Here is a 251571-nt window from a genome sequence, read left to right on the forward strand (position 1 = left end):
AGAGATGTTCCTTGAAAGAGGCTTGAAGTCCCAATGGGGTTTCACCTGATAAAATAAGGTCTACCAACAGATACACTCAATCAACATATGGAACTTTGTTGGATGCTTGGCACTCTTAAAACTTTAACATCGCATCCATAATCTGAGGTGAAACTGTGAACATTCCCTGACGTTGCCTGCATCGAATGGCGTGAATGTCGATTGTTTGTTTTTTGTTTCGTGTATGAATAAAGCTTTTTTTTTTACCCGTGGCACACCACTGGCAAGAGATTCAAGAATGTATTGTACGGAACAGGACAAAGGAACGGGAAAGGGATGCCAGGACAGAGGTCCACAGGACGGACAAAGAGGCCACGGCTCAAGCTGAGCAGCAGGAATAAAGGAGCCTCAGGCAGGAAAGAGGTGGGGGGGGGGGGGGGTGAAGGAATGATCGGGCCCAGATGCTGTGGATGAGAGTGTGGTGATGATGAGAGGGGAGGAACGAGATAGAGAAGGAAGCAGCAAGCAGAAGTGAGCTGGAGGGAGCGGCGGCTGTTTTCACAGTGGGCGGGGAGAGGGGCGGGGTTTAGAGTGGGGGTGGCCACACACAAGTCACGTGATCAATGGGAGGCTTGAGGTGATTGAGATATTCAGGAGATGCAATGTGTTCAAGTGACCCATGGGGCCACGAGAGGCAGCAAATCACCACAACACGAGTGACACACGATTGTTAACACTTGTAAATGACGAGAAACACCCATCTCAACAGAAATATAGTGCAGGAGGGGGGGGAGAACCATAATTACACACATCTATATTGTGGGATGGCCTTATAAAAAAGGACCACAATGCAGTTCTTCAGGAACTGCTGGTTTGTGCGTAATAGACAAAGGCTGAGTGCTTGTTTACATGTTTTAGTGCGATAGTTTGAAACTTGCATGCCTGATTATGAATACTGCGATATCTAAATGACGTGACATTTAAATCTGGAATTGCATTAAATTATGAATTGGTATATACATTACACACCTGAAAATAATTCATAACGTGTATTTACATCTCTAAGGGGGATGCTGGTGTTCATGAAGCCACTTCCTCTGCTGGGCTCGCTCACGAATAGATCGCGCACAGCTGTGTAGTCTATTGTTAAATACTGTAAATGAAAAACAATAGAAACGAGTTGGTAAAACGGAGGCAAGAGAATCGATTCTTGCAATCGAATTGCCAGGCGGGGTCGTTACACCCCGACCCATGCCAACCGCTCCCCTCTCACACAGCCCCGCCCCTATCCTCGCTCCGCCCCTCCTCTCCTCGCACCTCCCCACTTCGCCCCGCTCCACACCTCGCCTCGCCCCTCCCCTTTTTGCCCCGCCCCTCATCACCCCTCCTCGCCCCGCCCCTATCCTCCTCGCCCCGCCTCTATTCTCCTCGCCCTTCCCCGTCTCGCCCCGCCCTATACTCCTTACCCCGCCCCTTCTCGCCCCGCCCCTCATGCCCCTCCCCCCTATCGCCACGCCCCTACCCTCCCCAATCCGCCCCTATTCTCCTCGCCCCGCCCCTCCTCGCTCCCCTCTCCGAACTGCACCGCGTGGAGGCGCAAGCGCGCGCGCCACCTCCGGTTGCAGCTCGCTGCGCATGCGCAAGCGCCGCCTCGCACTCTCTCCCTTGACTTTCAAAACAACAATTGCCCTGAGGGTGGATCTCTGAGGACATCAACAACATCCCGCGCTCGGCTCGGGCGCCTCCAGAGCGTTTTGTTAATTTGCGACGATGGCGAGCGAAGGGTCCCGAATCTCGCGTCTCCCGCACCGGGGGTCGTGATGCTGGAGGCGCTCGGGGAGAAGGAGGCGACCCGCGCGTTCCGCACGCCTCTCCCGCGTTCTGCCACGGCTCACCGCGCCGCTGTTCCCGAAACAAATTCTCTCCCGCTTTAGCTGAGCTCGCTCGCTCGCGGTGCTGCTGCTACTGCTGCTGCTGCTGGGAGCCCTGGGTCTCGACGATGCCATGACCGGCGAGAAGCCAGGGGGCCCTGCGGGCCACTGCGTCCTGCGGCGCTCGGCGCTTCCAAACGGGGCGCGGGCGCAAGCCGAGGCCGAGGGCCGCGCTCCGGCCCAGCTCCAGCTGCAGGTCCTGGCTGCCAAGCAGCAGCAGTTGCTGCAGCAGCAGCAGCAGCAGCACAACAATCACCAGCAACAACAACAGCTGCTGCTGCTGCAGCAGCAGCAACAGCACAACAATCAGCAGCAACAGCAACACAACAACCAGCAGCATCAGCACAACCACCACGAACACCTTGACCAGCAACAACAGAATCACCAGCAGCAATACAATCACCAGCAAGATCAGCATGCGGGCGTCGTCGTTGTTGGTGGTGGTGGTGGAGGAGTGGTGGGTCGCTGGGAGGCCCGCGTGCCGCCGGCTCACGGGGTGGCCCTGCCGGGGCCCTGCCCTGTCCACGAGAGCGTCTTCCGCGGGGACCTTCGTCGTCTCTCCATGCTCATCCGCACGCACAACATCGCGCAGAAGGACGCCCACGGTGAGCAGCGGGGCCTGTGCCCCCGGGTCGAGGCGGTCATGGTTTGGCATCAGCCCGTTAGGCTTCGGATTTAAGCACCGGGGGTCGTTGTAGTTATAAGGGCAGAGTTGAAATCAGTCCGTTACGGTAAGGACTTCGGGGCCAATGCCTTGTGGTTATGGTTATAGGGTCACGGTTGAGATCAGATCCCGTAAGGTTTAGGAGTTCATAACTTGAGTCTTCTGATTATGGTTACAGGACCAGGATTGAGATACGTGGGCTAAGGGTTCAGAGCTGAGGTTTACGGTTGTGGAATCGGCATTGAGAGCAGTCCGTACGAATTTTGGGTTCGGTACTTTGGGTTTTGTGGTTATAGTTATAGGGTCAGGGATGAGATCAGTGGGGTAAATTTATGGATGCAGCGGTGGGGTTTAGGGTTATGGGGTCAGAGTTGAGAATAGTGAGTTAGGATTAGGAGCTCGGGCTTTAGGGCCTTGTGATTATGGTTATAAGGTCAAGATTGCGGTACTTGAGTAAAGGGATTTAGGGCTGGGAAATGTGATTAGGGTTATGGAATCAGGCTTGAGAAGGCATGATAAGGGATAGGGCAAAGGTCAGAGAGTAGAGTTAGGGTCGGGGTATTACGTTTTAAATTAGAAGTTTGGGGTCATGGTATTACATTCAGGGAGTTTGGATGATAACAGACTCTCGAGTCACGAAAGCTTTAAATCAAAATTTAGACTCTCGAGAGTCAAGAAATTAGGGTTAGGATAACCTTTAACCCTAACACTGTGTCTGGCCTGTTGGCATGGGCGTAAATTAGCACCGCAACAGAGCAATGTGCATCACGATCGATGCTGTCATCCTTCCACAGTGACCGTGTTTAATTAACGCGGTGATGATGTATGTGCATTGTTAGTTATCAAATGGCTGTTCCTGTTATAGCAAAGCACACCACTTTCCTGTAGCTGCTGCCCTTCGCATGGTCAAGATTGCCCCTGGGAGGGGGGCTCACTCACAGCTCAGAAAGTCAGCACATGTTGAGACACATGTAATGCGGTTTAACACGTAGGCTTTCGCGACCAATATTATGTAATGCGCCCAGAAAATAAGCCCCACACACAATACTTAACTCGGCCACATTCAAGATGTTTTAATACAAGTTAATTTTCACGTGATTCAAAGGGCAGCCAGTCCCTGCCTAGCCATTACACCTCGCCAACAGCATGAGGTAATTGCAGCACGAAGAACAATCATTCCTCCGCTTGCAGATGAGTGGATCTTTCTGGTGCATGTAAATATAATTTTTTATTCTTGTTTTCTGCATGGTACTGTGGATTCCAGAGCTGGATAAAATTAACAAAGAGTGAAATGGGGTCTTCGTAATGCACAACAAGTTGGGTTTTGGGGTAGGCTAAGGGGCAGCACTAGGGCAAGTCATGACTCCTTGGCTAGTTAATTAGGGATAGCAGGGCTAGAATTTGGTTGGTTTGTGTACTTCACTCCCACTTGGGGTTGTGACATGGCCCAACAGTCACGTGTTCACCTCTTGCTGCAGATGTTTGCGATTCAAATGTGGCAGGGTCACCCTAGTTAGGATCGCATAAAATGCATTGTGTGCTTCAGTGTACATTAAAGATCCCCTGAAAATCCGAAACGAGTAGGCCATTGTGTTTTGGCTTCATGTCCAATTTTGGCCAGTTCGAAATTTCCCTACAAATTATGCAATTGGTATTACACTTAGCAAGTGTTGCTCCCCTTTTGGCAGACTAATGCCTGCACCAGGGACAGCTGCCACTGGTGATGCCCTTTGAAATGTATAAAGCACTAAGATGCCCAGGTCTAAAGGGCACTATACTCTATCAGAAACAATCATTATTAATGTTGTGATTCCTCCCCAATGCTGTGTTTTGGCTGTGCACGTTTTAATGTCTCTGGCCGTGTCAAACATCTTCGAAAAAACGGATGAAACACATCGCCTTGGCAATTTGCCGCATTGTTAGTGATGGAGACGTTGGAACATTATCACCAAAAGTCAGATGAATGGCTCCCCTGGTGCTTGCTGCGCTCGTGTAGGGTTAATGGATTGGGCGGCTGCGATGAGGTAATGCCAAATATGTACTCAGCGTGCGACACGCCGTACGTAACGCTGAGATGATGGGCAGAGGAAGAGGTGTATTCTCATTCCGGCCACGTGACGTCTTGGCGTTAATGCCAGCCGGTAACAGGACAATGCCCTTGAGATGGAATTTAAATCGATCACACAAGACGCTCTTGGTAAATATTAACAAACCGTGCATTTTTAATGGTGAAGTCGCATTTTAAAACCATTTCAGTGTGAGGTCACCGAAGAGTGACTACCCTTGGCCGTAAAGCTGCCGTGCTCAGGTGATGATGAGTTAATTGGAGCCATGTGACTCCACTAAAAATGACTCAACTTGTGAAATGGCTTCTTGTTGTGGCTGGCAGTAAGTGTTAGTCTGCGTGCAGCTTCAGAACATAGTTATTAAAACAGCCTTTGAGAAGTAATCCGATTTCCATTTTGTTTTAAGCACTTGTGACTAGTTCACTTAATGCAATATTTAATATTCTCTCGGTTAACGTCCTGTGCCAGGCATGCTTTAGCAGCAGTGTGCCAGAATTGTACCAACAAGAATAATAGGCTCCACATTACACACAATTGGTTGTTAGGGTACTCCAGGTATCGAATTGTGGAGGTAGACCGTAGAAAATTGAGATTTATTACTTTGGCCATGGTTTCATCATGACCAAGGAACACAAAACAATTCACGCCATGCTCCAGCAATGTGGTTTATAGTACTTTAAAGACGTTTCATGACATAATTGATCAGACGTATATTTCATAAAGCGCAGTGTTTTATTGCTAACTGCTTTGTGGTTTATTTATGTTACTCTGGAAATGTGAATTGTACTTCTATATAGTTAATTAGCAAGAACACAAAACAACATTCTCATAAGTACATATTATTTTGCCCTTTAAGTGCAACGCTGTGTGGAAGTCATTGCCAATCGTTGCATCACGTTTTTTCACGTGTGCTCATTGTTTGATGTGCTTTGAAATGTACGCATTTTTTCATTTCCACAGGTAACACTCCCCTGCATTTAGCTGTGATGCTTGGACATAAAGGTAAGTGCATAATGTCCTGTGACATTGTATTGTGTTAATTGCTGGTCTCTTGCCTGATTCACTTCAGTTTATGATGTGGGCCTCAATAAGTGCCCACAAACGTCCGTTTCTGTACACCCGTAAACCCTTGCAGTTATATTGATTTCTAAACTAATTAAATATGCAGTTGTATGGCAATGGTAATATTTTCAGTACTGCTTGTTTAATGAGTAAAACCACCTTTAAGAAGAACATTCACTTGCTTGATGGCATGTGCCCTTCAGTTAAACACCTTTACCAAGTGCATGAGGTAGTACTCATTTGCATTAATAATAATTCAAATTCATAATGTGCATTCCATCTTAGGATCCCAATGCACAGTCCTGGATTAGTGGTTAAAATTCCACATTCCTATGGCCCGCAAAGTGATACTTACCATTTAGGATTTTCTTTTTGTTATTTTGTTGTATTTTTTATTGCATCTATAACCGATAACGTGTGGCTCGTTCTGTATCTTCAGGTAAATCTATATTCAGATGCTCTATACATTTAAATCATTATATAATATGCATTGGTAAAAGATAACAATTGCCTTCCTAAACTATTATATTATTCTTCAGTAAATGAACAAAAATGGTCTGTCTACATTACATTGCAAACATTTATGCAATGATCGTATATATATATTTTTAAAAATATTTAGACTTTTTGGTGTATAAATTTGAATTGATTATACCTGCAATGCAAAGGTCATGCATGTAGTGCAACAGACACTTTACTCAACCCCTAATGGGCTGCGTACAAATGGATTTAAATATTAGAATAAAAAACTTTATTACATTTTTAATGTGAGGTGTGAATTTAAAATGAGGCCTAATCTTTTTTGCAGCCCATGTCCCAAATTCTTCTTTTCCATTACCGCCTTACCAGTTCCTCTCTCTCCTGAGATCAATACCCATCTCCCAAGGAATTCAATCGCGCCACTGGTGCAGTTTCAGACATGCTCTGGGAAACATGGTGAATGCTCAGAAATTGGCGTTAAAGCCACACAATTGAATTCGCCCCTGCTAACCTCGCATTTGAGAGTGGATTGATGAAAGCGTGCGTTACTGTAAACAATGATGCTATTGGTAACCAATCGCACTTTCTCGTTTACCATATACGGCGGTCCCGACTTTTTTGGACACAATTCGTTCCTGGAAACCCTGTCATACATCGTAAATCAGACCCTATTATCCCATAGACGGTAGAAACAGTCCAAACATTACTTGCCGATGTGTTTTTCTTTTTATCGGCCATATTTAACAGGGTTTAGTAGGTAAATATCCACAAAAACACTTGAGAATAACAAACACTCCACGCCAAGTCGCATCGGAAACCAGACTGACTCTTATTCTTGGTTCTTTCGGTAAAGTCACGTAGAAGGGAAACAAAATGATAAAAAAACAAAAAAAATTATCACAATGTTTCGACTGCAACACAAGCAATCATCATCAGGTGTGAAAACCACAACAAGAAAATTTGAAAAAAGTGGCGGTTTTTTAACGTTAGCACCACGGATAGCGATTTGACGGTTTGTTCAGATGGACGAGTCCATCTATGTTCGGAAAAGAGGAGGGGGGAGACGAAAAATAATGGATGCGGTCTGAAAGCCACCTTAAGCGTGATCAATCAATTAAGACTCGAAATGGTTTATCAAATCCTTCCAATGATTGCTAAGCCAGAATCCATCTTTTCGGTTGAAATTGTCTCTGTGTTTGTATTTGTAGATAGCCTCATGAACGAATCTCTCATGGTAGCCAGATGGCTTGCAAAGAACCTCTGTCTTGGAGAAGTCAATGTCATGCGAGCCTACTGAATTATAACAGTGATCTGCCACGGCCGAGGTGTTGGTCCTACCGTGTTTTAGGTCTGCTTTGTGTTCACGAATGCGGTCCGAGACATGTCGTTTGGTTTCTCCAATGTAACTACTACCACAGAGGCAACTTAGTTTGTAGACGCCAGGGTACTGTATGTCCGGAATCACATCTTTTACAGACGGAATCAGATCACGGATTTTATGTAATGTGTTGAATCGGACCTGGATCTTGTGTTTATTCAAGATTTTGGAGATCTTTTTTATGATCCCCGCAATGTAGGGTAAAGTGATGGTTTTGAAAGGCTCCTCAAGAGGATTCAAATTCATGGTTGGAGTGATAGCTTTGCGGATTGTGTGGTCGGAATAACCATTAGCCTTAAGAGCTTGGTGTGTACAAGTCTCGGACCGCATTCGTGAACACAAAGCAAACCTGAAACACGGTAGGACCAACACCTCGGCCGTGGCAGATCACTGTTATAATTCAGTAGGTTCACATGACATTGACTTCTCCAAGACAGAGGTTCTTTGCAAGCCATCTGGCTACCATGAGAGATTCGTTCATGAGGCTATCCACATATACAAACACAGAGACAATTTCAACGGAGAAGATGGATTCTGGCTTAGCAATCATTGGAAGGATTTGATAAACCATTTCGGGTCTTAATTGATTGATCACGCTTAAGGTGGCTTTCAGACCGCATCCATTATTTTTCATCTCCCCTCTCCTCTTTTCCGAACATAGATGGACTCATCCATCTGAACAAACTGTCAAATCGCTATCCGTGGTGCTAACGTTAACAAACCGCCACTTTTTTCAAATTTTCTTGTTGTGGTTTTCACACCTGATGATGATTGCTTGTGTTGCAGTCGAAACGTTGTGGGATTTATTTATTATTATATTGTTTCCCTTCTACGTGACTTTACCGAAAGAACCAAGAATATGAATCCCTGCAGTCACGAAAGCTTTAAATCAAAATTCAGACTGACTCTGTTCAAATGTGTTCGAGAGTCATGTCGGAAGATGCGTCATAAACCAAGTTTCTGTCAAAGCAATCGCATGGTGGCATTATATAGACATTGTAAATTAGGATCGTTGTTAATCGGACCGTAGTAAACTGGAAACCACCTGTATTTTATTTTGCCTGCTTTTATATATCTATCCTGACAAGATGACTCATGCTGATCTCTATTCACACACCTGCAGACAACTAAACGCATGCTCGTATAATTATAAGGCAGTGCTTAGACCACTCAGTGGTTAAATACCAGTGGAATGTGCATACCCTTGCAAGTGTATAATTCTCCATCGGCAGCAATTGAACTTTAATCTGTTTAAATATTTAACCATTAATTGCATCTTTAGGTTTTATCATTTGATATTAACTTTCTAATTGACAGGGTGGTTCATTAATACAACTTGGATATGTTATCGTGCACCAAGTAAGTGGTTGCCTTTTGCATGTGAAGGGCCAGGGCCTTGACAAGTGTCGTCAAGCCTTGTGGGCTCTGCTTAGATAACAGAGGAGGTGGCGTACACCTCTTATCTCTTAACTGCAGTCCAGCGTGCGTCATGTTTTGTTGATATCCTGAAAACGGCTTGATGCCTGCACCAGGATTCCCATCTGTTTCAAGTTCCGTGTAATTCAGCTGCAGGCAGTGTTATGTAGCGTCATTCACGCGTGCAGTGAAGTGTTAATGCATTTGTTTTGTTGCTATCAGGCTGCAAAATACGATGGAAATAAGTAATTTGGGGAGTGTAGATTTCCATTCTAATAAAATATTGTCATGATTTTAATAGATACAGTACTGCAGTAGATTTATGTTTTAAGGTTTCACGAAAAATACAAACATTTACAAATCCTAATTGTATTAAAGTGCGTAAAATAAATTGTAGTGCAGTAATACTCAAGTCCTCTTAAATTATTTCTGTGTTAAATGTTATGTTTAAGATGTTTTTTCTTACTCCAGTGTGCCAAGAGCAGTGAAAATGAGACGTGTTTTGGAAGTGTCTCCAGTTTCTCTAAATTAATTTTATGGAAGTGAACGTGCACTGCAATAGCCCTGTCTTGTTGGGGGCAGCTTGATGGCAGAATAAATTCTGTCACTAGAAGCTTGGCTTTGCCTTGCTGAGGAATAAAACATAAATAATAATATACAGTTCTTCCGGGGGGTGTATAGCGTTAGGCCGCGCATGCAGTGAACAGCCAATTAATAACTTTCTACACTTCAATAGTGTACATTTAAGTATAGATTTGCCCTGAGATCTATTTTAAGTTGTCCTGCAGTTAGCACAAAATTATTTTTTACCTTCAAATTAGGTTGTTTAATCGAAGGAGAGTGATTTTGTTGAGCACATGTAATTGACCAATTTTTTACAGCTCCTTGTTCTCTTTATAATTAGATTCAATTAAAACAACTTCAAGGTTGTAATTAAGACGTGGAGAAGCTAGTATAGTGCACGGTGTTAAACCACAAATGTGTATTGTGTATAATAATGGTCTTTACCCAGGAAAGCCTCACCTAGACTTGAGACCGTTTTTTTTTCAGAAGGGCCCTGCATCGGAATGTTGGGCCGATTCTATAAGTTATTGTGTTATATATGAAAGGTGCCTGGAGAAAACATACATGTGACAGCATAACTTATAAAGCGCTGCACGATTCGATGGTCCATTCCTGGACTGCTAGCTCCTGGCCACCTCACAGCGCAGAGAGTTTTGGAGTTTCAGAAATATACATTATACCACCAATACTTGTCTGTAAAGTGCTGGAGCACAACCCTTTGCTTTATGTCCACACGATCATACACTGGAACACAGGCTACCATCACCGTAAAAGCTACGATACAAAATATATTTGATGGCAGTTGTCACTTACATTGATCATTGGATTACAGGTGTGAGCCACTATGTCTAGTGTTAATCTCCAATCCTTTTCCCATCAATCTACTAAACAGGATTGTACTTTGCTTAGCTTCTGGATACATTCAAGGTGTATTTAATTGTATTGAGGCATCTGAGGATGATTTTGTCGGATTGAAGAAACTCAAGCCCCTCCGTGCTGTGTGTAGCCAAGTGTCTGTGCTCTTAAGAGGGGGCAAGTAGTGTAGCGGTTAGCGCGCTGCGCTCGGAACCCGGGCACCTAAGTTCAATTCCTACTCACGGCCAACACCAGTGATAATTTTTTGAACCAGTCCTGAGCCTCCCCTAGGTCGACTCGGCCTCAAATGGGTACCTGGTGAGGTGTGTAAACATCGCCACCAGGGAGACAAAGGAGGTAGGTCGTGCTGCTGGCCACCAACCCCCTCGTTTGCTGTTCTGGCCTTCATAGGTGCTCGCTAACAACACTTGCCCCAACAGTATGTGAAAGCTATACGGGGGATATTTGGCTTTTGTGCCCATAACCTCGTGTACTTGATCCACAGAATGTGCTCACCTACTGCTGGCCCACAACGCCCCCGTGAAGGTGAAGAATGCCCAGGGATGGAGCCCCCTTGCCGAGGCAATCAGCTACGGAGACCGGCAGATGAGTAAGCGCCCCTCTTTGAACAGTCCCACGGTGCCAATGGTTATTGTGCGTGCTGTTATTTCACCATCATCTTCAACTGTTATTCTATCAACTGCTGTATGTAGGCCTCCCCATGTTATCGCCATCTCTCACAGTCCTGCGATGCAACAGTCCATCTTGCTGCTGCACGCGACCTAATCCTGTGGCCCCATCTCCGTTGTGGTCGATCTCTCTGGCGCTTTCCCACCTTTGCTGTCTATCATCAGTATTGTCCATTTGCTATCCTCCCTTTTAGCCACGTGTTCTGGCTAAGCTTTTCAATGTAACTTTACTTAACCATAAATTTGATGTGTCTATGTTGTGTGTGTTATCTAATGCGTGTGTTCATCTTTCCGTGTCTCGGTGGAATGCCCATGTGTAGAACCAGTATGCATTTATACAAGCAGGGCACATGAAATCAAACATATTGCTAGTATTTACACAGTTTCAAGATAAAGTGTTCGTATTTTATCATTCAAAAGGTCACGCAAAACGATTTCTTGCTAAAATGAATGTGGTTCTTTGCTTAACTGTGTTGTCATCCCTGAGCCATTGGTGAACATTTCACATTTCTACGACTGTAGACTTCTCATTAGGGTGACTTCTGTTTGTACCACAGTGATAGTCTTTTCATCATTCCCAGAGGTAAAATGAGCTGTAGTCAAAACCTCTGGCCTGGATTTGAACTCTGATTGTAAATCAGGTGTTTTTTCCACAGCACCACTTAGCCTGCTCTAAGTACGCCTTAATTACTGTGGTGTTAATAGGTCTAGTGATTCATGTAAATATAATTATTCATTTTTAAGTGTTTCTACTTTTTTCCTAACAATTTGCAATTTTTTCCGAAAAATTTGCTAACAGTTCCTTTTACACAGGTCTCCCTTTTAAAGAGAAAGTTTACATTTGAACAATCTCCTCACCTTGTTATGAATCTTAAGAAATCCTTCTGTTCGTTCTATGTCATTATTTGTTTGCGGTAGGTATAATTGACCTCTATTTTAGCGATCCATGTCTCAGGTTTAATTTTAGCCGGGTCTCTCTGAGATGGCAATCCAGAAAATATTTCCGCACCCGGCACACCACATTTAGTAGTCCTCTCAGTATGGCTGTGGCTACTACAATTGACACCCTTGCAAACGAGACGTTCCATGTCAACGGATTATTCAAGCAACAACAACAAAACTAGTCACGTGACATCTTCCGGTTTTTACCAGCGACCCGGAAAAATATTCAGCAAGAAATGAAGCCCAGACTGTCATGACACGTCGACATGGGTGGCTGAGGTTTTGTAGGCGAGGTGGCGGGCCGCTCACTTGCGAACTGATGCGCATGTTTCTGCGACGCCTCCTTGCGCCCACAGTCACGACGTTGCTGAGGAAGTTGAAGCAGCAGTCACGTGAGCACGTGGAGGAGAAGCGGCCTCGCCTGCTGAAAGCGCTCCGGGAGGTGAGTGGTGCTTTGTCCTCGTCAAAGGTGGATGTGACGAGACGGAAGACACGATTGTCGTAGTCCTGGTCTTGCCAAGATGTTCACGTCCTACCGCTTGTGAACACGTGATTACTGTGGAGGGTAACGATTCACTCAATGCCTGTGACTTAATTGCCCACCAATGAACCTGATCTTCTTGGATATCGGAATTTAAGCGGCGTTGAGCGTGGCTGGTTCTTGGATGAGTGACCACTTTGCACAAACCAGGTCATCATAGGGCTGCGGAGTTAGCTAGTGGGCAGTAGAGGGCAGTGGAGCAAAATCTAGAATTTCACTGTAGTATGCTCTTCACCAACCCACATTGATCAGGGTGGTGAAGTATGCTCGTAAAATCTTCACTGCATGGAGAGGCGGTTATCAAGCAGTAAACTAACAAAAGGGCCATACATGGTGAGTGAGGCACCCCTCCGGCACAGTGAGATGAAGGGTCACAATTCGGGGTCACGCTTTAATCCAAGGTTTATTTTTTGTCCCATTGTTCCTGTTTAGTTTATTCCTTTTTATGAAATTATCTTTAGGGAACATTTGTTTTAAATTTGCATCAGATGTAAATAATTTATTGTTATATACTGACACTGGTATCTTGAGGTCGGGTAAACATTGTAACAAGTGATTCATTACATTCCTGCTGATTTATTTATTTTCCCTGAAATAAAATCTCCAAATTATTTTTTGTTTCCTTATTGCTTTTCACCCCACTCCATATATATATTAAATTGATAAGTATTACGGGTGTAGTGATGCATTGGTTTATCGATGTAAATAAATTCTTCATCATGCATCAAATTGTGTGGGTAAGAATCAATGTTGTTCATTTGTATATGTTGTATATAATGGGTTCATAATAGAGATCTTTTTGGGTTAGATCGTGTAAATATAAATGTGTCGTTAAACTCGCCACCACCCGACATAACCAATTAGTAAGGTTTGTCACGTAAACAAAATATGCCAATTCGTTAGTAGTACAGCACACCGGCCGGTGTGTTGGAGAGTAAACCCACAACATTTACAATTCGATTATGACGTTTCGCCAGTAATTACAACTAGCATCATCAGGCGGACAGCGAAGATTTGTGGAGAAATCCTCCTGCTGTTTCGTTCTTAAATAGAGGGAAAAATGTGATGTCGTCACTTGTGAGCCAATCAGGTGTGAAGGCCAGAGGAGGCTGGGGGGGCTTAATGTATGCATATACATTATGCATACATTAAAATTATGTAATGGTTTCACTTGACAGCTGCTGCCACTGGAAGTTCCTTCTGGGGAGGAAAGGTGGTGGGGGTGAATCGTCACAACGCTTATCTGTTATCGTTCAACGTTATTAGAATAAGGGATATATCTCTTGTTCTAGTTGTAATGATAAACACGTTTAAAAGTTCTAGTGAAAGGTTAAACATTTTTAATCATTCAACTTGCGTGGACGCGACGCAGTATTCATTGTTTCAAACACTACGTGGCTCAAAGTGCCGGCTCGGATCTTCGGGCACCAAACACCACCAACCAGTTTCGGGGAGAGATTTTACTCAACTCCCCTTTCTTCAGGGCGAGTCCACACTGCCATACGTTACAACTCCACTCTCAGAAGGGTTGGATTATACTATCAGCAGGTGAGACATCATGGATTGTTTTTTAAACTGAAGTACAAAAAGTGCCTTTGTGGCAAGAAAGAATGCTTGCCTTGGCAATGATGAAAGAGCTGACCTCACCCATGGCATGTAACCTGCTCCTTGTATTTGCAGCTTGGAAATTTCTATCTGGAGCTGCACTGGGACTTCCAGAGCTGGGGTGAGTTCTGTCCACCGCATGGGTTTTAGGGGTTATAAGTCATCAGCAATGGGCAGCTTGGCAAAACGACCCGGCTATAAATAGAACAGACGGGCTATACGTTTAAACAAGATATCACTTAATTCAAATTGCACTATCCAATGGGCAATGTAAAGTAGAATCCAATTAATGTAACATTAAAAAATATATTACTGTAATGTGAGCTGGTTTAATTTGTGCAGATGCTACGACATAATGTAGAGCTGTGGGAACGTTGGGTGGGTTTCTGTCATTTATGTCAAATCTGCAAAGCTCACTGCACAACGTTGCATTGATTTTTCAACTAAAATCGATTCTTATGCTCACAATACATGCAACTTATCCTACATGCGAGAATTTAATACGTACAATGTGTGCAATTAGATGTTATATTTATGCGAATCTTGTAAACCTAATTATATAAACGAGACAGAAAAACGAGATTAAATTAAAAAAAATCTTGAATCAAATCAGAGCTCCCCCCTCCCACCAAATGATGAACATTCATAAAATTATTACGGGGCATAGAGTTAATTGTTATATGCTTCGTAACGTATACTCTGTATAACGCCGTTCACTCTGGTGGATCCAGCAAGAGCTGGTAACTCGAGGCCTACCATTGCAAGTGTGGCCTTTGCTGAGTGGCCCTTGATTTAAGCAATAATGAGACTGACATAACCGTTTCCTCGAAGGTCGACCAAATGGAGATAAGGTGCTCGTTTGACCGAGGCTGCTGCGGTAATGAGGCTAACGACGCGACCTGAAAGCCATGCTTGCGTCCGCTGATGAATGGGCATTGAAAAGCTCCTGACTGGATAGCTATTACTACTTGCTATAAATCGTCATGTCCTACTATTAGTTAACAATTACTGTAAACCACTGCCTCACTCGGGTAATCAAGCGGAGTACTAATTTCCTTGTTGCCGCTTTACAAATTGCACTTACTGCTTAAAAAAAACGGAATGAGATCTTTTTCATTCAATCTTTAAAACGATATATTTTTTCAACAAACCTGAGATATGTCACATTTATGTTTAGTCAATATTGTATAATTGCCTTTAGAAATGTTATGAAACCAAATTAATTAAAGTCCATTGAGTTGATGTTCTCATCCTGGTCACCAATGATTGCGCACACGAAAAAAAACGCATTCATAATAAATTTGGTTCTCACATTCTAGATTTGAAGCTTTCGTGACTGCAAGGATTCATACTCTTTGTTTTTTTCGGTAAAGTCACGTAGGTAAAAAATCAATCAAATAAGACGGAAGCCTGTGTTGCCTCTGAAACGTCGTGATTTAATTTAGTTGTTTTTTTTTGGTTCTCACACTTAATTTGGTAAAATTCCAACCGTGAGAATTAAAAACATCGGTCCACTGTCATGCAGCAAACACAGTCCTCCATGGCAGAATGCATGGGAAAGTGCTGCCCCCTACTTTGTAGAACAGATGTCACTGGAAGGAGTGTCAGAATCAGATGTCAAAGGTGTGATAACCGCTTCTGTGGGGTGTTCTCTAATACCAAGGATTGCTCTGCTCTAGCAAAAGATCTGAATGGAATTTTTATCTGGTGAAATTCCGATCGCACAATCGGGATTCATTGGGCAAAACGATAAAAATGTGAATAAAGCTTTACCGTTGGGTCGGACTGGTGTGCTGTGTTTGTGTGAAAGAGCCACACACACAGAACTATTGTAAAACACAATCCTGAAATCGCGACACACGTGACCCACAAGCATTCTCACTGCTTAGCCTGTCCTTGCTGTGTTCTTTTCATAGTTCACAAGCATCTCAAAGCCTTATTTTCGAACGAGCCTTTTGTATTTTCTTCTGTTCAGTAACCCCATGCGCATGTTTCAATAATTAAATCTCATTATTCTCAAAAGATTGCTACACACTAGGCATAGGGTCGGAAGTGCCATGATTTGTTTGGAGTGCTTTTTGTGGCGGATCACGTGGTAGGCTGGATTGGTAATCCATAGGGATCTTTTGGAATGTCCTAATCTCTTTAACAATAGGGAATGGGAAAACTTGCAAATGTGGTAGCATTGGAGTGTGTTGGTTTTCACATGCCCGTTAGGGAGGAATGTTAAGTCTGGTCTTTTTTTTATTGTTTGTTGCACTTTTGTGTGCAGCGTGTTGGCAAACATCTGTAATCTTGAGTCTCACGCAATAAGCGCATATGCAACCAAGCACCGAGGGATTACAATGGAGACTTTTGCCATCAGGCTCTCCAGTGGGAGCCTGTATCTATCAGCCAAGTGCGGCGGCATGCGTGTTGCGTAGCTGGTGTGCGGTGATTGGATCGAGCCATTTTTCCCGTTTACGGTCAATGGCATTTCACCGAGTGGCTATGGCGTTTGCAATCCTAGAGGAGCAAGGTTCAAACCCATGACAAACCCAGCATTTGTACCACCTTGTCTTGATTCCATGACGGACGCTTGTGTTGCGACCGAAACGTCGTGTTCTTTTTTTTTCTATCGACGTGACTTTTCCCGAAAGAACCAGAGAGAGTAGGGGAGAGGTACTGAAATCTCCAATAACCCGGTGTTTAATGTTTTTGGGAATTACCCATAGCTAGGCATCGGACTCGGCTGTCTGGGTTTATAGTGCAGTTCATGAACCACTGCATCACCCCTGAATTTCATCACCCCTTTTAATGATGGAAACCAGACTGTAAATGATTACACGTTGTGCACAGCACGTGCACAAAAACGGTGACGCAATCCAGATATAAGGTGACGTGTGCGGCAGGTGTGTTGGCTGACAGCCCCAGATCGAGTGTGCCAAACCCTTGCTGTCATGGGTGCCGCACAGTTGTGGCCAACACTGGGCCGGTGACGGCCTGAAGTGAACTACCTCAGGGCGCCACAGTGGCGAGATGTTGACTACCTCGCCCGGTATACAGGAAGTCATGGGTTCGAACCCGACCATGAAGCCTGTACTGTATATTTGGAGTTTGCATCTTCTCCCTGTGGTCATGTGGATGTTTCTCTGTGTCCTCTGGTTTTTTTCCCTCCAAATTCAGAATCGACATGTGTTTAGAGTATTTGGCTGATATACATTTCCACGTGATAACCAACTTCGTTGATCTATTATTTGTGGCCAGGTCGCTTCTGAAAAAGTGCTATATAGCTCAGTGGGCCTTACCTGGTAAAATAAAGAAAATATAGTAATAGTGGAGCTGGTTATGGGCCCGTTGAGTGTGCCGCGCTGATGTGCCGCTGTGGCGTGTGTTGTGCAGTCCCCCTGGTGTCACGGATGCTCCCCTCTGACACGTGCAAGATCTACAAGCACGGCACCAACATCAGGTGAGGTGGTCACGTGCAGCGTGGCAGTCGTTGAAGCGGCGGTGGGTGGGGACTGGGGACCCACACATGCCAGGAGGGCATGCGAGCGATTCAGAAGCGACTTAAATTACACTCCTCCGATTAGGGCCTCATTGGGGCTTTGGATGCACTCACGCATCTGTGGCCACTAGATGGCAGTGCGCCGTTAGACATGCGCCAAAGGGCCACGGTCAAGAACGCAGTGGCCAATCCGGATTGATCCAGAGGAGGTGAACTCTTCGCACCACGCGAGGCGGCCTCCGTTGAGAACTGTCGCCGGGCTCCCGCGCTTGCATTTAATGACGCTTCTGTTCGTAATAATTAAACCCTCCACGCTCGCAATATATGCATCAAATCAAACGTGTCAGTGTTGGTTATCATTTATGGAAATTGTATGCTAATTTTACACTGCAGGTCACGGATTCAGAAAAACTACAAATGTCATGGAAAAATAATGAAAGTGTTAGCCAAACCTTAATAATGAGATCAAAATATAACTGAATTCTAACAACGAATGAAATTGCTTCTGTTTACGTGACAACCCTTACTAGTCGGGTGTGTTGGGTGGTGGTGGGTTTTAACGACACATTTATATATTTACGCGATTTAATCCAAAAACCTCTATTATTAATGAAATTTCTGTGGGTGGGGTTGGGAGAGAGGAGGGGGGGAGTTGCTGAATCATCCATATTTAAATTTCGATTTAAAGCTTTCGTGACTGCAGGGATTAATCTTCTTGGTTCTTTCGGTAAAGTCACGTAGAATGGAAACAAAGTAATACAAATAAAACATAATAAAATTTTATTTTAAACGTAATAAAATTTTATTTTATTATGTTTTATTTTTATTACTTTGTTTCCATTCTACGTGACTTTACCGAAAGAACCAAGAACATCCATATTTAGTTTGCAGCCTTGAGTAGATGTTAATATGACGAGTCAGCTTTGGCAAGTACCTGACCAGGTGGTCTCACCCATGGAACTTGGGTCACTGAGACTAAAATTCACCCACTCATCCTCTTATTTTATGTTTCTACCTACGTAACTTTACCGAAAGAACCAAAGAGTATGTATAGTGTTCGTCAAGAAGCTGGAATTTCATTGTTTTTGTGATTCTAGTTGAGCATTAACAAGATTTAATCATAAGGGCTTATTGATGCGCTTTAGTGAGTTCTTATGACTTTAAGTGTCCTTCTGCTATGTAATAGTCGATGACATTTTTGGAATAAATAGATAATTATTTCGTTTTTATTTGTTTCCAGGCCACATTATTTAGTTGTTTTCTCAGTCTCTTGATTCTGGAATTAATCCTTGCCAGTGTGCATTATTTTTACATGGGGCTTTAAAATAATCAAGGCTGAGGCGACCTAGAAGAGGCCCATAAGGAGGGTTTAGGACACATTGTTTATATGACCTAACCCAAAAGGAACCAATTACGATCACGAAATTGGTCGTGAAAGCCTACATGTAAAATGTGTTATGTATATGCAGTTAAATTCGATCCAGAAACCCACCGCATTTTACATCAATTTGCAGATGACGTTTGTGGATTAGTAATTGTGAGACTTAGATGGGTATTAAGAGCAGCACCGGGGTGCAGCTTGAGAGTCGGAGTTGTTTTTTGCAAGCAACGTGTTGCGAGCGTCACACGAAACGTGTTGCGGGTTTCATACAACTCGCTGTCATGAATATTCGAGACAAAATGTACGCACAGTGCACGCCAATGTTTCGCACGCCCGTGTAACGTTATCGCGAGAACCTGCGTGGAAAGCGTGGGCCGCTTGAGCTTCACGGACGTTGCTAAAAGTGCGGCCCCCGCTGCGTCGCCAGGCTGGACACGACGCTCATTGACTTCAACGACATGAAGTGGCAACGCGGCGACATGAGCTTCATCTTCATTGGCGACTTGCCGCCATCGCACTCCCTCACCGTCCTCGACAATGAGCAGAAGGTCTACCAAAGGATATCCCACGAGGTGAGGGGCGGGGGTGAGACTGACTTGTATGCTTGGCAGCGACCAAGAAGGATGGCAAGTGTCGGTCGGATGTGGCTTTCTCCAGTCTACGTGTCCATGTGTCCATGTGCATATGTGGGGCGTCTTTGTCTTTGGGGCAGCGGTGTAGGGGATAGCGCAATACGCTCCAAAAAAACGGCGACCCGAGGTGGATTCCCACTCGCAGCCAACGCTGGTGATGAATATCTGAACTGGTCCTGAGCCTCCTCTAGGTCGACTCAGCCTTCTATGAGTACCTGGTGCAGTGTGTAAAATGTCAGCACTCGGGTAACAAAGGTAACCGTGCATGATGTGGGTCACACCATCTAGTGCCTGCTTTAATAGATGTGTAGTGGGTTCATTTGAGACACACACTTGACTTCGGAGGAAACACGTTTATTCTATGACCACAACGGGGTAACTATATAAACATAACTACGGGATAACTATATCGTGGTAACCACCATGGGGTAACTAGATAACCGGGTCAGGTCAGTTAACACACTGCCTGACCCACGATGCCGAGCGTGAAGAGCGAAGAGTGAAGAGACGTAGCACAGCAGGTTCCACTCCAGTCGACAGACCTGATCGGCTCTCGGGACCTCCCTTTTATGCCCCTGAGCATGGCCTGGCTCCGCCCTCGGCCACGCCCCCTTTTGGATCCTACTAGAAGGTTCTGGGCCATACACCAGGTGTCCCTCTCGCCATCTTTTGCCCACATTCTTACCCTGTCCTGGTCACGTGCCCTCTCGGGTTCAACCAGGCTGTCACGTCCTCAACTGCTCTCTCTCTGACAGTCACCAGAACCATGCCCCATGGGGCCCCCTTCCATGCCATAACCTACTCTGGTGTCAGAGAGAGGCTCTAACACTCACAGTTCCACTCTTCTATCAGTAGCTGGCCCTAAACGCTGTAGTGACCCAATATACATCACGACAGATGTACCATAATGGCTATATGGGTAATCTTTGGCTTTGTGTGCCACGCATCCCACAGGAGTCGGAGGCCGAGACAGAGGAGGAGGTGGACATACTGATGAGCAGCGACATCGTGTCGGCCACAATGTCCACCAAGTCCATCGGCTTCTCCCGCGCGCAAACCGGCTGGCTCTTCAAGGAGGACAAAACGGTACGGCCGGCACCCCGTCACACACCTGTCGTTGTGCTGTGTTGTTTCACACCAGGTCTTCGAAGTCACATCACACTCCCTACGAGACTCGCAACATCCTGCTGCAAGACCCCCAAGCCCACCGAAACCCACACATCACGCCGCTAAAATAATCCGTACATCCTATATGACCCACACACATTCCCTGCTGTGTGCGAGACCCACACTCCTCGCTACAAGAACCATTAGCCTGCTGAAACTCATGCTCCTAGCTACGAAATACATCTTCCTTGCTGTGTGACCCACCCTCATTGTCACGAGACCCACACGTCCTGCTATAAGACTCGCTCAAAAAATGCGAGACCCACGCTCTCTGCTATGTGACCCAAGCTCCTGCTACAAAATTCGCACTCCCTACTACAAGATCCATAAGTCCACAGAAGACCCACACGCCCCGCTATGAGATCCATACACCCTGCTGTGTGACCCACACTTGCTGTTATTTGACGCATATGCCCCCGCTGCTTCAAGGCGATGGCATATAGTGGTAGGGATAGTCTTAGCATTTTGTAATTCAATAACTGCTGCATGGAAACAAACGGTCGCCATGACGTCCGTTTGGTTGTATTGTTATCGTACAGTGTCAGCTATTTTCTAGCCTTGGACGAAGGCTGCAGAGTGTTTGCGAGATTGATCTTAAATCCGGCATTGTTGTTCTGGTAATGCATTGTGGGAGGGTGGTTGTGGGGTTGGTTAATGGAAATTTTCGCTCGGATTTTAACCACAAATAGTTATGATTAATCGATGATTACAAAGAATTAAAAAGCCAGTAACTCGCTTTTGAAAATGCTGAAATATTCTCTAATGTATGACACTCAACAATTTGCATTTACAGTAATAAGCTTAAGACGCAAGATGTGTTCTTCATTAGCTCGTAAAAAGTCCTGGCTGTTGTTTCTCGGACCTAGTGACTGAATTTTTCGAGGCCAAGTCATCGCTGTTTGGTTCGGGGTATTCATCGATGCCGTGCGCACACGACATTTGGAAGAGTAACAGAATATTTTGGTAAAACATTTTTTTTTTAATTCCTGTAAGTTAATATAGCAAGGGCTGTGATTCACATAGTGAGTGTGCCAGTGGCTTTCTTTGGGTGCTGCAAGCACAGCTGCGTTCGTCTGCACTCGCCGCACGCTGCGTACACACGTGCACAGGAGCGTGTGGGCACTTTTCTGGCGGACTTCTACACCATCGCGGGGCTGGTGTTGGAGTCGCGCAAGCGGCGCGAGCATCTGTCCGAGGAGGACATCCAGCGCAACAAGGCCCTGATGGAGAGCATCAGCAAGGGCGGCACCGTCATGGCAGACCCGGCTTTCGAGGTATGACGCCCGGCGGCGGCGGCGGCAAGAGTCCCACGGCGTTGGGTACAAATTGTCATCCCCCTTGCTAATCGCACCTCCGATTAGCACGGTTGGTTACGTACGGTGCGAAAGGAGTTCCGACATACAGCAGCAAGCAAGTTTGTTGGTAAATTGCAAATAGCCCGCAGAGAGCAAGATGGGACCAGAACGCGTGATAGGGACACAACCTTCAACCTAGAGGTATCCGGTGCAGATATTTATAGCACAAACAAATAGACCATGAAACAAAGAATTGTTCAAACGAGGAGGATTTTCCGCATGTTACACCTGAAGGTGACCAACCACTGCCCTTCGTGGTATGAAAAAGGGAAAGCTCCCAGACCATATGTATTAGCTGGGAACATCATCAAAGAAGTGTGGTCAAAATTTACAAACCTATTTACAATATGTTTACACAGTAATTACATACTTTGCGGAATGACCATTCTATTGAAAAAGGGGAACATATCTGATTTGAATTTCGATTTAAAACTTTCGTGACTGCAAGGATTCATCTTCTTTGGTTCTTTCGGTAAAGTCACGTAGAATGAGAATAAAACAATAAAATAACACAAGGCCTTTACTTTAACATCTATTTCTGTGATCAGTCACAAGCTAATCCCTTAGCTATTTCAATGCTAAATTACTAGTTGCCTCTGTGGATGTGTAGGTTTTGACTTTAACATAGCCATTTCCGTAACCAGTTACAAGCTAATCCCTAAGCTATTTGATATGTAAACCCCTTTGTCAAGGTGCCTCACTTCTCCCAACCAGCTTAAAAGTGGCTACGAATCTTAACATCGTTCATTGAAGCTCTGTCGTCCCGGCAGGTCTGTTCCTTTCACCTGAAGACTGCCGCTTGCGTTGTGGCTGAAACGTCGTGAGAATTTGATTGTGCTATTTTATTGTTTTATTCTCATTCTACGTGACTTTACCGAAAGAACCAAAGAAGATATCTGATTTGAAGAATGTCATCCCTGTTAACCTCATATCACATGTATATAAACTGCCCATAATGCTCAACTGTATAGGCCATCTAACAAAGGTAGCAAACTGGTTTTAGAATAATTTTTAAAATGTACTATTGACGATGTGTATACTATCAAACAAATTGAATGTAAAAAGTAAAGTTAATATCGCATACCTTTTTCGACTATAAAAAGGCATTTAATTCTGTAAAGACATTCAACCAATCGATGTTCTCACAAACCAAAGGCCTTGGCTTCATAATTTATTTATAAATAAATACATTGTCAAAAAATCTTTAGAAAATATGGTACAGCTCGACTGAAATGCAGAAAGAACAAGTTGTACAATTGTATACTTATAACTCTGGGTATCTACACGAAGCTTCCCTTCAATGCTCATTCTGCTTTGTGTTTTGGGTGGAATTTGTCCCAAGTGTTTACTAGCTGTACCAAAAATGTCTGAAGATATCCACTTCATGATTAGCTTCATTCCACCTGGGCCCACCCACCCCACCCACCCCTTGCCAACAGCTCCCCATGACCAGCCGCCCTGTGTACTATTGTCCCATTCTGCTGAACGTTGCTCAGCAGCCTCATAGCTCCTCCTAGGAGCATTTTTACTGAGACACTTTCAACATTACCGCCTTAAGCCCTCAATATTAATGACAAGGGAGGCCTGGTGGAAGTCTGCATTAACATTGATTACAGTCGATGGAGCTCAACTGACATGTAGTGGTTTAAACATATGCAAATATTTCCATCATGTGCAACTGCTTTGGAACCAAGCCAAGTGGTCCTCCGAGAGCCTAGGCTACAAGTTGTTGATGGCAGACAAAGTGAGTTTTCTGCGTTAAACAAAATAAAAGCCCAGCTTCACACAGGGTGGACGTAGTGCACAACCAAACTGGACATCTGTGAAAACCACTGGACGTCTGTGAAAAAGAGCTTCACATCTTATCAGATGTCAAGATTTTGATTCTGATTGTGAAATAACATTGTTAACTCTAAATGTAGGCCGTGACCAAATCACTCGGAGCGTCCCCCGGATCCCGTCACGTCTCAAAAGCTAAGCAGGGAGGAGGAGTTATTGTACCTGGAGGCGTGACCACCAAGCACAGCAGGCCGTGGGAGTTGCCTGGTGGACAACAAGTTGACAGTTCGACAAAATCCATTGATTTGCTTTAATCTAGATTTGAAGCTTTTGCTTTACTTCTGTGCTTTCGCATCTACACAGCTCGCGCCGACCAGCGTGGTGAGGTGTGGTCCGATAACCCCCATGATCCAGCCTGCATCGAGCAGTGGATTCGCAAATGGCAGGACGTGGACATGCACATGTACAATACAGCACCCTACCTTGCTTGGAGAAAGTATCTACACATAGCCAAAGCAATATCTTACACACTTGTACAATAGGAAGTCTTTCTCACTTCAATGGCAATCATCAGCTGCCACCCCACTGCTGTATTGAACATATTTACATGCACAATATATTACACAGGCTGTGTGAAGTAGTGAGGGTTTATTATTATTCATAATTGGTTTATTTTGGGTCAGATCTCGAGATGTCGACATCTGAGCTCCTGTTAACAGCCTGGTGATGTTGGATGTCAGAATCTGAATGCTTATTCATACTGGAGGAATCCGATGAGCTATTAAGCCCTTTTGCACAGATGTTCATGTCATCTCCAGTGAAACGTCGCATCCATGTTAATGTTGTGAGATTAGTCTCCCACAACGACACCGATGGTGCTGCTGAAGCAGGAATAAAGTTGGCATGTTTGATTCACGTGACCATTTTACAAATTGGCTGTGTCGGGTAGATGAGGGTTTAGGACACACATTTTTACACGAGCTAATCCAAAATAAACAAATTATGAATCATAATATTGGTCAAGAGAGCCTTCGTATGGCATTACAATAATTATTTTTTTCTGTTGCACGCATCACAGCAAGCATGCATCACTCATGCCCAGGTAAGTCTAATTCAGGAGGAAGCTTAGGGAGGGTTGTGGGCAGCATCTGGCGCCTGTCTGCACTGAGCATTCACTGCTTTGTAGCACAGCGTCTGCCACCACACGTACACCGAGCACCGCATCACACTTTCATGCTTCTGCACTTATTCCCCCTTCTTGATCACTTCCCTTAACTGTGGTTCCTGCCAACCGCCCCATTAAACAGGATTCCTTGAAAGTCGTTTGCATTTTAGGTATCTTGTGGGATGAGATTCCATTCACAGTGATCAACACAAATGCCGCACGAACGCCTCATGCGGCATTTGTTTTGTCGCCATCTCTCGCGTTCCTGCGATGTAACAATCCAACTAATACCTGTGCACAAGCTGATTTAATCGCTCCATCTCTGCGGTTGACGTCCTCTCGGGTGTGCGTACCCTCCCTTGGCTTGCCACTTTGTCATTCTATTCGACCTCTGGCGACATGTGGTGCCCAAGCCCACTTACTTTTTGTAAGTGAGAATAGTGTCTTTAATCTGATATCTTTTGAAGTATTTGTTATACTTTCCATTGTAATTTAGTGGACGAAAGTGTTTATATTGTGATGGTGCCCTACTATGTTTACTGCTGTGTCACCGCGGGAGCAAGAAGCACTGTGGACGCCACACATGCTCATGTGGAATATTTTGTATTACTCTTCATGTGGCTTTGGCTCTGGTCTGCAATACAATGACTAAGCTGAGAAGAATGTTTTAAAGAGAGCCTCCCATTCCCGAGACCACAAAATGTTTGTCCCAAGTGTTTTCTAAAACTGGAATTGAAAAAAAATTGGCAAAAATTTTTCTTCGAGAAAATCTGCTTTCAATGTAAACGCCAATGTGTGATATATCTGCTGCAGTACGACTGGCTTGCAATCAACGTTGATGTAGAAACAGTGCAGTGCATCATGTGGAGGACATTAGGGTAATCTATCATGGCCCAAGACTTCACACCCAGGTGCTGCAGTGGAAGATGTTCCTGGTGGCCCTTGGAGGTCATTGAGGACAATCAGTTCCTCATGAAAGGAACACAGTAGTCACTGGACGCTCAGTGTTGCTCTTTGAGCTTTATTTGACGCTGCGAACACACGGGTAGTTCCAATGGCTCGGCACTTTACAAACGTCTCCCGATCCTTTGCTTGTTCGTTCGTGCGTGTTCATCATCATGTCCCGGTAACGGTGAACACCCCTCTTTTCTCTCTCCCTTGGCCCCATGCAGCCCGTGAGGCGGGAGTCTCTGTCACCCCCGCCTCCCAACACCATCACGTGGGAGGAATACATCTCGTCAGAGCCGGGAAAGTAAGCCATTTTGGGTTTTTTGTTTCTCGCTGTGACGTTTTACACTTGTGTAGCTGAGAATGAAAACCGAAGCAACAATGATTTTGTTGACATTTTGAGATGAATTAAGGTTATTTTATGGCCTGCGGCAGGTTTTGCGACTGATTGGAATCATTATGTGCGAGGCCGTGCCATGCCATGCCTTTGTGTGTCGTAACGCCAGCTGTCGAGCACTCTTGAGCTCCGAACATCATTTTTATCGGTTTCTCCGAGTCCTTTCCAATTGGGATTTTCATAAGTCACTGGGTGCTGGCCGCTTCCGGCCCATAACCAAAATAAAAAAAGCCGTTTGGCATTGAATCCAATTTTACATATGCGCCGTACATGTGTGTGTCGGTGTGTATGTGGTGTGCGTGCCTTGCATGGTGTGTGCACAAGTGTGTGTATGTGTGGATGTACGGTTTGTGTGTTTGTGTACGCGCGCATTTGTCCGTGAGGGATCCTTGGTTTTTTTGCTTGGGTATGGCAGCGAGCATGGTGGGAAGCGGGGTGTGATGTGCAACCGCCTTGGGCAGCTGTCCAACAGCAGCCGTGGGGTGGACGTGGGGGCTGGAGGGAAGGTGGGGGCATCGGGGGGGGGGGGTCTAGCCAAAATTTAAGCACCAAATACTCTATTTAATACCATTCGCCTGCCTTTTTTATTAATCTGTTCTTCCACAGAAGGATAGCCCACGTTCTGTCTTCCGTTCCCATATCCTCTTGCTGGTATATACACTTATACTGTACATACTTGAGGAAAGTGGCCGGCCAATCAAAGGGCGGATCTCCATTGTTGGAATATTATGACCAGTCTACTTATATTCACACATGCATGTGTGTGTGTGTGTATGTGCTCATGTTTCGTTACCACCCTGAAGCTATACAAGTAATCACGGGGATTTTTTTCACCAGTGATAGAAAGTAAAAATTACAATAGTGCAGAAAGCTACCGTTCTGGCACTGCAATATACGTATAATTATTCTTTTTTTATCTTTTATCCTAAACGTAATTTAGAAATGGGAAACGGGAGCATCACGCTCCCGAGTAATTGAACTCGTTGTCACCCGTCTCTGCCTGAAGTGTGCTCCGTCGACCATTCGCCCCGAGCTTTGAGCGGCCCGTAGGCGCGGCCGCAGAAACGGGCTCTCGCGTGAAAGCGCGGGAAACGCATCCCCCCCCGACGGTGACAGCCTCTCGCCGCCGCCGACGTCGCCACCGCCGTCCCAAATGCCGCGGTTTTAGACCATGGGCGCGGTGCACAGGATTGAGCCGTCCTTCAGTAGGGGGGGGGGGGGGCGCCTTGTGCCTGCCGATCTCTCCCGCCTGTGGACGCTCTCGACGTTGCTCAACGGCTGCATGATTGGGCTGTCGGCCATTTTGAGACGGCATGGGGGTTGCCGTGCATAATTCGCCGTTGGCAGTGCTTGTCGTGCCGCCGAGAGCGACATCCCGACCGCTACGAGCGCTGCTAATAAAGCAATCAAATCATAAAGAGAGGTCCCTTTGCATTCGTGTCTTTGCAAGTGGCCAGGCAGGTTACAGTTTTCGCGCGTTGGACTTTGCACTTCAGCGACTGCAAGAAAAAAAAATTACTTGCAACGTAAAAAAAAACCGTCGGTGATCTTGCAAATGTTGACTTGTGGTTTTGCATTTTCTGGAATCGTCCAAAACGGTTTCGGCTTGGACGGTTGGGTGAAATGGCGAGGAGCCGCAGTGACTTGGGTTGAGGCTGCTACTTGAGACGTTCACCATCGCCAAGTGTCTACCGTGTTTTATTTGCTCTCCGTAGCCGAGATAAGTTCCGCAAAAGACGTGATATTTAGGTCGCCAAGCAGACTTTCACATAGGAACAGGATGGATTCGTTTTAATAGGGTTTGCACACGATATTTAAAACCGTTGCTGCTTACGTGAATAGATTAAACTGTATGTGTATTTCATATTGAATTAAATAATAAAATACAGCCCTTTGTCAATCCACTGCTGGATGACTGCCTCGCCATGCCGGGTCAGTTAATTTAAGCTATTTGACCATACTTCGCCGTAGAGCTCAGCGTGGGTTGGTGAAGTGGATGGGGTGGATGAGCCAAGACCACTTCAGATATCGCCCATCGCTGATGTTGGTGGTGATACAGCTCGGAATCACACTCTGATTTCTGGATTCAAAGTGCAGTGCGCTAACTAACCACTGTTGCACAACCATCCATGCGATTAATATTCAACATAATTGTTGCAAGTAATAACTATTCTGAAATTAATCATTCGTACGTAGTTATTTTTGAGTAGCGGCTACAAGGACCGGCTTCCGTAGAGGTATCGGTACTGATCTATAACCGGGGTGTTCTTGCGCGGGATTTTTTTTTTACTTTCGGCGGTTTTTAAGCGTTCGTGGGGTTTTGCTGCGAGCAAGCGGCGGCGTTGAGAGAATCATGAGTCACGACGATGAGGAGGGGCGGGGACCAGACCGTGGGAGGTTTGGCGGGAGAAATCGGTGGTGCTTGCCAGCGCGGGAAAGCCGAGTGTGTGAGAGCGCGGATGAATGGAGGTGGTGGATGGGGGTTGGGTTGGCAGTTCGGATGGGGTGTTGGGGGCAGGGGTAGGGAGTGGTGGGGGGGGGGTAAAGGGAGAGGAGCTGTGGGGGTTGGGGTTGTGAGAGGCGGGTGGAAAGGAGGGCTCCTACTTGCTGGAAATGCCGTGGCCCGGGCTTCTTAAAGAGGCCATTAAACGGAAACAAAAATGTGCACATGGCCTTAGTGCGAATGGGACAAGCCGTCTTGGAGTTGTCCTCACGGTTTGTAAGTGTAAGAGATACTACCAAAAGGCAAATCTCCATGTATAACTTTTCAGAATGACTTCTTAATAAGTAACATTTAAAAATATTTGAACCAAACCCGTTGCTGGAACTCTTACCCGTCATCCTTCTTCGTGGTTGCATTTTAACACAGCTATTTTCCACTGCGCCGCATTTAAATTGGAAGCCATTGGGAGGAACAAACTCTAACGGTTGGAGGGCGGCAGCAACCCGAGACCGTTCCGGTGGTGCTGGCGACTTGTGTGATGCGATGGCGAGCTCCTCGACGGTGTATTCCCCGAGTGCAGCTGGCCCTCGTAGCCAGCTGCCTGGCCCCCTCTGGGGTGGCCGCACCGGTGAGGAAACCCCGCCCGGCCAGGGGAGTGGGGGCGGGCGGGAGGCCGGTGGCCAGAGGAAAACAAGAAATTAAATTTCAAGTTGTCTGAAGTATTCGCCGCCACAGAAACGAGTAGAGTAGAGCCACTTTATTTTATTTCACTTAATTTTCATTACAGATATTTACTAGGCTTGTTCAAATTGTTTATTTTGCTTGACTACTAGCCCCATTGAAAATTATGACGACCGCCTGTGTTGCGATCGAAACGTCTTTATTATTTTTTTCTATCTACGTGACTTTACCGAAAAAAACAAAGAATATGGTAACAAAACAGTTACCGGTTTTTCGCACGTACAGAAATTTATAAAAATAAACTCTTAACATTTTTACCGTTTTATCTGAGAAACTAAGCTAGCTGCAATGGTGTAATCGTCATTCAATCTCCCGGTTAGACAGCCGAAAGAATGGGCAATAGCCTTAAATCCCCCCCTCCCCTTTGCTGTCCACCCAACAGTCAAAATGGGTATGTCAGTTAGTCCATGGAACAACAGCTTGCGTGTGGTGGGGTGAAGTGGTGGTTAGCACACCTCTTCCAACACGTCTGGCCAGTGTTGGAAGAGTAGGCCAAATATCCTCTTAGAGCTCCGACTAGTGTGGGCCCTTCTGCCAATCAGTGGCTTGAGCAAGTAATTTCAGGGCTGCATGCACCTTACATTTTATTAATCCTTAGGTCTGTGGCTGTGCCGTTTGTACTACGTTCACGCGTGCCAATAAGCGCATTCGTGACTAAAACTCCACTGGAATTGATTACTCACCAGATCTTGACTTGTCAAATTTGTAATTGATACAGAAAACGTTACCCTAATTTACCACGCTTCTATTAAGACCCACTTTGCTGTTAAACATAACACCGACACGTAGCGTATTAAGCTTATAGGTACGGGGCACTGGCGGAGCCAGTGGGGGGGGGGGGTGGGGGGGGGGTGGCACGTGCCCCCACAATGATCCGATCGAAATCCCTAATTTCGATCGGATCATTGACAATAGTCTGAGTCCATAATTGGTAATAACGGCAAAGCAGTTATAAGTGACTCGCAGAATTGTGCGCAGTTGCGTATACAGTACACGACTTCCCTGAAGGCATTCCTTCAGCGAGCGCGATGCCGATCACACAACGTGGTTCTAATTTGACCCTCGATCGATGGGCTGCGCCATCGCCGCACACGCGTCGAATAAAAAGCAAGGGGTAAGTTCTTACTTACTAACAACTCCTATCATATTTAATTGCTGGAGGGGTTGCCCCCCCCCCTACCTGAAAATCCTGGCTCCGCCATTGGTCCGGGGGGAGGGTGGGGGAGGTGGCGGGGTGTGTCTGCGGCTTCACTTTATTTTTCATTTTTCGCTGCGGGGGAAGAATATTTTGGGAGGCAAACATCTTTCGGTTCACAAGTGCATTCAATGGGTCACTGTCCAAGGAACATATTAGTTTGTGGCCGTGGTGCTCGTTGGCGTGGTTGCATGGCGGCTGAGTCGGGCGTGCGTTTATGGTGGACAGCTCGCTCCCATGAGCAATCTGGGTCCCATGAGCAATCTGGGTCGCATTCATAGAGCAACTCAACATATTGAGCATCCAGTAAGAGCATTACAACATGACCACCAACATCTGTCGCTTTGACAAGTGCATGCCTCCTGGTTTTGTTTCCACCTTTTTACCTTATTATTAGATCCACAATTACTTAAAAGTTGATAATATACCCATCTGTTCTGGGAAGGTATTCAGGGTTGAGTCTGCATAATGCTTGGATGGGTGACCACCATGCACAAACAGGTTGTTATAGATGGTTGCAAGGCTGTGCTTCTAGGTGGTCAGCAGAGGGCCGTGCAGCAAAATCCATTGTTGTACTGTACTTCTATGCCGCCCCCTACATTCACCAACCCACACTAACCAGCGTGGTGAAATATGGCCAAATAACCCCCATGACTCATATGGGGTGGGATGTACTGACATACATATTTATTGATGCTCCTTTCATACACACCCCCACACCACTCTTCCCTATCATATAATTTTACTCTCCTCCCTCCTCTTCTACGTTGTGCTCTGGCTGGATCCCGGCAGGGCCCCTCACCTTGGCCGAGAGCTGGTGTGCAAGGAGAGCTCCAAGAGCTTCAAGGCCACCATCGCCATGAGCCAAGAGTTTCCGCTCAGCATGGACATGTGAGTGGAGGCGGAGGCAGCAGCAACTCAGTTCGTCCGTCGATGGAGCTGTGACTTCACGTGAAAAAACTATAATCATACGCAGCGTTCGTATTTCGAGTGCTGTTGGTCTATGAAAGATTAAACTCCTGTCCGAAACGAGCCACATAACGAGAGCTTTGTTTGCTTACTTAGGCATTGCCTTGGGTACAACCTTGTGCGAGACGTTTCACTTTTAATGGGGTTGTGAGCAGCTTGCACTGCAATAATGTCATTGACGGTCCAGTTTGTCCCTAAAATAATGTGGGCAGATTAATTATGTCCCCCATGGGCCCTCTAAAATTTATTTGAAAAAAGTTAATCGCACTCCCGAAGCCCAAAAATGTTACACCGAGCAAAGGAACGCTTGCCTTGTTGTTAGCTGCATCTCCACGCTGCACAGAAACATCAAGCGTGAGCCAGTCCCAGTTTAGTATTGCGCTGGACAGTAACTACAGTAACAGTGGATTGTGCATTCCAGTATTGGTTTGTGATTTTCAGTAGTTTCAGTGTCTGTTTTTTACCTTTGTTTTATCTTTTAATTTTAATGAATACATTATTAGCTCTAAATGGGCAAATTTTTCTCTTCAACGAAATAACAAGGTTTAGTTTAGGAAAATTTATTTTCTGGGGTACCACACCCCTGTATTAACCTGGTGTTTCTCAGACACACTGTAGTACCTGTGTGGTGTAGACCACACGTCTATAGCAGAATGTGCTGTTATCTCAAGAGTATTTCAACTGCGAGCCTCTTTGAGTGGTCTTTGCCAGAGGTTGCCCTTCCAATTGTCATCAGTGTGGATTGAAGAGAAGTGCGGGCTCTGTGTGTTCCCGTTCCCATCAAAGTCACCGTTCGTCCTGTCTGCAGGCTGCTCAACGTCCTGGAGATCATCGCTCCGTTCAAGCACTTTAACAAGCTGCGTGAGTTCGTTCAGATGAAGCTTCCTCCTGGGTTTCCTGTGAAGCTGGGTGAGTCTTGAACGCAGCCTTTTTCCTTTTTTTTTTGAAGCACACTGAATTCTGATTAAAAAAAATAATCATTTGAAATGTCTTCTACATGTTTTTGTTCTAACTAAAGTGACCACAGTTGTTGTGGAGGTGGCAATTTGCATAAACTCCTCGAAGAAATATTAATACAAATATAATTGCGTAGTTTAAGTAAAAATAGCCTTGGCAGGGAAAAGTCTGTTGCAGGCTGCGTGTTTAGTTTGTCCATAAATCACGTGGGTAGCCGGAGCTTTCGAGTGCAGGTAGTAGCAGGGCGGCTGCGTGTGTGTGTGTGCGCGCTTGCGCGCACGCCTGAGTGCCAGAGCTGTTAGTCACAGTTCCTGTTTTCAGCCGGCCACCCGCAAGTCTGTACATCGCGTTCCTGCCATCATCAGGATTTTCTGACCGCGTGCCAAAGAGATTTATGAGAGAAAGCAGCCGTCGCCCGTCGTTCCCGTGCTCATTAAAACACCGCTGCCGATTGTGTTGATCTGCCCGTGCATGTGCACACGAGTCCCTGCTCTGATCCCCTCCGTTCACAAATGTCGATCTGCATCTCTGGTTTCAGTTGAAGCCTCAAGTAACAACCTTGGTGACAACGTCGTGTTTTGTAGGCGTTTGTTAAAACCCCATAATGCACGCTGCACAGTTAATATGTGTGCTAACCCAGTCTGCGTTAGAGAGTCAGGACAGTGCAAGGCACCATGCGTGCATCGTGAGGAAAATCTGACGAGCCATGCTTCTTCCATCACTGCTCGTGTCTTGTCATCCGGTCTCGTAAGCCAATGCCGAAGCAACTGTAGCATACCAAAAGGGACTGAGCTTGGCTCAACCAACCGCCCTGCGTTTGGTTAAACTGTTAGAAGGTGTTTTCCTGCCGAGCTGGCATCCTCAGTGGGAACAGCTTTCTCTGGCGCAAGCGGTCCTTTAGGGGAACTGAACTGGAGGGGAGGTAAAAAAAAAATCTCAGAAAAGTTTGTGGAAAAGGAATCTTTGTAGTGACTGGCAAAATAGAGGCAGTCACAGGAACAAGTGGCCCTTTGTGTTGTCTAAGCTCACAGGCCTTGTCACTTAGACTGGGATGGCTGTATATTATTACTTTGAATGAGATGCTTTGGAAATCAGAGTCATCCAATACGGTAAATTTTTAATAGTTCGCAAAATAAAGTAGCACATGCTGTGACACTTCAGTAATTGTACTAGTTGTCCTTTGTTCACATTTGTTCACTTCAAGGAACTGGCAATTGATATAATTGTATTGTTCTTCAAGGAAGCACGTAGGGTTTCTATTTGCAGTAGTCTCACATTTGAAAGAAATGTTTTATTTGTATATGGTCTTGCACCAGGCATTTCTCGGGGTCGTAAGATGAGACTCGCAGATGCGTGCACGTGTCATGTTGATTGCATCCCGGGTGGTTTGTTTCATGGCTCCATGTGTTCTTGTGGATGAGTCACTCATCCCTCCTCTCCGCTCATTTATTTTATCCCAGGATTTTAAGAAAGTTATATCTGCTTCATCCAGAGATTTTAGTTGCATTTGTTTATAATAGCGTTGAAGGTCATGCGCAATGATTATTTTGTTGAGGTTAGGAATAAGTTTAATTTCAGCGCTGTGATAGAGGTGGGTATCAAGGGCTAAAGTAATTATTCACTAAATACTAACTAATGGAAGCAGTCATCCATTCGTTAAATCCAGCCTTGCCGTTCAATGTGAAACCAAATTGTTTTTAAATCAAATTCACCACTGACATATGTGGATGGGTTTTTTTTGGTTGTTTAAAGCTGTATACAATTCCCTATTGGTGACTCAGCTGGCATGCAGTGTGTTCTGCCTGTACTGTGGAGGGTGTAGGCTACCGGCCGTCTCACAGTAAGCGTATGACGGCCGACAGGCAACGTTTTCTGCCTGTAGTCTGCCCGTACGCAGAACGAGGCTGTTGAAACGTGTTCGGGTCCACGGGGAGGAGCTTTGGGTTTGCATTGTATGTTTATTTCAACAATGTGGGCATCTGTCCACTTGTGTCAGCCGGAGGCTCTAAAACCAGTGGTGGGGTGGATGAGATGAACACGGCATATTGGGCTGTTCCGACGTCTACAGTAGTATTTTAGCGTTGGACACAAGTCTGCGTCAAACGCTGCGAGTTTATTCCCATATTATTTTCGTGTTTGACAGTGGGCATAGAATAAAAACTAGTTATGGAGACTTGTACAAAGAATCTGGCATTCAGAAACTGGAAGAGCTGGTTTCAACCTGTTGTTTGTGTATTGCTTAATGAGATGAAGCGGTGGCACAGGGGGCATTGTGTAGCACAGTTGTAGTGCGGCTGTAGTGTGCAAGTCGAGACAGTGCCCATGTAAAGGTGGCTAATTTAAATGTTAACACTTTCCAGTTATCTTGCAAGATTCCTTTGTAAAGCGCGCTCACACAACTCGGCCATTATTGATGGTGGACACGTACCTAATCCTAGTTTGTAATGCTGGATGCCTTGTGAAGTGAACCACGGTGCATACTGTAGTTTTGACGGTGCGATTCCTACTTCAACATATCAGCGTTGCACTAAAGGCTGAAAAGCAGCAGACAAAACATTCACCACTGAGAGGTTACTGCCGTAATGTCAAATATGTGAAGTTATGGCTCATGCACTCAACCTCAGGTGATACGTGTTTATATTGTCAAATATGTGTGTTTAGATGGCGTCTCGTTTTGCTTGTTTCGTGTGCAGATATCCCTGTGTTTCCGACCATCACGGCCACCGTCACCTTCCAGGAATTCCGCTCCATTGAGGATCTTCCAGAATCCATGTTCCGGATCCCAAGCGAATACCGAGAGGACCCCAACCGCTTTCCTGACCTCTGAACCCGACCACCCAATGGCTGTGCCCACTGGCCCTTGGCTCCAACAGAGCTGTGCCAGTCCCTCCCTTGTGCAGGCCTCTCTCCCCTCCCCCATGTTCTGCCTCCCTTCCATACTCACAGCCTCCCCTGCCTTCAGAATGTCAGAGCGCTGATCCTGCCCTAATGCGTGACCCTGCCACTGCTGCACGCTGGGTAAGGATGCCAGGGAAGGCCCAGAGCTTCTAGCTTTGACTTCTGAAGCTCGTGTGCGGCCCTCGCTGATGGAGCTGCGGGAAGCGCTTGTGCTGTCCCCCAACTGTGAGACCTCTTTCAGAATTTCTTAACCTGACCGTGTGAAACGTGATCAAACTTGGATTTAAAACATTTCCAGGAATATACATTTATTTTTCTGTTTTACATTATCAAGCCAGTGCGCATTATTTGCATCCTGTGTGACACAAAGTGGCATCTGAAGACGGGACTATAGTAAAGCTGTTGGATAATCTTTGCCTCCACTCGGAGTTATTATCACGTTTACCTGTTAATGTTTCACTTTGGGGTTTCTACCAATGGTTCACATGGGTTAGAACTGGACTAACTTCATTTTTTAAACATCTGCTTTCATATACAGATTATCAAACACCTCTTAGTTGTCTGCCACCCAGCCATGGTCAGTGACTGTGCTAAATAGTCGTTTGTGTCGTAATTATATTGGTTGAACTTAGTTTTAAAACAAATAAACGTTTGCGTCAATTACGTGCTGCAGGAGCAATTAGGACACTTGAAGGCCGATGTGATGATGCTAACCAATGCCAGCAAAGAAGCGCGTAGTTTCATAACTGCAGCTTAGTTGAGGCTTGTCTCAGCAGAGATCTTAAACGATGAAGGCCAGAACAGGGTTCAGCTATTTTCAGTGTGGTAAGTAAATTGAATTATGGTACAAAATGTTAACAAGACGTTATATATATAAACAAGAAACAATGCCTTTGGAAATGCTGAAATATTAAAACAATGTAAAGAAAAGCTTTTGCCTTAAAGGGATCACCATATTGCATGTAAAGAAACACACACAAAAAGTTTAAACTTCACGAAGTTAGAATGTCTATCTCTTAGATGGTTGAATCACAGAGCAGCCCTTATGCATAGCATCCCTTCCATGTGTTGCCAGTTTTTAATGAACGTTAAGCTGTTCTGACTGTGAATTATTAGACGTAGCATCCTGTTACCTGCCTCCAGCAGCATCTGGTCTGATCTCTGTACTGCATCAGCTGGAATTGATCAGAGATCATGCTTTTGGAGACCATAAAACGGAGGCAGGTTATTGTGGAAATGTTTTACATTTCACTTGTTTCGTAAATAAGGTTTTATCCCACGTTTCGTGTGCACAAATCTGGTTTGTAAATTGTGGAAATTAAAGTAATGCAATCACTTTCACATCAACTAACAAACAGACAAATTTCAAAGCCATTTTTGTAAATATCACACGATCCTTTTTTGTCAACCTCTAGGGGTATTTTAACCTCTTGTACTACACAAAATCTAAATCGTATCCCAATTTACTTGAACATGCAGAACATGTCTCATTAGCAAGAAAAGCAGCAATATTGTATTTATTTACCTAGAACGTAGTATGCATCCAATTTTTAGATAGTGAAGTGCTTTACGCACTTATTGCAACACCGATTGCATTCTTACACAGGTTTTTGTATATACATTAAGAACTTTTATTAATTACATCCCTAGAAGTAATAGCAGGTGCGTCACTATTTTAAACAATGGCATGGGTGTAACTTTTCACAAGAAATCACTTTTGATAATGTACTGTACGATACAAACACAGGAGTATGGAGCTGTTGTCAAATGTGGTAATTGACATTTATTTCCTACATTTTGAAACTTTCATTTTTAAACTTGCATTGCCTCATCCCCAACTTGGACGTTCACATTTGTGCAATTGAACACCGATTACTGATACAATATGCCTGCTTGGTCTAACATTTGTACGGGGAATAAATGAACGTTCACAGGTTGGGTTTCGAATGGTCTATGGCCTGTTGACAATGATGTCAAAGGTTACATACAGGCCGTGTACAGACATGGACATGACAGTCTTGCACCAGTACATTGTAAAGTTAAATATGATAACTTATAATAATTGTAACAAATTTCCAGCGGTTTAAATTTATACTTTCGACATATCATGGGGTGAAGTATCAATTCGGATCTCTTGCAGAGCAGTGCAACCCTTTGTGTAGATGTCACAGAGGGACTTCTGAGATCCCCTTCAAGTGATCCACACAGAGTCAGAACTTTACAAACCCATCTGCCACTGACAATAAAGTTTGTCATATGACAGTCAAATCAATATTTTTTTATTCTCAGCTGGAATTAAGTGCAGAACCAAATTTTACGTGATGGTTTTTGTGCAGTCATTGGTTACTGGGCTGAGAGCATCTAAGTTTAATAACTTTAGTGCAACAGAAACCAACACAACCGTCTGCTTCATGCCGCTGAAACCTGGGCTGCTAGTCCTTTTAAAAAATGTTCCACGGCTGTTGTGGCCCTGTCTGCATATATAAAGATCCCCCGTATAGCCTTAATAGACTGTAGGAGCAAGTGCGGTTAGCAAGCACTTATGAAGGTCATCCCTGCGTCATGTCACAATCGGTTACGTCTCTACAGTTGGAATTAATCGATTTACATCAGGTTTCGGTTTTAGTGATAGAACAAAGTTGTCACAAACGTTCGGCACAATTCAAGCCCAAAGCAACTTGCCACCAACTTGCCCGCAGATCGAACAACTTGGAAAGCTACCCGAATGGGTTCCGTTTATTTACGGTAAAGCCCATTAAGCTAAGAAGATATTTTTCAAAGGCTACTCGCCCAAGAGCAATATCGCTGGGTGATGTTGATGGATAAAACTTTGCTTTTCACTGCCTGACAAAGTAAAGTTGAAACAGGCATAATTATTAAATTAGCGTTACACAAACAAAAAGGATCGGTCACAATAGAGGCAAGAGAAAGACATGCGATTAAGTTTCAGGATTGATTCGGATAGAAAGAAAAGTAGTTTTCAAAGAGGAGATCATTGACTGATTTTTTCCCCTAAAAATTTAAATAACATTCAGCTCCCACCCAATCCTATTGCTGGATGCCGTCCTTTCGACACTGCCGATCATGGGGGCGTATCTTTACGTTTCCATAGTGATATTGTTCAGGGCAATCAAGCGATTGTAAAGTATAACTTCGCTTCTTATCTCACATTGCCAGTAACATACGGAGAAAAAAACATGCCCATTCTAAACCACGACGAACTATTAACTGTCGACAAAATCTTAATTGGGTAGTCTAGAGAGACACTGGATAATGCAGTAACACGTGTGTGATGACACTTCATTGAATCAGCTCCATACCACTGGTGGGATGTCAAGTGAAATAGAATGTCAAATCAATCTCTGGCCCTTCAAAAGGCCAATGTTGAGCCTTGCGCGCGCGTGCACACACAATGGTACATGTGCTGTTAAGCATGGCATTTTTGTTTTATTTTGTTACACTTGGAGGCCAGAACGATGAGTTTGAAGGTGCATGATATAACGTTTGCATCCTCTGTTGAGGAATTGTGTTTTGAGTGTCACTTTTTTGTTACTAAAACTATAAAAGGTTTTCACTTCAACCCCAGCGCCAACCTAGACCCTCACCACTTGTGAGCTGGCGATGGCAATTCCCAAAAAGTGAAAATTGTGACGCAGCTACAATGCCATACTTTGTCTGTTCCACTGACTTACCCCCCAACTGCACTGTACCCCCCCCCCCCCACAATAACAAAAATTATTAAATAAAAATAAACACTTTTGTACAAAAAAATCCGTTTTCTTTTCCTCGACTTTTGTAAAACAGCGATTTCATTGTCTTAATTTGTGTAATTTATGTACAGATACATGTGCAGAATTTTGCAGTCCACTACTGAATGAGCCCATCCCCATGCTGTTCGGGTCATGGGGATTATTTGGCCATATTCCAGAACACTTCGGTACGGTGAGGTGAGCATAGCTCGAGCGTGGAGGTACAGTACAACAATGGATTTTGTTGAACTGCCCATAATGTCGCCCTGCAGCCTATAACTCCTGTTGTGTATTGTAGTCGCCTGTGCAAGCACTACCCTGGCCAAAACCTGGTTAGATTCCCACATCTAACAGGATAAAATTCTACATTTAAGTACATTTGAATTGCACTTACTCTTTTAACAAATTAGGGTGGACATTTCACACGACAATAGAAGCAACTTGCCATCTATTGTTATGTGCTCGGTGGTGTATGTGTGGTTGTGTGATGAGCACGGCAAGATACTGTTTGCAGTGCTGTGATTGTGGAATCGTAGAGATCTGGGCCTGAGCCACCGTTGAAATGTTCTTGGAAGTGTTTTTCTCCACACGATTTCTAAGAATCTTGCAACAACTTGCACCGAGTGAATGCCACGTGCTTTTCTCTGCCAATGAAACCCAGAGAAAATATCACGTACAAAGCATTGCATATGAATGATTCGTGATTAATAATTAACCCCTGAAGACATCAATTCATTACACAATATAAAATACTGTTGAACAATATATTTTTTGTACATACTGCATTCACAGGTATCCACAGTAAAGCACCTACATGCCATCATAGCATGTGATTGATAGGGCCCTATTGTGTGTCGTTTTCTCTGTGGTTGTCCTGTGCTGGAATTGCATTGTTTCATCTTCATTAACATAAAAATGCAGTGCATAGAAGCGTACTATTATTGCTGATGACATGGCATTGTTCTGCGTTTGGGTGTGCCAAGAAAGAAGTGACCCATCTCCCCATTTGAACCTTGGTTGAGGCGGCCTCATGGTCAGGAAACGGATGGGTGGTGAGTTTGTTTTTAAATGTTATGAGCTTCCAGGAAGACCAGAAGGTAGTATGCATATCCCACATCCGACATGTGGCCCATTACAACCTGTCACTTAGGGGTAAACCAAGAGACTCCAGATAGAGTTACCACCTCAGGAATACAAAAAGCCAGGCCAATCATGGGAAGAAGAATATCTCAATACTGAAAGAGAGGAGAACTACATGCGAATGCATTATTTTGAGTGGTGTATTATGACACTACAGACAAATAACGGGACTTTAAATGTCCCTGGAAGATGCAGCTTTCCTAGGACCACTATCTCAAAAATAAGAGACAATTGTGGGAAAATTGGGACAGGTGGCTCCCCTAGCTCTAGAGGAGGCATTCAACTTATTTTTTTAATCGACTTTCATGAATTAATTGCTGACAATAATAATTATATTCACGTCATTTTTTCGTTACATTTTGATGGTATGAACACTGATGCAATTGTGTGCAGTTTCTTTGTACGCTTGCCTCATTCAGAAGTCCTATGTGGCACACACAACGAATTATTATCGTAGGCGTTGCGCACACGCTTACATCAGATCCCGGCGAGAGCAGGTTTGGGTTCAAGGGAGCACAGTTACGCAGTGGTCATGTTTAGTCCTGTGTTCCTCAGAATTTTATGCTGTTTTAAATTCGTCTGGCTTCCAATTGTGGCAGCTGTGTAGCTGTTTGAGATGTACAAAGCTCACCTATTATAATACTGTAATTGCTATTTTTACATTTTCATTATTTGTAGTGAACTGTCATACTTTTATGGATATGCCTTGGTGTAGAGTGACATTTGTGAAAAGGGGAATATCTTGGCATGGGAATTCGAGCGCGTGCTGGAAATGTAAAAAGTTCATTGAATTGTTGTACAAAGCATGTTATGCTTTCGGCCAGCATTATTCATATCTTGCTTATTTTGTACCTGTCGTGTTTAACAGTTTTACTAGTGGTCAACGCCTTCACAACCGGACACCCACACATTTTGCACTCTCGGCAAGAAACATACACGTTTTAAAGCAGAAACATGACTGACAGAGTGAAAGGGGATAAATAAGAGGTGGTGGCACTTGCTTTGGTGTCACTGCATTGGGCGCATGGATGGGCGGTGGGCCCTGCCTGCGTGAAAAAAACAGGATCGGATATGTCTGCTTATGTTTTGTGACCTTGCCCTGTTCGCTTTTGGAAATCCGTTTAAAACCATATGAGTGCGTGTAATTGTTGGGAATACTTACTCTGCCTGTTCAGCATTCGGCCGAATGCTGAACAGATGATTTGTGACATATAGGTCCTTCCATCGCACGCGGGTCGTCTCCTGTGTAAAATATTAGCGGTTTACTTTTCTCATGGAGTTTATAAATGTCATATCAACATTAAACATAGCTAGATGAAGCTTAACCCTTGATCGGGTGTCATAAAATGTTCAGTGGCCTTAACTGGATATTAAATAATGTTACAATTCTCACTTTTGTTAGCAACGATTTATGTTACGGTACTTTATTATTTCACGTTTAATACAATGTTATTGGCCTTTTAACACACGTTTGCGGTATTGCTTTGAGCCATATCTACCTTGAAAAAAGAGGCAAAATGAAGTTGGATTGTGGCATCGTTTGACTGTGAGGGATGGTGATGACGTGGGGAGGCCTTCATCCATGAGTGTATAAAACATGGATAATGGTGATTATAATGATTGAAGGTTATGATGCCAATGTATCCATCGCCGACCGCCTTTGTCACAAACTCGCAGCCGGATTTGTACAACTGACATTTTGACGGATCAAAGACTTCTTAAAGGCTAAACGCATCGCAGTGGTGCCAAAGTTAGGAAGTTAAGTCTTCGTAAACGGTACGGATCAATAGGGAGCAAACATCACCAATGCGTAGGATGGCCATAAACACGAATTGGGGCAGGGGGAAAAGAACCATGCCCCTTTGGTGTGTTAACCTGTAATCTACAGGTGCACACACGACGTGTGTTTGCACTTGTACTTTGTGTGTTGGGTTATGCACTCCGGTCGTTCTCACGCCGTGTAAAACGGACAGGACTGTGCATTGTTAAGTCCATGGAAGGGCCGTGCGGCGTTAGGCGTGTGGGCTGGACGGGGGATCAGCTCCCTGCACCACTAAATTGCCGCAGTGGCTAGGAAATGTTATATATCTACCTCGCCTGGTATAAAAGAGGTCGTGGTTTCGATCCTGACCTTGACGCCTGTTGTATATTTGAAGTCTGCATGTCTCTCTTTCTCATCATCATCATCATAGTGGCTAGATGTTAACTACCTCGCCTGGTATACAAGAGGTCGTGGATTCGATCCTAACCCTGACGCCTGTATATTTGGAGTCTGCACGTCTCTCTTTCTCATCATCATCATTACAGTGGCTAGGAGATGTTAACTCTCGCCTGGTATACAGGTCGTGAATTTGATCCTGACCCTGACACCTGCTGTATATTTGGAGTTTGCATGTCTCTCGCTCTCCCTGAGTTCGCGTGGATTTGTCTCCGGGACATCCGTTGTTTTTTCCCCCTCCACATTTAGAAACAACGTGCGTTTAGAGTATTTGGCTATAATACATTTCCAAATGATAAGCCACTTCGTTGAGCTATTATTCATGGCCAGGTCGCTTCTGAAAAAGAGCTATATAGCTTAGTGGGGCCTGCCTGGTAAAATAAATAAAAAGTTTACAGTTGTTGTTTATTACATAGTCAAGTAAAACATAAAACTAAGCGGTGATCGGTGTCACAGCCTTTCTTTTCTCTTATGTAATGGATAAGAGCTTAGAGCATTAATACACGATGGACAAAAGCAGATCGTATATCAGCGAGAGTAAACTTTTGGCTCTAGAGAACGTGTGGATTGTTAAAGACCTCGTCTGTTGTTGTCTGGTGGGTGTTTGCAAGCCAGGGTTAGATGGAGCGATGACATAATCTCGTCGCCAGATTGCTGGGTGTATTGTTGTTATTGTTCATAATAGAGGGGGTTTTTTAGGGTTAGATCACGTTCATATATAAATGTGTCGTTAAACCCGCCACCACCCGACATAGCCAACTAGTAAGGGTTGTCACGTAAACAGAACGTGGCCAATTCTTCACTAGTACAGCACTAACCGATGTGTTGGAGATTACTCATATTGTAAATGTTATGGCTTGGTTCTCCAATACACCGTGTGTTGGAGAGTAGTCAGATTTTAAATGTTGTGGCTCGGACCTCCAACACAACGTGTGTTTGAGAGTACTCAGATTGTAAATGTTGTGGCTTTGCTCTCCAATACACCGTGTGTTAGAGAGTACTCAGATTGTAAATGTTGTGGCTTGGCTCTCCAGCACACCGTGTGTTAGAGAGTACTCAGATTGTAAATATTGTGGCTTGGCTCTCCAACACACCGTGTGTTAGAGAGTACTCAGATTGTAAATGTTGTGGCTTGGCTCTCCAATACACCGTGTGTTAGAGAGTACTCAGATTGTAAATGTTGTGGCTTGGCCACGTTCTGTTAACGTGACAACCCTTACTAGTTGTCTGTGTCAGGTGGTGGCGGGTTTAACGACACATTTATATATTTACACCCCTCTATTATGGATGATATTGGTCGCGAAAGCCTCGTACGTGTTAAATTGTTATTGTTGTTGTTGTTTGCGTCGCATCGACGTGAGAGGTGACGACAGCTTTGGGGAGGACTGTATGACGGTGATGATGATGATGTTTCCCCTGGCTATAGGTAGGGCGCAATGTGTTTGTTGTTACTATACATGTACAGCCCGACATCCATTGCTGGATGAGGGCCTCTCCAAGCCGCGTGGGTTCGTTTGACCATACTTCACCACGTTTGACCATACTTGACCACGTTTGACCATACTTGACCACGTTTGACCATACTTAACCACGTTTGACCATACTTCACCACGTTTGACCATACTTGACCACGTTTGACCATACTTGACCACGTTTTGACCATACTTGACCACGTTTTGACCATACTTCACCACGTTTGACCATACTTGACCATACTTCACCATGTTTGACCATACTTGACCATACTTGACCACGTTTGACCATACTTGACCACGTTTGACCATACTTCACCACGTTTGACCATACTTCACCACGTTTTGACCATACTTCACCACGTTTGACCATACTTGACCATTCTTGACCACGTTTGACCATACTTGACCACGTTTGACCATACTTGACCACGTTTGACCATACTTGACCACGTTTTGATCATACTTCACCACGTTTGACCATACTTGACCACGTTTGACCATACTTGACCACGTTTGACCATACTTCACCGCGTTTGACCATACTTGACCACGCTTGACCATACTTCACCACTTTTGACCATACTTGACCACGTTTTGACCATACTTCACCACGTTTGACCATACTTGACCATACTTGACCACGTTTGACCATACTTCACCACGCTGGTCGGTGTGGCTTCGGTTAGGCGGGAGGATCAGACGTGGGAGCATAGAGGTAGAGTACAACAACGGATTTAGTTACGGATTTTTTTTTGGGAGGGTATTTTGCTTCCACTGCCCACAACATTGCCCTGGACGAAGCCCATATCAGCTGTTATCGCAATCCAAGCGTTATCCAGACTCAACTCGGCTTTAGCTGACGAGGTGAGTCTCATTACGGGTGATTTAGTCGTAAACTGATCTAACTTTTTTTTGTTTGTTCAACGAAACAGAACAACGGGCACACAATGCACTCCTCAGAACCAATATTGTAGTTTTGTTTACACAAATAGCTCACTCGAGCGCCGTAAACGTTATTGCAGGAGCCCGAGTATAAATAACTAAAGCTGTACTCGGGAATGGTAAACGCGAAACTCGGTCGGACGGAAACCGTGTACAATTGAGTGGATTTAGAATAAATATGGTGATCCTAACCACGTTATCAAGTATTAATTAATTAGTTTGAGGGATGGACAAGCGCAAATCCTCGTTGCTCGAAATTATTAAGATACTGTAGAGTTTTACGCGCAGTCCCTGTTTTAAAACCACTCGTTGAAGCTAGATGGCAATCCTCACGATGTTACGGTGTCGTGGGGGACTCTTTAAACTTACTTAACCACGACTGCTCGGTTTGGATTGAGAATGTATTATGTGCACGATGGTCACTACAGAAGCACTTGGCACAAACTAGCTTAACTTCAGAAATTCCACAAGATGGGGGTATTTTAATTTAAAGCTTTCGTGACTGCAGGGATTCATATTCTCTTGGTTCTTTCGGTAAAGTCAAGTGACTTTACCGAAAGAACCAAGAATAAGATGAGGTATGTTTCGGGTGATTTGATCTTCACAGAACGACAGTCGAATATGAGGGTGGGGCAGGGGAGCATTAAATAAGTTGATACATTTTTGTAACTACATTTAAGTGTTTTCAGTGTTGTGCGTGTTGAAGTGCCGACGGGGTTTTTTTTGCAATCCAACTAAGGCGGTTGTTTACTCTTTGTTATCTTGGGAGATTTCTGAGGTGATTTTCCCGCCACCTGCCAAGCGGAGTTTTTTTGGCGGGAAAAGCGAGCGCGCCGGGCGCATGCGCGCGTGGTGTGACGTGCCCGCACCATCGAAGCCGGAACGCGGGAAAACGTTGGACTCCGAGCGGTGCTTTCGCCCCCCTGACAGCATTAAAAAAAACCGGGTACCCACATTTAAAAAAAAGTAATTTAAAGCGTTGCGACAATAAGCGACGTTAACAAGCGGACGCGTTAAACGCTTCCAAAAAAAAAAACCGGAACCGTCGTCCGATGTCATTGAACGGCTTGGCTTGCTCGGGACGCCAAACTTTGTAAGCACGTGCTGCAAAAAAAAGCGCGCGCGCGATGGTTTGGTGGAGGGAGGAGCGGGGAAGGGCGGGGCGGCAAGATGGGCGGACGCGCACAGCGGCTTCGCGGAAGCGGCGAGTTCCCGCCAAAAAAATTGGGCGCCCTTGGGAGGGCGGGGGCCCGCGCGCGAGACTTGACGCGTTAGCCCCGCCCATTCATAGCCCCCCCTCCCACCCCCCCGCCCCGTCATTATTTTAGCCCCGCCCCTCCCGTACAAGACCCTGGCCGGGCGAGATCGAGCCGGCGACCGCGTTCCGTCTCCCGTGAGTTAAATTGTGTAACAAAAACAAATAAGATAATGCACCGATAAATATATTGTAATTGCTATTTCTTTTTCGCGTTTGGTTATGCGTGAAACGGCGCGGTTATATGTATTTTTTTCCGCGTAAAAGATTTCGTTGGGGGGGGGGGAGTGGGGGTTGGTGGTGGTGGGGGGTGGCGGAGTGGGTTTGATAAAATAAATAATTAAATAATCGGAGTCTCGCTCTGCCTCGCGCGGTTATCGCGAGACTTCGCGAGGCCGCTCATTAGCATAGAGGTTCCCGCCCGCGCCGGAGCGTTCATTGAGCGGCGACGCGACGCGTAACAAACAGTTAGTTTTTTTTCAGCCGCCCTTTCAAAAAAACAAAACATAAACAACAACAACAACCCCCCTCCCCCTCAAAAAAACAACAGCCGTCGGCGCGAGCTTCTCGCCCGTGAGCGGTTGTGCTACTTGGACGATTCGTAAAGAACAAATCCGAACATCGTTTTCCACGCATCGTCCCCCACCCCGCGCCTCAAGACCCCGGGACTTCGCCGCCGCCAGCATGTGGATTCAGGTGCGCACCATGGACGGCAAGCAGACGCACCGCCTCGACAACTTGTCCAAGCTGACGAAAATCGAGGAGCTCCGCGCCAGAATCCACGAGGTGTTCTGCGTGGAGCCCGACCAGCAGAGGCTCTTCTATCGCGGCAAACAGGTACCCCTTCCCCGGGAGAGAGAGAGAGAAGAGAGAGGCGCGGGGTTTCTCTTTTTGTGCGGTGTGTTTTTTTCTGGGGAGGAGGGGGGGGTGGTGGTTGGAGGTAAAAGCTCCACGTGGTCGTGGTGTACGCCGAGCGGAGCAAGTGCTCGCGCGTGTCTTGCGTGCGTCAAGAGATCGTCGCCCGTGTGAGAAGTTGCAATTGATTAGTGTGTCGTCAAAAAGTTGCGCGGTGTTTTCAATCGCGGATCTTGATTGTCTACCGGTGGCAGGGATGTACGTGGAGGGGGGGGTAGGAGGAGGAGGGATCTGCTGGGATTGGGAGGGGAGAGGGGGGGGGGTCCCTGCCCAGTTGGGAAAAGTGCGGTCGGGGGTGGTGGTGGTGGGCATGCTTTGTGTGAAAGTGAATGAATAATTATCGGTTTAACACGTAGGTTTTCGCGACCAATATACATAATACGGGTTTTTTTTGTGGGGGGGGGGGGTTAGATCGCGTAAATCTATAAATGTGTCGTTAAACCCGTCACCGTTCGACACAGCCGATGTGTCGGGTGGTGGCGGGTTTACCGACACGTTTATCATTGACGCGATGTCACCCAAAAAAAACCATGTACAGTATTATGCAATAATTAAGCGACGCGGGATCAGTAGTATAACAGTAATCTTAATTGTCTACCGCGGAGGTTTTGTGTGGAGGTTCTGTGCCGAGCTGGGCGAGTGGTAGGCGGCACGGTGGGGGGGAGGACAGTCTGTGCAGTGAATAATAATTTATTTAAATTATACTGTAGTTATATAAACTGCTCACCCCCCCCTCCTCTCCCTGTATTTATCAATACAGCCATTGCTTTTACACTGGTGAAGACCATTCTCTTTTTTTTGCATCGTCGATTGCCTACGCCAGTGGGGTGAATCCTTCTCGTCGCCTTCATCAGCCATTGTATTATATCCACATGACGTTTCCGATCTCCGATCGTTCTTCCTTCCCCATCAGCGTTGTGGTTGTTGTGTTCTTTTCCTCTATCGCAGATGCAATGCACACCCGGCGTGTGTGTGGGGCTGCTGTAAAATGGAATGCGTGCGACAACTGTACCTGTAACCGAGAGGGGGGGACCCCTGGCGTGAATTGTGTGCGTGGCCGCACGTGTTTTGTCTTGGTGGGCTAGACCCGTGATTAAACGCGGGCCGCTTTGCATTGGCATCTTACACTCTGGGTCCACGACCTCGTGTGTCCGGCCCCCTTTAGACAGGGGGCGGGAGGGGGGGGGAAAGTCGCCTTTTGCTTTTGTACCCCACGCCCCAACCCCACCAACTCAGCCCCTTCTCACCCTAACCCCTAACCCACTGAGAACATCAGGATCGCTGACCGCGGCGGTCACGTGAAGAGGGGCGGCCCAAAGCAAGGCGACAGGCCATCAACGCTTCCACCCGTCTCTCCGCGTACCTGTGTGTGTGTGGTTACATAAGTTTCCCTGTGTGCGTGCGTGGCCATTACGTGCGTGTCGTATCGACGAACAACACCTTACCCGCCATGTACACGAGTGTACTGCGGCAGTGTCACGCTTGTCCCTGTGTGTGCGTGCGAGTGAGCGCCATGGCAGCTGCCTGGTTGTATGTAACACCAACCCCCCCCCCCCCCCCCCCCCCCCCCCCCCGTTATCGTCGGTGCTTCTGAATCTCGCGGAACACAAAGGCGCCGCCACGGCTTCTCACGTGCTCGGCGCGGCCGCGCTCTGCTTTTAAAAGAAAAAAAATGGGCACGATGCTGTGCCCACGACATGCGCGCGCGGTAATATTCGCGCATACAAATTCCGTTTTCCGTCCCCTGCCCCCAGGGGTGAGATGAAAGCAAATGGGAGCGTTGGACTTAATGTATTATTTTTTTACATTTGGGAGACGGCGGTGGTGTTTTATGCGCCGAGGTAGAAAAACGTTGCACGCGACCGCAAAAATGATCACTAGTAGAATCTAAGATGCCGTTACATTATTTACCGTGAAGCCGTAGGGTTTATTTACTGGTGGTACCGTGAGCCGTTTTAATTTCGTCTTTAGGTGTCGGTAACCTATAACAGACCAAATCGGAGTCATTAAAAGTGTGTTTTATGTTAAATATAGCCTAGCGTTCCAAAATTTTGCGAAATTATCTGGAATTCGTGGCATTAATAAGGACTTACCTGTACTGACTGGCGTGGTGAAGTATGGTCATACAACCTCAGACCAATACGGTTTTGAGAGGCTTTAAATCCAGGAATGGATTGACAGAGGGCTTTAAATTATTGTTTTATATTAACCTTGTATAGCCATTTAAAATTATTAATACTTTCAATCAAAACTTGTCTGACATAAAAATATGTAAAGAAAATGCGTTTTTAATGCCAGCTATTTATATACACAAATGTTAAGACTACATTATATATCTGCTACACATAGACATTTCACAATAACATGCTATGTATTACAAACTATAAATCACCAAGGAACGGACTTGAAATGTTAGCATTTTGGAATGTGTACACGGTGTTGGCATTTTAAAAAATGGTACGCAATTTTTAAAAATGCCCTATTTTTACAGGCACGTGCGTGCTATACCCACGCATATAAACTGTCATTCAACAAATGTAATATCGTGCTAAAGTAGTAGCTTCCCAGAATTGGGTCCCTCGACTGGTCCTTGGCAGATTGTGAGGAGGGGATGCACAATCCAAGGCCCACAACAGCACTACCACGTTCTGCCTGTACCTCCGCCCATTTTCTGTAGCGGGACTGCGCTGCCTTCCGCACCGCCCAATAGAAAACGGCCACACAGCCATTTTGTTTCAAAAGGGTTGTTGACGCACAGCTGATGTATGTTAGATGGTGCATTCTAATTGCTCCATTGTAAAATAACTTGCTAATATCACAATAGTTTGGTCACTTGTTTTGCACGGATTAACACTGATATGGGCATTACTAAGGCTGCGTTGTGAATTAATTATTATTTTAAAAAATTCTCAACACGTCTGCTTTATACGTTTAAACAGTTTTTTTTACGTTGATGAGCTGTGAGCTTATCCAATAATTGCAGATGGAGCAATGCTACAGTGATTTTTTTCGGTCCACGTTTTCTGATTAAAATGGCCCTCATCACTCAGGTCGTGCATTTATACTGGGAGTGGAGAAGACGACAGTGTACAACAAGCGATCTTGACATTACCCATTGTGCTTTTCTAAGACTGTTATATGTTTAAAGGAGAGTATTCACAGGTGTGTGCTGCCAACACTTAAAATATCTCAATAATCTGAAATTAGTAACACGAACCAATTTTGTAAAGATAATGTTGGGAGGGGACTTAGATGGGGTCAGCGCAGGCTGTACTGCGAGCGTCTGGATAAAGGAAAATGTGTTTATGGAGTTTTCTGTTATATTAAGGAAGTATTATTCATTGCCTGAAAAAATGTGGAATTACTTTATTCACATGCCTTCAGTTTCGTAAATTTTAGTTAATTCTGTTTAGGTATTTTTGTTAAAATGTAAAAATTTAGGTCAATTTAAAACAATATTAAATTTATCATAGTCCTAGTCTTTAAAAATAATAAAAATCTAAGGCTACAAACAAGGCATAAGTGGACCTGCATGCATATGCTGCCAATAGGCTTGACGATAAGACGTTGGTACATTGTTTTATGTAAACATGGCCTTTACGTCACACGGCACTTTAAATTAATTATTGTATTTAATACGAAGTTGCAAACATAATAAGCAAAAATTACGCCAGAATTCGAAATACTAATGTAACAATGCGTTCGATTTAAGGGGAAAAGCAGGATTCTTTGAATTTGGAGATGCAATTTTATCAAGTCGTGGCCCGGCTTGTGAATATGGCGGAGCTTGTTGTGCAGCCGTTGTTCTGAACAGACACGTGACTTGAAGGGCTGGCCCGCTCCCCACCATCAGGCATACATACGCTCTGTCTTCATCGTTTCCCTTGTTGGGAGCGTAACCCTACTGGGGCACTTTGCCATAATTGTTTATATTTGTTCTGCAACTGTGAACAATGCATTTAAAAATATATATTTTCATCGTTCATTAAAATGTTTTGCTGATTTAGATGATGTAATCATCACATGAGGCTTTGTTGTAAAACAATTCATCTTAAAGGTAAATTTTAGGTTCATCTTTTTTGTGCCAAATTCAAATATAACACAATTGTTATTTGCGATGAATCTTGTCACATTTTACAAGATTGCATGGTACCAATTTTTCTCAGGCTTAAATGTTTGCTGGTTATGTACTTATGAACTTTTGCAATTTTTTGTGCTATGTGATCTGAGAAACCACTGACAAACGCATTTAAAACAAAATCCCGTGTGTAGATTTTCATGTTGGTGGGGATAGTCCTGGAATTTGTACCCGCTATCCTGCACAAATCCATTGTGGGTAATTTTTTGTATGAAGGGTTAGTATTGACATTTCCACTCCACAACCAAAAATAGCCCAATTGTGGATATATACAGAATGGTCATGTACACTGGCGGAGCCAGTGGGGGGTGGGGTGGCACGTGCCCCCCCCCCATTATCCGATCTAAATCCCTAATTTCGATCGGATAATTGGGGTTTATTAGTAATAAATTTGCATTTTGCGACCCCCACTGCCACTGTTGCATATTATGTGCCAGGGACTCTACGAGATGATAGGACAATAGTCTTGAGTCCATAATTGGCAATATGTAACGGCAAAGCAGTTATAAGTGACTCAGAATTGTGCGCAGTTGCGTATGCAGTTGCGTATACAGTACACGACTTGCCTGAAGGCATACCTTTAGCGAGTGCGATGCCGATCACACACGGTTCGAATTCGACCCTCGATCGATGGGCTGCGCCATCGGCTCACGCGTCGAATAAAAAGCAAGGGACAAGTCCTTACTAACAACTCCTATCATATTTAATTGCTGGAAGGGTTGCCCCCCCCCCCCCCCCTAACGTTGAAAATCCTGGCTCCGCCATTGACTCACGTAGCCTTAGGTGTGTAGTATTTTGCAAAGTATCATCTTATGGCTTCCTTAAGGATATTCAGTAAATATATTTTGATTACCGATAACTTTTAATTCCAGTACAGATGTTCCTGTGTGTTTCAAGTAAACATAGAAGTGTAGGTGTTTGAACACAACAGGAAGTATAGGCGGTCTGGAATGGATGAATGACTTGGAGGCATGGAATGTCCTGGCTATAACAGTATTCAGGGTGTCCAGGAGGATATGATGCATGTCTGTGAACTTGTTTGTTCATGCACAGGGAATGCAAAGGAAAAATAGAAAATGATATACTCTTTGCTCCCAGTATTTGGTGTGCTCTTGCTATGCAGTTTAACCAACACATTTTTAGTACAGTATTTTAGCAAACGTTTATTGTTTACTTTGCATTATTTTTAGGCTGAATCATTTTCATGTCCATTACCAAACATTCTTTTGAAGAAGAAAACACTGTTTGCATTATTATTGGATGTTTTAAGTGCATCGACGTTAACTGGAATATTTTTTTAGAACTTTGTCTTTCATTGTCTTAAATATTATTGGACATTGCATGAAGTAAAACGAGTTCAAGTATAAAAAGCATCCCGTTTTTCCCTACACTAAATTTGTGGATATATGGTGTGTTTCTATAGATGGAGAATGGACACAGCCTTTTTGACTACAGCGTGGGTCTGAACGAGATTGTACAACTCCTGGTCCGGCAGACTTCCAGCACAGCAGCAACCGAAAGTGCCGTTACCATTGTGGCCCCTTCAAACCAGCCAGCTAAGTACGGACGCGATGGCGGTGAGCTGTCGGACACAGACTCGGGTTGTGGCTCTTCTCAGGGCGACTCGGACAAGAATTCCAACAGTGGAGAGCCACCACTCGATGCTGAGCCTGCCATTCCAGGAACATCTACACAGGCTGTCCTCAACCCTGGCTTTGGCACATACAAGGTGAGACTTGAGTTGCAGCTCGTTTGCTTCACTTGTTAATAGTAATACGTCGTGCAGATGTTTAACTTACATTTGAAATCCTTAGATTTTGTATTCGTGATTGCTTACATACATAAATTAACTGCTTATTTTCTTTTATCTTACCCCATTGTGTGCGATCCAGATTAATGAGATGGTGGATGTCCGAGACTCCAACACTGGGGCCTGGTTTGAGGCAGAGGTTGTAAATGTAACTCGGGGTGCAGGGGAAGGAGAGGTGCCGAGTGATGATCAGGCAATGTCATCGTCAACAAAACCTCAATGCACTGATGAGAGCACTTCTCAGGACCATTCGGCTTTAGCGAGATCGTCAACCTGCGACGATGTTTTTTACCACGTAAAATATGATGAGTAAGTTTTGTAGGGTTGCTGTGTGCCATGACTCCTCACTGTTTTTATTATCGTTCAAATAAATGCAAAATGTTGGTTATAATTATGGTGAGAATATCCAAAATTGCTACTTGTTCAGCATTTGATCTTGAAGATGATGGTCAATGTTTGTAAATTGATGTTTTATTTTCTTGGCAGCATCCCTTGTACACTTGATACGTTCAAAGTTATTTTTCCCCCATTGTTTTCACGCGACTGCTTTTTTACATATTATTCATTCTGAAAACTTACCATGAAGTTAATTTGGCCACTGTGCTGTGTTACAATAATGTTGGTTTTCAGAGACAAACGATTTAATTCTGTGCAGGCATACCTCTTATTCCGCTCAGGATGCATTCTTGTTAAGTGGAGCATGATACAAAACAGCGCTATAGGTCATAACATGGTTTCAATTAAGATGTGTTACGACTATTTTTTGACCTATGAGCGATATGAGGGCTTCATTGGGGTATCGGTAATAGCCTTAATGATAGGGTACACATGATAAATGTTTGAAAGCATTTCATAAATACAAATAATGACTTGGTGAAAATTACATAAAAAATGCAAGATGTTATGGACTTACCAGTGGATTTGGTTAGAGCTCTCGTAAGAATAACCACTGGTTTGCCATAAACACACATTCCACAGGACGCTATACTAAATGGGATTCTATCCATGGATCGCCAATTAATCTACTTTAATTGGATGGACTATGAGCAGAATCGCTACAATAAAGACACCTCGATTCAGGTTCCACAATACATAGGCAAAGACGTGCCCCTAGGGCAGCACCACGCCGACATCCATATATGGGCTGATCTGCGCAGGACTTTTCCTCGAGGACAAAGAGCATTATAACGAAACAGCTTTATAAGAGGTATGCCTGTATTAAGTTCAAAGTATGACAAGTTGGTCATGCTTATGATGTCCCTAAACACCAATCTGGAAACTTATGGTCAAGTTGGTATTCCAGAGACTTGTGTGAAAATTGGATCCATGTTTGGAAACATCTTAGATGCAGACAGTGATGCATGTCTAAAGTGTGTTTGTGTGTGTTTGTGTGCACAGCTACCCTGAATATGGCGTTGTGCGGGTGTGTGAAGGGCCCTACATTCGGCCACGGGCACGCACGCTAGTGCCTTGGCAGGATTTGACCATCGGAGACGTAGTCATGGTCAACTTTAACCCAGATGAGCCTTCTGAGCGTGGCTTTTGGTATGATGCGCAGATCCAGCGAAAACGTGAAACCCGTACCCTGCGGGAGCTCTTAGCCCTGGTCATTATTGGGTGAGTGAGAATGCAAGTGCCCTTTTTACTTACTGTCTGCTCAGTTTAGAAATGCGTTGTCGCATATGATATGCACTCTTGCTGAAGTAAAAATTTCCATTAGACATTCCAAGCAAGCCATAGCAGTACATTGTAGTAAGGCTCTTTAGGTGCATTTGTGCAAACAGCTTCTTTATTTATTCGTTATCTACTTTATTAACATGATTAAAATAAGGTATTTCCAGCTATATTCTCGCTGTACTTAAGTCAAACATTGCGGAGCCAAAACACTTCAAAGACGATGATAAAACTACTTTCTTGGGAAAAGGTATGATTTACATATTTTGCTGAAGTATCTGAATTTGTGATGTTGCTTAAATAAGGCAGAGCAGGCAGGCAGGCAGCCAAATGGTTTCTTTCACACAAAGCCTGGCAGTATTTGAGCTACCTGTTGCCAGAAAATGGAAAAATGTATACAATGCCAAATGCCTGTTGCCAGTGTGCTATAGGTCTACTCTTCGAATGTGTTTTCATGAGTGCTCGAACCACACAGGTTGTCGATGCATTTTCACAAGTTGTACACTGAAAAACAGACATACTACATATTTCTGCATTTGTTCCCACATTGCAAACAATTAATTAGCATTAAGATTTGGTGCATGTCTTTGGCTTGGGTGGTCCAGACGACTGCCCCATTTTTCACAGATAGAAAACGGGAATTTCAGTGGTTTGGAATGCAGCGGTCATGAAACATCTAATTAACTTGGACGTTTCCTTTGATGTGGTGTGCTGCAATTACAATGTTTACTACATAACTTGGTGAAACTACCCACTGCAGTCTCATGAGATACTAAGGGCAATGCTCCAATGGCTGGTAGTTAGGTCACAGTGAGGTCATTACTGCGGTTCTGTTAAGACTACTGTATTTTTAATAATTTGGTCCACAATTTTTATGGGAACAAAATGTCCCCTAATGAATTATACATGTTATATTTCATTCTGCCAAGAGCAGGGAAGCGGGCAGTGCAGCTTGTTATTCTGTACCTTCATGAATTATTATCCACTGCTTTTAAAATTCCTGTAATCTTAAACGCACTACTACTTTCAACCCTTATAGAGGTAAATGAGTCTGAAATACAAACATAGAATGATTGCTTCTGGCAGTTTGTAGAGTATTGCAACGTTACAGAAGAACACCTGGGTCTTGCACTCGTGTCTAAGTATGACCAAAAAAATAACCAAAAACATTGTTTAGTTGAAAATTTAAAATTGGGCGGAGCTGCATAAGTTTTGGTTTGCTTTTCATGGTCATTAGTTGCCCGTTGTCATCGTTCCACAAGGTTGGCAAGTGGAACATAACAGCCCTAGGAAGTTATTGCCGATATACCGGATTGTTTTACGCTCCAATACTATGAGTGTAGTATGCTGCCATCTAGTGTAAAAAATTACGTTATAACTTTTTCACTGAAGGCTTTTGGTAGTTGCTTGTGCCTGAGTGTTATTTTCTGTTTTGGGTGTAGGTATAATTGTGCAAACTCTTTTCCATTAAAATCATGTTGATATTCAAACGTCTGTATTTTTGCCATTCTTAGAGATGGTGCTGAGGCTCTGACAGACTGCAAGATACGGTTTGTGGATGAAGTGTACAAGATTGAAGAGCCTGGAAAAACTTCTGAGATCACCAGCAACAGCCCCGTCAAACGTAATAAATCACTATTGGATATTAATTGTTTCTTGATGTTTGTTTAAAATAATTATTTTTATTGAGTGGGAGCTTTCACACGTATTCAATGTGAAAAATCACTGAGAATAATAGTGTGAGTTTTATGTAACTAAGCATTAATGCATAGTCATTTCAAGTTAAAATTACTGCTTTCATTGGGTTGCATATCATGAACGTTGACAATTTAACTTTGCGATTGTGGGTGCAGGGCAGACTGGTCCAGAGTGCAAGGTGTGCAAGGATGATCCAAACAAAGATTGCAGGCACTGTGCTTGCCACATATGTGGTGGCAAACAAGATCCTGACAAGCAGCTGCTGTGCGACGAATGCAACATGGCGTTCCACATATATTGCCTTAACCCACCTCTTCGTCATATTCCCAAAGATGATGAAGACTGGTAAGTCGACGAGAACAGGCCTATAATTTATTCTTTGGTTCTTTCCGTAAAGAACCAAAGAGTATATGGATTCCTCCAGTCACGAAAGCTTCAAATCAAGGCCTATAATTGTTGTTTTACTTTAGCATTAAGTAACACTCCCGGGTGGGTGAAGACCTTAATTATTTTTATATTTGCATACAGTGCATTGACAATGCAAAATTTCGCACTCTTAAAAATAGAGTTTAGTTACAGTCTCACTCGACAGGCTATAGGCAAGCGTCTAATATATTTTATGAACCATGTCACACCAACAGGTACTGTCCTGGTTGTAAGATAGACGATGGCGAGGTTGTCCGAGCAGGTGAGATGCTAAAAGAGAGCAAGAAAAAGGCCAAGATGCCATCTGCCACGTCCAACTGTGCACGAGATTGGGGGAAGGTATCTTCTACATTTAACACTGATATAAGCCTATTGAAATTATAATATAGGACTAAATGTGAAACCTACATGCACATCTGGTTCTCTGTTGAAATAATTGATCAAATGTATTGGAAGAGGCCAACATGTAGCACTAAATATCCATTCAAAGCAGCTGATTTACTATTCTAACAACCTTTGTAATTGTGCTTGAATTATGTAAAATGTACAATAAGAAAACATTAAAGCATCGCAATATTTCAATATTTTTGGCTCTTTATCCATCAGTGAACCTAACATGAAAGAAAAACTGATAGCTATTTTTTTACATTTGTAATACTAAAAGAAGTGACAGGAGTTAAAAGAATGGACTGCTTTATCTCCAGGGCATGGCATGTGTGGGCCGCACCAAGGAGTGCACCATCGTGCCATCTAACCACCACGGCCCTATCCCCGGGGTCCCAGTGGGCTCCTTGTGGAAGTTCAGGGTGCAGGTACAGTATTTAACCTTAAACCAATTCAAAAAGTGTAAATATTGATAAATCAGCAGATGGAATGGGTGAATGTAGGCATATAATACATTTTAGTTGTCATGTGACATGCAAGACTCGGTGGGAAGACCGTGCCCATGGTTGTGTTTGCACTTTGTGCCATCTATAAGTAAACTTTTCTGTGTTATTTAAGAATTTAACCTTGAACCCCTGGCTTAAATCTTTGCAGAATAACTTATTTTAATACAAAATACTTTCTCGTAATTTGCAAGATTGTTTAAATTGACTTCCTCCAATGTATGTTGAACTTCTTTCTTTCGCAAACCGTACGTAGCCAACCCTAAGATTGTTGTTTTGGCAGGTGAGCGAATCGGGTGTGCACAGGCCTCACGTGGCCGGAATCCATGGCCGAAGCACGGATGGCTCCTACTCTCTAGTGCTGGCTGGTGGCTACGAGGATGACGTGGTAATTGTGTTAATTGTCTTCTTGCTGTCATTCCAATAACGGATACATTGCAAGGAAGCAATCTGTTATGCACTGCGAATTAACTTCTTTCTCCCTCCGTTTCAAGGACCGTGGCACTGAATTCACTTACACGGGAAGCGGCGGACGTGATTTGTCTGGGAACAAACGCACTGCCGAGCAGTCGTGTGATCAGAAGCTTGCAAAGATGAACAGGTTTGTGGAGTACAAGATACATATGAAGAAATACATTTGCATGCCATAAAAAAATGTTCAAAAGTGATTTTGTCATCGTATTAATACAAAAACTCCATTGCAGGGCTTTAGCACTTAACTGTAAAGCAGCACTGAATGACAAAGTTGGAGCAGAAGCAAAGGACTGGCGTGCCGGTAAGCCGGTCCGAGTGGTGCGCAGTGCCAAAGGCCGCAAGCATAGCAAGTTTGCACCCGAGGAAGGCAACCGCTACGACGGCATATACAAGGCAAGCTTCTTCAAAGCCATTGACCTCTATTTTGCTGTTTTTCTTGACTTCTGGGACCACGCGTGGTAGCTGCACCCACAAATCCATCGTCATTGATCTGGCTAATTTGGTATGATGGACATGAAATGAATGATTTTTGCATGTTGTGCGGTACGATTGTAAGTGTCTGCTTGGGTTTGCATTGCTGAACACAGGTCGTGAAGTACTGGCCAGAGAAAGGAAAGTCCGGGTTCCTGGTTTGGCGCTATCTGTTGAGGAGGGATGATGAAGAGCCTGCGCCCTGGACTAAAGATGGCAAGGAACGCTGCAAGATGCTTGGTCTCTCCATGCAGGTGTGTCTCTTCAAATGCTTTACCAATTACATTCACAATCAATTAAGGGTTGTCTATTAAGTGGCGGTGAGGCATTTTCTTTCTGGTAATTTGTGTAAAAGGTGTACTCTTTTGTACAAATATTTGTTTAAACATTTACTTGTATAACTTTCATAGCGTCAAGTAATTCGTTAAAATTACTGTGCATTTTTGATATTCTGCATTGTACTTAATGATAGACCAATTCAAGCACAAATGTCGACTGGTGATCACAATGCTTTTGTGTTGTGAGCAGTATCCAGAAGGGTATTTGGAAGCCAAGGCAAATAAGGAACATGCCAATAATGATGAGAGTGACGAGGAAGAAGAGTTGTCCCCACCTCCTACGCCCGTACCCACTCGTGGCACGAGCAAGCGGAAGCGATCACTAAAAAGTACGTGCGGCCTTTTCCCCACTGAATAATACACGCATACTTTATAGCATATGTGCCAATTGCGTGAATACATTTGTCCGCAATACTTGCGCTTGACGTTTTTTTTCCCTGTGTGCCAGGCGATGTTGAGACTCCAACCAAAAGCCCCAAAGTGACACCTAAAAAGGCAAAGGTGGAGGCATATAAACTGTCAAGTGAGCAGAGGAAACTAATCAAGGAAGATTCCCAGAACAAGAAGATGTGGGATGAAGCCATGGAATCTCTTTCAGAGGGCACGGTGAGTGGCGCATTGATGGGTTTATTAGTGACAGCTCTGACATAGAAAAAGGCCTGCACATTTATTTGTTAGTTTGTAACTTCCAATTGCTTTCTTAAGGCTGCCCTCAATGTTTACCATTCCAGCCTCAGTTATGTGCAGTAGTGACCTCCCAATATGTTTTCATTTAAACTTGTTTTCTCTTCTGCTGTCTTCCTCTTTATTTTGCCTTGTCTCGGTATCCACTTTGTAGTGAGTGTGTTCTGCCCATTTTAACATTTTTCCTTCTCAACACCACATCTATTGGCTGGTACTAAATACAATTTCATTATCTTTCGGCAATTATGTATTTCATGAAGTCTACAAAGTTGAGGTATGAGGATCAATGTGTTCACAGTAATGAATTATTTTCCCTGTTTGTGTTAAATGAAGGTGTATTGAAGCATATGAATTTGTAGATGGCAAGTGCAAGCATTACATTCTGTGGATTGTGCTGTTTGTCATTGCAGAAGTTCCTGTCAAAACTTGAAGAGTTGTGTCTGTGCATTTGCTGCCAAGAATTGGTGTGGCAGCCAGTCACCACAGAGTGCCACCATAATGTCTGCAAAGTGAGTTTTGTTGTTGTGGCAAGCACTGTAGGCCAAATCAATATGAATTCGTATTTTAAATATGTAAGTTGATATAAAATAGAATTATGTCAACAAACAGTAATTGTCTAACCATAAAAATGTCACTTGTAGGCTCAGAATAAAGCGTTAATGCATGCTGTCTGTTTAAGGTAACCCCTCATAAGAAAATGGCATTTTGAGACATACAGTATTTATGTACAAATTGTGATGTCCTCATTGTGCCACCGTTCTTTATATCCACAGAGCTGCCTGCAGCGCTCGTTCAAAGCTCAGGTGTACACTTGTCCAGCTTGTCGTCACGAGCTGGGCAAGTCCAACAGCATGGCGATAAACCAGAAGCTGCAAACCCTTCTCAATCAGCTCTTCCCTGGCTATGGCAGTGGTCGGTGATTTCTCAGATAATCTTACACAGACCATGCCGGGCTTACTGGATTCCTTATTGTGCACACAGGTGGATCGGCATTCGTCTTTCGGCCAGTTACTGTTTGATTGTTGCGCGAGAGGTGGAGAGAACCAGACATTGTTTTTTTTTGTTCTTCTCCACATTTGTGAGATACTAAGCATTTTGGCCAATTGTAACCCAAAATTGTTTTATTTCTTTACCACTGCTGAATGGTGTTTTTTGCATATACATATAGAAAGGAAATTTAACAGATCTACCTAAATATGCGAAACTTTTAAAATAGGTTGTATATATTTGATAAACAATTTGTAGGACCGATCATTCAATATATTTCTACAATTTTGTCGTTAGGTACACATTTAGGTGTCCCAGGTTAGTTGATGCCAAAGCCATGATTTTACATTTGTGTAGATGTGAAAGCAGTTCTTAATTTAAAACCCAATCACACTGGAATCCTTTAAATTGTTTAGCTTTAAATATTTCTGTGCTATACAGCTCTTTAGAAATTGATCAATTATGCTTAGGTTACCGAAGTTTAATCTTTTTCTATGCGACATGCGAACAAGAAACCAGCTGGACCACTTAATAGGTCATATTTTCTTACCTAAATGACACCAGGTAAATTGAAGGAAAAATAGCTTAACTTGGTGTGAGTGAGGAGTCTGGGTGAGAAACTTTGCAAAAGACAATAGGTGATATCCTTCAGCTTCTACTGTTGCTGGCTTTTTTGACTGTTCGTTTTAATGTGCCTTCCCCTACTCTATTGAAACGAAAGACATGAAGCTAGCACAGTGCTGCACTCTGGGAGGTGCTTGTGTGTTGGTTTTTATAAGCTTTTCAGTCGGCTTCCTTCCAACACTTGAGCAGTAAATTGCATCTGATTCCAAACCAGCAAAATCGTGCGACATGACCTTAATGGCATATTTATTACTATCTGCTGCAGGTTTAGGGGTTTGTTGGGATGATAAACCTCTGATGCACAATGTCATGAAAACATGCAATAAGCGTGCCTATACTAATTTCAATAGAGATAAAATGTAATGTTTTACGATGTGCATATATATGATGGAAATTTTTAAATAAGGCTTTTATTTCTTTGCCGTGTCTGTTTTAAGCATGTTTGTATTTCTCAGCAGATCAGACCGTGTTAATATGCTAAACACTTTGTTATTTTAAATGCATTGTATAAAGACGGTAGATAACATTTTAGTATCAACTATTCATGGCTGAATTTTCTACCATAAAGGTATTGACGTTTGCTATTAAAACTCAGTGTTTTCCAGAATGCTATTTTCATATTCCATTTTACACTGATGGCTGAGCAAATAATTTGAATGTGTTCCTACAAAGCAATTGGATATATTCCTACTTTGGCAAGAATGCATTCAGAATTATCAAAAGCATATTATTAGGGGGATTACTGTCATGTAACTATAATATGTGAATTGCATTTCCTTGAATACATGCTCTTTTATTAAAGTTAATAATTGGAGAAACCGTTTTTCCCTTGGATACAGAATAGTATAATTTACGCTTAATGTCATCTTAATGTTCAATATAATAGATATCCTCTTAATACCATATTGGAAAATTGAACAAAGATTTTTGGTATAATTTATTAACAGTTTTAGCCAAAACCCTTTCAATTTCCCCGCACCTCTGATTAGCACGGTTGGCTACGTACGGTGCGAAGTAAGTTCTATATTGTAGGTATCACAAACACGGAAATCTGCTACCTCAGCCTTTTAGGGGAGAAGATTTTTTGATGGAATAAAACATCAGCACATATACTGCCAATCAAAACTGCCTTTCATTCTATCAGTTGTGATAACTTTCAATTCTTTCTGAAAGTTGTCAAATAAACTTTACCTAGTTTTATGCGACAGCACTTGCTGTAAAAATTATATTTGAGGTGGCAAGATTTTTAAATGAGGGTTGCATTCTTATTACATGTAAAATTGGGAAGTGTATTATATTTAGTACAACTAATGAGTTAATAGTTTAAAGTATTCTAAGAAACACTGCCAACATAAGTTGATTTGCATGTTAATGAGTGTTTTTGAGAAATGAATTATCACTTTTTGGTGTCTCCCATAACTTGCCATTGTATTATGTTACAATGATGCCATTTTTACCAGAGGATGCATTCCAGTTACCTCATCCCCTTCAATTGTCACGACCAGTGTGGCATTTTCTGTGGTAACAAGGTCCCTTGAAAAATTGTATTAGATGGTTAAAGATGGCCCCGGCAATATTTTAACTGGTTGTGAGATGCATTGAAAGTAGATGAGTCAACAGTTTAATTTTATCTTGGTATTTTTTGCCCACTGCCTCGATAGATTAAAAAAATAAGCCAAGAACTATTAAAAACACGATTTTTTACTTTATTACCAAATGTGGAAGATTGTTTCACACTACTTGTTGAACATTGGCTAATTTTGATGGGTGTACCTCAACATTTGAGACGTTGCAAGCAGCTTGGGGATTTGCTATGTTTGAAGTAGCTTGTTTTAGAAAGTCCTTCCCTGTCCTGTTTACGCTTTGTGACGAAGGCTCATTTTGCTTACTGTATGTAACTCAATATACATTGATTTCTGTTTTATAACTGGTTTAAATAAATATCTTAAGTTTCAAGCATGCATTCTGCTTTTATTTTTGTGCAAAATTGTGTGCCATAAGTTGGTAAGGAAGAGGGGGGTAAATACTGGTCATGATAGTTACTAAACACTGAATCGTTATCCAATGTCTGTTCACGAGATGAAATAATGCACAGTAAACACCTAACTGGGATACAGAATTATGCTCAGCAAACAACTAAGTCAGCCATGATCGGTTGGGTCAAGACCTCCCAACGTCATTGCGTGGAGTTCTGATGCCACAATTTACCTCGCTCCTGTACGCGTGCTATTCATATAACTACGTAGGAGTCATTGGGTGTTTTCTTTATCTGTCAGTTTGTCAGTCTTGGCCATCTGCTCTCATCGTGTTTCCTGCCTGAGCCCACATTTTGAAGACATCAGTTTGTGTTTTCCGCACCACATGTACCGTAACTCTTTTCTCTGCAATCTCACCAGCTTGTTACCACAATTGGCCACACGGTGGCCTCCGGTGGTGCTGTGCTCCAATGTAAAATGTAATACATTTAGGGGCAGCTGTTGAACTCAAACACTGCAATTTCAGGGCTCTGCCAGTCACTTCATTTCCTGTTATTTCGTGGCGTTTTAGGCTAAAATATTCTATGTAGGCGATGATGCATGAAGTCGTCATGTTGTGGCCAAAACGTGAGAATTTTATTGCGTTGTTTTATTTGATCAATTTATTATTTTATTCTCATTCTACGTGACTTTACCGAAAGAACCAAAGCAGTGCTACCACTGCTACGTAAGACCGCATGGCCCACATGCAGCTCAGTGGCTCTGTTGGGGTGTCTGATGCTCATTGAATGGATAGTCACAAAATTAACAAATACAATTATGTATTATTAATTATGTATTAATTTAGTATTTGAATAAACAATGTACAACCTTTTTGTCAAGACCCCTGCTGTAGGTGAAGGCCCCTCCCCATGCCGTATCGGTCACTGACGTTTCGCCATTCTTGACTGCTCGTGAGGATTGGTAAAGGATGGTGTCCAAAGATACCCCACCGATGTCAGAGCTTTGGCTGGGAATCATACTCGTGTCATCAGGTTCCAGTGCGATGCACGAACCACTGCAGTAGATTGAAGAAAATGATGTTTATTTAATCACGTTCTTGGATTAAAGTAGTAACAATTCCACAATGTTTTTTTTGTATTTTGGCTGAATACAATTAAGAAATTTGTTTTTAATACAAAGGAAACGTTTTGCCCAATGTTGACCAAACGGCATAGTTGACAGGTTATCATTATTTTAAACAATTTTACAAAATGTCTTGTATATATTCTGGCTGTAGATAGTGCAGAAAATCAATTATGCTGTATTCATGTTCCTATGACTATACTCTCCACTTCCAATGCAATGAACAATATGGTTAAACAACCCCCAAAACGCATGGTGTAGGGAGGCCCTCATCCAGTCGTGGTTTGCAACGGGTTGTATATTATATTACAGCGCAGTTGTGTTTTTCCTATACACACTACTACAGTAACAATGATGAACGGAAAAGTCATTCAAAACATTTATTAAACCACAAATTACTTTTTCACATCACACAAATGAAGGCATAGTGAAAACCGACAATGAGGGTGCACTTTGCTAATAACTTTAGAGGCTGTAATGAAAGCCTCAAATGGCTTCATAAATAAAATAGGGGAAGGCATTTTTTTAAACAAAGTTTGGTTGGAATTACTTTGGTACAAGGTTATTTAATAATGCACACCCAATTAACGGAATTAAATTATTTACACACCACCTGTAACATTAAACTCGCAGTAAAGCCCCTGATGCATAAACATTTAAGTATGGAGGTGACGTTCAGAAAAAAGTACGAGAACAGCATCAATCGAGGGGAATATTGTCTCCAGTAACTGCACATCTCATTCAAGTGTCAATGTGGCTTAAGAGCGGCACAACATGAATGCGCAGATGCAGTTGAACTGCGAATGCAGCAATAACAGGCGGTCGAGCACTTTACAAACATTTCAATGGTCATTCTCTTTTTAGAACATTAAACAATTTACACGAACACAATTTGGGCCCAGTTCTTACTAGAGTCATCATACCTCATCTCTTTTTTTTCTGGACTCATCATGCATCATAAAGCCCCTGCTGTAGCATTTCACATCCAGCAAAGTCCCAGTCATTGCTAACGTCGATATTAACACAATATCCAAACCAGTGAGACATAGTTCATCTTAAATATCGCAGCAATATTCTTAGATCAACAAAAGTCCTTCAGTAGTTCAAATTACTTACCCCTTTTAAAGACAAGTAAATTTATAGAAACTCAAGACTCCCCAAAGTATTCCTGCAACGCAAGCCATATTTTCCACCTCCCTGTCTCTGGTCCACCCCGACCACTCAACTGCACCATCTAGCAACACTCCTAGTGCCTGGCTGCCTTGCAAATCTTATCGTAGACCTCCGGGAAGGCACCCTCACAGCCGTACTGCTTGCGCATCTTCTGGTAGAGTGTTGGGTCGAACATGTTCCAGAATTCCTCTCGGCTCATGTAGGAATCGGCATAGAGCATCTGGAACCTGCGTGGGATGAAGGTGTCATTTAAATGGGATATAAACATGGCAAGCAGCCTTTTTTTTTTAGAAAACTGGGTGGCATTGTTTAGCAGGGGACCCATTTATAAATGCAAAGCTTAGGTTTAATTAAACATGGCATTAACACAGTGATTTATTTTTATTTTCTTGAATTAAGAGTACCATCTGTTGGTTTCGAACATTAACTGTGGTTCAATTCCACTGTGAAAGTCTGAGGGTTTCCTTTTTTATTACACATGATACCAAAGCATGCAACTCCTGCATGCTTGTATGAGGCAGGGGATGTGTTCTCACCCATGCTGGTCACGCACAAACTGCTCCAGACGACGGGTCGTGGTGCCGGCAGTGTAGCCCTTCATCTTGGGCTCCCCATACGCACCAATGTCCACGTACATCTCCTCCTGGTCAGACTTGGGGTGCACCATGCCTGGCACACTTGGCAGGCGGAATGGGCACAGCCACAGTGGGTACAGCTGCACGCGGTGGGTAGGGGAAGGGTCATATAGAGGGGGTGGTTAGGAATGAGTCATGTGTGTGTTAATTTATCAGGAGACCTGAGATAATGGGAGGCACACTACCCAGAGGGAAAAAGCAGCACTAAAAACAGTGTAGGTATGTTTGGATGCTATATGTCTTGGGCTATCCAACATGAGTTTGAAGCTTCATTGATAAAAACAAATCTCTAAAATTGGGGTCAGGTGCTCAATCATAGCATTCTAGTGTTGTGTATTAAACATATCATAAGTTTGACCATAACTCTACATTATTCTCATTTACACATCTTCAAACTCGTGTCAGATAGCCCAGAACTCACATCAGATGATTGCTGTACATTAACAGTTCATTTTCATAATAACATTCAAGATAATGTATCTACAAGGTAGGCGTTATTGTTTTTGTTTGTGTTCCATATTTCTTCAACCCCTTTTTAACCTAGTTTTATTGTATCCAATAAGTCGGCCAATAAAAATAGGTAAGTCAGTACACTTAAACAATTAATTGTTATTGTGTGTTCAATCTTTCATGGACCCATTTTAACCAAATGTGACCATACAGTCACATCTAACACTCTTATTTTTGGCCAATAGGTCGGCCAATAAAATTAGGTAAGTCAGTACAATTAAACGATTTTCTGGGTTTAAATGCGTAAATTGTGGGAGAGGTGTAGGCACACTGACGTTAATCTCGTCGTGGAAGCAGGTGAGGGACTTCTGCAGGGCATGCATGGGCACCAACATGTCCTGCACCACGTGGTGCTGCTCGTAGAGCTTGCGCACCACCTCGCCCTGCGTCAGCTTCAGCAGCGCGATCTTGGGCGGTACCATCCAGCCCAGGAGCATGCGGAACACGGGGTGGTTCCCAAATGGAATGATGTCCTGTGGAGCAAAAGGGGAATGCCAGGCAAGATATCATTGGAGAAAAAGGCACACAAGAATATCGTCTCCGAAACATGCGCTGGAAAAAAGGTCAAGTGGCTTTAAAAAGTGATGGTTTATCTGTGATAATCGACCAATTGATATTTTAAAGAGCTATTTAGCCATAAGCGTCGAGCACACAGGAACACCTGACGTTTAGTGAACCTGCTTCCAACTGCATCTCGTGTCACTTTATGTGCAAGGGTAATGCCTGGACACCAATAACCCTTTTACAATAGTACATCTGAGCCGTGCCAGCACGCAACCATTACGGTATGGGTGGTTTTCCACAGGCCATTTCTTGAGCTAAGCCAGAACCAAATCCGTAAAACTGAGGCCTCACGAGAGGCCACAGTGGAAGGGGCAGGGTTAATCATGCCAGGCACGCGATACCGACAACACGCGTTCGTTGTGGGATATCAGTGCCGCGGCTGCGCTGGGTTGGCTCTGTGTGGGTGGGGGTCAGTTGTCATCTGATAAAAGAGGTTCATGTGGCCAATGGACACCAGGACGTGTCCACTAATGCACTGCCTGCCTGCAGCTCCCAGAAGATGCTGCGTGTGTGGCGGTGGTGGTAGTGGCGAAGAGGGATGTACTCGACGCAGGGTGGACCGCTCTTGTGCAGGAATCCCTCCACGTGCTTGAAGAACCACGGCTTCCAGTAGTAGCCGATGTTGTTGATCTGCAAAGATGTGGGCAGGGTCCGAGAGTAAGATTATAAGGGAGATGGAACGAAAGAGAAAAAATATTATGGTGCAGACAATATCAAGGTGTTGTGGAGTTTCTGGGCAAGAGAATAACACGAGTGGGGCAGTGCCTAACCTTGTCGGGCTCGGCCGTGTCGGTGAGCTCTCCTGTCATGATGACGGCCTCATTTCGGCCGTACATGAGGCCCTCCACGAAGGTGGCAGGGTCAGGCCGTGTGCACTCGTGCTGGAACGTGGAGCAGATGGCGTCGAGGCCGCGCACGGGCGTGTAACGCAGCTTCACGTAGTGCCGTGCAGGCACGATGCGCACCTCCGCCGCCACCAGGAAGCCCAGTGTCCCGTACGACCACGGCACTGCGTAAAACAGATCCGAGTTCTCCGTCTGGGGGAGGGAACAAGGTAGCGGTGGTGAGCAGCGGTGGTGAGCAGCGGTCGTTACCAAGACTGCCGAAAGAACTAAAGTGAGAAAAGCTCTCCGATGTGGTTTTGGGTTATACCGATTGTTGTTCGGCAAACATATATATAAAAAACAAATTCACCAAGTAAATATATTTCATGTACAGTGATGACCTCTTTCACACACACAAACACAAGTGCACATAAGAGAGTACTATTACTCCATGGAATAACGGTCCCTTTAGGTATCAATGTACGGTGCAGAGGCACACACCACTCTGAGGTCACACCGCCTGTCACCCGCACACCCGACACCTGCCCTCCAGCCCCACATCTGCTCACTCACGCAGCCGTGCGCTCGTCACCTCGGAGCAGCGCACGAGGCTGCCGTCGGCGAGCACCAGCTCAAAGGACACGCAGATGTGCTGGAAGAGGCCGTAGATGTGCGAAGACGTCTCGATGCCTGTGCCCATGATGAGCCCGCCTGTCTCACACACGAAGGCACACACACAGCGGTGGCAGTGTAAGTGTTCGAGGTTGCGGCCAGATGATGCTGTGGCAATAAGTTTTACAGAAGGTGTTTGATTACCACACATGGGTGATAGCAAAATCGATTTTTTTGTTATGCTATCCAAAATTTGGTGTACCGGAGCACAGGTGTCGTGGTTAGGCCATTAAGCTAAGAACTCAGCGACCCGAGTTTGATTTCCAGCCAGTGGTAGTGCAACAGTTCATAACTATGCAATGAACCTTGTGATTCGAATTTGATTCTCATCCAGACATAACACCATTAGCGACTACTATCTGTATCAGTCCTTGGCACCCCCTAGACTGATTAGCATGAAGTATTGTCAATCAACCTCCATGACAACAAGGTGTGGGTATATCTTTAACTAGTAGATTGTTCAAGGAGTAATTTTGATTTAAAGCTTTCGTTACTGCAGGGATTCATATTCTTGGTTCTTTCGGTAAAGTCACGTAGAAGGGAAACAATAAAATAATAAAAATTGTTTTATATTTATATTATTTTGTTTCCCTTCTACGTGACTTTACCGAAAGAACCAAGAATATGTTCAAGGAGTGTTTGTTACCTGGTATGGGCTATATGGTCTGGACTCTCTACTCGCCAATAAAAAAAATATTATGTAAACATTTTACATATACAGTGTTTTACATGAATTGTAATGTTAACTTTATTGCCATACATAAAGATGGTAAAATACCAACTTAAAACTCAACTAAGCTGCGCCTTTCTGCAGTGCTCTGGAAAGCAGAGCCCTTCTCTCGTGAAGGAACACAAAAGCCATCACGCGAACTCCGGTCATCCTCGCAGAGGCTTTTGATCAGCCATCGAACAAAGACGGTCACTGCATCGTGCGCTTTCGGATGTGCTTCTGTGGCCGTCTGGAACGCTCTTCCTTTGGATATTAGGAAGCCACTGGAGCTATGCACTTTTAAAATCTAGATTGAATACTCATTTCTTTAAAACTGCTTCTAGTGTTTAGTTTGTTGTCCTTCCCCCGCACCTGCAATTAGCATGGTTGGCTACATAGGAAACAGTGAACACCCACCAAAAAAATCACGGTGTGGTTAACTGGTCAAAAGGCCATGAGCGCAATGATGGAACACAAAGACAGGAACACCTGCGAGATAAACTTACCGACGGTGAGGTCATCCAACTCTGGCACCACCGGCAGCGTCCAACCGATGGAGCTAAGCAGCGAGGTCACCTGACCCATGTTCACCAGCGGCTCCACGCGCACGATCTACAAGGCGGAGTGGGGGGAGGGGAACCGCACGGTCTCACGTCAGCAAGCGGAGCGATGAACAGATGGTGGTAGGTGCACATCAGTAATTAAAATGTCACCAAATCCTTTAAATCAATCGCACTGCATGCTCCTTTTATAAATCACTAAAAAGTACTTTTTAATGAGATATCCAATTAAAGAGTCACTCTATAAAGGACTTATTATAAATTGAGGGAATGGCCCGTGCACATTCGCCGTCCCACCTGCCGCTTGGTGTCCACTTCCAGGATGTCCATGAGGTTGATCATGATGTTCTTGTGCGTCTTCTTGTATTTGCCGACACGCAGGGACACGGTGAGCCAACCTGGACGGCCCGTGCACATGTACGTCTGCCCACCCTCAGCACGCCATTGCCGCACCTGCCAGAGAAAAACGAACACCAGCTCTCAGGGTGAGTCCACATTTTTTAAGAAGATGCAGCTGAAAATAACAATGGGGTAGCTTTTAGTATGTTTTCTCATCAACGAAGTTTAAAACTCATGTTGGACAGCACTAAACCTAGACGTACACTGCAACAACTTTCCTTGAAAGAACAACACGAATATAAACGTCTCACTGCGCTGAATGTCTGTGTTGTTAAAATGTTAATCTTTTTCATGACGCAAAGTGTTTGCAGTCGTGCTGATTTCACTTTGAAGGTTGATGACATTCAAAGTTATCTGTGAAAGTCCTTGGTTTAAGTTCAACTCAGGGATAGATAAGCGCTGCCAGGTCACATAAACTTGATCATAATCAGCCATTCAAGGTCTGCACATTCATGGCGACCTCCAGCGCCCACTGGTAGTGAAGTGTATGCATCTAGTTAGGAGACACGGCTATATTAGGTTGTGCCGACTTCTATCACATCCAGCATTTCCCCTGAGATGTCTCTGTGCCCAATTTTACATATATACCTCACAACTTCACAACTAACATTTCACATTATTCTAACTTTACCAAAGGTACCCAGCCTCTGATAACAAATGACGGTTGTGTAATCGGGAGGTGGGTGGGGGGGGATGGTGGAGAAGGATAAGAATGTACAAAGTCGATGCCAAAAAGCCACAAAAGGTTCTTGATCAACGACCGACAGTTACACTAGTGGTGGCCAAATGTAACCTCATGGCCATGGGAGCCTATCCCTGGGCTGAGTGAGCATTTATGTCGGCACTGGGAGACCAAACTCAGGTTTAAAGTGTAATTTGGGGTTTTCTCTTTGAAACCGCACCTGCTTTTGGATGTCGCGAACACGCTGGTCATGCTGCTTGGGTGCGCTGCACATGCGGAACACCAGCCAAGCTCTGGGGGGAGGGAGGTTAAGGGGTGGCACCAGGCACACGACATGCTCAATAGTATACAGAGAAATGGGACAAGCAGCCGGTTCACCCAACCAGTCACTAGTTACCCAGCCTCCAATCCACCCATCCAGTCATTCAGCCACCCACCTAGCTACCAACCATCCATACAGTAAGCCAGCCAACCCATGTTCACCGATCAGTTTGTTAGGTGTCGGGGGTTGGAGCTTCCAATGAAAACTAAAAGGGTAAATTTGACATGTTGGAAAGTATTTTTCATCCGATTTTCTGGAAGATATGTCAACATCCCCACTCTCAAGCATGAGACAAACCTGCCTTGTTGGCATTCCGTCCTGTTTCTTAAAGTTGTAAATCTTTCCAAAAATGTCTCTGGTGACTTTGCTCAACTCTCTGTATATGGTTTATTTATACAGGTCTGACAGGTTTTTTTACGCAATCTTTTATTTGTATGCAAGCACTATTTACACTATTCGTGCACATATATTTTGTTTTTGTTCTGTTGATGGTCTTGACCTGTGGTCACCCTTGAAAAACAATGGGCCTGAACAGCTGATATAAAGTCTGAGTTACAGTCGCTGCTGGTGGCCCTGAGTCAGTGGTGGCCATTCCACATTCCAATAACATTGGCCAGTCTACACTGCTAACTTCCCGTAAAGTGATAGTAATTTTAAGGAGCTTCGAGGGATGGTGATGATGGTAATGTTTAAGGATCCTGGATAGATGACGATTATGATGATGACCAGTATTTGGACTCGAAACCTTTCAACAGTGAGCTAAGCACTCTAATCACTACTGTGGTCATGGGGGGGGGGGGGGGTTCTGATATTAAACTCCCTCCATCAAACTGGGCAGTGACCCCCCCCCCCCAACACAGCAGAAGGCAGGGTATGTGTTTAACCTGGCAGCAGGCAGTGCCTCACCTGATGAAGTAGTAGGCATCAAAGAGCACAGACAGTGGCAGTAGGAAGAGGCACACAAAGAGCCAGCGGTGCTGCACCAGCACGTACTCCAGCCCTCGGAGACGCAGCCACACCAGCGCCAGCAACACAGCGGCACCCACGTACAGCAGTGGTGCCATCCCTCCTGCACAACCGCGAAGGCCAATAACCGCATGGTTAAATCAACTGCACCGCTAATCAATTGTCCCGTCAGTGAATTGTCCCTTTAGAAAACTGTTCTGTCAATCAGCAACAAATACTGACACAGACCCACGTAAATAAACCGTATATACATAGAAGTGAGTTGAGCCATAAACTCGTTTGAGCAGACATTTTACGGCCCTATCCAACACACTGCTGGAGGGCTTCCCCACGCCATGCAGTTATTTGACCATACTTCACCACGCGGGTTTATGAAGGCAGTGAGCATTGGTTTGAATATACAAGTACAATTTAACAGATGTTGCTGCATTACCCTCTAATGAAAACCATGTGGAAGTATTTCGTTAGCGCTGTTAATCAATTGTCCTGTCACACTACTGCACTCTCATACTACTACACTGTCCATGAACAGAAACAAATCTAACAATTTTATAAAGCGATCACTCATGCAAATTGTATCTCGCAATTGTTGAGGAACCACAGACTACGCTGGAAGGCTGACATGTGGTGAGCCTGCGCCAAAAATTGCTCTGCAGTTCTCCACATATTAAGATGTTTTCAGCCAGTTAACCGTGTTTATTATACACGTGGGAGGAAACTGGAGCACCCGCAGAAAATCCCACGCATGCAAGGGGGCAACGCTCGATTCCCATGCACAAGGGACATAGTCAGTCAACTGCACAGGCAACCATTATTTTACAATTTAACCCAAACCAATCGCAATCTCAAACAATAAGCAGCAGGCGGCATTCGCCACTGTAAGTGACGTCACGACAACGTCTGTGCCAGGCTAGGTGCACAGATGTCAAATCGATCGCGTTCTCGCTCACACCAAAAAAAAAGTATCGTCGTTGTGGAGAATCGCAGTAACAATATACAATCAGTAGACAACAAGCCCTCATTCACATGATACAAACAAATATTTTCTTTGACACATCCCATCAGCCGGCCACACGGCCTTTTTGATGAGCGCATAATTTATATATCGCTCTCACACACACACACAGAGACGAATACACAAAGATCCCACCCCACCACCCCGTATCGCCTTAACACTGTTGATGTGAGCGCTGTTAAGAGAGGATCAGCGCCTGTGAAGGCCGGCACAGTGACACGCGGCGGGGTGGGTGGCCAACACCGCGCCCGACCGCCTTTGTATCCCCCAGCGGCGATGTTTACACAATCGCCCCAGGTACTCATTTGAGGCCGAGTCGACCTAGGGGGAGAGGCCCAGGACCGGTGTTGGCCGTGAGCGGGAATCCGAACTCGGCTCGCCGGATTCGTAGCGCGGTGTGGCGCTAACCGCTGCACCACCGCTCCCCCACCTTACACAGACGAACACGCGCGGCCCCACTCACGCACAATTCGGCGAGCGAGCGAGCACACGATACTGAATGAACAGCAACAACAGCAACACCACCACACGGCTCTCCCTCTCGCGATGCAACCTCCGCACGATTTGACAGCAGCAGCCGCTGCCTCCTCCTCATCCATCCACCTCCTTTACAGCTACAACCACCTCCTTGACAGCCACAGCCACCTTGACAGCCACCTCCTATACAGCCACAGCCACCTCCTATACAGCCACAGCCACCTCCTTGACAGCCACAGCCACCTCCTTGAAAGCCACAGCCACCTTGACAGCCACCTCCTTGAAAGCTACAGCCACCTCCTTCACCTCCTTGACAGCCACAGCCACCTCCTATACAGCCACAGCCACCTCCTTGAAAGCCACAGCCACCTCCTTCACCTCCTATACAGCCACAGCCACCTCCTTGACAGCCACCTCCTTGAAAGCCACAGCCACCTCCTTCACCTCCTATACAGCCACAGCCACCTCCTTGACAGCCACCTCCTTGAAAGCCACAGCCACCTCCTTCACCTCCTATACAGCCACAGCCACCTCCTTGACAACCACCTCCTTGACAGCCACGGCCGCCTCCTTCACCTGTTTGACAGCCACGGCCGCTTTCTCGACAACGCCCTCACCCCCACCCCTTGCGCAGCTCGCTCATTGGTCAACATGACGCGCGCGACATTTTGAAGCGCGCTCGCGATTGGCCCTCCGGCTCGCGCGTGAACGCCTTGACCAATTAGGCGAGCCTCAGAGGGTTGAAGAGGCGGGGTGCCGTGCGAGTTGCGTAATTGCGTGTTGCCATTCAAGGGAGTTTGTGGTGGGGTCTCACCGCGAGCACGCTCAAGCGATCTACGATTTCAAATGCTACCATTTAAGGAGTTATGTGGGCGGGGGCGAGCCACGGCGTTCTATACTGCTTATCAATTCAAATGTGGCCGAAATAGGAAGGGGGAGGGTGGGTGACTGACCGACGCCGCGTCTAAAGCGGACTGGGAATTCAAATCTCTCGCCAAAATTGGGACCACCGGACCTGTGCACACTACGGATTCTAACATGCATTTAAGATTATTTAGCTTTTGCTATTAATTTTTACACAAGTCACTACGTTGCGCTATCATTTGTGGCCAGGTCGCTTCTAAAAAAAACAAGTTAATATCTCAGTGGGCTTTACTTAATAAGATACAAAAAAAAGTTTAGTTTTAATTATATACTTTTTAAAGTAATTTGTTTACCTTTCCGAAACTTTGTACGATCGATCATGTTTTTTATTGTATTATTTTTTTGTTGTAACGTTCTGACCCGCCCCCTACTGGGACACATGCGAAAACGATTTTTGGATATCATCGGATTCCTCCAGTACAAATAAAACAATTCTTATAGAAAAGGTTTTACCCTTTTAACTGGCACAAAAACTGACACCTTTAATTCAAGGCATCATGTTTGCAATAACCACAACACAAGCAGTCAAAATGCAAACAAAAGAGACAACTCTGATAATAATATGCACTGTCCTTATTATCAGAGTTGTCTCTTTTGTTTGCATTTTGACTGCTTGTGTTGTGGTTATTGCAAACATGATGCCTTGAATGAATGTGTCAGTTTTTTTCTGCCAGTTAAAAGGGTAAAAAACTATTTCTATATCTTGTTACTGGCAAAGGAGGTCTCATAATGTAAAAAAAACCCAAATCTTATTCTAAAGTGAAGGCGAGAGAATCTTTCTCTCTCTCTCTACGGGATATCTGTGAAACTACTCGACGTCTGAGAGAAAGAAAAAAAAGAGTTGTATAGCTCATCGGATTCCTGCGGTACAAATAAAATACAATTATTTTCTCGCATCACGCATCAGGGTTCCTGCCAAACGTTTCAGCCGCTGGTGCCGCAACTCTCTCGGGCCGTGGACTGCAACACGAACGGGGTTTCGGGATTCTATGCAGGGTTTCGCCCTTATTAGGGATCATCAGCAAGGCCGTGGGCAGACAATACGTTGAACAGTCACCAAGTTCTCCAATTTGGATATCACATCGCCCCGTTATGGTGAGCGAGACGACTGAGAAACTGCAAGTCCCAGAGGAGGTCGCTTTGATTTGACAACGTTACAAGTTCCTCAAATCCAAGCCTCTTGTATAAATGTGGAACACCGATCAATCGTCAGTTGGTGATGTGTGGTGGGGCTGTATCTTATTTAAAGTTAAGAGAGTTTTACCTGGTAAAACAAACACGTTTTTTGTTGATTTGCTTACGTTGAATTCCAAATCATATTTTCGTATTGTTTGTTGTTGGAACCGTCTGATCCGCCCCTACTGGACATGTGTGAATAAAGAGCTTTATAGCTCATCGGATTCATCCAGTATAGAGATCGATTCGGATTTTCCTGAGACGTCTGGCAACCGTGGAAGAGAAGGCCAAATACAGGACTCGCTGAGTTCCCTCAGTGGCACGAGCAATCTCAAGCATTCACTTTTTACTTAACGTAAACTAAATTTTACTAATGTAGCTCTATGTGGCTACATGTAGAATCCTTGCTAATACACTGCTGGATGAGCCCCCCCCTATTGTGGGTTATTTGACCATACTTCACCATGCTTGTCATACGTGGGGGGCATAGCAAGGATAAGCACATTTGAGATGCACTGCCCTCTGCCGTTCACGTAGGATGACAAATCCATTGCAGTAAGGTACATACAAATAAAAGTGGTGGTATAAATACCGCTGTATTAGCGGTCCTTCAGCAGACGCGTTTCCAAAGGAGACTGCAATGTCCTGTCCTCCATATCGATGTTAAACGAATGTTCACATGAACGGATAAATGTTGTGGCTAAGCACAGTCGTGCGATTATTCCCAGCCAATATATACAAGTGGCGAGCGATACCAGCGCGAATTGTCGCACCGACCAACCAACCCAAACAACAACGTTGTAAGGCCGTGGCGAGGCCTTCATGCAGCAATGGATTGACTGAAGTGCTGAAACATATGAAAATTAACTATTCCAAATGAATACTGAAATCGCATAGAGGGTTTTGGGGGTAATCTATAAAGGCAGTGGCCCGCTTTTTAAATGTTGGGAATTATAAAAACTCCGATGCAAGACAAATCCCCGTAAACGATTTTTTTTATGGGTCAGACAACGAAAATTATTAGACGCGTTGCCCAGCAATGTCAAACCTGTCAACCCATACGGTTTACGCGTATTCTTGTACACGGAACTTGACTTTTCACGTCCATACGGCGTACAGCTGTTTAAATTCGGGTTGTTTCTCCCTCATCATGGGACTTTGTAGGATGAACGTTGAGATTTAAAGCGGCACAAGGTGACCAATAAGGTCTGAATTGGCCCAAGGTAGGCATTTATAAGGGGTTGAGATGTATGCAATGTTCTAAGCAACAACACGCGCGGCCAGTGGAAGGGCAACCTCTAAACACGACGCCAGTTTCCATACGGTCACAGGGGGAGCACACAAAATGGTTCCCTTGTGGACGTCCAACACAATTGCCGAGAATTTGTGGACTGCCATTGGCAGTCATTCCACATAAGCGGGTTACTGCCCAAAAGAATACCTGCCCAACCCATGCTGTTTACCTGTATTCTTGTACGGGAAAAAAAAAGAGATTTTTTCAGGTCCACACGGCATACAGCCGTTTGAATAAAGGCAACAATTTTAATGTTTGTGCTTCTCCCTTGTGATGGGACATTGTAGGTTGAACGTTGAGGTGTACAAGGGCACGGGGTGACCAATAATGTCTGAATTGGTGTGTAATAAGATGTACTGATAAGGGGTTGACAGGTATGCAAACGTCTGCTCATGAAAAAGCCTAACGCAAATTCCAATTTCTCAACTGGTCACCGATGTAAATTGACACAGCTTGGGTAGTGGTGCACGCCTGTAATTCAGCAGGCGAGGTTTAGTGGAATGGACATAAATATTGACAATCCCTCCCGTGCGCATCGAAATGCGACACCCGAGCATGCCTGCAGAATGCATCATAGCAAAAGTGTGGAGTGACATCGTCCCTTCCGTATTGGGAGTGTTTGGGACTGTCGACTGCGTGGATTTCCTCACATGCACATAAAATTGTCTGAAAACATCTTTACAGCGCTACAGATGAATGATTGGCGCTGCCTCACCGCCTGGCAGACTTCCAGCTTTGTTCCTCGGCGATTGAGATGCAATTCGTAGTGACGCGATACCAATTACATTTTTTTAACGCGTAATGTTTAAGTACACATTTCTGCATTGGACTGAGCGGTAGCATATTGCATACATTTACCGCTATTATTGCAGTTTTAATTGGATTTTTTTTAACCGCTGGCCTGTTAATTTAAGTGTTTCGGCTATCATGGAGGTCAATGGTTACCATGTTACATTCAGTGTGTGCACCCCTTTAATCCATTACATTAGCTCAAGGGCTAGAAAAAGTTGCTCATCAAAATGTTCCATTGAAATATAACTGAATTTGCATTAAATTTTGATTTAAAGCTTTCGTGACTGCAGTAATTCATATTCTTAGTTTTTTCGGTAAAGTCACGTTGAAGAGAAACAACAAAATATATATAAAACAATAAAAAATTCTCACGACGTTTCGACCATAACTCAAACGGTCATTTCGACCGTTTGACCATAACTCAAACGGTCATTTCGACCGTTTGACCATAACTCAAACGGTCATCAGGTGATGATGACCGTTTGAGTTATGGTCGAAACGTCGTGAGAATTTTTTATTGTTTTATATCATCACCTGATGACCGTTTGAGTTATGGTCGAAACGTCGTGAGAATTTTTTATTGTTTTATATATATTTTGTTATTTTGTTGTTTCTCTTCAACGTGACTTTACCGAAAAAACTAAGAATATGAATTTGCATTGTTTATAAAACACCGAAAGCTAATAACAAAATATCCCATTATTTTTAAAGCTAGCTTTAAGCACGAACAGGCTCCTACACAAGCTAAAACTGTTGAGCACCTACACATGTGCAAATACTGTGCATGCAAACTTGTTTTTTTATCAGGATGTGTTTAATGAACAGTGTTGCCAAAAAGGTATGCCAAGCCAAGGGTCTTTACATTCCCACCATCACTCCACCAAAAAAAAAGAAGTCTTTTAATTTAACAGCAGTCCTCTTTTGTGAAAAACTCTCAATAAACCATATTAACGTAAGTCTCCTCTCCACAGCATTCCTGTCTTTATTCTGGTCGCACAGCACGAGTTGTCGAGTCGCTTGGGTTGCACATTTGTACAATATCAAGTGGTGGTTTCTCCATACAAAATAATAAAGGAAAAAAGTTAAACTTTCCAAATCAATCAGTTCAGAGGCCAGAGTAAAGCAGTAACTATTGCAACCCCAAAACTGAACACCAATTTTTTAAACTATACGTCAGTTGAACAGTTTTTTCTAATAAACCTACATAAGAAAAAGAAAACTTTGATCATGAAAAATAAACGTTGCACTGCAAACACTGCAAGCTTTTAGTCCGAAAAGGTTACACCGCAGACTTGCATACTGCACGGAAGGGGGGGGGGGGCAAATGTATTCACAAGAAAACACCACCCACTCAAATATCGCCACCAGAATATAACGACCCTGCAGCAGCACACATCTTCCAAGGAGAACACATTTCTAGCGGAGACACTTAACAGCGTTGCACAACTGATAGTGGGCCCTTTTCACGCTCACCGCGCCTCCTCGCATGTGGCTCACGGCAATTTGTAAAGACGTCTTTGTGAACGAATTTCTCGCAAAAAGTTGTCAGCAGACGACTGCATCTTTTTTTCGTCTTGGTTTGAATGTACGAGACGGAGGTACGTGGCCATTGGCTGGCACACGCAAAGCAGCTGCTACTCACCTAGGATGGTATACAGGTAACACACAATGTGGGCGCACATCCCCACACACTAGGAAACGTCATCATGCCATGCTCTAAATCTCCACAAGTTAAACACTGCGGTGTTCTAAGTGTTTTAACCCGCCACCCCCCCTCACCCCTTCTCCATGACCACCACTTGCCTCCCCATCACCATTGCAACGTAGAGGAAGTGAGAAACTGGCAAATATGCACAATGTTGCCCTTAAGTGAGCAAAAACATGCCATTGCCATGACGCAGAGTGAGTGTGAAAACGCTCGTCGTCGTCTGCGAAAGCGTATACACAAAGAAAACACCACCCATTTGTCCCCTGCTTTGAGTTGAAAAACAGTCACTACTGTCACTGTAAGCAAAACTGATTAACCCCTTCACTGGCAAAATAAAAAAAAAAACAAGCCACTGAAACTTGAAGTGAACTTGTTAAAACTAAATGATCAGTAGTAGTGTTAATTTTTTAAAGGTCATTTAACACAAATTTCAAACACTGGTAGCATTAAATACTGTACCAAATCAGTGATGGCGGCTAGGTGGAGAACCCAATGGTAACACATGCTCTTGATATTGAAAAGCACGGCCAACAAGCAGACACACTGGGGTTGGAAAGTCACGCATTTCAGTCACGCATGGGTATATGGGAGCATAATTCATCCTTTGACCCCTATGTCTCCAAGTTGGTGGCAGGAATGGCGCTAGTGTAGCGTGCCCTACCGATGGTGCATTTTATTTCATGAGCAGGAAGAAAATTGCGCCGTTTGCCTCCACGTGAACCAGGGGTACCCCCATTTTAGCACACGTAATTGTTTCTCCAACTGCCATCGGGCTTTGACAAGTTGCATGCCGGCTGACAGTGTTGCCAGTGAAGGGGTTTGCATTGAAACAAAACTGAAAGCCAAGAGTTTAATGTAAATCACATATAATAACGTTAATAATAATAGTTGAACTCCTGTGCTGTCATGTGGTTTTCTGGGAGGAGCATTAAAGCAGGCGTGAGACGACTCCATCCTTTCTGGCTTCTAGGCCAAAGCGGGAAAAGCCTCTGGGTCATCCACGTTCGGGACGATCACAGCCGACTGCAACAAAGGACATCAGAATTTCATAAACAAAAGACAAAATCCAAAAAGTAGTAATTCTTTGTAATATTTGCTTGACTTTTGCCCATACAGAATGTAACATTAACCACGATGCATAATTTGCCCACGTGTTAAATACAGGGTAGATAATTGCTTCAGCCAATTTATGTATTAACTATTTCCAGGGTAGCTAGGTTAAGCCTACATCCGCTTGTCAACAAGCCCATGCTGAATTATCATTTTAGTGCTGCATCAAAAAACATCAGCTTTGGCCTCAGTCGTTTTGTCTTCTGGGCCAAACCACTAATCCCCAAAATGTTGTCACTTGGCAAAATTGTGCTTAATCCCGAAAGCATTTTTAAAAGGATGTATTCATTATTTACATCCAAACTGACTTTTGTATATTTTTGCATACCAACAATTTGGCAGACCTTGTGATAAAGAAATTGCAGGTCCTAAATTAATTTATCCTGTAAGCCGGATGGTAGTAGTGCTATTCGTCCACAAAGAGCTGGGGACTCACCGGCCTCTCTCCTCTGGGAGCACCACGGCCCATGCCCCTGCCTCCGCCGCGAGGTGGTGGCATGCCAGACGGCCCTGGGGCACCGGCGACAATGGCACTGGCACTGGGACCAGCAGGAGCAGTGCCTGGAGCCCCGACGACAACACCTGGACCTCCGACAACAGCGCCTGGGGGTCCGGCCATGGCACCTCCACCACGACCTCCACGCGGTGCACCGCCCCCTCGACCGCCACGTCCACGTCGAGAGTGGTCCCCGAAGTTGATCTCAAGCTTGGAGGTTATGTCATTGGACGAACGGCGGAAATGATGGTCGGCAGTAGACTCCAGCTGGACCTATGAGAGGGCATACCAGCAAGGTACATTGCTACAGACTGGACAGTGAAAGCATCCCCCACTAACGCCACCCCGACACAATTACAGTAAACCTTGATTTCCATTGTAAATATTAAACGACAGCCAATGGCACCTCATCTACCAATATGACATTAAGGAGTGGTAGCAGCTTGGTCCTCACCTCTCCCTCCACGGGCTTGGTCTTGCGCATGACGTAGCTCTTGCCCCACTGAGCAGAGTCACACCCCTCGCCAGGCTTGCGGATGTTGAACTGGGCCTTGGCACGTGCCTTCTCCTGCACAGCCTTCCACTCGTCAAGTGTCATCTCCTTGGATCCCTCCTCCTCATCCTTTGTTTCGTCGGTTTCGTTTTCCCTGAGACAGCGCAAATGTTTAGTTCAGGCACGTGGGGCCACGTTGAGAAATAAAACCGTATTGACCATTGTAAGACTGCAGCAAACATTAAATATAAACCATGATTCAATGCTACCATTTCACAAACAAACCAAGGCGAAAGCTTGTGCCGCAAAATCCACAAAACACATTTACCCATAAACAGGTGTCACATTTTATAATAAAACCACCATCAATAAGTGCACAATGCCCACACTGCTCTGGGAGATCCACGTACTTGTTCTCGGTTTCAGTGGTCTGTACTTCCTCGTGCTCCACATGCTCCTCAGTGGCTGCCGGTTGGTCAATCTCACTGCACACAGGCACACGGCCACCATGTCACAACCACCACTCACACAAATCTCCAGAACCAGCCCAACACCACCGCAAATAACACACCACCACAAACACTATTCAAGATTGTACCCAACTGCATACCAACAGGAATTTGGTTGCTCCAACTATTGCACTTGAGTCAGTTTTGCTGCACTCACTTAAAATCAACAACAATATGCAAAAGGCATCCATAACTGGATACACGTGCTGGTGCTGAAACGCAGGTTTTTTTCTTGCGACTCATTGCTGCTTTTTGCTTGGGAAGGTAACCGGTGTTTGGTTTTCAACATGCCATTGGCTGCATTTTGCTTTCATTTAGTATTTTGTGATGCTCTGTTGATGAAAACAGCTGACAGCATGAACATATCACAATGTATACTTTGCCACAGAAAACAAATAGGTAAACCCTCCATTTTCAACAAACCGGACGTCACACCCCAAAACATGACGTGATGCACTTTAACGACCAAAAGGCAACAGCCTCCCTGGAAAATGTTCATATCTAACATCCCTGAAATACGAGAGGTCTTCTATTTGAGTATGTTCGGAGGTAACACAGACCCAACAGGAAGCCTTCTCACCGAGCCACAACATCGGACACAAAGGTACTACAGAGACCTGGTCAGAAGCTGTGTGGCCACGATCTGTTGAGTGGGCCCTACCTAGGTCACTCGAGGACGGGAGTGGGAGAAGTGGGTGGCATTCAGTGTGGACCGTGCCAAGAGCGAGTGGCAGCGTCGTGCTCCGTTTTGTAAAAGGGGGAGGCAAATCAACGGCTTTCCTAAGTCCCACGCTGCAGGTGCGGCCACCAGACTGAACATTGACAGCTCTGGTACATCATCCACCCCACCAAGGTGAAGTTTTTTTTTTGTCGCTAAACATTAACTTTCAATTATTTTTTCCCAATTTTATACCAACTGCCAAGTTAATTTGCAACTACAATGCACAAGTCAATTGCGTCACCCATGAGCAAAATGTAACTGTGGAGTAATATAAAATAGTGGTAGACGCCAAAGGGCTGTACAAGTGCTAGTCTGATCAACTCCACTAGTGACACCCTGCAGGAGGGACAAAGGTAGACCCCCTCCCCCCCCTCTGCCCAAGCGGAGCCGGGCTGCGCCCCCCTCACCTGGCATCGTCCTTGGCGTTGCCCCAGTTGTGCGAGCCACTCCCTCCACGCTTGTCCTCCGGCTTCAGACCACTAGGCCGGCACAAGTCAGCACGCGTTCGACAGTGACCGCGGCTCCATCAAAAGCTGTTTTCGCAACTCCCTCGTCAAAGCAGAAACTACGTCCAATCGGAATGTCACTCGCGTTGAAAACTGATGTGCCGATTTTATTGAACTAAAATTTGTATTGAAATGTAGCGGAAACATATCTTCTTTGGGTTGAGTCTAAACAGCAGACATCTTGGTGCCAAGTAACGTTTTTCAGCAAAGCATTTCCAACTCTAGGGTGTTTTTTTTTTATATTTTTGTCTGCATTGGAATTTATTTAGGATTGCCGTAAATGGCTCAACATGGCACCTGTTTGAAATTCTCAGAACGAGGCCATTGAAACCCTTAACCTTAAGGCGTCGATCGGAACTCTATAGCCACTGACAGCTGTGCTGCATCAATCCTGCAGCCGATTGCCGGCCCTGCCTCACGTCGCTCTCTCTAGAGCTTGTGCAGCCCCCGCGTCCCATCACTGCTTGTGACACCTCTGGCTCCACCTCTCCAGTACAGTGCCATTTGCGAGTTGCATACACATGCACCCTCACCGTACTATTTTTAGCCAGGGGATACTTACATCGTGGAAACGTTTGTAACTCAAGCCTACCAATGACCTAATCTCTCCAAACATTCGGCCACCAACTTTAGCCACGATTGCCACCAAAAGCTATAGCATCAGGGTCAAACTTGCAACTCAGAGCAGCGTTCAAAAACAGCCCCTACCACAATGAAGTTAAGGGAAATAACGTTAAGGTGTGGTTATTTTTTTATGACAATACATGCACTAAGACCAACTGGTCTGAGTAGAAGGGTAAAAACCCCCCCCCTGCATGCAATCCAAAGACCACGTTTCAGCATCAAGAGTTTAGCAACGTTGAGAGATGAGACCCACCACAAGCAGCACCAACTGGCAAGCTCGGTGCCTTACTGTACAGAAACCTAATCACTTAAGGCACACATCTGAACAATTCATCACACAACAAATACCAACCACGCAATTCTAATCAAACAATGAAAACCATAGTGTTACATTTGTTTTCCCCTTCCCTAGTGTTATTACAGGGGTAATCCGTACCAGCCATAACCATGCAGTTGTTTTAAACATTTAGCCAGTCACACATACATTGGCCAGAACATAAACTGGTACTACATATCAAAAATGTAGTACATATTTGGCTGATGAGTAAATAAGTTGATAACCGACACATTCAAATGGTATCACACGTTCCAAATTTAAGCAATAAAATGTAAGTAACTTTCGTATTTCACATTAACTTTTGTCGACAAAGAAATTTGACGACAAAGAAATTTAAGCGGCTAAAGTATCACTGCCTCAGGTGGTAATCAGCAAGTGCAATGTTTGGTTTGGGCTCATGAACAAACAAGACATCTTTCACAGCAAGACCTCCACAAGTCGTTATGCATTCAACAATCTGTGCGCGCTGCATGTTAGGCGCGCGCGCGGGCTCACGTCTTGTCACTGCCGCTGTGCCGCTCAAACTCGCGTTTTCCACGTCCGTCAAATCCATCAGGGTTGCGTCCGATGCCTCGGCCACGTCCCCGGAAGCCTCGGAAGTTGCCTCGGCCCCTCGGAGGCCGATCCATCGACCTGCTGCATTGTGAGACACAACGGGACAGCAGCAGTGGGTAAAAAAAACTAAATCTGAAGATCAAGCGCACCTGCATGCAACACCATGCATTGTAAAATTAACCTTACCACACACACACAAATATTAATGTTAATAATTTAAAATGCCCTACAGGAGATCACAATACATTTGGAAGTACATATCCCCAACCCCCAGAGTAAGCGTCTTTTTCATCCAGGCTGTCTTGTTTTCAATATCAACAGCAGTTTAAAACTGTAAAATGTGTAGAAAGCAAGCAGATCATAATGCTGTTATAATCACAACTATAATCAATAAAAAAAGAGATCAACATATTTCCATACAACAAAACATTAAACGGCAGAGGCATTGCACATTACAACACCGTTATCTTTATACTCATTTGTAGAAAATGTATCTTACAGGAATCGACATTGTTGTAGTGTTTTGCAAGGCAGTCTTTTGAAATTCTCACAGCCCAAATGGACGTTAGGATTCATGGATCGGCACCCCCCCACCGCCACCACCGATCCTTATCACTCTTGATGCCCTTTAGATCCTGTCATGGAATACTCACCCGCCCGCTTGATTTACATCATTAAAGGTATCATATAATTGAGAATGCGAGTGATAAACAAGGTTCAAACGCAAATCTGCTAAACTCAGATATATAATTACGTGCACACCCTGCGATTACTGTGCACCACACTTAAGAGGCTTGGTGAACGTCACACTCATTCGGTTGATGTGCTATAAAAACACATCTTTTTGCACGTGTTCAGCTAAATATGTAATTAACTGTCAAACAACTGCTTCACCCCCGCATCCACCACAGCTGGCCTAACAACCTCCATTACGCAACGTAACGCTAGTGACTATCCATATCATGGCCGTTAAATGAGAGCGCCATACTTCTCGGAAGACATCTCAGTTGATCCATCCGGCCGCTCTTCGTTGAGCCGCTCCGCAAAGCGACGCTCAGGCCGGGGGCCACCCCCACGCCTCTCGGGCCGCCCCTCTCCGGTGAATCCAACACCGCCACCGCGCCTTTCCGGCCGTCCTTCGCCACCCTGTCCCTGGCCTCCCTGTCCCGGACCTCCTTGTCCCTGGCCTCCCTGGCCCTGGAACGGCCCCTGGAACGGTCCCTGTTGGTCAGGACGACGGCCTATCCTTCTCGGGCCTGAACCTGAAATTCAAAGAAAAACGAGAAAAATAATTAATACAAAACCATTCTGTAAAGCTGTCTAATATGCGCGTTTGTCCTCGGCGGTGTTCAATGGGTTATAATAGGTGCATTGAAAAATGTGATACTCCGATTGATGCTTCTGTTGTTGTGGAGTAACTCATGCAGCCAGCTATGGCTCTAGGATTTGGTGTTACATGTTATTTATGTAGTTTATTGTAAAAATTCAGTCACAGTCCCCGTGATCACTGTTACGTTGCAATTATGGCTTCATTTTTTGGCGATTTCTAAAAGTTTTTTTGGTTTGGACATGTTTGTTTTGTTGTAGTACGGAGTTAGACTGATGGCCTTAATCTAAGTTTTCTTGTGGTTGTTGTTGTTTGACTTGTATCCCACGGGGATTTTTTGCACACAGCGTTGGTGTAAGGTGTTTTGTTCAGGAATATTTTGCTGGTTTTTTCATGGATTTCCTGTTTGCACAGTCACATTAAGATGTTTTTCTTGTTCGTGTTTTTTTGTTTGTGGTTGCACCCGATTCAAGAGCCGAATGGCTTACAGGGCTATACCAAAATAAATCAACTGAAACTGAATAATGTTGATAACGGCACGCGATTAGGTCACAGGTAAATTACGTTGAGGGAAGGAGCGCAATCACTCGAAGTGTTGTTTGTGAAAGCTTTCAGTGCCGAATTAATTAATTATTAAATTCATGGACACCCTTTGATCGATTTTCTAAAGCGCAAGTCCATAACAGCAACACAATTTAATACTAAACCTTGGTTATATTGGACAACCATGAGGAATCGTTCCCCGACGTTAGACTGACAGGAATAATACATTTATGCCTTCAAATACATATTTTTAAAAATACATAAAAATTTAACCATGACTTGTTACACGGTCTAGCACGCTTCACTGAAATCTAAAACAATGCATTGGTCACAGTTCCAGATGCTAGGGTTCAATACTGTACAGTTTAATGCAAAACAATGAACTCTCTAGCGCGCAGGGTATGCTTCAAAAGCTAACAGTAATCATTTGCTTTTGTGGTTCGTGTTGTAGTAAAATAACAAAAACTTTGCGCGTTCCAGCAAGCTGGTCATACGTTTACGTAAATGTTGAGCTGCGGGATAATTGGAAGGGCTATCATTTTGCCTACAAGACATCAAAAAGCCTAAGATTTCTAGTTTGATTTTGCACTGCAAAATACGATGTTGCCAAAATGCTCACAAAGCGTTAAGTCCCCGTGTCAAGCCACTCGCTATCCCCTCTGCGCGACATGGCTGCGTGCGTGCGGCCCGAGACCTCACTACACACAACGCACGTATGTCTTACATAACATTGTCTATACTGCACATACAAAACTCGGCTTACAGAATTAGATGAAGATTCCACGGATTATATTAGGGGGAAAATGTATACGCACCAGCCGCGGAACTCCCCTAGGACGAATCCGCATTTACCGTTGACAGCCTTCAACGAAAAAAAATTAGAGCGGTGTAGTAAACTTGAGAAACAAAGGCGGCCGGTAGAGGTCCCGACCACCCTACCCCTTCGCACGCCGTTCGGGCATTTACAATTGCTCGCCAGTACCACATTTCTAAACATTATAAAAAGGGGCCACACAATACTGGGCATTCAGGAGAAGCACGCTGCAAAGCGCGCGCGACAATGCGCTGCAGTGCACGCGATGCGGCCTGGACGTGCGCAGGGCCTAGACCAACAGGGCTGGCAATGGAGACGCGGAACCACGTGGCCGACGAATGACCACGACGGAATGTGCAAGACGGGATTTTGGGGGGGGGTCACCTGGCCTCGTACAAAAAAATCACCTTTACGGTGTAGTTTGACAAAAGGATGTGAAGCTGGGTATTTAATCGATTTCATCTCGGGGTGTTGGGGTGCAGAGTACGTTTGAAAGGCGGGATTAGATCGCACGAGACGGCCCCACCCCCACCGCGCCTCGTTGCGACACGAGGTGTGGCTGCACGGTTGCGATAAGGCGACCATAGGCTCCAGGCCGCCGTCTTTAAGCTCTCACGTGGGGGGGGGGCCCATGGCCCCCCTCGCCCCACCAAATTTGACTTTACTCTTTCAATGGATATGCGACTGTGCACATTCTATGAATGTCGATGCATGCAATTACAGGCACGACGTAAAGTAAAGTCGCTCAACTTTTGAAAGTAGTGAAAGGCGGCCACTTAATCGCTTTAACTCCAATTTATCAGCAATTCTATACGGAAGGAGTAGCGGATAACAGAACTTCCGGAAACTTGGTGGCTCTTATTACCCGCACCACTGCAGAAAAAGAAAACACGTTCACTTTGACCTCAGAAAAGGCATGATACGGACGCAAGCACCCCGCGAATCCTCGGAAACTTAGATAAATACACATTTTGATAAGAATCCTAAATTAATCGTCGAAGCAGCGTACAAACGCAATTAACAGCAACAGGCAGCTGCAGAAGCGCGCGGGGGAACCTCGCAGACTCTCAAAGGCCCAACAGCTTTGCAAATAGGGGGGGGGGGCGCCCTTGGGCGATTGTGAGGGGCGGGGGGGTGTGCAGTCACGACAACAAAGCCGCGTTCGCGTAGTCGCACGGCGCCGCGTCCCCTCTGCTACACACAAGAGGTCAGCATGCGCGCGCGGCCCGCGAGGGCCCAGCCGTTGTAACATTTCGCAGCGTACCCCACTGGGGGGGGGGGGGCTGCGCGCGGCCCGGGGGGGGGCCTCCCTCGCGCGCCGCGTGCCATCATCAGCCGAGCACCGTGCCCGCGCCTCAGGACCAATAGGACGCGCCGCCGGTGTAAGCGGAGTGCCAATTCTAAATGGCCGCAGCGCTGCACTTCGCTACCGTCCCCACCCCCCCCACCCAGCATCATGGCCCCCGTGCGCACATAAACAAACCCTCACCTTCGGCTCTCTTGACGGCCGTTGGCGCCGGCTGCTCGGCCGGCTTCGCGTCGGTGGCCTGGCCCGTGGTGGGCGCCCTCCTGTCGCGTTGCGACTCCTTCTTCGGGGGGGGTTTTGTTCCGGGGGGTCCCGCCTTGGCCGCAGCCTTAGCCGAGCCGCCCCCCGCGAGCTCCTTCTTCTGCTGCGCCTCCTTCAGCAGCTCGAACGGGTCGGTCTCGTCATCGAGCAACTGCTCGAATCTATTGTTTATAACGCAGCCGAAGCCCTCCTGCAGGTTTCCGGGCATGATGGCGCTCACAAGGGCGCGGATGCCGACGGATTCGCCGATCCTCCGTGCGGGCGCCTGGGCGTCGCTGCCGTGTGCGGCCAAGATGGCGGGAGCGGGGGAGACAGCCGTGCGGAGCATTCTGGGTAGAGCCCGCGCCAAGAGGCGGGGCGGGTGTTGGGGGCGGGCATTGGGGGGGAGGCGGTGGGGGGGATGGCGTTGGGGGGGGTTGGAGGGGTGGTTGGAGGGGGGTTGGGGGGGGTGATTGGGGGGGTGGTTGGGGGACCCGAGGGGGATTTGCGACGGAGATGGCTCTTCAATGACCTCTTATGGGTCACTTTAAATGTTCATTATTCGACATGAAATACATTTTAATGTAAAAACAAATATGATTGTTCTTCTTCTTGGTTTTACACCACTGGCGTCACGTGGTGTAAAATTCAATCCCACGTGTTACGATAAAGGCACACATGCCGTATCACATTGACAGGTGAATGTTTACTTTTAGACCTTAATATTACACTTCTGTAATGATGAGGCATGGCCCGTTCGATGGTTTCTACCAAAATAAAAGTTGAACACTTTCATCGCAGTCATCTCCGCTTCACGTTGTCATGCTTGGTACATGCGTGTACAGTGGTCATTTCACAATGTCAACTTTATAGTCTTGGTTCTTTCGGTAAAGTCACGTAGAAGGGAAATAATAAAATTAAAACATAATAAAATAAAATTCTCATGACGTTTCGGCCACAAAACAAGTAGCCTTCCTCAGGTGAAGGAACAGAACTGTCGGGACGACAGCGCTCCAATGAACACTGCTAAGCTTGGCAGCGTCTTTTAAGCTGGGAGGGAGGAGCAGAGTACCTTGACAAAGGAGTTTACATATCAACAGAAGAATTTAGCATTGAAGTAGCTGTGTTAATGTGAGATATTAGCAGGATGTTAAAGTCAGAAATTAGCATGTAACTGGGAGATTAGCATGATGTTAGTGAGGAATTTAGCATGTAACTGGTCACGGAAGTAGCTATGTTAAAGTCAGAGTTTACATATCAACAGAGGCATTTAGTATATTGACGCTAAAGAACTGCAACTACCCAACGATCATACAATAAACCGACGTGAATATATGATTGTATTCACGGGTGGCTCATCGGATCCGGCGTTGAAGATTAGATCATGTTTTCTGGCTTTATGGTAGCGATAAAAATGTATATGCAAGGATTTGATTGTACAGGTTTGTCCAGATTTATTGTGACCCCCATTTAATTCTCTAAAACTTAATATATTTTAAGTAAGGTTAATTTAAAACAGGAATTAATATTCTAAGGAAATAAAACAAATGTAGGGTTAAATTAATTTGGGGTCACAATCAGAATCCTTATTTCGACTGGAGGAATCCGATCAGCTATTAAGTTATTTTTTTACAGACGTCCAGTATAGTATTAAGGACAAATACATCTGGACCACGCTGCCGAGTAGAACTACAGAACGAGAACGTCCAAAGCGTCGCAAGAACCAATCGAATACAAATGAGACAGTGCAGCGCAGACAAATACAGGCATCCCCTACACGCAATTGACGAGGCAGTCCCGAAACGAGTGACACAATTGGCTACGGTACATGAATCATGATTCTTAACACCGCTCGATCCGAAGAATCGCGTGGGCGGGTTCATTATCGGACACGGCGATTGGAGGAACCGCACGTTGAGTAATCGATTATTATGTTACATCCGGTGCGGAGCGGTGGTGGAGCGGTTAGCGCGCTGCGCGTAGTTCTATAGTTCCATTTATTTGTTATAGCCCTGTGAGCCATTCGGTGTCTTGAATCGGGTGCAACCGCAACAAACAAAAAAACATGAACAAGAAAACATCTTACGAGTCCGGTGACCCCAAATTTGATTCCTGATCACGGCAAACACCGGTGACGATTATCTGAATCGGTCCTGGGCCTCCCCTTGGTCGACTCAGCCTCAATTGAGTACCTGATGCGGTGTGTAGTAAACATCGCCACTGGGGGAGACAAAGGCGGCCGGGCGTGGTGCTGACCAACCACACCTCGTGTGCCGTACCTGGCCTTCATAGGTGCTACTCGCGAACAGCACTTGCCCAACAGTCTAATAAAGGCTATACGGGGGATCTTTGTCTTTGGTGCATACGGTGCCGCGTGTTGTTTGGTTCAACTGAACCTCTGCTGCTCCTCTGGGTTTTAGTTCACCTCCAGAAATGTATTCTAACGATGGCATTGCAGAGCATTGTCAATGTATGAATCGATACACGTCTGACGCCCATGATACCAGGGTGTAAACGATATATCGATTCACGTAGAGATCATTGTTTACAACGAAACGACAACTCTGCGTATGAATAGAAACCGGTACAATATTGCCTTTTAAACGAAGGGAGCTGCCCAATTGAAACAATATTGTGGGGTGCCACAGTGGCGAGATGTTAACTACCTCGCCTGGTATGCAGGAGATCGTGGGTTCGTCCCCGATCCTTACGCCTGCTGCTGCTGTATATTTGGAGTTTGTGTCTCTCCCCGTGGTCGCGTGGATTTTTCTCCGGGTCCTCCGGTTTTTCCCCTCCACATTTAGAATAAACGTCACTCCTTTTAGAGTGTTTGGCTGCTATAAATGTCCACGTGATAAGCCACTTTTGTGGACAGGTCGCTTCTGAAAAAGAGCTCCATATCTCAGTGGGCCTTACCTGGTAAAATAAAAATTATTTATACAGTTGACCATCGATTAATTATCCGGCTGCTTCCAACATTATCCGGCAGTCCGTGGCCAATCCGACGAAACCGCTCCAAAGGCTGTAACCATATTATTGGTTCTTTCGGTAAAGTCACGTAGAAAGGGAAATAAATAAATATTCTCACGACGTTTCGGCCACAACGCAAGCAGCCGTCCGCAGGCGAAGAACAGAGCTGTCGGAAAGACAGCGTCCTAATGAACCAGTTTGGTGATCGGCACCACGATGTGACAAAACAAGAAGCTGCGCTCGATATCAGTGTCAAATTTTATATACAGGACATACAACTTAAACACGTAAGCAGGATTTTGTGTCAATTTATATGTTTATTTATACCAATTTCATACAGTAAAGAAATTAAAAACATAAAACAAACATTCAACACCTCAAAAATAAAGTAATCCATGAATGTGCAAAATTAGATATTTGAAATCATGATTTAGTGATTATGCGGCGTTTTTTTTTAAATCCCCCCCTCCATCCCGTAGCTGCGGGATAATGGATTATCTTGTTTTGTTGGAAGGCGTCTTGGTCAGCGTGGGGGGTGAAGAGGCCGCGTACCCCGCTAGAGCGCCCTCTAGTGGGGGGCCGCGTACCCCGCTAGAGCGCCCTCTAGTGGGGGGGGGGGGCGCGTACCCCTCTAGAGCGCCCTCTAGTGGGGGGGGGGGCGCGTACCCCTCTAGAGCGCCCTCTAGTGGGGAGAGCGCGTACCTCTCTAGAGCGCCCTCTAGTGGGGGGAGGGGGCGTACCCCTCTAGAGCGCCCTCTAGTGGGGGGGCGCGTACCCCTCTAGAGCGCCCTCTAGTGGGGGGGGGGAGGGGCGCGTACCCCTCTAGAGCGCCCTCTAGTGGGGGGGGGGGGGCTCTCGGCAGCTGTGTGCAGCGCGCCAGCGAGCAAATGGCACCGTTGAAAAATAGGACCTTTTTGTACCAATGTCAAAGTTTTGACCCTCTCTGGCAATACTGGCCCAAAGAGGGCCCATGTTGTAGCTGCTCACCCCGAGCTGTAAATGCCCTGATCGTGCATTGTCTTTGTACTGTTCGCCTTTTGGCGTTCTCTGGTCTGACGCTGGTGAAAAAGGGCCCTGAAGAAGGCTGTCTCTGGTGTAGGCCAATCAGTTTCAAAGACGATGCATATATTATCTGAGCATGTTTTGTTTGCATGTTCACCACAAGCATGTGTGGTTATTGAAGACATGATTCCCTGCAAAAGGTTTATATTTGGGGTTTGAACATATTAACACCTTTTTTTCTTTGCCAACAAGGGTAAAACCTATTCTTATTTTTTGTTCATAAATGCCACCGTTGTAACCACTTTAACCGAGAAAACTCGGGCTAAAGTTGTAACCCCGACAACGCGATGCCTTAGGCCGCCGTGCGGTTTGTATGTTGGCACGTTTCCGATCTGTGGCAATTCAGTCGAGTCGCAGCGTTCTACTGGAAGCGGTTATCGGCTCCGGACTTTTGTGACCAGTAATCGATTCTGATAACTGTTACCAGTTAATCAATTGCAATTGAACCCCCGGGTTAGTAGCTACAGTACTGCTTAACACGTCGCACGGCTTTCGCGACCGATATTCATGATAGAAGTTTGTTTTTGGGTTCGATCGCATTAATGTGTCGGCGTCGAACCCGCCACCACCCGTAACGAATTGGCACGTTTTGTTTACGCGATAAAACCTTGCCAATTCGGCTGTGTCGTGTGGTGGCGGGTTTAACGACACATTTCACGAGATGCATTAAGGTTATAGGCTACAGCAGCGTGCTCATGTTGTGTCTTGGAGGGTGCACGTTACCCTGGCAGCCGATAGATGCCGCCACATTCGCAATGTAAAGAGAACAACGGTGGGTAAGGCCTTGGAACTTGTACTGCAGCGTGTACTTTCAGCATAACTCCGTCATGTGTATCCACATAAGCGCAAAAAATACAAACGTGTTAACCCATCAACCTAATTAATTGGCATTTCCGACTAAGATCAAGCGGCATGTGTCCAAGCAAGCAAACTCTGGGACGGTTTCCATCTTGCGGTTCTCATCAGCAAAGCAAGCTTGTTATTATATTAGCGATCCAGAATCCCGATAATGCAATGAATTAATTATAATACCCAGGTGGGGATTACACGACGGTACTTCAGTGGACATGGTGGTAAACGTAGCGGGGCTTTAAGTGGCTCAAGGTATAATTTAAACGTCTGTGGAGTTCACTCATTTTTACGGCAAGTAGAAGAACCCCATAGCTGTCAATCCCCTTATCAGTGCCTATCTTAATTACAGACCAATTCAGACCTTATTGGGAACCCAGTGCCCTTCTAAACATCAACGTTCATCCTACAAAGTCCCGTCACAAGGGAGAAACACAAATAGACATATGTTTTTCCCCGTATTGAAATGACTGTACACCGTACAGACCTGAAAACACAATTTCCCTGCCCAAGAATACGGGGTAAACCGTCTGGGTTGACAGCTATGGAACTCGTTGTTCACTTTTGAACCCATGACTGCGGCTTAATTAGGGTGGTCATTCAGCAGCGGACTGACCACTTTTATTACTGTTTTGTGATGGAACAATACTCTATCACAAAACATACGATAGAAAATAAATATTCTTATACAAGCGCTTTAACCGATCTGTATAAGACTACTCGAGACGCGGCTAGTGGTGCACAGCACACGTGTAGGCACCTCACACAAGTCACCCACCTCTGTATTTACTCATCCTATGAAGACCACTCATATAACCATCGGCCGTGGTCAATCTACTGCTGGATGAAGGCCTCCTCCGGTTCCACGCTTGGCTATAACCATCAACAATGACACACGTGGGTGTGTAAGAACGTGGGTTGCAGAGCACACGAAGAAGGTTGGATGGAGGCTTGATCTGCAGCTGCTGAGAAGAGTTCATTTGGGGCTTGGGCAGGACAAGTTGTGGGCTGAACGGGATTCATGGCCGATGGTGAAGAGACTTAACAGCTCGTGTGCACGGTGATGAAGAGACTTAGCAACTCGTGTGCAAGGTAATGAAGAGACTTAGCAGCTCGTGTGCACGGTGAAGAGATTTAGCAGCTCGTGTGCACGGTGATGAAGAGACTTAGCAGCTCGTGTGCACGGTGATGAAGAGTATTAGCAGCTCGTGTGCACGGTCATGAAGAGACTTAGCAACTCGTGTGCAAGGTAATGAATAGACTTAACAGCTCGTGTGCACGGTGATGAAGAGACTTAGCAGCTCGTGTGCACGGTGATGAAGAGGCTTAGCAGCTCGTGTGCACGGTGATGAAGAGACTTAGCAGATCGTGTGCAAGGTGATGAAGAGATTTAACAGCTCGTGTGCACGGTGATGAAGAGACTTAGCAGCTCGTGTGCACGGTGATGAAGAGACTTAGCAACTCGTGTGCAAGGTAATGAATAGACTTAACAGCTCGTGTGCACGGTGATGAAGAGACTTAGCAACTCGTGTGCAAGGTGATGAAGAGACTTAGCAGCTCGTGTGCACGGTGATGAAGAGGCTTAGCAGCTCGTGTGCACGGTGATGAAGAGACTTAGCAGATCGTGTGCAAGGTGATGAAGAGACTTAACAGCTCGTGTGCACGGTGATGAAGAGACTTAGCAGCTCGTGTGCACGGTGATGCAGAGACTTAGCAGCTCGTGTGCACGGTGATGAAGAGACTTAGCAGCTCGTGTGCAAGGTAATGAAGAGACTTAGCAGCTCGTGTGCACGGTGATGAAGAGACTTAGCAGCTCGTGTGCACGGTGATGAAGAGACTTAACAGCTCGTGTGTACGGTGATGAAGAGACTTAGCAGCTCGTGTGCAAGGTGATGAAGAGACTTAGCAGCTCGTGTGCAAGGTGATGAAGAGACTTAGCAGCTCGTGTGCACGGTGATGAAGAGACTTAGCAGCTCGTGTGCACGGTGATGAAGAGACGTAGCAGCTCGTGTGCATGGTGATGAAGAGACTTAGCAGCTCGTGTGCACGGTGATGAAGAGACTTAGCAGCTCGTGTGCACGGTGATGAAGAGACGTAGCAGCTCGTGTGCATGGTGATGAAGAGACTTAGCAGCTCGTGTGCACGGTGATGAAGAGACTTAGCAGCTCGTGTGCAAGGTGATGAAGAGACTTAGCAGCTCGTGTGCAAGGTGATGAAGAGACTTAGCAGCTCGTGTGCACGGTGATGAAGAGACTTAGCAGCTCGTGTGCACGGTGATGAAGAGACGTAGCAGCTCGTGTGCATGGTGATGAAGAGACTTAGCAGCTCGTGTGCACGGTGATGAAGATACTTAGCAGCTCGTGTGCAAGGTGATGAAGAGACTTAGCAACTCGTGTGCAAGGTAATGAAGAGACTTAGCAGCTCGTGTGCACGGTGAAGAGATTTAGCAGCTCGTGTGCATGGTGATGAAGAGACTTAGCAGCTCGTGTGCACGGTGATGAAGAGACTTAGCAGCTCGTGTGCACGGTGATGAAGAGACTTAGCAGCTCGTGTGCACGGTGATGAAGAGACTTAGCAACTCGTGTGCAAGGTAATGAATAGACTTAACAGCTCGTGTGCACGGTGATGAAGAGACTTAGCAACTCGTGTGCAAGGTAATGAATAGACTTAACAGCTCGTGTGCACGGTGATGAAGAGACTTAGCAACTCGTGTGCAAGGTGATGAAGAGACTTAGCAGCTCGTGTGCACGGTGATGAAGAGGCTTAGCAGCTCCTGTGCACGGTGATGAAGAGACTTAGCAGATCGTGTGCAAGGTGATGAAGAGACTTAACAGCTCGTGTGCACGGTGATGAAGAGACTTAGCAGCTCGTGTGCACGGTGATGAAGAGACTTAGCAGCTCGTGTGCACGGTGATGAAGAGACTTAGCAGCTCGTGTGCAAGGTAATGAAGAGACTTAGCAGCTCGTGTGCACGGTGATGAAGAGACTTAGCAGCTCGTGTGCAAGGTAATGAAGAGACTTAGCAGCTCGTGTGCACGGTGAAGAGATTTAGCAGCTCGTGTGCATGGTGATGAAGAGACTTAGCAGCTCGTGTGCACGGTGATGAAGAGACTTAGCAGCTCGTGTGCAAGGTGATGAAGAGACTTAGCAGCTCGTGTGCACGGTGATGAAGAGACTTAGCAGCTCGTGTGCAAGGTGATGAAGAGACTTAGCAGCTCGTGTGCAAGGTTGGTGCTGGGTGGATGTGGGGAGCGGTGGTGTCGCGGTGAACGCCGCTGCACTTACAAACCCGGTGACCCGAGTGCGATTCCCGATCACGGCCAACACCAGCCGTGACGATTATCCGAACCGGTCCTGGGCCTCCCCTAGTTCGACTCAGACTCAAATTTAGTGGCCCGGTGCGGTGTGTGGTAAACATCGCCACTGGGGAGACAAAGGCGGCCGGGCGTGGTGCTGGCCACCCACCCCCTCGTGTGCCACTGTGCCGGCCTCGATAACACCACTTGCCCCAACAGTGTTAAGGCTATACGGGGTGATGTTTGTCTTTTCTGGGCGTATGTTTACATTGCACATCGTTAGAGGCCTTCATCCAGCAGTGGAGTGACTTAATGTCTAAGAACGGCACTGCATTTGGCGGTAAACGCTTGGACGTTCACCCCGTGACCTGGAAGCGTAAAACCACGACAGTTACCACGGAATGGCGCCAAAAATGTTTAATATTTCACTTGCTTAATTTAAAAACCAAAGGGCGAGGTCGGCCGGACATCTCGTTTGACAATCAACTATGTTGCTCTTCATTGACTTCCTCTCCCATTATTTTAATTATTACAGATTGAAAAAAAAAGCAACACAACTTTCTTTAAATGACTGTTTGAGAGAGACGGCCCACTTTATAATACGTAGAGCGCATGCGCGGACCTTTAAATTTCCGTGCGCCCCATTGGCCGAAGACGCCTCGGGGAGCGCCGCCCTTCGAGGCGTTGACCAATCGCGTGCAGCCATGGCGAGCGGCACCGCGCGTGTGCGCTACCAAATGCGAGTGCGCGACCCGGAAGCTCTGCAAAAAGGCGGGAGAATTTTAAGCGGGAAAAAAACTCTTACCAGCAACGGCCACGGCCGTTCCGTTTCGCAGCAGCAGCACGAAGTACTGACAATTGCAGCAGTACTGCAATCGTCGCTGTAGCAACAGTATCATCGGCAGCAATAGTATCTAGAGTAGTATTGGCAGTAATACAATCAGTAGCAGTTACTCTGTGTGGTACCATCTGCGGAAGAACTGCAGCTCCGTGTACCATCAGCGACAGTTGTGGCAGCAGGGCTATAGTAACAGCAGCAGCAGTACTCTAATATTGCAGCAGCAGAAGAATCTGCAACAATACCCATGTCGGACAGCCTCGTGTTTCGGACGCCCACCAAGGGGGCTGCCGTGTCCGTCATCCGGCCCGTGCCCCGGCCGCCCGAGGGGACCCCGACCAGCCCGGGTCTCGGTGACTGCATGGTCTACCCGTGGAAGTGGGGAGAGAGCGCGGGGCGCGCCGAGCTGAGCCCCGGGCCACGGCGAGCAGCGTCTCCGAACTTCGCGTCCAGCCCCGACACCCCCTGCAAGGTCCGTAGACAATCCACCCCTCGTGTACGCGTCACTCTTTTTTTTGTCTTCTCCATTTGTTAACGTCCGTCAAACGTTACGCGTGCATTTTTTGTCGTAATTATAATGATCGTTGTCGTGAACATCAACACACACACACTAACCAGTTCAGTGTCGTGTTGGATGTTTAAATTCGTTGCAAGTTAATTTCCAGCGAGCGCAGTGGGTGAGTCAAAGGGGCCATGTGCGCAGCGGCCGCGTGGTCGTTAAAATAATAAAAATAAAAAAGCGGGAAAACGCAGCCCGGGCGCTTTCACTTCGCGTTTTAAACAACAACAACCGCGCCCTAACGCTTTAAAGATATATATCTGCGTTCCCATCACGCTCCTTGGTTGTGTGAAGAAACCGAGATATATATTTTTATATACACTACGAAGAAAATAACAAACAATAAAGTTGGCAGCTGGGGGACACTGCACCGCCTTCCTGCTGCCTTGACCCCGGGCTCTCAAGGAGCCACCCGAGCCCGTCCACGGCTTTCCAATCATCCCGAGCAGCTGCGTCCAGCGGCGGAGGATCGCCCGCGAGGAGATGAATCGCACGAGTCACGGCCGTGTTTAGAAACGAACCGGACCGCTGAGGGATGGAGAGGGTGAAACGTTGCCCGCAGCAGTCGATGAGCGCGCCACTTGGCGGGAGCGTGTGCGGTGGTGTCCGTGTCCAATGAAAGGCGGCGGCGTGGACAAAGAGCCCCGTGTGTGTGTTGTCTGGGTCGTGGTTGGTGGTTGTGTTTGGGTGGTTACTAACTGGCACTGTGTGTAGAAAGCGGTTAAGATAGTGGCGGGCACTTGTGCACACAATCATACAGCCATCGCGGCTGAAGTTTTACTTGCCCGTCCTAAATGATTGATTCATTCACCAATACGAGTATACGCTACTGTCCAACACGTCAAATTTTTCATTCACTATTCCACTCCGTTAGCTCTCTGCTCCTATCCAGCCAATTTTTTTACGTGCACATCGTCTCGTTTACCTACCAATTAAATCACCGACCCAAGTACTCTTATTTGTTTCTCTCACTAGATCCACTCGTTCTCTGATCCAATCAGCCATTCAAACACTCAATCACTCTCAAAGATTCACTCACCCAATACATTTCTTCGTGAATACACCGAGTCCCCCATAAAACCGATTCAATTAGCCATGCAATCACTCAATCGCCCATGCAAATATCCACACACGGGTTCTCAATGGCCCATCATCAACTCGTTCGTTCACTAAATGACCACACTCCCCCCCGCCTGTGTTCCACTCTGTGCTAAACACAGGACAGCGGCAAGCGTGGGCGGCCCAGGGCCGAGGTGATCCGGGAGCTCATCAACGCCGGCACCCTCTCCCCAAGCCGCATCCGCTGCCGTGTCTGCAGCCGCGTGTTCCCGCGGGAGAAGTCGCTCCAGGCCCACCTCCGCACCCACACCGGTCAGCCCACTTCACCACCATCTGTCCCCGTGCAAGCCCTCCAGGCGTTTGAAGTTTAGGTTTCTTATTTTCCACCAACCCCCCCCCCCCCCCTTTCATGCCCTCGTCGCGTGTGACATTGCATTGCAATGACAGCCGAGCCCGTTAAAGCGTGTGTTGCAGCTGAGCCCAGGCAACCCTTATTCAATAACTCGAGCTCAAATGCATGCTCTTGGGTTACCTTCCCCCCCCTCTGGCTTTAAACCGAATAAACGGTTCATGGGCGGTTGGGTCACATGACGGACAGTGGTGCAGTCATGGCAGGAACACGTAATTACCATTGGCCGGAGTTGCTTACCCCAAGTGGATTTTTTTTCATTGCCCATTTTTTTTCCACAGAGTACTAAGCAGTACTTTATTTTCAAAGATGTAAAAAATGTAGCGTGTAATGCATACTCTAACTTTTTGCATGTAACTCGGTTTTTTTTGGAAATATATTATTCGTGATTCATAAAATGAACGGACTTTGATTTAACTAAAACTGCGTTAGATGACAGCTTGTCTTGGGAGTCTCAAATAGTGTCTACGGTTGTAGCCAAATTAACATGGCATTTCCAGCGCAATGTAAAACACTACTTAGAACTAAAGCATCATTTTGGGTGAAAGCACATGGTGAAGTTTGTCTTTGGCGAGCAAGGCTAAATAAATGTTACTTCCCGTTCTTGTCTGCGAGCAGGCGAGCGCCCATACCGATGCGAATTCCCAAACTGCGGCCGAGCATTTGCACAGAGCGGCCAACTCAAGACGCACCAGCGTCTGCACACAGGCGAGAAGCCGTTCATCTGCTCAGAGCCAGGTAATAGCGCACTGTGTCTCTTTAACTTGACAATACCACAGAACCGGGGCATGCTGTGGGCGGGGCTTGTTGGTAAGGAGGGAAGAAGTACTTGTGTTTTTTTTAAATGCCATGTATTTTGTGTGTGTATATGTGCGCGTACACATCCGACGTGTACACTCAGGCTGCGAGAGTAGATTCACTCACGCGAACAGACACTGCGCAGCCCACCCGTACGCTCGCTTGAGACGCGAGGAGGGTGACCCGGCCTGCTCCGGAATGGAGGAAAAGTCGTCGCACAGCCGGCGAGCCAACCAGGAAAACTTGGACGAGCACAATTGGGCGGACAAGTGAGACGATTTTTCCTTGCTACAAACCGCTGCCAGTCCCCGTAGTTTTTTCGACAGTGATGTCATGATGGTGAGAGTCCACTGGCACCTCGCACGTTGATTTTGGTAAAGCGCCATGAGCGACCGTTGCTGCAGTTTTAGGAACATTCATTTCAGCCTCGTGTCATTTGGCCACGACACATTTTAATTCGACACTGCACCACACACGTTTTTACAGACACTGGTAGCATTTTAAGCCAGCCCTCTATACAGGTAGGAAAAGTGTGCAGATCAGGTACACATGGGATATGTTTAAAAAGCTTTTTTCTTTACGTTTTGTTGACTACAGTTCCAATTGCTGGAAACCCAAGGAGAGTGGAACAGCCCTGCTTCTGAAGGAGAGAGGAAACGACTGGGATCTTGGAGTCAGCCCTGCTCGCGACCTGAACTCCACTTGCGACCTGAACCCCGATGACGTGGCCCAGAGGCACTGGCAGGGGGCGGAGCAACAACTGCCGCTCTCCCCACCTTTGTCTCCCGCCGAGCAGTGGCATGGCGTCTCAGCTCTTGCCCAGTTGGCAGAGCTGGCTGCAGAAATGCCCTCCCTGTAATTAGACGTACGTTATTTACCCCCCACCCACCCACGTCCATTTCCTGCGAGCTTCCAGCTCACATTTGCTATTCGTTCACAGCAACGTGAGACACGTACTGGTTTTTGGGTAACGGGAGAAGAAAAGCTTATTTAAAGTGGTAAGCGCAAGTGGCTTGAGACACAATTGTTCGTCATGGCGCACAGCCCTCAAATTGTTTCTGAATGTTTGACGTTAACATCAGTGGCCCTGTTCGTTCCTTTTGGATGTTATATTCGCCTGTAATGGATAATACCGCAGTCTGCTATGCTAGACAAGTGTGCCGTATGTATTTATGTTGAACTTCTTTCGCACTGTACATAGCCAACCGTGTTAATCGGAGGTGCGTAATAGGTGGTCAATGGCAAGAGCCTCAGCAGTTCAATGTTATCTTATCCCTTCGTTATCAGACAAGGTCACACGTGTCCCGGAGGGGAATAATTGGCAGCTTGGGGTGTGCGAGGGTCTTGTGGACGAGCAGGGTGAATGACATGAATTAAGAACATGGCGAGACAATTTAACGTAAAGCCTATTTTTACGAGACGGCACCAGCGACACTCCAGTTTTTCCACACAGCTGCGAGTCCACGCAACGCCAGTGGCGACATCCTTGGAGCTTCAACTCGTGGAACGCTCGCTCCGACGACGAGAACGTAGTTGCTACGGCAGCCGAATTTGCAGGAGTGGTACGAGTCTTTTGGCATCACCAAAGACGAGCAGGAAGAGCTGTGGGCCCATCTCCCTGAAAATAGGGGAAGCCGTCTTGAAATCCTCGCCTGGCGACCCCCGTCGATGCTCTCAGCAGTCGCCACCTCGTCCACCTCTTCAGTCTCTTATTGGCTTCTGCGCCTCATAGTGCGGCTATGATAATAACAAGCACACTAATATTGTCACTAATCGTTTTACCGTAAAAAAAATATTTGTACAGAGCCCTATATTACACCCATCGATATTCCTCTTCCGCAATGGTAATTATGATCAATCCCATTTCACCGTGGCACCCAATCCAAAATTTACTTACAACGCCTACAAACCGATGCAGCAGCCATGGTTTAACTCGAAAACAAGTCACGTCTTATGGGAAATGCTTCGTTTTATCCACAGGCTTTTATTAGAAAGAAGTGTAAATCCTACGTTTCCGAATCTAAACCAAAACCTTTTGCACTTTTGTTCTTTGGAGGCCTTCCTGGGTTTTGGCCCTGTACATAGAGGGTGGGAGGGGGTAAATCTCTGCTTGTCTGTTTGATACGCATTGTAAATTTAGACCTTTTGCCAATGTTTGTATATTCTGCTTCGGGCTTCTGGCTATCAGTGACACTAATTGCATTCATTCTCTCTGGTGGTTTGCATACAGAACTACATTTTTAAAAGTACAATAGTATGTTTTAAGTAATTGCGTTTTCATTAACAAGACCGACCAGTTACATAGTGCACTTTGACGTTTATTCACACCCTTGCCGTGCGTTGATATTTGACCGATAAGTTAGAATACACAAGCGCTTAACCTAACTGTAGAGAAAGGATTAGTGATATTATTCTTAACGTATAGAGCCAACTTAAAGCACTGCCCTGCACAGACGTTGCAGTCGTGAGGCTTCACAGCTTCTGGAGTTGAAGTGTGATTTAAAAAACAATAATCTGTTTTACAGAAGGGGAGTTTATAGCAGGGCGTTTTGATATAAAGGAGCCTGCCATTACTGCCTGGGAGCGTGTTGAACACGGAGGTATTCTGTGGATATGATTGATTTGTCAAGACGTTTAGGTTGTGGCAGCAGAATTGTTTTGAAGGCATGGGTCTGATCATGGCCACGAAGAGGCGTTTTAAAATATCATTTGCATTGCCAGCCAGAAAGCCCTCCTGAATGTGTCATTGTATGAATGTATAGGTTTTATCTTAAATAAAAAAAAGATATACAAGTACTTAAACACTGCTTCTTGTCTACAGTCTTAGGAGCAGTTTGCTGAAGAAAGCTGGGAGAGGGTTATTGTGGGGGATATGCATCAAGGGTTATACATCAGGTGACCTCACGATGGAAACTGAGGCTCATCGTTTGATTTGCTGATTTTATTTGATCGACAATCAAAATTCCTTCAGTCAAAATGTAAGCAACGCATTTCCCATTGTACAAACAGTATTTTGTTTTTAAAGTTATAATCAACCAGATTCACTCAATTCTTTGAAATGTGCATTATAGGAAAATATTTTAACTTCCAGTAGCTTCACAAAACCATCAGTACGTTCAGCTATTGGCAATGCAAATCTTGACATGCAGAGATCAATAGTAAAAGGAAACACTTTCTTGAAGTGTGGAATTTTAAGAGTTGTGACCCTCCGCTTGGTCCCCCCCCTTCTCCGTCTTCACTTTTTCTTCTTTACCTGTAATGTAAACACATTCCACGCGCATGGCTGAAGGGTCATATCTGCGTGGGAGATCAGGAAACACCATCCCTTTAGTCGATTCACACCGCGGACCGTACGTTCAGAAAAGAGATTTTGTTTTGATTCGACCTTTTATTTGTTTCGCTTTACAAAGGGTTTTAAATCATCTCAACACGATTCACAGAAGCTACTAAATCAAGGTTTTGCTCTCATTCGCAAGACGAATTGCTGAGTAAAATCAATAGCGGACCCTAAAGTTACAAACCCATTGCGCATCCTACAAATGCGTTGTTTAAAAGGCATTAAACGAAGAAGAGTAGCGTGTGGAACAGCACACCAGGTTGCAGGGCATTCAAATTCTTAACTGATAAAAACAAATCAAGATTGATAAAAACAAGTTTAATGGGTGTGTAACTCCTGAGTTGGTGTATAACAATCATTACGTGACTGGTTGATTCTGAACATTTCTGTGAGATACTGTGTTTCGATAATTTCTCAACATTAGCTTTGTTTGGACAGTCAGCACCTGTAACCATTAATATTGGGTATATCCCTCAAGAAGATCGATCGTAAGACCTCCACCTGTAGCCATAAAATACGACAAGGCTCCAACTTCCATTACCTTTGTTATATCTGCGCATAGCCACGGCAGAGGCTGGGAGTTTACAAACACCGACATTAAAACACATCTTGGTGGAGGAATAGATTTCAAGTGTTTTTCATTTGATTTAAAATTGTAGGGCAACATTATGGGCCACGCCGCACACCTTTTGCTTGGCACTGTGATTCTGATGTCCTGGCCCCTGCCGAAGTAGCTTTGGAAAGACGGTGGCTCTCCTCCGGTCAGCCATTGAAATTGCTCTGAGGGTGCTGCCAGGCCGTACAGAAATTAGTATTTTAAGATTTGCTACTTATGTAAATGTGTACCGATGTAGGCCCTGTCAATAACTACAGTGCTCCATCTCGGCAGCGCAATAATATTAAGAGGGTCACCTATGCGTGACCATGGGGAGGGGGGCGGCTCGGACTGCATTATTGCAGCTAAGGATTCCAGAAATTGTTGATGTGACAAATGACTGCATAAAGTAATGTAAGGTGGAACCCTGTTTTGGTGAAGGTGGCCTTTCAGAGATGCACACTTAGCTGAAAGGCCTACGACATTCAGGGGGGGGGGGGGGGGGGAGGGTTTGCCCGATGTTAATGGCTGCGGCCGCTTGCCGAAGCCTTAATAAAGAAATACATCTTTCCTCAAGTATGAAATACAAAATATTCTCGTGAAAAGTGGGCCTAAGTTTTTGGATTCAGAAATGGAAAAAAATCATGTTAAGCAACGAAAGAGTTTAAAAAGCAGTTGCAACAACACATCTTGCACACGCTTCACGAAACATTTCCTCTTGACAAAAATACGAGAGCTAAAAAAATCTAGAAGCGCAAATGGATTCACGGCACCTGCACGGTGATAGTCCTGCCTACTCTGCTGAACTTAAAAGAGCAAATGATCCATCGCACGGGTTTCCATGTCATCACGGAACCCAAGAGACATTCAGGACGATAACCAATTACAATGGCCTTCGTGAAGCCTCGCAAACTTAAATGATCCCGACAAAAGTGGGCGGCCATGCCAGGTTAAAACGATCACTTTGACATTTTGCAGCGAAGCCTCTTTCTCAACACAAATCATACCGCATATTCAAATGACGTGATCTCAGGTCCTCTTTAAAAAGAATTGTCACTGCTATTTCAAGCATCGTTGTCTTGAGTAATGGGCTATAAGCCACTACATTGAAATGACTGTGACCGACTCGGTTCAAATTTACAGTGTACCGTCCTCGCATTACTTCTCATACACACACACCAACGACTCGCGGATCTGTACACTTTGCGGAAATAACATCAACACACCGACGTTATCCTTATCTTGTTTGCGGGCAGAGCGGAACTCTGCCAAAACTATTCTGTGCAGTATGCCAACATCAACTAGCTCTTATTTCACAGAAATGCAAGATTAAATATTGTAACAGATATTACTCATCCCAAGGGTTAAAAACTGCACTGTGACAAGCCTTTACATTTGACCTCAACATGATCCGCAGACCTGACTAAAAGCAAATCCTCTAGAATTTGACAGCTTAGGTCGATGCACCAACCCCCTGAATAAAAACAAAGCGCCGGCAAGAGAATGCGCAGGATGCTAATTGAGCAGAACTGCTGCAGTCTATCCATCCGTCCGTTCTCACTTCATTCCGGTTTGCGAAAAAAATAACTTTTCCATGGAAGCAAAACGATTTCCGTTTCAAATGGACGCTGGCAAACGGCGATTTGACAGCCGCGACAAGTCCACGCCACCCAGGCAGTCTGTTGTGTAATCGGATTTTTTTTTTTAAAGCAGAACTCAATAAACAAGACAGCGGGAGGGAATGCCATATATATAAAAAGACAACTTGTATAATTAAACCAATGTGTTGGTTTTTTTCTTTCTTGCCGATGCTTCCTAAATGACCCAATGTGACGTTGGGGAGGGGGGTTACTTTAACGAGCACCGTGGGTCCATAGAGGTGGCCGCGCACACGTCGGCAAACATCGGCCTCGGCTCAGTAACAGTTTCCACGGCTACGTGTGGTGATCCGGAGGGGTCACGCGAGCGATGCGAGCTCTGGGTCCGAGGGGGGGGGGGGGAGACCGCTTTGATGTGACTGGGCTAGCACGTCACGTGAGCCCTGGGTAAGGTTTACCACCTACAGCTTATGAGCACTTCACCACCAGTATTGCGAGAGAGCTCAGGCAAATGCCACGCGAAGTGAAAAAAAGCACATAATTTAAAAGTGCGATCGAATGTAGCGCATATAATTTCAAGATGGCATTCTTTGATGTGTGTTTTCGTACAAAGCCAATAATTGCTATGTTCATATCTTGAATGATTACTACAAATGAAATACTGACATAACAAAGCAAAACATTTCAAACAAATTTAAGTTACATCATATGAAACTAATTCTGCACACAACAGTGAACATCAGTATTAGCTTATAACACATTCTCTCATTCACATCACCGTTCACCTTTTGACCCATGGACCGCTATTTACATTGTTAGTGGCGGGCGAGTGCGATTTTGACGTAAAAAAAACGCCTGCGGGCATAACCACATAAACAATACTCACCCAACTGAAACCGCATTGTACAAGTTCTCAGTCAGGCTGCATGCATATCCCACGCTCGTAAAACTTGACATACTTCAAACATCTGCGTCACCCACACAGCCAAACTCGACACTCCACAGCTGGGCAGGCAAGCCAGGCGAGCCCCACCACACCCACTCTCTGCAGCGTTCCGCTTAGCATGGGGCAAGTGTGAAATGTAAAAAAAAAAAATTGCCGATCGGAAAATATCGCAGCGAAAGATTCACCAACACAGCAATGAAACCATAACTTTGATTGGTTTCTTCAGCGACAATTTCTGCCTCGAGGGGACAGGAGCAGCAGTGATGGAATTCACAATCGTCGGAAGCGAAGGGAGGGCAGTGCTTGACCCAGAGAAGAGCTCCAGCGCTTAACAGTCCCCTGCATCATGAAATTAACTTTTCACGGCCGCCAAAACTTTAAGTGGGAGGTGCCGGGTTGGCTTCGACTTTCTCAAAACATGAGCAGCAAACAGAAATGCACAGGTGCATCGTATCTCGGTTCATGTATCTGTTCCTGACAATAGGTACTCTTTGTTCCTTTGTGCAATAACAATCATAACAATAATGCTGTTACTGTGTAGGCTGCTGAGCGCTGGGAACAAGTGCGAGCACCTCCACAAGACGGTGAATCAAACATCGCCTGGATTGGTTGACTGGACCAGCCCAGGCGGTGCAACGGGTGCCCAGTCAGGCGAGGCCAGAGCAATCGAACGATAATTAACTTTCATCGTTTGGTGTTCAGCTAAAGCAAGTATATTAACACCCGACTAGCCCGAAATATTTCTCTCCTTGAGCTAATCTGTAGCGAACACGTTCTCAACGAAAACCCACAGTATTCTCATCGACTCTCTGAGCCCACACCTGATGCACACCACCGATTACCCACACTGCCCCGCTTCGACAATGAGCTGGGTAAGCGTGCGCCATTCCGTGCCAGCACTGGGGCTGGTGAGGGAGCGGGGGGTGGGGGTCGCGCGGGGGGGGATGTGCAGTCCCTCGCGGATCAAACCGTGGTGCGCAGGCGCGCATCTCCAAGGCCATTAGACGCATGCTTGGCCTGCGCCCGCTCGCCACGCAGCGTGATGACGGAGTACACCAGACTGCCCGCAATGCTGCTCGCACGCACATACATACGCACACACAACCGGCGCACACTGAGCCTACAAGCGCAACAGCCCTGTCGCCAATCCACTGACGGGGTGCACTATGTAACAATAACAACAGAAACTGCCATTTGCCACGTGGGGGTGACATCAGCCACGGTGCTGTCACAGTCTAGGTTCACATTGAGGCCATATAAAGTGTCAAAGGCTACTGGTAGGAGGTCATAGGGCAGGCGGGTGTTATGGGTTGACTGAATGAGATGACGACTGGCAAATGCAACCCCTGCGCTCCCCGCACTGTGCCACCTCTATGTGTGTGCTAACGTGCAAAACAAAAAGATCCCCCGTATAGCCTTAACAGACTGTTAGGACACGTATGAAGGCTGGCACAGCACACGAGGGGATGGGTGGCCAGTACCACGTCTGGCCGCCTTTGTCTCCATTGTGGCGATGTTAACATGATAACATGTGCACGCACATATAGGCATGCACACATGCACACGCTCCAAGGAGAAGGCTCTGCTTTCTTACCCCGGCTAAAGTGTCAGGGCAAGTGCTGTTAGAGGGTGCCTTTAAAGCGCCAGTAACAAGCATGTAAGGGGTGCCGAGGTCAGGAACTTTGAAAGAGAGCCATGTATTCGGCTATTAAATAATCAAAGTGAATTGAAAGATGAGCTTTCATATGAGCCAGAGAGAAAAGGGACAGCTGTGATGAATGGGACTGCCAATGACACAGACAGGCAAGTGTTCTAACACAACACAAGCGCTATTCACGAAGAAAAGCACTGCAAATCACACGCTTTGTTGTGTAAACTTTGGTGACAATACTGCCAAAACCACCGGTAAACCACATTCCGTAGTGTAACCCAAGGCTTGTTAGCATGTTACTGTTCCCAAAAGCAACACACTGTAATTAGTGTCAGGATGTTTTTTTTGTTCTGTTGCATAGCCTTTTTGCCAATGAGTAAAATTCTCGCAAGCAAGCCTATTACATAAACATGACGAAGAGCTATTTTCAAGTTTATGATTTTTGAGTGAGGCTTTGAACTCTGAGGCTAGAGGCACACATATTCCTCACAGTAAAGACCCCAGCTTATGTGCACCTCCTAAACTCTGATATTACATATTAATGTTGAACTTCTTTTGCACTGTACGTAGCCAACCGTGCTAATCAGACTTGTCCTTGATCCCGAGCTCTTGTCGTTTCCCCAACACACCTCAAAACTCTGTTGGACCTTATACTTCAACCTGGATAACATCTTCTACATCCTGCCTTTCCTTACTCCAGATTTTGCTGCCGAGACCCTCCTTCCTGCCCACACCACTCCCCCACTCGACTTATCTAACTCGCTTTTCTATGACCTCACCACTTCCCTCATCTCCAAATTCCAGACGACCCTAAAATTCTGCTGCTCCATTCAACGCCCGTACCCGTAAACATCACCACATCGCTCCCGAAACTCCAATCGCTTCCACTTGATCCAAATCTGGTTCTGAATCGATTACAAGACTGCATACACCATATTCAAGATCCTAGATGGATTCACTCCTTGCTAAATCGCTCATCTCACTCGATTCTCCTCCACGCCATCTCCGCTCCAGAAACCAAGCTGTCAAAGCCCCCAGTGAACCTTTGCTCAGTGGGAGGTCGATTGATTTTCTCTATTGCCCCGACAGTTCTGGAACTCCCTTCCCCCAGCCATCCGTGGTACTAATTATCTGCCTCTGTTCGAGTCCAGACTTAGGACCTCCCCCTCTTTCCCTCTCTTTAACCGTCTCTTTCTCTGGTCAACGTAATATACCTCCCGTTATGTAACTTGAGGTGTGCTTGCATTTAAGACTTTATAACAGGTCCTTGCAGGGTGGGCTGGTAGGAACATTGGGAAAACATTTTTTACACCCAACAGCACGAGATTTCACTTCATTAAAGTATTGAAAGGGGATGGACGGACGGACACATTCATCTATTGCAGGCTGGTAGACTCAGTTTACAACTTCGTTCCTACCAGTATAAATCCACATTGTATTGTAGGCGTTGTTGCGATGCGTTAGAAACATCAACGTTGCTGGTTTTACACTTCAACCGTTTTCCTCATGTGCCTACGTTTTAGTGGAGCAACGAGGTAACTGAAAAACAGCCTAAATATGTAAAATCGCTTATTCAAACACACACACACTGCTTTACACTCACCTGATGTTCAGACCAATAAAATTAGTCCACGAAAAGATGTAGTCCCCTCCAAAGACCATCCCAATATAAGTGATGAAGACATTCTGTTTGGTGGGAAAATAAAAGGACATTCATACGTGACGATAATTATAATCATCATCATAAAAAGAGTAAGATCAATGCGTTATACGGGAAGATATTCCCGAATCAAGATTTTTTTCCCAGATGCTCCAGATTTGGGATGTTTGGCAAATTGTATTCACGAGTGTTTTATACGTGTGTAGAAACTGAAGCGCCGAGGGAAATCCCACACACACACGTAAATGGGTACACAACCTATTTTATTCAGGGCCATCTCCTGGCCATCTCCCAGCTCAGTTGGATTTTGGAATATTAAAAATCTGTCATCCACCAATCCTTTCCTATAACATATTGGATTGCAAGCATGCACAATCAAGCGTGGAATGTGCCGCACCACGGTTCAATCCATTCAGACCCCCGTAGGCGAGAGGAGAGTTCTTTTTTTCTTCTTGGTTCTTTCGGTAAAGTCACGTAGAAGGGAAATAATAAAAATAAAACATAATAAAATAAAATTATCACGACGTTTCAGCCACAACACAAGCAGCCGTCCTCAGGTCAAGAAACAGAACTGTCGGAAAGACAGCGCTCCAATGTTAGTAATAATTTTATTATATTTTATTTTTATTATATTATTATTTCCCTTCTACGTGACTTTACCGAAAGAACCAAGAAGATGAATCCCTGCGGTCACGAAAGCTTTAAATCGAGAGGAGGGTTGCGAGGGTGTGCGGGTCATGAGTGCCTCCTCACCTTAATGCAGCCCACGATGGTTGTGGTGAGGGCAGAGTTCCACTGAGTGCACAGCACAGTGGAATACATGAGAACAAACCTGGAACGCAAACACAAGCCGGTCGTGCCGTGAACTCCCAACGTTCACGAATTACGAGTCGCATAATGTTTAAAAAGGCCACTGGCGATTTGGTTAATGTTTATTTGGTTTCATTTGTAAAGTTGTGTTCAGTCTGATATCCTCAATTTAAGGTTCGCTTATAATTTGACATATACGGTGCATCAATTATAATTAATCAATTCTCACCTCAGGACCAACAGCAGCGCTAAACACTGCCGAGCATTTGTTAGAAGGGGCCCACTTTGACCTTCTTATTAAGTGATCATCGCATATATACATTCATACTTTATTGTTACTAGGGGTGGGGCAGTGGAACAGCAGTTAGCGCACTCGGTTATGAACCTAGCGATCTGAGTTTGATGCCTGACAAAATCAGGGGTGAATGACTTTTGAACCGGTCCTGGGCCACGTGTCACCACTCTGCACTGACCAGCGTGAAGTATGGTCAAACAAATCCACATGACTCACATGGCATGGGGAGACCTTCATCGATCAGCGGATTTATTTGAAAGTTATGTTTGATTCTATATTTTTTTTACCAAAAACCGTGCCTTTTAAAGCAATAATTTACAAGTGACATCCGCCCTGAGGTTTCCCACGGCACAGCGCATTCCTGCGTATTGAGTAACGGCATTGTTGCTCTAATCCCCGACTCATCTCTGCTCTGTGCTCCAGTGACAAGAACGCAGGCGCTGATGTCTTAAAGGGTTGGCGTGATCCCGACAATGTGGGAAAAGGGTGGACACGGGTCGTTGAAAGCGGAGACCACTCTCGGTTGACTGATCACGAAGCCGGTTGCTCGTGCAACTTTGCATTGCAAAAAGATCGACGTCCCTCTCACCGAATTTTCCACGTATTGTAATTGAGCACGCTCGATATTCTGTCGACCACTGCACGTGCATGATTCGTGGAGGTGACTGGACCACAGTTCACCGAGCTGGTCAGTGTGGGTTGGTGCAAGCACGGAACACAGACATGGATGGATAGTATACAAGTACAATAGATTTTGCTACACTGTCCTCTGCTGCTCATCACGTGGACCAGCAGTAGCCTACCACACCTGTTTTATGCATGGTGGTCACCCATCCAAGCACTTTTCATGCTCAAAGACGCTTATCCTCTGGAATCTGACGAGTTCCAGGTGATTTTCTAATCGGCCTCTGTATTCCACTATCCCAGTTACTATCAGCGAACATGGGCCCTCACCACTAGCGCATAAACCACGCACAAATACGCACACGTCGGGCGCATACGTAACGCGCAGGGGTGCAATTGTGCTGTGGAGTCATCGGTTAATGGCGCTTGTTGAGTTCAAGCGACACGCATCAAATCGCTCGATTAACTAACGCTGGATAAGACGCGTACCACTTTTCGGGAAGTTAACGGTGGCCGTCTTGTGGGGTGGCTCTTGCCCCACCATAGCAGCGTGGAATTTCTACCACCGTCTCACGGCTGTAAACAGCACTCCAGTGCCTCGCCAAAGCGCATTTCAACAGGAAACCACTTTTAAGTGATTTTATATTTGTTTTTACTGTGCATATTTACTCTCACTCCCAGTTGACCACTCACATCTGCCTGTCTGTTTAAAATAACACGGGCTGTAATCTTCCTTTTCCCAGGGGGCAAAAAGATAAAAACCGCAAGTAGAATGTGCTCCACATTGTTGTTCTCTTTGTTGAACAAGCCATTACACGTCGGGGTATGTCCAGGGTTACCTACCCCATAATGCAGGAGAGGAGAAACTGTACGACAAAGAGAGGGTCAGCCCAGCCAGAAAACTCCAAAGCCTGCGGTGCCGGAAACATAAACACGTTTATTATGCAACTTAACAAAACTGTGTAGAAGTAATATAGATATTTACAGAGCTTTGCCAATCAACTGCTGGATGAAAGCCTCCCCATGCTCTTGTCAGTAGTGGGGATTGTTTTTACTGACCATACTTCGCTACGCTAACCAGTGCAGATATGTGATGGGCGTGGGGGCAGGCTACGACTGGTTCTAGTATCACTCACAACACCAATGTCAGTCGTGGTCGCAAATCGGACTGAGGTCACAGTGCTCACAGCGCAGTGCATTAAACCTCTGCGCCACCGCTCCAACAAATTTAAAATATCCCCCCAAATGACCTATTGATGAATCTTAAACAAAGAGCGTGGTATTCCAAGGTCACACCAGTTCACAACTTTCGCAATCTTTGAATGAGCAGTCTTGTGCTGCGTCCCTGGGTGCTTGCATTCCTGTGAACTCTCCCATGCAGATCTCCCCCCTGCCCGCTCCCCTCCTCCTCCTTCACGCCTACTGGCTGCATCCCAAACCCTTTTGCCCCCCACCCACCTCACCAGCTTTAAGCGGGCCAATGGTGTGACACCGCACACAATGAGAAATTGACGCTGCCCCCCCATCGCCCCCCGCACTCCAGTCCCAGCTCCCGTCACTTTTCCCTGCTCCCTCCTGCGGTGGCTGTCTGAGCCCCCCTTTGTCCGAGGCTCCTTAAAACTGAGCGCTGGCCAAAAACAGTTGGCACAACAGCGCCCAGGGTTTAACCGCGCAAGCTGCGGCGCTAGTCGGGATGGGGGCCAGGCGAAGGAGTATAGCCGTCTTCTGTGGATGGCATCGGACGTCATGTTCTCCCGTGCTGGAGTGTGGCGCGTGCAGCACACAGTGGTCCGCGCTCACCTTGTCCACGTCGCCAGTGACGTGCGCTATCAGCATCGTGGGCACGATCATGAAGAGCGCGTTGTAGAACAACAGCCCATACTTGCCCAGCTCCTGAAGGGAAGACCTTTACTTTAGTGGGGGACTCGAGCAACCCAACGATGAGGCGCGCAGATTGCAGCCGCCACGGGTCAAAGTGGTGGGCATGCGCTCGCTGGCTATGGATGCCAGGACGCCACGAGGCCAATAAATACAAAAACGATTAAATGACGCCCGCTCGTTGCTTGCACACGTGGCCTGAAAACATATTTAACTTTTCCAAACGCACGCATTGCAAAAGATAGTCCTTTGCTTTCACGTATAATTTGCATTCACTAGCGGACTGCGTGCCGCAGTAGCTCCGATGTCTGTGTACCCTGGCACTGTACCTTCGTATCAAGCTTCTGCTTTATGTAAACTCCATTGGCGGCTGTTAAGATGTCGTTGAGCAGGATGAAGACATAGCCCTGGAGGTCAAAGGCCAGGTCAGAGCTGGGGAAGGAAGAGGGCAAAGGCCACCGGTCAGCCCATGGCACAGCACAAGGGGATGAGTGACGTGAGAGTTGTGTGATAATGACTGGCTTGGAAGCCAAGACTAATAGTTTAACTACACAGGCGCGTATATACAAATTACACTGGATGAATGGGACTTGCCTTGTGTGCTGAAGGAGAAGTTATGTTAACATTACGCGAATATCAGTTGCCAAGTAATTACAGGGGGGGTTGTTACACTCATATATCACCATTAAAGTTACCCTAATTTAAAACAACTCAGCCGCGGATAGTGTTGTGGGTCATTGCAGCATCGTGTAAGCAAGAAACCAAGAAGGGACAATTAGGAAGGAATTCAGGGCACACCTGGCTTTCAGGTGCTCAAATGCCAAAGGGGCCCTCTGCTGGCCACTCAGAATTATTAAAAGAACTGCCTGGGACAAACAAACCACAATCATGATCACCCCTATATCAGGTTGGGAAAGGGTTAGTTAATTTCCGGGGAGGAGGGGGATTGGGAGGGGAGGGGGCGTAGAGTGATATGAAGGAGAAAGCTCAAGATCAGACAGGGTGGAGGGAGTGTTTGAGAAGGATACTAAATACACTCGGTGAAAAGAAAAAAAGAGTCCTGTCAAAGTGAAAGGTATTCGACAATCGTTTTAAATTCATGAATGCCAATATTATTTTCCAAGTACTAACTTATTTGTTAATGTGATGGCATTAATTGCATAAACGCAAACAAATATTTTTATTTAAAGCTTTCGTGACTGCAGGGATTCATAGTCTTGGTTCTTTCGGTAACGTCACGTAGAAGGGAAACAATAAAATAATAAAAATATAGAACAATAAAATTATCACGACGTTTCGACTGCAACACAAGCAATCATCATCAGGTGTGAAAACCACAGCAAGAAAATTTTCTTGCTGTGGTTTTCACACAAGGCAGAGGGCAATGCAAAAAGCAACGAATGAGGGCACGTATTAAATATTAAATATGCTCCATCTCCTTCAGTGGACATTCAAGATCCAGTGACATCATTCAAGAAGATTCCACCATTGTGTTCCAATGTCTTGGTCTGTGGGTGCCACAGTGACGAGATGTTAGCTGCCTCGCCTGGTATACAGGAGGTCACGGGTTCGATCCCGACTGTGTATTTGGAGTTTGCATGGTCTCCGGGTCCTCTGGATTTTTCCCTCCACATCTAGAAACATGTGTTTACAGTAAATTTGCCTGCTATACATTTCCACGTGATAAGTCACTTCGCTGAGCTATCATTTGTGGCCAGGTTGCTTCTGAAAAAGAGCTACATAGCTCAGTGGGCCTTACATGGTAAAATAAAAAAGTTTGATATACACGTGGTCCAAATTTGACAATCTAAAATGTGTCAATTATCGCCACCTACTGGCAGACTAATTCCCACTTGCAGGCCAGTGCTAGGTCACCTTGTGCCGCACAGGGACAACTGCCACTGGGATTCTCCTACAACGCTCGCGATGAGATGTGATACAAGGTGCTTAGAGATGCTGAGGCATTTAAGAAAGTGTCATATAAATGAAATGACTATTATTATGTATGATAACTTCTTTCGCACCATACATAGCCAACCATGCTAATCGGAGGTGTGGGGGAAGGACAACAAATTAAACATAAAAAGCAGTTCTAGAGAAATTAGCTAAAAATCTAAATTTAAAAGTGCATAGCTCCAGTGGCTTCCTAATATCAGAATGAAGAGCGTTCCAGCCAGCCACATAAGCACATCTGAAAGCGTGCGATGCAGTGACCCTCTTTAGTCGATGGCTAGCCAAAAGCCGCTGCGAAGATGATCGGAGTTCGCATGATGGTTTTATGTTCCTTGACGAGATCAGCAACGTTTTGTGTATCATTTGTGGCAAGAACTTTGTGTGTAATGAGTGCAACTTTATAATGAATGCCAGAGCCAGCGTTGACAAACCTAGCTGCAACGAAGGCACCCAGGATCATGGTCATCACTGTCAGCTGCACGGAGGTTGACACTTTCTTCCTGTTCAAGACAAGTGGAAAAAAAGGTTAATTTTGTAAATATTTACTTTCAGTTAATGAATGATCATTAAGTGTGCATTTTCACCAGGTGACCGGCCATTAAAATGCACTGTAGCCTTTGCAAGGAATGATTGTGCGACTTGAAGTGATGCATGGTTAATGGCGAATTATATATATATATTTTTAATGGAGGCAATGTGCCAGACCGTTACACCACATTGTGATGCACGTACACACCGTCAACAAAACCCAAATCGGTTATGAAAAGCAGGAGATAGAAAGAAGGGTAACGGGGCACGATAAATTAAATTAAAATAGTTCCATGTAATATATTTTTATTCGTGTGATCATGTAACAACTTGACACCAGGATATGTCTCTTTTGGAGGAGTGATCTGGGTCAACAAATTGACGAAAGCAAAACAACCGAAATAAAGTACAGCAACGAGGCAAACAGGATGAAGCAATGACACACGTGTGTGTACGACGTATAACCTACTTGAGCACGATAACCTCCGCGATCATTGTGAAGAGAATCGAGAATCTTCTCAGCACAGTGAACATGGGAAGGCTGGAGAAGACAACACAGAAGGTGACGACGCACACAGCACCAATCCCGCATGGTCAAATGCTCACGAGACAAAGCATAACTGGTAGCATATGTTCTGGTCGTACATTAACAGGAAAAAGGAGGTCATTTACAAAGTTGGAAAAAAACCCGGCACGGGGGGGGGGGGACACAAATCAAACTTCAAATTAGACAGCGAAAGCATAAAGCAACACGGTGCAACGTAATGCTTTGGTAGCGATCCAAGTGCATTGCAATTCCAGGCATGTTTGGCAAATGCACGGGCACCAGCAGTACGACTAGCTTTATCGAAGAGCGCACCCTGCACTGCGTGAGAAGGCCAGTGCTCTATACAATGCGGAATGAGTTGGTGCAAGATACCGAATTTAATTTTGAACATTGTTTAGATGGGGGTGCTCTTCCAATAACACATGGCATAACCCAGCAGAATTTGTTTAACAATCCTAACTCTTCTGATGAGACTCAGAAGGTCAAAACCGGTCCAGAGTTTACTTACATAAGCACATGCTGCTGTGTAATAATAGTCTGGACAGCAAATGCAGCCTCATGCACAAAGCAATATTTATTTGTTTGTGTATACAGAACAAAAGTTACATTTGCCTTCTGCGACTTACTTTAGTCGCTTTGTGCTCAGCAGCCCTGTCAGTAAGTTTCCTAAATAGATCAGAGGCAAGGGGAAGATCTGAAAAACAAACAGATGGGGACATAGAATGAGTCACAAACTTGCAAGAGACCTTGTAGATATTAAACAAACCACAACAATCATCTCCAAGCCCAAATGAAATCCACACGTGTCTTAGCAAATTGTGGCCGAGTACGTAAATTACACATCTTCACTTTTTATGAAATAAAAAGCACCATGTCTTGTCTACAGCGCAATGTCTACAAACCACCTAGTCTTTTTGAAGGAATATCATTCTGTATACAGCTGTATATTTAAACAATCATATTTTACAGCCTTTTATCGATAAGATGGCTGAACGCTTCCCAAAGGTCGTGGTAGTACTGATTGATTACGCTGCATGATAAATACTAACAATTGGCTGCTGTGATTTACCCACTCACTATTTGATAAATTGTCACAAACTTGGAGCCATGATTTAACTCAAGAACAAATTACTTTTTTTGCCATAGTGGTGCACGTATAGGGCCTTAAAGTGGCTACAGCATTTACATGAAAGAATTACGCACGGCATGTATACTGGTGATATGAAGGCAAATCAATACACAGACACGCAATTCGAAGCTTGTTCTGTAAGAATATATATATATTAAAGTATGAATTGATGCTATTGCATTCCTATTAAATAGGGGTGGATCGATTCAACAACTCTGCCACATACAGTAATTCAAGGGTTGCAATGTAGGATCGTAATTTGATGGAAAAATCGATTTCCCTCCCTTTCCCTTAACATTTTAGTGAATTGTAGCACCTCCAGTGACTGACAGGAGTGACGTGAACCCATTAGATATAACACATGTATGAATAGGAAAACATATTCTTACACATGGGATTCAATGTTTGTATAGTGAGCTTAAAGAATCAATTATTTATCAATGGTTGCATTGTTACACGCCTAATAAATACGGTGCACATTAAATACTGTTAGGCAAGTGTAAATCTGTTTGCATAATTGCAGAAACTGACAAGTGCAAAGGTCACAGATTTTGAATGTTTCTTATTTCATAGACAGTGGGTGTTGATCAACAACATTGTCAAGGTTGCAGAGACAGTGGAAGGCTTCAGGGTAGCCTGGTGAATAGAGGAATTGCCGCCAGCAAATGATGAAAGTTGAGCGGGCGGCATTAGTATGTGGTTTGCGACCGATGACCGCAATTACACTGAGCTATTCTTCATTTTACATTAATGTAGGACGGTGTTTTTTCTGTTTTGGCTCACGGACCATGCGGCCAATATGAACATTTCCGCGGACCACCCAGCCCTCCGCCTCCAACCCAAGTGACAAAAACCATTAATTTCGCTCTCTAACTACCATTAATACGAAATGATTCATATTACCGGAACACACAAAAATATACACAGCTAAGGGGCATTTAGATCTTAGGGTTAGGGTAGTTTAATCAGGGTAGTTTACCTAACTTAATTTTGTATTAAATATCACGAGTTAAATATTAATTAATGTCCATAACAAAAACATATGAACGTTGTCATTATTTCCAGATCATCCTGCATTTACATTAGCCTGCGGACCACCTGGAGGATCGGGGACCACCACTTTGAGAACCACTGCGCTAGGAGACCAGCGGGTCAAGCGGTGGTGCAGTGGGTTAAGCACACTGCTGTATGAACCCGGCGACCTCAGTTTGATTCCCAGCCATGGCTAACATTAGTGGCGAGTGATATTTTAACTGGTCCTGGGACCCCCTGCCCCTTGCTGAAGTATGGTCAAACAACCACCACAACTAACGCAATTGTGTGGAGGCCTTCATTCGGCAATGGATTGACAAATTGGCTGTACAGTGTCACAGTAGGAGGTAGTTGCAGCAGGTCACAGAGAATGCCTCGCCACTGAGATTTTATTAAACAATGCCCCCCGTGACAGGTCTCCTGTGTCTGCTGGGATCACGCTAAATGCTGGTCAACTCGCCTTGCGAAGGACACTCCGGTCCAGATCAGCGAAGGAGACCACATCGCACTGCTTGCCAGCATACAGCACCACGAGCGTGGCCACCATCTGTGGGGAAACACATCAGCAGTTCATATTCTTAGCTCTTTCGGTAAAGAATATGAATTACTGCAGTCACGAAAGCTTTAAATCAAAACATCAGCAGTTGTTTACTCTCACACTGGTGCCGCTGAAGAAGCCATTCTTTTGAACCACCACCATTGTCTTAAACAACTTTTTGTCAGTGAAGAATTGAATGCAAGTGCAAATTTGCCACGGGAGGATGGGTGTTTTTGGGGTGACAAATGCTTACTTGTCCGATGCCCAGGGATATAGAAGACGGAAATCTGAAATATAGTAATGGTATAAAAAACACATGATTAGCATTTTGTATATCGATATAAAAGAATCGTAATCTTTCATATTATAAAATAAATAACGGGTACAGACTCTGGCACGATGCCCTGGTGGTTAGCAGGAAGAAAAACATCAGTGCCATGCGATATCTGTCCCAGTCCTGGGGCGCCTCCTTCACTCAACTGCAATGACCAGTGCGGAGAAGTATGGTCAAACAGCCCCTATAACTGACACGGCATGAAAATGCCCTCATGGAATCTTGGCTGAACAAAAAAGGATAACATTTTTTTCCCCATAAAATAAAAGTCCATAAAAAAATATATATCACAAATTGAACAAAACACTGGAATGCTGCTGTTACATTTCAGCTTTGAACGCATGTCAATGGACATTCCAAGGCTGAAACAAACTGGTGGAGAGTAAAACCCCTACCCTCACATTTCCGATAGACCTTGCAGGTATTGGCACTGCAAACTGTGACTAATGTGGCAAATTTACCAAGGGAAAAGCATATTTACAGTGCAAAACATCTCACTTTGCCCATAAATACCTTTCCACTAAGTGCAGTCAGCAAGCCAAAAAAGCATCTGCCACACTTTTGAAAATGCAATGGCTCTACGGGGTAATGAAGCAGATGGCTTTTTAAACATAAAATATGGAGATAAAAATGATGAATTAATTATTAATTACATCAGAGGCTCGTGTGAGATGGTGATTACTTGGGGAGGCCTTCATCCAGCAGTGCTGATAATGATGATGAAAAATGGGTTTAACAGTAACGCTATCTTGAAAACACATGAATAAACATAAGCCACTCTACAACAGACCTTTCATCCTGCAAACCACATTTGTGAATCATCAGCTATCAAGACTGGATCAAAACGTTTGTGCGGGGCAGACTCACGGCTCAATGTCAATCGGATCACCCACTTGAGCAGTGAGATGACGAACGTGGCATGTAACGCGGCATTACGTGGCAGTAACGCCACGTTACAGCCAGACTTTGAGAGGCAACCTGCACCGAGGGTCTTGCTTGAGAGACATGCTCCCAATGACCACCAAGTGTGGACCAGTGCTACACAGTAAAGTTCTATCCATAGATGCGGCAGAGAATCACAGCCCAGGGGCAAAACAGTTTTTAGCTGCGACATTGACACGGAGTTATTTGTGGTGCCAAGGAACTTAGCTCTATTTAGAAGGGCACGTTATAGGGCGCAGTATTTATATTTTCGGGACGCAAAGAGCCATGAGGAGTGTAGCTCCAGGACTTCCATCCACTCACTGGGTAACACGTTCTAAATAGTGTAATGTTAAAGGTACAGCCCCTTTACCAATCCACTGCTGGATGAAGGCCTCCCCGCACCTTTCGGTATGGCCGTTTTTGATCATACATCACCACGCTGGCCAGAGTAAGATGGTGAAGTGGGGTGCGATCAGGACCGCTTCAAATATAACTCGTCACCAGTGTTGGCCAGGTATTGCATTTACCGCACATCACCTGATTGTTGTCAATCTCATAATGTGCTGCCGATCACAATCGCGAATGCACAGCGAATGAAGACCACCATGTCAATGTCACCGTCACAGTGGTGCCACATTGTACTATGCTCCCACACATATATAAAAAATATTTTGCCAGGTAAGGCCCACTGAGCTATGTAGCTCATTTTCAGAAGCGACCTGGCCACAAATGACAGCTCAACGAAGTGGCTTATCGCCTGTAAATTTGTAGCAGCCAAATACTCTTAAACACATGTTTCTAAGTGCTGAGGGACCCGAAGGAAATTTCACGTGACCTCGGTGAGAACATGATGCGACCCACGACCTCCTGTATACCAGGCGAGGTAGTTAACATCTTGCCACCAAGCCCCTGCCTCTAAACAACCCACAATGGTCAGCACGGTGAAGTATGGTAAAATAACCCTCACGAGCCACATGGCATGGAAAGTTTCTCATCCAGCAGTGGATTAACAAAAAGGGATCTACGTGTACACAATTGAGTCACAAACACAGCACAAGCTGGTTCTACCTCCCCAACACCAAATGCCCTACACAATGAATAAAACGTTAATAACAATCCATGCATAAGCATGGATTGTCATGCTTTCCATCATGCACTTGACTTTGGAATGAGTAATTATTATGAGAGAGTTATGAGAGCTGACACCCCACCCCCCACTCCCGTTACGCATGGCTGGACAAAGATAATGAATAAAACACGTCCAGCCTCAGTTGAAAACCCATAAAAACCCCGTTATTACCGCAAGCGTCGTAAACGTGCCAACCCAAAGCACAACACCGAGAGAGCGGCCACCCACGTCGATGCAGCAACGCGCCAAGGTGGGAGTAGCATGGCAGTGCACACAATGCGACATCCACAGACAACATCATCATCATCTTCTTCGCCGCCCAAAGACGTGCATAGGCACCGCTGTCAACGCAAACGACTCGGCTTGCATCCCCCTTAAAATGGCCTTCCGTCAACAACGCCAGCCTGTGGACTGTAATCATACGCAACTGCATTTTTTTGTCGAAGCTTTTATTGAATGATATTCGTGGCACCACTCTATCGCCTGGTGCTGCAGAGAGCAGGAGAGACCCAATGGATATTCAAAGGCTCACGAGGACCCGAACAATGGCATCAAAGCAATAATTATTGTCGGTGGTGTCACTCAGATACCAGTATACTACAAATATTAGAGTTAGAATCCTGGCCACGGCGAAGATTAGTGGCAGGTGATATTTGAAGAACCGGTCCTAACAACTCCCCCCCCACGCCTCATTCACCAACCAGCAATGGCAAGTGTGATGATGTATGATTAAAAATAAAACCCTCATGACTGATACTGTGTTGGGAGGTCTGCACGGTTGGCTACGTTACGGTTCAACAAACATTCACAAATGTGTGGATAACGTCTGGACTGTGCTAACTTCATGGTTAACCACCTCCTGCCATGGTGCCCGAAAGCAGCTGCTGTTATTATTTTGTTTTTCTTAGCAGTGACCATCACCTCGGCGTTAATGATGTACATGTAACGTTTTTTACTGCTTCAAGGAGACCGAGAAGGTGATGTTGGATAATCCGAGCAACTCATCTCCCCTGGGGAGGGGATGTCCCTCCTGGTTAATAACGTCCTCGACCAAGACCCTACGACGACGATGATGATAATGACGATGGTTCAACACAAGGGAGCCCCGTGTCCCAATGTCCACCCCTAAGACCGTACTGATGCACACAGCCCGCAAGTTTATCCTCCCTGATCATGTGTTAAATTATCCTCCCTGAAACAAGCCGACCGGTGTCCAAGCGAGCAAGAAGCAAAAGGCTATTATAATAAACACCACGATGCCTCCGTCAATCCTCCACAACACCACCACCACCAGCACTGCCCCTGTAGACCCCGCGAGCCCCACAGCTCCCTGTCGGGGCTGCCTACCTGTAGGCCGTGAGCACGCTCTTGTTGATCACCACGATGAGGAAGGAGCTGATGCCGTAGAGCGCGGCCGCCAGGAGCCGGGCGAGCATCGCTGGCCCCGTCCTGCTCGCCGCCTCGGCCGCATGGTCCCGCGGGCGCCCTCCCGTGCCTGCGCCGCTGATTTTATCTCCCGCTGCCGCCGCCGCCGCTGCTGCTGCTGCCGGTGACCGACGTTCGGACGACGATGGAGACGGAGCTGCCTCGGGCTTTGAGAATCTGCCCCGAGGCATCACGGCATCATGATCCCACCCCCCACACACCGCCGCCGCCGCCCACCCTTCAACTCCTCCGCCTACACCGGGGCGGAGCGCCGAGGAATCGATTTGGCGCGCGACGTAGAATCAATCGAAGATATCCTAACCCACCCACCCCCGTATCTCTCTCTCTTCTCCGACCTCCATCTCCACCCCGATTAAATAAATTGAGAGCGTTGTTTGTTGATTATCGGTACGCGGTGATGGGGTCTGTGTGGGGGGAGAGTAAAGGCGATTAGTTGCAGGTGAAACCAATGGCAATGATTCGATCTGACCCCGCGTATGGATTGTTGCGCGAAGAATCGGATCCCAGCTGTTGAGAAACCGGGTGCTACCATTCACTCGCCAAGGGGGTTGGTAATCATTCTTTAAAATACAACTGTTAAATATACAAAGAATAACGACACATTTTAGCCGTCGTCGGTTCTTACTTTTAAGCAAATTAGACAATGAAATTCGGAATAAATGTCACGTCCTTGGCGTTTTGTTCAGTTTGTGTTAATGATTGTGAATTGGGTGGCCGTGAATTGCGAGTTTCCCGGGTCGAGTGGTACGGTCCGGCCCGTGTTAGTCTCTGGGTGGACGTGGCGGCCTCGGCTTAGCCTCTCACGTTTTAGCGTTTCCCCGTCTCTCTGAACGTCTCCGTCAGCCCCAGGCGAGGTGAACGAGCGTGGGGGTTCACGAGCCATCCCGTGGCCCAGGACCCCGAGACGGGGGTCGTACCCGGGTTGGGGAGTGGGAGTGGGGGGGTGCAGGTTGCGGTACTCGGTAGAGTGATCAAGGCGAGACCGTGCTCCCCGAGGCTTCTCAACCTTTGCTAGGCCCCACTGTTCCGGCCTCTTGTGAATGCGACGTCATTAAAACAAATTTGTTGATCTCTTTATCCTGCATATATGTATAAGTAATAACAGTAATGTTATTCTACAAAGCTGAGAAGTGTTGGGACAACCCTGGGATGAACAGTCTGTGTAAACGCAAGTGAGACTAGTCGAAACGTCTTAATTTATAACGCCGTACACTGTTATGGGCTGCTGTGACCCAACTTGTTGTCGTGAGCCCTGACGAGTGTGTAAGAGATATCTTGGCATTCCTTTAAAAGGCCGCATTAGCACGTTTGGCTACGTACGATGCGAAAGAAGTTCGACAAACAACGTACTATACGTGTATGCAAGTTGCGTGCTTTCCAGGCGACTGATGCAGGACTTCGTAGGAGCAGTGCGGAATCATCTTGTTGTTGTACTGTATTGCTATGCTCCCTGGGGGGGTATATGTTCCCCGTCTTTAGCCCGCACCGACCAGCGTACGTTGTGGGAAGGCACCCACTCGGCAAAGACCCACGTGAGACCGTGCTAACAACAAGAAAAAATGCGCAAGGCAGCGTGTGATTTAAAAGCTTTTAATGCGTTTGCGACGGATGATGCTTCACTGGATTTGTCTTTCAGCAGGGGCAGCCGTGAAGGTGCCCAGATTCGGTGGGAAACATGACGGCAAGGGATGATCTGCAGTTCCAGGGTAAGGCTTTAACTAGTAAATACGTGAGCACGCCGTATTTATACTGTGTATGCTTTGCAGGACATATCTGCTTTGAGTCTACTGCAAAAGTGACAGAGGGTGACCCGCGGTGATTTTCAATGTAGATCGGTCGGCCACTGGAAAAGTGTAAGCGAATCGTTGGGTGAGTTGCTAAGTTGGGGAGTGAATGGGTCACTCGGTGAGTGGCTGGGTAGGTAAGTGGATGTGTGTTAGTGGGTGGGTGGGTAAGTGGATGTGTGTGAGTGGGTGGGTAGGTAAGTGGATGTGTTAGTGGGTATCAACCGTGGAGCTGAATTCATGAGATCAGCTCCTGTGCAGCTGCTGGGTGAATTGCTGCACTGCAATACTGAGGGATAGCGACAGCATGGGGAGAGGCCTTCATCCAGCTGTTCATTGATCGTGGCTGATCATAATAAATTAAGGCACTTCACCTGTGACTGCTGCTGCTGCTCACGCGCGCACACACCCACCACTCCTTGCAGAATTTGAGGATGCTACGAGCCTGTTGGCATCTTCACCTGGAGCCACCACGGTCAGCATCGAGGATGATGTCGGCCCGCCACCGAGGAATCAGCGGCCACAGCAGCAGCCGGCGAGAGTGGCAGAGCGAGGTGGCGGCGAGTCCGATGATGACGATGAAGAGGTAGACATGCTGGGAAGACTTGGTGATAAGACGGAGGTGGGTACAGTATCACCTAGCGTAATACGTCATTGGCTTTCGCATTCTAAGTTACGTTGAGTTAATTTTAAATGTAATTCAGATATTTTCTTCCCAATTTGTTTTGACTGAATGGGACATCATTTTTTATTGAACTTTTGGCGGTTTTTTTTTTGTCTGGCAGTTGCTATCTGAAGAGAAAAAGAGCGCCCCCTTCTGGACATTTGATTATTACAAGACATTTTTTGATGTTGATACACACCAGGTAAGCTGCTGGAACTGCACACAAATTGGTCGACTAATTTGATGTAAGTTGATCAGAATTGTTTTTGGAACAATTACTGAAGATGTGTTTTTTAAACGTGTATTACATATCAACAGTGACCTTAAGCTTGTGTATATTGGTTTGTGAAGGTTTTGGACAGAATCAAGGGCTCAATGATACCGTTTCCTGGAAGGAGCTTTGTGCGTAAGCACATTCGGGGCAACCCCGATCTCTACGGTAAAGTCGCCCACGTTTTCCCACTGCACTCATTAGTCCTTGAGGTGCATCACTTGCAATGTTGGCTCAATTAAGAGCAAGGCACTGCCGTTAATGTCATTCGTCTTTAAGCAGGCGTTGCATTATTTTACTGAGAATGTTATGTGTAACTATAAACTCACCAATTTTTGTGTAGACAAACTTTAGAAGCTGTAAAATCAAACAACACCGTGTTCATCATCAAGCCCCATCATTAAGCTACTGGCCCTCATGTTAGCATGTAGTACCTTATCTATTGTTACTTGACGTTTTGTTAGTGTCATGTTAAAGGCACTGCTGATGTCTTGCTGATGCTCTGTACCATGTCACACATGTAGGTCCGTTCTGGATCTGTGCCACACTGGTGTTTGCAATTTCCATCAGTGGGAACCTCTCCAATTTGTTCACGCAAGGCAGTGGTTCCGAGTACCACTACGTCGCTGATTTTCGAAAGGGTGCGTGCATGTCTTGTCATACAACTGTACACCTTGATGTACGTTTTTAAAAAAAATAAATGTACACACTTTGTATTGGATAACAATAAACACACCACTGTCCTTGTTTCTGGAATGCAGTGTCCATTGCTGCCACAGCTATCTACTCGTATGCATGGCTAGTGCCACTGGGGATGTGGGGCTTTCTGCTGTGGAGGAGCAACAGGACAATGGGAGTGATGTCTTTCTCCTTCCTGGAGATCGTGTGCGCCTATGGGTACTCGCTGTTCATCTACATCCCCACTGCTGTGAGTTTTCGCCAATTCCCGCCATATCACCCCAGTTGGTTTCTGCAGTGGAGGAACAAGCAAGCGTCTCCTGCTGAGTGCACTTTTAACTTTATCCCTTGATTTCTGCTCCCCCCCCCCCCCCCCACCAATGCCCATCCCACGCATCGCAGGTGCTGTGGACAATACCGTCGGGTATTTTGCAATGGATACTGATAGCTGTGGCGATGGCGCTCTCTGGCTCGGTGCTGGCGCTAACTTTCTGGCCTGCATTCCGCGACGACGACAAACGAATTGCGGTGGCCACCACAGTGGTCATCTTCTTATTGAACACATTGCTTGCTGTCGGCTGCAAGGTGAGCTTGTGACACGTTAATTGGTCAACTGCTTTCACACTTAATGTTTGGTAATCTGACGCAGTTAACGTTTGTCATCAGAAACCCAAGTGGGCATTTTGTTCTCACTGCTAAATGAGACAAGTTAACATCCGTGTGCCCAAATGCGAACATAATACTGCTCTTTACAAGCACATGCATTGTATTTGTTGAATAACACGCAAGAAATTGTCTTTAGCAAAGGACACTGTGGTCTGGTCAGACACAGGTCAAGTCAAGGTGTACCACTATAAAGTCTATGAGCACCTTATATCTAAAAGATGATCTATCACTTGTATGGTATTTTTTATTGTATCACAAAATTTAAGTCATCACTTTTAATTGTGACTTCTTGGCAGGTACTAACGTCTCGTGTTCTGTGTGCAGTTGTACTTTTTCTCCACACGTCAAGTGCACATCGCTGCTGTAACGACTCTGAACCCGCATGTGACGATGGAACACAGGGCCAACGGCACGGCACGCTGAGCTCTCCGAGGATAACTGCACATCAAACAAGAACATGTTTTTAATCTTGATGTAACAGATTTGGGATTGTTATTTGGGAATAAGGTGAACTTAAGTGTTATTTATGTACACTTTTCCAGGCACTTGCAGAGGAAACATTCAATTGCAAATGCATGTTAGGTCACCTTTCTTGACTATGTATTGTATATTTTAAGTGTTTACACGTGAGGTGAATAGTGCCATGAAAAAAAGTGGGTAAGTTTGGTTCCAGGCTGCTTAGCAGATATCCAGCCCCATATAAAGATACTATGCATATACTGTGTACAGAGTATATATATACAATGCAGGAAATTGTAGTTTGTACAGTATCATTCAGTTGAGTAATCATAAACCTAAGTTGTATTTGTTAAAGTCTGGCAGAGGAATGATTTGCTGCTTTTTGTTGAGTTGTCCCTCCCTGCACGTCTGATTAGCTACATATGGTGCAAAAGCTCATACATTTGGGATTTTATCAAAAGATGACAAATGCCTGTTGTCCATAGAGAGCATGCACTCGACTCAAGTCTGAGAATGCCAAGTGTTTCTGCTGCTATACTTTGGCTCCCATGTTATAAATGTAGACCACCACAAGCATGGAATGGAATTTAGCGCATCCAAATGTCTAATTGACGGCAATGTTCATCGATGGCATACAGTAAAACCTTGGATTGCGAGTAACTTGGTCTGCGAGTGTTTTGCAAGACGAGCAAACATTTTAAATAAATATTAATTTGATAAACGAGCGAGGTCTTACAATACGAGTAGTACGAATAGTACGCTTTGTCTGCCGAGCGTCACGTGATCACAACTGATATACGAGTGCTTTGGATTACAAACACGTTTCCGGAACGAATTATGCTCGCAATCTAAGGTTTTACTGTATACGCATTTTGTTTGCATGCATTTTATTTTCCAAAGTTGTCACACTGCTAAATGTATGCAGAATTCATATTCAAGGCAAAAGTTATGAATTTAAATGTTGATCATATGAAAAAACCCACTACCTTTGACATTTAAATAATAAAAATCTGCAGTAATGTTTTTTGGTCATTGGGGTAAAGCTTGATTCGATATGGGGCCGTCTTTCATTCAGCAACCCGGTTTAGAGGCACGCATTTACCGGACTACAAAAAAATGAAGTCGATGCTATGGAACGAAAGAATAAGCGATGCATTTGGAAACGTAGTCCACATGTTAGCAAACAGTATTGTCAATGCAAGTACCTTCTGGAGGTTGTGTATATTTGCTAAGCAAACATCTTTTCAATAGGGACGGTCCACATGAATTTTCAAAAATGTCCTTTTAAGGATCCACTGCTGGATGAAGGCTTCCCTTTGTAATAATTGTCCTGGGGGTTGTTTGAACATATTTCGCACCACACTTGCGGACCCGCCCATACGGGACATGGGTGGAAGGAAAAAAAAGCTTCATAGCTCATTGGGATTCCTGCAGTCTCAATAAAAAAAGATGCACATTCTGACTTCGTGTCACACTTGCCAGCACAGATTAAAGGCTGGGGATGGCAGGTGGGAATTGAAATCCGATCGCCAGGGATACTTGCAAATGAGGCTACATCCTGGTGTCCTAGTTCTCCCCTGCTTCAACCATTTTTTTCACCCCCAATTAGCACGGTTGGCCTTAAGTATGGTGCCAAATGAGCTCGACATGTTAAACAAACGTGACATTTCAGTGCACCACTGTACCCGCTGCGTTTAAAATTAACGTTGCTGTTAAATGTTATATCCCATCACAAAATCATCTGGAAAGTGTCCAATCTCATTAAATCGAAATTGAGGGTGAGGCCTGGAGTATTATTTGAATGTGTAACCATGCACGTCAGGTTGATGGCTGCTGCAGAGCTACTCGGTGGGAAGCAGACGGCAGTGGCGCTGAAGTTTTTTCCATTCACCCAACTTCCAACCTGCACTGACCAGCATAAAGTATGGTCAGATAACCCCTATGACCCTCAACCAGCAATAGTGACAACGGCAGTTCATGTATATTATACTGAAGCATACCAAACACATTGGGTATTTTTATGCTCTTGGAACAATAAAACATGCGTTTGATGGGATTTCTCTAGTGGTGGGTCTGTCTTTTGTTCGTTCACATGTGAATGTTTGAAAACAATGTTGTTTTTAAGATAGCTCAATATCCAATATATTCACTCTATCCATCTGGTTAAACGGCTACTCGCTGTTGAGCATCCTTTTGTGAAAAGTCAAGTGGCAGCTGATGTTAAAGCCATGTATTTTGATTACTAGAAGTATTTGACTTAAATACTTCAAGGATCCATACAAGTTACATTCTATGCATAAGGTTTTACTATTGGGTGGAGTGGCAGTTGCTCGTGCACTGCACAAGGAACCCATTAACCAGTTCCTATTCCTGGCCATGGATATCATTAGCGACCGATACAGCCACAGACCTGCCCGCAAACCTTTCCCAACAAGCATGAAGTGTGTTAAAAACTGGTGACCGATGCTGTGGGGGAGGACTTCCTCCAGCAGTGAAGAGTTCAATTAGAGGTATTGTCATGCAGCACACCATAATGTCACATACTTTAAGCAAGGGAAATTCTTGCAAGTCAAGAATGCACAATTCTCATTCTAGAAATATACTTCATTTTACTGGTAGGAACCTGGTTCCACCAGCCCACAGGGGATTATTGTGTCCGTCGTGCATCCAAAAATGGGAGGGGTGGGGCTGGGTGGAGAGGGTGGGTCACCCCGTGGTGCCCTTATAAAACTCAACGTTGAACCTACTCACGCCGGCTTGTGCCCGCCCTCACAGTCGGGCATATTTGCGGAATACACCACGCCGCCGTTGACCCTGGCCATTGACCGAGCAACCCAACGTTCCTACCAGCTCCCTCCGCAGGAATGTGTTTTATAATTTAAGCACTATTCAAGATAAAAGCAACACAATTCATGAGTATGATGTTTATTTTAAAAGGAAGGAAACAGACTTAAATATAGAGCTGGCAAGTTTAAAGATGGCACTCGCATGATGACAGGCGCCAATGTGAGGGGTGGTAATCACAGCTAAACGTTTTTACGGAGACAATTGTACAGTGAGCAAAGCACGTTGCCCCTTAGCCAACTTGGGAACGGCTACATCCGCTTTAGGGCATTGATAAAAGCAGATTTGTCTGAACCATCCAAAAATAAGCATCTTAATCTGCTAACATTTGAAGTGAATTTTCACAGCATAACTGGGTTGCCACGTCAATTATAAACATCAACTCCCGAGACATTAACGCTAGACGAATTTCTTAAGGTTATTTTACGGACCAAAAATGAACTCGTCGTTTCATATTCTATAACCTCAAGGAAAAAGTTGTTCAAATGTAAAAATACCATCCCACGGTGTGCACCACCTTCAAGACAGTTGACAAAAAGTGAATAAAACCATAAAAAGGTCCTGTATAAAAAAAAACTAAACATGGCTTAAGATATACATTAATAACTAAACATACGAACATTTACTCATTGGTTTTTTTCGGTAAAGTCACGTATGTAGAAATACCATAAAATTATATTAAAATAAATCAATCACGACGTTTCGACCCCAACACAAGCGATCTTCATCAGGTGTAAAAAACAAATAGCGAGGGAGCATATAGGGCGATACCAACGCAACACAGAGAGCACCAAACTGCACGGAGGTAAATACAGCAAGAAGATAAGAGACGAGAATTCAAACCTAAGAAAAAATTGTGATGTAAAACCAGTCAGGCCAACAACAGTTAAGACACTTGCCTGGCGGACCACGAATTTAAGAAAATTCGTGGTCCGCCAGGCAAGTGTCTGTGTTGTTGGCCCGACTGGTTTTGCATCACGTAATTTTTTCTTAGGTTTGTTGAATTCTCGTCTCTCATCTTCTCGTTGGTATCGCCCTATATGCTCCCTCGCTATGTTTTTTACACCTGATGAAGATCGCTTGTGTTGCGGTCGAAACGTCGTGATTGATTTATTTTAATATAATTTTATGGTATTTCTACATATGTGACTTTACCGAAAAAACCAATGAGTAATTTATGCAGTCACGAAAGCTTTAATTCTTTATACGAACATTTCACAAAGTGGTGTAAAACATTGTTCTGCAATTCTTCACCATTGACCTGGTAAAGCTTGAACCAACATTTACAATATTTTATTCACTGTATTGTAATTTAAAATGTCATAAGTTATACCTTAATACTTGCAGGTCATGTTTGAAATAAGAACATCCTTACTGGAATGTTTGAGGATTTAACATTTTTTTACTTGTGAAGACCACTATTTAGATTACTAATCTTGGCAGAAATATTAACCTTGGTGAGATACATGAGCCCTAGCCTGTACTCAGCCTGTTGTAGAAGCCAAATTACCAGATTTGGCTGCAGAAAAGTTTGTGCCCGTGCTCAATTTATGTATCGTAATTTTATCCCACCGATAATCTTGGATCTGTAACACTTTTGTTATCATACATTTTACATGTCACGTACTGCAATAAAGTATTGTTTTTTGGAAAGTGGCCATACTTCTACAGAGCTGTGCAGATAAAATGCCAAGGGGCATTTGCAAGCCAACAGTGCAAGCCAGGTGGCCAATACAAAAACACTATCTTCTTGGTTCTTTCGGTAAAGTCACGAGAATTTTATTGTCTTATTTTGTTTTGTTGTTTTATTCTCATTCTATGTGACTTTACCGAAAGAACAAAGAAGATGAATCCTTGCAGTCACGAAAGCTTTAAATCGAAAAAAAACTACTCAAGGTTTAACCCCTCTGGAAATGTTTTCAAAACTGCAATAGTAGCACCCTTCGCGAATATACACTTTGGAGCGAGATCACACTATTGAAAACGAAATTGCCAGTCACTGAGCAGCTGATTTACTCAGAAGTGTAGGCAAAACTATTTTCAATTAACTGTTAATTTGCTACTTTGAAAATAAATCTAACTACGTCTGTCTTTTTCTCGTCAAATGTCTCACTCCAGTGTAATGAGCACATTATTAAATCGTGACTTTTCAATATAGCCACGCTTAAAAAGAACGAACTGCCCGTTGCGTTTTCACGAACACTATAACATATCTAAAGTCAAAAAATTTGAAGTGTATCATTAAAACACAAATGCACAGTTTAGGACCAAACTTTAGAAGTTTCCGCGTGTTCGTGTGAATAAAAACAGGTGCAAACATCATTGCGAATGTTTTTTTGGAGCAGCTATTGAGCCTTGAAAATATCATTTATATCCAGAAAATCACTTGGTGCTAACACATTACCATTGTCAAATGTTGCAATGCGACAGGTAAAGTTTATGTTTCTATGGTTTGATGCGTGTTTATAGCTGCAGATAAAGTAAAGTTAATTGCATCCACAGTTTATAAAAATCAGAGGCAGTTTTACACTTACAACAAAACTAAAAGCTCCCACAATGGTAAATTAACAATGATCATGAAGGAGGCAGATTTCAATTACTCTGGGTCAATGGCGGAGCCAGCATTTTCAGGTAGGGGGGGGGCAACCCCCTCCAGCAATGAAAAATGAGAGAGTTGTTAGCAAGGACTGGTCCGTTGCTTTTTATTCGACGCGTGTGTGGCGATGGCGCAGCCCATCGATCGAGGGTCGAATTCGAACCGTGTTGTGTGATCGGCATCGCACTCGCGATGCCGAAATCGTGTACTGTGTACGCAACTGCGCAGAATTCTGTGCGTCACTTATAACTGCTTTGCCGTTACTTATTGACAATTATGGACTCAGATTATTGTCCTATCTCATAGAGTCCCTGGCACATAATAATATGCTACACATTGGGCAATGGGAGTCGCAAAATGCCGATTTATTACTAATAAACCCCAATGATCCGATCGAAGTGAGGGATTTCGACTGGCTCCGCCAGTGCTCTGGGTCATGGTTTATAACATCAGTAAAGTGGGCAGTCAGTGAGGTTTTTTTGCCAAACTGGAAAAGCACTTCAACAAATTACCGTCGTAAACAAAAAGAAAGTCACTGTAAACTTAATGTAGTGTGCAGTCTTGAAATGGCAAGATAAATCTCTTGTATTCTAATAACGATGTCAGGATTAGCAGCAAGAACGTCAACAGCTTGACATTATTACTGCCTATTATCTGCATCAAAACAATATATCCTTCTGGGAACTTGGTCCAGATATATCCCAAATAGAACTTAAAAAAAATAACTATACCATGAGCAGAACAATGTTGGGTATGTGTTGAACTTAATATATATAAAAAAAACATGTATAACAAACAACTGCATATACTTGCACGCAACTACAAACGCCGGCTGGTGCTGTGACGCACGTGCACACGTGCGCTCACTCAGATGGCCAAATGGTAAAGTTACAGCGTTTTAAAAAGTTCACGTGAATCGAGGTTGAATTAATTACGGACGGTTGCTCAGCCTCATCCCTTTGCATCTTGTGCTTCCTCTCAGCTGTTGAAGGGCATGTTGCTGTTGACGAGTGGTACCGGCGACGTCGTCATGCCCAACATGCCGCCCATCGCTGCTGCTGCCGCCGCAGTGGCCATCTGGCCAGACATCGGGTATCCGGGTACTGCGGAGTGGCCCGTGTTGCCACTTCCTGTGGCACACAGGCACAGCAAGGCACACACATTGCTTTCATGCTACCCAGTATTCAGGTCAGTTTGCGTGACTGCCCATCATCCTGAGAATGTGAGCGTGGAATTGCATTTAAGTGATCAGCAATAAAAATTAACCCCCTTGCCACAAATGTACATCCGTTCAATTATGTCTTACAAGTTCACAACCTCTTTTTAAATATTTTTTTACAACGAATCCCATCCAGAAGGAGCATGCTGTTGAAAAGGAGGGTCGATTTATTTATGGGACATTCTCAGATAAATTATTCAAGTAAGTTTCTTGGTTCAAAATGTAATTTCATCGTCTCCCATTTCCAACAGAGACCCATCCCAGAGCATGCATTAATAAAACCCATGTCAAGACTGCACATTCAATACACTCGCAGCAATATGGTCAACGCTACTACACTCCTCATGACAGAGCATGCCACTTAGTTGCTATACCTGGTTAAGTATACAAGGTGGATCCGTACATTTTTTTAATAAAAAGTAACTGCAGTGGATTTGAGACAAATTTAAATTTCCAGTTACATTCATGTTAAGGACAATTTCTCCCCGGGGGGCAAAGGTCCATCAGATAAGCGCAAGAAGTGACTAAATAAACAAGGAAATAAAGTCATGCAGTAGCGGTTTTGGCTAGAGCGTTACCCGGCACAAATCCCGTGCTCATAATGGAGCCCAGCCTGGAGAAACTGTGATTCACAGGCCCAGTGTCGGCTGCAAAGAGATAGAGACACAGCGAGGCAGACAAAGCTCATGCACCTGCGTACACCAAAACACGAACAAAGCACATCGAGATAACTAAACAGAGCGGTACAAATTATGCACTACACACCCAAGTCAATCAGTAGACGCAGCGATGGTTGGTTCACACGTAGCATGATTTTTATGCAAAGGCAAGGAAAATATTGCGAATTAATTAAGAAACTGTAATAAGCACTTTCCAGTTGTTTAACGAGTTCCTTCCAGATAGGTTCCCTGCTCCAACGGTCGCATTTTTGCTCAATAAGTTTGATCAAACATCCAGACCATTTGTACGTCTGCCGATTGCCAAGTCAGCTCGTACTGTTGGCGCAATTATCAGAGCCATGTAAATAAAGTATAATATGGAACACCAATATCACGATAGATGAGATGGTTACGGTTTAAAATAGTTCTTCCAGTATTGACAGATCCTATAACAAATTACATTTTCATGACCACCAACGTTTTTTTGCCAATTTTTAATTTCTAGAAAGACTGTTCCAAGGTTAAAATTCAGAATTTCAGGTACATCAAGGGAAAGAAAAGAGTCCACTTTACTTTCGTGTAAATGCAAGTTTAAAGAATTAAGCAGAACCACTTTAAAACGTTTCCAATGTTAACATAAAAGCGGCAATAGCACTTCTCTCTACGCGAAGCGGCACCAAGCGGTAGCACGGTTAAGGAACAACAGAACGGCATGGTCACCACGTGCACCGCCACCTTTACACAAAAGCCTCGCGTGTTACAGACAGAACGCACACCACCCGATCATAATGAGCACAAATCGAAACTGCTCTGCCAAGTGATGTATTGAAGTCAATATTTTGAAAGCAAAACAGGCAAATAGGAACAAACGAAATTATTATAGTGGCCATGAGGGTCCTTTATGCAAGTGTCCACTTAGTAACTATAACAACATGCACAGAAGGGTGCCCACACAGTCTTGTATAACAGGGTTTTTCAAATTGCGGCCCACGGGCCAAATGTGACCTGCAAAGGCTCTTGGATGGCTCGCCGAGTTATGAGATTATGGCCTGCTTTCACATAAAGAAAGATTAGCCAGATATGCGAGAGATAAGACAGAACGGAGAGGTGTAAACAATAAACATTTGCCAGTCGAAAGAGACAGATGTCGGACCTGCCAATGAACGGTACACTTTAGCGGTCACATTTAGACGTTATAACATTACGACGCTATGCGACAACATTACGCCTGTCGACGTAATAATGAATCTCATGTTCCGCAAGCCCATGATAATTTCATTCTGGCCCACTGGAACACAGCTGAAGAACCCTGCTCTTTTACACGTTTGTGTGACCAATCACTTAGGTTTACATCGAATGGAGTTTTAAGATTTCCTCTGCAAAATGGTGATCATACCTGCACCACCGTCAGTGTTACTCACCCATGGGGATGTGGTTGGTTGGTGTTGGAGAAGCCACTGAATTTAGCACCGAACTCAAGTCAAACGCAGACGGCACAGCAGCTAGAAAAGTAAAATTGAAAGACCGCAGTTTTTAAAGATGCATGCATCAAACCACGTGTGAGAATTTATTATTTAGAATGTATGCAAATAATATTCCGATGTTACACTTAGGTCGGGGGGGGGGAAAAATTAAAACATGACAAATGAGATGGTAAAACGCCAAAAATGACTGACTTAATTGTGCAATCATATTGCGGTCCTGGATAGTGCAATACAAAAATAATCGTATGTATGACGGGGGGGGGGGGCGGGGTAATTATATATTTTTACATTACATCCAGTTATTTCAATTCGTGGCATATACTATAATTTCCGTAAGCGCAAGTCGACTATAAGAACACAAAGGTGAACATGGTGAGTGCCAATAACAGAGGGCGCGTACTGTGGTTTGCGAGTTGCGTCGAGCCCACGGTGCTGTACGCCGATGGGCCCCACATGCCTTCGGATGGAGACGTGTAGTGGGAGCCGGCAGGCGGCGACGGCGTCGTCCCCGAGTACCTGCAAACAACAAAACAGGTAAAGCCCACTGAGCTATACAGCTATTTTTTTTTCAGTTACCTGCCCACAAATGATAGCTCAACCAAGTGCTTTATCGTGTGGAAATTTATAGCAACCAAATACTCTAAACCAGTGGTTCTTAACCTTGTTGGAGGTACCGAACCCCACCAGTTTCATATGCGCATTCACCGAACCCCTCTTTAGTGAAAAATAAAATGTGATTTTTTTCAAATTCAAGACATAGATATGTTTTTTACTGGTACACAAAATGAGCCGTGCATGAACATTACCTTGTTCAAAGAAAAAAACCAACACAATGCATAAACTCACAACAAATTACATACCTGGAAATCAATGTGACTTCTGCTGTTGCCTGTTGCCATTGAGAGATCAGTTCAGATATGCGTGGCTTCACCTTGGCAAGTGCCACTCTCATGTCATTTTCACAGCAAAGTCTGTTCCTTTTCTTCGTTTTTATGTCCAGCATCCTCGAAAAGGATTGCTCACAAAGATATGTTGTAACAAATGGTATAAAAAAATCCAGGGCTTTCTTAGCAATAACTGGATACTTGTTCATTTGTCGACACCAAAACGTTGAGAGCGTTGTTGTTCTGAAGAGTTGCTGTTGAACCTGGCTCTGCTGAATTTCAATGATTTCGTCGAGGAATTCATCATTGACATCTGCTGTTTCAACAGCAAACGTGAACGGCTGTCTCACCCATGCTGGATATGACTCTCTTGTAGGGAAATATCCGTCGAGAGACTTTGCAAGCTCATCTAAGTGCGTGGCAATTGTTTGCTTCAGTTCCGTGGATACAGAAATATCTCCCGATTCCAGACACATCTTCGATCTTACTTGCACATTTGTCCAGAAGTGGGAAGTTTGCGAAGTTATTGTTCTCTGTTCGTCGTTTCCATAACGGTAGCTTTTTTTGAAAAGCCTTCAGGTGTTCTTCCGCTTCCATGATATTGACTCCACCACCCTGCATCTGCTGATTGAGATGATTGAGAGCTGCAAATATATCAGCCATGTACGCTAAAATGAGAATGAACTCAGGATTTTTGAAGCAATCTGCATGGCAGTGTTGGTGCTCTTGCAAAAACAGGGCTAATTCCACACGCATGGCAAAAACACGATTCAGCACCTGTCCCCGGGATAACCACCGAATATTAGAATGGAGCAGAAGTACCTCAAATTCAGAGCCCATTTCTTTACACAGCTCACTGAAGATGCGGTGCCTCAGAGCACTTTTTCGCACATAGTTCACACATTCCACCACAGTTTTTAATACTTCTGCCATTTTTGGAGGTAAGGTTTTTGTTGCCAACGCATGCCTGTGCAGAATACAATGCGTCACAATGATGTGTGGTGCATCGGCCTTTACTAGCGCACCAAAACCAGACTTTCTTCCCAGCATGACTGGAGCTCCGTCCGTACAAACTGCAGAAACCATATCCCATGAAAGATTGTTGTCTCTGAAGAAGTCATCCACAAGCTTCTTCACATCGGCTGCCTTCGTTGTTGTTGTAAGAGGCTTACAAAATAAAAACTCTTCTTTTATCATGTCGTCTTTCACATAGCGTACAAAAAGAGCAAGCTGGCTTAGATCAGAAACGTCTGTGGTTTCGTCGAGTTGAAGGCTGAATTTTGCCGGGCTTGAAATCAGATCCGCGACTACTTGAGCCAAGATGTCTTTACTCATGTCTTCTATTCTGTCACTGACGGTGTCATTTGAAAGGGGAATTTGGGATAATTTACCTTCGGCCGCTGTTCCGAGTATCAGATTCGCCATCTTTAATGCAGCGGGTTTCACAAGTGTTTCACCAATGGTGTGTGGCTTGCCCTGCTTTGCGATCAGGTAAGCAACTTCGTACGATGCTGTCAGGATCGGTTTGTTAACAGGTACAAATCCAAGAGCAGGCAGAGTGGCCCTTTCATCGAATCTGGCTCTCTTCACCCTGAATTCAGCAAGTGTTGTGTTCTTGTATTCCCCGTCTCCATGCAGTTTCAAGAAGTGTTCCTTTAGTTTTGCCGGTGCAAGACTAGAGTTGCTCAACTTGGCGTTGCAAATCATGCAGATAGGACGCTCACTCCCATCACGTTCCGTGATACATGAGAATCCATGTTGTACATATTCGTCCGACCACTTTCTTCTTTTGCCCGACATAGTTAGTATGGATAAAATATTAAAGAAATCACACGACGTACGACAACAACAGTCACACGTTGACTACTGAGTACGCACTAAATTCCCCGCAGCGCTGATTGGCCAAGCAGTGTAGCATGATCATCTGCAGCCAGTGATGGCCAAGCGGGTCGTGTGTGTCATCACAAATTTACACAATCATTCAAGTGTGTCCGGACCTCCGTGGCGGGGGCTCTGCCGAACCCCTGAGATCGACTCACCGAACCCCTGGGGTTCGATCGAACCCAGGTTAAGAACCACTGCTCTAAACGCATGTTTTTAAAATGTGGAGGGGAAAGCCGGGAGGGCCCGGAGAAAAATCCACGGGACCACGGGGGAGAAAATGCAAACTCGAAATATACCAGGCATTATAGGATCAGGATTGAACCCACAACCTCCTGGATACCAGGCGAGGGAATTACCATCTCGTCACCGTGGTGGCCCATAGGCTGCGGCCCCAGAAGGAGGCATTCGGGTTGATGGCAGGGAGCTTAAATATGGTAGCACATCAGTAAAATAAATTGATTTTTGTCAAATCCTCTGGGAGTGATGCCACTGTATTTTTCCCATAGGATTTAATTAAATGTCAAAAATTATCATCATCATTATCCGTGCACCATCATAGAATGTGCGACCATGATTTTTCTTTAAAGAAAGTTAAAAAAGGAGGTGTTTGTCAGCTCGGGATGTACAACAAATGTGACATTCATGGGTCTTACCTGAAGAATGGATTTTTGAGGTCCAACAAGTTGCTTGACTTTGACCCCGTTTGGTCGACTACAGCCACGAGGTTGATGTCATAGCTCTGTCTGCAGGCCATGGAAAAAAAATGTATATTTAGTTACCGAATAAACCTCAGCCGGTTCATTGTTTTTCATACTGTAAGTAGAACTTCAATTAAAATCGTGTTAAGCATTAACTTGTAAAACAAATACACGAGACTTCATTTCTTGGTGCAGTCGACAATTCAGCAGTAAGCATGCAATTGAAACGTGCAATGAAGAACAATGTAAACTAATAAACGTGGCATAAAGTGAATGAGCGAAAATACACCAGCACTCATCTGAAGGTGACTTCCCAAGTATTATTGCACGTAAAGCCACAATGCAATGACCACCCCCCCCAAAGGTCGTTTTTTTGTAGGTCCGTTCGTGAGCACAAACCTTTTGTTTGCGATCATTACAACAGTGCCGGAGAGCGTGTCTCCGGCCTTCGTAAAGAGCGGCGACTGCAGCAGGCAGCGCACTTGGTACCAGTGCGTTAATGGCTCCGTGGGAGCTGTGGAGAGCCAGACTGTCAGCCTGCAACAGAGCATGCATGCACACACATACCATAATACAGTTCTTTAAATACTGGCTACAGCATTGTTTTCATCCTATGAGGCACGTGACAACAAATGGCAGGTAGGCCACTTGAAAATGGTGTTGATGATGGTACTCACATAGAGCCCACAAACGCAACGTCGAACCAGAAGGCCAGGCCGTGCACCAGCCCAGACTGAAGCATCTGGAACTTGAAAGGGATCTCTATCCTGGAGAAACAAAGTTTAACCCATTAGTGGCTCACAGCAACACAGCCACTTACATCACTAAGACTGAGCGAGGCAAAGGTGTGACTACTACAAAACAGCATAAAGACCCTGAAAAAGAATATGACTGCTTTTCCAAATAAGTTTAGGTTGGAAAGTGCTATGTAGGAATATTGATAAAATTTACATGTGCACTCATAATAACTGCACGGGTAGCTATGTTTGGTGCGAAACAAGTTCAACATATGTACATAAAACTGCAAACTAGACTCAAAATTATCCATAACTTAGTTGATTAAAATAAAAATCACAGCCACAAATCATAACTAATGGAAACATCTCGGGGAGTGAATCATTTCCAAGCCTACCAGAAAAGCAGCGAATGTCTGCAATTGTAGTGACAAGGTGTAGATTGAGACACTCACCTGTGCAGGTCCTCCTCCCTGGCCTGCTGAAAGTTCACCGTGTACTTGATGGACCTGGCCATCAGTATCCGAATGTCAAATGTATCCTTAAAAAAGACAAATATACATGGAACACACCATTAATATACAACAATAACTAAAGATTACATTTGCTGTTTAACATAATTACCAAGTCCATGTCTGATACCACAACAATCCATTACTACTTAAGTGTGTCCTCCAAACCATCCTACCATCGGTGGCCCTCGATGCTTTAAAAGTCAGCTTTCCCTTCCAAAATCCCATGTTGCTGTAATAGATCCTACATTTCATTATAGATGCACCTCAGGCTTTCCACTCACCACGATTGGCTGCCGAAAGTACTCTTCAAGGGCAGCCCCACGTAGGCTGGACAGATCGACACCATGGAATGACTGCTGGTACCTATAAAGGACAACCATCACGTTCACAGGGGGAAATATTATTCCACGCTCTACACGGTGTCCGTAAAGAAACACAATTCAACAACGGTTTGAAATGGGTCAACAAAAATACACATACATAGTTGGTATATTTCATCGAAAGCATTTCATTTGTCTATATGTCACATGTACCACATCAATATTTGAGTCCCAGGTGTTTGCCAAAATATTGGCTGCGATCATTTGGAATGGCTCGGTTTTTCGGTTTCTGTGGCATACGCTTCATGTTTCACATAACCTCAACATTAAACCATGGTGTTCGAACGGAGGATTAATGTATAGTTTATTGATAATGGATCACACCTTTATGGATAACTTAAAGGTACCATTTCATGGCAAATGTGAGGCACTACATGTAACTTAACACATTAATTCCATGTTAGGCGAGTTTGTTGAATGAAGATGTCCGAATTCAAATTCATGGCTCTGTTAATCCACTGCTGAAGGCCTCCCTATGCTGCATCACTCATCATGCTTGATCAACCACATTTCACCATGCTGATCAGTGTGGGCTAGTGGAGGTGGGGAGGCAGGCAGGATTGGTACTGGTTCAGATATCACTTGCCAATGATGCTAGCCGTGCCTGGGTATAAAACCAAGGTTGCGAGTAGCGGAGTGCACCAACCACTGCTCCCCAACATGCTTGAATGTATTTGGTCAAATTGAAATTAAGGAACTACATGTAGTATTTTCAGTGTAATTTTCCTTACCAAAATGCAATACCACACCAACACATCCTTAGTTTTAAACTCACCAAATAACATACATGGACGAATGGATGCACTTGTTAAGTTGTTTTTGCCAGTGAAACAAATGCAAAAAAACTGCCGATGAATTGCAATATTACATCAGCTCCCCAAATATCTAAGCATTGAAATAACATGTAAAAAAACACAGATAATTTTTCACCTTGCACCTAAAGACAATAATTTAGGATTCAATCTCACCAGAAGTTGGCCTTTGAGAATTGCTCCATGTAAAGCTGCTCATCTGTAAACGGTGCCAAGTGGACATCGCCGAGCGTTGGAAACATATTACCTAGACAGCAGGGAAACAAACCAAAGTGCACGATTCAATTATAAAATCCTCATCAATTATCTAACATCCCAATATTACGTAAATAAAAAAAAACTACCGTGATGTACATGCCTGTCAGTTAGGGGCATAATGATTCACCCACCTGGCAATTTGATGAAGTCTCACAATTTAATTCAATAATCCCTTTTTTTTTATAAACACCGGTGAACAATAGCACAACTATCAGCTGCAAGGATATGGATCCATTATATGAAAAAATATCGCTCCATTTTCAAGTTCAAATATATTTGCCTGACCAAGTGAGAACTCAATCGGATTGTCTCATGTGCAAGAGTGACACGTGGGATTATGCCAGATTTTTACCCAATGGGATTTTACGTTTGTATCATTATAAATCACCCACATTTTATCCACTCTTGGAAGAAGACTTCCACACATCTTATGACTATCCATCATGGTCCTGGGGTGCCAATTAATTTTACGTACGGTGGAAAAGTTGACCTCAGAAGTCAAGCAAGGTGATATTCTCTTACCAAGGCGATTCAGAGTGACATTTTAAGATATATTCCAAAAACTAGATTGGAGAAATGGAGGTATAGACATAAGTAGTGAAAGCATAAACAACATATTTACTGATGACAGTCATAACAATAGTAATGAATTACCAAAACATTTGGACGATGGATAAATGAGCAAAAGAAATATGCAGAACAAGTTCACTTAACAAAAGGAAATAATTTGACAACTGGAAAAAAAAAACAGACAGAATTAGGTGTGCATGGCATGATTATAATCCGTATTATCGATTTAGCCATTTAATGCTACATCATTTCTGCTAGCAGACATTGGCAAAGGGAATTTGCAATCTATCCTCTTCCATTGAATGACTTTGGCCTTTCCCTTAGTAAACACAGATCAGGGGCAAGGTACATACAAAGACACCTGCTTCAGTTCAGCCGTACCATTTGGCTTGAGCCACTTCTTGGCATGCAGGTAGCTCTCCAGCATGCGCTCGTTGAACAGCATGTACCCCATGGGCTCCGAGATGATAACGTCCACCTTGTCTGGGATGGACACATCCTCCACCTTCCCAGGGATCACTACAATCCGATCCTGCAAGTTGTTGCTCCTCACCAGTACCTGGAGCAACGCCATTAAATAACCATACATTTTAAACATTAGATGGGTATTTTTTTTTAAAAACGTTTTTAAAAGAGTCTGAACAAGTTTTTAGCCTGCTGTTAAAGTCAATTGTGTGGGTCCTGAAAGTGCCGAGAGTACACCAGAGATGGCACGAGTTCATTTTGTTCTTGCACCATTGAATTGGACCGCCTTTCATTGAGCAGCTGTTTCAGTGCATTGGCTTTACAAGAGAACCACCCCAACAGAAACTTCATCTCCAACTTCCCCAGCCCCCACAATCCCTACCCTCCAAAAAAAAAAAAACCTAAGCCAGACTGTTGCATTTAAAACTAACATTTGATTGGACACCGCATAATTCCCTGCCGGAAACGTGTGTGTTGCGATGATGCAATTTTGCACTCTTGTGGCATTGGGAAAGTAGTACCGCACCTCAGCATGCTGTGCCATGCTGCTTGCCTCCACTGCATACACCTTCCTGGCGCCGGCCTGAACGGCGAAGAAGGAGAGGATCCCCGAGCCACAGCCCACATCCAGAACAATCTGCCCCAACATAAACAGTCAGTTACAAATGCCTACTCGGCCATACATAATAAAACAGTGCAAACCTCATTTATAATGCAGCAAACAAAATTTAAACAGTATGAATATAGTAAAAGGCCTCAGCCTTGTGGTAAAGCAGTTTACACCTGACCTAAGAGCACAACTCTTGTTTTTTAGTCCGAGAAGGCCAAAAGTTGGATGAACAGCAGTGTGGTGCAGATGACAATACCTTATCTCGGAAGTCGGCATGGTTCTGAAGGATGGCCCTCTGGTATGTCCCTGTGCGGATATAGTCTTGCATCATGTTTTGCTGCTGCGAGAGGTACCCGTAGAACTGACGAGAAGAGGTGAGATAACAGATAATGAAACAACAATGACCATTATATCTTGTAAATGGATGCATAAAGACTTTAAACCATTGACAAGTGTTTTTCCTAAGCACATCGATCCAACTGCTTATGTTTATCGCTGGTTACTAAAGGGGCCCTTTGTGTCAGCTAGAACGATCAAATGCAAAGTTTAATTAAATAAAAATGTAATTGAACACTTCCACAAATCCAATAAGTTAATGTTTGCAAAAAACATGAGCTACACATGCATGTAGTAAATTTGTTCAGTGGAATTCACCTGGAAATACTGCACAGCAGAAGACTCCTCTGTTCTTTCACTAAACACAGACCTCTCCACACTTCGTCCCTGACATGACTTGAGTAGGTTCATGAATGAGTTGAAATCTAAGGAGGCAGGCAAGTCGGGATACATGTTCGTAAAAGGAACTGTACCACAAGTAACACGAGGTTCATTGCTCGAGTTTCTTAAAAGGATTCTAAAATCCTTTTGAGAAACATCACAGCCACTCTCCAAGAATAAGATAAAAAAAAAATATTTAGCAAAGTGCTGCATAATATTATCCACAAATCAGACATTGCCAAGGGATGCAAATGGCATTAAAGGACACAAATGTATTCAGAAGCATACCGGGCTGCGAGGCGAAGTGTACAAGCACACTGTTCTGCCCGAGGGTGATGAGGAACGCCTGCTTGCTCACTCGGCAACACTCGGTGTCTCTGCCGACCATGCATTTGAAGACACAAACACCACCACCTGCAACAAGACAAACATGCCCTCTTGTAGAATTAAAACTTGTATTTCTCCAGAAGCACAGATGACTTCAGGTTGGATTAAAGCACCACCACCCCCCTATGCTGTATCAGTCAAAGGGGGGTTGCCGACCACATGTTAACGATTTGGTCAGTGTTGATTGGTGAAGGGGATAATCCAGGACCCATGACGATATTTTTCGCCATTGATAATAGCCATGGCTGGGAATAAAACTCATGTCACCAGAACATCATGTATTAGCTGCTATTAGGACAGACAACTGAGAAATGTGCAACACATACATTTGACCTTGCGATTAATTTTATAACGTTCAATACTAACCAATGTCTCCACACTCACAGACCCAATTGCAGAGCTTGAATATTTATTTTCGATAAAATTTTACTCAAGTAGTAACTAACAGTGCCGGAAACGTTAATCACAAATGGCATCCAGCACTTGCCAGACGATAGATTGGTGCACTGCACTAGTACTAAAACACTGTCGGTTAAAGGCGGTTGTAACGGGAAAGTATAATTGACAATATCACCATCAGTCCGATAAAGTGCAACGACCGCTTGTCAAAACCACGGCTGGATGTGGGCCTACCCAGGTCGCCGTGCGCGTCGTGGGGGGGGGGCAATTGACCACAATTGCAACAGGTGGGTCAATGCGGGGTCAAGACAGACGGAGGAGCATTGAGACGTAGGAAAATATAAGCACATTAAAATACTGTGATGGCTTTTGTTACACTGCCCTCTACTGACCACGTAAAGTCTCGCAACCATGGCAATAAGGTACGGTAACACAATAGGCACTGGTTCCGTTTCGGCACGTAACGATACTATTTTGGCCAAATCAACCAATACGTCTTCAATCCAGACTATTATTTTCCACCAGCATGTGTCAGAATTAAACTCCGCACAGTCATCGACTTCGAGTATGGGGCCTGTTAAATATGCTTTTGGGCTGCATGATGTTCTAGGCAAGGGCAGTCCATAGACAAATTTGCAAGTTTATCACAGCAAAATTGCCCAAATATTTATTTGCGATAACAGAATTACTGGCATGGTATGCAAACCCTCCTTGCCAGAAAATCCGCACAACCCTTGGGCATTATTAATCGTACACGAGGGATTGTGACCGCCCGCTTACATTGCACCACCAATAACGGCCGCATCAACAGACGGTTCACAAATCAATCACGCTCGTCTAAATAAATCGCACCCATCATCATCATCATTGGTACCGGCAGTACAGAACTCATTAACATTATATAAAAAAGCTATCCCTCGTCCAGTGCGACCGCCTATTGTTTCCGATACAAGACTCGCGGAGGCATTTACGGTACTCGCCGAGGGCCAGGGAGTATAACAAAAAACGATGTGAAATGTGTCGCCCTAATCAACAAAGCGGGCAGTTTAACTAACTAGCGACTCGTTAATAAATGTACCGAGCCCCCTCCCAGGGTGGGTGCGAGTTAATTAGCGTGCCGGCTCTCTGGGGGGGGGAGAGGGAGAGGCCTGGTTCAGGCTTCGCCGCGGTCAATGGGCGCACGCGGGCCCGGCGATTGCCGAACCGCGCCGTCACGCACCGTTGTACAGCGTCACCCCGAGCGAGTCGCCGCCTCCGCCGGTCGCCTTGGCCTCGAGGCGCAGGTTGGCCTCGGGGTTGCGCTGCACGCCGCCGCCGTTCTGCTCGCCCACGGCCGTGAGCCGCACGCCCTGGAAAGACGCCGCCATGACGCCCGCAGGGCAAGCGAAACGGCGCGCGCGTTTTATTGGGATGCGGACAAAAGGCGTCTTCCGGTAGAAGGGGGAAGACGTCTTCCGGAAGATGGAGGGAGGGGGAAGGAGAAGACGTCTTCCGGTAGAAGGGGAAGACGTCTTCCGGAAGATGGAGGGAGGGGGAAGGAGAAGACGTCTTCCGGTAGAAGGGGGAAGACGTCTTCCGGAAGATGGAGGGAGGGGGAAGGAGAAGACGACTTACCGAAGATAGGGGAAGACGTCTTCCTGTAGAAGGGGAAGACGTCTTCCGGACGATAGGGGAAGATGTCTTCCGGTGGAAGGGGATGGGGGAAGATGTCTTCCGGAAGGAAGAAAAATTATATATTCTTGGTTTCGATTTAAAGCTTTCGTGACTGGCAAGTTACCCTTTTTGGATGTCTTAATTAAAAGGAGACCTGATGGTTCAATGAGCCACTCTGTCTACAGGAAAGCTACCCATACGGATGCTTACCTGAAACCGGATTCCCACCACCATCCCAGAAGAACTCCCTCATCAAGACTCTATTCCATAGAGCCCAATGCATTTCCGACCAGGAACACATTGCCAGTGAACTCAAGCTCATACACCAAGCTCTTAAAGCTAATGGTTACTCCGACTACACAATCCGCAAAGCCATCACTCCAGCCATGAAGAAGGATCCTCTTGAGGAGCCATTCAAAACCATCACCTTACCCTACATTTCGGGGGTCACAAAAAATATCTCCAAAATCCTGAATAAACACAAGATCCAGGTCCGATTCAACACAGTACATAAAATCCATGATCTGGTTCCGTCTGTAAAAGATGTGGTCCCAGACATACAGTACCCGGGCGTTTACAAACTAAGTTGCCTGTGGTAGCAGCTACATTGGAGAAACCAAACGACATATCTCGGACCGCATCCGCGAACATGAAGCAGACTTGAAACACGGTAGAACGAACTCCTCAGCCGTGACAGATCACTGTTATAATTCAGTGGGCTCACATGACATTGACTTCTCCAAGACGGAGGTTCTCTGCAAGCCATCCGGCTACCATGAGAGATTCGTTCATGAGGCTATCCACATATACAAACACAGAGACAATTTCAACCGAGAAGATGGATTCTGGCTTAGTAACCATTGGAAAGATTTTGATTTAAAGCTTTCGTGACTGCAGTAATTCATATTCTTAGTTTTTTCGGTAAAGTCACGTTGAAGAGAAACAACAAAATAACAAAATATATATAAAACAATAAAAAATTCTCACGACGTTTCGACCATAACTCAAACGGTCATCATCAGGTGTGTTATGGTCGAAACGTCGTGAGAATTTTTTATTGTTTTATATATATTTTGTTATTTTGTTGTTTCTCTTCAACGTGACTTTACCGAAAAAACTAAGAATATACATTGGAAAGATGTTATAAACCATTTCGGTTCTTAATTGATTATATTTTACGGTGACCTTCAGACCGAAGTCCATTCGCTGGCACTGCCTCTTAATACCTTTCACACGACTGTCAATGGTATGGTTTATAGCATGTGGTATAATAATGAATAGTATAACATCGTAATGTTTAACACAATTCATATGGCAATATATAGTATCGTAATTGTATTGTGAATATACAGCAGTGTGACATAGTGGGGTTGATAAAATAAGACAGTGTAAAGTTTCAAGTCTAATATTTGATAGTCTAAAGCATAGGGCAGTGTATAGCAACGCATTGTATAATTCAAATGTGGAAATTTTGTCTATGGATATGATATTATATCATGTAGTTTAGATTAGAAGGTATAATATTATATTGTATAGTAGTCTAGTTTATAGCATAGTTATAACGCAACACAGGACAGAGCAGCGCACCTATCCTATTCTTTTTTCTTTCCTTTTTTCTGTGTACCCGCCGCCACCCTCCTCCGATCCGGTGGTGGTACTGGGTAACATGCTAATTCATATATTAATTCCGACCACACAGCTTAAAGTCGCTTTTCCTTCTGCTGTACCTTAAAAAGCCATATATACTGTACAATAATTTTCAAATGTTTGCAAGACAAGTTATTGACCTTGCTACTCTTGCTTGTCGTTAGTGGCAGGAGTGGCACCACACTGACTGCTTGGAAACCTCCTGCTGAGTCGAGTCGCGTTTGACCGTCACACAGGAGAGTAAAATTGAAACGTCATTCTGGACCTTAATATGTTTGCATGCAAAATGTTGGTGCATAGCAAATGTATATATTTTTATACTAATACCCGCAGTCTCGTGTATGCATTAACCACACCACAATGATGAAATATTCTTCAAGGTTTTTGCTATGAAAGAAGAATAGTGACTGCCTGTTGTGTGTAAGATAAGGCTGCATGGGATATATGTGTGGCGCCATGGGGAAACACAAGGGAAGGGAAGTAATTACCCCGCCCATTCCTGTTCATGATATTTTTTAAATTAAAGTTGACATTACATTTTGATTTAAAGCTTTCGTGACTGCAGGGATGCTGTGGTTTTCACACCTGACAATTGCTTGTGTTGCAGTCGAAACGTCGTGAGAATTGTATTGTTTTATATTTTTATTATTTTATTGTTTCCCTTCTACGTGACTTTAGCGAAAGAACCAAGAATATAAAGTTGACATTGTGAAATGACCACTGTACACGCATGTACCAAGCATGACAACGTGAAGCAGAGATGGCTGCGATGAAAGTGTTCAACTTTTATTTTGGTAGAAACCATCGAACGGGCCATGCCTCATCATTACAGAAGTGTAACATTATGGTCTAAAAGTAAACATTCACCTGTCAATGTGATATGGCACGTGTGCCTTTATCGTAACACGTGGGATTGAATTTTACACCACGTGACGCCATTTGACAATATTGAGTAATTAACACATCATGGTCAGTATCCACGAGTAATGATCTTGTTTTTGAAGTGAGAAATCCCACCCCAGTGTCCCACAGCTGGCTCTGTGGTGGCTGCTGCTATTGAAATGGATCCAACGAGGAGCAGCATCACCTGAGCCTTGGGTCAAACAGCAGCAAACAGCGTCCAGAGACGGGCTCTGACCTCATGACCAAGGAGGCAAATGCTGCACGGGTTGAGACGTCCATTGTTGAGACTCTTCGACTTGTATGAATGAGCGATACACTTTTTCCAAATGCTGTGCAGTTACTTTTCTGGAGCCGAGTATTTCCATATAACATTGTTTTAGTTCGGTGGTGTTATTTACTTGATTTAAATTAATAATTTTGAGTGTCAACATTCCAGTTTTAAGATGGTTTTGTGCATATTTAACATGCAAAATATAGGAATAATCTGTTATGGTTCGTAATCTTTCAGTTGTGTTCAAAAGCAGAAGTAACATAAAGTGTCCTGTGCTCTTCACACGGAATGCGATATAATGAGAAATCCATCAGGCTTGAGCTTCAAATATCAAGACGTGAAAACAAAACGCGTGGCTATTTAAATGATCTTTAGCAATTTCCAGCTGTGATTAGTGTCTCTCTGAATCGGAGTTTGCCACTATAAATTCAACAGGTGTAACAGAGACTTATTGTGTGAATGGGTTTTTACCTTGCAAAACAAGGAAATCTATATTTTTATTCGGTTATATTGTTCAACTTGATGTTCTAAAACAAGTTGTAATTCTGCTTTGCTGTACTTAAAAAAGCCCAAATGAAAAGCAATGGAACTTGTTCCATATTCCTGCAGTTCTCTTTACCAGCGAACCATCACGTCATCCCTGTTCTGACTCAGATGGAGGACATGCACAGTAGTCGCAACAGTGACCATGTTAGCTGGGAGAAGGGCCGGTTTTAGATGTCTTTACCCCCGGAACACCGGATCAGAGAAGACCTCCCTCCACTTCTGACATTAAAACAACGTCAGACTTAGCACTTAATGAAGCTCGTATTGGTCATGTTATTCTTGTTTAAACAATTATACAGAATTAATAAAGTCATATTTCTGAATACAGATTTTGTTTGATATATTTATTTGGCCTCTGTCGTTTTGGAGGCTGGACAAGTGTGCCATTTCGCTGCACGCTGATGGGGCCCTGCAGCACTCCTCAGCCTTGGGCCAAATCTGTAAGTATCCACAAGTAATAATCTTGTTTTTGAAGTGAGAAATCCCACCCCAGTGTCCCACAGTTGGCTCTGTGGTGGCTGCTGCTATTGGAATGGATCCAACGAGGAGCAGCATCACCTGAGCCTTGGGTCAAACAGCAGCGAGCCGCGTCCAGGCAGGGCCTCCGACTTCATGGCCAGGGAGCCGCAGGGCGCATGGACGCACACCACCAGACTTGACGTGCACGGACGCGAATTTAACATGCATGTTCCAAATGGTGTCAGGTGACTCTTTTATACCTAAGCACGTTCATGGTCATTAATGTTAGTTATGAATTCGTATTTTTATTTAGGTCAATAAATGTATTTTTGAGCACGATAACAGTTGTAACATTTCTTTTTTTATTCGGCGCTGAAACAGTAAACGGAAGCGTGACGATGAAGTCGTGCTATAGAGAGAGGCTGGGGTTTGGTTTGGGAGCTGTGGTTGGAAGTGAAACCTCAGCGAGCTGTGGGTGGGATGTCGCCACACTTCAACTGAAGGCGGCAGCAGGAGCGACATAAAACGTGGTGCGTGCTGAGAACTGAGCAGACGGCGCCGTGGCTCTGAGCCATGGACACGGAGACGAGGAGACGTGCGGTGTGGATGAGTGTTGTCATCTGCATCTTGTCCCGCATCAGTGAGTTATTGTTCGCGTGCTGTTATACACCACACTGTGTATACGTACAGTATGTACGTTCAACTTGTTGCTCACCGTACATTTCAAAACCGTACCGTAGTGTTCAACACTTTATAATTTTGCCGTTTTGTCGTTTCACTTTTGAAGCGAGTGTTAATTTACAGGCTTCCCCCAGAGAATATTTTGTTGCTGTGGGACAGGAAGTCACCTTGACGTGTGACAGAAACACTCCAGGATGGTCACAGCACGACAATCCCAATATCAGCTCTATCACCTGGCGGCGTGGTGAAGGCAATGGAGCACCCGATATGGATTTAACAAACTCACGAGATTTCAGGATAACAGTCATTAAGGATGTTGATCAACATCGGGTTTCTATCCGAATCGCAAATGTGCAGCACAGTGACGCTGGGGTTTACCGTTGCCTGGTTAAAAGCGAAGTTGGAACAGAGAGTCCCATGATGGAAATTATCACAATGGAAGGTAAGGAAATGTGTTACACTATATTGCACAAGCACCCTTCCTGTATGTATGATTATTTGTCGTACATTTTTAATGGTGATATTATTTCATCACATTGTACCCGTGAAGAACAAGTTGTGGTGTAAACGCTGCAAAGAGTTTACACGAGGGTGATGCGTGGCGCTGGTACTGCACGTGAGGAGCCATTCCACTGCAATGCCACCGGCAGATTGTCCTCGCTGCCTCACGTCCTCTGCCTCACCGTTGCACTGCGACTCGTGGAGGTGACACGGCACAGACTTCCTGTCGCTCCCACAGTGGCATTGCACCCAGAGTCCTGTGCGGTGCTCTCCTAGCGAAGCCGCGCGTTTACTTGCAGGAGTGTCAGTGTCACAGGTGACGTTGGTACTGATGCAGCCCCCTCACACCGACCACTGTCACACAGCCCGTCAGGTCTCTGTGGTGATCGGGGACCGGTTAGGAGTCGCCCAGACTCGCTGAGTGTCGCTGCTGTGGTCTCGCCCACAAGAGGAGTAGTGGAGGAGTCTGGAGCACGGAGTCACTGCTGATGTCTGAGTTTGTTTTACTGCTTTTGCTTTCTGTAGTTTCAGCAAACCCATCCAGTGTCGTGAGTGAAGGAGAGACTGTCACATTGACGTGTCACATCTCAAACAGTGCCTATGTTAAAAGTATTGTTTGGACTCACGGTGGCACTGAGATGAACCCAGCCACATCTGTGCTGACACTGAACAAAGTAAAACGATCTCAACAGGGACAATGGAAATGTGCTCTACATGACCAGCAAAACAGTCCCTTTGCCTCGTACAATTTGGAGTTTAGATCAACTGGTAAGTCTACTGTTATATATATATTTAATTGTACTGTTATTACCTTACGTGTTTTATCATCATGAACTTATAACATTTTAATGTCAAATGTAACAAATACATATTCACATGCAGTAAATATTTTGATAATTACTGTGCATTGCTAAATTCACTGCTGTTTATTTTATAGGAAGTGATGTTTGGCAGGCACCGGCAGTGAAGAAATATTGCATACAAGACGGTGGGGAGGTCTCTTTGTCATGTGATGAATCTGATCCTGGATTTCAGTGGAAAGATCATTCACAGCTGGCACGCGCTGTCACTTGGAAATGGAGATCGCATGATGGCACAACAAAGGGTTCTGATCAGAACATACAATATCCATCGCAACCGTCTGATTATATAGATCAGTTTCCTTTAACATTGTCGCTAGTTACGTTTTCAAGTGGTGGGGTTTACACATGTGAGTTTACTGGCTACTATAGGACAGGCACCCTCACAATGGAACTGGTCACAATGAAAGGTAATGTGCTTTTGGTTTATATATCATTAAAACACTTTCACACAATAGTGTAACTTCTAGATTAAAATAAATTACACCTGCACATAACACACCATGGTATTCATATAATAACTTTCAGTAATGCTCAGGTAAAAGCTGTTGCATGTTTAATGAGTACGTTTAAATCGGTATCACAGGTAGCCCTTCTGCTGCATGTATGTTGAACTTCTTTCGCACCATACGTAGCCAACCGTGCTAATCGGAGGTGCTGCACATTGGGTCCTGCACTGGTGGAGATGTCTGACATTGGATGAGCCCCTCCTGACTCTCCCTGTCACTCCGTGCCCTCTGGTGACGTCACACGACATGTGGTGCCACATCAGTGGCACGGTGCCCGTGCGATGTCACCCGTGTTCCAGTAGGGCCACGCGATTTCTTGCCGAACTGTTCATGGAAGGGACAATTGTTGTTTCTGGACCTCGTCTGACACTGACTCCTGTCACGTGTGATACTGTTTTAGTGAAACTGCGTGTTTACTTGCAGAACTGTGAGTGCTGCGTAGGCTCCTCACACCGCCCCCTGTCACACAGCCCGTCAGGTCTCTGTGGTGACCGAGGGCCGTTTAGGAGTCGCCCAGACTCGCTGAATGTCTCTGTTGTGGCCTCGCCCACAAGAGGAGTAGTGGAGGAGTATGGAGCACGGAGTCACTGCTGATGTCTGAGTTTGTTTTACTGCTTTTGCTTTCTGTAGTTTCAGCCAACGCATCCAGCGTCGTGAGTGAAGGAGCGACTGTCACATTGAGGTGTGACATCTCAAACAGTGGCTATGGAATAGGTCTGGTTTGGTATCATGGTGGAACTTACATTGACAAAGGCAATTCGCTGACACTGAACAAAGTAAAACGATCTCAACAGGGAGAATGGAAATGTTTTCTATATCACCAGCACCACAGTCCCTTTGCCTCGTACACACTGGAGTTAACATCAACTGGTAAGTCTCCTGTTAAATGTATTTAAATGTAATGTTGTTACCTGACGTGTCGAGTTATTACATTGAATTTGAATCTGTCAAATGTAACCGTTACATATTTTCATGCAGTAAATGTTTTGATAATTACTGTGCATTGGTTAATTCACTGCTGTTTCTTTTATAGGAAGTGATGTTTGGCAGGCACCGGCAGTGAAGAAATATTTCATACAAGACGGTGGGAAGGTCTCTTTGTCATGTGATGAATCTGATCCTGGATTTCAGTGGAAAGATCATTCACAGCAGACACGCGCTGTCACTTGGAAATGGAGATCGCATGATGGCACAACACAGCGATATGATCAGAACATACAATATCCATCGCAACCGTCTAATTATAGAGATCAGTTTCCTTTAACATTGTCGCAAGTTACGTTTTCACGTGGTGGGGTTTACACATGTGAGTTTACTGGATACTATAGGACAGGCACCCTCACAATGGAACTGGTCACAATGAAAGGTAATGTGCTTTTGGTTTATATATCATTAAAACACTTTCACACAATAGTGTAACTTCTAGATTAAAATAAATTACACCTGCACATAACACACCATGGTATTCATATAATAACTTTCAGTAATGCTCAGGTAAAAGCTGTTGCATGTTTAATGAGTACGTTTAAATCGGTATCACAGGTAGCCCTTCTGCTGCATGTATGTTGAACTTCTTTCGCACCATACGTAGCCAACCGTGCTAATCGGAGGTGCTGCACATTGGGTCCTGCACTGGTGGAGATGTCTGACATTGGATGAGCCCCTCCTGACTCTCCCTGTCACTCCGTGCCCTCTGGTGACGTCACACGACATGTGGTGCCACATCAGTGGCACGGTGCCCGTGCGATGTCACCCTTGTTCCAGTAGGGCCACGCGATTTCTTGCCGAACTGTTCATGGAAGGGACAATTGTTGTTTCTGGACCTCGTCTGACACTGACTCCTGTCACGTGTGATACTGTTTTAGTGAAACTGCGTGTTTACTTGCAGAACTGTGAGTGCTGCGTAGGCTCCTCACACCGCCCCATGTCACACAGCCCGTCAGGTCTCTGTGGTGACCGAGGGCCGTTTAGGAGTCGCCCAGACTCGCTGAGCGTCTCTGCTGTGGCCTCGCCCACAAGAGGAGTAGTGGAGGAGTCTGGAGCACGGAGTCACTGCTGATGTCTGAGTTTGCTTTACTGCTTTTGCTTTCTGTAGTTTCAGCCAACCCATCCCGCTTTGTGAGAGAAGGAGAGACTGTCACATTGACGTGTCACATCTCAAACAGTGCCTATGTAAAAAATATTGTTTGGACTCACGGTGGCATTGAGATGAACCCAGGCAATTCTGTGCTGATATTACGCAAAGTCAAACGATGTCAAGAGGGAGCATGGACATGTGGTGTCAAAACCCAAACTGACAAAGCCTCTGCTTCTCACGATTTGAAAGTTTCATCACAGAGTAAGTGTATTCAGGAATTGATTTTAGCTGGAGCTGTCTGGGGTTGATCCCAGGAAAATATTTATCCCCCCTCTCTACCTTTTGTTATCCCCGTCAGTTGGGGGAAGGCGTGGGGGGGGGGGGTCCAGGAGTTTGGGCAGGCCCAGAAATATTCCGAAAGAAATGAAGCCCTCGGTGATTTTAATTTCACACCGTGATCTTTTAAATATGTTTAATTTGTATTACCAATGCAATCTGTATATTATAAATGTGATTAATCTGATGTATGTGATGCATCCCTTGTGGAGGTGTAATAACGAAAAGTATTACAATTGTCAAATATTTTTCCGTAATTTAAACGTTTGAATTGTAATACTTTATCTCTTTTGTTATATTTTTGTAGATGTTTGTGATGCAACGGCACCTGCTCCCATAAAGTATTTTGTTTCTGTGGGCCAGTCGGTCATTTTGCCATGCGTTGAATCTGATCCAGAATTTAAATGGAAAGATCACCCTTCCTCTGACCTGGCTCTGACCTGGCGATGGGAGAGGCAGGGTAGTGGTAGCGAAACGATTGTCCAGTATCCTAAGCAAACTGGTCAATGGTATAGAGATGTATGGAAAAATACCCCTATACCTCTGGTTTCCAGAGTAACGAGATTGAAGTCTGTTTTTGATGAAGACAACTTCTCTATTCAAATCTCAAAAGTGCAACACAGTGATGCTGGGTTCTACATTTGCCATTTTACTGGCTACTTTAGAACAAGCAGCTTAACAAGAGAACTTATCACAATGCAAGGTAAATAATATTTCACTGTTTTGCACGAGGATATGCACTTACATATAAAAGTGGAATGCATTTAATTATTCATTGTGTACGATTTTGTATTATTAGTCAATTAATGTAAACTGCTACCAATTATATAAAAGTATTAATGTTGATGGCTGTAATGAATTTGCTCAATCATAAACATTCTGCTGCTATTGCACATTATGAATTCTTCCAACGTGATAGCACCACACGTCCGAGGAATCTCACGAGACTGACGATTGTTCCACGATCCATGGAGATGGCAACCCAGGCTTCCCATCACACTGCACTGGCGTCACATACACAGCCATCGCCCATGACATTCTGCCTGTGGTGTAGTGCAGCCACATGTTTGCCGGCACATCTCTGAACAGGAGAGTCTGCTGCTGATGCCGACCCATCGTACTCACATGGACAGAGCTCTGTGGTGATGGGGGACCGTTTAGGAGTCGCCCCGACTCGCTGAGTGTCTCTGCTGTGGTCTCGCCCACAAGAGGAGTAGTGGAGGAGTCTGGAGCACGGAGTCACTGCTGATGTCTGAGTTTGTTTTACTGCTTTTGCTTTCTGTAGTTTCAGCAAACCCATCCCGCTCTGTGACAGAAGGGGAGACTGTCACATTGACCTGTCTCATATCAAACAGTGGCGATGGAACAGGTCTGGTTTGGTATCATGGTCGAATTTACATTTCACAAGGCAATCAGCTGACACTGAACAAAGTAAAACGATTTCAACAGGGAGAATGGAAATGTTTTCTATATCACCAGCACAACAGTCCCTTTGCCTCGTACACACTGGAGTTAACATCAACTGGTAAGTCTCCTGTTAAATGTATTAAAATGTAATGTTATTAACTGACGTGTCGAGTTATTACATTGAATTTGAATCTGTCAAATGTAACCGTTACATATTTTCATGCAGTAAATGTTTTGATAATTACTGTGCATTGGTTAATTCACTGCTGTTTATTTTATAGGAAGTCATGTTGAGAAGGCACCCGCAGTGCAGAAATATTTCATACACGAGGGTGGGGAGGTCTCTTTGTCATGTGATGAATCTGATCCTGGATTTCAGTGGAAAGATCATTCACAGCGGACACGCGCTGTCACTTGGAAATGGAGATCGCATGATGGCACAACAAAGCGATATGATCAGAACATACAATATCCATCGCAACCGTCTGATTATAAAGATCAGTTTCCTTTAGCATTGTCGACAGTTACGTTTTCACGTGGTGGGGTTTACACATGTGAGTTTACTGGCTACTATAGGACAGGCACCCTCACAATGGAACTGGTCACAATGAAAGGTACGGTAATATTGAGTCATATAAACTAAATATATTCATAAAAATTGTTACTAATTTCTGTTACAAAAATGTATTAACACGTTTCAGCATGCTATGAAAATGAAATGTCGGACGATATTGTTCATGATTGTGACGTAAATGCCGTAGTGAGTTTATGTTCACGTGAACGATTGTTACTGCTGCTGCACATACAAGCTGTCATTGCTGTAGCATTCAATATTGGATGCGCATCATCTGATTCTCATTGCCCATCATGCCATCGCCCTTGCAGATGAGAGGCTAAGTGTTCCGTCATGTAAACGGTCGTGTCACAGCCACATTCACGGGAATATTCCCGTGTTTTTTAGTTGCGGAACTGATATATTTTACAGTTATTGCTTTCCCCAATAAAAATGCAGTTGCACTGGTATTAGATTAACATGTTTTATTACAGTGATGTAGTCCAAATTATTGAAGAGACATCATACAATAGATATGTATAGTGTACTTACGTATATTTACACAATATTTCATGCTAATTAAAACAGGTCTAGTTTTTTTCAAGTTGCGATATGGAGAGTTCACGTGAGAATGACGAGTAGCGCTGCTGCTGTTGGCCATTCAGACTCCTGCTGTGAGTTCACGTTCACAATCAGGTTTTAGGTCGAGGGATTTGGGATTAGGCAATTCCTGGGCCAGTGCTTCTCGTGATCAGTGGACACGTGGTCTCCTCTTCACCCCTTCACCATCCCCACCCTGGAGTCTCTGTGCTCTGCTGCTGTAATCACGATTAGAGGAGCAGTGCAGGAGGGATTCCATGATCTCAACTGCGCTGTGAGGCCTCCAGGCTCATATCTCCTGGAATCTCAGCACAGATGTGGATTCCACGTGACCAGGGATAGGCCATACCTCAAAATTCAGAATGTGTTGTGCTATAGTTCGGACTGCTGAGTCAATGAGCCGTAAATATGTATTCTTGTTTCGTGTTCTTTAGTTTCATCCAACACATCCAACACCGTGGCAGAAGAAGAGAGCATCAGTCTGACCTGCCAGCTCTCTAACGACTCCTATGCACACATGGTCAGATGGATTCACAATGGGATTGAGATCAGCCATCAAAGCAGCCTCGTGTTGGTTAAAGTGAAGGCTGCTCAGAGTGGGTTGTTGAAGTGTTCCCTGAAAAGGGAGAGTGGAGAGATCTCAGAGGTAGCGCACAATTTGAACGTGTGGAAAATTGGTAAGTACACATCTCACCATACTTCAGTTCCATTATAAAAACACTGCAATCACATACTGAAAATAAATACTCTGATCAAGTGTGTTACGTTTCATCCTATATATATAAACTGCAGCTATTGCCATCATTCTAAATTGAAAATGAAATTAATACACATGAAAGAAGACTCTTGCCCTTATCTTTATCCACAAGGTAAGGTATTTATTTCACGACACGGGTCCACACCTTCCATCTCGCTCTCTCTCCTACAATGCCCCGAACTCAGACTCCAACTCCCTCTTTTAACCTCTTTCTGGCTCTGCACCTCGTCGCACTCCGTGTCCACCAATCATCACCTCTCTTACCCCCACCTGGCCTAACCATCCCACCTGACGCTCACCCAACCCTCCAGTTCTTTTCCCTTTTGAACGTTCCGGACAATCCCCTTGCTCCCCTGTGCCCTTATCAATCAGAGCGTGGAGTGTTTATTCTAGACTTCTAGATTCCTCCGTCCCAGGGATCGTGTGGGACAATCACTACACACATCGGACATACAGTTAAATTGACTAAAGTAATTTGTAAGCTTAACACAATTTCCATGCTTATACCTTCAGGTGCAAGGTGTGTAGCTGTATTGTGGCATCCTGTGTGTTTCGTAATGAAACCATTGTTTTAACACGATCTGCAGGTGCAGAGCAAAACGCACCTAGGAATTACGCGGCTCAAATTGGTGAAGGAACCACGTTGTCCTGCACCGAGTCTGACCCTGGGTTTGTGTGGAGGAGCTCCTCCAATGTGTCTCGTTCGGTCACCTGGTACTGGAGGCCACGTGGTGACAGCACAGTCCGTACGATACTCGCGGCCCACCCAGCCGGACCTCACGCTGCATTCAGTTCCCACCTCAACTCCCACGTGAACATCTCGTCCTCCGCTTTTGACGACGACGACTTCTCTCTGACCATCTCAGTGGTGAATGATGATGCAGGGGGGGTTTACACTTGTCAGGTTGAAGGATATTTCCGATCATGGCAGTTGGAAATGGAGTTGATTACGTCACAAGGTACAAGACTTCCCATTTTTGTCATGGAAAACAAACACTGTGCTCTCTTGTTGATGCTCTAAATTACGGCTCCCGGTTTTACGATGTAATCGCTGGCTTTCAACGTTACATTGCAGATCGGGAAAGTTAATTTCAACCTAAAGCTCTTGTTACGTCATATTACATGACTGTGAAACGCGTTTGAATATATATTAATGAACAACTTTCGATCTATGAAAATATAAAATGTGTTTATCAAATGACTTAAGTTATTTTATCGTCTCTTTAGTTCATGCATTATTTTGTATTTCGCAACAGTGCCAGGGGCATCTCCGTACGTGTCGGTTGCTGTTGGTGTGGTGCTGGCTGTGCTGCTCTCTGCTGGAGCTGCTGTTGTTGCAGTGGTGGGCTATAGAAGAAGGAAGCTCAATGCAGGTCATTGGCACCACCCACCACTCTACAACCAAATAGCATTCCTCACACTGAACCCCAATCACCCAACACATGTTGTGTAGCTCCCTTAAGGGTCACTACAACCGCATGTCATTTAATTCATGGAGGAGGGGGTTACCCTCTGGCTGGGATCGCTGTTGATGTCGGCATTGCTGCTGTGTCTCTATGTGTGGCCGTCAGCCTTGTGTGCTACACACAGCAACACTCGTGCAGGTGTGAGACCATCCACACGCCACTGCCAGCCATGCCTCCTCCTAGCAGGGGAAACAGCTCTCGTTTATTATGACCCAGCCGAGAGCCTCTTGAGAAGATGCCATTGAGACGCGTGTACACTGTCTAGGTGTAAATGTTGGTAAACATTTTAAGAGTCCTGGGCAATGGAAGAAAACGGAATATTAAAAATGCGTGCCAGAATAAAATGAAACGTTTGGTATTCAAAATAAATTCAGTAGCGTGTGCTGTCCACCACAGTTTTAATAGCACGTGGTCTGTGTGTTCAAAGAGGTAAACCACACCTTTTGTTTTGACAAGTATATTTATTGTTTGTGGAAATAACACTCGTTCAGTTTGGCTAGCGAGACAAAATGTTCACCCTTGGTTTAAATTCGATTCAATTAAAGACACTATTTCATATTCTTAGCAGAGTCTCAGGCAGAGCAAGAAAGTGCTTATCAAGCATTGAACTTGCAATCGATGATGATGGTTGGTAAGTTTCCGCATTTATGCGGCACTCTTTTTCACCCATATGCAACACACAATTACTTCACAGTGGTCAGACATCCCTTCGTCTTGAGACTCTGGTTTCCCAGGATACATAAATGGCGTAACAACTTCAATGTCCTTTGATCTATACGCTTTGTACCATTAAAGGTTCACAGTTGTGTTTAAACGTCAGATTTAATGAAATCATACACATGAAATTTGAAGATTTCGTGATAACTACATTGAATGGACAGTTCATGAAGTTGACAGTGAAGCACAGGCAACGTAGTGCAGGCAACAGAGCCAAAACAAGAACACGTGTTGTGACCAAAGGCATCGCATTGATGCCTTGGCCTCGTCGCGTTCGCGAATGGGTCGAGAGGAGTGGCATCGCCGTGAAGTCCACAGTGGAGATTTTGTTTCACGACAGGCCCTGATCCACAGCGAGGAAGCGACTATGAAGTGCCGGAATCGCCATCGGTGACCAACAATGGTAGCTGTCACTTGTTCACAAGTCGCTATGTCACGCACTTTGTGACGACGAGGATGTCTGCTCTCACGTAACGCTTGCGATCGTCAACTGAAGTCAGATGGCGCCTATGAATAACAATGTATAAATTGAAATGTATACATTACGACGAATTAATTACAACGTATAAATTACAAGGTGTAATTGACATTTTATAAATCACAACGTATAAATTACTACCTAGAAATCACAACGTATAAATTACTACCTATAAATCACAACGTATAAATTACTACCTAGAAATCACAACGTATAAATTACTACCTAGAAATCACAACGTATAAATTACTACCTAGAAATCACAACGTATAAATTACTACCTAGAATTCACAACCTATAAATTACTACCTAGATATCACAACGTATAAATTACTACCTATTAATCACAACGTATAAATTACTACCTATGAATCACAACCTATAAATTACTACCTATAAATCACAACGTATAAATTACTACCTAGAAATCACAACGTATAAATTACTACCTATTAATCACAACGTATAAATTACTACTTATGAATCACAACCTATAAATTACTACCTATTAATCACAACGTATAAATTACTACCTATAAATCACAACGTATAAATTACTACCTAGAATTCACAACGTATAAATTACTACCTATAAATCACAACGTATAAATTACTACCTATAAATCACAACCTATAAATTACTACCTATAAATCACAACGTATAAATTGCTACCTAGAAATCACAACGTATAAATTACTACCTAGAAATCACAACCTATAAATTACTACCTAGAATTCACAACCTATAAATTACTACCTAGAAATCACAACGTATAAATTACTACCTATTAATCACAACGTATAAATTACTACCTATGAATCACAACCTATAAATTACTACCTATAAATCACAACGTATAAATTACTACCTAGAAATCACAACGTATAAATTACTACCTATGAATCACAACGTATAAATTACTACCTATAAATCACTACGTATAAATTACTACCTATAAATCACAACGTATAAATTACTACCTAGAATTCACAACGTATAAATTACTACCTAGAAATCACAACGTATAAATTACGACCTATGAATCACAACATATAAATTACGACCTAGAAATCACAACGTATAAATTACTACCTATGAATCACAACCTATAAATTACTACCTATAAATCACAACGTATAAATTACTACCTAGAAATCACAACGTATAAATTACTACCTATGAATCACAACGTATAAATTACTACCTATAAATCACTACGTATAAATTACTACCTATAAATCACAACGTATAAATTACTACCTAGAATTCACAACGTATAAATTACTACCTAGAAATCACAACGTATAAATTACGACCTATGAATCACAACATATAAATTACGACCTAGAAATCACAACGTATAAATTACTACCTATGAATCACAACCTATAAATTACTACCTATAAATCACAACGTATAAATTACTACCTAGAAATCACAACGTATAAATTACTACTTATGAATCACAACGTATAAATTACTACCTATAAATCACTACGTATAAATTACTACCTATAAATCACAACGTATAAATTACTACCTAGAATTCACAACGTATAAATTACTACCTAGAAATCACAACGTATAAATTACGACCTATAAATCACAACATATAAATTACGACCTAGAAATCACAACGTATAAATTACTACCTAGAATTCACAACGTATGAATTACTACCTATAAATCACAACGTATAAATTGCTACCTATAAATCACAACGTATAAATTACTACCTATAAATCACAACGTATAAATTACTACCTAGAATTCACAACGTATAAATTACTACCTAGAAATCACAACGTATAAATTACTACCTAGAATTCACAACGTATAAATTACTACCTATAAATCACAACCTATAAATTACTACCTATAAATCACAACGTATAAATTACTACCTATAAATCACAACGTATAAATTACTACCTATAAACTACAACGTATAAATTACTACCTATAAATCACAACGTATAAATTACTACCTATAAATCACAACCTATAAATTACTACCTAGAAATCACAACGTATAAATTACTACCTAGAAATCACAACGTATAAATTACTACCTATAAACTACAACGTATAAATTACTACCTATAAACTACAACGTATAAATTACTACCTAGAATTCACAACGTATAAATTACTACCTAGAATTCACAACGTATAAATTACTACCTATAAATCACAACGTATAAATTACTACCTATAAATCACAACGTATAAATTACTACCTATAAATCACAACCTATAAATGACGACGTCAACAACTTGCTGTCAGATGCCCCCCGGCAGGAGCGCGAAGGCCACTACCAAGCCCTCAAGCTGCAGCGAAAGGAGGCAGAAGGTAGAGGGCGCACGAGACGACCTGCAGAGAGCGACACGTGGCCCCACGTCACCTTGGCCATCGACCACAACATTGCCAGCGCCAGGCGCTGCAATTTTGCTGAACTTATTGAGAGTCCAAGGCACACGTCCACTGATTTAATCCATCCACTTCAATGGACTTTATTTGCTTGTGCTGTTAATCTATTTTTGATCGTGTTCTTTGGTAATAGTAACGTTGTCGATGCTGGAATGTAAACTCTTATTCTGTCTGTCACAGACGATTATGACAATCTTAACGTACGACGCGAGGACGACACGGGCCTTGTGAGTACAGTTTATTTGTCTGGGGTTATTTTGATTGTTCTATGACATTAACACAACTCGCAGAGTTTAAATCACACCATGCAAACAATTCAACAACTTAAAATATAACAATAAAAATACTTGCCGACGAAAATGGAACTGAGATCACAAACCGGCGTCTCGTAATGCTGTTCTGTAATGCACAGCTGGGATTACGTTCCCATTGCCACGAGGGACACTATGGTATGTTTACAACTCAGTTGACTGTCATTCACTTGGCAAGGCCAAAGCAATGACAAAGTCGAACGTTGTCTCATTGCTGTGTTTGTACCGCGCGCTGTGCCTCATTGTTGCCGCTAGGGGGCCCTGGCCACTCGTGCCCGTGAGGCGCCGTCTGGGCTCCCAGCCCCAGATGTGGCCCTCGGGAACGGCGTCCGTCGCTCGCATCTCCAGGGGATCTCGGCTGCATCTTCCGGACCCAGCTTTAGTTTTCGTTGAGCACACAAGTGGTTTGTAGAGGCCACAGGGTGTTTCAAAGGCAGTGGCTTGCTCGTGGCTCTTGATGTGAAGCGGTGAGGGGGGGGAGGGGACACGAAAACCACAACCGCTTAGCCCACTTACAGGTGACACGTGCAGGTGCAGCATCAGCCGCCATGGAGTCTCTGCCAAAGACAATATCTACATCAGGGCCACGTCGGAACATCGAAAGGAATGTTTGCCACAAGGCCAGCGTGCATTTTTTAAAATCTTGCTGTTCTAGATGTTTTCCCACTTAAAATGGCCCTGGTTTCTTACGTCAACATTTTCCACCCTACGAGGTCGCCTCCTTCACCTTGACACATCTGTGCTTGCTCACGTCTCCCCTGTGTGTGCGGGGCGCCGCGGTGGCGAGATGTTAACTGCCTCGCCTGGTATGCGGGAGGTCGTGGGTTCCACCCTGACGCCTGCTGTATATTTGGAGTGTGCGTGTCTCTCTCCCCGTTGTCGCGTGGAGTTCCCCTCCATATTTAGAAACATGCTTTTAGAGTATGTGGCCGCTGTACATTTCCACATGATGAGCCGCTTCGTTGAGCTATAATTTGTGTTCAGGTTGCCCATGAAAAAGAGCTATCTAGCACAGTGGGCCTTACCTGGTAAAATAAAAAAAAATTGTTTGTGAATAAAAATATTTCAGTTTTTGTGTGGGCAGTGCCAGTGCAGTTCTCTCCTGTGTCCGTGTAGGTCATAGACACGGAGCACTCCGTGCAGCCACTTCGCTGGCAGCAGCTGCTGCTGCTACCCACAAGTGGGCACAGGGATGGCGTGGTCAGCAGTAATGCCAACTGCTTGAAGCGGAAAGTCGCCAAACGAACCTCACACAACCGCTAGATGTCCTTCTAAAGTCATTGAATATGTCACTAGACCATTTGCCAAGTATTTAAGATCGACAACTGATACAGAAATATTCGATACATTGCTGGAATTGCTCTTAAACCTGTCGAATGCCGTCATCCCAGAAAGTCACATATCACTTTAGCAAAATATTTCACTCAGGGAAGCTCGTAGCACATTCACCGTTTTAGAGCAGTGCTTCGTGGTTCGAATCCACTGGCTGCCCTGATTATAACTGTGAGTGATTCACATTGGACGTCAACGATTCCTTCACATTCGCTGGAGTCGGCCATTATGTAACTGATTTCAGGATCAAAACTCAAAATTACAAAAAAATGACTCAACAAATAACTCGATTAATATTGTAGGTAGTGATCATCGCTCCCTGCAGGCAGATTAATGTCCCAACACTCTTGCAAAGGAGATGCGACTGGGGTCTGAGTTCTCACCAGGTTAATACAAATAAACCTGATCTTTACTCTTTGGTTCTTTCGGTAAAGTCACGTGGGTATAAAATACAATAAAAATCTGATCTTACAAAATATCTGAGTTGGCAAGACTGGTGGTCAACCGCACCGTCGCGACATTCCGACATGTAGAGCCAATCACTGCACCGAATGTAATGTGATGACAATATTCACCTGCCTTGTCCCTATAAAAAAAATCAGCAATTCTCAACCGGTGTTCCGCGGACCCCTGGTGGTCGGTGATGCTACTGCAGGGGGTTCGCGGAAAATAAAGACAGCAGCATCCTCACCGAGGAAATTTCAAATAGCTCGTGGCATGCGGTGGTCCGCGAAATGCTTGGAAGTTGAAAAGGGGTCCGCACGCTGGAAAATGTTGGGAACCGCTGTATTCAGTTAAACATTTTATCAATGTTATTTATATTAAAGTGTACAAATTCGCGTCTACTAATCGTCAAGTTACTAATTATAAAATGTTGCCTGCCGATGTAAGTATGTAACTCGTCAACCATGGGATGTAATAGTAGAGTAGAATAGGCATCACAGTATACCCGTGGTTGCCATCTGTGCCATTATTTGTCTTTGTACATCTGTGCTGGATAGCACTGCTGCCCTGAAACCTGTTTGGCCCAGGTGACGCTTGTAATGGAGACTTGATGTGTCAGCGGAGTCTTGCCTGGCCAAGTGAAGTTGATGAGGATAATGATAATTAATCAAACTTTCAATATTTCAATTGGATTGTTTTGTACTTTTATAGCGACAGAATTGCTTGTTTGATACTGCTAACAAGTCGCTTTTCCTTCTGCTGTACCTTAACAAGCCATAGATACCGTACCATGATTTTCAAATGTTTGCAAGACAAGTTATTGACCTTGCTACTCCTGCTTGTCCTTAGTGGCAGGTTTGGTACCACACTGACTGCTGGGAAACCTCCTGCTGGGTAGAGTCGCGTTTGACCGTCACGCAGGAGAGTAAAGTTGAAACGTCATTCTGGACGTTAATTTGTTTGCATGCAAAATGTTCGTGCATAGCAAATGTATATATTTTTATACTAATACCCGCAGTCTAGTGTATGCATTAACCACACCATAATGATGAAATATTCTTCAAGGTTTTTGCTATGCAAGTAGAATAGTGACTGCCTGTTGTGTGTAAGATAAGGCTGCATGGGATATATGTGTGGCACCATGGGGAAACACAAGGGAAGGGAAGTAATTACCCTGCCCATTCCTGTTCGTGATATTTTTTTTGTTCATTAAAGTTGACATTACATCTTGATTTAAAGATTTCGTGACTGCAGGGATTCATATTCTTGATTCTTTCGGTAAAGTCACGTAGAAGGGAAACAATAAAATAATAAAAATATAAAACAATACAATTCTCACGACGTTTCGACTACAACACAAGCAATCGTCATCTGGTGTGAAAACCACAGCAAGAAAATTTTCTTGCTGTGGTTTTCACACGCAAGAAAATTGCTTGTTTTGCAGTCGAAACTTCGTGAGAATTGTATTGTTTTATATTTTTATTATTTTATTGTTTCCCTTCTACGTATCTTTACCGAAAGAACCAAGAATATGAAGTTGACATTGTGAAATGACCACTGTACACGCATGTACCAAACATGACAACGTGAAGCAGAGATGGCTGCGATGAAAGTGTTCAACTTTTATTTTGGTAGAAACCATCGAACGGGCCATGCCTCATCATTACAGAAGTGTAACATTATGGTCTAAAAGTAAACATTCACCTGTCAATGTGATATGGCACGTGTGCCTTTATCGTAACACGTGGGATTGAATTTTACACCACGTGACGCCATTTGACAATATTGAGTAATTAACACATAATTGTAAGTATCCACGAGTAATGATCTGGTTTTTGAAGTGAGAAATCCCACCCCAGTGTCCCACAGCTGGCTCTGTGGTGGCTGCTGCTATTGAAATGGATCCAACGAGGAGCAGCATCACCTGAGCCTTGGGTCAAACAGCAGCAAACAGCGTCCAGAGACGGGCTCTGACCTCATGACCAAGGAGGCAAATGCTACACGGGTTGAGACGTCCATTGTTGAGACTCTTCGACTTGTATGAATGAGCGATACACTTTTTCCAAATGCTGTGCAGTTACTTTTCTGGAGCCGAGTATTTCCATGTAACATTGTTTTAGTTCGGTGACGTTATTTGCTTGATTTAAACTAATGTTTTGAGTGTCAACTTTCCAGTTTGAAGATGGTTTTGTGCATATTTAACATTCAAAATATAGGAATAATCTGTTAATGTTCGTAATCTTTCAGTTGTGTTTAAAAGCAGAAGTAACAAAGTGTCCTGTGCTCTTCACACGGAATGCGATATAATGATAAATCATCCTGGCTTGGGCATTAAATATCAAGACGTGAAAACAAAACGCATGGCTATTTAAATAATCATCAGGAATTTCCAGCTGTGATTAGTGTCTCTCTGAATCGGAGTTTGCCACTATAAATTCAACAGTTGTAACAGAGTCTTATTGTGTGAATGGGTTTTTACCTTGCAAAACAAGGACGGGTATTGTATTTGATACAAACGAAATCTATATTTTTATGCGGTTATATTGTTCAACTTGATGTTGTAAAACAAGTTGTAATTCTGCTTTGCTGTACTTAATAAACCCAAATGACAAGCAATGGAACTTGTTCCATATTCCTGCAGTTCTCTTTACCAGCGAACCATCACGTCATCCCTGTTCTGACTCAGATGGAGGACACGCACAATAGTCGCAACAGTGACCATGTTAGCTGGGAGAAGGGCCGGTTTTAGATGTCTTTACCCCCGGAACACCGGATCAGAGAAGACCTCCCTCCCCTTCTGACATTAAAACAACGTAAGACATAACACTTAATGAAGCTAGTATTGGTTATGTTATTCTTGTTAAAACAATTATACAGAATTAATAAAGTCATATTTCTGAATACAGATTTTGTTTGTTATATTTATTTGGCCTCTGGCGTTTTGGAGGCTGGACAGATGTCCCATTTATCTGCCCGCTGATGGGGCCCTGCAGCACTCTTGAGCCTTTGGTCAAATCTGTAAGTATCCACGAGAAATAATCTTGTTTTTGCAGTGAGAAATTCCACCCCAGTGTCCCACAGTTGGCTCTGTGGTGGCTGCTGCTATTGGAATGGATCCAACGAGGAGCAGCATCACCTGAGCCTTGGGTCAAACAGCAGCGAGCCGCGTCCAGGCAGGGCCTCCGACTTCATGGCCAGGGAGCCGCAGGGCGCATGGACGCACACCACCAGACTTGACGTGCACGGACTCGAATTGAACATGCATGTTCCAAATGGCGTCAGGTGACTCTTCTATACCTAACCACGTTCATGGTCATTAATGTTAATTCGTATTTAATTTAGGTCAATAAATTACTTTTTGAGCACGATAACAGTTGTAACATTTCTTTTTTTATTCGGCGCTGAAACAGTAAACGGAAGCGTGACGATGAAGTCGTGCTATAGAGAGAGGCTGGGGTTTGGTGTGGGAGCTGTGGTTGGAAGTGAAACCTCAGCGAGCTGTGGGTGGGATGTCGCCACACTTCAACTGAAGGCGGCAGCAGGAGCGACATAAAACGTGGTGCGTGCTGAGAACTGAGCAGACGGCGCCGTGGCTCTGAGCCATGGACACGGAGACGAGGAGGCGTGCGGTGTGGATGAGTGTTGTCATCTGCATCTTGTCCCGCATCAGTGAGTTATTGTTCGCGTGCTGTTATACACCACACTGTGTATACGTACAGTATGTACGTTCAACTTGTTGCTCACCGTACATTTCAAAACCGTACCGTAGTGTTCAACACTTTATAATTTTGCCGTTTTGTCGTTTCACTTTTGAAGCGAGTGTTCATTTACAGGCATCCCCCAGAGAGTATTTTGTTGCTGTGGGACAGGAAGTCACCTTGACGTGTGACAGAAACACTCCAGGATGGTCACAGTACGACAATCCCAATATCAGCTCTATCACCTGGAGGCGGCGTGGGGAAGGCAGTGGAGCACCCGATATGGATTTAACAAACTCACGAGATTTCAGGAAAACAGTCATTAAGGATGTTGATCAACATCGAGTTTCTATCCGAATCGCAAATGTGCAGCACAGTGACGCTGGGGTTTACCGTTGCCTGGTTAAAAGCGAAGTTGGAACAGAGAGTCCCATGATGGAAATTATCACAATGGAAGGTAAGGAAATGTGTTACACTATATTGCACAAGCACCCTTCCTGTATGTATGATTATTTGTCGTACATTTTTAATGGTGATATTATTTCATCACATTGTACCCGTGAAGAACAAGTTGTGGTGTAAACGCTGCAAAGAGTTTACACGAGGGTGATGCGTGGCGCTGGTACTGCACGTGAGGAGCCATTCCACTGCAATGCCACCGGCAGATTGTCCTCGCTGCCTCACGTCCTCTGCCTCACCGTTGCACTGCGACTCGTGGAGGTGACACGGCACAGACTTCCTATCGCTCCCACAGTGGCATTGCACCCAGAGTCCTGTGCGGTGCTCTCCTAGCGAAGCCGCGCGTTTACTTGCAGGAGTGTCAGTGTCACAGGTGACGTTGGTACTGATGCAGGCCCCTCACACCGACCACTGTCACACAGCCCGTCAGGTCTCTGTGGTGATCGGGGACCGGTTAGGAGTCGCCCAGACTCGCTGAGTGTCGCTGCTGTGGTCTCGCCCACAAGAGGAGTAGTGGAGGAGTCTGGAGCACGGAGTCACCGCTGATGTCTGAGTTTGGTTTACTGCTTTTGCTTTCTGTAGTTTCAGCAAACCCATCCAGCGTCGTGAGTGAAGGAGAGACTGTCACATTGACGTGTCACATCTCAAACAGTGCCTATGTACAAAGTATTGTTTGGACTCACGGTGGCACTGAGATGAACCCACGCAATTCTGTGCTGACATTACACAAAATCAAACGATGTCAAGAGGGAGCATGGACATGTGGTGTCAAAACCCAAACTGACCAAGCCTCTGCTTCTCACGATTTGACAGTCTCATCACAGAGTAAGTGAATTCAGAAATGAAGCCCTCGGTGAATTTTATTTCACACCGTGATTTTTTTTCAAATGTATGCTTAGTTTGTATTACCAATGCAATCAGTATATTATAAATGTGTTGAATATGACGTATGTGATGCATCCCTTGTGGAGTTGTAATAAATAAACGTATTAAAATTGTGAAATATTTTTTGTTATTTAAATGTTTGAAGTGTAATAATTGATCTCTTTTGTTATATTTTTGTAGATGTTTGTGATGTAAAGGCACCTGCTCCCAGAAAGTATTTCGTTTCTGTGGGCCAGACGGTCATTTTGCCATGCGTTGAAGATGATCCAGAATTTAAATGGAAAGATCACCCTTCCTCTGACCTGGCTCTGACCTGGCGATGGGAGAGGCAGGGTAGTGGTAGCGAAACGATTGTCCAGTATCCTAAGCAAACTGGTCAACGGTATGGAGATGTATGGAAAAATACCGCTATACCACTGGTTTCCAGAATAACGACATTGAAGTCTAATTTTGACAAAGACAACTTCTCTATTCAAATCTCAAAAGTGCAACACAGTGATGCTGGGCTCTACATTTGCCACTTTGCTGGCTACTTTAGAACAAGCAGCTTAACAAGAGAACTGATCACAATGCAAGGTAAATCATATTTTACTTTTTTGCACAAGCATATGCACTTCAATATAAAAGAGGAATACATTTAATGATTTATTGCGTAAGATTTTTTAAATTAATAGTCCGTGAATGTAAACTGCTACCAATTATATTCTTGGTTCTTTCGGTGAGAATTTTATTGCGATAATTGTATTGTTTTATATTTTTATTATTTTATTGTTTCCCTTCTACGTGACTTTACCGAAAGAACCAAGAATATGAATCCCTGCAGTCACGAAAGCTTTAAATACAAAATGCTACCAATTATATGACAGTATTAATGTTGATGGCTGTATTGAGTTTGCTCAATCATAAAACATACTGCTGCTATTGCACATTATTAATTCTTCCAACGTGATAGCACCGCACGTCCGAGGAATCTCACGAGACTGACGATTGTTCCACGATCCATGGAGATGGCAACCCAGGCTTCCCATCACACTGCACTGGCGTCACATCCACAGCCATCGGCCATGACATTCTGCCTGTGGTGTAGTGCAGCCACATGTTTGCCGGCACATCTCTGAACAGAAGAGTCTGCTGCTGATGCCGACCCATCGTACTCACATGGACAGAGCTCTGTGGTGATGGGGGACCGGTTAGGAGTCGCCCAGACTCGCTGAGCGTCACTGCTGTGGTCTCGCCCACAAGAGGAGTAGTGGAGGAGTCTGGAGCACGGAGTCACTGCTGATGTCTGAGTTTGTTTTACTGCTTTTGCTTTCTGTAGTTTCAGCAAACCCATCCAGCGTCATGAGTGAAGGAGAGACTGTCACATTGACGTGTCACATCTCAAACAGTGCCTATGTACAAAGTATTGTTTGGACTCACGGTGGCACTGAGATGAACCCACGCAATTCTGTGCTGACATTACACAAAGTCAAAAGATGTCAAGAGGGAGCATGGACATGTGGTGTCAAAAACCAAACTGACCAAGCCTCTGCTTCTCACCATTTGACAGTCTCATCACAGAGTAAGTGAATTCAGAAATGAAGCCCTCGGTGAATTTAATTTCACACCGTGATTTTTTAAAATGTATGCTTAGTTTGTATTACCAATGCAATCAGTATATTATAAATGTGTTGAATATGACGTATGTGATGCATCCCTTGTGGAGTTGTAATAAATTAAAGTATTAAAATTGTCAAATATTTTTTGTTATATCAATGTTTGAAGTGTAATAATTTATCTCTTTTGTTATATTTTTGTAGATGTTTGTGATGTAAAGGCACCTGCTCCCAGAAAGTATTTTGTTTCTGTGGGCCAGTCGGTCATTTTGCAATGTGTTGAAGATGATCCAGAATTTAAATGGAAAGATCACCCTTCCTCTGACCTGGCTCTGACCTGGCGATGGGAGAGGCAGGGTAGTGGTAGCGAAACGATTGTCCAGTATCCTAAGCAAACTGGTCAACGGTATGGAGATGTATGGAAAAATACCGCTATACCACTGGTTTCCAGAATAATGGCATTGAAGTCTTATTTTGACAAAGACAACTTCTCTATTCAAATCTCAAAAGTGCAATACAGTGATGCTGGGCTCTACATTTGCCACTTTACTGGCTACTTTAGAACAAGCAGCTTAACAAGAGAACTGATCACAATGCAAGGTAAATTATATTTTACTTTTTGCACAAGCATATGCACTTCAATATAAAAGTGGAATACATTTAATTATTTATTGTGTAAGATTATTTTTTATTAATAGTCTGTGAAGGTAAACTGCTACCAATCATATTAAAGTATTCATGTTGATGGCTGTAATGAGTTTGCTCAATCATAAAACATACTGCTGCTATTGCACATTATGAATTCTTCCAACGTGATAGCACCGCACGTCCGAGGAATCTCACGAGACTGACGATTGCCCCACGATCCATGGAAATGGCAACCCAGGCTTCCCATCACACTGCATTGGCGTCACATCCACAGCCATCGCCCATGACATTCTGCCTGTGGTGTACTGCAGCCACATGTTTGCCGACACATCTCTGAACAGGAGAGTCTGCTGCTGATGCCGACCCATCGTACTCACATGGACAGAGCTCGGTGGTGATGGGGGACCGGTTAGGAGTCGCCCAGACTCGCTGAGTGTCTCTGCTGTGGTCTCGCCCACAAGAGGAGTAGTGGAGTAGTCTGGAGCACGGAGTCACTGCTGATGTCTGAGTTTGTTTTACTGCTTTTGCTTTCTGTAGTTTCAGCAAACCCATCCAGCGTCGTGAGTGAAGGAGAGACTGTCACATTGACGTGTCACATCTCAAACAGTGCCTATGTACAAAGTATTGTTTGGACTCATGGTGGCACTGAGATGAACCCACGCCATTCTGTGCTGACATTACACAAAATCAAACGATGTCAAGAGGGAGCATGGACATGTGGTGTCAAACCCCAAACTGACCAAGCCTCTGCTTCTCACGATTTGACAGTCTCATCACAGAGTAAGTGAATTCAGAAATGAAGCCCTCGGTGAATTTAATTTCACACCGTGATTTTTTAAAATGTATGCTTAGTTTGTATTACCAATGCAATCAGTATATTATAAATGTGTTGAATATGACGTATGTGATGCATCCCTTGTGGAGTTGTAATAAATTAAAGTATTAAAATTGTCAAATATTTTTTGTTATATCAATGTTTGAAGTGTAATAATTTATCTCTTTTGTTATATTTTTGTAGATGTTTGTGATGTAAAGGCACCTGCTCCCAGAAAGTATTTTGTTTCTGTGGGCCAGTCGGTCATTTTGCAATGTGTTGAAGATGATCCAGAATTTAAATGGAAAGATCACCCTTCCTCTGACCTGGCTCTGACCTGGCGATGGGAGAGGCAGGGTAGTGGTAGCGAAACGATTGTCCAGTATCCTAAGCAAACTGGTCAACGGTATGGAGATGTATGGAAAAATACCGCTATACCACTGGTTTCCAGAATAACGGCATTGAAGTCTTATTTTGACAAAGACAACTTCTCTATTCAAATCTCAAAAGTGCAATACAGTGATGCTGGGCTCTACATTTGCCACTTTACTGGCTACTTTAGAACAAGCAGCTTAACAAGAGAACTGATCACAATGCAAGGTAAATTATATTTTACTTTTTGCACACGCATATGCACTTCAATATAAAAGTGGAATACATTTAATTATTTATTGTGTAAGATTATTTTTTATTAATAGTCTGTGAAGGTAAACTGCTACCAATCATATTAAAGTATTCATGTTGATGGCTGTAATGAGTTTGCTCAATCATAAAACATACTGCTGCTATTGCACATTATGAATTCTTCCAACGTGATAGCACCGCACGTCCGAGGAATCTCACGAGACTGACGATTGCCCCACGATCCATGGAAATGGCACCCCAGGCTTCCCATCACACTGCATTGGCGTCACATCCACAGCCATCGCCCATGACATTCTGCCTGTGGTGTACTGCAGCCACATGTTTGCCGACACATCTCTGAACAGGAGAGTCTGCTGCTGATGCCGACCCATCGTACTCACATGGACAGAGCTCTGTGGTGATGGGGGACCGGTTAGGAGTCGCCCAGACTCGCTGAGTGTCTCTGCTGTGGTCTCGCCCACAAGAGGAGTAGTGGAGTAGTCTGGAGCACGGAGTCACTGCTGATGTCTGAGTTTGTTTTACTGCTTTTGCTTTCTGTAGTTTCAGCAAACCCATCCAGCGTCGTGAGTGAAGGAGAGACTGTCACATTGACGTGTCACATCTCAAACAGTGCCTATGTACAAAGTATTGTTTGGACTCATGGTGGCACTGAGATGAACCCACGCCATTCTGTGCTGACATTACACAAAATCAAACGATGTCAAGAGGGAGCATGGACATGTGGTGTCAAACCCCAAACTGACCAAGCCTCTGCTTCTCACGATTTGACAGTCTCATCACAGAGTAAGTGAATTCAGAAATGAAGCCCTCGGTGAATTTAATTTCACACCGTGATTTTTTAAAATGTATGCTTAGTTTGTATTACCAATGCAATCAGTATATTATAAATGTGTTGAATATGACGTATGTGATGCATCCCTTGTGGAGTTGTAATAAATTAAAGTATTAAAATTGTCAAATATTTTTTGTTATATCAATGTTTGAAGTGTAATAATTTATCTCTTTTGTTATATTTTTGTAGATGTTTGTGATGTAAAGGCACCTGCTCCCAGAAAGTATTTTGTTTCTGTGGGCCAGTCGGTCATTTTGCAATGTGTTGAAGATGATCCAGAATTTAAATGGAAAGATCACCCTTCCTCTGACCTGGCTCTGACCTGGCGATGGGAGAGGCAGGGTAGTGGTAGCGAAACGATTGTCCAGTATCCTAAGCAAACTGGTCAACGGTATGGAGATGTATGGAAAAATACCGCTATACCACTGGTTTCCAGAATAACGGCATTGAAGTCTTATTTTGACAAAGACAACTTCTCTATTCAAATCTCAAAAGTGCAATACAGTGATGCTGGGCTCTACATTTGCCACTTTACTGGCTACTTTAGAACAAGCAGCTTAACAAGAGAACTGATCACAATGCAAGGTAAATTATATTTTACTTTTTGCACAAGCATATGCACTTCAATATAAAAGTGGAATACATTTAATTATTTATTGTGTAAGATTATTTTTTATTAATAGTCTGTGAAGGTAAACTGCTACCAATCATATTAAAGTATTCATGTTGATGGCTGTAATGAGTTTGCTCAATCATAAAACATACTGCTGCTATTGCACATTATGAATTCTTCCAACGTGATAGCACCGCACGTCCGAGGAATCTCACGAGACTGACGATTGCCCCACGATCCATGGAAATGGCACCCCAGGCTTCCCATCACACTGCATTGGCGTCACATCCACAGCCATCGCCCATGACATTCTGCCTGTGGTGTACTGCAGCCACATGTTTGCCGACACATCTCTGAACAGGAGAGTCTGCTGCTGATGCCGACCCATCGTACTCACATGGACAGAGCTCTGTGGTGATGGGGGACCGGTTAGGAGTCGCCCAGACTCGCTGAGTGTCTCTGCTGTGGTCTCGCCCACAAGAGGAGTAGTGGAGTAGTCTGGAGCACGGAGTCACTGCTGATGTCTGAGTTTGTTTTACTGCTTTTGCTTTCTTTAGTTTCAGCAAACCCATCCCGCTCTGTGACAGAAGGGGAGACTGTCACATTGACCTGTCTCATATCAAACAGTGGCTATAGAACAGGTCTGGTTTGGTATCATGGTCAAATTTACATTTCACAAGGCAATCAGCTGACACTGAACAAAGTAAAACGATCTCAACAGGGAGAATGGAAATGTTTTCTATATCACCAGCACCACAGTCGCTTTGCCTCGTACACACTGGAGTTAACATCAACTGGTAAGTCTCCTGTTAAATGTATTTAAATGTAATGTGATTACCTGACGTGTCGAGTTATTACATTGAATTTTAATCTGTCAAATGTAACCGTTACATATTTTCATGCAGTAAATGTTTTGATAATTACTGTGCATTGGTTAATTTACTGCTGTTTCTTTTATAGGAAGTCATGTTGAGAAGGCACCCGCAGTGCAGAAATATTTCATACACGAGGGTGGGGAGGTCTCTTTGTCATGTGATGAATCTGATCCTGGATTTCAGTGGAAAGATCATTCACAGCGGACACGCGCTGTCACTTGGAAATGGAGATCGCATGATGGCACAACAAAGCGATATGATCAGAACATACAATATCCATCGCAACCGTCTGATTATAAAGATCAGTTTCCTTTAGCATTGTCGAAAGTTACGTTTTCACGTGGTGGGGTTTACACATGTGAGTTTACTGGCTACTATAGGACAGGCACCTTCACAATGGAACTGGTCACAATGAAAGGTACGGTAATATTGAGTCATATAAACTAAATATATTCATAAAAATTGTTACTAATTTCTGTTACAAAAATGTATTAACACGTTTCAGCATGCTATGAAAATGAAATGTCGGACGATATTGTTCATGATTGTGACGTAAATGCCGTAGTGAGTTTATGTTCACGTGAACGATTGTTACTGCTGCTGCACATACAAGCTGTCATTGCTGTAGCATTCAATATTGGATGCGCATCATCTGATTCTCATTGCCCATCATGCCATCGCCCTTGCAGATGAGAGCCTAAGTGTTCCGTCATGTAAACGGTCGTGTCACAACCACATTCACGGGAATATTCCCGTGTTTTTTTACTTGCGGAACTGATATATTTTACAGTTATTGCTTTCCCTAATAAAAGATAAATCATACAATAGATAATGTATAGTGTACTTACCTATGTTTACGAGTAGCGCTGCTGCTGTTAGCCATTCAGACTCCTGCTGTGAGTTCACGTTCACAATCAGGTTTTAGGTCGAGGGATTTGGGATTAGGCAATTCCTGGGCCATTGCTTCTCGTGATCAGTGGACACGTGGTCTCCTCTGCACCCCTTCACCATCCCCACCCTGGAGTCTCTGTGCTCTGCTGCTGTAATCACGATTAGAGGAGCAGTGCAGGAGGGATTCCATGATCTCAACTGCGCTGTGAGGCCTCCAGGCTCATATCTCCTGGAATCTTAGCACAGCTGTGGATTCCACGTGACCAGGGAAAGGCCATGCCTCAAAATTCAGAATGTGTTGTGCTATAGGTCGGGCTGCTGAGTCAATGAGCCGTAAATATGTATTCTTGTTTCGTGTTCTTTAGTTTCATCCAACACATCCGATACCGTGGCAGAAGGAGATAGCATCAGTCTGACCTGCCAGCTCTCTAACGACTCCTATGCACACATGGTCAGATGGATTCACAATGGGATTGAGATCAGCCATCAAAGCAGCCTCGTTTTGGTGAAAGTGAAGGCTGCTCAGAGTGGGTTGTGGAAGTGTTCCCTGAAAAGGGAGAGTGGAGAGATCTCAGAGGTAGCGTACAATTTGAACGTGCAGAAAATTGGTAAGTACACATCTCACCAAACTTCAGTTCCATCATTAAAACACTGCAATCACATACTGAAAATAAATACTCTGATCAAGTGTGTTACGTTTCATCCTATATATATACTGCAGTTATTGCAATCGTTCTAAATTGAAAATGAAATTAATACACATGAAAGAAGACTCTTGCCCTTATCTTTATCCACAAGGTAAGGTATTTATTTCACGACACGGGTCCACACCTTCCATCTCGCTCTCTCTCCTACAATGTCCCGAACTCCGACTCCAACTCCCTCTTTTAACCTCTTCCTGGTTCCGCACCTCGTCGCACTCCGTCTCCACCAATCATCACCTCTCTTACCCCCACCTGGCCTAACCATCCCACCTGACGCTCACCCAACCCTCCAGTTCTTTTCCCTTTTGAACGTTCCGGACAATCCCCTTGCTCCCCTGTGCCCTTATCAATCAGAGCGTGGAGTGTTTATTCTAGACTTCTAGATTCCTCCGTCCCAGGGATCGTGTGGGACAATCACTACACACATCGGACATACAGTTAAATTGACTAAAGTAATTTGTAAACTTAACACAATTTCCATGCTTATACCTTCAGGTGCAAGGTGTGTAGCTGTATTGTGGCATCCTGTGTGTTTGGAAATGAAACCATTGTTTTAACACGATCTGCAGGTGCAGAGCAAAACGCACCTAGGAATTACGCGGCTAAAATTGGTGAAGGAACCACGTTGCCCTGCACCGAGTCTGACCCTGGGTTTGTGTGGAGGAGCTCCTCCAATGTGTCTCGTTCGGTCACCTGGTACTGGAGGCCACGTGGTGACAGCACAGTCCGTACGATACTCGCGGCCCACCCAGCCGGACCTCACGCTGCATTCAGTTCCCACCTCAACTCCCACGTGAACATCTCGTCCTCCGCTTTTGACGACGACGACTTCTCTCTGACCATCTCAGTGGTGAATGATGATGCAGGGGGGGTTTACACTTGTCAGGTTGAAGGATATTTCCGATCATGGCAGTTGGAAATGGAGTTGATTACGTCACAAGGTACAAGACTTCCCATTTTTGTCATGGAAAACAAACACTGTGCTCTCTTGTTGATGCTCTAAATTACGGCTCCCGGTTTTACGATGTAATCGCTGGCTTTCAACGTTACATTGCAGATCGGGAAAGTTAATTTCAACCTAAAGCTCTTGTTACGTCATATTACATGACTGTGAAACGCGTTTGAATATATATTAATGAACAACTTTCGATCTATGAAAATATAAAATGTGTTTATCAAATGACTTAAGTTATTTTATCGTCTCTTTAGTTCATGCATTATTTTGTATTTCGCAACAGTGCCAGGGGCATCTCCGTACGTGTCGGTTGCTGTTGGTGTGGTGCTGGCTGTGCTGCTCTCTGCTGGAGCTGCTGTTGTTGCAGTGGTGGGCTATAGAAGAAGGAAGCTCAATGCAGGTCATTGGCACCACCCACCACTCTACAACCAAATAGCATTCCTCACACTGAACCCCAATCACCCAACACATGTTGTGTAGCTCCCTTAAGGGTCACTACAACCGCATGTCATTTAATTCATGGAGGAGGGGGTTACCCTCTGGCTGGGATCGCTGTTGATGTCGGCATTGCTGCTGTGTCTCTATGTGTGGCCGTCAGCCTTGTGTGCTACACACAGCAACACTCGTGCAGGTGTGAGACCATCCACACGCCACTGCCAGCCATGCCTCCTCCTAGCAGGGGAAACAGCTCTCGTTTATTATGACCCAGCCGAGAGCCTCTTGAGAAGATGCCATTGAGACGCGTGTACACTGTCTAGGTGTAAATGTTGGTAAACATTTTAAGAGTCCTGGGCAATGGAAGAAAACGGAATATTAAAAATGCGTGCCAGAATAAAATGAAACGTTTGGTATTCAAAATAAATTCAGTAGCGTGTGCTGTCCACCACAGTTTTAATAGCACGTGGTCTGTGTGTTCAAAGAGGTAAACCACACCTTTTGTTTTGACAAGTATATTTATTGTTTGTGGAAATAACACTCGTTCAGTTTGGCTAGCGAGACAAAATGTTCACCCTTGGTTTAAATTCGATTCAATTAAAGACACTATTTCATATTCTTAGCAGAGTCTCAGGCAGAGCAAGAAAGTGCTTATCAAGCATTGAACTTGCAATCGATGATGATGGTTGGTAAGTTTCCGCATTTATGCGGCACTCTTTTTCACCCATATGCAACACACAATTACTTCACAGTGGTCAGACATCCCTTCGTCTTGAGACTCTGGTTTCCCAGGATACATAAATGGCGTAACAACTTCAATGTCCTTTGATCTATACGCTTTGTACCATTAAAGGTTCACAGTTGTGTTTAAACGTCAGATTTAATGAAATCATACACATGAAATTTGAAGATTTCGTGATAACTACATTGAATGGACAGTTCATGAAGTTGACAGTGAAGCACAGGCAACGTAGTGCAGGCAACAGAGCCAAAACAAGAACACGTGTTGTGACCAAAGGCATCGCATTGATGCCTTGGCCTCGTCGCGTTCGCGAATGGGTCGAGAGGAGTGGCATCGCCGTGAAGTCCACAGTGGAGATTTTGTTTCACGACAGGCCCTGATCCACAGCGAGGAAGCGACTATGAAGTGCCGGAATCGCCATCGGTGACCAACAATGGTAGCTGTCACTTGTTCACAAGTCGCTATGTCACGCACTTTGTGACGACGAGGATGTCTGCTCTCACGTAACGCTTGCGATCGTCAACTGAAGTCAGATGGCGCCTATGAATAACAATGTATAAATTGAAATGTATACATTACGACGAATTAATTACAACGTATAAATTACAAGGTGTAATTGACATTTTATAAATCACAACGTATAAATTACTACCTAGAAATCACAACGTATAAATTACTACCTATAAATCACAACGTATAAATTACTACCTAGAAATCACAACGTATAAATTACTACCTAGAAATCACAACGTATAAATTACTACCTGGAAATCACAACGTATAAATTACTACCTAGAATTCACAACCTATAAATTACTACCTAGATATCACAACGTATAAATTACTACCTATTAATCACAACGTATAAATTACTACCTATGAATCACAACCTATAAATTACTACCTATAAATCACAACGTATAAATTACTACCTAGAAATCACAACGTATAAATTACTACCTATTAATCACAACGTATAAATTACTACTTATGAATCACAACCTATAAATTACTACCTATTAATCACAACGTATAAATTACTACCTATAAATCACAACGTATAAATTACTACCTAGAATTCACAACGTATAAATTACTACCTATAAATCACAACGTATAAATTACTACCTATAAATCACAACCTATAAATTACTACCTATAAATCACAACGTATAAATTACTACCTAGAAATCACAACGTATAAATTACTACCTAGAAATCACAACCTATAAATTACTACCTAGAATTCACAACCTATAAATTACTACCTAGAAATCACAACGTATAAATTACTACCTATTAATCACAACGTATAAATTACTACCTATGAATCACAACCTATAAATTACTACCTATAAATCACAACGTATAAATTACTACCTAGAAATCACAACGTATAAATTACTACCTATGAATCACAACGTATAAATTACTACCTATAAATCACTACGTATAAATTACTACCTATAAATCACAACGTATAAATTACTACCTAGAATTCACAACGTATAAATTACTACCTAGAAATCACAACGTATAAATTACGACCTATGAATCACAACATATAAATTACGACCTAGAAATCACAACGTATAAATTACTACCTATGAATCACAACCTATAAATTACTACTTATAAATCACAACGTATAAATTACTACCTAGAAATCACAACGTATAAATTACTACCTATGAATCACAACGTATAAATTACTACCTATAAATCACTACGTATAAATTACTACCTATAAATCACAACGTATAAATTACTACCTAGAATTCACAACGTATAAATTACTACCTAGAAATCACAACGTATAAATTACGACCTATGAATCACAACATATAAATTACGACCTAGAAATCACAACGTATAAATTACTACCTATGAATCACAACCTATAAATTACTACCTATAAATCACAACGTATAAATTACTACCTAGAAATCACAACGTATAAATTACTACTTATGAATCACAACGTATAAATTACTACCTATAAATCACTACGTATAAATTACTACCTATAAATCACAACGTATAAATTACTACCTAGAATTCACAACGTATAAATTACTACCTAGAAATCACAACGTATAAATTACGACCTATAAATCACACCATATAAATTACGACCTAGAAATCACAACGTTTAAATTACTACCTAGAATTCACAACGTATGAATTACTACCTATAAATCACAACGTATAAATTGCTACCTATAAATCACAACGTATAAATTACTACCTATAAATCACAACGTATAAATTACTACCTAGAATTCACAACGTATAAATTACTACCTAGAAATCACAACGTATAAATTACTACCTAGAATTCACAACGTATAAATTACTACCTATAAATCACAACCTATAAATTACTACCTATAAATCACAACGTATAAATTACTACCTATAAATCACAACGTATAAATTACTACCTATAAACTACAACGTATAAATTACTACCTATAAATCACAACGTATAAATTACTACCTATAAATCACAACCTATAAATTACTACCTAGAAATCACAACGTATAAATTACTACCTAGAAATCACAACGTATAAATTACTACCTATAAACTACAACGTATAAATTACTACCTATAAACTACAACGTATAAATTACTACCTAGAATTCACAACGTATAAATTACTACCTAGAATTCACAACGTATAAATTACTACCTATAAATCACAACGTATAAATTACTACCTATAAATCACAACGTATAAATTACTACCTATAAATCACAACCTATAAATGACGACGTCAACAACTTGCTGTCAGATGCCCCCCGGCAGGAGCGCGAAGGCCACTACCAAGCCCTCAAGCTGCAGCGAAAGGAGGCAGAAGGTAGAGGGCGCACGAGACGACCTGCAGAGAGCGACACGTGGCCCCACGTCACCTTGGCCATCGACCACAACATTGCCAGCGCCAGGCGCTGCAATTTTGCTGAACTTTTTGAGAGTCCAAGGCACACGTCCACTGATTTAATCCATCCACTTCAATGGACTTTATTTGCTTGTGCTGTTAATCTATTTTTGATCGTGTTCTTTGGTAATAGTAACGTTGTCGATGCTGGAATGTAAACTCTTATTCTGTCTGTCACAGACGATTATGACAATCTTAACGTACGACGCGAGGACGACACGGGCCTTGTGAGTACAGTTTATTTGTCTGGGGTTATTTTGATTGTTCTATGACATTAACACAACTCGCAGAGTTTAAATCACACGATGCAAACAATTCAACAACTTAAAATATAACAATAAAAATACTTGCCGACGAAAATGGAACTGAGATCACAAACCGGCGTCTCGTAATGCTGTTCTGTAATGCACAGCTGGGATTACGTTCCCATTGCCACGAGGGACACTATGGTATGTTTACAACTCAGTTGACTGTCATTCACTTGGCAAGGCCAAAGCAATGACAAAGTCGAACGTTGTCTCATTGCTGTGTTTGTACCGCGCGCTGTGCCTCATTGTTGCCGCTAGGGGGCCCTGGCCACTCGTGCCCGTGAGGCGCCGTCTGGGCTCCCAGCCCCAGATGTGGCCCTCGGGAACGGCGTCCGTCGCTCGCATCTCCAGGGGATCTCGGCTGCATCTTCCGGACCCAGCTTTAGTTTTCGTTGAGCACACAAGTGGTTTGTAGAGGCCACAGGGTGTTTCAAAGGCAGTGGCTTGCTCGTGGCTCTTGATGTGAAGCGGTGAGGGGGGGGAGGGGACACGAAAACCACAACCGCTTAGCCCACTTACAGGTGACACGTGCAGGTGCAGCATCAGCCGCCATGGAGTCTCTGCCAAAGACAATATCTACATCAGGGCCACGTCGGAACATCGAAAGGAATGTTTGCCACAAGGCCAGCGTGCATTTTTTAAAATCTTGCTGTTCTAGATGTTTTCCCACTTAAAATGGCCCTGGTTTCTTACGTCAACATTTTCCACCCTACGAGGTCGCCTCCTTCACCTTGACACATCTGTGCTTGCTCACGTCTCCCCTGTGTGTGCGGGGCGCCGCGGTGGCGAGATGTTAACTGCCTCGCCTGGTATGCGGGAGGTCGTGGGTTCCACCCTGACGCCTGCTGTATATTTGGAGTGTGCGTGTCTCTCTCCCCGTTGTCGCGTGGAGTTCCCCTCCATATTTAGAAACATGCTTTTAGAGTATGTGGCCGCTGTACATTTCCACATGATGAGCCGCTTCGTTGAGCTATAATTTGTGTTCAGGTTGCCCATGAAAAAGAGCTATCTAGCACAGTGGGCCTTACCTGGTAAAATAAAAAAAATTGTTTGTGAATAAAAATATTTCAGTTTTTGTGTGGGCAGTGCCAGTGCAGTTCTCTCCTGTGTCCGTGTAGGTCATAGACACGGAGCACTCCGTGCAGCCACTTCGCTGGCAGCAGCTGCTGCTGCTACCCACAAGTGGGCACAGGGATGGCGTGGTCAGCAGTAATGCCAACTGCTTGAAGCGGAAAGTCGCCAAACGAACCTCACACAACCGCTAGATGTCCTTCTAAAGTCATTGAATATGTCACTAGACCATTTGCCAAGTATTTAAGATCGACAACTGATACAGAAATATTCGATACATTGCTGGAATTGCTCTTAAACCTGTCGAATGCCGTCATCCCAGAAAGTCACATATCACTTTAGCAAAATATTTCACTCAGGGAAGCTCGTAGCACATTCACCGTTTTAGAGCAGTGCTTCGTGGTTCGAATCCACTGGCTGCCCTGATTATAACTGTGAGTGATTCACATTGGACGTCAACGATTCCTTCACATTCGCTGGAGTCGGCCATTATGTAACTGATTTCAGGATCAAAACTCAAAATTACAAAAAAATGACTCAACAAATAACTCGATTAATATTGTAGGTAGTGATCATCGCTCCCTGCAGGCAGATTAATGTCCCAACACTCTTGCAAAGGAGATGCGACTGGGGTCTGAGTTCTCACCAGGTTAATACAAATAAACCTGATCTTTACTCTTTGGTTCTTTCGGTAAAGTCACGTGGGTATAAAATACAATAAAAATCTGATCTTACAAAATATCTGAGTTGGCAAGACTGGTGGTCAACCGCACCGTCGCGACATTCCGACATGTAGAGCCAATCACTGCACCGAATGTAATGTGATGACAATATTCACCTGCCTTGTCCCTATAAAAAAAATCAGCAATTCTCAACCGGTGTTCCGCGGACCCCTGGTGGTCGGTGATGCTACTGCAGGCGGTTCGCGGAAAATAAAGACAGCAGCATCCTCACCGAGGAAATTTCAAATAGCTCGTGGCATGCGGTGGTCCGCGAAATGCTTGGAAGTTGAAAAGGGGTCCGCACGCTGGAAAATGTTGGGAACCGCTGTATTCAGTTAAACATTTTATCAATGTGATTTATATTAAAGTGTACAAATTCGCGTCTACTAATCGTCAAGTTACTAATTATAAAATGTTGCCTGCCGATGTAAGTATGTAACTCGTCAACCATGGGATGTAATAGTAGAGTAGAATAGGCATCACAGTATACCCGTGGTTGCCATCTGTGCCATTATTTGTCTTTGTACATCTGTGCTGGATAGCACTGCTGCCCTGAAACCTGTTTGGCCCAGGTGACGCTTGTAATGGAGACTTGATGTGTCAGCGGAGTCTTGCCTGGCCAAGTGAAGTTGATGAGGATAATGATAATTAATCAAACTTTCAATATTTCAATTGGATTGTTTTGTACTTTTATAGCGACAGAATTGCTTGTTTGATACTGCTAACAAGTCGCTTTTCCTTCTGCTGTACCTTAACAAGCCATAGATACCGTACCATGATTTTCAAATGTTTGCAAGACAAGTTATTGACCTTGCTACTCCTGCTTGTCCTTAGTGGCAGGTTTGGTACCACACTGACTGCTGGGAAACCTCCTGCTGGGTAGAGTCGCGTTTGACCGTCACGCAGGAGAGTAAAGTTGAAACGTCATTCTGGACGTTAATTTGTTTGCATGCAAAATGTTCGTGCATAGCAAATGTATATATTTTTATACTAATACCCGCAGTCTAGTGTATGCATTAAGCACACCATAATGATGAAATATTCTTCAAGGTTTTTGCTATGCAAGTAGAATAGTGACTGCCTGTTGTGTGTAAGATAAGGCTGCATGGGATATATGTGTGGCACCATGGGGAAACACAAGGGAAGGGAAGTAATTACCCTGCCCATTCCTGTTCGTGATATTTTTTTTGTTCATTAAAGTTGACATTACATCTTGATTTAAAGATTTCGTGACTGCAGGGATTCATATTCTTGATTCTTTCGGTAAAGTCACGTAGAAGGGAAACAATAAAATAATAAAAATATAAAACAATACAATTCTCACGACGTTTCGACTACAACACAAGCAATCGTCATCTGGTGTGAAAACCACAGCAAGAAAATTTTCTTGCTGTGGTTTTCACACGCAAGAAAATTGCTTGTTTTGCAGTCGAAACTTCGTGAGAATTGTATTGTTTTATATTTTTATTATTTTATTGTTTCCCTTCTACGTATCTTTACCGAAAGAACCAAGAATATGAAGTTGACATTGTGAAATGACCACTGTACACGCATGTACCAAACATGACAACGTGAAGCAGAGATGGCTGCGATGAAAGTGTTCAACTTTTATTTTGGTAGAAACCATCGAACGGGCCATGCCTCATCATTACAGAAGTGTAACATTATGGTCTAAAAGTAAACATTCACCTGTCAATGTGATTTGGCACGTGTGCCTTTATCGTAACACGTGGGATTGAATTTTACACCACGTGACGCCATTTGACAATATTGAGTAATTAACACATAATTGTAAGTATCCACGAGTAATGATCTGGTTTTTGAAGTGAGAAATCCCACCCCAGTGTCCCACAGCTGGCTCTGTGGTGGCTGCTGCTATTGAAATGGATCCAACGAGGAGCAGCATCACCTGAGCCTTGGGTCAAACAGCAGCAAACAGCGTCCAGAGACGGGCTCTGACCTCATGACCAAGGAGGCAAATGCTACACGGGTTGAGACGTCCATTGTTGAGACTCTTCGACTTGTATGAATGAGCGATACACTTTTTCCAAATGCTGTGCAGTTACTTTTCTGGAGCCGAGTATTTCCATGTAACATTGTTTTAGTTCGGTGACGTTATTTGCTTGATTTAAACTAATGTTTTGAGTGTCAACTTTCCAGTTTGAAGATGGTTTTGTGCATATTTAACATTCAAAATATAGGAATAATCTGTTAATGTTCGTAATCTTTCAGTTGTGTTTAAAAGCAGAAGTAACAAAGTGTCCTGTGCTCTTCACACGGAATGCGATATAATGATAAATCATCCTGGCTTGGGCATTAAATATCAAGACGTGAAAACAAAACGCATGGCTATTTAAATAATCATCAGGAATTTCCAGCTGTGATTAGTGTCTCTCTGAATCGGAGTTTGCCACTATAAATTCAACAGTTGTAACAGAGTCTTATTGTGTGAATGGGTTTTTACCTTGCAAAACAAGGACGGGTATTGTATTTGATACAAACGAAATCTATATTTTTATGCGGTTATATTGTTCAACTTGATGTTGTAAAACAAGTTGTAATTCTGCTTTGCTGTACTTAATAAACCCAAATGACAAGCAATGGAACTTGTTCCATATTCCTGCAGTTCTCTTTACCAGCGAACCATCACGTCATCCCTGTTCTGACTCAGATGGAGGACACGCACAATAGTCGCAACAGTGACCATGTTAGCTGGGAGAAGGGCCGGTTTTAGATGTCTTTACCCCCGGAACACCGGATCAGAGAAGACCTCCCTCCCCTTCTGACATTAAAACAACGTAAGACATAACACTTAATGAAGCTAGTATTGGTCATGTTATTCTTGTTAAAACAATTATACAGAATTAATAAAGTCATATTTCTGAATACAGATTTTGTTTGTTATATTTATTTGGCCTCTGGCGTTTTGGAGGCTGGACAGATGTCCCATTTATCTGCCCGCTGATGGGGCCCTGCAGCACTCTTGAGCCTTTGGTCAAATCTGTAAGTATCCACGAGAAATAATCTTGTTTTTGCAGTGAGAAATTCCACCCCAGTGTCCCACAGTTGGCTCTGTGGTGGCTGCTGCTATTGGAATGGATCCAACGAGGAGCAGCATCACCTGAGCCTTGGGTCAAACAGCAGCGAGCCGCGTCCAGGCAGGGCCTCCGACTTCATGGCCAGGGAGCCGCAGGGCGCATGGACGCACACCACCAGACTTGACGTGCACGGACTCGAATTGAACATGCATGTTCCAAATGGCGTCAGGTGACTCTTCTATACCTAACCACGTTCATGGTCATTAATGTTAATTCGTATTTAATTTAGGTCAATAAATTACTTTTTGAGCACGATAACAGTTGTAACATTTCTTTTTTTATTCGGCGCTGAAACAGTAAACGGAAGCGTGACGATGAAGTCGTGCTATAGAGAGAGGCTGGGGTTTGGTGTGGGAGCTGTGGTTGGAAGTGAAACCTCAGCGAGCTGTGGGTGGGATGTCGCCACACTTCAACTGAAGGCGGCAGCAGGAGCGACATAAAACGTGGTGCGTGCTGAGAACTGAGCAGACGGCGCCGTGGCTCTGAGCCATGGACACGGAGACGAGGAGGCGTGCGGTGTGGATGAGTGTTGTCATCTGCATCTTGTCCCGCATCAGTGAGTTATTGTTCGCGTGCTGTTATACACCACACTGTGTATACGTACAGTATGTACGTTCAACTTGTTGCTCACCGTACATTTCAAAACCGTACCGTAGTGTTCAACACTTTATAATTTTGCCGTTTTGTCGTTTCACTTTTGAAGCGAGTGTTCATTTACAGGCATCCCCCAGAGAGTATTTTGTTGCTGTGGGACAGGAAGTCACCTTGACGTGTGACAGAAACACTCCAGGATGGTCACAGTACGACAATCCCAATATCAGCGCTATCACCTGGAGGCGGCGTGGTGAAGGCAATGGAGCACCCGATATGGATTTAACAAACTCACGAGATTTCAGGATAACAGTCATTAAGGATGTTGATCAACATCGAGTTTCTATCCGAATCGCAAATGTGCAGCACAGTGACGCTGGGGTTTACCGTTGCCTGGTTAAAAGCGAAGTTGGAACAGAGAGTCCCATGATGGAAATTATCACAATGGAAGGTAAGGAAATGTGTTACACTATTTTGGACAAGCACCCTTCCTATTCTTCAAAGTGAAATGTATGATTAATTGTCGTACATTTTTAATCGTGATATTATTTCATCACATTGTATCCGTGAAGAACAAGTTGTGGTGTAAACGCTGCAAAGAGTTTACACGAGGGTGATGCGTGGCGCTGGTACTGCACGTGAGGAGCCATTCCACTGCAATGCCACCGGCAGATTGTCCTCGCTGCCTCACGTCCTCTGCCTCACCGTTGCACTGCGACTCGTGGAGGTGACACGGCACAGACTTCCTATCGCTCCCACAGTGGCATTGCACCCAGAGTCCTGTGCGGTGCTCTCCTAGCGAAGCCGCGCGTTTGCTTGCAGGAGTGTCAGTGTCACAGGTGACGTTGGTACTGATGCAGGCCCCTCACACCGACCACTGTCACACAGCCCGTCAGGTCTCTGTGGTGATGGGGGACCGGTTAGGAGTCGCCCAGACTCGCTGAGTGTCGCTGCTGTGGTCTCGCCCACAAGAGGAGTAGTGGAGGAGTCTGGAGCACGGAGTCACTGCTGATGTCTGAGTTTGTTTTACTGCTTTTGCTTTCTTTAGTTTCAGGCAACCCATCCCGCTCTGTGACAGAAGGAGAGACTGTCACATTGACCTGTCTCATATCAAACAGTGGCTATGGAACAGTTCTAGTTTGGTATCATGGTGACATTTATATTGACCAAGGCAATTCTGTGCTGATACTGAACAAAGTAAAACGATCTCAACAGGGACAATGGAAATGTGCTATACATGACCAGCAAAACAGTCCCTTTGCCTCGTACAAATTGCAGTTTAGATCAACTGGTAAGTCTACTGTTATATATATATTTAATTGTACTGTTATTACCTTTTGTGTTTTATTATTGAGAATTTAAATCATTTTAATGTAAAATGTAACAAATACACATTTACATGTTGTAAATGTTTTGATAATTACTGTGCATTGGTTAATTTACTGCTGTTTCTTTTATAGGAAGTCATGTTGAGAAGGCACCCGCAGTGCAGAAATATTTCATACACGAGGGTGGGGAGGTCTCTTTGTCATGTGATGAATCTGATCCTGGATTTCAGTGGAAGGATCATTCACAGCGGACACGCGCTGTCACTTGGAAATGGAGATCGCATGATGGCACAACACAGCGATATGATCAGAACATACAATATCCATCGCAACCGTCTGATTATAGAGATCAGTTTCCTTTAACATTGTCGCAAGTTACGTTTTCAAGTGGTGGGGTTTACACATGTGAGTTTACTGGCTACTATAGGACAGGCACCCTCACAATGGAACTGGTCACAATGAAAGGTACGGTAATATTGAGTCATATAAACTAAATATATTCATAAAAATTGTTACTAATTTCTGTTACAAAAATGTATTAACACGTTTCAGCATGCTATGAAAATGAAATGTCGGACGATATTGTTCATGATTGTGACGTAAATGCCGTAGTGAGTTTATGTTCACGTGAACGATTGTTACTGCTGCTGCACATACAAGCTGTCATTGCTGTAGCATTCAATATTGGATGCGCATCATCTGATTCTCATTGCCCATCATGCCATCGCCTTTGCAGATGAGAGCCTAAGTGTTCCGTCATGTAAACGGTCGTGTCACAACCACATTCACGGAAATATTCCCGTGTTTTTTACTTGCGGACCTGATGTCTTTTACAGTTATTGCTTTCCCCAATAAAAATGCAGTTGCACTGGTATTAGATTAACATGTTTTATTACAGTGATGTAGTCCAAATTATTGAAGAGACATCATACAATATATATGTATAGTGTACTTACGTATATTTTCACAATATTTCATGCTAATTAAAACAGGTTTAGTTTTTTTCAAGTTGCGATATGGAGAGTTCTCGTGAGAATGACGAGTAGCACAGCTGCTGTTGGCCATTCAGACTCCTGCTGTGAGTTCACGTTCACAATCAGGTTTTAGGTCGAGGGATTTGGGATTAGGCAATTCCTGGGCCAGTGCTTCTCGTGATCAGTGGACACGTGGTCTCCTCTCCACCCCTTCACCATCCCTCCCCTGGAGTCTCTGTGCTCTGCTGCTGTAATCACGATTAGAGGAGCAGTGCAGGAGGGATTCCATGATCTCAACTGCGTTGTGAGGCCTCCAGGCTCATATCTCCTGGAATCTCAGCACAGATGTGGATTCCACGTGACCAGGGATAGGCCATACCTCAAAATTCAGAATGTGTTGTGCTATAGTTCGGACTGCTGAGTCAATGAGCCGTGAATATGTATTCTTGTTTCGTGTTCTTTAGTTTCATCCAACACATCCGATACCGTGGCAGAAGGAGAGAGCATCAGTCTGACCTGCCAGCTCTCTAACGACTCCTATGCACACATGGTCAGATGGATTCACAATGGGATTGAGATCAGCCATCAAAGCAGCCTCGTTTTGGTGAAAGTGAAGGCTGCTCAGAGTGGGTTGTGGAAGTGTTCCCTGAAAAGGGAGAGTGGAGAGATCTCAGAGGTAGCGTACAATTTGAACGTGCGGAAAATTGGTAAGTACACATCTCACCAAACTTCAGTGCCATCATAAAAAAACACTGCAATAACATACTGAAAATAAATACTCTGATCAAGTGTGTTAAGTTTCATCCTATATATACTGCAGTTATTGCAATCGTTCTAAATTGAAAATGAAATTAATACACATGAAAGAAGACTCTTGCCCTTATCTTTATCCACAAGGTAAGGTATTTATTTCACGACACGGGTCCATACCTTCCATCTCGCTCTCTCTCCTACAATGCCCCGAACTCCGACTCCAACTCCCTCTTTTAACCTCTTCCTGGTTCCGCACCTCGTCGCACTCCGTCTCCACCAATCATCACCTCTCTTACCCCCACCTGGCCTAACCATCCCACCTGACGCTCACCCAACCCTCCAGTTCTTTTCCCTTTTGAACGTTCCGGACAATCCCCTTGCTCCCCTGTGCCCTTATCAATCAGAGCGTGGAGTGTTTATTCTAGACTTCTAGATTCCTCCGTCCCAGGGATCGTGTGGGACAATCACTACACACATCGGACATACAGTTAAATTGACTAAAGTAATTTGTAAACTTAACACAATTTCCATGCTTATACCTTCAGGTGCAAGGTGTGTAGCTGTATTGTGGCATCCTGTGTGTTTGGTAATGAAACCATTGTTTTAACACGATCTGCAGGTGCAGAGCAAAACGCACCTAGGAATTACGCGGCTAAAATTGGTGAAGGAACCACGTTGCCCTGCACCGAGTCTGACCCTGGGTTTGTGTGGAGGAGCTCCTCCAATGAGTCTCGTTCGGTCACCTGGTACTGGAGGCCACGTGGTGACAGCACAGTCCGTACGATACTCGAGGCCCACCCAGCCGGACCTCACGCTGCATTCAGTTCCCACCTCAACTCCCACGTGAACATCTCGTCCTCCGCTTTTGACAACGACGACTTCTCTCTGACCATCTCAGTGGTGAATGAAAGTTCTGCTGGTGTCTACACTTGTCAGCTGACAGGATATTATCGGTCAGGGAGTCTGATGTCGGAAATGTTTACAACACAAGGTACAATACTTTCCTTTTTTAACCTAAAACACAATACTTGGCATTATGTTGTACGTTCTAAATTATGTCTTCCAATGTTTAAAAGATAATCTCTTGCTTTCAATGTTAACTTGCAGATCAGGAAAGTGAATTTAAACCTACAGCTCTTGTGATGTCATACTACGCAGCTGTGAAACACATTTGAGTAAATGTCACCACACTGCTTTTAAAAATGTCCAAACAAACTGCATTTGTTTACTAAAAATTTTCACCATCTCATCGGTTCTTGCAGTTTTCATATTTTGTATTTCGCACCAGTGCCAGGGGCATCTCCGTACGTGTCGGTTGCTGTTGGTGTGGTGCTGGCTGTGCTTCTCTCTGCTGGAGCTGCTGTTGTTGCAGTGGTGGGCTATAGAAGAAGGAAGCTCAATGCAGGTCATTGGCACCACCCACCACTCTACAACCAAATAGCATTCCTCACACTGAACCCCAATCACCCAACACATTTTGTGTAGCTCCCTTAAGGGTCACTACAACCGCATGTCATTTAATTCATGGAGGAGGGGGTTACCCTCTGGCTGGGATCGCTGTTGATGTCGGCATTGCTGCTGTGTCTCTATGTGTGGCCGTCAGCCTTGTGTGCTACACACAGCAACACTCGTGCAGGTGTGAGACCATCCACACGCCACTGCCAGCCATGCCTCCTCCTAGCAGGGGAAACAGCTCTCGTTTATTATGACCCAGCCGAGAGCCTCTTGAGAAGATGCCATTGAGACGCGTGTACACTGTCTAGGTGTAAATGTTGGTAAACTTTTAAGAGTCCTGGGCAATGGAAGAAAACGGAATATTAAAAATGCGTGCCAGAATAAAATGAAACGTTTGGTATTCAAAATAAATTCAGTAGCGTGTGCTGTCCACCACAGTTTTAATAGCACGTGGTCTGTGTGTTCAAAGAGGTAAACCACACCTTTTGTTTCGACAAGTATATTTATTTTTTGTGGAAATAACACTCGTTCAGTTTGGCTAGCGAGACAAAATGTTCACCCTTGGTTTAAATTCGATTCAATTAAAGACACTATTTCATATTCTTAGCAGAGTCTCAGGCAGAGCAAGAAAGTGCTTATCAAGCATTGAACTTGCAATCGATGATGATGGTTGGTAAGTTTCCGCATTTATGCGGCACTCTTTTTCACCCATATGCAACACACAATTACTTCACAGTGGCCAGACATCCCTTCGTCTTGAGACTCTGGTTTCCCAGGATACATAAATGGCGTAACAACTTCAATATCCTTTGATCTATACGCTTTGTACCATTAAAGGTTCACAGTTGTGTTTAAACGTCAGATTTAATGAAATCATACACATGTAATTTGAAGATTTCCTAATAACTACATTGAATGGACAGTTCATGAAGTTGACAGTGAAGCACAGGCAACGTAGTGCAGGCAACAGAGCCAAAACATTAACACGTGTTGTGACCAAAGGCATCGCATTGATGCCTTCGCCTCGTCACGTTCGCTAATGGGTCGAGAGGAGTGGCATCGCCGTGAAGTCCACAGTGGAGATTTTGTTTCACGACAGGCCCTGATCCACAGCGAGGAAGCGACTATGAAGTGCCGGAATCGCCATCGGTGACCAACAATGGTAGCTGTCACTTGTTCACGCGTCGCTATGTCACGCACTTTGTGACGACGAGGATGTCTGCTCTCACGTAACGCTTGCGATCGTCAACTGAAGGCAGATGGCGCCTATGAATAACAATGTATAAATTGAAATGTATACATTACGACGAATTAATCACAACGTATAAATTACAAGGTGTAATTGACATTTTATAAATCACAACGTATAAATTACTACCTATAAATCACAACGTATAAATTACTACCTAGAAATCACAACGTATAAATTGCTACCTATAAATCACAACGTATAAATTACTACCTATAAATCACAACGTATAAATTACTACCTAGAAATCACAATGTATAAATTACTACCTAGAAATCACAACGTATAAATTACTACCTAAAAATCACAACGTATAAATTACTACCTAGAAATCACAACGTATAAATTACTACCTATAAATCACAACGTATAAATTACTACCTATAAATCACAACGTATAAATTACTACCTAGAAATCACAACGTATAAATTACTACCTAGAAATCACAACGTATAAATTACTACCTAGAAATCACAACGTATTAATTACTACCTAGAAATCACAACGTATAAATTACTACCTATAAATCACAACATATAAATTACTACCTATTTATCACAACGTATAAATTATTACCTATAAACTACAACGTATAAATTACTACCTATAAATCACAACGTATAAATTACTACCTATAAATCACAACGTATAAATTACTACCTAGAAATCACAACGTATAAATTACTACCTATAAATCACAACGTATAAATTACTACCTAGAAATCACAACGTATAAATTACTACCTATAAATCACAACGTATAAATTACTACCTATAAATCACAACGTATAAATTACTACCTATAAATCACAACGTATAAATTACTACCTATAAATCACAACGTATAAATTACTACCTATAAATCACAACGTATAAATTACTACCTATAAATCACAACGTATAAATTACTACCTCTGAATCACAACGTATAAATTACTACCTATAAATCACAACGTATAAATTATTACCTATAAATCACAACGTATAAATTACTACCTAGAAATTACAACGTATAAATTACTACCTATAAATCACAACGTATAAATTACTACCTAGAAATCACAACGTATAAATTACTACCTATAAATCACAACGTATAAATTACTACCTATAAATCACAACGTATAAATTACTACCTATAAATCACAACCTATAAATTACTACCTATAAATCACAACGTATAAATTATTACCTATAAACTACAACGTATAAATTACTACCTATAAATCACAACGTATAAATGACTACCTATAAATCACAACGTATAAATTACTACCTATGAATCACAACGTATAAATTACTACCTATAAATCACAACGTATAAATTACTACCTATAAATCACAACGTATAAATTACTACCTATAAATCACAACGTATAAATTACTACCTAGAAATCACAACGTATAAATTACTACCTAGAAATCACAACCTATAAATTACTACCTAGAAATCACAACGTATAAATTACTACCTAGAAATCACAACGTATAAATTATTACCTATAAACTACAACGTATAAATTACTACCTATAAATCACAACGTATAAATTACTACCTATAAATCACAACGTATAAATTACTACCTATGAATCACAACGTATAAATTACTACCTAGAAATCACAACGTATAAATTACTACCTATAAATCACAACGTATAAATTACTACCTATAAATCACAACGTATAAATTACTACCTAGAAATCACAACGTATAAATTACTACCTAGAAATCACAACCTATAAATTACTACCTATAAATCACAACGTATAAATTACTACCTATAAATCACAACGTATAAATTACTACCTAGAATTCACAACGTATAAATTACTACCTATAAATCACAACGTATAAATTACTACCTATAAATCACAACCTATAAATTACTACCTATAAATCACAACGTATGAATTACTACCTATAAATCACAACGTATAAATTACTACCTATAAATTACAACGTATAAATTACTACCTATAAATCACAACGTATAAATTACTACCTATAAATCACATCCTATAAATTACTACCTATGAATCACAACGTATAAATTACTACCTAGAAATAACAACGTATAAAATACTACCTATAAATCACAACGTATAAATTACTACCTATAAATCACAACGTATAAATTACTACCTATAAATCACAACGTATAAATTACTACCTAGAAATCACAACGTATAAATTACTACCTATAAATCACAACGTATAAATTACTACCTATAAATCACAACCTATAAATGACGACGTCAACAACTTGCTGTCAGATGCCCCCCGGCAGGAGCGCGAAGGCCACTACCAAGCCCTCAAGCTGCAGCGAAAGGAGGCAGAAGGTAGAGGGCGCACGAGACGACCTGCAGAGAGCGACACGTGGCCCCACGTCACCTTGGCCATCGACCACAACATTGCCAGCGCCAGGCGCTGCAATTTTGCTGAACTTATTGAGAGTCCAAGGGACACGTCAACTGATTTAATCCATCCGCTTCAATGGAGTTTATTTGCTTGTGCTGCTAATCTATTTTTTGATCGTGTTCGTTGGTATTTGTTACATTGTTGATGCTGGAATGTAAACTCTTATTCTGTCTGTCACAGACGATTATGACAATCTTAACGTACGACGCGAGGACGACACGGGCCTTGTGAGTACAGTTTATTTTTCTGGGGTAATTTTGATTGTTCTCGCAGAGTTTAAATCATACGATGCAAACAATTCAACAATTTTTGTAAGACAGTTTAAGACGTAGGCTTTCGCGACCAATATTATTCATAATAAAGGTTTTTGGGTTAGATCGCGTTTATTTATAAATGTGTCGTAACCCTCCACCACCCGACACGGCCAATCAGCAAAAAAAGTGTCACGTTGACAAAGACAAATAATTCACTACTTCAGCCCACCGGTGTGTTGAAGAGTGAATCCACATTTACAGTTTGAGTACGACGTTTCGCTGGTAAATACATCCAGCATCATCAAGCAATTCGCCAGAATGGTAAAGCCCTCGCTTGCTCCCGGTTTTATATAGAGCAGCAGGGTGACGTCATCACTTAACTCATATCAGGTGCAGTGATTAGAGGCGGAGGGGCGGGTATTGTAATTATATAATCGATTAGTAATCAGTCATTGGTTATGATTAGTAATGAGTTGTAGATTAGTAAATAATACACATTACATTTTGATTTAAAGAATTACTAATCTACAACTCATTACTAATCATAACCAATGACTGATTACTAATCGATTATATAATTACAATACCCCCCCCTCTGCCTCTAATCACTGCACCTGATATGAGTTAAGTGATGACGTCACCCTGCTGATCTATATAAAACCAGGAGCAAGCGAGGGCTTTACCATTCTGGCGAATTGCCCGATGATGCTGGATGTATTTACCAGCGAAACATCGTACTCAAACTGTAAATGTGGATTCACTCTTCAACACACTGGTGGGCTAAAGTAGTGAATTATTTGTCTTTTGTGAACGTGACACTTTTTTTGCTGATTGGCCGTGTCGGGTGGTGGAGGGTTACGACACATTTATAAATAAACACGATCTAACCCAAAAACCTTTATTATGAATTTGAAAGACAACTATAAAACACTTAAATTTTGATTTAAAGCTTTCGTGACTGCAGTAATTCATATTCTTAGTTTTTTTCGGTAAAGTCACGTTGAAGAGAAACAACAAAATAATAAAATATATATAAAACAATAAAAAATTCTCACGATGTTTCGACCATAACTCAAACGGTCGTCTTCAGGTGTGTTGGTTCGCATAAATTTATTTTTAAACGGCGCATTTATTTATTTATAAAAAACGTTAGCGCCACGCGCAACGATTTGGCAGTTTACCCAGGACTAGTCCATCTATATTCTGAAAAGAGGAGGGGGGAGACGAAATTTTTTATAATGTATGCTGTCTGAAAGCCACTGTAAGCGTGAACAATCAATTAAGACCTGAAATGGTTTATCAAATCTTTCCAATGATTGCTAAGATAGAATCCATCTTCTCGGTTGAAATTGTCTCTGTGCTTGTATATGTGGATAGCCTCATGAACGAATCTCTCATGGAAGCCAGATGGCTTACAAAGAACCTCTGTCTTGGAAAAGTCAATGGCATGTGAGCGTACTGAATTAGAACAATGATCTGCTACGGCCGAGGTGTTGGTCCTACCGTGTTTAAGGTCTGCTTTGTGTTCACGAATGCGGTCCGAGACATGGCGTTTGGTTTCTCCAATGTAACTACTACCACAGAGGCAACTTAGTTTGTAGACACCAGGGTATTGTATGTCCGGAATCACATCTTTTACAGACGGAACCAGATCACGGATTTTATGTAATGTGTTGAAACGGACCTGGATCTTGTGTTTATTCAAGATTTTGGAGATCTTTTTTGTGATCCCAGCAATGTAGGGTAAAGTGATGGTTTTGAAAGGCTCCTCAAGAGGGTTCTTCTTCATGGTTTGAGTGATAGCTTTGCGGATTGTATAGTCGGAGTAACCATTAGCCCTAAGAGCTTGGTGTACGTGCTTGAGTTCACTGCTTATGTGTTCCTGGTCGGATATCCATTGGGCTCTATGATACAGAGTCTTGATGAGAGAATTCTTCTGTGATGGATGGTGGTGGGAATCCGGTTTCAGATAAGCATCCGTATGGGTAGCTTTCCTGTAGACAGAGTGGCTCATTGAACCATCAGGTCTCTTTTTAATTAGGACATCCAAAAAAGGTATCTTGCCATCTATTTCGACTTCCATGGTAAATCTGATGACTGGGTGTATGGAATTGATGTGGTCGAAGAATTGATCTAGAGCAGGCCGGCCATGTGGCCAGATGACAAAAGTGTCATCCACGTACCTCTTCCATAAGGTTGGGCGCAGAGTGGCAGTCTGGATGGCGTCAGTCTCAAATTTCTCAATGAAAATGTTAGCTATAACTGGAGAAAGGGGGGAGCCCATTGGGGTGCCCTCAGTTTGTTTGTAGAAAGTTCGAATTCCAAGTGAAGTATGTATTGGTTAAACAGTGTCTCACCAGGGGGGGTACCTCAGTGTTTAGTCCTTGATGAACCAAGTCTTCAATGATTGCAATGGTGTCAGGTACAGGAACCTTGGTGAATAAGGAAACTACATCAAAACTGACAAGCAGGTCGTCTGGGGACAGGGAAATACCCTTGATTGTCGATACCAGGTGAGTAGAATTTTGTACCGCAGAGGTGGTCTTTCCAGTGAAAGGACGCAGGATTTCAGACAAAAAACGAGCTAGTTTGTAGGTGGGGGAGCCGATAGTAGAGACTATGGGACGAAGAGGTGTATCTACTTTATATATTTTTGGTAAGCCGTATAATCTTGGTGGCCTGGCAGCAGAAGGTTTCAACGAAAACTGTTTAGATTGATCAATTAATGCGGTTGAATCAGAAATTATTTTGTTGGTTTGTGTGACGAGGCTGTTGGTGGGATCTCTTTTTATTTTTGTATAACTACCATCGTCGAGTAATTCATCTGGCTTCCATGAGAGATTCGTTCATGAGGCTATCCACATATACAAGCACAGAGACAATTTCAACCGAGAAGATGGATTCTATCTTAGCAATCATTGGAAAGATTTGATAAACCATTTCAGGTCTTAATTGATTGTTCACGCTTACAGTGGCTTTCAGACAGCATACATTATAAAAAATTTCGTCTCCCCCCTCCTCTTTTCAGAATATAGATGGACTAGTCCTGGGTAAACTGCCAAATCGTTGCGCGTGGCGCTAACGTGTTTATTTTAATTATAAATAAATAAATGCGCCGTTTACAAATAAATGTATGCGAACCAACACACTTGAAGACGACCGTTTGAGTTATAGTCGAAACGTCGTGGGAATATTTTTATTGTTTTATATATATTTTATTATTTTGTTGTTTCTCTTCAACGTGACTTTAGCGAAAAAACTAAGAATATAAAACACTTGTCGACGAAAAAGCAACTGAGATCACAAACCGGCGTCTCGTAATGTTGTACTGTAATGCACAGCTGGGATTACGTTCCCATTGCCACGAGGGACACTATGGTATGTTTACAACTCAGTTGACTGTCATTCACTTCGCAAGGCCAAAGCAATGACAAAGTCGAACGCTGTCTCATTGTTGTGTTTGTACCGCGCGCTGTGCCTCATTGTTGCCGCTAGGGGGCCCTCGCCACTCGTGCCCGTGAGGCGCCGTCTGGGCTCCCAGCCCCAGATGTGGCCCTCGGGAACGGCGTCCGTCGCTCGCATCTCCAGGGGATCTCGGCTGCATCTTCCGGACCCAGCTTTAGTTTTCGTTGAGCACACAAGTGGTTTGTAGAGGCCACAGGGTGTTTCAAAGGCAGTGGCTTGCTCGTGGCTCTTGATGTGAAGCGGTGAGGGGGGGGGGGGACACGAAAACCACAACTGCTTAGCCCACTTACAGGTGACACGTGCAGGTGCAGCATCAGCCGCCATGGAGTCTCTGCCAAAGACAATATCTACATCAGGGCCACGTAGGAGCATCGAAAGGAATGTTTGCCACAAGGCCAGCGTGCATTTTTTAAACTTGCTGTTCTAGATGCCTTTCCACTTAAAATGGCCCTGGTTTCTTACGTCAAAATTTTCCACCCTACGAGGTTGCCTCCTTCACCTTGACACATCTGTGCTTGCTCACGTCTCCCCTGTGTCTGCGGGGCGCCGCGGTGGCGAGATGTTAACTGCCTCGCTTGGTATGCGGGAGGTCGTGGGTTCGACCCTGACGCCTGCTGTATATTTGGAGTGTGCGTGTCTCTCTCCCCGTTGTCGCGTGGAGTTCCCCTACATATTTAGAAACATGCTTTTAGAGTATGTGGCCGCTGTACAATTCTACATGATACGCCTCTTGGTTGAGCTATAATTTGTGTTCAGGTTGCCCATGAAAAAGAGCTATCTAGCACAGTGGGCCTTACCTGGTAAAATAAAAAATTGTGAATAAAAATATTTCAATTTTTTGTGTGGGCAGTGCCAGTGCAGTTCTCTCCTGTGTCCGTGTAGGTCATAGACACGGAGCACTCCGTGCAGCCACTTCGCTGGCAGCAGCTGCTGCTGCTACCCACAAGTGGGCACAGGGATGGCGTGGTCAGCAGTAATGCCAACTGCTTGAAGCGGAAAGTCGCCAAACGAACCTCACACAGCCGCTAGATGTCCTTCTAAAGTCATTGAATATGTCACTAGACCATTTGCCAAGTATTTAAGGTCGACAACTGATACAGAAATCTTCGATACATTGCTGGAATTGCTCTTAAACTTGTCGAATGCCGTCATCCCAGAAAGTCACATATCACTTTAGCAAAATATTTCACTCAGGGAAGCTCGTAGCACATTCACCGTTTTAGAGCAGTGCTTCGTGGATCGAATCCACTGGCTGCCCTGATTATAACTGTGAGTGATTCACGTTGGGCGTCAACGATTCCTTCACATTCGCTGGAGTAGGCAATTATGTAACTGATTTCAGGATCAAAACTCCAAATTACAAAAAATGACTCAACAAATAACTCGATTAATATTGTACGTAGTGATCATCGCCCCCTGCAGGCAGATTAATGTCCCAACACTCTTGCAAAGGAGATGCGACTATCCTCTGCGTTCTCTCACCAGGTTAAGACAAATAAACCTGATCTTTACTCTTAGGTTCTTTCGGTAAAGTCACGTGGGTATAAAATAAAAACCTGATCTTACAAAATAACTGAGTTGGCAAGACTGGTGGTCAACCGCACCGTCGCGACATTCCGACATGTAGAGCCAATCACTGCACAGAATGTAATGTGATGACAATTTTCACCTGCCTTGTCCCTACAAAAATAATAACGGGTTAATGGAATACATTCGATCAGCGGTTCTCAACCGGTGGTCCGCGGACCCCTGGTGGTCGGTGATGCTACTGCAGGGGGTTCGCGGAAAATAAAGACAGCAGCATCCTCGCCGAAGACATTTCAAATAGCTCGTGGCATGCGGTGGTCCGCGAAATGCTTGGAGGTTGAAAAGGGGTCCGCACACTGGAAAATGTTGAGAAACGCTGCATTCAGTTAAACATTTTATCAATGTCATTTATATTAAAGTGTACAAATTCGCGTCTACTAATTGTCCTCAAGTTACTAATTAAAAAATGTTGCCTGCCGATGTAATTATGCAATTTGTCAACCATGGGATGTAATAGTAGAGTAGAATAGGCATTACAGTATACCCGTGGTTGCCATCTGTGCCATTATTTGTCTTTGTACATCTGTGCTGGATTGCACTGCTGCCCTGAAACCTGTTTGGCCCAGGTGACGCTTGTAATGGAGACTTGGTGTGTCAGCGGAGTCTTGCCTGGCCAAGTGAAGTTGATGAGGATAATGATAATTAATCAAACTTTCAATATATCAATTGGATTGTTTTGTAATTTTATAGCGACAGAATTACTTGGTTGATACTGCTAACAAGTCGCTTTCCCTTCTGCTGTCGTTTAAAAAGCCATTTCTACCGTACAATAATTTTCAAATGTTTGCAAGACAAGTTATTGACCTTGCTACTCCTGCTTGTCGTTAGTGGCAGGAGCGGCACCACACTGACTGCTGGGAAACCTCCTGCTGGGTAGAGTCGCGTTTGACCGTCACGCAGGAGAGTAAAGTTGAAACGTCATTCTGGACGTTAATTTGTTTGCATGCAAAATGTTCGTGCATAGCAAATGTATATATTTTTATACTAATACCCGCAGTCTCGTGTATGCATTAACCACACCATAATGATGAAATATTCTTCAAGGTTTTTGCTATGCAAGTAGAATAGTGACTGCCTGTTGTGTGTAAGATAAGGCTGCATGGGATATATGTGTGGCACCATGGGGAAACACAAGGGAAGGGAAGTAATTACCCCGCCCATTCCTGTTCGTGATATTTTTTGTTTATTAAAGTTGACATTACATCTTGATTTAAAGATTTCGTGACTGCAGGGATTCATATTCTTGGTTCTTTCGGTAAAGTCATGTAGAAGGGAAACAATAAGATAATAAAAATATAAAACAATACAATTCTCACGACGTTTCGACTGCAACACAAGCAATCGTCAGGTGTGAAAACCACAGCAAGAAAATTTTCTTGCTGTGGTTTTCACACGCAAGAAAATTGCTTGTTTTGCAGTCGAAACTTCGTGAGAATTGTATTGCTTTATATTTTTATTATTTTATTGTTTCCCTTCTACGTATCTTTACCGAAAGAACCAAGAATATGAAGTTGACATTGTGAAATGACCACTGTACACGCATGTACCAAGCATGACAACGTGAAGCAGAGATGGCTGCGATGAAAGTGTTCAACTTTGATTTTGGGAGAAACCATCGAACGGGCCATGCCTCATCATTACAGAAGTGTAACATTATGGTCTAAAAGTAAACATTCACCTGTCAATGTGATATGGCACATGTGCCTTTATCGTAACACGTGGGATTGAATTTTACACCACGTGACGCCATTTGACAATATTGAGTAATTAACACATCATGGTCAGTATCCACGAGTAATGATCTTGTTTTTGAAGTGAGAAATCCCACCCCAGTGTCCCACAACTGGCTCTGTGGTGGCTGCTGCTATTGAAATGGATCCAACGAGGAGCAACATCACCTGAGCCTTGGGTCAAACAGCAGCAAACAGCGTCCAGAGACGGGCTCTGACCTCATGACCAAGGAGGCAAATGCTGCATGGGTTGAGACGTCCATTGTTGAGACTCTTCGACTTGTATGAATGAGCGATACACTTTTTCCAAATGCTGTGCAGTTACTTTTCTGGAGCCGAGTATTTCCATATAACATTGTTTTAGTTCGGTGGTGTTATTTACTTGATTTAAATTAATAATTTTGAGTGTCAACATTCCAGTTTTAAGATGGTTTTGTGCATATTTAACATGCAAAATATAGGAATAATCTGTTATGGTTCGTAATCTTTCAGTTGTGTTCAAAAGCAGAAGTAACATAAAGTGTCCTGTGCTCTTCACACGGAATGCGATATAATGAGAAATCCTTCAGGCTTGAGCTTCAAATATCAAGACGTGAAAACAAAACGCGTGGCTATTTAAATGATCATTAGTAATTTCCAGCTGTGATTAGTGTCTCTCTGAATCGGAGTTTGCCACTATAAATTCAACAGGTGTAACAGAGACTTATTGTGTGAATGGGGTTTTACCTTGCAAAACAAGGACGGGTATTGTATTTTATACGAACGAAATCTATATTTTTATTCGGTTATATTGTTCAACTTGATGTTGTAAAACAAGTTGTAATTCTGCTTTGGTGTACTTAAAAAAAGCCCAAATGACAAGCAATGGAACTTGTTCCATATTCCTGCAGTTCTCTTTACCAGCGAACCATCACGTCATCCCTGTTCTGACTCAGATGGAGGACACGCACAGTAGTCGCAACAGTGACCATGGTAGCTGGGAGAAGGGCCGGTTTTAGATGTCTTTACCCCCGGAACACCGGATCAGAGAAGACCTCCCTCCCCTTCTGACATTAAAACAACGTGAGACATAACACTTAATGAAGCTCGTATTGGTCATGTTATTCTTGTTTAAACAATTATACAGAATTAATAAAGTCATATTTCTGAATACAGATTTTGTTTGTTATATTTATTTGGCCTCTGTCGTTTTGGAGGCTGGACAAGTGTGCCATTTCGCTGCACGCTGATGGGGCCCTGCAGCACTCCTCAGCCTTGGGCCAAATCTGTAAGTATCCACAAGTAATAATCTTGTTTTTGAAGTGAGAAATCCCACCCCAGTGTCCCACGGCTGGCTCTGTGGTGGCTGCTGCTATTGGAATGGATCCAACGAGGAGCAGCATCACCTGAGCCTTGGGTCAAACAGCAGCGAGCCGCGTCCAGGCAGGGCCTCCGACTTCATGGCCAGGGAGCCGCAGGGCGCATGGACGCACACCACCAGACTTGACGTGCACGGACGCGAATTTAACATGCATGTTCCAAATGGTGTCAGGTGACTCTTTTATACCTAAGCACGTTCATGGTCATTAATGTTAGTTATGAATTCGTATTTTTATTTAGGTCAATAAATGTATTTTTGAGCACGATAACAGTTGTAACATTTCTTTTGTATTCGGCGCTGAAACAGTAAACGGAAGCGTGACGATGAAGTCGTGCTATAGAGAGAGGCTGGGGTTTGGTTTGGGAGCTGTGGTTGGAAGTGAAACCTCAGCGAGCTGTGGGTGGGATGTCGCCACACTTCAACTGAAGGCGGCAGCAGGAGCGACATAAAACGTGGTGCGTGCTGAGAACTGAGCAGACGGCGCCGTGGCTCTGAGCCATGGACACGGAGACGAGGAGACGTGCGGTGTGGATGAGTGTTGTCATCTGCATCTTGTCCCGCATCAGTGAGTTATTGTTCGCGTGCTGTTATACACCACACTGTGTATACGTACAGTATGTACGTTCAACTTGTTGCTCACCGTACATTTTAAAACCGTACCGTAGTGTTCAACACTTTATAATTTTGCCGTTTTGTCGTTTCACTTTTGAAGCGAGTGTTCATTTACAGGCATCCCCCAGAGAGTATTTTGTTGCTGTGGGACAGGAAGTCACCTTGACGTGTGACAGAAACACTCCAGGATGGTCACAGTACGACAATCCCAATATCAGCTCTATCACCTGGCGGCGGCGTGGTGAAGGCAGTGGAGCACCCGATATGGATTTAACAAACTCACGAGATTTCAGGATAACAGTCATTAAGGATGTTGATCAACATCGAGTTTCTATCCGAATCGCAAATGTGCAGCACAGTGACGCTGGGGTTTACCGTTGCCTGGTTAAAAGCGAAGTTGGAACAGAGAGTCCCATGATGGAAATTATCACAATGGAAGGTAAGGAAATGTGTTACACTATATTGCACAAGCACCCTTCCTGTATGTATGATTATTTGTCGTACATTTTTAATGGTGATATTATTTCATCACATTGTATCCGTGAAGAACAAGTTGTGGTGTAAACGCTGCAAAGAGTTTACACGAGGGTGATGCGTGGCGCTGGTACTGCACGTGAGGAGCCATTCCACTGCAATGCCACCGGTAGATTGTCCTCACTGCCTCACGTCCTCTGCCTCACCGTTGCACTGCGACTCGTGGAGGTGACACGGCACAGACTTCCTGTCGCTCCCACAGTGGCATTGCACCCAGAGTCCTGTGCGGTGCTCTCCTAGCGAAGCCGCGCGTTTGCTTGCAGGAGTGTCAGTGTCACAGGTGACGTTGGTACTGATGCAGGCCCCTCACACCGACCACTGTCACACAGCCCGTCAGGTCTCTGTGGTGATCGGGGACCGGTTAGGAGTCGCCCAGACTCGCTGAGTGTCGCTGCTGTGGTCTCGCCCACAAGAGGAGTAGTGGAGGAGTCTGGAGCACGGAGTCACTGCTGATGTCTGAGTTTGTTTTACTGCTTTTGCTTTCTGTAGTTTCAGCAAACCCATCCAGCGTCGTGAGTGAAGGAGAGACTGTCACATTGACGTGTCACATCTCAAACAGTGCCTATGTACAAAGTATTGTTTGGACTCACGGTGGCACTGAGATGAACCCACGCAATTATGTGCTGACATTACACAAAATCAAACGATGTCAAGAGGGAGCATGGACATGTGGTGTCAAAACCCAAACTGACCAAGCCTCTGCTTCTCACGATTTGACAGTCTCATCACAGAGTAAGTGAATTCAGAAATGAAGCCCTCGGTGAATTTTATTTCACACCGTGATTTTTTTTTAAATGTATGCTTAGTTTGTATTACCAATGCAATCAGTATATTATAAATGTGTTGAATATGACGTATGTGATGCATCCCTTGTGGAGTTGTAATAAATAAACGTATTAAAATTGTGAAATATTTTTTGTTATTTCAATGTTTGAAGTGTAATAATTGATCTCTTTTGTTATATTTTTGTAGATGTTTGTGATGTAAAGGCACCTGCTCCCAGAAAGTATTTCGTTTCTGTGGGCCAGACGGTCATTTTGCCATGCGTTGAAGATGATCCAGAATTTAAATGGAAAGATCACCCTTCCTCTGACCTGGCTCTGACCTGGCGATGGGAGAGGCAGGGTAGTGGTAGCGAAACGATTGTCCAGTATCCTAAGCAAACTGGTCAACGGTATGGAGATGTATGGAAAAATACCGCTATACCACTGGTTTCCAGAATAACGACATTGAAGTCTAATTTTGACAAAGACAACTTCTCTATTCAAATCTCAAAAGTGCAACACAGTGATGCTGGGCTCTACATTTGCCACTTTGCTGGCTACTTTAGAACAAGCAGCTTAACAAGAGAACTGATCACAATGCAAGGTAAATCATATTTTACTTTTTTGCACAAGCATATGCACTTCAATATAAAAGAGGAATACATTTAATGATTTATTGCGTAATATTTTTTAAATTAATAGTCCGTGAATGTAAACTGCTACCAATTATATTCTTGGTTCTTTCGGTGAGAATTTTATTGCGATAATTGTATTGTTTTATATTTTTATTATTTTATTGTTTCCCTTCTACGTGACTTTACCGAAAGAACCAAGAATATGAATCCCTGCAGTCACGAAAGCTTTAAATACAAAATGCTACCAATTATATGACAGTATTAATGTTGATGGCTGTATTGAGTTTGCTCAATCATAAAACATACTGCTGCTATTGCACATTATTAATTCTTCCAACGTGATAGCACCGCACGTCCGAGGAATCTCACGAAACTGACAATTGCGCCACGATCCATGGAGATGACAACCCAGGCTTCCCATCACACTGCACTGGCGTCACATCCACAGCCATCGCCCATGACATTCTGCCTGTGGTGTAGTGCAGCCACATGTTTGCCGGCACATCTCTGAACAGGAGAGTCTGCTGCTGATGCCGACCCATCGTACTCACATGGACAGAGCTCTGTGGTGATGGGGGACCGGTTAGGAGTCGCCCAGACTCGCTGAGCGTCACTGCTGTGGTCTCGCCCACAAGAGGAGTAGTGGAGGAGTCTGGAGCACGGAGTCACTGCTGATGTCTGAGTTTGTTTTACTGCTTTTGCTTTCTGTAGTTTCAGCAAACCCATCCAGCGTCATGAGTGAAGGAGAGACTGTCACATTGACGTGTCACATCTCAAACAGTGCCTATGTACAAAGTATTGTTTGGACTCACGGTGGCACTGAGATGAACCCACGCAATTCTGTGCTGACATTACACAAAGTCAAAAGATGTCAAGAGGGAGCATGGACATGTGGTGTCAAAAACCAAACTGACCAAGCCTCTGCTTCTCACCATTTGACAGTCTCATCACAGAGTAAGTGAATTCAGAAATGAAGCCCTCGGTGAATTTAATTTCACACCGTGATTTTTTAAAATGTATGCTTAGTTTGTATTACCAATGCAATCAGTATATTATAAATGTGTTGAATATGACGTATGTGATGCATCCCTTGTGGAGTTGTAATAAATTAAAGTATTAAAATTGTCAAATATTTTTTGTTATATCAATGTTTGAAGTGTAATAATTTATCTCTTTTGTTATATTTTTGTAGATGTTTGTGATGTAAAGGCACCTGCTCCCAGAAAGTATTTTGTTTCTGTGGGCCAGTCGGTCATTTTGCAATGTGTTGAAGATGATCCAGAATTTAAATGGAAAGATCACCCTTCCTCTGACCTGGCTCTGACCTGGCGATGGGAGAGGCAGGGTAGTGGTAGCGAAACGATTGTCCAGTATCCTAAGCAAACTGGTCAACGGTATGGAGATGTATGGAAAAATACCGCTATACCACTGGTTTCCAGAATAACGGCATTGAAGTCTTATTTTGACAAAGACAACTTCTCTATTCAAATCTCAAAAGTGCAATACAGTGATGCTGGGCTCTACATTTGCCACTTTACTGGCTACTTTAGAACAAGCAGCTTAACAAGAGAACTGATCACAATGCAAGGTAAATTATATTTTACTTTTTGCACAAGCATATGCACTTCAATATAAAAGTGGAATACATTTAATTATTTATTGTGTAAGATTATTTTTTATTAATAGTCTGTGAAGGTAAACTGCTACCAATCATATTAAAGTATTCATGTTGATGGCTGTAATGAGTTTGCTCAATCATAAAACATACTGCTGCTATTGCACATTATGAATTCTTCCAACGTGATAGCACCGCACGTCCGAGGAATCTCACGAGACTGACGATTGCCCCACGATCCATGGAAATGGCAACCCAGGCTTCCCATCACACTGCATTGGCGTCACATCCACAGCCATCGCCCATGACATTCTGCCTGTGGTGTACTGCAGCCACATGTTTGCCGACACATCTCTGAACAGGAGAGTCTGCTGCTGATGCCGACCCATCGTACTCACATGGACAGAGCTCTGTGGTGATGGGGGACCGGTTAGGAGTCGCCCAGACTCGCTGAGTGTCTCTGCTGTGGTCTCGCCCACAAGAGGAGTAGTGGAGTAGTCTGGAGCACGGAGTCACTGCTGATGTCTGAGTTTGTTTGACTGCTTTTGCTTTCTTTAGTTTCAGCAAACCCATCCCGCTCTGTGACAGAAGGGGAGACTGTCACATTGACCTGTCTCATATCAAACAGTGGCTATGGAACAGGTCTGGTTTGGTATCATGGTCAAATTTACATTTCACAAGGCAATCAGCTGACACTGAACAAAGTAAAACGATCTCAACAGGGAGAATGGAAATGTTTTCTATATCACCAGCACCACAGTCGCTTTGCCTCGTACACACTGGAGTTAACATCAACTGGTAAGTCTCCTGTTAAATGTATTTAAATGTAATGTTGTTACCTGACGTGTCGAGTTATTACATTGAATTTTAATCTGTCAAATGTAACCGTTACATATTTTCATGCAGTAAATGTTTTGATAATTACTGTGCATTGGTTAATTCACTGCTGTTTCTTTTATAGGAAGTGATGTTTGGCAGGCACCGGCAGTGAAGAAATATTTCATACAAGACGGTGGGAAGGTCTCTTTGTCATGTGATGAAGCTGATCCTGGATTTCAGTGGAAAGATCATTCACAGCAGACACGCGCTGTCACTTGGAAATGGAGATCGCATGATGGCACAACACAGCGATATGATCAGAACATACAATATCCATCGCAACCGTCTGATTATAGAGATCAGTTTCCTTTAACATTGTCGCAAGTTACGTTTTCACGTGGTGGGGTTTACACATGTGAGTTTACTGGCTACTATAGGACAGGCACCCTCACAATGGAACTGGTCACAATGAAAGGTAATGTGCTTTTGGTTTATATATCATTAAAACACTTTCACACAATAGTGTAACTTCTAGATTAAAATAAATTACACCTGCACATAACACACCATGGTATTCATATAATAACTTTCAGTAATGCTCAGGTAAAAGCTGTTGCATGTTTAATGAGTACGTTTAAATCGGTATCACAGGTAGTCCTTCTGCTGCATGTATGTTGAACTTCTTTCGCACCATACGTAGCCAACCGTGCTAATCGGAGGTGCTGCACATTGGGTCCTGCACTGGTGGAGATGTCTGACATTGGATGAGCCCCTCCTGACTCTCCCTGTCACTACGTGCCCTCTGGTGACGTCACACGACATGTGGTGCCACATCAGTGGCACGGTGCCCGTGCGATGTCACCCTTGTTCCAGTAGAGCCACGCGATTTCTTGCCGAACTGTTCATGGAAGGGACAATTGTTGTTTCTGGACCTCGTCTGACACTGACTCCTGTCACGTGTGATACTGTTTTAGTGAAACTGCGTGTTTACTTGCAGAACTGTGAGTGCTGCGTAGGCTCCTCACACCGCCCCCTGTCACACAGCCCGTCAGGTCTCTGTGGTGACCGAGGGCCGTTTAGGAGTCGCCCAGACTCGCTGAATGTCTCTGTTGTGGCCTCGCCCACAAGAGGAGTAGTGGAGGAGTCTGGAGCACGGAGTCACTGTTGATGTCTGAGTTTGTTTTACTGCTTTTGCTTTCTTTAGTTTCAGCCAACCCATCCCGCTCTGTGACAGAAGGAGAGACTGTCACATTGACCTGTCTCATATCAAACAGTGGCTATGGAACAGTTCTAGTTTGGTATCATGGTGACATTTACATTGACCAAGGCAATTCTGTGCTGATACTGAACAAAGTAAAACGATCTCAACAGGGACAATGGAAATGTGCTATACATGACCAGCAAAACAGTCCCTTTGCCTCGTACAAATTGCAGTTTAGACCAACTGGTAAGTCTACTGTTATATATATTTAATTGTACTGTTATTACCTTTTGTGTTTTATTATTATGAATTTATAACATTTTAATGTCAAATGTAACAAATACATATTTACATGTTGTAAATGTTTTGATAATTACTGTGCATTGGTTAATTCACTGCTGTTTCTTTTATAGGAAGTCATGTTGAGAAGGCACCCGCAGTGCAGAAATATTTCATACACGAGGGTGGGGAGGTCTCTTTGTCATGTGATGAATCTGATCCTGGATTTCAGTGGAAAGATCATTCACAGCGGACACGCGCTGTCACTTGGAAATGGAGATCGCATGATGGCACAACACAGCGATATGATCAGAACATACAATATCCATCGCAACTGTCTGATTATAGAGATCAGTTTCCTTTAACATTGTCGCAAGTTACGTTTTCACGTGGTGGGGTTTACACATGTGAGTTTACTGGCTACTATAGGACAGGCACCCTCACAATGGAACTGGTCACAATGAAAGGTACGGTAATATTGAGTCATATAAACTAAATATATTCATAAAAATTGTTACTAATTTCTGTTACAAAAATGTATTAACACGTTTCAGCATGCTATGAAAATGAAATGTCGGACGATATTGTTCATGATTGTGACGTAAATGCCGTAGTGAGTTTATGTTCACGTGAACGATTGTTATTCCTGCTGCACATACAAGCTGTCATTGCTGTAGCATTCAATATTGGATGCGCATCATCTGATTCTCATTGCCCATCATGCCATCGCCCTTGCAGATGAGAGCCTAAGTGTTCCGTCATGTAAACGGTCGTGTCACAGCCACATTCACGGGAATATTCCCGTGTTTTTTACTTGCGGAACTGATATATTTTACAGTTATTGCTTTCCCCAATAAAAATGCAGTTGCACTGGTATTAGATTAACATGTTTTATACAGTGATGTAGTCCAAATTATTGAAGAGACATCATACAATAGATATGTATAGTGTACTTACGTATATTTTCACAATATTTCATGCTAATTAAAACAGGTTTAGTTTTTTTCAAGTTGCGATATGGAGAGTTCACGTGAGAATGACGAGTAGCGCTGCTGCTGTTGGCCATTCAGACTCCTGCTGTGAGTTCACGTTCACAATCAGGTTTTAGGTCGAGGGATTTGGGATTAGGCAATTCCTGGGCCAGTGCTTCTCGTGATCAGTGGACACGTGGTCTCCTCTTCACCCCTTCACCATCCCCACCCTGGAGTCTCTGTGCTCTGCTGCTGTAATCACGATTAGAGGAGCAGTGCAGGAGGGATTCCATGATCTCAACTGCGCTGTGAGGCCTCCAGGCTCATATCTCCTGGAATCTCAGCACAGATGTGGATTCCACGTGACCAGGGATAGGCCATACCTCAAAATTCAGAATGTGTTGTGCTATAGTTCGGACTGCTGAGTCAATGAGCCGTAAATATGTATTCTTGTTTCGTGTTCTTTAGTTTCATCCAACACATCCGATACCGTGGCAGAAGGAGATAGCATCAGTCTGACCTGCCAGCTCTCTAACGACTCCTATGCACACATGGTCAGATGGATTCACAATGGGATTGAGATCAGCCATCAAAGCAGCCTCGTTTTGGTGAAAGTGAAGGCTGCTCAGAGTGGGTTGTGGAAGTGTTCCCTGAAAAGGGAGAGTGGAGAGATCTCAGAGGTAGCGTACAATTTGAACGTGCAGAAAATTGGTAAGTACACATCTCACCAAACTTCAGTTCCATCATTAAAACACTGCAATCACATACTGAAAATAAATACTCTGATCAAGTGTGTTACGTTTCATCCTATATATATACTGCAGTTATTGCAATCGTTCTAAATTGAAAATGAAATTAATACACATGAAAGAAGACTCTTGCCCTTATCTTTATCCACAAGGTAAGGTATTTATTTCACGACACGGGTCCACACCTTCCATCTCGCTCTCTCTCCTACAATGTCCCGAACTCCGACTCCAACTCCCTCTTTTAACCTCTTCCTGGTTCCGCACCTCGTCGCACTCCGTCTCCACCAATCATCACCTCTCTTACCCCCACCTGGCCTAACCATCCCACCTGACGCTCACCCAACCCTCCAGTTCTTTTCCCTTTTGAACGTTCCGGACAATCCCCTTGCTCCCCTGTGCCCTTATCAATCAGAGCGTGGAGTGTTTACTCCAGACTTCTAGATTCCTCCGTCCCAGGGATCGTGTGGGACAATCACTACACACATCGGACATACAGTTAAATTGACTAAAGTAATTTGTAAACTTAACACAATTTCCATGCTTATACCTTCAGGTGCAAGGTGTGTAGCTGTATTGTGGCATCCTGTGTGTTTGGAAATGAAACCATTGTTTTAACACGATCTGCAGGTGCAGAGCAAAACGCACCTAGGAATTACGCGGCTAAAATTGGTGAAGGAACCACGTTGCCCTGCACCGAGTCTGACCCTGGGTTTGTGTGGAGGAGCTCCTCCAATGAGTCTCGTTCGGTCACCTGGTACTGGAGGCCACGTGGTGACAGCACAGTCCGTACGATACTCGCGGCCCACCCAGCCGGACCTCACGCTGCATTCAGTTCCCACCTCAACTCCCACGTGACCATCTCGTCCTCCGCTTTTGACAACGACGACTTCTCTCTGACCATCTCAGTGGTGAATGAAAGTTCTGCTGGTGTCTACACTTGTCAGCTGACAGGATATTATCGGTCAGGGAGTCTGATGTCGGAAATGTTTACAACACAAGGTACAATGCTTTCCTTTTTTAACCTAAAACACAATACTTGGCATTATGTTGTACGTTCTAAATTATGTCTTCCAATGTTTAAAAGATAATCTCTTGCTTTCAATGTTAACTTGCAGATCAGGAAAGTGAATTTAAACCTACAGCTCTTGTGATGTCATACTACGCAGCTGTGAAACACATTTGAGTAAATGTCACCACACTACTTTAATTTTTTTCTCAACAAACCTGTATTTGTTTACTTAAACCCTTTTCTCATCTCTTCGGTTATTGCAGTAAATATATATTTTGTATTTCGCACCAGTGTCAAGGGCATCTCCGTACGTGTCGGTTGCTATTGGAGTGGTGCTGGCTGTGCTGCTGTCTGCTGGAGCTGCTGTTGTTGTGGTGTGCTACAGAAGAAGGAAGCTCAATGCAGGTCATTGGCACCACCCAACTCTCTAAAACCAAATAGCATTCCTTACACTGAACCCCATTTTCCCAACACACCTTGTGTAGCTCTTTCTCTGGTATAACCACCACTTTATACAGTAAACCGTAGTTAATGGAGTAAAATCATGATTACCCACGTGAAATTTCTCAGGTGAGCATTTTTGCAGCTCAACCTGGGAGACTGCACTTATATTACAAGCTGTTGCACAATGTTCTAACTTAAATTATGGCTATATTAAAATTAAATAATTCGTTTGAGTAAATTGTGCACAATACATCATGTGTATTAGTAATTCATCACGTACTCTTTGTTTTTTTTCAGTAAAGTCACGTAGGTAAAAATCAATAAAATAAAATACATGAAAACAACTAAATTAAATCCCGACGTTTCGGCGGCCAACACAAGCCTCCGTCCTCAGGTGGAAACAGTCACAGCAAAATTGCTGTATACCTACGTGACTTTACCGAAAAAAAACAGAGTATGAATCCTTGCAGTCACGAAAGCTTCAAATCTAGAATTTATCACGTGTTTACTTCCATGCCATTCATGGAATGTTTGCTATTTTTATTAGCACATTCACTTACTGCACAAGGTTAAAATTTCAGAAACCCATGCAGGTTAAAGGTATTAGCATAGCTTGGCATTATTTGATATACCCACGGTGCATTACTAGCCTCACCTCTGCTCAAGCCTGTATATTGTGAATGCCCGACAGTCTGATCCCATCAGGAATTTTAACATCTTAAACATCTGTTACAGGTCCACAACACGGCCAAGGAAACTCCGTTAATCTTCAAGAAATGGCTGCAGGGGGTAAGGCAACGTGATGGTGTGGGGTTCTCGTGACCCTCTGTTTTGGCTGTCCAGGTGTCCCATAGCATTTACAGATATCGAGATTTTGTCCCAGTTTGATATTTTATGGGGTCGTACTTCGCTCATGACACGGACAATGGGCAGGGCAACCTCAGTGGTGGGCGGGGTTTCAGCAAAGTGGGCAGGGCTTATGATCAGTAGGCAGGGCCAATGTAAGAACAAGCTATGAGGACACTCACGGAGCGGGGGCTGATGGAGGGAGGGGCGGTCAGCTCACAATTTACACCCATTTGGACGATTTTCCTAGAAATGTGTTGGCTTTGCAGTACGCATCCCATCTGTGGTGCTTGCGAAGAGTTGGAATGTCCTGCACCAGGATGGGAGAAATATAGCCATTGCAAATAACAATGCTCAATGTGAAATGTTGCATGTGTGCTGCAACAAGGAAGCTTGCCACAATTCATACTGAAAGGAGAAACGGAATAGTTACACACGTTATATTATACATGATATGCAGTCATTTTGGAAAGTGATGACAAGGTCCTCACAGCTGTGGTGGAGAGAAGGAAATGTAAAAAGGATGGAAAGATAAGAGGGCCCACAATTTGCATAGCTATTTATGTCACTTTCTGGTAGACTAACATCTGGTTCTTGCAGAAACACAGCCACATTTCTCAGCAAAAATAACCCATTTTTGCCGCAACTCATTTGGCAATTGCAAATTGGCTCAGAGCTGGCGTGGTTAGCTTGGGCTTATGACGGAGGCTAGTTCTTGGCAACGTCCAGATATTTTCCGCTATCCTATGCAGGGAGCAGTGAGAGGGAGGGGCAGCCCATTTAACCCTCCATCACGGCTACTCAGAATACAATTTTTGATAACTCTTGATACAATGGGATTTTTAGTCGTCATTATTTTTACATCTGAAGCGTTTGTTACTAAATATTTATGAATGGGTAACCGTCTCGATTTAAAGCTTTCGTGACTGCAATGATTAATCTTCTTTGGTTCTTTCGGTAAAGTCACGTAGAATGAGAATAAAATAATAAATTGATAAAATAAAATAACACAATAATATTCTCACGACGTTTCGGCCACAACACAAGCGGCCTTCATCAGGTGAAGGGGGTGCCTCTGCAGATGTGTATGCTTTAACTTAGCTATTTCAATGCTAAATTCTATGCTAATTCCTTTGTCAAGGGGTGCCTCTGCGGATGTGTATGCTTTAACTTTTAACATAGCCATTTCTGTGACCAGTCACAAGCTAATCACTCAGCCATTTCAATGCTAAATTATATGCGAATTCCTTTGTCAAGGCGCTTTGTTTCCTCTCACACAGCTTAAAGGTCGTGATCTGAACGTGGCTTTTTCACTCCAGCGCTGTCCTACCAGACAGTCTCGTCCCTTCACCTGATGAAGGCCGCTTGTGTTGTGGCCGAAACGTCGTGAGAATATTATTGTGTTATTTTATTTTATCAATTTATTATTTTATTCTCATTCTACGTGACTTTACCGAAAGAACCAAAGAAGAGGGTAACCGTCTATATACCAATTTAAGACTTCTGTTCATCTAGAAAAAAATAAAGAAATTACATTTCTCAAAGGGCCCCATGATGATTTATATTTAAATCTCCAACTATTATTCACTGCTATGAAGGAGCAACATCTGCAGAAATGTCGCCTATTATATATACACATACACTACGCACATATATTTTCCCCCTCTTTTGGGCAGTGTTATGAGATTAATTCCGTTTGAATATAAATGTTTGGGCTTGTGTACCACAGACAATGCAGTACTTTTTTTTTTAAATTCACGTGAAAGTCTCGTTCTCGTCACCCTCCATTCCACAACAATGTTTTTCACCTGTATGTGGAAGTCTGCTAACGAGTAAAACCAGACTGTACAGGAATTAGGCACAGATAGTAAGCAAAAGAGGAAACTACATTATGGGACCATTTTTGCCAGTATTAAAGTATGAAAAAACAAGAATAGGTTTACCCTTTATGGCAATAAAAAAGGTATGGTTTTCACACCTGGTGATGATTGCTTGTGTTGCAATCGAGACGTCGTGAGAATGTAACAGTTTTATTTTTATTATTTAATTATTTTCCTTCTATGTGACTTTACCGAAAGAACCAAGAATATGAATCCCTGCAGTCACGAAAGCTTTAAATCGAAAAATAAAAAAGCTGTTAAGATGTTCAAAGACCAAATAAGATACCTTCTGCAAGGAATAAAGTCTGCATTAACCACACACACTTATGGTGAACATGCAAACAGACATGCTCTGATGTGTTATTGTCAGAAAGGGTGAAACATGTTCTTATTTTTTCATACTAAAGAGGAAACAGGTCACCAGAGTACTGTCATCATAAAGTTGTTGAAATACAAATGCACCCTTAACACACACACAGACGTAGAGAAGTCTAAGCAAATTGTGTATTTGTCATTCTTTAAAAATTGCTTTTAACATTTTCAATGAATTAAACTTTTGTAAAATAGTAAATATGATTAAACATGATGAATTCCACTTCGGTTAAACCAAATTAGCAAAATCTGTTAAAACTGCAAATGGATCCTTGACTTAAATCAGATTTTAACCTCATCATTTAATTTTGTTTAACATCATCGGCTATTTGTACTTAACAGAGAGAACCACGGATGAAAACAGACAGGTAATTATGCAACATGTGAAACAACTTTCCCTGTTTATTCTTCAATGTAAAATGTCTTGCCTGCTGTGGATGATTTGGGAGTCCAACTTGGTGTAATAACAATTATGGCCCTTTTTAAAATCCACTGCTGGATGAATGCCTCCCTACACCTTATTGGCTATGGGGGTTATTTGACCACGCTTCATCACGCTGATCAGTGCGGGTTGTTGAAGACGGAAGCCAGAACTGGCTCAGATATCACTCACCACTGTTGTTATGTGTGGCTCGCGATCAATCTTGATTCGCCAGGTTTATAATAATAATTAGAATTTATAAAGCGCCCCTTACCAATCCTTCTCAAGGTACGTTGTTATAGCACAACATGTGAACGGCTGCACCACCACTCCACCCAACACGGTATTGCTGTTATTTGAATACCCGACTGAATATTGAACGATAAATTCAACAATATGTTGGTCATGTTTCACTAAATACTGCCTTTGGCATACATTGTTAACGCGAATGAAAATTCACATGAATGCATTCATACATTTAAAGTACTGTACATGTGACGTTGATAAATAGGAATAATTATGCAGTTGTGGGTGGAAGTTCCATAGGCAGCCCCGATTAGCACAGTTGGCTATCTACGGTGCGAAAGGCGTTCAACATACATACAAACATACAATAGATAGTGCCCATATCAAGTTTCTAAAGAGGCCCATGACACCATATGGCGTGCTCCTCAATTAACAAGTCGGGGGAAACCCCACCCACCTCCACCTGCTCGCTGTTCTCATGCCCACAATTACAGTGGCACCGAATTATCTGATCTATTCAATCCCTAAAGTAATCGAGTGCTCTACTGATCGATAAGCCTTCTCGTCAACTCGTTCCTCTCTGGCCCTTATCTCGCACGCACCGGGTTCTTACGTTATTATCCCGTGTCCCTTTGAACCACGACACCTAGGCGACATTGTGAAAGTGCACAATTTATATTATTAGCAGTACTAGAGGTTTGACTGCTCGAAAAAAGGTTTGACCTCTGTTGCCACATGTTCCGCTTGATAGAAAGTGACGGAGCTTGGCTTTGTGACGTCAACTGCATCGTCAGACACCTCGTCACAATAAACGCGGCTCGTAGAGGATTTGGGAGACTCGATGTGGGGCGCAGCAACCTTTTTTTTTAAAGGCGCCAGAATAATCGACCACCAAAAAAGTTTTTGTTCATGTTTTGGTCGATTAATCCACTGAAAGTTGTCTCAGCGCTCCACTGAATGGCTTCACCATGAATGCTCAGTCCTCTTGTTCTCTGCGTGTTCACCAGGCCTATGAGGAGGAGGCGCTCGTATACAGCCAGATAGAGGCTTTACCGGAAAGCAGTGGGTCGCAACCTCAACATAACCAAAATGTCGGAGTCATTTACGCATCTGTAAACGCAGAGGTGATGGCGCATTGTGATTCAAACAATAACAGTAAAACACATGCGCAAGTGTTTTAGCTCTCCAGTGCGTGTTTGGGTTGTACTGGGTGTTGTTCGGCATGATGTCCGATGTTTCGCACCGCGTGCTGGGAGCTTCTTCAGCAAGAATTTCCCGGCGCGTGGAGCGAAACGTCAGACATCGTGCCAAATAACACCGTGGCACAACACAAAAATGCATCGGAGAGGCATGAAGCACAATGGCAAAGAGCTTACACGGTAATGCCATGCAAAGTTTTATAATCATAGCAGCTTTAGTCATCTTAATGACTCCAAACATAGGCCCTTGTGTGAAAGTATCATGATAAAACGTCTGCTACTACAGTGCTTTATGCTATCTTGTGATGGGTTTACCATTAAGGAAAATATTTAGCAAAATAACGATACATGACGCTCTGCTTTGTAGTTCTGCATTACTTTTTCTTTGCCTGACAACTCTGGCATGAGATGAGATTTTTATTTTATTTGAACTACTGGGTCTGAGTCATTTAAGCAAAGTCACCATTTATATTTTTCATTCATGGTCAAAACCTATTTAACTCTTTGTGTGAATATATATGCAGTACTCTTACTATAATTTTTTGAGTATGACACCACAACCCTTTTATTTGGCGAGTGTAGGCTGGTAGTGGTGCTAGCTCATTGGGGTCACGAAGCTTTTACTTTTCTTATGCCAGTAATGGGGAACCTACCGATTGTGGGCCTTATCCAGCCCACAACTTAATTTCAAACGATCCGTGTCCGCAGAGGGCCCCACAAACGATGTAACCCTTACTGCGAGCATATAAGCTGCCTCTAATCGGGTACTAGGGGGTCGAATAGTATTGTCCTGGCAACACTGTGTTTTCTAACTTTAACTTTTCTCGCTTTAACGTGCTAAGTTACATCTGTCGCTACAAGGGCCTCTTTTCCACTCGGTCAGCGAGCACGTCATTTTTCGCATTAGTATTGGATAAAAACACCAAGTTGTTAATGTGTGTTCTGACAACGGCATTGCAAGTACTATTCTTGCCCTCCGTAAGGAAAACGTTCCGCACCCCAAGCTGGTGTAAGCAGTGAGGATTCTGACCCTGACGCCTGCTGTATATTTGGAATTTGCACGTTCTCCCCCTGGTCGCGTGGATTTTTTTCTCCGGGTCCTCCGGTTTTTCCCACGATGTTTAGAAACATGCGTTTTGACTACTTACATAATTTGGCTGCTATTAATGTCCAAATGATAAGCCACTTTGTTGAGCTATCATTTGTGGCCAGGTCGCTTTTGAAAAACAAGTTAATACCTCAGTGGACTTTGTCTGGTAGGATGGAGATGGTTTCGTTGTATTTGTATGTGTTTGGGTGAATTATTTACCTTTCTTGTACATTGCACTACTATCATGTTTTTGTATTGTTTGTTGTTGTAACATTCTTACCCCGACTGGACATCTGTGAAAAAGAGCTTCATAGCTCATCGGATTCCTCCTCCAGTATAAATATTCGGATTATTTTTCCTTGTGACAATGCAAGGCTATCTGGCTTTGTAACGTTGTAGTCCCCATATAGTTGACAAGTGCTCAGTGATCCTTGTGTATTCTTTTAAGGATCAGCACACCAATGAGGTTGCTTACAGCGTGGTGCAAGCCTCAGCAGCTGATAAAATGAAGCCCAAAGTCAAGCCGAAGGGAAACGGTGGAAGTCCAAATGCAGTCGTTAACAGACCGGTAATACCCACACATGAAATAACAGAGTATCAAACATATACTGTATATCTCGGCCTTTAAAAGGGTCTCCAAACTAAATAGGAGATTTTCAAACACACGATATTTTACTCAGATTTGTTGATGTTAACGTAAGGGGGGTACCCTCTTACGCCAGTGGTGCAGAACCTACAGATTGTGGTAATCCTTGTGTATTATTTTCAGGAACATGACAACAATGAGGTTGTTTACAGCGTGGTGCAAGTTGCAGCAGCTGGTAACATGAAGCCAAAGCCTAAACCGAAGAGAGACGGTGGTGATCCCAATGCAGTCGCTAACAGATCGGTAATACCCACACATGCAATTACAGAGTATCAAACATATACTGTATATCTCGGCCTTTGAAATGGTCTCTAAACTAAATATGAGATTTTCAAGTACGCGATATTTTACTCAGATTTGTTTGTTGACGTTAACGTAAGGGGGGTATCCTCTTACGCCAGTGCCATCTACAGATTGTGGTAATCCTTGTGTATTATTTTCAGGAACATGACAACAATGAGGTTGTTTACAGCGTGGTGCAAGCTCCAGCAGCTGGAAACATAAAGCCAAAGCTTAAACCTAAACCAAAGAGAGACGGTGGTGATCCCAATGCAGTCGTTGACAGATCGGTAATACCCACACGTACAACTACACAGTAACAAATACATACATCTTGGCCCTCAAAAGGTCTCTTCAAGTCCATGACATTTAGTTGCATTCGGTCGGTTGTGTTTGTTGATATTAAAGTAGAGCCATCCTCTTATGCCAGTGGTGGGGAACCTACAAATTGTGGGAAGTATCCGGCCCTAATGCCATGCCATGCCCTACGACCCTGGTCACATGAGGCGCATAATTGAAAAAGGCCCACAAATTATATATATATGTACATCATTGCAAGCATATTAGCCACAATAATTGGGCGCTAGCAGGAAATATGAATGTCCTAGCAACACCGTTTCTGGTTTTAACGCACTCAGTCACATATATGACTTCAGGGCCTCTATAAAACTTAATTGGAAGACATTTTTTCCTCTTATTACTGGATTACGACAAGATATGTATGTGGTCCCACAAAGGTATTTAAAGCCATATTCCACCTTCCTTAAGGAAAATATTCGCTTCCTCTGGCTTATGCCTAGTGCCACCGCTGGTGTAAGCCATGAGGATCTCTGCAGTGTTTCTTCTGAGAGTACATGGCTACCTGACTTTGTAACATTCGCAAAGATGACAAGTGCTTAATAATCCTCGTGTGTTATTTTTAAGGAACATGACAAGAATGAGGCCGTTAACAGCATGGTGCAAGCTCCAGCGGCTGGAAACATGAATCCGAATGCAGTCGTTAACAGACCGGTAATAGCCACACATACGACATAGCAACAAATATATATGCATTCGGACCTTTAAAAGGTCTCCAAACAAAACCTGCAATTTAAAAGCATGCGAAATTTGGATAGTTCTTTTCAGAAAATAAATGTCATTGTAAGACCTCTGTATTGGCATCAATGTAGAGATATCCTCCATTTACTGTAAGAGGTGAGGTTGCAATTTGTGAATCATAGTATTTTTGGCCACGTATTTAATTAAAAGTGTAAGCTGTGTGTCTTTTTGCTCTTTGTACCAGCAGCCAGAAGAGAACCAAGTTGTGTACAGCCTTCTTTCAACTCCCAACGCAAGCAAGCCAGCGCTAAAGCCCAAACCAAACAAGGCAGTTGATGCCCTCTATACTGTGGTTGCAAAAAAAAAATAGAAATGTTTTCAAAAACCCAGCAAAAACTGTGGGATTTTGAGAAACTGCTTATTTGTCCTCAATGGCGTTGTACCGTTATGTTTTTGATCCTAACCCAAACCATTTGTTACATTTACGAAGCGTTTTTTCCTAACGAATTACTTTTATGTTAATCGGTTTATGTTTCTTTCTTTTGTAGAATAACATTGCTTGAATTTCTAATTTTAAGTTTTAATTTAGATTTGTACTGTAGTTTATCTATGCATTGTGGTCAGCCCACATATTGTTTCCCAAGTTCTGTTTTTCACGGTTTAAACGTGTTACTATATTTTGTAAATATCAGCTTCCTTTTTTGGAATTTTTTTTGTAAATACTGTGTGTGTGGGAGGCTGTCCTATACCAGTTTAAAGTTTTATTCAAATACTTAAAAATTTGCAGCTCTGAACGTGGTAGTGAAATTACGACAGCATTAATCCAGTATTTTCTAATGTCATTGCAGTGATGTCACTCGAGCGCTCGTTCATTTATCTATTTTTTTATCTTCAACAAAGCCTTAAACGTGTATAAGACGGCCCAGGTCAAAGAGTCTTGAGAATAATTAAAACATAATATCTGTTTTTTTATATATAAGAAGTATAACTGAAAAAAGAATGCTCATAAAAAAATGTCGTTTCACTCTTAACTCTGAATCCAAGATATTTCACCTAACATGGTTATCCATGAGTATTTTAATTCTAAAAGTTTAATGAAAGTGCCTTTTCTTTGCAAATAAAAAAAGCTTTTATAGAAATATTTTTGAAAAGTTGTGCTTTTTAAGATTGTGTTTTCAATGGTGGTTTTCATTATTTAACTTGCACCTCCACCCATAAGGCATTAAGTCAAAAGTTGAATATTGCTTGGTGTTGAAGAGCAGGTGTCCTTAAGGGTAAATCTACCAAATTCCTCGGATACTCTTATCAGTGATCTGTCAGCCCCCACCTCCCTATTTCTGCAACTTACAGGCCCTGCCTACTCCACTGGCCAACCACACTCACCACATACTCGGGGTAGCCTTGCTGCTCGGGTAGCAAGGTAATTTAAACGGGGATAAAAAGCTAAAATGTTCCAAAAACTTTAGGCTGTTGAGGTAGCCGTTCTCAAACCGTGACTCTTCTCGCAAATCCGTGAATTTTTTAAAACTTTATATTAACTTGAAATCTCAAAAAACAGATATTTAATAATTCAATCCTTATTTGATAAAATACTGTATCTTCTTTGGTTCTTTCGGTAAAGTCACGTAGAATGAGAATAAAATAATACATTGATAAAATAAAATAACACAATAATATTCTCACGACGTTTCGGCCACAACACAAGCGGCCTTCATCAGGTGAAGGGACGGGACTGTCTGGTAGGACAGCGCTGGAGTGAAAGAGCCACGTTCAGATCACGGCCTTTAAGCTGTGTGAGAGGAACAAAGCGCCTTGACAAAGGAATTAGCATATAATTTAGCATTGAAATGGCTGAATGATTAGCTTGTGACTGGTCACAGAAATAGCTATGTTAAAAGTTAAAGCATACACATCCGCAGAGGCACCCCTTGATAAAGGAATTAGCATAGAATTTAGCATTGAAATAGCTAAGTTAAGGCATACACATCCGCAGAGGCACCCCTTGACAATGGAATTAGAATAGAATTTATCATTGAAATAGCTGAGTGATTAGCTTGTAACTGCTCACAGAAATAGCTACGTTAAAGTCAGAGCATACACATTCACCGAGGCACTTAGTACAAATCAAACAGGAGAATTTAGCATTGAAATAACTAGGCGAATTTAGCATTGAAATAACTGAGTGATTAGCTAGTGACTGGTCATAGAAATGACTATGTTGAAGTCAAGGCCTACACATCTGAGCTATTCACAGTAATATATAGTGAACCAATAAAAAACTAAAATATAAATGACCTTAATGTTATCAATAAACTCTATATTCTCCAATCAGCTAAGCTACCAACAATAAGTCGTTATATATCACAATGCTATATGGCGAAAAAATGGGTGGATTTTTACCCTCAACTTTAGCACCACGGATAGCTACGGGCCCCGTTCAGACGGACGAGTTCGTCCATGGTCGGAACAGAGGAGGGGGAGAGAGACAGCTGCGAGGCGCTATTATACTCCATGTTGTAAAACCATACCATTAACCGTGGTGTGAGAGGTATTAAGAGTCAATGCTGGCGAAAGAGCTGCGGTCTGAAGGTCATCGTAAAAATACAATTAATTAAGAACAGAAATGGTTTAAAACATCTTTCCAGTGGTTACTAAGCCAGAATCCATCTTCTCGGTTGAAATTGTCTCTGTGCTTGTATATGTGAATGGCCTCATCATTGCAGTCACGAAAGCTTTAAATCGAAAAATACTGTATATAAAAACATTCCTCAGTTTATTTTTCCATCTCTGCGTCCTTGAAACCACCTTGTAAAGGATGTTGCAGTTTCAGAAGAAATTCAAAAGCCCAATGATATTTGACAATTTACAACATTGGCCCAAAAAAAATCGATTTGCCCTTTGCTGATGTGGTTTTGTGTGCGTGTGGAAAAATAACAGGAAATACAAACTGTGCAGTGATATTGCGAAATATGCACTTGGGGGTGTTTTATTTAAATTTCTAAACAAGAAGTAAAATATAAAAACAAGAATTAGGAGGATTAACTTTGCCGATTGGAATCCCAATGTCATTGTCTAAATTTACTTAACATGTGCGATGGGAATACACTCACTACAGTATATGCATTGTTTAACAGTTTCCATTACTTATAAATGATTGGATAAAATCCATAATGCGTAGCTTATTTTAGCAATTGAAAGGCTTAGAGGATTCTATTTGAATTAGAGCTGTGTATTATAATAATTATATGACGAATCATTTTTAAACCTCCTTCCGAAAGAACGTGCAAAAATATACAGGAAGTGAATAGGGTTTTAAAATAAAAAATAACCCTATGCAGTAAGTGACTAAATCTATCCAATCACACGATTGCACGTGCTGTGAAGCTGCCCGTATGACCAAATCACTCGGAAATCCGTCTCATCTGGTCAGATATCGGAAGCAAAGCGGGGCTGAGCCTGTGTAGTGCTTGGATGGGGCAACGTGGATAGTCGACAACAGATGCTGTAGCCTGCTGCGGGGCTGCTCGTCAGAAGAGGGAAGTGAAGCCAAGTCCATTGCACTTGACCGTGCTGTGCCGTCACCTTCAGCAACCCTCGTTGGCCACTGCAGTGAAGTATGGTCAAGTAACCATCACGACTCGCAAGGCCTGTGGATGCCTCCATGTGGCAGTGGATTGACAAGGGCTGTACGGTGTAAGAACAACGTGCAAATCATCACGTCGTGATGGGCGTGGCTGTTAAACGTTATTAGAATTAAAGGTATTAACGGTACAGCCCTGCAATTCCTCGCTCACGCCACCGTCAGCGGAAGGGTCTCCACAGAGGCTTGGTGTGTATTTGGCCTACTCTTCCACGCCAACCGGACGTAATGGAAAAGGAGGACGTACCCACACTTTTACCCCTTTCACTGTGGTGAACCCATTCATACTGTACTGTTGTACTGTTGGGTGGACCAGGTCGGGGCGGGTGCCTTCGTGATCTGCAGGGTGCCGCGGTGGCTAGGGAGGCGTTAACTACCTCGCCTGGTATACAGGAGGTCGTGGGTTCGATCCCGACCACCGACGCCTGCTGTATATATTTGGAGTTTGCGTGCCTCTCTCGCTCCCCGTGGTCGCGTGGATTTCTTTCTCAGGATCCTGCGGGTTTTCCCCTCCACATTTCGGAGTAACATGCGGTCAGAGTGTTTTGGTTGCTCCACATTTCCACACGCGTAGCCACTTTGTTGATTCGTCATTTGTGGGCAGGTCGCTTCTAAAAAAAAATGTATCTGTATCGTTCAGTGGGCCTTCAACTGGTAAAATGAAATATAGTTTTATTTTTGCGGCACCAGCAGAGCTATTTCGGATCCATCGATGCGTACTTAGGTGAAGGCCACGTCGTAGTTTCAGGCCAAAATTATTGTCATCAACCCTCCACCACCCAACAGAGCCTGTCACGTTTGCAAAGACGAGAAGATGCCGAGACCCCTCTATTCGCCCTCGACCCCGAGGTAATGCGGGAAGGGCCCTACTAGGAAGGGGCCCTAGTGGCTTTAACTCGAACCTACAAAGAAGCCTCTCACGTAAGGTCACAACAGCCTTCATGGGTTAGAATGAGTAAAATCTAAAATTACTCTTAAGACATTAATAGACAATAGCATCAAATAATACATCCGTTTCATTTCAAGGACAACGTTTTAGACATTCTTAATGCTATAACAATGTTTGAAAAGTCCCTGAGTGCTGTACACATCCATAGGGCAGGAGTGCGAAGTGTCCAATACAGGGACATGATATTTTTGTTTACCGAAATTGACACGATGCAATGTATTTTTTTTTTTAGAAATCAGTGTTTAAAATAACATTTGTTTTGTTTTACCTTGTCTGCTTCTTCCTTCCTCTGCTTAAGTGACTTCGACCTTGTGAGGAAAAATAAAATTTCACTTTCTACCACGTTGCACGGTAAATGTGCCAAGAGTCTTGCTGGGCGATGGGTCGTAAGTTAAGCTTCTGTGCTGTAATTCTATCACATTGGTGGCCTTATGTGGACGGTCGTAAAAACGCGCAGCGCAAATCTGACTGTCGTAAACGGGTTGTAATGTTTAGCAAACTTCAACATTATTAGTGACATTAAAAAAAATGCATACATTGAATACGTAATTGAAAAGTAATGTTCCACGGATGTTATGCGCTAAAAATGGCTTTAAAAAGCTATCCAATATAGTATTTTTTTGTGAGATGATGATACTGTTTATACTTACCAATGTATTGATCAAATTGTGACCAATAAACACTCCAGCTCAGCCGGGCGGCTCAAGACTTCTCGTGACTGAATGGAAGAGCAATGCGCCATGATGATACTTCACTCAAACGGGTTTTTTTAGTTTCATCAGCAGGCAGTGAGCTCGGTTTTGAGCTTCATCACAGGCAGTGAGCTCGGTTTTGAGCTTCATCACAGGCAGTGAGCTCGGTTTTGAGCTTCTTTAGCAGGCAGTGAGCTCGGTTTTGAGCTTCATCACAGGCAGTGAGCTCGGTTTTGAGCTTCTTTAGCAGGCAGTGAGCTCGGTTTTGAGCTTCATCACAGGCAGTGAGCTCGGTTTTGAGCTTCTTTAGCAGGCAGTGAGTTCGGTTTTGAGCTTCATCACAGGCAGTGAGCTCGGTTTTGAGCTTCATTAGCAGGTAGTGAGCTCGGTTTTGAGCTTCATTAGCAGGTAGTGAGCTCGGTTTTGAGCTTCTTTAGCAGGCAGTGAGTTCGGTTTTGAGCTTCATCACAGGCAGTGAGTTCGGTTTTGAGCTTCATTAGCAGGCAATGAGTTCGAAATCGTGCGAGGCCGCTGCCTGCATCTCACTCTGCTCGTCATTATCCATCGTGACACCACCAATGCGTTGGCGCCATTTACCCATTTCCTTTGTAATTTTGAGTGTGGCTGCTTTTAACGTGCTTATTACATCAAACAATTTGAATGCTAAAATAAAGACTCTATGTTAGCTATTACAAGGCATCGAGTCTGCATACACCACACATACTTGTGGTGAAACATTTTAAAAAATGTGTTTGCATGCCTTGGCCTGTTACCTTAATGTCCTTGTTTAAATGAACAATTTATTAAGAGTTGTTTCTCCCATTGCTATGGAAAACGCAGCCGATGTGAAATTAAAGTTGTTCCTTTTTCCAGATAGCGTTGTGGAACAATCTGCAGACGAAAATTAGAATTTAGAGAAATTGGGCACGTTTGTGCTTTTGTTCCCTTAAATGTGTTCATTTGTGCTGTTTAATAATTTTCTTAGGATATACCGTTTACAGTTTGCACGGTCTTTGTTATGTAATTTGGATTCAAACCGATACGTAGCCTTAAAATAATGAAGTTAGATTTTTTATTGATATGAGCTGAAAACCAATAAACATATCTTTCATTTTACCAATTGGTCGTAACATATTCAAACGAGCACTCAATGTTCGTTTGAGTTAATCTTCAGTTTTGTTTGAAGTAAAATAACAATTAAATGTTAGGCTGCCCGCGATGTGGCGATACCACGATTTTGTAAATATAGATCGAGGATTATCGCGTGGCATTTGTTGTTAATATTGTCACGTGGTGATCACTGTTGTTAATATCGTCACGTGGTGATAATATCGTCACGTGGTGATCACTGTTGTTAATATCGTCACGTGGTGATCACTGTTGTTAATATCGTCACGTGGTGATCACTGTTGTTAATATCGTCACGTGGTGATCACTGTTGTTAATATCGTCACGTGGTGATCACTGTTTTTGGTTAATAACTTTTTTTCCCCAATTATTTTATTTCCCGACAAAATATTTGCGAAATGACAATACTTAAAGTTCACAATAATGGTTTCAGTAAAGAAATATAAGCTCTTACTGTGTAGACGTTTTCCAGAGCAGTGGTTTCCTGTACAGATTGCAAAGATAAGCGATTAGAAGTCTCATTGGAACGGTTCTGCAGATAAATGACTTTTAAGTAGGTAGTACTCAACATCAATAAATAAAAGTAGGACAATACAACTGTGAAATACATTTAAAAATGTAAGGGAAACTGATATCGCAATAATTGAATGTATACGGGACTGTAATTATATCGCGTGGAAAATAACCCTATGTTAGTGGGGTTCTAGCGGTGTTAAGGGTCAGCATAATGGACTTTAGTGGTCGCCGGTTCGATTGGATTTCCCGACGCGGCAGCTGAAATAATTGACAATTGTCTTCAATCCCCACGCCCGCTGATCTATCCAGCAGTGGACAATGGTTTCCGCGTGCGGTGGGCTAAAGTGTGGGCAACTCGGGACCCCTCCCAAGATGTTTGGCAAAATGTACTGTTGAACTTCTTTCGCGCCGTACACAGCCAACCGTGCTAATCCGAGGTGCCGGGGCGAGAAGGACAACAAATATGGAAGAGTAGGCAAAGTACACTCTAGGGGGGCTCCTAGGGGAGGCCGGTCCTTTCGCCAGCAGTGGCATACATTTCACATTTCAGGGCAAACGTCTTTGGGGCCATCCATAAATGACGTCACGCACCTAGGGGGGGTCAGACATTTGTGACGATGTGTAACGGGGGGGGAGTTGAGAAATGTGACGTCACATCAAAATGCGCAACTTTAAATAAATATAGTCAACACGTTCTACTTAATTAAATAGACTTTTTAATAAATGTTTCTTCCTATAACATCAGAGTGCAGCGCCACATTAAATACGCACTACAATGAAAATCGTTTAAAGCGATTTGAAGAATGTTTTATATATATTTTTGGGGGGTGGTAGAGCTTTGTGACGTCATATTTGGGGGGGGGGTCTGACTTTTTGTGACGCCGTGTGACGATGGGGGGGGGGGGGGGTCAAAAATCATCCAAAATCGCGTGACGTCATTTATGGACGACCCCTTTACCGTTCATCGCGGTCCGTGCTGATGCAGTGCTCTCCTGTCTCCGCACGATGGCAATCTCGCTCAAGAGTGTCGAACTGAAGCCACCAGCGACGCGATCGCAAACGATGAAACTCCGCAATTTGGAATTACCAAGCGCAGCGTGACACTGCCTTGGAGTCTCCTTCCCCTGTACTCAGACCTTCACTTCGGTGGCTGGGCCTGCTGTGTATCCCTCACATCGCTAAAGTATTTGTCACTCGAATCACCCTTTCCCCTCGACCTATTTGCGAGCCTGGCGTCTCGTTCCGACTGAACTGGAATGTATTTGTTGGCATTCCAAACAAACGCGACAAAACGCCGTCACGTAGCTCACCACGCGACTCGTAGATTAATATCTTAAATGCGAGTGCGAACGTGTGTTAACATGGAACTCTCCCGCTCTGAGGTTTCACACCGGTCACCCGTTGCCCGTGTGTCACCCGTTGCCCGTGTGTCACCCGTTGCCCGTGTGTCACCTGTTGCTCAGGTGACCTGTTGGGCCCATGGGGATTCTGGTTGCGAAGTCCAAGGGTGGGGATTTGGGTGGTGGAAGGGGAGCTGAACATGGCCATCAGGGACTTTGGAAGAGAACATTTAGAGAGAGAGAGAGAGCGAGCGAATTGTGTGTTTAGGACGCCGGCGAAAGTGAAATAGCCTATGCACAATGTGGTGTCAAACCCAGGTGAAGAATAGTTTTAGAGCTTTGTAGGAGCACTGCTGTTGTACTGTGAGAGTGACTGCTGGTGGAACTACTACAGTAAACTGCTGCAGTGATTGCTGGTTCAGAGTTCGAGTGACTGCTGATTCGCAGGTGGGAGTGACTGCTGGAACACAGCTGGAGTGACTGCTGGAACACAGCTGGAGTCACTGCTGGAACTCAGCTGTAGTGACTGCTGGAACACAGCTGGAGTGACTGCTGCAACACAGCTGGAGTGACTGCTGGAACACAGCTGGAGTGACTGTTGGAACACAGCTGGAGTGACTGTTGGAACACAGCTGTAGTGACTGCTGGAACACAGCTAGAGTGACTGCTGGAACACAGCTGTATTGACTGCTGGAACACAGCTGGAGTGACTGCTGGAACACAGCTGGAGTGACTGCTGGAACACAGCTGTAGTGACTGCTGAAACACAGCTGTAGTGACTGCTGAAACACAGCTGTAGTGACTGCTGGAACACAGCTGTAGTGACTGCTGAAACACAGCTGTAGTGACTGCTGAAACACAGCTGTAGTGACTGCTGAAACACAGCTGTAGTGACTGCTGGAACACAGCTGGAGTGACTGCTGGAACACAACTGTAGTGACTGCTGGAACACAGCTGGAGTGACTGCTGGAACACAGCTGGAGTGACGACTGGAACACAGCTGTAGTGACTGCTGGAACACAGCTGGAGTGACTGCTGGAACACAGCTGTAGTGACTCCTGGAACACAACTGGAGTGACTGCTGGAACACAGCTGTAGTGACTGCTGGAACACAGCTGTAGTGACTGCTGGAACACAGCTGTAGTGACTGCTGGAACACAGCTAGAGTGACTGCTAGAACACAGCTGGAGTGACTGCTGGAACACAGCTGTAGTGACTGCTGGAACACAGCTGGAGTGACTGCTGGAACTCAGCTAGAGTGATTGCTGGAACACATCTGTAGTGACTGCTGGAACACAACTGGAGTGACTGCTGGAACACAGCTGTAGTGACTCCTGGAACACAGCTGGTGTGACTGCTGGAACACAGCTGGAGTGACTGCTGGAACACAGCTGTAGTGACTGCTGGAACACAGCTGGTGTGACTGCTGGAACACAGCTAGAGTGACTGCTGGAACACAGCTGGAGTGACTGTTGGAACACAGCTAGAGTGACTGCTGGAACACAGCTGGAGTGACTGCTGGAACACAGCTGGTGTGACTGCTGGAACACAGCTGGAGTGACTGCTGGAACACAGCTGGAGTGACTACTGGAACACAGCTGGAGTGACTACTGGAACACAGCTGGAGTGACTGCTGGAACACAGCTGTAGTGCCTGCTGGAACACAGCTGTAGTGACTGCTGGAACACAGCTGGAGTGACTGCTGCAACACAGCTGGAGTGACTGCTGGAACTCAGCTAGAGTGACTGCTGGAACACAGCTGGAGTGACTACTGGAACACAGCTGGAGTGACTGCTGGAACACAGCTGTAGTGCCTGCTGGAACACAGCTGTAGTGACTGCTGGAACACAGCTGGAGTGACTGCTGGAACACAGCTGGAGTGACTGCTGGAACTCAGCTAGAGTGACTGCTGGAACACAGCTGGAGTGACTGCTGGAACACAGCTGTAGTGACTGCTGGAACACAGCTGTAGTGACTTCTGGAACACAGCTGGAGTGACTGCTGGAACACAGCTGTAGTGACTGTTGGAACACAGCTGGAGTGACTGTTGGAACACAGCTGTAGTGACTGCTGGAACACAGCTGTAGTGACTGCTGGAACACAGCTGTAGTGACTGCTGGAACACAGCTGGAGTGACTGCTGGAACACAGCTGGAGTGACTGCCGGAACACAGCTGTAGTGACTGCTGGAACACAGCTGTAGTGACTGTTGGAACACAGTTGGAGTGACTGTTGGAACACAGCTGTAGTGACTGCTGGAACACATCTGGAGTGACTGTTGGAACACAGCTGGAGTGACTGCCGGAACACAGCTGGAGTGACTGCTGGAACATAGTTGGAGTAATTGCTGGGCTTGCTGCTGCACCACAGGCTTGTTTCAGACGCATGAATAGCTAGTTGCGCAATCCATATGACGCATTTTTGTTTGTTTATATGTCCTCGCAGGAGTCAATGCAGACCACGCACTTTCAGCCAACAACACTATTTCCCTGACGAATATGGTTGGCTCTGATGTCATCTGTGTTTGTGTGTGTGTGTGCAGGTATGGGGCGGTAGTGCAGTGGTTAGCGCACCACGCTACGAACCGGGCAACCCGGGTTTGATTCCCGCTCACGGTCAAAACCAGTGACGATTATCTGAACCGGTCCTGGGCCTCCCGTAGGTCGACTCAGCCTCAAATGAGTACCGGGTGGGATGTGTAAATTTCGCCACTGGGGAGACAAAGGCGGTCGGTCGTGGTGCTGGTCACCCACCCCCTCGTGTGCCGTGACGGCCTTCATAGGTGCTCGCTAAAAGCACTTACCCCAACAGTCTGCGAGGCTACACGGGGGATCTTTGATTTTTGTGTGCATGCGGGGTGGTTAAAACGGAATGCACCACAGAATGACTGCGGTTACTTTCCTGCTCAGCCCTCACAGTCCATCGTTGGCGTCTCTTGGGACACCAGCAGTTTGAGTTGGACTCGCACAGGGACCGTGGCACAGGGATTATCTTTTCCCCTTCTAGCCCGTGCGGCTGCTGCGCGCCTGCGAGCGAGCGCTTTTGAACGCAAGGGTTGGTGGATCACAGGAAGATTTGTGAAAACATGTGCGGTGGTCAGCAGATGGCAGTATAGAAAGTGAATTGTTGAGAATCCATTTGGGCAGAACGTTGAGTATTAGCAGCGGCTTGTATGGGATTTTTCTCCGGGTACTCCGGAATCCTGCACAGCAACAAGCACTCGTTCATGGAACAGGCCAAACATACCAAATGCAGGAACCTCAGGGAGGGTCTTGAGGCTTAGCAATGATTTCTTATCATATTTAAAGGTCATGAATATCATTGAGAGCCATTCCTTGAGGATTAATGACTGAGTGGAAAATACGTATGGGGTTTACCATTGTACAAACTTTGGGTCTTTCAAGTAATATGTAATGCTTGCTTAACAGCATTGGCATATGCTACACAAAGACAGCACGTGAAATAATTTGATATTAAGTCGCTACTGCAGTTAATTCACGCATAAAATAGAAGGTTAATTAAGCGAAATAACGATTTTCTTTAAAGGCACAGAGAGTAAATGTAGATATACTCAGAATTTCCTGAACCACTCCAGTAATCCAAAACATGATTTTTTGCGACTTGTCAAACACGGGCACACTGCTCACCCATGGTATACGATACCAAACAATATGGGTGGTGGAGGCACAGTGGTTAGCACACTGCTCTATAGGCCTGGCAACCAGAAATACTCATTTAAAAAGTATAGATTCTGAAGTAAATGATATAAAATTTTGGATTTTAAATCAAATTCATCAACGTTGTTGAAAAGACAATTATCCATCTTGACCAAGCAGTTGAAACAATTAGGCATTGCTTCCACCATTTCTAGCTGCGTAGACAAACATCAAAACTTCTGAAAAGTTAAGAACATTTCCCAATTAAAAAAACTCCCCAACCTTCGCTTCGAACCCTCTAATAAACCTCTTTATGTAACATTTACCTGAACAGACTGAAAACCTCCAAAAGAAAAAAAACCCTCTATAAAATGTTAAAGCGCAGCCCTGCACTACTTCCGCTCACCACTGCAGGCGGAGAGAGCTCTCGAGAGCCCTTTATTTCGATGTTTTTGGCCTACTCCTCCCACGGTGGGAGCATCCACACTTTACTACACCCGCTGTTTCAACCGCCGCGTGGGCGGAATGAACCGGCGGCCAACAAGTGTGCGAACCATTGCCCCACCGCGGCATCCAAAACGCCTTGAACTATAAAAGTTGTATTTCTGGGGATTTGAATGAGCACGCCTAGCTGCACTGATGGCCAAAGAATGCAGGGCAGTGTGGACGTGTCTATTGCTGTCCGATGCATCGTTATTCTCAACGCTTAATTGTCCCCTCTCTTGCTCCGCAAGGCGTGGGCCACAAATGCCCCTTGGCTGCAGGCTCGCGTACGTCACGTTGACCGTGCCATTGTGCACGCTCCCAATTATTTAAGTGGCCTTCTGAGTCCACAAAGCTGGGCAGCCCTGGCTCTGGGACGTAAACACTTTGCGCGCTGCGCGCACGGCTCGCTCTGTGGAATTTTTTTTACACGCGTTCGGTCACACGCTCGGTATTTATTTGTTCTGGCACTGCCATAATGATGCCTTTCACACGACGGCGAAGAGAAAAAAAGAGGAGAGTACAGCGTGCCGTATTTTTTTAGTATCACCGATCATTTTGAACGGAGTGAAATACGGCTCCTATAAATTATTCATTTTCTCGAGGCCACAGACGTTGGGGCCCCTCCACCCAGAGAAAGTGTCTGCTAGCCCTGGCCCTGGCCTTCAGTCTGAAGGACGTCGAACAGATTTTTAACCGAGCCTTGTCTTAAACCTTGACCTTAGTTAGCATAGTTTACCAGGCATTGAAGCGAGGATTGTCATGGTGCTTAACGGGCCAGGATGGGTCAACGGAGTCGCGATATTGGCAACAATATCGTTTTGGATTTGACCCTATGGTTGTGTGTCTCTGTCGTGGCGGGTACTTCACATCACCACGTAATTCTGAATGCACCTGCCTTTGATGGATATCGGAAGCCAAGCAGATTTTAAACCTGCTGAGTGAGAGTGAGACTGCCTAGGAATATCACGAGTTGCAGCCTTGGGTTGGGGAGTGGCCAAGAGACAGCAGCACAGCAATGGATTCTTGACTCAGTGGCTTTCGGTGCAAAGCTTTGCGTGTTATCCTCTGGTATCCAGGGGTTTTCTCGATGAAGTCAAGTAAATGGAATTGGCCTTCCTGCAAAAGAGTCTTCAGACTCAGTGAGGCTTTCTTGCATGAATAAAGGCCATTATTATTACCTGATCATAGAGGTGGTGCTGTCACGTGGACACTGAACCACTTATCCTCGACTATGATTAAACCAGAGTGCACGTAAAAGGAGCGGATGAGTACGGTTATTTTGATACCCGTATAAACTGCCCGCGGATAATTGAGAGTTAGCTGCTCCTGACAAAGCTCCGAACACGTGAAGTGAAACGCCAGATATCAAGCCAACAAAAACATACGGTACAATCCAAAACCGCTTCGGAAAGCATTAAATTAATCGTATTGATTATGACCGTAATTCTGAAAACTGCATTGTGTTTGATTAGCTTTGAAGGCATGCGTCTTATTGCTTAAGAAACGATACATTTCTAAAAGTTTTTACGTCTCTACTTTCAAAACGTGTTATTTGCTTTAGCACTCAAAATATTATCCTCTCTTTGCATTTTCAGTGTATTTCACAGATTTATAAAAAAAAGTGATGAATTAGATATATATCGACAGTAATTTACTCGAGAATACAGGAGAAACGGCAGCGATTAGCAGAAAAATGAGGTTTGTGAACGCAGAGCGTTACGATTGTTTGCTCAGGAGGTTGAATTCTACTGAAATAAGTCCCCGAACAAATCCAAGAAAACAGCACTCCTGTTCAGACGTGATAAATGACACAGCTACATTTATGAGCTGGCAATTTAGGGGCACTTGCTCAGCCAAAACGCGCTCAATTTATCAAACGTAGCGCCGACTCTAACCCTAACAGACCTCTGAATTTAATGCGTTAATCGGGGCCCTTTGATTAAGCCATAAAAGTGTCTGATGAATAATGTTGCTTTTTTAGAGACGCGGCAGTGTAATAGAACATTTTCTTTATTTCTCGGTGCCGTTCAACTGCAAAATCTAAGCGCAAAAAAAAAAACTATGCGCATGTTTCATGTACCCCACGTGTGGATGAAATTGTTATTTTAACATCCTGCCCGCCGCCGCTGTTCTCTTATTTATGTCGATTTGAGTGACCGTCTGCTCATTTAATTCAGTCCTGTTCCATAGGCAATAGCACCAATGTGAGCCCAAATCAAAACGCTGGCTAAAGACCACGTGTGAGCACCGTCAATTTTCCAAATATAAAAAAAAGACTTAACAACAATTTGGGGGGGGGGGGGGAGGTCATATATATATTTTTATTATATATGAAAAAATCACACCCTTGCCAACTTAACTGGCGCGGCGCACATGCAGTTTGGCGGTGGCTTTAAACACACATTCAACCGGGAGGTCTCCAAACAGAACGACGCTTGTTTGAACATTTTAAATTTTTACTTTTTTTTTTTACAGATTTATTAACATTGTACGGCGTTGGCAACAGACGCTCCTGTGTGTGTGTGTTCCTGCGCGCGTGTGTGGCTCACTTGCGCCGCGCTAAAAGAGAACGCACATTTTTACCGGAGTCGCGGCTTCAAAGTGGGACAAGATGGGAGCTTAATTCCAACGTGTGATGTTGTGCGGGGGGGTGGGGGTGACGCTTTCGAAGGGGCGACCGCGCGATTCTCGAAGCCCGTTAACTAGCACCCTGGCTCAAACCAAGCACTGCACCACAGTCGGAATGGATTCACAAGATGCCCTGGCGACATTTTAGAATGACCGTCTTCATCTTCATCATCATCATTAACAGGGGTCGGTGACCAAAATAAGAAGTGCCATTTTTTTTCGAATTCAGCAAAAAAAGTAATCAATATTTGAAGAGCCGCAATGTACGTTAATACGACACGGTGGCCCTTAATAAACAACGTGTCACGAAGCAGTTCCTTTAAGAGCCACATGCGGCTCCGGAGCCGCAAGTTTCCGACTCCTGCTCATTAACATAATTGGCCATGGTTAATCCACCGTTGTATGAGGGCCTCCTCAAGCCACGGCCTTCTCCCGCGACGAAGCGACGCGACAGTCCACACAGAACCTGCACTCCAGCTGACTCTCTTCCTCCATCTCCCCGGTGGACGTCCTCTGAGATGCATTCCATTCCTTTCCGGCGACGTCATCATCATCATCATCGTCGTCGTCACTATTTGTGACCATTGCCATCCCTCGTAACGATGTACAGTCCAATCATTCCCAAGCGCAACATTTCCTTAATAGTATGGATCTTATTTTTACGTAATCTATTTTTTTTACATAAAGCGCGAAGTTCTGTTTTGTTAATTATAAAATATGCGCAGGTATTTAAAAGATCCCTGTGTGTTTTGCAGAGAGGATTGTTGGTCTTGGGTGCCCCCAATTGGGGGTTCTAAGGCTGTTGGGCCCTTGTGGAAATCAAGGCCAGTCTTTTCTTAAAACAGCAAAAAATCTCGGACCGTCTGTCAAATGGTAGATTTCACAGAAATCCCAGCAGTCGTTAAGAGAGAATCTTCAAGGAGTTCTGTACTCGCATTCACCCGAATCTAAAAATTCAGACGCACACCCACCCATCCACCCACCGGGAGCCGACCAATAAATCACCAACGGCCTCAGCTCGCCAGGGTATGGCAAAATAGGCCGGGGGAAAATTGGACACGTTTCATCTTCTAGAAGGAGGAGACTTACGCGTCAGTTAGGTGTGTGACCAAATCACATGGATTGCACTTGATTTTTTCCGGATCTCAGAAGCTTAGCAGAGTTGAGCCTTGGATAGTGCTTGGATGGGTGACAACTAAAGCTGAACACGTTGTTATTGGCTCTAGGGATAAGTGGTGAAGAGAAGAGGGAATTCGAGCAAAAAACTCTGCTGTATTGTATTTCTATGATCCTACATGTATGCCAATGAACCATGTGATCCACGTGGCATGGGCAGGCCCTCGCCAGCAGTGGATTGGCAAAACTACGGTACATATACAGTTAAAGGTCAACTGGTAGCATATTTTCAGGATATTGACACACACCCCCCCGTATATGAAAGCAATCGTTGGTAATGTATTGTGAGAGACCATATTTTATTTTATTTTTATTGAAACCGGGCACAAGTTTTGGAAACGTCTTATTTTCCCAAGCGTCTTATAATTTCGAGAATACTGTTTACATTTGGATCTGTCCTAACCGAGAGAATAAACCTGCTGCTGACGATGGCGACGTCGTCAGCCCCAGTGGTGCCATAACCCCCATGACAGCCACTGGCACCACGTCCATACCCCATCTCTTTAAGTCCACACTTAAGACCGTCATTCTCTCCGCCGCCACTGCCGCTGCTGCTGCTGACTGGTCACTTCCTAACGATTGTACGGCGCGCGTGCGTTTGAGAGCGGCATTCGTAGAGTTGGAGCTCAATTTAAATAGATTCGGTCACCAATGGTTGGTTGGATCACTAGCTTCCCTGGTCGGGGGGTGGCGGTCGGCCTGGGTATTGATGGGGGGGGGGGGGGGGGGGGCGACGTGAACGCTGATGATTCTGTTGCCCTCTCTTCCTAAGAACGCTCTCCCTACTGCCTACGTTTGTTCGCCCGTGCTGTATGGAATCATGATGTGGTGGTGGCGAGTTTGACGACGCATTTATATCTACGCGATCTAACCCCCAAAAAACCTCGATGATGCATTCTGATGTGTGTTTACGGTTGTGCACTTGAATCTGTCATAGGGCACAACCCAAAACATCTCCAGTGATCACTCCTCCCATTCTTGCGATGGTTTTATAGCGAGATTTTAGGGTTTTTTTTTGTTCCGCATCACATTTCCGTACATTAGTGTTGATTGACTTTTATACGCAAGTGTGTCAGGCCGCTGCTCAATCTTCACAACTCGTGTTTTTGGTTTACATTTTCTAGTTTATTTTGTCCCAGTGTGCCGTTTATGTTTATAAGCTTTCCTCTGCGCAGTATCTCGAGATCCTTTTTAGTGTTAGACGCTACGTAAATTCCAATTATTATTTTTGTAGTGCCCACGCCAGCGCAATCTGTAGTGGTAATGAAGAGCTGCATTTGCGCACAAGTTCAGAGTAGCTCAAACACCGCTGCTAATTCTAACGAGGTATGGTTTGTGTAAGGCTGCCCAGTCAATGAGTGCATGCAGCTATAGCTGCCAGAACATGGATTTGCTGGATCCATTTTCTATTTCCATTTATATTCTATTTTATAATTTCTGTTTTTGCTCTAAATTCTTGGGCATGACTTGGTCTGTGTACCTATTACGTAATTCACATTTTTGTTCACTTAGATTCATATCTTTTGTGCGTTCCTATTTTTTTGTTACCATAAAATGTTCTGTATTTACTAAGATCTGCTCAATTTGCAAGGCTAAAAACAAGTTCTGAAAATATTTAGCAAACGTTCTGGTCGCAGGGTTTTGGATATGGCTTTTGCCAAGAAGCCTTCAATCCTGAAATGTAAAGGTTTACGCTGACCATTTACTCTCCTTTTCCCATGTTAATGTTTAAAACGTTTTATTTTTGGTCGCATGTAAACGCACGCACTGATTTCATCTCTTGGAACGTAAAGGTTTGTTCTCGCAAGTGATGCGGCGTTAAAGACGTGAAATAAACATTTTTCTAAAAGAGACGTTTCCATTTGTTCTCCTGTGCAGACGTTTGGGAATACTGCTCTTCCATCAAAATATCCTGGGGGAATTTTGTTATATATGTGTGAAATTCGAATTTACAACATTGTATAGAGATATATTGCGGACCTAATTCTGTAGGCTTTACCGATTTAAAACAATAATTGCCCTTTGAATCATATTTGTGAACACATGCACGTCCGTATTGCGTGCCGAATTTTTTTTAAACCACTCAATAGCCTTTCAAAATAAGTCCTAGGAGAAGCCTTATTATTTCCAAAATTTAAAATCCCCGATAAATATTGAAATGCTACAGAGAATCCATTGTCGAGAAGATACTTTTAAAAAAAAATTCCAAACCACCGTGTTTACAGCATGGCCGTGTCAGGGAAAGCACTGGCCAGAAATAATAGATTTTTAGAATAAAAAATAAGGACATTAGCCGGGACATCTTTGCCGTTTGGCGGTTGCTAAGGGGGGCAGCCTGACTCTGCCATCGCCCTGCCGGTCCCCATTGCCCTCCACCCCTCCCGCTCCTCAGCTCGCCGTGCTCCCGACTCGCACCGCTCACGACCCCCGATCCGATGCTGTTGTTTTGAACGCCGCCTACACGTTGTCTGCGCGTCGTGTTTTTTGCGGCACTGTACAATACAATTTGGATTCATAATTGCGTCTAAATGTGACTGCGTCTCAAGACACTGCACACACAAAAAAGTGGGCCGTGCTGCTCATCGTAAACATGAAAGGGAGGTGGGCCATGCTGTTCGCCAAGTTGGCGTTCTGTGGTCTGAAAGAAAGAAGAAAAAAAACCCCACGTATTAAAAAAATATATTTGCCTGGCCAACATAAGCACGACGTCCGTGAAATTTGGACCTCCGTTAGAGGCGAGCACTGCCAGCAGCAACAGATGTGGTCAGCTTCTTTTTCTGTGGCCAGACACCTGACCACCACCACCACCACCACCAACCACCACGTCCTTCCTTCTTACGATCCATCAATTGGCCAGTCAGAGACTTTCAATGAACACCTGCCGAGAGTGCCATTAGGGAGCACACGCGCTCATTCCTTTTTTTCCAATTGAGACTTCTGAGTGCATGAGCCACCGCAGAAGATGGTACACAGTACTCGAGGTGGATCTCGAGTCCTGCCAATGGGAAGAGGGCACTCCGGAAACGTCTAGGCTTTAAAAAAAAAAAATAGGGCCCTGCATTTAAAATAATATCTACGTATTTTCTTTGGTAAATAACATAAAATTCCAGTTTTCTGGGTCTCAAGGGGGGACGGTGGGGGTGGCGGGGGTTGATTACCCCTTGGCTCACCTTGCCCCCTCTCCTTGGATCAGCCACTGGTTGGTACAACCCCAGATGGCGGAGCATTAATTTATTCACATGAGCAATACAATTGAATTATTATCCGATATCCTTCATTTGATTAATCGTTATGACGCTCCCCCAGCGTGACACTATTGACTGTGCTCTACATTACAATAAAAATTCCATCCCAATTGTTAATTGGGCTACTCAAAGTCTCTCCTGTGCCGGATTCATTGCTCGTCATGAATGTTAACGTGTTTAAATGTAAGCCTACATTTACCTCTAGAGGTGTCATCTAGAGCTCGCTATAGTGGAGTGCCCTTCCTCCAACAGTGGCGTGAGCGAGCACTTTCAGGTCTGCGCCTTTACTGTGTGCATTGCATGATGGTAATTGTCGTTGACTGGTACTGAAACTTGGTATGATTAGCATTTTTTAAAATGTGTTCACTTCGCACAGCAATGTTCTCAGATTGCTTTAAACCTTTGTTAATATATATGAATCTTGATTTGGTAACTAATTTCCATTTTAAATTAATTAAGTAAAAAACTGATATTTTATTTGGTTTGATACTTATTTTTTTATTTGGGCTACAAGTTTTGAGATCTAGGTCTACCTTAAAAAAATGTACTTCAAGAGACTAACTAACAATCTTTATGAAAAATATTATCTCCATATAGATGTAAAATAAAATCAATAAAAATGTTACCAACTGAGGTGGCACATGATAGGTAAGATACCTGGTTCGGTTCCAATGAAGGGGGAGATCATGTGAACTTATAAAAACAGAAGTTTATAGACAGGACCCACCATTACAAAAGGAAATTAGAAAGGAACTGGCAATTAGCCTCCTGGTGTGGCTATACTTCACCGTGAATGGCCTTTGGAATGATTGATGGACAAGAATAATGAAACAAAAGGAATTTTAGAAAGTAAAGTCAAAACACGCTATGTTTTTTCACACAATAATCCGACTCAAAATTTTTAATATTAACTTGTATGAACAAATTCCCTGCACAAATCTGTGATTAATGGGGTAAAGGTCGTGTTACATTATATATATAAATGGCTCAAGGTTTAATAAGCAGAAAATAAAAATAAAATATATAAAGTTATTTGTAAGCGTCCAGAGGCTGGCGAACTTCCACACCACTGCCACGCGCACACACGACACGCAAGCACGCGCGCCTCCTAATTCTTGCACTCGTTATACAAGAATGTACGGATGTACGTTGAACTTGAGTCGCACCATACGTCGCTAACCGTGTCAATGGTACGATTATTAAATAACAATAGCACCGCAACCGGCGCGTGCATTGTGTACGCAATATGTTTCAGATAATTTTAGTTTTTTCTTTTCTTCAAAAGGAGGCAACAAAAACATCGAAGTTTTTTCAAATCGTTGGCTATCAGAAATATGGAAGGCCAAACAACCAATAACATCTCATTTCCCCTTTCTCATTCTTAACAAGAGTACAATACAACTCCCGTTTTCATTTTTACCTAATTGACGTACGGTACATACTAATCACCGGAGCAGCGTCGATTTGTCTCTCTCTGAGTACGATTTGTAGTCGCCGCACAGGTACGAGGCATTATAAGTATCACTCACACTGTAGCACTACCAGCTTGCACGTTTCACACCTGCGACCCTCGGCAACATAACTGTAAGTCCCCCGAGCAACCACGGCGCTTACACCTGTAAAAAAAAAACACGAAGCACCGCCAGAGGGATAAAATGTAAATGTTCACGCACTGCGCTGCGTAGCAACAGCATTTCCGTGCGCCCAGCCGCACCGGTGGTGCTGGCTTACATTTTGGGGTCCCGAAGCATCTCCGATTATTACGGTTGGCTACATACGGTGCGAAAGAAGTTCAACATACGGTGATCACACATTCCAAGCAGAATTTGGAGCTGGGCCTCCCTCTTTTCAATGTACCAACTCCTTGAGAGGTGACGGAAGAGATATTTCAGAGAAAGAGATGTGGCGTGATGAGAGAAATGTGGACAAACGACGGAGGTGTGTTGAGATGATAGAATAAAAATATAGATGAGTAGTGAAATGAGAGATACGTGGACAAGAGGCAGTTGTCGTCGGATGAGAGAAGAGAGATGCAGACGATATTGCATGCCTTTTTGTGTTCATCAGGATCTGAATTGGAACTGACATTTGGTGCAGGAATTCGGCTGCTTAGGGCCCTAAGATTTTGCTCAGATTGCTTTTGCCCAGCGCCAGCACCAACACTGCCCAGCATCGTCGGCAAATGTGACATAGGGGAGCCCAATGACACCGCGTTCGTACATGCTCTTGCAGTTTGGATTTCATTAAATGCGTTGTCGGTGAGTTTGTGATGAAATCGGCTGATGCGCACGTGCGAGGTGGATTAATTATTACGGCCGAGTGATTGAGAGAGAAGGCGGTGGCTCGGGGAGGTCTTCATCCAGCAGTGGATTGATCACGGCTGATGATTACGAGGTTATTTCACAGCGTATGACCAATCTAGGGCCTACCTTATAATGAACAAAAGTGGATTAAGATGCGGTTTTGTGGTTCGCGGTGGATTTTTGTGATTGGCAACGGTATGAAGTCGCCATCGTAATCCGATTCGCCCACTTAATGAGACAAGGCAGTAAATATGCAGCCAATCCAGCACCGTTATTGTGCAAACCATTAAAACTGACTGCTCGTATGTATGTACGTTGAACTTTTTTCGCACCGTACGTAGCCAACCCTGCTGATCGGGGAAGTGCGGAATGCATACAATTGCTTCGCTTGTGATTTATTATCGAATACGTCTGTTGGCTGTCATGGGTAGGCGCAGAATTGAATCGACACGTGCTCTTAAACGTGACTCGTTCACCTGTTTCTGCGTGGCCAGGGCCGTCTTACCTGGCAGCTGAATACGGTACGCGACTTTTGTCATATCGGAGAAACAGCTGGCGTTGGCTTGAATACCTAGTTGGATAAAGTTGTTTAAATTAATCGGTATCATCTCAAAGGTTATTGTGTGTATATTCATATTGACTGCTGAGACTCATCCTGGTCTCGTGATTTCTCGCCTGGATAAATCAAAATCAGCTCGAAACTTGACAGCACGGGGTAGCCCCATGAAGCAGAGAGTTGCATTCACCAGACACTTATTTGTCAAAATCTTGTATTGGATTTAGTACTTCGTCGGTGTTTTCTGTTCTGCTGAATAGCTCTCCGATGTGTTTTTGCATTTTTTTTCTCTCTCCAAAAAATGTGCTTTGGTATGCGCGACGTTTCACTCCAACGTGCTGGGCGCATCTTCGGTGTTGTGATGTCCAACGTTTCGCTCCACGTGCTGCCAGCTTCTTCAGGGACTGTAGCACCCAGCGCGCGGTACAACCTGACAACCCATTCATCATTCATTCCCAACTTGAATGCCCTAATGAAACTCCTACAAGTGAAGACCATCGGCTTATATTATATTGTTTCCAATCTATGCATAACGACAAGATGCAATCGGAGCGCATGCTTACGTTCAATGCGGGGTCGTAGGCATTTAGATCGGGAGTGGCTTTAAATAAGCAAGAAGGTGTCAGGCAATTAACGCCCGCAGGGTTTCGTGTGCAAAGATTTTAGCACACGCAGCCGATTTCCGAGCTACCCGGGATCGCACAAAATTTCCCGGCTTGCGTACACGCACGGCCCGAGGAGGGCACCCCGGTAATGCACCGCCAGTGAAAGAGGTAATATGGAAGATTAAAAGCGCGCTCGTGAATGCTGAAAATTCCTGTTTTGGCTTAACGGGCGACGCTTATAATGAGTCCGTCCTGAAGAATGCGTTAAGTCCTTATTTGCTTCACCCTTAGACAAATGCGCTCTGTTTGCGAGTGGCTGGGCTCAAAGGACTGTCTTTTGTTCTGGACCAGTGGGCTGTTAAAAACGCGAAAATTGGCAGGCAAAATGGGAATTGCGAAAAAAATTGCCGAGCACAATAACTGTGAAAAAAAAATTGGCTTGCGTTCTGGTGGCCCCCACCTCTGGCCGCACCCCCCCTCCGCTCCACACACCAATCCCTTCACGTCGACCACTGCCTAGGCAGCTCATCGTCATCCAATAACGTGCGACGATTGTACGAGCTCGTTACTCGGATCCCTGTCACATTTGGTGCTGCGATGCCTGGGCACCGCGCACCTGCCCTGAAGTGGCAGTCGCCACCCGCCCATGGCAAAGTTCAATGCCGAGTGTTTGGAGGGGCATCTGTGGTCAATTCTTCCAAATCCCGTGCCTCGGTGTAGGTGCGTCGGTCACTCAGGGAACCGTGGCAGCAGGCGTTGGCTTGAATGCTTAGCTGGATAAAATGGTTTAAATTAATCGGTAGAATCTAAAAGGTTATTGTGTATATATATTCATATTGACTGCTGAGAAACGTACAGAGGTTCGGGTAGGACGCATCGCTCGAGGGGGGTGATGGCTGATTGACAAGACGGATGAAAGGCAGCCAAAGGAAAAAAAGAGAGAAAGTACCCAAGAGGACGATGGGAGTGAGTGAGAAGGATTGTGGAACCGCAGGACCAGGAGGGATGGCGATGGCATGGGAAGGCCTTCATCCGACAGTAGGTAGACAACTTATGATAATTGTGATGATGATGATGATGATCAAGAGGCCCTTCATCCAACAGTCGATAGAGAATGAATGTTCATACGTGTATATTGCTTTGAATCAGACAACTCCTTCTTAGGCATGCGATTATATTCTGCACCACTTGTCACCTGCGCACAGATTAGAACAGCCCAATGTAAGCAGAGTGGCCCACCATCGCGACATCGGCACTCGTCTCGTGTACCCCCCTCCACCTGTTCCACATTTTACAGTAACAGCTCAGCTTTAACGACCAACAATCTGGAGCTATCCGCCAACTATGACCGAGCTCAACCCCAATTCACGGAGTCACGCAACGTCGATGGCAACTTACAAATAAGGAAGCTTCACGTAAAAATGTTGAAGACAAACGTTAGTCGGCACGTGCCGTGTTTCAGCGTATGAGCGTTTAGGAGTCTCCGGCATCAAGGGGCTGACGCGCACACGTGTTAGCTTTTAAAGATAGCTTTTATTTATTTTTTTGACATTTGAATGTGCAACTTAAAGAAATGTCTGGGGCACACGTGTTTACGCACACATACACACACACACAAGACTTGTTAAAAACAGCTGTTATGAAGCACTTTGGCCGCGAACAATTCACCATTAAACATCTATGATGACCGTATAAAAAGCAAATACAAAACGTTACGTTACTCCAATTAGCAGTTACAGTAAATTACAAAAAGAAAACAGTCACGGAATACCCGGTGAGACAAAATTGCAAACGGCTTAAAAAAAAAGATTTTTTTTTTTTAAGAACCAACGGTTCACGATATAAATACAAGAAACGGATCGACACGCGTCGGAGGAATGTGCATGTTCATTCGAAACGCCGGGCGCGGGACGAGAGGCAACCGCGGTTGAAGCTCGACCCTGGTGTGCGTCGTTTGCTGCAAGGGATTCTCCCAATGGGTTCATCACAGCGCGTTCATGTGTACTGTGTGTTGAACTTCTTTCGCACCGTACGTAGCCAACCGCGCTAATCGGAGGCACGGGAGGAGGAAGAGGAGGGCAACAAGACAAACACAAAATGCAGTTCTAAAAGAAATTAGTTCGTCAATCTAGATGATGATGATGATTTAAAAGTGCCTAGCTCCAGCGGCTTCCTCATATCGGGAAGGAAGAGCGTTCCAGACGGCCGCAGAAGCGCGTCTGAAAGCGCCGCGCGATGCGGTGACCGCCGTCTTTGTTCGACGGTTCAGCCGAAAGCCGCGACGAGGACGACCGGAGTTGGCGTGATGGTTTTGTGCTCCTTTGACGAGATCAGCGAGGCAACTGTGGCAAGCACTTTGTGTGTAATGAGCGCGACCGGAGCCCCGTCCCGTAGCACCCAAGCAACGCGTGTTCATTGTTCAAGAGGGAGTAGAAACTAATCGGAATACGAATGCAAATTAAAGTGCGTTTACCACAACATTGCGACCTTGTGAATAAAATATGGACAGCGTTTAAATGTTAACGAGACTTGTAACGGACGAAATGAATGAGCGGGGTTAAACACATTTCTCAGGACAACGGTGTAGCTATACAAAGACAAAGATTCCCCCGTGTAGCCTTCACAGACTGTTGGGGCAAGTGCTGTTAGTGAGCACCTATCAAGGCCGGCACGACACGCGAGGGAGTGGGTGGCCAGCACCGCGTCCGGCCGCCTTTGTCTCCCGAGTGGCGATGTTTACACATCGCATCAGGTACATACACACACACACCCTAACACGCTGCACCAGGTTGTGACTCGGTTTTGTTTTTTGCGGAAAAGGCAAAAAGAGTAATCTGCTGTTTATAATAGTTTACAA

The 251571-nt window shown here is 44.1% G+C and overlaps 10 protein-coding genes across 33 annotated transcripts; 6 read left to right on the forward strand and 4 right to left on the reverse strand.

The window, feature by feature from the left end:
• The first annotated feature begins 1685 nt into the window (after positions 1-1685).
• Positions 1686-39461, forward strand: LOC116948859 (ankyrin repeat domain-containing protein 13C-like). The gene is made up of 13 exons (XM_032966035.2): positions 1686-2515; positions 5601-5642; positions 10901-11005; positions 12383-12468; positions 14248-14293; positions 17554-17620; positions 19468-19612; positions 20627-20758; positions 21949-22113; positions 26311-26390; positions 31655-31753; positions 32640-32740; positions 35482-39461. The coding sequence occupies exons 1-13, from the start codon at positions 1984-1986 to the stop codon at positions 35613-35615; spliced, it is 1734 nt and encodes a 577-aa protein (XP_032821926.2). The 5' UTR covers positions 1686-1983; the 3' UTR covers positions 35616-39461.
• Positions 39462-46505: 7044 nt separating this feature from the next.
• Positions 46506-63547, forward strand: UHRF1 (ubiquitin like with PHD and ring finger domains 1). 3 transcript variants are annotated; one of them, XM_032966038.2, is made up of 17 exons: positions 46506-46603; positions 47125-47302; positions 52942-53247; positions 53411-53637; positions 54727-54945; positions 56517-56626; positions 56856-57045; positions 57342-57465; positions 57831-57938; positions 58297-58401; positions 58508-58614; positions 58718-58880; positions 59075-59212; positions 59487-59625; positions 59745-59902; positions 60391-60489; positions 60754-63547. In XM_032966038.2, exons 2-17 carry the CDS (start codon positions 47150-47152, stop codon positions 60898-60900), a joined length of 2493 nt encoding a protein of 830 aa, XP_032821929.1. In that variant the 5' UTR covers positions 46506-46603; positions 47125-47149; the 3' UTR covers positions 60901-63547. The 3 variants fall into 3 exon arrangements, with proteins under 3 accessions (XP_032821929.1, XP_032821928.1, XP_032821927.1); XM_032966037.2 differs by lacking the exon at positions 46506-46603 and having other exon boundaries at positions 46820-47302; XM_032966036.2 differs by lacking the exons at positions 46506-46603; positions 47125-47302 and adding an exon at positions 49047-49088.
• A 1511-nt stretch (positions 63548-65058) lies between these two features.
• Positions 65059-74863, reverse strand: DHCR24 (24-dehydrocholesterol reductase). Of its 10 annotated transcripts, none has more exons than XM_076071842.1 (12): positions 74747-74793; positions 74645-74680; positions 72649-72811; positions 71641-71713; positions 70637-70792; positions 70286-70391; positions 68991-69109; positions 68345-68611; positions 68058-68204; positions 67286-67483; positions 66402-66580; positions 65059-66092 (listed from the first exon to the last, which is right to left on the reverse strand). In XM_076071842.1, exons 3-12 carry the CDS (start codon positions 72804-72806, stop codon positions 65939-65941), a joined length of 1557 nt encoding a protein of 518 aa, XP_075927957.1. In that variant the 5' UTR covers positions 72807-72811; positions 74645-74680; positions 74747-74793; the 3' UTR covers positions 65059-65938. The 10 variants fall into 10 exon arrangements, with proteins under 10 accessions (XP_075927957.1, XP_075927953.1, XP_075927952.1 ...); XM_076071838.1 differs by lacking the exons at positions 74645-74680; positions 74747-74793 and adding exons at positions 74402-74429; positions 74592-74602; XM_076071837.1 differs by lacking the exons at positions 74645-74680; positions 74747-74793 and adding exons at positions 74402-74429; positions 74541-74564.
• Positions 74864-79178: 4315 nt separating this feature from the next.
• On the reverse strand, positions 79179-90035 carry LOC116948863 (SERPINE1 mRNA-binding protein 1). 2 transcript variants are annotated; one of them, XM_032966044.2, is made up of 8 exons: positions 89619-90034; positions 86434-86707; positions 85386-85526; positions 83831-83902; positions 82604-82678; positions 82155-82347; positions 81641-81973; positions 79179-81117 (listed from the first exon to the last, which is right to left on the reverse strand). In XM_032966044.2, exons 1-8 carry the CDS (start codon positions 90022-90024, stop codon positions 81061-81063), a joined length of 1551 nt encoding a protein of 516 aa, XP_032821935.1. In that variant the 5' UTR covers positions 90025-90034; the 3' UTR covers positions 79179-81060. The 2 variants fall into 2 exon arrangements, with proteins under 2 accessions (XP_032821935.1, XP_032821936.1); XM_032966045.2 differs by lacking the exon at positions 83831-83902 and having other exon boundaries at positions 89619-90035.
• A 7607-nt stretch (positions 90036-97642) lies between these two features.
• ZNF367 (zinc finger protein 367) lies at positions 97643-104317 on the forward strand. Its single transcript, XM_032966051.2, has 5 exons — positions 97643-99162; positions 100470-100620; positions 101336-101455; positions 101619-101784; positions 102113-104317. Exons 1-5 carry the CDS (start codon positions 98938-98940, stop codon positions 102372-102374), a joined length of 924 nt encoding a protein of 307 aa, XP_032821942.2. The 5' UTR covers positions 97643-98937; the 3' UTR covers positions 102375-104317.
• A 124-nt stretch (positions 104318-104441) lies between these two features.
• LOC116948864 (solute carrier family 35 member D2-like protein) lies at positions 104442-124678 on the reverse strand. The gene is made up of 13 exons (XM_032966047.2): positions 124371-124678; positions 120890-120923; positions 120559-120645; positions 118564-118631; positions 117860-117931; positions 117294-117362; positions 115239-115341; positions 114832-114924; positions 113875-113942; positions 112056-112134; positions 111246-111328; positions 108961-109063; positions 104442-104768 (listed from the first exon to the last, which is right to left on the reverse strand). The coding sequence occupies exons 1-13, from the start codon at positions 124637-124639 to the stop codon at positions 104751-104753; spliced, it is 1146 nt and encodes a 381-aa protein (XP_032821938.1). The 5' UTR covers positions 124640-124678; the 3' UTR covers positions 104442-104750.
• A 90-nt stretch (positions 124679-124768) lies between these two features.
• On the forward strand, positions 124769-131047 carry YIPF1 (Yip1 domain family member 1). 3 transcript variants are annotated; one of them, XM_032966050.2, is made up of 9 exons: positions 124769-125016; positions 126106-126175; positions 126679-126875; positions 127039-127119; positions 127269-127356; positions 127713-127829; positions 127950-128116; positions 128269-128451; positions 128857-131047. In XM_032966050.2, the coding sequence occupies exons 2-9, from the start codon at positions 126145-126147 to the stop codon at positions 128953-128955; spliced, it is 963 nt and encodes a 320-aa protein (XP_032821941.2). In that variant the 5' UTR covers positions 124769-125016; positions 126106-126144; the 3' UTR covers positions 128956-131047. The 3 variants fall into 3 exon arrangements, with proteins under 3 accessions (XP_032821941.2, XP_032821939.2, XP_032821940.2); XM_032966048.2 differs by lacking the exon at positions 124769-125016 and adding an exon at positions 125171-125323; XM_032966049.2 differs by lacking the exon at positions 124769-125016 and adding an exon at positions 125190-125323 and having other exon boundaries at positions 126109-126175.
• An 853-nt stretch (positions 131048-131900) lies between these two features.
• On the reverse strand, positions 131901-148527 carry LOC116948867 (histone-arginine methyltransferase CARM1-like). Of its 2 annotated transcripts, XM_032966052.2 has the most exons (16): positions 148326-148527; positions 146609-146734; positions 146258-146364; positions 145860-145964; positions 145520-145630; positions 144910-145087; positions 143857-143947; positions 142790-142871; positions 142449-142534; positions 141937-142026; positions 141659-141796; positions 141215-141304; positions 138194-138309; positions 137731-137811; positions 136229-136297; positions 131901-135561 (listed from the first exon to the last, which is right to left on the reverse strand). In XM_032966052.2, the coding sequence occupies exons 1-16, from the start codon at positions 148471-148473 to the stop codon at positions 135410-135412; spliced, it is 1770 nt and encodes a 589-aa protein (XP_032821943.1). In that variant the 5' UTR covers positions 148474-148527; the 3' UTR covers positions 131901-135409. The 2 variants fall into 2 exon arrangements, with proteins under 2 accessions (XP_032821943.1, XP_032821944.1); XM_032966053.2 differs by lacking the exon at positions 136229-136297.
• A 1283-nt stretch (positions 148528-149810) lies between these two features.
• Positions 149811-226934, forward strand: LOC116948870 (basement membrane-specific heparan sulfate proteoglycan core protein-like). 5 transcript variants are annotated; one of them, XM_076071846.1, is made up of 21 exons: positions 208485-208711; positions 208859-209197; positions 209782-210024; positions 210265-210660; positions 211403-211645; positions 211884-212279; positions 212865-213104; positions 213268-213600; positions 214330-214572; positions 214740-215072; positions 216045-216287; positions 216953-217324; positions 217626-217739; positions 218514-218567; positions 221219-221244; positions 222551-222667; positions 224281-224400; positions 224602-224721; positions 224922-225047; positions 225682-225768; positions 226040-226934. In XM_076071846.1, exons 1-21 carry the CDS (start codon positions 208645-208647, stop codon positions 226163-226165), a joined length of 4338 nt encoding a protein of 1445 aa, XP_075927961.1. In that variant the 5' UTR covers positions 208485-208644; the 3' UTR covers positions 226166-226934. The 5 variants fall into 5 exon arrangements, 4 of the variants coding, with proteins under 4 accessions (XP_075927962.1, XP_075927963.1, XP_075927961.1 ...); XM_076071847.1 differs by lacking the exons at positions 208485-208711; positions 208859-209197; positions 209782-210024; ... (16 more) ...; positions 225682-225768; positions 226040-226934 and adding exons at positions 149819-153225; positions 153373-153708; positions 154293-154535; ... (13 more) ...; positions 166140-166186; positions 166526-170662; XR_012945963.1 differs by lacking the exons at positions 208485-208711; positions 208859-209197; positions 209782-210024; ... (16 more) ...; positions 225682-225768; positions 226040-226934 and adding exons at positions 149811-153225; positions 153373-153708; positions 154293-154535; ... (12 more) ...; positions 165816-166186; positions 166526-170662.
• On the forward strand, positions 170921-200415 carry LOC116948871 (basement membrane-specific heparan sulfate proteoglycan core protein-like). 5 transcript variants are annotated; one of them, XM_076071845.1, is made up of 30 exons: positions 170921-171715; positions 171863-172201; positions 172786-173028; positions 173269-173664; positions 174407-174649; positions 174888-175283; positions 175869-176111; positions 176350-176745; positions 177331-177573; positions 177812-178207; positions 178793-179032; positions 179196-179528; positions 180367-180609; positions 181275-181646; positions 181944-182060; positions 182719-182784; positions 183211-183273; positions 185637-185702; positions 185961-186007; positions 186347-191535; positions 191683-192021; positions 192619-192861; positions 193031-193363; positions 194337-194579; positions 195245-195616; positions 195914-196030; positions 196688-196753; positions 197180-197242; positions 199606-199671; positions 199931-200415. In XM_076071845.1, the coding sequence occupies exons 20-30, from the start codon at positions 191469-191471 to the stop codon at positions 200080-200082; spliced, it is 2061 nt and encodes a 686-aa protein (XP_075927960.1). In that variant the 5' UTR covers positions 170921-171715; positions 171863-172201; positions 172786-173028; positions 173269-173664; positions 174407-174649; positions 174888-175283; positions 175869-176111; positions 176350-176745; positions 177331-177573; positions 177812-178207; positions 178793-179032; positions 179196-179528; positions 180367-180609; positions 181275-181646; positions 181944-182060; positions 182719-182784; positions 183211-183273; positions 185637-185702; positions 185961-186007; positions 186347-191468; the 3' UTR covers positions 200083-200415. The 5 variants fall into 5 exon arrangements, 3 of the variants coding, with proteins under 3 accessions (XP_075927960.1, XP_075927959.1, XP_075927958.1); XR_012945962.1 differs by having other exon boundaries at positions 170923-171715; positions 181275-181555; XM_076071844.1 differs by lacking the exon at positions 199931-200415 and having other exon boundaries at positions 199606-199924.
• Positions 226935-251571: the final 24637 nt, after the last annotated feature.

Source organism: Petromyzon marinus, chromosome 35, assembly GCF_048934315.1.
Source record: "Petromyzon marinus isolate PM22_M1 ecotype Great Lakes invasive population chromosome 35, UKy_Petmar_22M1.pri1.0, whole genome shotgun sequence".
In the NCBI taxonomy this organism is placed as follows: Eukaryota; Metazoa; Chordata; class Hyperoartia; order Petromyzontiformes; family Petromyzontidae; genus Petromyzon; species Petromyzon marinus.

What these genes read in the sequence shown, in the direction of transcription:
- LOC116948867 (XM_032966052.2), bottom strand. Translation starts at nt 148,473, where the DNA reads ATGGCGGCGTCTTTCCAGGGCGTGCGGCTCACGGCCGTGGGCGAGCAG. An exon ending in ACACTTCGCCTCGCAGCCCG is followed by an intron (nt 146,365 to 146,608) that starts GTATGCTTCTGA and finishes CTGCCTCCTTAG; the next exon opens with ATTTCAACTCATTCATGAAC. An exon ending in AGGGAGGAGGACCTGCACAG is followed by an intron (nt 142,027 to 142,448) that starts GTGAGTGTCTCA and finishes TTGTTTCTCCAG; the next exon opens with GATAGAGATCCCTTTCAAGT.
- YIPF1 (XM_032966050.2), top strand. Translation starts at nt 126,145, where the DNA reads ATGACGGCAAGGGATGATCTGCAGTTCCAGG. An exon ending in CGTCGCTGATTTTCGAAAGG is followed by an intron (nt 127,830 to 127,949) that starts GTGCGTGCATGT and finishes TCTGGAATGCAG; the next exon opens with TGTCCATTGCTGCCACAGCT. An exon ending in TGCTTGCTGTCGGCTGCAAG is followed by an intron (nt 128,452 to 128,856) that starts GTGAGCTTGTGA and finishes TTCTGTGTGCAG; the next exon opens with TTGTACTTTTTCTCCACACG.
- LOC116948864 (XM_032966047.2), bottom strand. Translation starts at nt 124,639, where the DNA reads ATGCCTCGGGGCAGATTCTCAAAGCCCGAGGCAGCTCCGTCTCCATCG. An exon ending in GGTGCCTTCGTTGCAGCTAG is followed by an intron (nt 115,342 to 117,293) that starts GTTTGTCAACGC and finishes TTCCTTCCCCAG; the next exon opens with CTCTGACCTGGCCTTTGACC. An exon ending in CCATCGTGGGCTGCATTAAG is followed by an intron (nt 111,329 to 112,055) that starts GTGAGGAGGCAC and finishes CCCACCAAACAG; the next exon opens with AATGTCTTCATCACTTATAT.
- LOC116948870 (XM_076071846.1), top strand. Translation starts at nt 208,645, where the DNA reads ATGGACACGGAGACGAGGAGACGTGCGGTGTGGATGAGTGTTGTCATC. An exon ending in AGAACTGATCACAATGCAAG is followed by an intron (nt 210,661 to 211,402) that starts GTAAATCATATT and finishes TGCTTTCTGTAG; the next exon opens with TTTCAGCAAACCCATCCAGC. An exon ending in GGAAATGTTTACAACACAAG is followed by an intron (nt 217,325 to 217,625) that starts GTACAATGCTTT and finishes ATTTCGCACCAG; the next exon opens with TGTCAAGGGCATCTCCGTAC.
- DHCR24 (XM_032966041.2), bottom strand. Translation starts at nt 72,806, where the DNA reads ATGGCACCACTGCTGTACGTGGGTGCCGCTGTGTTGCTGGCGCTGGTG. An exon ending in AAGTGGACACCAAGCGGCAG is followed by an intron (nt 70,392 to 70,636) that starts GTGGGACGGCGA and finishes TCCGCCTTGTAG; the next exon opens with ATCGTGCGCGTGGAGCCGCT. An exon ending in GTTGGATGACCTCACCGTCG is followed by an intron (nt 69,110 to 70,285) that starts GTAAGTTTATCT and finishes TGTGTGAGACAG; the next exon opens with GCGGGCTCATCATGGGCACA.
- LOC116948863 (XM_032966044.2), bottom strand. Translation starts at nt 90,024, where the DNA reads ATGCTCCGCACGGCTGTCTCCCCCGCTCCCGCCATCTTGGCCGCACAC. An exon ending in AACGCCAAGGACGATGCCAG is followed by an intron (nt 82,679 to 83,830) that starts GTGAGGGGGGCG and finishes GCCTGTGTGCAG; the next exon opens with TGAGATTGACCAACCGGCAG. An exon ending in CCAAGCCCGTGGAGGGAGAG is followed by an intron (nt 81,974 to 82,154) that starts GTGAGGACCAAG and finishes GCCCTCTCATAG; the next exon opens with GTCCAGCTGGAGTCTACTGC.
- LOC116948859 (XM_032966035.2), top strand. Translation starts at nt 1,984, where the DNA reads ATGACCGGCGAGAAGCCAGGGGGCCCTGCGGGCCACTGCGTCCTGCGG. An exon ending in TCTTCAAGGAGGACAAAACG is followed by an intron (nt 20,759 to 21,948) that starts GTACGGCCGGCA and finishes ACACGTGCACAG; the next exon opens with GAGCGTGTGGGCACTTTTCT. An exon ending in TGGCAGACCCGGCTTTCGAG is followed by an intron (nt 22,114 to 26,310) that starts GTATGACGCCCG and finishes GGCCCCATGCAG; the next exon opens with CCCGTGAGGCGGGAGTCTCT.
- LOC116948871 (XM_076071843.1), top strand. Translation starts at nt 171,649, where the DNA reads ATGGACACGGAGACGAGGAGGCGTGCGGTGTGGATGAGTGTTGTCATC. An exon ending in AGAACTGATCACAATGCAAG is followed by an intron (nt 175,284 to 175,868) that starts GTAAATTATATT and finishes TGCTTTCTGTAG; the next exon opens with TTTCAGCAAACCCATCCAGC. An exon ending in GCAGCGAAAGGAGGCAGAAG is followed by an intron (nt 185,703 to 185,960) that starts GTAGAGGGCGCA and finishes TGTCTGTCACAG; the next exon opens with ACGATTATGACAATCTTAAC.
- ZNF367 (XM_032966051.2), top strand. Translation starts at nt 98,938, where the DNA reads ATGTCGGACAGCCTCGTGTTTCGGACGCCCACCAAGGGGGCTGCCGTG. An exon ending in GCCCCGACACCCCCTGCAAG is followed by an intron (nt 99,163 to 100,469) that starts GTCCGTAGACAA and finishes TGCTAAACACAG; the next exon opens with GACAGCGGCAAGCGTGGGCG. An exon ending in CCACCTCCGCACCCACACCG is followed by an intron (nt 100,621 to 101,335) that starts GTCAGCCCACTT and finishes GTCTGCGAGCAG; the next exon opens with GCGAGCGCCCATACCGATGC.
- UHRF1 (XM_032966038.2), top strand. Translation starts at nt 47,150, where the DNA reads ATGTGGATTCAGGTGCGCACCATGGACGGCAAGCAGACGCACCGCCTC. An exon ending in TCTTCTATCGCGGCAAACAG is followed by an intron (nt 47,303 to 52,941) that starts GTACCCCTTCCC and finishes GTGTTTCTATAG; the next exon opens with ATGGAGAATGGACACAGCCT. An exon ending in CCCAAAGATGATGAAGACTG is followed by an intron (nt 57,046 to 57,341) that starts GTAAGTCGACGA and finishes TCACACCAACAG; the next exon opens with GTACTGTCCTGGTTGTAAGA.